The 243,793-nt window shown below is 45.4% G+C and overlaps 8 protein-coding genes across 13 annotated transcripts in view; 7 read left to right on the top strand and 1 right to left on the bottom strand.

The window, feature by feature from the left end:
• Nucleotides 1–1,799: 1,799 nt before the first annotated feature.
• LOC138771907 (uncharacterized) lies at nt 1,800–62,824 on the top strand. The gene is given in 31 exon segments (XM_069951909.1): nt 1,800–2,199; nt 2,345–2,493; nt 2,856–3,035; nt 3,125–3,248; nt 3,332–3,429; nt 4,199–4,307; nt 5,707–7,116; nt 13,902–13,961; nt 16,651–16,709; nt 24,473–24,601; nt 24,736–24,843; nt 24,933–25,056; nt 25,140–25,237; nt 25,419–25,524; nt 29,095–29,953; nt 34,177–34,300; nt 39,519–39,647; nt 39,783–39,890; nt 39,980–40,103; nt 40,187–40,284; nt 40,407–40,506; nt 41,543–42,434; nt 44,491–44,536; nt 45,204–45,712; nt 54,517–54,562; nt 55,001–55,108; nt 55,190–55,313; nt 55,397–55,494; nt 56,893–57,016; nt 59,565–59,687; nt 61,144–62,824. Coding segments are annotated over 30 exon segments (7,533 nt in total). The 5' UTR covers nt 1,800–2,199; nt 2,345–2,415; the 3' UTR covers nt 62,382–62,824.
• Nucleotides 62,825–65,481: 2,657 nt separating this feature from the next.
• TBCD (tubulin folding cofactor D) lies at nt 65,482–199,452 on the bottom strand. 2 transcript variants are annotated; one of them, XM_069954040.1, is made up of 40 exons: nt 198,987–199,452; nt 193,538–193,741; nt 192,676–192,726; nt 192,344–192,441; nt 191,598–191,699; nt 190,828–190,974; nt 190,662–190,717; nt 185,793–185,925; nt 174,091–174,136; nt 172,236–172,368; nt 170,055–170,191; nt 167,832–167,892; nt 165,926–166,000; nt 163,472–163,566; nt 123,772–123,928; nt 111,171–111,228; nt 109,994–110,023; nt 109,659–109,744; nt 108,814–108,894; nt 105,015–105,088; nt 104,772–104,889; nt 104,353–104,413; nt 103,943–103,965; nt 97,193–97,224; nt 94,234–94,296; nt 94,050–94,123; nt 93,764–93,845; nt 74,628–74,746; nt 74,042–74,133; nt 73,618–73,758; nt 71,784–71,867; nt 71,494–71,652; nt 70,979–71,117; nt 69,858–69,979; nt 69,345–69,422; nt 69,134–69,223; nt 68,756–68,843; nt 68,135–68,244; nt 67,119–67,203; nt 65,482–65,639 (listed from the first exon to the last, which is right to left on the bottom strand). In XM_069954040.1, the coding sequence occupies exons 2-40, from the start codon at nt 193,707–193,709 to the stop codon at nt 65,625–65,627; spliced, it is 3,567 nt and encodes a 1,188-aa protein (XP_069810141.1). In that variant the 5' UTR covers nt 193,710–193,741; nt 198,987–199,452; the 3' UTR covers nt 65,482–65,624. The 2 variants fall into 2 exon arrangements, with proteins under 2 accessions (XP_069810141.1, XP_069810140.1); XM_069954039.1 differs by having other exon boundaries at nt 94,050–94,126; nt 198,987–199,451.
• Nucleotides 154,296–160,528, top strand: ZNF750 (zinc finger protein 750). 3 transcript variants are annotated; one of them, XM_069952103.1, is made up of 3 exons: nt 154,296–154,431; nt 157,868–159,330; nt 159,598–160,528. In XM_069952103.1, the coding sequence occupies exons 2-3, from the start codon at nt 158,000–158,002 to the stop codon at nt 160,109–160,111; spliced, it is 1,845 nt and encodes a 614-aa protein (XP_069808204.1). In that variant the 5' UTR covers nt 154,296–154,431; nt 157,868–157,999; the 3' UTR covers nt 160,112–160,528. The 3 variants fall into 3 exon arrangements, with proteins under 3 accessions (XP_069808204.1, XP_069808202.1, XP_069808203.1); XM_069952101.1 differs by lacking the exon at nt 154,296–154,431 and adding an exon at nt 155,562–155,631; XM_069952102.1 differs by lacking the exon at nt 154,296–154,431 and adding an exon at nt 157,726–157,778.
• On the top strand, nt 199,020–204,745 carry LOC138773090 (E3 ubiquitin/ISG15 ligase TRIM25-like). 3 transcript variants are annotated; one of them, XM_069954042.1, is made up of 2 exons: nt 199,020–199,186; nt 202,094–204,745. In XM_069954042.1, exon 2 carries the CDS (start codon nt 202,280–202,282, stop codon nt 203,846–203,848), a length of 1,569 nt encoding a protein of 522 aa, XP_069810143.1. In that variant the 5' UTR covers nt 199,020–199,186; nt 202,094–202,279; the 3' UTR covers nt 203,849–204,745. The 3 variants fall into 3 exon arrangements, with proteins under 3 accessions (XP_069810143.1, XP_069810145.1, XP_069810144.1); XM_069954044.1 differs by lacking the exon at nt 199,020–199,186 and adding an exon at nt 199,302–199,442; XM_069954043.1 differs by lacking the exon at nt 199,020–199,186 and adding an exon at nt 199,419–199,466.
• Nucleotides 204,746–206,359: 1,614 nt separating this feature from the next.
• On the top strand, nt 206,360–211,273 carry LOC138771979 (E3 ubiquitin/ISG15 ligase TRIM25-like). Its single transcript, XM_069952023.1, has one exon. The coding sequence runs from the start codon at nt 206,974–206,976 to the stop codon at nt 208,525–208,527; it is 1,554 nt and encodes a 517-aa protein (XP_069808124.1). The 5' UTR covers nt 206,360–206,973; the 3' UTR covers nt 208,528–211,273.
• A 3,134-nt stretch (nt 211,274–214,407) lies between these two features.
• LOC138771906 (E3 ubiquitin/ISG15 ligase TRIM25-like) lies at nt 214,408–215,772 on the top strand. The gene has a single exon (XM_069951908.1). It carries the CDS (start codon nt 214,438–214,440, stop codon nt 215,770–215,772), a length of 1,335 nt encoding a protein of 444 aa, XP_069808009.1. The 5' UTR covers nt 214,408–214,437.
• A 12,276-nt stretch (nt 215,773–228,048) lies between these two features.
• Nucleotides 228,049–235,149, top strand: LOC138772981 (ketosamine-3-kinase-like). The gene is made up of 6 exons (XM_069953828.1): nt 228,049–228,216; nt 229,830–229,981; nt 231,211–231,302; nt 233,839–233,921; nt 234,035–234,157; nt 234,579–235,149. Exons 1-6 carry the CDS (start codon nt 228,076–228,078, stop codon nt 234,915–234,917), a joined length of 930 nt encoding a protein of 309 aa, XP_069809929.1. The 5' UTR covers nt 228,049–228,075; the 3' UTR covers nt 234,918–235,149.
• Nucleotides 235,150–237,629: 2,480 nt separating this feature from the next.
• LOC138772980 (ketosamine-3-kinase-like) overlaps nt 237,630–243,793 on the top strand; it is an 8,806-nt gene continuing 2,642 nt past the window's right edge. The window contains exons 1-4 of the mRNA XM_069953826.1: nt 237,630–237,723; nt 240,971–241,182; nt 243,174–243,325; nt 243,487–243,578. Coding sequence (XP_069809927.1) covers nt 237,657–237,723; nt 240,971–241,182; nt 243,174–243,325; nt 243,487–243,578 — 523 coding nt within the window. The 5' untranslated portion in view covers nt 237,630–237,656. The remainder of the gene's footprint in view (nt 237,724–240,970; nt 241,183–243,173; nt 243,326–243,486; nt 243,579–243,793) is intronic.

The following is a 243,793-nucleotide window of genomic DNA, read 5'->3' as shown; positions in this document are numbered from 1 at the left end:
GAGCTGTGTGTATAGAGCATGTGTGATGCAGAGCTGTGTGTGTATAGAGTGTGTGGTGCAGAGCTGTGTGTGTATATAGAGTGGGGGGTGCAGAGCTGTGTGTGTATAGAGGATGTGGTGCAGAGCTGTGTGTGTATAGAGCGTGCGATGCAAAGCTCTGTGTGTATAGAGCGTGCGGTGCAGAGCTGTGTGTGTATAGAGCGTGCGGTGCAGAGCTGTGTGTGTATAGAGCGTGTGGTGCAGAGCTGTGTGTGTATAGAGCGTGTGGTGCAGAGCTGTGTGTGTATAGAGCGTGCGGTGCAGAGCTGTGTGTGTATAGAGCGTGTGGTGCAGAGCTGTGTGTATAGAGCATATGGTGCATAGCTGTGTGTGTAGAGAGCGTGTGTGGTGCAGAGCTGTGTGTGTATATAGAATGTGGTGCAGAGCTGTGTGTGTATAGAGTGTGCGGGGTGCAGAGCTGTGTGTGTAATATAGAGTGCGGTGCAGAGCTGTGTGTGTGTGTATATAGAGTGCGGTGCAGAGCTGTGTAACATAGTAACATAGTAAAAAGGGTTGAAATAAGACAAGTCCATCAGGTTCAACCAAAGGAAATCCTACTGTGTTGATCCAGGGAAGGCAAAAACCCCTATAAGGCAGACGACAACCGCCCCACCACAGGGAGAAAGAGGATGCGGTGCAGGGCTGTGTGTTTATAGAGCGTGCGGTGCATAGCTGTGTGTGTATAGAGCGTGCGGTGCAGGGCTGTGTGTGTATAGAGTGTGCGGTGCAGAGCTGTGTGTGTTTAGAGCGTGTTGTGCAGAGCTATGTGTGTATAGAGCGTGCAGTGCAGAGCTGTGTGTATATAGAGTGCGGTGCAGAGCTGTATGTGTATAGAGCGTGTGGTGCAGAGCTGTGTGTGTATAGAGCGTGCAGTGCAGAGCTGTGTGTGTATAGAGCGTGCGGTGAAGAGCTGTGTGTGTATATAGAGTGCGGTGCAGAGCTATGTGTGTATAGAGTATGAGGTGCAGAGCTGTGTGTGTATAGAGCGTGCAGTGCAGAGCTGTGTGTGTATAGAGTGTGCGGTGCAGAGCTGTGTGTGTATAGAGTGTGCGGTGCAGAGCTGTGTGTGTATAGAGCGTGTGGTGTAGAGCTGTGTGTGTATAGAGCGTGTGGTGCAGAGCTGTGTGTATAGAGCGTGTGGTGCAGAGCTGTGTGTGTATAGAGTGCGGTGCATAGCTGTGTGTATACAGCGTGTGGTGCAGAGCTGTGTGTGTATAGAGCGTGTGGTGCAGAGCTGTGTGTATAGAGCGTGCGGTGCAGAGCTGTGTGTATAGAGCGTGCGGTGCAGAGCTGTGTGTATAGAGCGTGCGGTGCAGAGCTGTGTGTATAGAGCGTGCTGTGCAGAGCGGTGTGTGTATATAGAGTGCGGTGCAGGGCTGTGTGTGTATAGAGTGTGCGGTGCAGAGCTGTGTGTGTATAGAGCGTGCGGTGCATAGCTGTGTGTATACAGCGTGTGGTGCAGAGCTGTGTGTGTATAGAGCGTGTGGTGCAGAGCTGTGTGTGTATAGAGCGTGCTGTGCAGAGCTGTGTGTGTATATAGAGTGCGGTGCAGAGCTGTGTGTATAGAGCGTGCTGTGCAGAGCTGTGTGTATATAGAGTGCGGTGCAGAGCTGTGTGTATAGAGCGTGCTGTGCAGAGCTGTGTGTATATAGAGTGCGCGGTGCAGAGCTGTGTGTATAGAATCTGCTATGCGGAGCTGTGTAAAGCCAGACTGGTCTCTGACTCCTCCCACACATGTGACTGATCACATGACCATGACATCATGAAGGTCCTACATCTAGAAGCCCACAGCAGCTGTGCAGGTCAGGGATGTAGAGATTCTGTCACCAGACCCATCAGTACAGGGGTCACTGGTAGAGGTGGCTATCTCCCCTTCACTGGCCAGGCTGTATGTCTGTTAGCCACCAGCAACCAATCAGAAGTCACCTACATCCTGCAGCCAATCAGCAGTGAGCTCCAGGAGGCCCAGGACCTGGGAGTAAAAGGACAGAACCTCAGTGTGGAGTCATCACCAGAGCGGCCACTGGAGGGCGCAGCAGATCCTGTGAGGTGCTGAAACCAGTCATCTAGTCTTAAAGGGGTTATGCAGATTCGGAAACACAGATGCTTTCTTCCAAAGACAGCGCTACACAAGTCCTCAGGTTGTATGTGTTATTGCAGGTCAGTTCCACTAAAGTAAATGAGGCTGAGATGGAATAGATGTAAATATATATATCAGCCCGATTACTGTTATTATCAGTTAGTGGGGGTTTTTTAATTTGGATTTTATATGCTTTTTACATTGTCTCCTTTTCATTCCATTCAGGTTCCTACAATATAAGATCCTCTCACTGACTATATTCTATATAAGACAATTTCCTGACTGACCCAACAAGGATGGATCGGGACAGGGACAAGATGGCGGAGAGGATAATAAATCTCACCCTAGAGATACTATTCCAGCTTACTGGAGAGGTGAGGGGGATTCTGGGAGTGATGTCACATGACACCATTCTTCTCTATGTAATAACAGATGGATATGACTGGAGAGGTGAGGGGGATTCTGGGAGTGATGTCACATGACACCATTCTTCTCTATGTAATAACAGATGGATATGACTGGAGAGGTGAGGGGGATTCTGGGAGTGATGTCACATGACACCATTCTTCTCTATGTAATAACAGATGGATATGACTGGAGAGGTGATGGGGATTCTGGGAGTGATGTCACATGACACCACTCTTCTCTATGTAATAACAGATGGATATGACTGGAGAGGTGACAGGGATTCTGGGAATGTATGTAGTGAGATGTATTACTGTATCTCCATAACCAGGATTACACAGTGGTGAAGAAGACCTCTAGTGGGCGCTGTGGGGCCCCTGTGTGTGAAGGATGGGGAAGAACCCTGAGCCCAATCCCGGGGCCCCCACCTCACCCCCTGATACATGAGGAAATCAATGAGCAGAAGATCCTAGAACTCACCAACAAGATGGTGGAGCTGCTGACTGGAGAGGTGAGGAGGCTGCTGGGAATGCTGGGACATTATACAGGAAGGCTATGAAGGGATGGGGGGGATGACTGTGTGATCATTGTGTGTGTCAGGTTCCTATAAGGTGTCAGGACGTGGCGCTCTATTTCTCCATGGAGGAGTGGGAGTATGTAGAAGGACACAAGGATCAGTACAAGGAGGCCATGATGGAGGATCAGCCGCCCCTCCCATCACCAGGTAATAGACAGGACTACATACACCCCGCCGTTATTTCTCCCTATATACAGAATGGAGTCAGTCTCTCTATGTGTTCCCTACAGTCACATCCAGTAAGAGAACAACACCAGAGAGATGTCCCCGTCCTCTTCTTCCTCAGGATTGTCCAGAAGAGAATCACAATGTCTCCCAGGATGATCAGGTAGCTGGAGATGGGGCTCCATGATGTCTTCCCTGTGGTCTGCGGAAGAGAAGTGAACACATTAAAGGTGGCTATTAGAGATGAGCGAACCGGGTTCGGGTTCAAGTCGATCCGAACGTTCGGTATTTGATTAGCGGGGGCTGCTGAACTTGGATAAAGCTCTAAAGTTGTCTGGAAAACATGGATACAGCCAATGACTATATCCATGTTTTCCACATAGCCTTAGGGCTTTATGCAACTTCAGCAGCCACCGCTGTTCAGGTTCGGATCGACTCGAGCATGCTCCAGGTTCGCTCATCTTTAGTGGCTATATATCTACAATAACTGACGGCTGATAGATCGCCCTGCCGTCAGTTATCTCTCCTACCTGCCGTCCCCATACAGCTACTTTCTTGTAAAAACAGCGCCACCCCTGCCCCCATTTCAGCTGTATTCACTTTAATGGCTGCAAAAGCTGCAAAACCACATCCGAATTGAGGATTACGGTGCCTTTACACAGAGTGATTTATCTGACAGATTTTTGAAGCCAAAGCCAGGACCAGACTATTAACAGAGAACAGGCCAAAAAGGAAATACTGAGATTTCTCCTCTTTTCAAATCCATTCCTGGCTTTGGCTTCAGAAATCTGTCAGATAAACAGTGGTGCTGTTTCTGGAAAATAGTGGCCGTGGTTTTCTAAGCCTGAGCAAGCCCTTTAAGTTATGGTCTTTTCTAGTTCTCTAGAACATTCTATATGACTGTGTTCACTTTTACTACATTTCATCCACAGCTTTTCAATGAAAGCATAGACCTGAATGATATTAATGTTACAACCATAATAATAAAAGAAGAGATGTACATGAGCGATGATGAGCCGTGTGCAGAGGACGTTCCTATAGGTGAGTGGTAGCCACTAAATATACTAGCTGTAACTAAGGGCCCTAATACATGGAGCGATAATCTGCAGAATCAGGTCGGTTCGGCAGATCATCGCTCCATGTAATGTAGACAACGATCATTGGCTGAGCGTGTTTTTTAATCCTGACTAGAGATGAGCCAACCGGGTTTGGGTTAGAGTCCATCCGAACCAGAGCGTTCGGTATTTGATTAGTGGCTGCTGCTGAACTTGAATAAAGCTCTAAGGTTGTCTGGAAAACATGGATACAGCCAATGACTATATCCATGATTTCCAGACAACCTTAGAGCTTTATCCAAGTTCAGCAGCCCCAGCTAATCAAATACCGAACGTTCGGGTTCGGATGGACTGCATGCTCGAGGTTCGCTCATCTCTAATGCTGACCTAAAATCACAGGCCATCAGGCACACATCGCCACATGTTATAGCAATGCGCGGCTGACGGCTGATGACTGTAAATAAAAAACATGTCCCACTAGCTTTGTCTCGTTTCCCACAGTGTCTGAAGTGACAGCCCGGTAAGCCAATTACTGGCTGCGGCACTGTCCCGCTGATTTCTCTGTCACTTAAGATACTGGGGGGGAGCGGGCCGAGGCTAGCAGGACATCAGAGAATTGGAGAATTATGTAACAGTTTATTATTGTACACTTATTAGGCAAGGGCTGCACGGACATCACTAAGAATATATATCATGACTACCTCTGCCATCCCATGAACATGTCTGGGGATCGTCACGCAGCAAATTTCATAGCACCTTGTGGTACTTAAAGGGAATCGGTCACTAGGTTTAGTCCACCTTAAATGAGGGCAGCATAAACTAATGTCAGAAATGCTGAACAGATCGGTGTATTACTGACATCATTCTGTTCAACCATTCTCCTTATATGCAGTAGAATAGGATACTTGCCACACCCCTCCCCCCCCCCCCCCCCCCCCCCCCGCCCTCCAGCTGCTGATTGACAGCTGTCTGCCTATATACAGCATGGATAGATAACTGTAAAACAGCAGCTGGGGGACTGAGTTTTCTGCTTCTCATGAATATCCAGGACTACTGAGCTCACGCACATAATGGAGAGGACTACTTATTGTCCATGTTATACAGCAGGAGATCTCTGGATCAGTTGCAGAGAACAATGTAAGTGATACGTCATTCTGTTCAGCTTCTCTGTTACTACTTTATGCTAGCCTGAGATAGGACACCATGTAGCTACTGACAGAGTCTCTTTAAAGCTGACCACCAGGGGCATCCCTTAAAATCTGCTCCCTAGTTAGAACTCTGCTACATGCCCTGTAATTTGTTTAGAGATGTATAAGTGTTATAGGGTATTGTCGTAAATGTACAGTTATATTCAAAAATAATCAAACCAGTTGTATACTTTGCAGATGACTGTACTAGGGGCGCAAAAGGAGATCAGATCACTTTGGATTTTAAAGCAGATGATCAGGGTATCACACAAGATACATATGAAGAGTATGCTGCCATCTCAGCCTTTCACAGCGGAGAGCTATCATCTGATATTGTTGCATCACAGACTGTTAACCAAAACAAAAGTCACAAAAAAGGCATTACAGAAAGAGCTCACACAAAAGAGAAGCCATTTTCATGTTCAGAATGTGGAAAATGTTTTACAGATAAATCAGATCTTGTTAGACATCTGAGAATTCACTCTGGGGAGAAGCCATATTCATGTGCAGAATGTGGGAAATGTTTTACCCAGAAATCCAATCTTGTTACACATAAGAAAGGTCACACAGGATTGAGGCCATTTTCCTGTTTAGAGTGTGGAAAATGTTTTATCCAGAAATCAGATCTTGCTAGGCATCAGAGATCTCATACAGGGGCAAAGCCATATTCCTGTTCAGAATGTGGGACGTGTTTTAGTGTTAGATCAAGTCTTGTTAACCATCAGAGAATTCACACAGGGGAAAAGCCTTTTTCATGCTTAGAATGTGGGAAATGTTTTACAAGAAAATCAAACCTGGTTGACCATCAAAGAACTCACACAGGGGAGAAGCCATATTCATGTGATGAATGCGGCAAATGTTTCACAGAGAAATCAAAGCTTGTTAAACATCAGAGAGTTCACACAGGGGAAATGCCATTTTCATGTTCTGAATGTGGAAAACGTTTTTCAGAGAAATCAAACCTTGTTAAACATTATAGAATACACACAGGGGAAAGTCCATTTTCATGTTCAGAATGTGACAAATGGTTTCTCCTCAAGAAAAGTCTTGTTAGACATCAAAAAATCCACACGGGCGAAAAACCATTTTCATGTTCAGAATGTGGGAAATGTTTTAGACAGAAATCCGATGTTATTACACATATGAGAAGTCATACGGGAGCAAAACCATTTGTATGCTCAGAATGTGTAAGATCTTTTGCACAGAAATCCGATCTTCTTAGACATCAAAAAATTCACACAGGTGTGAAGCAATTTTCATGTTCAGAATGTGGGAAAATTTTTCTACACAAGTCAAATCTCGTCAAACACGAAAAGAAAAGTCATACAGGGGAGAAGCCATTTTCATGTTTAGAATGTGAGAAATGTTTTATCCAGAAGTCCGATCTTGTTATACATATGAGAAATCACTCGGGAGAGAAGCCTTTTTCATGTTTAGAATGTAAAAAATGTTTTATCCAGAAATCCAATCTTGTTAGACATCAAAAAATTCACACAGACGCGAAGCCATTTTTATGTGCGGAATGTGGAAAATGTTTTACTCAAGAATCAAGTCTTGTTGACCATCAAAAAACTCACACATTGGAGAAGCCATTTTCATTTTCAGAATGTGGAGAATGATTTCAAATGGATCAAGATATGTTCAACATCCAAGAGTTTACACTGGGAGGAAGCGTATGTAAATAAATATCTATGTGCTTGAAGCCTATTGTTTCCATCATTGACAATTATTTGCTATGAAAACTTATATCAATAAAAGGATCAGATTCAGCGCACCTTCACTATGGGCCGTATGGAAGCACAGGTGGTGCTGGGGGGCAAATTAGGAGTATGTGCACTGGCCCTTTAAGAATCAGCAACAGTACACAGTTCCCGAAGAGCAGACCAGTTAGTGGTGCCAGCAGCAGAAACACAGCAGCTTAAGTACTTGTTGGTGTTAGTCCAGCTTTGATGTGATGTGCTTAAAACAAGTCAGAATGAGGCTAAGTATTGTGTGTGGCCCCCCCGTACCTGTACGACCTCTCTACAACACCTGGGCATACTCCTGATGAGGTGGCGGATGGTCTCCTGAGGGATCCCCTCCCAGACCTGGACTAAAGCATCCGCCACCTCCTGGACAGCCTGTGCTGCAACGTGACGTTGGTGGATGGAGCGAGACATGATGTCCCCGGGAATGGGATTCAGGTCTGGGGATCAGGCGGCCAGTCCATAGCTTCACTGCCTTCATCTTGCAGCAACTGCTGACACACTCCAGCCACATGAGGTCTAGTATTGTCCTGCATTAGGAGGAACCCAGGGCCCAGCGCACCAGCGTATGGTCTCACAAGGGCTCTGAGGATCTCATCTCGGTACCTAATGGCAGTCAGGCTACCTCTAGCGAGCACATGGAGGACTGTGCGGCCCCCCCCCCCCCCAAAGAAATGCCACCCCCACACCATTACTGACCCACTGCTAAACCGCTCACGCTGAAGGACGTTGCAGGCAACTGATCGCTCTACGCGGCGTCTCCAGACTCTGTCACATGTGCTCAGTGTGAATCGGTTTTCATCTGTGAGGAGCACAGGGGGCGCCATTGGGGAATTTGCCAATTCTGCTGTTCTCTGGCAAATGCCAAGCATCCTGCACGGTGTTAAACCGTGAGCATAACCCCCGATCTGTGGACGTTGGGCCCTCATACCATCCTTATGGAGTCGATTTCTAACCATTTGTGCAGACACATGCACATTTGTTGCCTGCTGGAGGTCATTTTGCAAGGCTGTGGCAGTGCCCCTCCTGTTCCTCCTTGCACAAAGGCGGAGGAAGCGGTCCTGCTGCTGGGTTGTTGCCCTCCTACGGACTCCTCCACATCTCCTGGTAGCGCCTCTGGACACTACGCTGACCAACACAGCAAGCCTTCTTGCCACAGTTCGCATTGATGTGCCATCATGGATGAGCTGCGCTACCTGAGCCACTTGTGTGGGTTGTAGAGTCTGTCTGATGCTACCATGAGTGTAAAGCACCACCAACATTCAAAAGTGACCAAAAAATCTGCCAGAAAGCAAAGGGACTGAGAAGTGGTCTTAGGTCCCCACCTGCAGAACCTGCAGAAAAATTGTTATTGCGATAAGATCGCTTAAGCCCATCTTTCACATAGGGTGAATCTTTGAATGACTGTTTACACGAAGCGATCTGCGAATTTTTAGCGAACGACGAACGATGATACGAGAACATGTTGAAAGATCAAAATGAACGATTTTTTGCTTGTCGCTTGATCGCTTGCTGTGTTTACACGGAATGATTATCGCTCAAATGCGATCGTTATGCCGAAAATTCGAATGATAATCGTTACGTGTAAACGCAAAATAGGTGGACAGTTTGATCTCACAGACATTTGATTTACTTGGAGTTATATTGTGTTGTTTAATGCTGCGTTTACACGGAGCGATAATTCGCCCAATTGATCGTTTAACGATTTTAAAGCAATGATTTGGTTTTTATAACGATCAGCGTTGAGACGGAGAAAATTGCGATAGTTTTTAAGATGGCTTAAGCCCATCAGACCATAGGGTGAATCTTTGAAAGACGATCTGTAAATTTTTAGCAAACGACCAACCATGATTTGAGAACATGCTGAAAACCCAAAATGAACGATTTCTCACTCGTCACTTGATCATTTGCTGTGTTTACACGGAACAATTATTGCTCAAATCCGATCATTATTGCGGAAATTCAAATGATAATCGTTCCGTGTAAACGCAGCATTAGTGTTCCCTTTATTTTTGAGCAATGTTTATTGTCTGGAGGTGTGTGGGGAGGGGGCTGGTGGTCAATGAGTGTGAGGGGAATTTTATATCATGAATCCTATACTGACTCCATGGGAAGGCACAGGAGACCATGGGGGAGATTTATCAAACATGGTGTAAAGTGACACTGGCTCAGTTGCCCCTAGCAACCAATCAGATTCCACCTCTCATTCCTCACTAACTCTTTGGAAAATGAAAGGTGGAATCTGATTGGTTGCTAGGGGCAACTGGGCCAGTCTCACTTTACACCATGTTTGATAAATCTCTCCCACTGTGTGGGAAAATAGCCATAGGGGGGCCAAAGGTTCCATGGGGAATGTTGAGCCGGGGGTGTCCCGTCCTATCCCCGGCAGCGAGCGCATCAGAGAGCTTCCCATGCGCCTGTGGCTGTGACTTCCGGTGCACGGGGAGCTCTCTGATGCGCGCGCTGCTGGGGATAGGACGGGACACCCCCGGTCGGGGACAGACCAGGAGGCGAGAGGCTCGATGGGGGAACGGATGGCAGGTGAGTTGTGTTTTTTTTTTTTTCTTTTTGTGTGATATCTGCTGTGCACGGGGGGGGGGGTGTACTATCTATAAGGGGGGGAGAGGGAAGAGGGGGACCATCTATGAGGGGGGGAAAGGGGGACCATCTATAAGGAGGGGAGAGGGAGGAGGGGGACCATCTATAAGGAGGGGAGAGGGAGACCATGTATAAGGAGGGAAGAGGGAGGAGGGGGATCATCTATAAGGAGGGGAGAGGAAGGAGGGGGACCATCTATGAGGGGGGAAGAGGGGGACCATCTATAATAGGATTAGCACCCTCCTCTCCTGAGATCCTCTGTGCTGCTGTGACCTCCCCTATAAGATCAGCACCCTCCTCTCCTGACATCCTCTGTGCTGCTGTGACCTCCCCTATAAGATCAGCACCCTCCTCTCCTGACATCCTCTGTGCTGCTGTGACCCTGTGACCTCCCCTATAAGATCAGCCCCCTCCTCTCCTGACAACCTCTGTGCAGCTGTGACCTGGGGGGGGGGGGCAACAGCAGGAAACCAGGTGGCAATATGTTTATTGGGGGCAACATCGGGTGAACAAGTGGCAATATGTTTATTGGGGGCAGCGGAGGTGGGGTGGACAATGCTTACTAGGGGTAGCAGCAAGGGACCAAACATTATGTTTATTGGGTCCAGCAGGGAGGGGAGACAGGCAGTGTTTATTGGGGGCAGCATGGGGGGCAGTAGTGGATTATTATGTGGACGGATTGACTGGGGGGGGGGGGGGCAGGTTGGGTGGACAGCCCGGGGCCCAGGGTACATTTAATCCGCCACTGCCCATCATGCCTGGACAGCCAAAGCGAGGCATGATAGGAATTGTAGTTCCGAAACAGCTGGTGGGCTGAACAATCCCCATCCCTGCCTTAGAGTGTGTTCACATGTAATGAGTTTGCAGGGGATTTCACGCTGCCAGTTCCGCAGCAAACCAGTGTCATACTCAGTACCATTATAGTCTATAGCCCTGCATTCTCGCAGCAGATTTTCAGATTTTCAATGTAGTGACGGCCATAATTAACTAATTAGCTGCTGGTAAAAATAATAAACATTTTTTATTTTTATTTTTTTAGAAACCACAGGGCACGAGGGGACCATAACAAATAATGTTAAAGGGGTACTCCAGTGGGATGCAGGACCCACCGCTGGAACCGTGCCCCCCCCCCTGCTGGAGTACCCCTTTAACTCACCTCTCCCCGTGCCTTTGCAACGATGGATGGCAGCTCCGGGACCCACATCAAGCTCTCGTCGGGCTGTCAATGTCACGACCTGGATAATGGACATCCCGCTCAGCCAGTCAGTGACTGGGGTGGGACGCGGCTCTACTCACTGATTGGCTGACCAGGCTGTCCATCATCATACCTTCTGGTGGATATCCTGGAGTATGTCCATCGATGCATTGCGGGCACGGGGAGAGGTAAGCAACCTCTGTTGTTTTCTCCCCTTCCCCCGCCACATGTTAGCAGTTGGCTATGGCCAGACTTCCCCTTTAAGAAGAATGCAATTACAAAGATGGCATAAACGTTATAACAAATCACATCTCTTTATATATTTTTTTTTTGTATTTTATGTATTATTAAATTCTTTTTTCTCTTTTTTTGAACAACAAACCGAGGGAGGGACAGTTTGCCTCCGAATCATCAAAGAGGAAGAGGTAACTACAGGGGAGTGGCTATATAGTGTCGTGGAAAAAGACAACGTGAGACAGCTGCTCCAAATTGTTGATTATTATTATTATTCAAACAAGATAACAATAATATGACATACAGACGTGCACTTCATGTATGCAAGTCAGCGCGCTCCAATCCGATAACAATACTGGGTTTTTATAATGTTTAAAATGTCCATGTGAGGTGGTTGCACCAATCCTGGAGCTTGAATCCTGGGCAAGGAGCACATTTTCTTATCTTCCACCATATTGAGATGTACGTGCAACAATTCTTGGGAGGGGCTCACAAGGTGGCTGACAAAGCATAGGTTTTGCAAAAACACTTATTCTAGTTGTAAACAAGAAAAACTATCACATAAGCAGAAATATATTTTTCCATTCCACTCTAAGCATCAACTTGATATTAAAAACAGGGCAAGATGGCTGGATTGCCTTTATTTCTTTAACAATTCTCACCCTTTTGATAATATCATTATCACATATATTTTCTTTTTTTCTTTTTTTTTTTTTATATATATATGCGTTTCTCGTTCCTGACTAACATCCTTCCTATCCGGAAATGACCCCTGAGACAGTCGGTAGGGGCATGGTATATACAGATAAGCTGCATATAACATGGGATACTCTATCCATTCCCAACCATCTATTAGTGACCATTTCCTCTAAGTATGAAGATATATTTTATTGAAGCACACACAGAAATATATTTCTAACTAAATGGATAATAACAGCAACTTCCAGAGATGCACCACCATGGGGCCTGAGCTGGGTCACAGGATTTACAAAGCCTATGGACTCTGCATCGGTTTTGCCGTGCTCTGGGCCGCATGCCTGTGCACCTGTGGGACCCTGATTCAGGGATGATGTCTTCCACTCGTCTCACAAACAGCCGAGGGTCTTTAGCAGAGACGAGCAGTCGAACTTGGGCTATCGGACGGTCATCCCTGAAGCTGTATTATCCTTTTTGAGGGATGGACGTATCCACACCTTTACTGCAACGAGAAACACAACACATTAGAAATTTCCAATTTATGAGAAGTATTAAAATCAATCCTATCACCACCACTGTGTGTCTCTATGGGGTCATGGGCATCTTCTATCCAGGTACAACACTCTTCCCCTATAATAGCACATGTTCCCCCCTCTATGGCCAACAAATAATCAAGAGCCATTCTATTTTGTAAGGCTACTTTTCTAACTTGGGCCAATTCTTCATTAAGGGCATGGATAGAACTTGTGGTTTCATTAATAATTCCATCCATAATACTGGCATACTTATTTAACTTATTTGCTAGCTCAATTCCCCAGCCCATCCAAAAAGGGAACCACATCCAAGCTTTATCAGCTGAGGTGAATAACTCTCTCTTATATCTAAGTCCCCTTGTGAATTTTTCAGAAAATGATATTAGATTGTGGTCTAATGGCTGGAACAACTCTTCCTATAGTGCAGTCCCCCCATGCTCCCATTGGCAGCCAGGAGTAGGCCCTGTTGCCACAAATATAATAGAGCCCTTGTTTCAGCACCTTAGGAATCATCCTACCATGATTTCCCAGCCAGCTTTGAAACCATACCATATTTCTGTGCACTTGCGTTTTACAACTCCAGTCATCAGCATCTGTTTGTTCAGGACAGGCGCACCTGGGGGCACAAGAAGCTTTTAGAGTTGGGCAGAAACATAGGCTATTACAGTTGGCATGCTGCCGGTTACATGTAGCATCATTATACTCCATGATAAATATCAAGGTGGCATTCTCACAATCTGTTTTTCCCACATGTACCTCAGGTAACCCCACTTGTCGGCCTTTAATCTTGGCTACGTGATTTATATACATAGGGCCTAAGCATATAGTGGGTGGAGATATTAGGCCAACAATTTCTAAGTATGTTCCTTGGTCTGAGAGAGCATTGTGAGTTGTGTGGTCTACATCTATTTGGACATCATAGCTATAGTCTGTGAGATTTAAATCATTCATTGATATTGGTACACCAATTAAAGGGATTCCTCTGTGGGTGGCAGGGATATGAGAGCAGATCCAGCAGTCGGTGACATTCAGCTGTTTGGCTGTCTGTTGGTGTAGAAGCCAGATGGAGTTCTTCTGCTTCTCTCCTCTCACCCGCACATGAAAGTACAAAACACAAAATAATAGGTAGGACAACAGCAAACTGAACAGTAACTGCATGTTAGTAGTTTGTTAGTCTTCCTCTTCCCCAATGGCCTCACCCTTTTGGTACAGGTTATCGTCGCTGACCTGAAAAGTAACTTTCTTACAATGGGAAGCGTGTATCCAGTTTGGCTTCCCTCCCACCTTGACTGAGGTGGGTGTAGTCAGCAGCACCTGGTATGGGCCATCAAATCGGGGTTCCAGATGTTTTCTCACGTATCTTCTTATCACCACCCAGTCTCCGGGCTGCAGGTGATGAATTCCTGTTGTTTGCTCTGGATCTGGTAAAGAAGAGAAAACTTTTCCATGCAAGTTAGTCAGTTGTTTGTGGAGCTGAACAACATAATCAGTTAAAGAAGCATATTGTCCATGCAGCTCTTGTGGAAAGAAAAGGCCTGTAAGCGGTGGCCTTCCATATAAAATTTCATATGCTGAGAGACCATGCTTTCCCTTTGGGGTATGCCGCATTGCAAACAGAGCTAAGGGTAAGGCTTGTACCCAGGTCAGCTTAGTTTGCTCACAGATCTTGGCTATTTTATTTTTCAGAACGCCATTTGCTCTTTCTACCTTCCCTGATGATTGTGGGTGGTACGGTGTATGCAGATGCTGGTTGATTTGCAACCCTTTCAGGACGTCTGCAAACACTTGTCCTGTAAAGTGAGTCCCTCGGTCAGACTCTAATGTCTCAGGTAGGCCGTACCTGCAGACTATCTCAGAAATTAGCTTCCTCGCCGTGATCTGAGTTGTCGCCTTGGAAACAGGCCACGCCTCAATCCAGGAGGAAAACATGTCCACACATAGCAGGACATACTCATAGGTACCACACTTAGGTAGTTGTATGTAGTCTATTTGTAACCTCTGGAACGGGTAGTCAGGTTTTTACAAGATGTTTCATCTCAACCTTGGTCATTTTTCCTGGATTATGTTTGGCACAGATCATACATTTCCTACACCAATCCATTGCAAACTGTGGGAAGCCTGGTGCAAACCAAAATCTGTTAACACCACCAATCATTCCCCCTTTGGAAACATGGGAGGGGAGATGAGATATAGTAGCTAAAATTGGATATAACACTGGGGGTGCACACAATCGACCATCCCCATGTTTCCAAACGTCATGTTGTGGTTTGCAGCCAGCTTTCCCCCATTTGCTAAGAGTTAGGGGTCCTGTTTGCTTTTGGAGCTGTATTAGAGCATCCATTGTCAGGTTCTCTGTACTTGGATTGGACTCTCGCAGAAGCATGACTGCTGCCTGTTTGGCTGCTTCATCTGCTCTGTTGTTGCCCCTGGTTACAGGGTCTTGTGTTCGCTGATGTGCCTGGCACTTGATTACAGCTACAGCTTTAGGGAGCTTCACCTTCTCTAGCAGATCCTGTATGAGGTCCGCATGTTTCACTACCTTTCCACTAGAGGTTAAGAAACCTCTATGTGCCCACAAAAAAACAATGTCATGGAGGACTCCATATGCATAGCAGGAGTCGGTGTACACACATATACATATACATATACACAGTCCTTCCCTCTGCCAATTCACATGCCCTGATCAGGCCAGGTAACTCTGCACTTTGGGCAGAATATATGCTAGGATCAAGGGATTCAGAGTACAGAATGGAGGTGTCATCTGCAACAGCAAATCCTGCAGCGAACCCTCCCTCTGGTCTCCGCATTCCTGACCCATCTACATACAGAGTTATTTCAGCGTCTGTGATGGGGACATCCAGGACAGAATTGGGAGGAGAGTAAAAGAGGTCCATCTCCTGTTCACAACTGTGCCCTGTAATGTCCCCATTCAGGTCATCATGAAGCGGCAGTAGGGTGACTGTCTTTAACACATTGCACCTTAGTATGGTGACTCAGTATACAGGGGAGGTCTCAATTGCTCAGTCGGGTATAACATGGCTGAGCTAGTGGGACCTTTTGGTCTAGTTGCTGTGTCTACTGGGGAGCCCTGTATACTTGAGTCAGGGATACCTGTATTATCCATGATGGATTCCACCAGAGACAATGCAAGCTGTTCTATTCCTTCTGCCTCTTCTGTATCTAACTCAGACTGTCCCTCCTTTCTTGACTGTGCTGTCTTTGTATCTACAGGAAAGATACCTAGGGCTTTTTTACCTTTCAAATAGGATTCTGCAATCCATCTACTCCAAGCTGCTGTTTCATTTGGCTCTGTGATTTTAGATTTACAATTTTTGTAGAGATTAACCCAGCGGGGTAACTCAAACGTTCCCTCTTTAGGGATCCCCAAATCTATTCCCCTAGTCAGCATGCACCATTTAGGTAAATGCTTGCTGACCCATTTGCCATATTTTTTATTCATCACCTCCCTTGGGGTAGGAGGAGATGTTGGACGTCCATTACTACGTTGAGGCACACAGCCTCGTTGAGGCACACAGCCTCTTTTGCTGAGGTCGTTGCCCATAGCCCGGCTATGATGGAGGGGACCCTTACCCTTCTCTCTCGATTACCCAGCGATTTATATGGCTATTGGCTGTCAGGGAAACCTCCAAACAGCGTATCCCCGCTTTTGATCCCTCCAAATTTTCCAAAAGAGCCAAATAATAAACAGCAAGGAGCAGATTCCAAAAAGTGTTTGCCCTCTTATATCATCCAAATGTAACCACGCTAGAGAGGGACTTACTGAGTTAGCAGTTTGGTTGTTCATGAGACAGAGTTCTGCTGCAGCTTTGGGACGCGCCCTTCAGTGCTTAGTGAAGTGCAGATTCTCAACCAGTGTGACACGAGGCTGTCAGGAACAAGCCGAGAGGTGATCAAAAGATCAAATCGCTCTCGTTTTTCTAGGGGGTACCTAGAGTCTTGTCCTGTCCATCCAAGGCAGACCAGGAAAACCCGCACCTACCAACACCTGTCCTTCTGCTATTTTGTCCCTCCGCTTTAGCAGACAAGGATTAGTAACGCTTACTTGACAAACTGAGAAGATAGAAAACACACGTGTCTAAGGACTTATCATACTAGCTACTCCCACTGGCTTTCTCCGTAGAGGGGCGTCTTGAAGTAGCACTTTCATACACCGTAAAGGATCTCTGTCACGCTGATATGGTGGGTTTTAATACACCAATATCCACATTCACTCACACATTTGTAACCAAAGATGTTAGGACACTTAACATTAACACAGCTGTTTCAGGTTCTTAGGATCTGTACTTACGACAGAACAGAGAGATTAGGGATCAGAGGAGGGAGAGCAGACTGAGAAACAAAGGTTCTCACCTAGATATGGCGCCATTGTCTGGTCTCCTCGTCCTCGGTTCCTGATCCTGCATCCGTTCGCTGCCGCTTTCAGATTCCCGGTACTTCGGCACCAAATTGTCGTGGAAAAAGACAACGTGAGACAGCTGCTCCAAATTGTTGATTATTATTATTATTCAAACAAGATAACAATAATATGACATACAGACGTGCACTTCATGTATGCAAGTCAGCGCGCTCCAATCCGATAACAATACTGGGTTTTTATAATGTTTAAAATGTCCATGTGAGGTGGTTGCACCAATCCTGGAGCTTGAATCCTGGGCAAGGAGCACATTTTCTTATCTTCCACCATATTGAGATGTACGTGCAACAATTCTTGGGAGGGGCTCACAAGGTGGCTGACAAAGCATAGGTTTTGCAAAAACACTTATTCTAGTTGTAAACAAGAAAAACTATCACATAAGCAGAAATATATTTTTCCATTCCACTCTAAGCATCAACTTGATATTAAAAACAGGGCAAGATGGCTGGATTGCCTTTATTTCTTTAACAATAGTCTCCTGAGCGGGAAAACCCCTCAATAACTATTGGCCCCCCATGTCTCATGTGACCCTGACAGAGGGAGGGATCTGTCAAAGAGGTCTAAACTGTGTGTACTGTTGCTTGGCAACACCAGGGTCACAGTTCACAGAGAAAACCAGGAAATGATTAGATCTATGAGGGAGAAAAACAGTACAGTGATGTAAGTTACTTGAATAAGAACAGCATACCGTATTTGTTCTCCTTTACATATATGTATGTGAACACATCTGATTTTACGTGACACTGTGTATATTAGGCATACCTGCCAAGTGTCCCTCTTTTGGAGGGACAGTCCCTACTTTTGACCCACGTCCCTCTTTGACCCTTACATGTCCCTCTTTTTGACCTAGGAATTAGATTTGCATTCACAAACGTTTAAATAGCTCTAGAAAGTGTCTGTATATTTACTGTATAATAGACCTAAACTTGCATATAATTCTATTATGTGGTGCACGATGGATCTTATAAATTCTTATACTTAGATGAATCATGTGACATTATGTCCGATTTCACAGATCATGTCACACACACTTTTCATATGTGATTGCATCAATCTGCAGCAGATCCTGTATGTGTGATGCATCAGTCTGCAGCTGATCCTGTATATGTGATGCATCAGTCTGCAGCTGATCCTGTATGTGTGATGCATCAGTCTGCAGCTGATCCTGTATGTGCGATGCATCAGTCTGCAGCTGATCCTGTATGTGTGATGCATCAGTCTGCAGCTGATCCTGTATGTGTGATTGCATCAGTCTGCAGCAGATCCTGTATGTGTGATGCATCAGTCTGCAGCTGATCCTGTATGTGTGATTGCATTAGTCTGCAGCAGATCCTGTATGTGTGATGCATCATTCTGCAGCAGATCCTGTATGTGTGATGCATCAGTCTGCAGCAGATCCTGTATGTGTGATGCATCAGTCTGCAGCAGATCCTGTATGTGTGATGCATCAGTCTGCAGCTGATCCTGTATGTGTGATGCATCAGTCTGCAGCTGATCCTGTATATGTGATGCATCAGTCTGCAGCTGATCCTGTATGTGTGATGCATCAGTCTGCAGCTGATCCTGTATGTGTGATGCATCAGTCTGCAGCTGATCCTGTATGTGTGATTGCATCAGTCTGCAGCAGATCCTGTATGTGTGATGCATCAGTCTGCAGCTGATCCTGTATGTGTGATTGCATTAGTCTGCAGCAGATCCTGTATGTGTGATGCATCATTCTGCAGCAGATCCTGTATGTGTGATGCATCATTCTGCAGCAGATCCTGTATGTGTGATGCATCAGTCTGCAGCAGATCCTGTATGTGTGATGCATCAGTCTGCAGCAGATCCTGTATGTGTGATGCATCAGTCTGCAGCTGATCCTGTATGTGTGATGCATCAGTCTGCAGCAGGTCCTGTATGATTCTGCAGCAGATCCTGTATGTGTGATGCATCAGTCTGCAGCTGATCCTGTATGTGTGATGCATCAGTCTGCAGCTGATCCTGTATGTGTGATTGCATCAGTCTGCAGCTGATCCTGTATGTGTGATGCATCAGTCTGCAGCAGATCCTGGATGTGTAATTGCATCAGTCTGCAGCTGATCCTGTATGTGTGATGCACCAGTCTGCAGCAGATCCTGTATGTGCGATTGCATCATTGAATTAAAATGTATAGAAATGTCTGAAAAATTCCTAAAATTAAGCACAAGTGTCCCTCTTTGGCCGTCCAAACAGTTGGCAGGTCCGGTTATGTGTGTCTATAACTCCATGAGAAACTGTTCTCAATGAGAGAAACAAAACAGCAATCCTGAAGATCACACAGATCTCCTACAGCTACTACATACACAGCTCTGCTACACGCACACCTAACATGGCTAGATTACATGGGATTTCACATACAGCTGATTACACACACAGCTCTGCTACATGCATAGCACAGACACACACACAGCTCCGCTATATGCACATATTCCACAGACACACAGCTCCGCTATATGCACATATTCCACAGACACACAGCTCTGCTATATGCACATATTCCACAGACACACAGCTCTGCTATATGCATAGCAGAGCCACACACACACACACACAGCTCCGCTATATGCACATATTCCACAGACACACAGCTCTGCTATATGCACATATTTCACAGCTCTGCTATATGCACATATTCCACAGCTCTGCTATATGCACATATTCCACATGCACACATCTCTGCTACATGCATAGCACACACAGCTCTGCTATATACACATATTCCACACACAGCTCTGCTATATACACATATTCCACACACAGCTCTGCTATATACACATATTCCACACACAGCTCTGCTATATACACATATTCCACACACAGCTCTGTTATATACACATATTCCACGGACAGTGCTGCTACATGCACATCACCAGACACAGCTCTGCTACATGCATAGCACACACACAGTACTGCTATACATACATATCACAGACACACAGCTTTGCTACCACACCTAGGGGCACATATTGCACCAATATTTAGGTAAATAGTTGGATTTTTCGCCCATTTTGGTCTAAGTTCCGGCCAATGTCCGGTCAGTACCAGAAGAATTTGCGCAATTTTTTTTGCAATTATTCTATTCACAAATTTATGACCGGTTTGTTAAAGTGAATGTACCGTCAGGCCAGACCTGAAGCACTGGAGGTGGGCTGACCCCACCCCCAGTGGGAGGAAACCCCCGCTGCTCTATGACACATTAGAATCAATGGAGCTGGATCATAGAGGGGCAGGGGTTTCCTCCCACTGGGGGTGGGTCAGCCCACCTCCAGTGCTTCAGGTCAGGCCTGACGGTACATTCCCTTTAAATCAGCCTGTAAACTCTGATCATGTGATCCTTGTCACATGACTGTGACATCATCACAGCTCCTATAACAGCTAGTCCTTCATCTCCTCCCTTACACCCAACTGATCACATGACCGTGACATCACTGCAGGCAGCACCTGATCAGTGATCCTTAGACTCCTCCCTCTCCCTGTCTTATCACATGACTGTGACATCATCGCAGGTCCTGTAACCACAGAGCTGCCGCACGGTCCTCTGCAGCTCAGGTACGTGGCTAACCCCTTTATTACCGGAGACGTCACCCCTCCCGTTTCTGACTAGTTTGCCGTTTTCCATCATGTCCCATTCACAGAGATGAATCCTTTTTCCTTCCGTTCACATCCACATAGCTGTATAAGACCGAGGCGAGATTGATGGCGCTGTCTTGTAGTGAGATTCTCGCTGTTGTCCGTAGCAACCAACCAGAGCTCAGCTTTCATCTCTTATGTTGCTCTGGTAAAATGAAAGCTGAGCTGTGATTGGTTGCTATGGGCAACATGGAGAATCTCACTATGAGACAGTGCCGTAAATCTTCCTGTTGGTTTTTTGCGGGATAGGTCGTCTTCTTCAGTGACATCATCGCTGCCGTTATACTGTCTCCCTCCCCTCCTGGTAGATTAACCCTTTACATGCCACAGACAGATCAAGTGCTGTATGAGATACTCATCAGCTTTTGGATGACAGGATCTCTGGTGCTGATGTGTCTTCATGGCGGCTGCCATAGATGCCTAAATACCCTGATACATTGCCTGTCAGTATAACGCTGACAGGCTCGGTACACTGCACTCAGGGGTGTAACTGCCACTATAGCAGCCAAAGCGGTTGCTACGGGGCCCACAACATCAGGGGGGCCCATTGCCTGCTCCTGCAATACACTGGGCCCCCTGAACTGTCAGAATTTTCAGCACAAGGTGGGCAGCTTAGGGTCAGTCAGGAAGGAAGGGGCACCCAATGAAAGGTTTGCTACCCAGCCATTTCTAGTTACCCTCCTGACTGCACTAGTGTGACTAGTGCAATGAATTATAGTAGTGATCTGACAATCAAAAACAAAAAAAAAACTAAAAAAAATTACCCTCTCCCATCCCTCCAAAAAAAAATACAAAAAATATTCACTTTATCTTGCCGTTTTTTTTTTTTTTAATTATAACAAATAAATACACTTTTTAGGTATCGCCACATCCGTAAGGACCTGAATAGAGATGAGCGAACCCGGTTCGGGTTCAAGTCCATCCGAACCCGAAGGTTCGGCATTTGATTAGCTGGGGCTGCTGAAGTTGGATAAAGCTCTAAGGTTGTCTGGAAAACATGGATACAGCCAATGACTATATCCATGATTTCCACATAGCCTTAGGGCTTTATCCAAATTCAGCAGCCACCGCTAATCAAATGCCGAACGTTCGGGTTCGGATGGACTCCAGCATGCTCGAGGTTCGCTCATCTCTAGACCTGAACCGTTTTTTTTTTATTATTTATACCGCACAGTGAACACAGTAAAAAAAAAAAAAAAAAAAAGATACATAAAAAGCTAAGATTTTTGTATTTTGTTAACCCCTTGCCTCCACAGCTTGTTTTGGCCTTACTGCCCGGGGCCTATTTTTCAAATCTGACCTGTCTCTCTTTATGTAGTTATACCTCTGCGATGCTTTTAACTATCACGGTTACTCTGAGATTTGTTTTTTTTCGTGACCTATTCTTCTTAATGTTTGTGGTAAAGTTTAGTTTATCAACAGTAAATTCAGTAGTTTTTTTTGTAAAAAAAAACAAAAACATTTGTGCAAAAACTTGAAAAATTTAAGTTTCTTTATATTCAAAATTCTCTTGTTCTAAGAAAAATAGTCATATCAAATAAACTAATTATTAATGCAACATCTACAACATGTCTGCTTGATGGTGACGTCTTTTGGTGAACGTCCTTTTACTTGTTAGGATGTTAGAGGACTTTGATATTTTGCAGCGATTTTTCAAATTTTTAGAAAAATTTCAAATTCTGATTTTTGTAGGCACCAGTTTAGTTCTGAATTGGATTTGTGGGGCCTGTAGGTTAGTTATCCCCATAAATCTCTCCACTGTAATAACTGCACCCCTCAAAGTATTCAAAGTAACATTTCATAAGTTTATTAACCCTTTAGGTGTTTCGCAGAAATTTAAGCAGGTTGGAGGAGAAACTTAAAATTTTCATTATTTTGGCAGATATTCCATTTTAATCCATTTTTTCCTCTATCACAGCAAATACTAACCGAGAAATGGAACTCACTATTGATTCTCTTTATTCCAATGTTTCTAGAAATCCCCCATATGTGGCCGCAGTGCATCACCTGACTGGGGAATTTTGAGGCCTTTTTTATTTTGAGTTTTTTTTTAGCCATTACACCATGTCACAGAGGCCTTGCGGTGCCAAAATATTTGCGTAAGACAAGTTGACGTTTCCATCGGTACCATTCAGAGGGACATGTGACACCCTGATAATTTTTTATTAATTTTTTTTTTGTACGCCATTTACTATACGTTACATATGACATGTTATCGTTATTCGTCAGGCCGGTGCGATTACAGCGATATCCATTTTATATAGCTTTAGTTATACTTTATGGCATTTATACTATAAAAACAGTTTGTGTCTTCACCAATGGAGTTATGTGAGGGCTTTCTATTTGCGGTATAAGCTGATGCTTTTAGTGGCACACCTTTTGGGTACATGTGACATTTTGATAGCTTTTATCTATATTTTTCAGGGGGCGGGATTAACAAAAAATGTCATTTTGGTTACTTTTTTATTTGTTTATTTTACGGCGTTAATAGGGCGGGATAATGTAACAGGTAATACCAAATATATGTATCTCATTTATAGGAGATCATTTATAAAGGGGGATGGGGAATGTGTTTATTTAATTAATTTAACTTATTTATTTGTTTATTTATTAATGTGTGTAATTGTGTGTGTGTTTAACTTTCACTTTACAGGTCCATCCATAATACATTACAGCACATGATCCGTGCTGTAATGCGTTATAGAATGAATGAGCTGTCAGAACAGCTGACAGCACATTCATACCATCAGGTCCCTGCCTCAGTTTCTCAGACTCCATCAATCTTAACTTTTGTGTGTTTTTTTTTTGTTTTTTTTAATTATGCTGTAGACTTATGAAGCTCGTGTTTTGTTTTGTTTTCTTAACCCCTTCCCATCAGTAATCTGTATATATATGTTCCTGTACTGACGAGGCTCTCTGATGTGAGCGGGAGCGCTGAAGTGAGAGCGATCCCGCTCACATTAATGTCTAGGTCTGAACGTAATGAGAGTCAGCTGCGATGCCGCAGCTGACTCTCATTAACCCCTTAAACACTGCGATCTATAGCGATCGCTGCGTTTAAGGTGCTCGGTGACCAAGCATCTATCACTGAGTGATCCGGACCCCCGATCGCATGTTCAGTCAGGCGGGGTTAAGCTCCTTACCTCCGTCCTGTCGGTTTGGCGATCTATGTGTAGAGTCTGCTCTCAGGCAGGCTCTATACATAGATCGCCGATAGCACTGATCTATGCTATGCTATGGCATAGCATAGATCAGTATATGCAATCTAATGATTGCATCTTTTACAGTAAATAAAAGTGTTTAAAAAAGTGTAATAAAAAAGTTTTATAAAAGTATAAAAAAAAAACCTTATAATCCCCCTCCCAATAAAAGTTTAAAAGACCCCCTTGCCAATTATAAAATTATAATTATAAGGGTACAAACACACACACTGTATATGCAGCAGATACGCAGCAGATCTGCAGCAGATTTAATGGTGCAGATTTGATGCAATGTTCAGTTATTTAGATCTAATCTGCTACGTATTGCAGCAGTAAATACGCTGCGTATACGGTGTGTGTTTGTACCCTAAAATATAAATAAACATATTACATATCGTAGCGTGCGGAATTGTCCGGTCTATTAAAATATAACATTATTGTTCCGAGGTCACTGCTGCACCTTGTGACCGAGCATCATAAGAGGACGCAACACGGTGGGACGCTGCAAATATTGCGTTGCTGCCAAGTTATTCAAATGGTGGCTCAATCCACACAAAAATATAAAATATGACAGCAACACTTTTGGAAATGTTTTCCTTTTTTATCTTTTTTATATTTCATTTGTATGTGAATTATCATTATCTCGTCTTCTTTCCATTCAGGTTCCTACAATATAGGATCTGCTAAGTCTATTTCTTCTGAATGAGATCATTTTCCTAATTGACTCATCAAGGATGGATAAGGACAAGATGGCGGAGAGGATAATAAATCTCACCCTAGAGATACTATTCCAGCTTACTGGAGAGGTGAGGGGGATTCTGGGAGTGATGTCACATGACACCATTCTTCTCCATGTAATAACAGATGGATATGACTGGAGAGGTGAGGGGGATTCTGGGAATGTATATAGTGATATGTATTACTGTATCTCCATAACCAGAATTACACCATCTCGAGGCCCACATCTCACTCCCTGATACACGAGGAAATCAATGAGCAGAAGATCCTCGAACTCACCAACAAGATGGTGGAGCTGCTGACTGGAGAGGTGAGGAGGCTGCTGGGAATGCTGGGACATTATACAGGAAGGCTATGAAGGGATGGGGGGGATGACTGTGTGATCATTGTGTGTGTCAGGTTCCTATAAGGTGTCAGGACGTGGCGCTCTATTTCTCCATGGAGGAGTGGGAGTATGTAGAAGGACACAAGGATCAGTACAAGGAGGCCATGATGGAGGATCAGCCGCCCCTCCCATCACCAGGTAATAGACAGGACTACATACACCCCGCCGTTATTTCTCCCTATATACAGAATGGAGTCAGTCTCTCTATGTGTTCCCTACAGTCACAACCAGTAAGAGAACAACACCAGAGAGAAGTCCCCGTCCTCTTCTTCCTCAGGATTGTCCAGAAGAAAATCACAATGTCTCCCAGGATGATCAGGTAGCTGGAGATGAGGCTCCATGATGTCTTCCCTGTGATGTGTAGAGGGGCTGTGAGGGGCTTGTGTCCGGTCCTGTCTTATATTAAATGGTTTATATATTATTGGTGGTCATGCTTGTAATAATTTCTGCTCCTATAAAACATTCTGCGTGACTTCTTCTGTCTGACCTTTGTCTTGCAGTTTTTGAACCAGGGTAAATATTCGACCATAATAATAAAAGAAGAGCCATACTGGAGCGATTATGAGCCGTGTACAGAGGACGTTCCTACAGGTGACCGCCGCCCAGGTGAGTAGTGACCACTGACTACAGAAAAGATTTACAGCCAGTACTGTAGCACTAGCAGTCACAGCAGTGGCCGCTGCAGCAGGACCCAGAGGCTTCTCACTATTTTAAGGCTGACTATATACACCTGACAGGATAGGAGGTGACTCACAGGTTAGAGGTCAAGTCCTAAAAAAAAAAGAGGCTGCACTGAGAAGCGCCCCTCACATCACCAGGTAATAGACACGGGTACATACACAAGGCCATTATGCTATTAAGATATCAAGGAACAGGCTCAGTATTCAGGGTCAGCAGGAAAGTCAGCACAGTACCCGGGATGAGGCAGAAATCGTAGTCAGACAGGCAAAGAATCGGGGCAGGCGGCCTCAGTGGCAGGTCAGACAATGCTAATTGGCAACAAGAGAGGCAAAGGGTACAGGATACATGGGAATTCAGCAGAAACAACAGACAGATACGTTTGCTATGTGTGCTAGAATGCAACAACGCTCAGGCAGGGCAGAACAAGTGGAGCTAGTTTAAATAGGGTCAGGTGGCTCTGGATAGGCAGATGGTAGTATCAGGTGGCCAGAGCACCTTATTAGCCAAAGGTATTACTGCAGCAGGGATCAGAAGGAGGAAGAAGATGCCTGAAGACATGAGGCTGGTGGAGATAAGCAGCTCTAGAATGAGCATGGAGCATAGTAGAGGAATGTCAGGGTAGCAGTGGCAAACAGGTGCTGGACCTGTATGGCGCCCCCAGCGGTGGCGTTACAAGCAGCCACCAGATGAGCAGAATGTGGCCCCCATGTGCAAAGTGTCACATGATGTCATTAACTTTTATGAAGGTCATTCTACAGTACAAGGAGGGGGGCACTGAGTTGTAAGCAGCAGCTATTGTGTGTACCCCTGTTATCTATATACTGGTGTCACCTGTCGCTGTACTCTGTGATAAGGAGGACACTGCTAGAAAGTGATCTTTACAGAACAGGAAGTCTCAGCTTAGCTTTAGGTCTAGTGGTTAGTATGTACACTACAAGATTTCAGGATTATTCTAGAAAACAGATAGTAAAAAGGAAAAAAAAAACATTAGCAAAAATTCTTAAAAAATATATTTGCCTTCACAACCAGAGGTGGAATATGGTAAGAGAAGAGACAGGGGAAGGGCACAGAAAGTAAGCCCTAGTCTTGTCCCACCCAGCTGTCCCTCCTACTTGCCTAAAACCGCCCTAGGCAGCTGCGGATAACCACGGTGACGGTCCATTACCTGAGGATATGGTGAAAACATGGAACAGAGACAAGACAGACACCAAAGGATAGTCATACAGGCCGGGGCCACACCAAACAGCACAAAATCAGGATTCAAATAGGGAAAAGAGCCGAGGTCAGGAGAAGGCAGGTATAACAATGAAGAATTAAGCAACAGGGGTACGCTGAGCACGCTTAAAGGAGAAGTCCGGCCAAAATTAATTTTTGATATGTTGTTACTTATGAAAAGTTATACAAATTTCTAATGTACATTAATTATGGGAAATGCACATATAGAGCTATTTCCCTTAATTTAGTAGATCAGGAAGTGTTAGAAATATCTCTGAAGAAGTGACGTCACGACCCAGGGTGTAATTCCTATGGAGTGTCCAGCAGGGGGCGCTCTCTATATAGAAGTCTATGGGACTTTATTGTTTCTATGGGTTTCTATGTAATGTAATGTAATGTAATGTAGTGTACAGTGCTTTATTGAATGAATACATCTATGGAATACTTTGGGGAGCAAGTGTCCTTGCTCCCCAAAGTATTGCATAAATGTATTCATTCAATACATTCAATACACAGTAAGCCCGCCGATCCGCCGCATTTCCGCCGAATTTCTGCCGCATTCCCGCCGATCCGCCACACGCTGATCCGCCGCATTCCCGCCGATCCGGACCATATACATTGAACTACAGCTCCCATCATCTGCTTCTAGTATGAACAGGTGATGGGAGCTGTAGCTGGGTAATGGATATGACATGCCGCCGGGCGCAGCAGCTCCTCCTCCTCCTCCTCCTTCCGTGATAACTTCCGCCTATACCAATGCTGAGTCCCTGCCTGGCCGCCGCTCTCCGCTCTCCCCCCCATACATACCGGCTCCCGATGCATCCTGGTGTCCGCGCTGATGCCGGGAGCCGGTATATGTGAGCGGAGAGCGGCGGCCAGGCAGGGACTCAGCAGTGCTATAGGCGGAAGTTATCACGGAAGGAGGAGGAGGAGGGGGGAGCGCTCCTGTGTACTGATCGGCTCCCCCCTGGGCCCGGCGGCATGTGATATCCCTTACCCAACTACAGCTCCCATCACCTGTTCATACTAGAAGCAGATGATGGGAGCTGTAGTTCAATGTATATGGTCCGGATCGGCGGGAATGCGGCGGATCAGCGTGTGGCGGATCGGCGGGAATGCGGCGGATCGGCGGGCTTACTGTGTATTGAATGTATTGAATGAATACATTTATGCAATACTTTGGGGAGCAAGGACACTTGCTCCCCAAAGTATTCCATAGATGTATTCATTCAATAAAGCACTGTACACTACATTACATTACATTACATTACATTACATAGAAACCCATAGAAACAATAAAGTCCCATAGACTTCTATATAGAGAGCGCCCCCTGCTGGACACTCCATAGGAATTACACCCTGGGTCGTGACGTCACTTCTTCAGAGATATTTCTAACACTTCCTGATCTACTAAATTAAGGGAAATAGCAGTATATGTGCATTTCCCATAATTAATGTACATTAGAAATTTGTATAACTTTTCATAAGTAACAACATATCAAAAATTAATTTTGGCCGGACTTCTCCTTTAAGTAAAGACTAATAGCCAGCTAAGACTATAGGACAAATGAACACTTTATAGGAGGCCAGAGACCCAGTCCAGCACAGGCACACAAAATGACGAGGGGGAGGGGAAAGGCAGCGTGTCATCCACCTAGCATAACAAACTGTTAAATGACCAGAGGGAACTGACAGGGAGCTGGGTGTGGTGCAGTATCAATCACCAGAGCTGCAAATATAACAGACTAGAAATTCATGGCTAAGAGCACAGTCTCGCCGTATATCACGAGCCGAGGTCCCAACAGGCATAACATTTACTGTAAAAACTATATTTAACAATAGGTCATTTTATGATGAGATATTTTTTTTTTAGTGTACAGGTTGAGCTAAACAGTACTCGGTGCCGCATGTCCCCAGTGCTGCCATTCTAACAGTGTCTAGTTTCTACAGGTCACCTCTTAAAGGGTTACTCAGGAAAATATCATTTTAACTTAAATTATACAGATCTGTAAAATTACTTCTATTTAAAAAGAAAAATATTCAGTCTTCCAGTACTTATTAGCTGCTGTATGCCCTGCAGGAAGTGGTGATTCTTTCCAGTCAGACTCGGTGCTCCCTGCTGCCTCCTCTGTCCATATCAGATTGAAGTCTGTTGCGACTACACCGTCATAGTTCATAATGGAATTATGTTATGAAATAGCAAAATAATTTTACGGTTATAGTAAAAAAAAATAATTGTAAAATTGTAATTGTAAAAAAAGTGAGTTGTATTTTTGGCAGACGGCTGTACTGGGAGCTCAGAGGAGAAGCTGATATCATGTGTGAAAGTAGAAGATACTAATGAAGAGTATGGCGTAATCTCAGCTATACCCACAGACTATACAACAACTGGTACTATACAACAACAGGTCCCATCCTCCGTCCCATCATTACAGCCAGAGAAGCAACTTAGAGGTCCCAGACGTGAAAGACTATATACATGTTCAGAGTGTGGAACAGGTTTTTTCTGGAAAGCGGCTTTTCTTAAACATCTGAGAATCCACCCAGGGGCAAATCCATATTCATGTTCAGAATGTGGGAAATGTCTTGCCCAGAAAGCAGCTCTTATTGCGCATCAGAGAATTCACACCGGGGAAAAGCCATTTTCATGTACAGAATGTAAAAAAAGTTTTAACCGGAAAGCAGATCTTCGAAGACATTGTCAAACTCACTCTGAAGAGAAGCCATTTCAATGTCCAGTATGTGGGAAATGTTTTAGCCAGAGACCAAATCTTCTTACACATCAGAGAATTCACACAGGGGAAAAGCCATTTTCATGTGCAGAATGTAAAAAATGTTTTAACCGCATTTCACATCTTCAAAGGCATTATAGAACTCACACAGGAGAGAAACCATTTCCATGTTCAGAATGTGGGAAGTGTTTTGTCCAAAGATCACATCTTCTTTTACATCAGAGAATTCACACAGGGGAGAAGCCATTTCTGTGTTTTGAATGTGGGAAATGTTTTGTCCAGAAAGAAAGTCTTCTTACACATCAGAGAACTCACACAGGGGTGAAGCCATTTTCATGTTCTGAATGTGGGGAAAGTTTTACTCACAAATCCTATCTTCTTAATCATCAAAAAATTCATATGGGAAAGTAGCTATTATTTTTTGGTAACAAAATGACAAAATGGAATAAAGGAATAGAAATAGAGGAATAAAATGGGACCATGTTAGATGAGAAGATCCAGTGACTTGAATGAGGTCTGTATTATGGCCCGATGGATCTGGTCAGAGCTTGTATACAAAGGCCTTCAAAATCTTGGGCCCTCTGGTCACAGTTCCTGTTACTGTGAACAGTTAATCCCTTCCTGAAAAACAGTGTACAGGTTACATCATGGAAGTCAATGACTTCCTGGATTATGACATACCAGTTCAGGGACTGGGGACTGCCTGCTATCAGCAGCCGGGTCCACACAGTTAAAGTGGTAGTTCGCCCAAAATGTTTTCTTTCAAATCAACTGGTGCCAGAAAGTGCCAGAGATTTGTAAGTTAATTTTATTAAAAATCTCCAGTCTTCCAGTACTTATCAGCTGCTGTATGTCCTGCAGGAAGTGGTGTATTCTCTTCAGCCTGACACAGTGCTCTCTGCTGCCACCTCTGTCCATGTCAGGAACTGTCCAGAAGCAGCAGGAAATCTCCATAGAAAACCTGTCCTGCTCTGGACAGTTCCTGACATGGACAGAGGTGGCAGCAGAGAGCACTGTGTCAGACTGGAGAGAATACACCACTTCCTGCAGGACTTACAGCAGCTGATAAGTACAAGAAAAATTTAGATTTTTCAATAGAAGTAAATGACCAATCTCGGGTACAAGTTGATTGGAAAGAATAACATTTTTGGTGAACAATCCCTTAAATGAGATTGTGGTGTCGTCAAGACCCCTTAAATACGGCCATTGTGCCATTTAAATGTTAGTGTCAGGGGCAGTTTTTGTCCCTGACCAATCAGGATCCTCGCAGGGTCGCTGCAGGGGTCCTGTTAGGTTTCCCTAACTGCAGGAGGTCTTGTATCTCCATGCAGACACATCATCAGTCCGCTCATAGACTCTAGGAGTAGAGCTCTGATAATACTGGCATTGAAAAGTACACGAAATCCAATGATTGCTCGTAATAGTCCCCTATAGGGACTAAAACAAAGTGTAAAAGAAAATTTGAAAAACTTCTTTCCGCAGCATGACATGGGTCCGCCACCAGTAGCAAGTACAGAACATTTCTCCAAAACGACTACCATAAAAGTAATATTTTTAACTCATACAAAAAGTCCCCCCCCCCCCCCCTTCCCTTAATGAACCTGCTGCAGAACCAAATGGCCTAGCATTGCTTACCTGTCTAACTCAGTTATTAAACTACCAAAAATCCATTTGCTTTGGGTGTTTTTGTTTTGTGTTTTTGTGGCTGTATCTCCTGGTTGATGTACACAGTACTACAGGTCCCAGAATACAATGTTTTCCCTCAGCTGTTTATCGCAGTCTTCCACCCTGCCCATTCCCCGCACTAAACAGTTGCAGAACATCTAGGCTGTGTTCACACATTGCAGCTTCATTGTGTTAGTGAATTAATTGCAATAATTTATTATGTCATTGCCTCTCTACCTGTAACACCACACAGCACAGTGTATTCTCTACCTGTAACACCACACAGCACACTGTATTCTCTACCTGTAACACCACACAGCACTGTATTCTCTACCTGTAACACCACACAGCACGCTGTATTCTCTACCTGTAACACCACACAGCACGCTGTATTCTCTACCTGTAACACCACACAGCACGCTGTATTCTCTACCTGTAACACCACACAGCACGCTGTATTCTCTACCTGTAACACCACACAGCACTATGTATTCTCTACCTGTAACACCACACATCACGCTGTATTCTCTACCTGTAACATCACACAGCACGCTGTATCCTCTACCTGTAACACCACACAGCACTGTATTCTCTACCTGTAACACCACACAGCACTGTATTCTCTACCTGTAACACCACACAGCACACTGTATTCTCTACCTGTAACACCACACAGTATTCTCTACCTGTAACAACCCACAGCACACTGTATTCTCTACCTGTAACAGCACGCTGTATTCTCTACCTGTAACACCACACAGCACTCTGTATTCTCTACCTGTAACACCACACAGCACACTGTATTCTCTACCTGTAACACCACACAGCACACTGTATTCCCTACCTGTAACACCACACAGCACTGTATTCTCTACCTGTAACACCACACAGCACTCTGTATTCTCTACCTGTAACACCACACAGCACTGTATTCTCTACCTGTAACACCACACAGCACACTGTATTCTCTACCTGTAACACCACACAGTATTCTCTACCTGTAACAACCCACAGCACACTGTATTCTCTACCTGTAACAGCACGCTGTATTCTCTACCTGTAACACCACACAGCACTCTGTATTCTCTACCTGTAACACCACACAGCACTCTGTATTCTCTACCTGTAACACCACACAGCACACTGTATTCTCTACCTGTAATGCACATAATGGAATAAAGTAAAGAACTTTTTGAATTTAATTTGTTTTTCTTTTCATCTCTACGCACATATTATGATCAAGCATCTTTTATCTTTGAAGTTGAGCCCCACAATAAGGACTTTATCCGATATTATCTTACATGGGATATACTGTTTATGCCTGTGTTTTGTCCAGGTGGGATTGGCAGTGCCGACTCTTATCCTCTCTGCTGTTTAGCATCATTTAATTGTGTAACTGCATCATTTTTGTGCAGATGCTGCAGTACTGCAATCAGACTCCAACATAAGCGAACATAGCCATAGGAGAAGTATTTTTTAATATGTTATTACTTATGGAAAGTTAAACAAATTCATTACAGTACATTAATTATTGGAAATGAACATATACTGCTATTTCTCTTAATTTAGTAGATCAGACTGGGTTCAGATTTAAAAAAAAAAAAAAAAGCGTGACTTCATGAATCAGTTGTAACTCCTATGGAGTGTCCAGCAGGGGGCAGCCTATATGTAGAAGCCTATGACACGGTATTGTGTCTATGGAAGGAAGTGTATGTAAAGTAATGTAATACACACTATGCTTTATTGATTGAATACATTTATGGAATACTTTGGGGAGCAAGTGTCCTTGCTCCCCAAAGTATTTTTTAAATGTATTCAATCAATACATTTAGAGGGCACAGAGCCCTCCCCCCATTGCCGCCATCACTGCCACATAAGCACTGTACTACTCCCCCATCATCTGCTCATAGTATGAGCAGATGATGGAGGAGTAGTACCAGAGCTATCCCCAGCACCACCTGCCGCCGCCCCTGCACTGCAGTTCACATCCCCTGCCGGGGACTGCAGAGCTCACCGCCGCCCCTGGCTCTGGTACTACTCCCCCATCATCTCATACTATGAGCAGATGATGGGAGGAGTAATTCAGTGTATATGTGTCTCATAGCACCAAGCAGGGAGTGAAGAGGGAGGTAGTTAGATGCACAGGCACCTCTCTTCCTCCTTTCTCGGTGCCCTCCAAATGTATTGATTGAATACATTTATGGAATACTTTGGGGAGCAAGGACACTTGCTCCCCAAAGTATTCCATAAATGTATTCAATCAATAAAGCATAGTGTACATACATTACTTTACATACACTTCCTTCCATAGACACAATACCGTGCCATAGGCTTCTACATATAGGGCACCCCCTGCTGGACACTCTGGAATTACAACTGATTTGTGACGTCACGGTTCTCTACAAAATCAGAACCCAGCCTGATCTACTAAATTAAAGGAAATAGCAGTATACGTGCATTTCCCATAATTAGTGTACATTAGGAACTTTAATAACATATTAAAAAATACTTTTGGCTGAACTTCTTTAATTTCACTGCAGAGTTTTGCACAATCAGTGAAGTTTCAGCACCTGCTTCTGTCTGGTCAGAGATGGTGAATCACTCAGGGGATTGGAGGATCCAGCCAAGCCTCCTGTGACATCACGCCCTGCCCCCTGTCTGCATCATCAGTCTGTGCTCATCAAACACACACAATGCGAGACGGAAGCATGGAATCTCTGTCTCTTGAGGGGGAAGAGCAGTGGGAGCAGGGGACAATGTGGATTGGCACAGAGGCCAGTTTTCGTCACTTCTTGGATGTCGGTCAGCTGCCAGTGTGGCAGAACCGCACAGATATGGTAAAACATTATATAGACACATATATTTAACTTTTAATGTACTTTTAAAAGAAAAAAGGTTTTCCTTATCTGGAGTTCCAAAAGACGAGGAATTTCTGCTTGAAATTCTTCTATTCTGTTCTGAGCAGAATAAGGGTGGGTTCAGACTACGGAATTCTTGCGGATAAATTCCGCGGAATTCCGTCGTCTGTACGTGCTCACCGCCGCGCACCTTTTCGACGGCTGATTCCGCATTCCGCCAAAAGAATTGACGTAACAATGACGATGACCTGAATTTGAGGTGAACTCAAGTGGAATGCAAGCAGAATTCAAGCCCCATTGACTTCTATAGGATTCCTCTAGCAGATTCTTCCAAAAAAAGTGACATGTTACTTCTTTGGGGTATGTGCACACTGAGCAATTCTCGAGGAATTGAAGCAGAAAGTTTTCAAGCAGAATTTAAGCCCCCCATTGACTACTATAGGATTCCTCTATCAGATCTACAGCAGAAAATTCTGCTCGTAAATTCTGCAGTGTGAACAACAGAGCAGAAAACCCATTGAACACAATGGGACTTTGCTCTGTACATTTTTTACGGGAGGAATTTCAAGCTCAATTTCAAGCTTAATTCCTCGCCTTTTCCTCAGTGTGCACATACCCTTGGGCGGAAAGCAGATCTGCGGCAGAAAATTCTGCTTGGAAATTCTGCAGTGTAAACAACAGAGTGGAAATCTCATTGAACACAATGAGGGTACGTGCACACTGAGGAAAAGGCGAGGAATTAGGTGAGGTATTTCAGCTTGAAATTCCTCCCGTAAAATATGTACAGAGCAAAGTCCCATTGTGTTCAATGGGTTTTCTGCTCTGTTTTTCACACTGCTGAATTTTCTGCTTTAGATCTGCTAGAGGAATCCTATAGAAGTCAATGGGGGGCTGAAATTCTGCTTGAATTCTGTCTGAAAACTTTCTGCTTCAATTCCTCGAGAATTGCTCAGTGTGCATATACCCTAATTCCTCGTCTTTTGCTCAGTGTGCATGAGCCCTTAGGGGGCTCCTGTACTTAAATGTATATACAGACAAGACTGCTGGAGCTATAGCCCCCTCTCTCCCAAAGTCATGTCCCCCTTTGCTTAGGGCTCCGGGGGAGTCTCAGTGCTGCTACATGCACATCATCAGACACATCTCTGCTATCTGCGCATCACACACACACAGCTGTGCTACATGCACATCACCAGGCACAGCTCTGCTACATGCACATCACCAGGCACAGCTCTGCTACATGCACATCACCAGGCACAGCTCTGCTACATGCACATCATCAGGCACAGCTCTGCTACATGCACATCACCAGACACAGCTTTGCTACATGCACATCACCAGACACAGCTTTGCTACATGCACATCACCAGACACAGCTCTGATACATGCACATCACCAGACACAGCTCTGATACATGCACATCATCAGCAGATACAGCTCTAATACATGCACATCACCAAGCACATCATCAGCAGATACAGCTCTGCTACATGCACATCACCAGACACGGCTCTGCTACATGCACATCACCAGACACATCTCTGCTACATGCACATCACCAGACACAGCTTTTCTACATGCACATCACCAGACACAGCTCTGCTACATGCACATCATTAGCAGATACAGCTCTAATACATGCACATCATCAGCAGATACAGCTCTGCTACATGCACATCACCAGACACGGCTCTGCTACATGCACATCACCAGGCACAGCTCTGCTACATGCACATCACCAGGCACAGCTCTGCTACATGCACATCATTAGCAGATACAGCTCTAATACATGCACATCACCAAGCACATCATCAGCAGATACAGCTCTGCTACATGCACATCACCAGGCACGGCTCTGCTACATGCACATCACCAGGCACAGCTCTGCTACATGCACATCACCAGGCACAGCTCTGCTACATGCACATCACCAAGCACATCATCAGCAGATACAGCTTTGCTACATGCACATCACCAGCAGATACAGCTCTGCTACATGCACATCACCAGCAGATACAGCATATTATTATTATTAATAATAATAAATACACATATTCAAGACACACTGTACTGCTACATGCACATCACACAGTTATGCTGCCCTAATATACAACACGCACAGCTCCACTACATACACACTGTACACACATCCTGATCACCAGACACAGCTGCTACATGCACATCACCAGGCACTGCTCTGCTATCTGCTCATCACACACAGCTCTGCTACATGCAAATTACGAGAAACAGCTCTGCTACATGCACATCACACACAGCTCTGCTATATACACATATTCAAGACACACCGTACTGCTACAAGCACATCACACAGTTATGCTGCCCTAATATACAACACGCACAGCTCCGCTACATACACACTGTACACACAGCTCTGCTACATACACACTGTACACACAGCTCTGCTACATACACACTGTACACACAGCTCTGCTACATACACACTGTACACACAGCTCTGCTACATACACACTGTACACACAGCTCTGCTACATACACACTGTACACACATCCTGAGCTTTGCACCTATTTTTAGGTGAATAATTAGATTTTTTGCCCATTTTTGGTCTAAGTTCTATTTATGAACCAGTATTCGACGGGTGAATATTTTTAGACGACTTTTTTTTTAATCTGCCTGTTTTGAGTATTCACCCAAATATTGCAGAATCTGGGACTTGCCCCCAACTTATAATTTGCAAATTTTTAAAAAGTCGCCTCCGTCTGGTCAGTACCGTGGGAATATGTTTGCCGCTACTCTATTCACAAATTTATGAAGAGTTTGTTAATATTCGGCTGGGTCGCACAGCTTAGACTCCATAGTAAATGTCCCCCATCAGGTCATCCAGCAGCCCCGCACTCTGATCACGTGATCCCTGTCTCCTCCCCTCTGTGACTGATCACATGACTGTGACATCACTGCAGGTCCTGTAACAGCTGTACAGATCTTGTAGTCCTTTATCTCCTCCCCCTACACCCAACTGATCACATGACCGTGACATCACTGCAGGTCTGGTAACCGCACAACAACCACGGCAGAACCTGATCATGTGATTCTTAGACTCCTCCCTCTCACTGCCTGGTCACATGACCGTGATATCATCGCAGGTCCTGTAACCACAGAGCTGCCACACGGTTCCCTACAGCTCAGGTATGTTACTAACCCCTTTAATTACCGGAGACATCACCCCTCCCATTTCTGATTAGTTTGCCGTTTTTCATCATGTCGCATTCACAGAAATTAATCTTTTAATTTTTACTTTTGTTCACATCCACATAACCGAATAAGACCTAGGGGGAGATTAGTGAGATTCTCGCTGTTGCCCGTAGCAACCAACCAGAGCTCAGCTTTCATTTCTTATGTTGCTCTGGTAAAATGAAAGCTGGGCTGTGATTGGTTGCTATGGGCAAAAGAGACCATCTCACAATAAGACAGCATCATACATCTTCCCGTCGGTTTTTTGCGGGAGAAGTCGTCTTCTTCAGTGACATCATCATAGGGCATGTACTACTTACTTGTTTTACTGTATACTCACTGGAGGAGATTTATCAAACATGGTGTACAGTAAAACTGGCTCAGTTGCCCCTAGCAACCAATCAGATTCCACCTTTCATTTTCCAAAGAGTCTGTGAGGAATGAAAGGTGGAATCTGATTGGTTGCTAGGGGCAACTGAGCCAGTTTCACTTTACTCCATGTTTGATAAATCTCCCCCATACTATATATCTACCTCTGTTCCTGGTAGATTAACCCTTTACATGCTGCAGTCAGATCGTGACCACAACACGTAGAGTGCTGTACGATATCCATCCAGATGACAGGATCTTTGGGGCCGATGCATCTCCATGGCAGCTGGAAGGGAGCCTGCCATAGATGCCTAAACACCCTGCTAGATGCCAGATACACTGCCTGACAGTATAACGCTGACAGGCTCTGTACACCGCACTAGTGTGACTAGTGCAACGAATTATAATAGTGATATAATGATCACTGTAAACAAACAAAAACTATATAAATAAAATTTAATTTAAAAAAATCACCACCATCCCTCAAAAAAAAAAAATTCCCTTTATCTTGCCTTTTTTTTTTTTTTTACATATAACAAAAAAAAAAAAAATACACATATCAGGTATCGCCACATCTGTAACGACCAGAACAATTTAATATTATTTATTCCATACAGTGAACACAGTAGAACAAAATATTAATAAATAAAACTAGGATTGTTGTATTTTGTTAATCCACTAGAAAATAAAATGAATAAGTCATATATATTCAATAAAAAGTACAAGTTGTCCATCAAAAAATATTCCCTATTCTATTGGCTATGTCAATAGAAAAATAAGTTACATTGCTTCGGAGGCTTCCATGAAAAAAACAACAACAAAAAATTACTTGGGCATTATGGCCCAGAATGTATGCCGGAGGAAGGGGTTACATATTATGCTGTAAACTCCAGCATAGTAGTTGCAGTACCTTTATTCCGTTTATATGTTTCCCTTATAGCATTTTTAGTTCCTTACAATCACAATATTTTGTGGTTTTTTTTTTTTACACTGAAGATGACTTATGCAACTGTGGACAGGACAACAGACGTGTGAATGTAGCCATAGTTCCTTCAATCCTCAGAACATGAAAATAAATTCACTTGTTATTTTTGAGAATCAGAATCAGACAATTTCCCTCATTTAGCTTTATATAGAACTAAAACTTTTATGACAGACTAGAATCACAGTGGTTGCAGGCTACAGTATAATGCCCACTTAGTTTCACCTTCTGGCTTCATCAGGGGTCGAACAGGAGAACGCTATAAAAAAAATAACAGCTGCAGTACAAACAGTAGAATCGTAGAAAGAAAAGGCAGGTGCTGGGTGGAGACTGGACTAAAAAAAACTATTTACCTGTTTAATTTTTAAAGCTTACAATACTAGTACTTGCGTAATAACAAATCAGAATCACAGTAATCCCAAGCTGTACTAATGCCCGACGAGTTTCACTTTCCAGCTTCATGAAGGGTTGAAGGGGATGAGGAATGAGGATCCTTCTAAAGTGACAAAATGGGGAGTGTCTGCTGTCAAAAAACTTTTGTAACTTAGAATTATAATGGAGGGGTGAGTTGTATACAGTGATCAATATATAAGACTTTATGTTTCAACTGTATAGTTGAATAGCTACAGGATGATTTTTACTTGTTTTGATCCCAAGTGACGGGATTTAAGAAGTCTCTATCTGAGCATATTAGGTGCTTTACCAAGATCACTGCTTTATACTGAGGTCATTGCTGCCCCTCCTGACCAAGTTTCATAAGAGGACGCAACACGGTGGGTGGGTTTGTATCTCTGGATATATTTTCCCTTATTATCTCCAGTAATTGTATTTTATATGTACGTGAATTATCATTATCTCGTCTTCTTTCCATTCAGGTTCCTACAATATAGGATCCGCTAAGTCTATTTCTTCTGAATGAGATCATTTTCCTAATTGAGCCATCAAGGATGGATAAGGACAAGATGGCGGAATGCTTAATGAATCTCACCCTAGAGATATTCTTCCAGCTTACTGGAGAGGTGAGGGGGATTCTGGGAGTTATGTTACATGACACCATTCTTCTCTATGTAATAACATATGGATATGACTGGAGATGGTGAGGGGGATTCTGGGAATGTATGTAGTGATATGTATTACTGTATCTCCATAACCAGGATTACACAATCCCGGGGCCCCCACCTCACTCCCTGATACACGAGGAAATCAATGAGCAGAAGATCCTAGAACTCACCAACAAGATGGTGGAGCTGCTGACTGGAGAGGTAAGGAGGCTGCTGGGAATGCTGGGACATTATACAGGAAGGCTATGAAGGGATGGGGGGGATGACTGTGTGATCATTGTGTGTGTCAGGTTCCTATAAGGTGTCAGGACGTGGCGCTCTATTTCTCCATGGAGGAGTGGGAGTATGTAGAAGGACACAAGGATCAGTACAAGGAGGCCATGATGGAGGATCAGCCGCCCCTCCCATCACCAGGTAATAGACAGGACTACATACACCCCGCCGTTATTTCTCCCTATATACAGAATGGAGTCAGTCTCTCTATGTGTTCCCTACAGCCACATCCAGTAAGAGAACAACACCAGAGAGATGTCCCCGTCCTCTTCTTCCTCAGGATTGTCCAGAAGAGAATCACAATGTCCCCCAGGATGATCAGGTAGCTGGAATATGGGCTGCTTAAGGGCGAGGTTCTTCTTTTATCCAGCTATATTTTTCTATATTATTAGTGGTCATGATAATTTCTGATAGACTTCTGTCGTCCGACCTTTTGTCTTGCAGGTTATGAAGGTTAAAGATCTAAACATAATAGTAAAAGAAGAGACATATATGAGCGATGATGAGCCGTGTGCAGAGGACGTATCTACAGAAAACTGCCCAGGTCAGTAGTGACCACTAAATACAGATGGTGGTGGAGCTATAGCAGTCACTACAATGGCAGCTGTGACCGGGCCCATGAATCAAAGAGACCCAGAGACGCCTCACTATGTTATTATTGACTGCTTCTGTCTGACCTGCTATAACTCTGCTCTAATGCTCGGCAGTATATGGAGGTTTGTGCAGCAGTACTGATAGGCAAAGAGGGGTCCCATGTAGTGATGAGAGAGTACTAAAATGCTCGGGTGCTCGTTATTCGAGATAAATATTTCCTGATACCGATACTCGGGTGCTTGTTTCAAGTAACGAACCCCATTGAAGTCAATGGGAAACTCGAGCATTTTTGCAGGGGACCCAAGCTCGGACCAGGGAAGGTTGCGTGAAACCCTGGAAACCTTAGAAAATGATGGAAACACCACGGAAATGGAAAGGAAACAGCAGGGGCAGCATGTATGGATGCCTCTGAGGTTGCCAAGCTCACATGCTCGCTCATCACTAGTCCCATGGGTTAGAGCTGTGAAGTCATAAAACGAGACTGTATAGAGGAGATAAGAACTTTTAGTGTATTAACCCCTTCAGTGAACCTATAAAGAGTCTGGCTTCAACACAGAATGGGAGAGAGAACAGCCTGGTTGCCTAACATCATGATATACTGGTCCACGCTCTACTGTTATATCGTGATGTCTTTTGCCTGCACTGACATAGTAATAACTATTTATCTCTATAACAAATTATAATGTTAGGGTGGGTTCACACTGTGTTTTTGCAATCCGTTTAACTGATCCGTTGTTTTAACGGTCAAAAAAGTAGTGTCAACAGTACTTTATTGTGCGTAAAAAAAAAACGCATCCGTTTTGATCCGTTTTTTTTTATAATGGAGGTCAATGGAAAAACGGATCAAAAACGGATGCCCACAAATGCATCCGTTTTTTGCAATCCGTTTTTTTGCAAAAAACTGATCCGTTAAACGGATGCTGAAAACGCAGTGTGAACCTAGCCTTATGGGCTTAAAATAATAAAATATGTTGTATTCTTGTCAGATGACTGTACCGGAAGCTCAGAGGGGCATCTGACCTCTTCAGATTTTACTGCATATGACTGTGGTACTACACAAGATACATGTGAAGAGCCCCCAGATTCACCCTCAGCCCTTGAGACCAAAGATTTACCATCCGATATCATCATAAAGGTTATATCTGCTGATACATCACCGCCTCCAAAGAAAACGAAAAGTCGTCGAAGAGCTGTTCCCCCAGGAGAGAAGCCTTTTTCATGTACAGAATGTGGGAAATGTTTTATCCAGAAATCAGATCTTATAAGACATCAGAGCATTCACACAGGTCCAGAGACATTTTCATGTTCAGAATGTGGAAAACATCTTAAGCAGGAATCGGATCTCCTTACCCATCAGATATGTCACTTGGATACAAAGCCTTATCTGTGCAAGGAATGTAACAAATGTTTTAAACAGAAATCGGATCTTGTTAAACATCAGAGAACTCACACAGCGGAGGATCCATGTTCGTGTTCAGATTGTGGCAAGTGTCTTTTCCTGAAATCCGCACTTATTGCACACCAGAGACGTCACACGGGGGAGAAGCCGTTCTCGTGTTCAGAATGTGGGAAGTGTTTTAACAAAATCTCAGATGTCGCCAGACATCAGAGAATTCACACGGGGACAAAGCCATTTTCATGCTCCGAGTGCGGGAAATCGTTTACTCAGAAATCAAATCTTGTTAGGCATCAGAGGAGCCACACAGGGGAGAAGCCATATTCATGTTCAGAGTGTGGGAAATGTTATCGCGTTAAAACAAATCTAATCACACATCAGAGAACTCACACAGGGGAGAGGCCATATTCATGCTTGGAGTGTGGGCAATGTTTTATTCGCAAATCGTATCTTCTTAATCATCAAAGAATTCACACGGGGAAGTAGCCATGCCATAGTTTTTTTTTAGATATTTTCCTTTTATGACTGTTACAAAGGAAAGTTACATGTCCTGATAACGAAATATCTGCAAGTACTAATAAACATCTGATATCCATAAAGCAAGCAGAGTCCAGATAAAACGGCTATACGTCAACCATGGACGCTGAATATTTCACCTTATTTTATACACCCTGAGCGGCCACGTTGACGCCTGAGACGCCTGCAGACTACCTGGATTAGTGCAGCATATAATCCGAAAATCCAGGTTAATATGGGAAAATCAAGTGATTCGAACAATCTAGAACAAGGCCTGGTCATTGGTGCTAGATTCGTTTGGGCCAGGGTTTCCAAATCTTCCAATCTTATTGGGTTTTCTCATGTACCGGGGCAGAGAGTCGAGAATGGTGTGATCAAGGGAAAACGGCCAACACAAGTGGACGGAAATGTATCTAGATTGGGTAAATTACTTTGTAAGGACAAAGATTCAAGTGGAAAATTGACTATGATCATGTCAAGCTGATTCGATGGCTCCAGAGCTCTGTGGCACCATGCCGATAGGAGGGTCACAATATGGCACCTGTATGAATGAATAAAACCAGTTGTAGCTGGTGGCGGAGGTGTAACGGTGTGGCGAGTGGTTCCTTGGCTCAGCCTGGTGGACACATGCTTGGACGGTTGGACATCTCTATACATTGTGGCTTATATAGCGTCGGGTTCTCCTATGGCAGAAAGGCGTTTTCAGCAGTACAATGCACCACTCTAAGGGTTGTGTAGTCATAGATAGGATACAGTAACATGACAGCGTATTTTCCTTTATTTCTTTATATATATAGGTAGAGTTCAATGACCCGAAATGACATCATAAACCCCCATTAGATCTCATTACACAGTAAACAGCCTCCCCTTAGCACCGCTGAACAGTAATAGCGCCTCCATTAGTTTACAGAGTCCTTATATTTCAATAGAACAGTAATAGCTTCCTACCTGAACCCCTATGGACGGCCGTGGTCAATCTCCGTAGCTTTACTGCCATAGAATCTGGGATGGCTGGCTCCTCTCCGTCTTGTCTGTGCCCCATACTCCCGCAATGATACACTACTCGTCGTAGCCGTCACCCACCCATTTCCATCTACCATATCATGCGTTTTATACAGTTCCAACCTTGGATAACTCTGTCCTTCTTTCTGTTCCCTTGTTTTGAGTGCTGATCACTTTGAAGCCCAATATGTTCGCTATACACATCTCACGTCTCTCTCTCTACCTCTTTACTCATATGGTATACTTTGTTATGTGGACGTCATGCAGATTTTTTGTCGCTTTTGCTCTTGTATATCTCCTGTTTATTATAAATAAACATTAAAATGTTTAATAAGAAAGAAAAAAGGGTGTTTCCCTTGGTGACCGACACACAAAATGACACCCCTGTAAAATGAGTAGTACTCACCTCTCCCCATTTCTACAACAGGCCTGTCCCAGCCTGTGCTCTTCTCCCTTTATTTTGGCTTGGGGATGGATACACAGTATATCAAATAAACAGTCATGGCCAAAAGTTTTGAGAATGATATACAAATATTTATTTTTACAAAGTCTACTGCTTCAGTTTTTAAAATGGCAATTTGCATATACTCCAGAATGGTATAAAGAGTGATCAGCTTAACAGCAATTACTTGCAAAGTCAATATTTGCCTAGAAAAGGAACTTTATCCCCCAAAACACATTTCAACTTCATTGCAGCCCTGCCTTAAAAGGACCAGCTAACATCGTTTCAGTGATTGCTCCATTAACACAGGGGTGGGTGTTGCTGAGGACAGGGCTGGAAATCAATCTGTCATGATTAAGTAAGAATGACACCACTGGACACTTTAAAAGGAGGCTGGTGCTTGGCATCATTGTTTTTCTTCTGTTAACCATGGTTATCTCTAAAGAAACATGTGCAGTCATCATTACACTGCACAAAAATGGCCTAAGAGGGAAGAGTATCGCAGCTAGAAAGATTGCACCTCAGTCAACAATCTATTGCATCATCAAGAACTTCACCCGCTGTGTTTTTTATTCTAGCTTTGATGGATGCTATTGCAGGACCCTGGGACGTGTCACTCTATGGGTACGATCAACTCGAGAGGGCCTGGACGTGTCATTGACCCTCAAGGCCGCTATGTGATTCTGGTGGGATGTCTTAGAGATTCCCCCATAATGCTCTGTAATGTGTACTGCCCAAATTCTGGTCAGATTCCCTTTCTTACCCACTTACTGTCGAAAGTCTCCAAAATTCAGCAATCCCTATCCTCCCCTGTGCTCCTGATTGGGGGAGACTTTAATATGCCACTCTCCCCGAGGATGGATAGGCTCTCTGTACAGCAGGGACCCCCTTCATCCTCTTTAGTTCAACTCTCCCAGAGGTTCCGGCAACTTATTCGTGGACATCATCTCTATGATCTATGGAGGATTTCCAACCCCTCAGATAAAGTATACACGTTTTACTCCCCAGTTCACTCTACACATACGCGTATTGATTTTTTTTTTAGTAATATCTTAGGTCTGAGGCTATTGGAATCTGAGGCTATTGGAGAGTATGCCACTGGAGGCTCAATGAATTCCTAGTAAAGAATCCCACACACCTTGAATCCCTGAAACAGTGCCTCCGCCATTATTTCACTGAAAATACGGGGAGTGTCGCGTCCCTTTCGGTCCTTTGGGAGGCCCATAAGTCAGTACACAGGGGGCACTGTATAGCTCATTCTTCTAAGTTAAAAAAAGATGCTAACCTGCAGAAGAAGGATTTGTTAGCCCAGATGCGAGCCCTAGAGCGTAAATTGGCTATCTCCCCCTCTGTCGCTGCTTTGTGTAAGTTAGTGGAAGTACGGGCCCAACTGAAGGACTTGGTGGTACTTCACGTGAATAAATTATTAGTATATTCCAGACATAAATATGACAAAGCCAATAAGGCGCATACCCTACTTGCCTTACAGCTGAGGGATGCTAAGGTCCAGGCTTCGCCTCAAGCAGTGAAAGATGCCGATGGATGCCTACATTATGCACCCGACCGCATAGCAGAGCTATTTGCTGAGTACTACACTCGCCTTTACTCCCTTCCCTCTGAACTACCATCAAGTCCTGAAGCCCGACAACAATGTTTGGACCAATTTCTGACATTCTGTCACCTGCCCACCCTCACAGTGAGCGACAGGGAGGAGCTTAACTCCCCAATAACCCTAGAGGAATTACTGGAGGTGCTGAAAGAGTTGCCGAATGGCAAGGTCCCTGGCCCAGATGGGCTGACGTATATATCTACTACAAGTCACTCATAAACCGATTATCACCCCACCTTCTGCCCTTCTACAACTCCTTTTTGACTTGTTCTCCTATACCTGATACTATGATGGAATCCTTTATCACAGTAGTGCCCAAACTGGGTAAATACCCGGCAGACTGCGGTAGCTACAGACCTATTTCACTCCTTAATGCTGAACTTAAAATTTTCACCAAATTACTAGCAAATAGACTGGGGTCACTCCTGCCGACACTCATTCATAAGGATCACGTTGGCTTTGTAGCCTCCAGACAAGCGGTAGACAATACTAGACGCACCATCGATCTTATTGAGGTACTCAACAAAACTGGATCCTCAGGCCTTCTTCTGGGTTTAGACGCAGATGCAGGCCACTCTTCAAGCTTTTGGCATTTCTGGACCGTTCTAAATGGCCATTAATGCACTCTATTCCACTCCTGGGGCGATGGTGCGTCTAACCCACATGGTTTCTAATAGGCTGGCCATTGGTAATGGGACTCGGCAGGGGTGTCCCCTGTAGCCCCTTCTTTTTGATCTCTGTATAGAGCCGCTGCCAGCTCAGATCAGATTGTGCCCCGATATCCAACGGATCTTGGTGCAGGATAGGGAATTTAAATTGTCTCTATTTGCAGACGATATCCTTTTAACACTGGGAAACCCACACACCTCAATTCCCAATCTCAATAAAATTCTTGAGCACTATGGGAAACTTTCGGGTTATAGGATTAACCAGAAAAAAACGGAAGCTCTCTCTATCAATCTACCCACAGCGGTTGTAGAATCCCTGAAGGGTTCTTACCCATTTATGTGGTGGGATAAATCGCTAAAGTACCTGGGGACTAATATTACTGCATCTTTTGGTACCCTATACAAGGCCAACTTCGTCCCTCTTTTTAAGGACATCTCAGGCCTGGTCACTAAGTGGGCTTCTCCCCCTTTGTCCTTAATTGGCAGGATAACAGCAGTAAAAATGTCCATTTTACCCAAAATTTTATACTTAATGGAGACCCTCCCCATACCTATTGCCTGATCTGCTTTGAGAAAAGTCTGACTTACTACACCGTATCTTTCCTCAGGTTTCTATGGTGTGTTGGCGGTGCTCTAGGGACCGGGGCACCCTACACCATATATTCTGGGACTGTTCGGTTTTGCAAAATTACTGGTGGACGGTTAAGGACCTTTTTAGGACGGTTCTACCTGGACCTACCCCTGGACCCAGCTCACTATATACTCAATATTTCTCCTAAGAATCTACATAAGGAAAAGGCTAAAGGCTAAAGCAAAAGGCTAAATTGCTCCTACATATTCTTACAGCAGCTAAATGCCTGATAGCAGGTATGTGGAAATCGGTGGTCCCCCCGTCCCGAGAGCAACTCCTGGCTAAAATCATGGACATTTGACGCATGGAGTACTTAACGGCCCTCAATGGCCCCCAAGTAGATACATTTAGGAAGATATGGGACCCCTGGGATGTGGCCTTCCTCCACCTTCTTAATGCAGCTCGGGTGACCCTCTCCCCCATCCTTTCCTCTCCCGGTTTTCCCCTTTGTGTATCTTTTGTCTTTTGTCATGTATGTTAGTTTCCGGTTTCCCCTGTCGGTCTGCACTTTAAGTTATTCTGTTCTTCTGGGACCCATGTTGGATGTCCCACAATAGTTTGTTAAAGTTTGGATGTATGAGCTCACTAGCTCCGACGCTGAATGTGCCTCTATGTTTGAGGGGCAGACCCTAGCACATAAGTTCCTCAGGTCCCTAGGTTGGGGATCGCCATATAGGCTCAAGAAGACTGTACCGACATTACCTATGTTGTTTTATTGTACACTTGTACTATGATACCATGTTATAAGGTTTTTCGTCCTGAGCATTGTTTACACTGTGTGCTAAGCGGAGTGCGCCCTCCGGGAACCTGCTCGACTCCCTCAGTGTCTTTTCTGTTGTTGTGTTGATGTTATAAAATGGAAAATGTCAAAATAAACAGTTTAAAAAAAAAAAAAAAAAAAAAAAAAAAAGAATGGTACCAGAATGTCCTCCAAGAGCAACTTCTCCCAACCGCCCAAGAGCAGTTTGGCCATCAACAATGCCTTTTCCAGCATGATGGAGCACCTTGCCATAAAGCAAAAGTGATAACTAAATGGCTCAGGGAACAAAACATAGAGATTTTGGGTCCATGGCCTGGAGACGCCCCAGATCTTAATCCCATTGAGAACTTGTGGTCAATCATCAGGAGACGGGTGGACAAACAAAAACCAACAAATTCTGACAAAATGCAAGCATTGATTGTGCAAGAATGGACGGCTATCAGTCAGGATTTGGTCTATAAGTTGATTGAGAGCAGCCAGGGAGAATTGCAGAGGTCCTAAGGAAGAAGGGTCAACACTGCAAATATTGACTTGCTGCATTAACTCATTCTAACTGTCAGTATAAGCTTTTGTTACTCATAATATGATTGCAATTATATTTCTGTATGTGATAAAAACATCTGACAAACACATATAAAAACCAGATGGCAGCAGATCATGGGAAAATATTAGATTTGTGTCATTTTTAAAACTTTTGGCCATGACTGTAGAGCATGGGGTATGGAGGTGGCTGCCGCTCTCAGTATATAGATGTATACAGAGGCCAGGGTATGGAGGCGGCTTCTACTCTCAGTATATACATGTATATAGAGCCCGGGGTATGGAGGCGGCTGCCACTCTCAGTATATAGATATATACAGAGGCTGGGTATGGAGACGGGCTGGGTGGCCACTCCCTGAGCTCTGTATACGGCTGCACCAGGCGTCCAGGTGGAGCTCTGGATGTAATTACAGGGAGAAGCCGCCTGTGAGCAAGAGGGAGGGGAAGGTTACGTGAGTGTTCAGACTCTGAAATGCTGAGCTCGGCCGTACAGCAGCACAGAGCCCCTGCCAGACGCCGACCCCTACAGGTGAGTTGACCTCTGATACTCTCTTCAGTCTGCCAAAGTACATGTGTCTTGTAGTAGTGAGTATTGTTGCTGCTTGTGGCCTTTATGTGCCATACACAAGTCCCATAGGGAGTGAATGTACACTGTCCTACAGGAGGCTCTGAGATCATGGGGGTCCCAGCACTGAGACCCTCTGTCACCATAATATACACTGTCCTATAGGGGGCTCTGAGATTGTGGAGGTCTCATTACTCAGACCCCCTGTGACTGTAACGTATGCCGTCCTTCAGGGGGCTCTGAGGTCGGGGGGGGGGGGGGGGGGGGGGGATTTGTTTCAGCTCGCTTCCATTAAATTGATTGGAGCTAAATTGTAATGCCACTCACATACTGAGGACCAGTGTGGCGCTTTGTCTTTTCTAATCCTGGATAAACATGATATATGGATTAATTGATTATTGCCCAAACAAAAAGAGAAATAATCTACTACCAGTGTAAGAACAGATGCTCAGTGGTCGCCAGATGTATCTTTTATGCATCAGAGAAATAATTTGTTGTCAGTACATTTCCCCTTAAGTGGTTGTCAAGGATTAGAAAAGCTTAGCCGATCACTTATAAAAACAGCCCAACAGCCCATACAGAGACAGCTCTGCTATATACACATCATACAGAGACAGCTCTGCTATATACACATCATACAGAGACAGCTCTGCTATATACACATACAGACAGCTCTGCTATATACACATCACACAAAGACAGCTCTGCTATATACACATACAGAGACAGCTCTGCTATATACACATCATACAAAGACAGCTCTGCTATATACACTTACAGAGACAGCTCTGCTATATACACATTATAGAGACAGCTCTGCTATATACACATCACACAGAGACAGCTCTGCTATATACACATCATACAGAGACAGCTCTGCTATATACACATCATACAGAGACAGCTCTGCTATATACACATCCTACAGAGACAGCTCTGCTATATACACATCATACAGAGACAGCTCTGCTATATACACATCATACAGAGACAGCTCTGCTATATACACATCATACAGAGACAGCTCTGCTATATACACATCATACAGAGACAGCTCTGCTATATACACATCATACAGAGACAGCTCTGCTATATACACATCATACACAGACAGCTCTGCTATATACACATCATACACAGACAGCTCTGCTATATACACATCATACACAGACAGCTCTGCTATATACACATCATACACAGACAGCTCTGCTATATACACATCATACACAGACAGCTCTGCTATATACACATCATACACAGACAGCTCTGCTATATACACATCATACAGAGACAGCTCTGCTATATACACATCATACAGAGACAGCTCTGCTATATACACATCATACACAGACAGCTCTGCTCAATACACATCATACACAGACAGCTCTGCTATACACACATCATACAGAGACAGCTCTGCTATACACACATCATACAGAGACAGCTCTGCTATATACACATCATACAGAGACAGCTCTGCTATATACACATCATACAGAGACAGCTCTGCTATATACACATCATACAGACAGCTCTGCTATATACACATCATACAGAGACAGCTCTGCTATATACACATCATACAGAGACAGCTCTGCTATATACACATCATACACAGACAGCTCTGCTATATACACATCATACACAGACAGCTCTGCTATATACACATCATACACAGACAGCTCTGCTATATACACATCATACACAGACAGCTCTGCTATACACACATCATACAGAGACAGCTCTGCTATACACACATCATACAGAGACAGCTCTGCTATATACACATCATACAGAGACAGCTCTGCTATATACACATCCTACAGAGACAGCTCTGCTATATACACATCATACAGAGACAGCTCTGCTATATACACATCATACAGAGACAGCTCTGCTATATACACATCATACAGAGACAGCTCTGCTATATACACATCATACAGAGACAGCTCTGCTATACACATCATACACAGACAGCTCTGCTATATACACATCATACACAGACAGCTCTGCTATATACACATCATACACAGACAGCTCTGCTATATACACATCATAGAGACAGCTCTGCTCTATACACATCATACAGAGACAGCTCTGCTCTATATACATCATACACAGACAGCTCTGCTATATACACATCATACAGAGACAGCTCTGCTATATACACATCATACACAGACAGCTCTGCTATATACACATCATACACAGACAGCTCTGCTATATACACATCATACACAGACAGCTCTGCTATATACACATCATACACAGACAGCTCTGCTATATACACATCATACACAGACAGCTCTGCTATATACACATCATAGAGACAGCTCTGCTCTATACACATCATACACAGACAGCTCTGCTCTATATACATCATACAGAGACAGCTCTGCTCTATACACATCATACAGAGACAGCTCTGCTATATACACATCATACAGAGACAGCTCTGCTATATACACATCATACAGAGACAGCTCTGCTATATACACATCATACACAGACAGCTCTGCTATATACACATCATAGAGACAGCTCTGCTATATACACATCATACAGAGACAGCTCTGCTCTATATACATCATACAGAGACAGCTCTGCTATATACACATCATACAGAGACAGCTCTGCTCTATATACATCATACAGAGACAGCTCTGCTATATACACATCATACAGAGACAGCTCTGCTATATACACATCATAGAGACAGCTCTGCTATATACACATCATAGAGACAGCTCTGCTATATACACATCATACACAGACAGCTCTGCTCTATACACATCATACAGAGACAGCTCTGCTATATACGCATCATACAGAGACAGCTCTGCTATATACGCATCATACACAGACAGCTCTGCTATATACACATCATACAGAGACAGCTCTGCTATATACACGTACAGAGACAGCTCTGCTATATACACATCATACAGAGACAGCTCTGCTCTATACACATCATACAGAGACAGCTCTGCTCCTTACACATCATACAGAGACAGCTCTGCTATATACACATCACACAGAGACAGCTCTGCTATATACACATCATACAGACAGCTCTGCTATATACACATCATACAGAGACAGCTCTGCTATATACACATACAGAGACAGCTCTGCTATATACACGTCATACACAGACAGCTCTGCTATATACACATCACACAGAGACAGCTCTGCTATACACACATCATACAGAGACAGCTCTGCTATATACACATCATACAGAGACAGCTCTGCTATATACACATCATACAGAGACAGCTCTGCTATACACACATCATACAGAGACAGCTCTGCTCTATACACATCATACAGAGACAGCTCTGCTATATACACATCATACACAGACAGCTCTGCTATATACACATCATACAGAGACAGCTCTGCTATATACACATCATACACAGACAGCTCTGCTATACACACATCATACACAGACAGCTCTGCTCTATACACATCATACAGAGACAGCTCTGCTATACACACATCATACACAGACAGCTCTGCTATATACACATCATACACAGACAGCTCTGCTATATACACATCATACACAGACAGCTCTGCTATATACACATCATACACAGACAGCTCTGCTATACACACATCATACAGAGACAGCTCTGCTATATACACATCATACAGAGACAGCTCTGCTATATACACATACAGAGACAGCTCTGCTATATACACATCATACACAGACAGCTCTGCTATACACATCATACAGAGACAGCTCTGCTATATACACATCATACAGAGACAGCTCTGCTATATACACATCATACAGAGACAGCTCTGCTATACACATCATACACAGACAGCTCTGCTATATACACATCATACACAGACAGCTCTGCTATATACACATACAGAGACAGCTCTGCTATATACACATCATACACAGACAGCTCTGCTATACACATCATACAGAGACAGCTCTGCTATATACACATCATACACAGACAGCTCTGCTATATACACATCATACAGAGACAGCTCTGCTATATACACATCACACAGAGACAGCTCTGCTATATACACATACAGAGACAGCTCTGCTATATACACATCATACACAGACAGCTCTGCTATATACACATCATACAGACACAGCTCTGCTATATACACATCATACACAGACAGCTCTGCTATATACACATCATACACAGACAGCTCTGCTCCATAGACTCCAGCAGTAATCACGCCCAGCAGAGCATCATGTGATCCTGAGTCCACACCCCCCACCATGTGACTGATCACATGACTGTGACACCTCCGCAGGTCCTGTCAGCACACATCGGGCACACAGCTCCTGTACAGCTCTGCAGGTCAGGTATGTGAACAGTCACTGTTGTCAGGGGAGATTTATAAGACCAATCAGAACGCAGCTTTTGTTTATATTCTGTTGTTGACAAATGATAGTTATGCTGTGGTTGGTTGCTATTGGCAACAAGGAGAGTGGTGCTTCCTGTATCGCCATCACCACAGCAGTCAGGGTTCTATCAGCAGACACATCAGTACAAGGGGTCACTTATAGAGGAGGTCATCTCGTCACCCATTGGTCAGGCTGTATGTCCATCAGAGCTTACCTTCACCCATTAGCCAATCAGCAATAAGCTCCAGGACTAGGACAAGTGTGGTGACTGGGGGTTGCTAGATGGATCTGCAAGGGCAGGTGTTGTGGTACAGATGCGGCACTTGTCACCAGGCGATACTTTTGAATCAGAACAGTCTCTTAGGTAGGTTTTAGTTAGAAGGCTTTGTAGAGGTACCAGGGGGACCTGTCTAGGCACTGGGGCCTTAAGACTTAGAAGAAACCTGTACTCCCAGTTTACTGAATACCGCCTTTTGCCAGACGAGATCCAGATGGAGTCCTAGATCCAGGCACATGGGCCCTGGGCTTGAACAACAGGTAGTAACTAATCCATTGAGATTACCTGAGGAGATTGAGCAGAGGTTTAGTGAGGTACTTCGGCTTTACCTGTTCTTTGCCGGGGATAGTCTTGGCGTATCCTCCCATTGGTTGAGAAACTGTGAGATCACTCAACATCCCATTGGTGGGAACTTTCTAGAACGAATCTTTGATAGGCCAACTATGCTGGAGAAAGATAGGATAATACTTAGTGGTGGCATCTTGTGGCTAAACAGTAGTAAGACATCTGTGAAAACATGATACAGGTAATACCAATGGTGGCAGTGCTTGGGAGTAAATGGAACCTTCTACAAAATACCACTGCCGACTGGAATATACTAGAAGACAGTAGTGGCAGATTGGTTCCCGGGACACTACAGGAGGGAGTGTGAGGACAGAACGTCAGTGTGGAGTCATCTCCAGAGCAGCCACTAGAGGGCGCAGCAGAGGCAGTTGTAGGAAGACATGTCCAAACATAAGCCCTTTTAAAGTTTAATTTTTGAAAAGGGAAATGCTTATACTTACCTACCCCAGCCCCCTGCTGCTCCTCTCTTCCCCAGCTTCTGTGATGAGATGTCTCCACGGGACCTGCTGGCTCAGCCAATCACTGATGTAAACATGGCACCACTGCAGTCATTGATTGGCTGAGCCGGAGGTCCTGTCCTAACCCCTAGTTTCAGAGAAGAGACAAGCAGCTGGGAGACTGGGGTTGGTGAGTTAACCCCCTTTTCCCGTATTCTCTTCAGTGATTGGATTTTTATGTGGAAACTTTTACAGCTTTTACAACATCTCATCTTCTTTTCATTTAGGTTCCTGCAATATAGGATCCTCTCCTGAGATCTTCTGCACACGACCTGATACTGATGGATCGGGACAGGGACAAGATGGTGGAGAGGATAATAAGTCTCACCCTAGAGATACTATTCCAGCTTACTGGAGAGGTGAGGGGGATTCTGGGAGTGATGTCACATGACACCATTCTTCTCTATGTAATAACAGATGGATATGACTGGAGAGGTGAGGGGGATTCTGGGAGTGATGTCACATGACACCATTCTTCTCTATGTAATAACAGATGGATATGACTGGAGAGGTGAGGGGGATTCTGGGAGTGATGTCACATGACACCATTCTTCTCTATGTAATAACAGATGAATATGACTGGAGAGGTGAGGGGGATTCTGGGAGTGATGTCACATGACACCATTCTTCTCTATGTAATAAGAGATGGATATGACTGGAGAGGTGAGGGGGATTCTGGGAGTTATGTTACATGACACCATTCTTCTCTATGTAATAACAGATAGATATGACTGGAGAGGTGAAGGGGATTCTGGGAATGTATGTAGTGATATGTATTACTGTATCTCCATAACCAGGATTACACCATCTCGAGGCCCACATCTCGCTCTCTGATACACGAGGAAATCAATGAGCAGAAGATCCTAGAACTCACCAACAAGATGGTGGAGCTGCTGACTGGAGAGGTGAGGAGGCTGCTGGGACATTATACAGGAACGCTATGAAGGGATGGGGGGGGATGACTGTGTGATCATTGTGTGTGTCAGGTTCCTATAAGGTGTCAGGACGTGGCGCTCTATTTCTCCATGGAGGAGTGGGAGTATGTAGAAGGACACAAGGATCAGTACAAGGAGGCCATGATGGAGGATCAGCCGCCCCTCCCATCACCAGGTAATAGACAGGACTACATACACCCCGCCGTTATTTCTCCCTATATACAGAATGGAGTCAGTCTCTCTATGTGTTCCCTACAGCCACATCCAGTAAGAGAACAACACCAGAGAGATGTCCCCGTCCTCTTCTTCCTCAGGATTGTCCAGAAGAAAATCACAATGTCTCCCAGGATGATCAGGTAGCTGGAGATGAGGCTCCATGATGTCTTCCATATGATGTGTAGAGGGGCTGTGAGGGGCTTGTGTCCGGTCTTATTCTGCAGTATTATATGGGTTATATATAGAGGAGATTGCGGGATTACAGGTGACTGTAGACATTAGATCTTGTCTCTGTCTCCTCACTGCTGGATATACTGGATATACAGGAGACCTGCACATATTGGATATACAGGAGACCTGCACATATTGGATAGATAGGAGACCTGCACATATTGGATATATAGGAGACCTCCACATATTGGATACACAGGAGACCTGCACATATTGGATACACAGGAGACCTGCACATATTGGATATATAGGAGACCTGCACATATTGGGTATATAGGAGACCTGCACATATTGGATATACAGGAGACCTGCACATATTGGATATATAGGAGACCTGCACATATTGGATATACAGGAGACCTGCACATATTGGATATACAGGAGACCTGCACATATTGGATATATAGGAGACCTGCACATATTGGATATACAGGAGACCTGCACATATTGGATACACAGGAGACCTGCACATATTGGATATATAGGAGACCTGCACATATTGGATATACAGGAGACCTGCACATATTGGATATATAGGAGACCTGCACATATTGGATATACAGGAGACCTGCACATATTGGATATATAGGAGACCTGCACATATTGGATATACAGGAGACCTGCAGATATTGGATATATAGGAGACCTGCACATATTGGATATATAGGAGACCTGCACATATTGGATATATAGGAGACCTCCACATATTGGATACACAGGAGACCTGCACATATTGGATATATAGGAGACCTGCACATATTGGATATACAGGAGACCTGCACATATTGGATATATAAGAGACCTGCACATATTGGATATATAGGAGACCTGCACATATTGGATATACAGGAGACCTCCACATATTGGATATATAAGAGACCTGCACATATTGGATATATAGGAGACCTGCACATATTGGATATATAGGAGACCTGCACATACTGGATATATAGGAGACCTGCACATATTGGGTATATAGGAGACCTGCACATACTGGATATATAGGAGACCTGCAAATATTGGATATATAGGAGACCTGCACATATTGGGTATATAGGAGACCTGCACATATTGGATATATAGGAGACCTGCACATATTGGATATATAAGAGACCTGCACATATTGGATATATAGGAGACCTCCACATATTGGATATATAAGAGACCTGCACATATTGGATATATAAGAGACCTGCACATATTGGGCTCAGATATCTACAGCTGTAATGATGAGTAATGATATTCTCTGGTCACCTAGAACATTTTACTCATTCTCTCTGATGACTCTTATGTTATTTCTTCCAAAGCTTATGGATCGGAGTAAAGATCTGAACCACAATAATGTTACAACCATAATAGTAAAAGAAGAGGCGTATATGAGGGATGATGAGCCGTGTATAGAGGACGTTCCTACAGGTCACAGCCGCCCAGGTGAGTAGTGACCACTGAGTAGTGACTACACTCAATGACAAAAAACATAATGCAACAAAGGAGCTCTTCAAATGTTATGTGTGATTTACAACTGAGCCTAGAGCCTCCTGGGCCATATTGGCACCTGTAGCCTGGATACAAGATGAGATACGGTTGGATGGCAAGGATACAGGTTCTGTATGGCATCCTGCGGCACATTCTTCGACTGAGGTTACAACTTGGCCCATTGTCGGATTCCATACAGACCCTGGATTAGTGGCTACAGATGATACGGTTCCAGTCCATATCAGTCCAGGTTTATTGTTCACATCACCAATACAAACAACATCCCATGATGGCCCCCTCCCAGAGCCTGTCAGCTGGGCAAAATGTCTTCCAGTTTGCTGTACAGACATATCTAGCAGTAACTGATCCATCAGGTACACTGCCTAAAAGTAGCTTCTGAGAGCCTTTTTTTTTAATAGGGCAGCGGGGGAAGTACTTTTCTGCCTTCCTGGGCTGTTTCTATCGGAACTCATCTGTAATCATTCTGCACATTGAAATTTCTGTCTGGCTTATTATTCGTTTGTTTTATTTATTAAGCTTTTAAAGGAGAAGTCCGGCAAAAATTTTTATTAAAGTATTATACTGTCCCCCAAAAGTTATACAAATCACCAATATACACTTATTACGGAAAATGCTCATAAAGTGCTTTTTCCCTGCACTTACTACTGCATCAAGGCTTCACTTCCTTGATGACATGATGATGTCACTTCCTGGATGACATGGTGATGTCACGACCCGACTCCCAGAGCTGTGCGGGCTGTGGCTGCTGGAGAGGATAATGGCAGGGGGATGCTCAGTGTCCCTCCAGTGCCCTGTGTCCCTCAGTGTCCCTCTGCCATCATCCTCTCCAGCAGCCACAGCCCGCACAGCTCTGGTAGTTGGGTCGTGACATCACCATGTTATCCAGGAAGTGACATCACCATTTTATCCAGGAAGTGACATCACCATTTTATCCAGGAAGTGACATCACCACGTTATGCAGGAAGTGACATCACCATTTTATCCATGAAGTGACATCACCATGTTATCTAGGAAGTAAAATCACCATGTTATCTAGGAAGTGAAATCACCATGTTATCTAGGAAGTGACATCACCATGTTATCCAGGAAGTGACATCAAGGCTTCACTTCCTGGATAACATGGTGATGTCACTTCCTGGATAACATGGTGATGTCACTTCCTGGATAACATGGTGATGTCACTTCCTGGATAACATGGTGATGTCACTTCCTGGATAACATGGTGATGTCACTTCCTAGATAACATGGTGATTTCACTTCCTAGATAACATGGTGATTTTACTTCCTAGATAACATGGTGATGTCACTTCATGGATAAAATGGTGATGTCACTTCCTGCATAACGTGGTGATGTCACTTCCTGGATAAAATGGTGATGTCACTTCCTGGATAACATGGTGATGTCACGACCCAACTCCCAGAGCTGTGCGGGCTGTGGCTGCTGGAGAGGATGATGGCAGAGGGACACTGAGGGACACAGGGCACTGGGGGGGCAATGAGCATCCCCCTGCCATTATCCTCTCCAGCAGCCACAGCCAGCACAGCTCTGGGAGTTGGGTCGTGACATCACCATGTTATCCAGGAAGTGACATCACCATTTTATCCAGGAAGTGACATCACCACGTTATGCAGGAAGTGACATCACCATTTTATCCATGAAGTGACATCACCATGTTATCTAGGAAGTAAAATCACCATGTTATCTAGGAAGTGAAATCACCATGTTATCTAGGAAGTGACATCACCATGTTATCTAGGAAGTGACATCACCATGTTATCCAGGAAGTGACATCACCATGTTATCCAGGAAGTGACATCACCCTGTTATCCAGGAAGTGACATCACCATGTTATCCAGGAAGTGAAGCCTTGATGTAGTAGTAAGTGCAGGGCCAAAAAAAAATTCTTTATAAGCATTTCCTGTAATAAGTGTATATTGGGGATTTGTATAACTTTTGGGGGGCAATACAATACTTTAATAAAAATTTTCTCCGCACTTCTTTATAGATACTTACCTGCCCACTCCCTCTGGGGTCTGGTTGCTTTTCTTCCTTCTTCAAGGTATTTATAAGGGTTGTACTGGGCACAGCAGACGACTCCAGCCTTCTGCCCTGCGGAGCTCTATTCCTGCATTTTCATGTCTCGGTACTATCCTTGCTGAGACTGGAGGGGGGGATGTATATCCCGATTATACGGTGACCAATAGCTGCACAATATCTCCCCTCCTGTCCCAGAAGGTAAGTGAGCGCCGAGCAGCAAAAGGATTGAGCCGTTCTCTGCCCCCCCCCACAACCCCTTTACGTTATTATCTTATATGATCTGCCTGCCACCACTAAGGTGAGAGTCTTCACATCCGTATTTATTACAGATATATGGCAGCTTGACTTTACCTTCATTGGTTTTGCTTTGCCATTAGCATTAGGATTTTAGCGGCTTCCATAGATGGAAAGATATTACAATTTTCTTTTGAATATTGTTCATAGATCTCAATCACAGACCATCCGCTCCCGGTGATCTGCCACTCGACGTCACCTTTAAGGCCTGCTTCACCTCTGACGTTACAATGGGGCCATCAACAGTTCCTAAGTCTCTCCTTGAAATGACTGGTAATGTGATCGTTCTTACAAAGTTATATAGGACTTTTTTCCCGCTGTTTGGCCAGGGCAGCGATGTGTCAGCCATTTACTCCCCTACAGGTTTGCATCTCTCACAACGCAATACACAGTTATGTGTATTGTCTACTCCCATAGCCATTCAACTAGATGGATGTGTCCACCCTCGAAATCAGTTGTTTTATGATGAATAAAGGCCTTTGAGCCATAAAGACAAATTGCAAATCCTTGAGGCCTAATAGTAGCCTCCAGACCTGTATGAAAGCCCAATATTATTTTCTAAAGGGAAGAAAAATAAAATCTAGAAAAAAATAAAACTGATCAAAAAGTCACATGTACCCCAGAATGGTACTAATAAAAACCACTGCAACTATAGAGCAGAATCCAGCCCACCGCACTGCATATTATAGATTAAATTACATTGGTGCTCGGACGTGTTGCCTTCACAGTCAGAATAGTAGAAAGATCCCAGAGCTCTGTCCTAATTCTTTATTAAGCTTCACATAAAATCTGACAAGAATACTGACGTGTTTCAGTCAGGTGATCTTAAAGGGAATGTACCATCAGGCCTGGGCTGAAGCACTGGAGGCGGGCTGACTCACCCCCAGTGGGAGGAACCCTCACCCCTCTATGATATGGTTCCATTGATTCTACTGGAGCTGTGTCATAGAGGGTCAGGGGTTTCCTCCCACTGGGGGTAAGTTGGGCCGCCTCCAGTGCTTCAGCCCGAGCCTGATGGTACATTCACTTTAAAGGGGTACTCATACATTTCAAATCTCCAGTCTTCCAGTCCTTATCAGCTGCTGCCTGTCCTGCAGGAAATAGTGTATTCTTTCCAGTCTGACACAGTGCTCTCTGCCATGTCAGGAACTGTCCAGAGGAAAGGTTTTCTATGGGGATTTACTGCTGCTCTGGACAGTTCCTGACATGGCAGAGAGCACTGTGTCAGACTGAAAAGAATCCACCTGCAGCAGCTGATAAGTACTGGAAAACTTGAGATTTTTAAATAGAAGTAAATAGCAAATCTATACAACTTTCTGAAACCTGTGGAAACCACCCCTTTGTACAGACTGTTGGCCACTTCTCGCAGAAACCCATGATCATCTTTTGTGTGACCCCTTTTTTACCACCGCTGTTACCTGTTTTAGTGATTGTTTATAAGACCTAATTCAAACGTATAGTTTATACTGCTGATTTTTATTTTTTTTAACCAAAGCCAGGAGTAGATTATAAGGGATGGAAGAGTATGGTAATACATACACTAGAGAGGATTGGTGACAGGTAGATGTAAACGTGAGCCTATGACTTCATCACAAAAGTGGAAAACTAAAAGAGAACATCCCGGACGCTAATGATCTACCGATTTGGTCGTTTATACAAAACTGTTCCACAACATCAATGTGAATTTGAGGCTATGAGATTCATAAGTTATAAATTTTATTCTTGGCAGATAACTGTACCCGGAGCTCAGAGGGACATCTGATATGTTCAGATCACAAAGCAGTTGATCGTGATATCATAAAAAAAACATATGAAGAATATATCATTATCCCGGATATACCTTCAGCTCTTCACACCAAAGATCTATCATCTGATGCAACTATACAGGTTCTATCTTCTGATACATCACTGACTGTTAAGCACAATAAAATTCACAGGAGGATGGTTGACCATCAAGGATCTCACATGGGAGAAAAGCCTTATGCATGTTCAGAATGTGGTAAATGTTTTAACCTGCAAAAAACTCTTCTTATACATCAAGGAACTCACAGAAGGGAGAAGCCATATTCATGTCCAGAATGTTGGAAATGCTTTACCGATAAATCGAATCTTGTTAGACACCGGAGAAGTCACGTAACTGAGAAGGCATTTTCGTGTGCAGAATGTGACAAATTTTTTACCCATAAATCAGATCTTTCAAGACATCAAAGACGTCACACAGGGGAGAGGCCGTTTCCATGTTCAGAATGTGGGAAATGCTTCACAGATAAATCAAATCTCAATAAACACGAGAGGAGACACATGGGAGGGAAGCCATTGTCATGTTCAGAATGTGGGGTATTGTTTAGCCATAAGTCAGCTCTTATTAAACACGAGAGAAGTCACAGAGGGGATAATCCATTTTCATGTTCAGAATGTGGGAAATGTTTTCAGCATAAATCTGCTCTGGTTAAACATGAGAGAAGTCACACAGGGCTGAAGCCATTTTCATGTTTAGAATGTGGGAAATTTTTCAATCATAAATCAGCTCTTTCTGAACACGAGAGAATTCACACCGGGGAGAAGCCATTTTCATGTTCAGAATGTGATAGCTTTTTTAGCCATAAATCGGCTCTGGTTAAACATAAGAGGATTCACACAGGGGAGAGACCATTTTTTTGTTCCGAATGTGGGAAATGTTTTAACCAGACATCAGATCTTGTTAGACATCAGAGAATTCACACAGGAGAGAAGCCATTCACATGTTCAGTATGTGGGAAATGTTTTACAGATAAATCAAATCTTCTTAAGCATGAGCGATTTCACGTAGGGGAGAAGCCATTTTCATGTACAGCATGTGGGAAAAGTTTTACTCAGAAGTCAGATCTTGTTAGACATCAGAGAACGCACATGGGATAGAAGACATATTTACGCTCTGAATGTGGGACAACTTTGAATGCATTTAGTAAATTATTGCAATGTACATAGGGTGCAAGGAAATGTTCAAGTACCGTGCAGGCTGCTTTGTCTCCTTTAAAGTAAAATCTGTCAGAACAGCTGCCCGATGCCTCAGTCTCCAGCTTCTTGTTCTCCTCCCCTGAACGATCATCTAAATGGATTTATGAGAGGTCAACTGATCAGCTTGAATTTAGCCAAATAAGAGTGGTCATAAACTGCATCAGTTTATAGCAATTACTACGACCCTGGTGGATGTTTTAATCATTTGGACTGTTCCTCTGCTAGATCAGCACTTGTATAAAGGGGTGGAAGAGGGCCCTAAGGAGTCAGCGGAGTACTGCATCCATACTGCTTCTTTGATGAGAATGCCACCGCAGTGTTGATCGCCTGATCTTGCCCATAATTTTGTGCTCAAAATATATTTATATTGTTAATGAGAATAATAAAAAAAGAAAGCACATAAAATGAATGAAAGCACATAAAAAGTAATTCTATTGTAAGATTTTTTTTTATTTAAATGAATACTCTCTTATGCCCCAAAATATATCGGTATTGATCCAATTGTGACAGCTACATCCAAGGGTAACTGTTTCCAGGTTCTGACCTCCCTATGTTTTTTGTAGCAACAATGGGAGTATCTAAGATGAAGCATTTCCTGTGACTTTTCATTCCTCATGGGCAGATACCTGAAGCCCCGCCCCTGAGGAATCAATAAACTGTTATAATGCTGCATTAATAGATGGATGGTGAATTTGAAATACAGGATGGTTCAGTGCCATCATTTAGGAAAGCAGAACTTTGTTTCTGAGGGAAAATAATCAATATAATGTTAATTTGCTTGAATTACTTAATTTATCAAGTTAAGGGCCCTTTTACACGGAAAGATTATCTGACAGATTATCTGCCAAAGATTTGAAGCCAAAGCCAGGAATGGACTATAAACAGAGATCAGGTAATAAAGGAAAGCCTGAGATTTCTCCTCTTTTCAAATCCATTCCTGGTTTTGGCTTCAAATCTTTGGCAGATAATCTTTCCGTGTAAAAGGGCCCTAAGTCAGTTATTGAATTAATTCCTGAGTATAATTTCAATTATTTGTTTATTTGTATACAATAAGATGTCCTCAGCGTCATACATGCTCTATATTCTGTTATTGCTTCTAATCAATATTACTAAAGGCTCTTAGCCTGTGTTCACATATAAGATGCAGTTTTTATTGCAGTGCAGTTGTGGTACTGCAGCGTTGTCACTGAAATTACACAGTACCACTATGTGTGAACACAACTCAAAAAACCGTATATATGATTGCTTATGAAGGTGGAACAGGCATGACCCAGGGGTAGCTGCTGCTGGTGATCAGGCATCCTCAGAAAAGGGGTCAGCTATTACAGTACAACCAGGATGGGACCATAATTGATCCAACCAACAGTTGCACTGGATTTGAGAACATCACTGTTTTCTTCCCCAGTACAGGATCCTCCATCGATCCATCCTTTACCTCCAAATGAGTGTTGGTTTAAAGGGAACCTGTCACCCCCTCACCTGGGACAGAACCCACCTGATCTCCCAATACTTACCCCCTCCTGCTGCTCCAGTGATTTCCTATATACATCGGACTCATCTCTCACTATTTGCATACTGGCGTGCAAACGAGTGGGCGGAGATTTCTCTGCAGCGGGACCGGCAGGAGGGAGTATGGGGGGAGGGTATGCATGGGGGTGCGGGGTGACATGTTCCCTTTTATTAGAATAAATATGAGTATATAAATCATTTAGGTCCCAGCTTATTACATATGCCTATTGGTTCTGCTGAGAGTTTAGAGAAAGATCTAGTGAAGTTTAGGGGGAGCTAGTTATGGTCCAAGCATTGTGCTTGGCCTTATATATGTCCCGCTTCTTCCTTGTGCCATCATCCCTGGTTCCTGTCATCTCTTGGTGAGTTTTCTTGTTACCTCTGAGGATTGATATGTACTTTGTTTTCTCTTGCTACAGATTACTTTCATGCAATTCTGCTCTAAGCCTCTAGGGGCATCTGACTGAAATCCCTTGATTAATCTAATACGGGCAATGCATGCAAAACATACAGAGCCTCGCCATCTTTGTATTCATTTATAGAAAAGAGTTTTTTGGTGAAGTTGTTCCCTGAATCTTCATAAGAGACTGTAAACTATTTTTGTTTTACTTACTGAGACCCACGATGAGGGGGGATCTGTGTTGGGCACTCACGCCTGGTGCTGGGCATGTCAGGGAGGGAGGCTTTTTTGTGTAGTCTGATGAGGTTTCCTATTCTTCTGTGACTGTAACTGAACCAGTGCAGATTGTCCCTCCGATACACAAAGGGCCATATTACATTTTCCATGCCTATGAGCTGTAGTCCACACAAACAACAGGGATTTACCTATATGTGTTTTCCACTGTTGTCAGATGGGCTGGGACTCCAAGAGAAGGACTTATCCCTTGTCTGCTCTAGAGCCTCAGGAAATAGAGCAACATATCAAGAAGGGATTGTTCTGTCCCTCCAGGTCACCTGGTGCTGGGGTCTTCTATGTAACCTACAAAGTTGGTGACCCTCATCCCTACAGGGGACAGAACAGGGTGACCACTATACACTCTTTAGAGAGCCTATAGAGCATCTGTTATCTCTGCACCAGGCAGATGTCAGCAGATAGGTGCTAGAGCATAGGTCTCCAAACTGCGGCCCTCCAGCTGTTGCAAAACCACAACTCCCATCATGCCTGGACAGCTAAAGCGTTGGATTTGGCTGTCCAAGCATGATGGGAAATGTAGTTTTGCAACAGCTGGAGGGCTGCAGTTTGGAGACCCATGTGCTAGATGAAGATATAACTATACCTTTAAATCCCATCAGTGTCTTATTTTCCATGGTCTTAGATGAGATAAAATCCTCCAGTGTGTTGTAAATGACTAATATGCAAACTCTTAAATGGCACAGATACCTCCCATATCCTTTCTATACAATCAGATGACGTAATCAGTCTCTGATTTGTTAGCATTCTGAGCTGTTCTCCTCAGCACTATAGATCCCAGCATGCCCGACCCTGTGTTGTGTAGTCAGTGGAGATGGAATCAAACACAAACTCTGTCCTGTAGCAAATCACTACAGGAGTCAGTACAACAAACATGACTTTATTACATGTGTGACATGTGCAAACATAAGCATATAGTGCCCCCTGCAGGCCGCCACCAGGATTGAGCGCACTGCTTCACCAGCCCCCTTCTCATAAGCATTGTCCTGTCCATCATGGTTTCTTCTGAGCTTTCAGGACTGTGCAGCCTGCAGGAAAAATACATTTATATAATTATTCTTCAATGTGTATGGCAGAAATCATGTAGAGGAGAGGGGGATGGAGAGGCTGCAGTTGTGCTCAGCTTTTGTGTGTGTGTGTGTGTGTGTTATTCCTCGTTACTTTATTTGGTACTTAGGTTAGTGTGCTGCAGTTCATGTTTCTGTGTCCTCTAGTACCTGGGGTTTCTGTTTGGTTCAGTTTTGCAGATTACGGCTGCAGCATACTGTTTTGTTATATACTATTGTATTCTCTGCTCCTTAGCTTTGGCGCTACTTGCCCATAAGTTCCCGTTCCTGTATGTAGTTTTCATTGTGCTCTACACTCCTCTATCATTAGATGGAGCCATGGAAACAACAGGACAGGGAGCAGGGACTCCTATCTTTCTTCTGTACTCATTTACACTGTATGCCTAGCTGCTCAGTAGCATTCACACATACAGTGTAAATAAAATATATATATTTTTTTTTCAAAAATTTGGAACATGTTATATTCACTCCCCTCTACTTGTAACATTAGTAGCTGGTGCTTGCTCTGTGATTGGCTGAGCGGCGTGTGGTGCCGGGACGGATACAGAATGCAGGAGAACGCCAGGAATGTGGACAGGTAAAGTATCAACTGTTTGGGCAATCGTCAGCCCATGAATTGCTATTTCACATAGTGATGCCCGGTCAGCTGCCAAATATTTTAGGTCTGGGCCTAAAAAAATCGATCAGCCAATGATAGTTTCATCGGCTTATAATGGTCTTTATTACACAAAGCGATAATCTGTCTGATTCAACCCATTATCGCTCTGTGTAATAAGGCCCTAAGAGTCCAACCAGCTCACTTGCTCAATGATGAACGAGCACAGCATTCGGCTGAGTAATTCTGCCCTCCTCATTTTGGGGTGATCAGACCACCTTTATTGTTTGCTTGTGCTTAGAGCAAAAAAAAAACTATTGTTGCATAAATCTCTCCTGTTCTGATTGTTTGTCAGCTTGGACTCCGGGCTGATACATTGTGATTGTATTCAGTGTAGACAATTTTCTGTGACCGACACAGCCTGGACTTCATACTGAGACTGTAACAAACTATCAGATTGGGAGAGAGCTTAGTGCTGCTTGTGTGTTTATCTAATAGAGGATTGTCTAAACTAGACACAGTATGGGAAACCCTCAGCTCTATTAGGTCTAATGGAGTTCCCGACCTCTGGGTGTAAACCAGGATGACTCCATATACGTTAGCGAGCAGAGATCTGGATAATAGTCAGGAATTCAGAGAATATTAGAGAATGGCAGAAGTGATGTCCAGTAAAGAGCTGGGATATGATAACCCATAGTCGGGGGTCTCCCTTACACATTCCTGGGGGATAGGAACATAATGACTGACATCTATATCGTTAACCCCTGCCCCCCATGTACACAGCGGTCAAATACTACGATGGGTAATACACATTTTCTGGAGTCCAGGCTGATGTCTCCTCTTACCTTGGTCACCAGGGTGGGTTTGGGCACCTTCAGGAGGTCGCACAGGAGGTTCCGCTGCTCACGGACATAGATCAGGTCAGTGTCCCTGTACAGAAGACGACATTGGGGTTAAACACCAGCTCTGATCGATCCTTTGTACTATCAGTGGGCAAATGCTAATCTCCAAAACTCACCCATCATCCTTTCAGCACTTGACCATGGTGATAAATGTGGGGACATCTCTATTTGCATCAATCAACCATTAAATCAAAAGGATATGGTCCCCATACACTTTATACTTTTATTGGTTTGGAAGTCTGTATAAGGTGTATGGGGCTCTACTGACCGGCCCCTGAAGATGATGTCGGTGGAGATAGGGGTTAGGCATGGTCAAATATCACTGCCTGACCCCCTTTGTTCTTGAAGAGATAAGCCACAGCCAGAGCTGCTTTTCTCCCTCCCCCTAGAGAACACAGGAGTGCTCGGCTGTGCCAAATACTCCTGTGTATGGGGAGGACAGAAGAGGTAACTAAAGGCTGAACGATCATTTGTCCGTCAGTTATTGAAGGTGTATTTGTAGTACTAGCGCTGGGAATTGTAATACTAATTGTAGCAACAATTTAATCAGGGAACGGATTACGTCACACAAACCAACTGGATTCTTGGTGGTTTCAGAACTGGACAGACAGGTAAGCAATGCTATATGCTACAGCAGCATTTGTATATTTTTTACCTGATGTAAGAGGACCCCTTTAACACCTCTGTGAGGTGCAGTGAATACTACGGATTATCTGGTGACTATGATATCTGCCATGGGTGGAATATATTAGTAACCAGTCAGTCAGGTAGTAAGAAAAGCGGAGAAGTGTAAGGATGTGGGTGACTGTGACAAGGGCCGACCTGGATCCAGTCCTAGGAGACCTCACAGCCCCACTCCTGAGTTTTTTTGCATACCGGTGGCACTTTGGGAAGATCAAAATTTGTTCAGTTCAAAGTTTCACCATATGATGTGACATCATACATTGCTCAGTACTCACCAGCTGGTGTCGCTTAGCACGGTCATGGCTTCATCTAGAACCTCTGGATCTACAATATCATCATATGTGATGAGCATTTCATACACCTCACTGGCCGTGGATTTTCTGACCTGCCGAGAAGGACGTGAAAAGGTGGTCAGTAAGGTGGTGTAAGTTATATGGGTGCAGTACCATCACTCAGCCAGCAAGTGGCTGTATAGAATTGTGTGAAATAAATGAGTAAAGTTAAAGGGCTTGTCCAGCGGAAAAAAAATTCTTTCAAATCAACTGGTGTCAGAATATTAAATAGATTTGTAATTTACTTCTATTTGAAAATCTCAAGTCTTACATACTTACAAACTGTTGTATGTCCTGCAGGAAATGTTGTATTTACATTCAGAAACACTGCTCTCTGCTGACATATCTGTCAGTCAGGAACTGTCCAGAGCAGCAGAAAACCTCTCCTGCTCTGGACAGTTCCTGACTGGGCCAGAGATGTCAGCAGAGAGCACTGTGTCTGAATGTAAATAAACAACACTTCCTGCAGGATATACAGCAGCTTATAAGTATGGGAAGACTACAAAGACTGTAGAGCCACACACCCCTTTTCTAAATTATAAAGAGAATGACGCAAGCGCTTACCACAGGGAACGGGTGGGAAACCAAGAGAAGCAGCTGGAATAAAACCTTCTTCCGGATGTCTCCAGGAAACTGGATCAGACCACAGAATCTGCAAAAGGTAAAGAATATACAAGGTAAGGGTCATGTCCAGATCATCGGAGGCTACAGCTGCCTCTACACCATACTTTACACTGCGGCACTGCTCGCTCAGGATGGCTGCTAGGCATACAAGCAGTAAAGGAGGCTGACGCTGTTCTCACAAGTAGTCACAAGATGCAAAGAACCTTAAAGGGACCCAGAAGCTAAATGAACACAGCACTTGACCTCTAGTCTGAAATGGTTACTAACAGGGAACAATACACAAAGTATGTAGGGCCCCCCTTTATGTGTAACACTCACACAGCCGTGCTGGACCTCAGCTTCTGCGTGTCCTTGGACCTCTTAATCTCCTCTTTACAAAGCGCAAGTAATTCGGAAGCAAATGGGTGACTGCAGGAGCGAAAAACACAGGGTTAATAACACTTCAACAAGTGTGTAACTGCAACACCCAGCATGTTCTGGGATTGACACAGAGACATGGGATACATTGGATAGAACATGAGGTTCTTACTTTTCTTCCTGCGTGAAGAGCTCAAAGCAGCCATTGGCCAACATCTGATCCAACATCTTCAGCAGAGGGATGGACACCCTGTATATAAGACAAAAGGAATATACTGCATAGTGACACACAGAGCCATAAGAGTGAAATAACGGAGGAGAGTATTCCTGGACCTGCAGTCACTTCATTGTGCAAATCAAACTATGTAGTCATAGAGTAATAGAACAGCGTCTCTTGTGGGCAACTAAAGCATTGCAGCACATAAGCATTACTAAAGAAATCACATCTCATAGAGAGGGGCGACCTAGCTTTCATCAGTTCTGGTGGAGTTCGCTTTATGGCAGCATCCAGAAGACTCTTAGAACAAAGCATAGTGTGTAATATATGGAGCAAGCATGTGATATGGGAGCTACACTAAGGTCTGCTCCCTCTGCAGGCCGCTCAGACCACTTCTACTAATTCACCGGCTCTTGAGATCTCTCTACCACATCCCGCTTTATATCTTCTTTTATCATCAATACGCACCGGTCGTTGTGCTGGTTGTCTCTGAAGACTTGGAGTAACGTCTTGGAGAAGGCATCCATGGCATCAGCATCGCTCTGGATGGACCGTAAGTAATCAAAGAGACTCTGAGACGAGTATCTCACCTGGACAGAAGCACATGGATAGACTGGGGTCAGGGCCAGCAAGTGACTCACAAAGCACAATGTCTCCACCAACAAAGGGTGCGTGCACTCTACGGAAGGGCAACGGAAAACCTGTCGCGCATTCCACAGCTCGCACCCGCTCGCAGAATGTGGAGCGCGCGTCTCCGTCCGTATCATAGACTCCATACTATGCACGGGCGGATTCTGTTGTCCGTCCAAAGAATGGAGTCTATGACACGGGCGGAGACGCGCCCGCCCCAGTCCGCGAGCGGGTGCGAGGTATGAAATGCGCAACGGGTTCTTAGTCGCCATTCCCTAGTGTACACGCACCCAAAAAGGCAAGAGTAACTATTCCCAGCATTCTCTAGAACACAGGTGTCAAACCCGCAGCAAATCTACAACTCCCATCACATCTGGTGATGATGGGAATTGAAGTCTTGAAACAACTGGAGAACCACATGTTTATACCTGGGCTCTAGGGCAAGGGTCTGAGGCAAACGTATGAGCAGTTCAGGAAAAAAAAAAATCCCTTCTGTTACCACTAGGGGGAGCTCCGTCATTAATTTACTATGGAGTTAAATGAGAGCAGTGTAATCCCTGATGCTGTAAGTCTCCCCCTAGTGGCAGCTACAGAATACAGGATTTCATCCTGCCAACAGCAGAAGATCTTAGTAATATAGAATATTATCAATACATTAATGATTATCTGTGGACTACTGAAGCATGCCGGACCTCCAGGGACTACCCATAATCACTATTTACAGTGTATATCAATATTAACCCCTTGTTCACCTTACACCACCAGAGGTAATAGGTATAATCCCCTCTAGACCACCAGGACAATGATGGGAATCACATGACCTGAAACTAACCCATGGACAAGTTAGATGTAACTTATACAGAAGTCTGGTTAACATTCTGCTTCCTCTGTAGTGGGCCATAAATCACTTGGACTTTAAAAAACAAAGCTGTATGGAGCAGTAACGTTGAGTTTCTTACTGTTGATTCTGTTAATCCTCCGACAGAGACGGCCAGGCCCATGAGGACGTAATATCTGTAGGTCGATAAGGCCAGGAGCTGTGTGATTCGGGGGAAGGCTTGTGATGGGGCGTTCCAGTTCAGGGAATCTGCCAGAGACCTGGATGAGGGAAGAGAAGCGGTCACTATGCCAGTATATGGTAAAATCACATGATTCTACAGGCCCCCATACACTTCAGACAAAGGTCGCCAGGACTGACAACTGTGTTTGGTGCTCTTCAATATCATTAATGACAGATCATATCAGGCATGTTGGATTTCCACTTCCCGACCCCTTTGTTCTTGGAGAGATAAGCTACTATTAGAGGTGTCTGGCAGCAATTGCCCCTCGCTCCACCTCTATAAAGAACACATAGACGCTCAGCTGTGCTGAATGTTCATGTGTACGAGGAAGCTGGGGGAGAGACAAGGGTGTCACTTCTGTATGGTACAAGCTGCTGCATATACACAAGACCTCACACATGGCGGACACACACCTGTCAAATATCCTCTCCAGCTCCTCTTGATGTGGAATGTTTGGGACAGGAGGGTCATCCTGGTGCAGGAGCGTGAGGAAGACAGAACCTGCGTGAGCTCGGAAGCGATCGATCTTCTCAGCCGCCTGCTGCGCCACATAGCACATCATCCTGTGGCAGCTGTGAAGGAAGCAAAGATGATTGTTACAGCTTCTCCTGAAACACTCTGTGCTGCACCGGCCACTCCATTTCCCTCAGAATGCAGCCCCAGTCACATAGAGCTCTTACAGGTTATTAGACTGGTAACTCACATGTCTTCTCCAATAAGATCTGGTGCCGTTTTTACTAGTAGCAGTGTGATATCCTGTAGACTGGCCATGGCTGCTTCTCTAACCCTGGAAAGGATATGGAACGTGAATTATTGTTTTATACCTAAAGAGCTTAAGTGTTTTTGCTCCTGGCTGTCAAGCCCATAATGTAAGAGGAAATCTCTATACCTGCTTCAGGCTGCGCTCAATGCATGCCACAGGCCAAAACAGGGTGACCAGGCCTTATTGTTGGCTGCAGAACAATTACATATCTGTTCAAATATCTCACTGGTGTGACCACATTACTGGTCAGAACTCGGGGAAAATTGGATGATAACACATCCAAGTCATCAAGGTTATAACTAGGGATGAGCAAATTTACAGTAGTAGAAACGCGAAGCACTTCGCTAGGCTTGTTGGACAGTTGGCTTGTCAGCCGGCTGCTTTTGAACTCCGTGCCGTTCTGCTGGGGGTGCCCAGAAAAGCTGGATCCAGACCTGGGAAACTGGGAGAAGTTTTCCAGGACTGGATCCAGCTTTTCCAGGCACCCAGAGAGGAGAGGCATGAAGTACAAGCCGACCGCCAGGCCTAACAAAGCACTTTGATACTACTGTATATTTGCTCTCCGTAGTTATAAACACAACATTTAAAGAAACAGGAATGTTTACTATTGTTTGTACAATGCTGCCACCTGGTGGTGACTTCATCAAACAGCTGCTAAAGTGATTTATTAATATTATTATAATAATGAAAGATGAGCGAATCTACGGTATTAGTGAAGCAAAACGATTCGCTATGCTCAGTTGTCATCCGACTGCCTTTGAACTCCGGGTGCCTGGAAAAGCTGGATGCAGTCCTGGGAGAAGTTTCGAGCAAAGCGATGTGTTCCGCTAATACTATAGAATCTCTTATCTCTACTTATAATGAAGGGTAGGGTGTAAAAGGGGGAAACCAAAGGAAGAAAAAAAGAAAGTAAAAGCAGGCAAGAGACAATATGTATCATTATTTTCTGTACCAAATCATCATGCTGTTTTACTAAACCTGATCAGATCACTTTCCTTCCTATATCGAGAATTTTTCAACCTCCAAAAACATCCGATATCACATCTAGCATGATTTTCATAATAATGCCCCCATGTCCAAATTCTGTAAAGGTGCAACAGTGACACCTATAGGCAAAGAGGTAGAAAGCTGGGAAGTTCTAGCACAGTTTTCCTATCTGTGACTGGGGTCTCCCAGATTCAGGAACACTGTTCTAGTTACTCAGTACTACAGCATCTTCAAGGGAGGCCTGGATGCTTCCCTCGATAAATACAATATTACAAGTTATGGGCACTAGATTACATGTGATAGGACGCTGATCCAAGATTTTATTCTGATTACTACAGTGGAGTCGGGAAGGAATTTTTTTCTCTGTGATGGGGAAATTGGAATGGAATTGGGCTTCATAAGGGTTTCTGCCTATCTCAGGATCTACACAGCAGGGATATACTATAGGTTGAGCATGATGGACTTGTGTCAACCTTATTTAATATGTCACTATGTAACTCTGCTCACATTGAATATGAAACAGCTGTATTCATATGAGTTTGTGGTAGCACACCAGCAGTATGCCAACATATAACATAGCATAGCCATGCATAATATTGCACATACTACACCATAAATATGGAATCTCTGCCCTGGCATCATGGGTAACAAATTCCTGAGTAGTATTGGAGTTGTCTCCAGACGGACAATAAAGTGTGCTGCTATCCCTTTGCTCAGGGTCCCGGTAAACCCCATTGTAACATATGACCTGTGAGTGGTCTGTACAGGTCGGCACAGTACCCCTTACCAGGCCCCAACATCTCCTCGGCTGTCTGTGGTGTAGTCATTCATGCAGTTTAGCAGGGTGTTGTAGATCAGAGTCACATTCTCCTGGCACAGGACCTCCGATGGTGAACCAGAGGCATCAACTCCAACACTGAGACAAACCCTGCATGACACAAGGAACCTTAGTTATTAAATGGTATGATAGTGGACGTTCCTATTCACTGACAGCAAGTAGAGATGTATAAAGAATAACTGAAACACAAAGGAAATGAAAAATATCTGCACTTTATTCGACTGTCTAATGGGACCTCTCAATTTGGACCCTTAGTCAATGTGCAGTGCATGACGTCATTAAGCGCAGATCACGATCAGGACTACATAACCTATGACATGGTGCATAGTGATAGTATATATTACAGGGGATCAGATCAATGACGTCTACATACTGGGAGATTGCCTTAAGAGCATCACGTCTGGACTCTGCGAAACGGACGTCTCTCCCGGAGATGGTGGTGACCTTCCTCAGACCATCCAGGACCTTAAAGACCAAAATATGATTGATGTGATATGATAGATGGACCTGTTGCGTACCGATAAATGAGAGCGCTTTGCACAACCCCGATCAATGTCAGCCACCCATATGGGAAGGAAAATTAGTAAAGAGAGTCAAGTAAGATCTCAAATCCTAAATGAGTTCCAGCAATGTCAGAATATACAAAGCACTGTGATAACCCCAATAATTATATTCCTATAATGCGAGTACAGGTATAAAGTAGATATCAGACCATGGCAGGGGCTTGTCCCCCCCCTCTCATTATAATAAATATCAGCTTCCCTAGCCTGAAGCACCAGGAAGCCTTCTGCCATCAGGAAATCATTTGCATTTCCCCATAACTGCAGTGTCACAGTTTCTGGGTCATGATTTGGAGATGTCAGGGTTCAGGAATGTTCCATCACCGTGATAACGCAGAATATGTATCATGTGGCATCAGGAGCGCAGCGAGCCCGAAGCCCAGACACACAGCACCGTACCTGCTCCAGCTTGTTCTTCAGCATGAACTTTGGCAAAGCCCCCAGGGACAGGGAAAAGCCACAGCGAGTCATCTCCTCCGCACTGTGTAGCTGTGTAGTGTAATAGCTTATAATGTCATCTGTATGAGGAAGAAAAGGGACAAAAATAACAAATATTATATAGAGGTAACCACCACTAACATGAGGACCAGAATAACACCACCAGTTATAATACCACAAACTATGTACAAGAATGTCCTGCTATATACAGGAATATGGCTCAGGGAAGAAACAGAGTGCTGCACATCACACCTATGGCTGATACTAGTGCCGCTTGGCTAAATATAAAACACATCAGAATTTTGTGTATGAATTGATCAAGCCATACTGCCCCATGTACCTCGTGCCGGTATCTGATACACATGGGTCCCTACACTAAGTCCACACCGTGCCAGTCAGTGGCCACCAACCCCGCAGGCGTGCACAGCCAGGGAACGGGGGCCATGGGACGGCCCTGCGACCCCCATGCCACAGGACCAGACCCAAAAACACCACACCAGAACCCGGCCAGCACCGCCGGCGGAGAAGGTCGCCCCCAAGCAGCACAAGTCTGGATAAGGTAGGTTTGGTGGGGCTTTTTGGGTCTGGTCCTGTGACATTGGGGTTGCAGGGCCGTTCCATGGCCTCCCTTCCCTGCACGTGCACGCTTTGCGGGGTTGGCGGTCGCTGACTGACACGGTGTGGAGTTAGCGTAGGGACCCGTGTGGACCAGAGGACCTGCGCGGTGGTACACGGGGCAATATGGTTTGATCAATTCATATACAGACACTCTGGTGTTGATTTTTAATATAGGCCTGGCGGCATTAGTATCAGCCATAGATGGGATGTGCAGCCGTTCCATTCTCTCCAGTTCGTGTTTTGCAATTCTCCCTCTCTGAACAGCTAGCACTCCTTTATAAGACCCACATGACCAAAATTAGCAGGATATGTCTGTGCTCACATGTCTGGACCCTATGTCTTCCCCATTCTGTGAGAGCAGCAATGGTAAGTGTAATACCATATCCATACTTGTGTCGTTTGGGGGCAGCCTTCCCCGCCGGTGGTGCTGGCTGGGTTTTGGTGGGGCTTTTTGGGTCTGGTCCTGTGACATTGGGGTTGCAGGGCCGTTCCATGGCCTCCCTTCCCTGCACGTGCACGCTTTGCGGGGTTGGCGGTCGCTGACTGACACGGTGTGGAGTTAGCGTAGGGACCCGTGTGGACCAGAGGACCTGCGCGGTGGTACACGGGGCAATATGGTTTGATCAATTCATATACAGACACTCTGGTGTTGATTTTTAATATAGGCCTGGCGGCATTAGTATCAGCCATAGATGGGATGTGCAGCCGTTCCATTCTCTCCAGTTCGTGATATACAGGAATATAACTACTATAATACTAATCCTATATACAAGAATATAACTACTATAATACTGCTCCTATATACAAGAATATAACTACTATAATACTGCTCCTATATACAGGAATATAACTACTATAATACTGCTCCTATATACAAGAATATAACTACTATAATACTGCCCCCTATATACAGGAATATAACTACTATAATACTGCTCCTATATACAGGAATATAACTACTATAATACTGCTCCTATATACAGGAATATAATTACTATAATACTGCCCCTATATACAAGAATATAACTACTATACTACTGCTCCTATATACAAGAATATAACTACTATAATACCGCCCTATATACAAGAATATTACTACTATAATACGGTTCAGGGAAGAAAAAGAGTGCTGCACCTCACACCTCAGTACCTCTCGGCTGCATGAAAAACATCAGAATTCTGTATGTGAATTGATCAAGCCACACTGCCCCATGTACCGCGTGCAGGTATCTGATACACATGGGTCCCTACACTAAGTCCACACTGTGCCGGGGGTGGTGGTCGCTGACTGGCACAGTGTGGACTTAGTGTAGGGACCCATGTGTATCAGATACCTGCACGCGGTACATGGGGCAGTGTGGCTTGATCAATTCACATACAGAATTCTGATGTTTTTTATGCAGCCGAGAGGTACTAGTATCAGCCATAGGTGTGAGGTGCAGCACTCTTTTTCTTCCCTGAACCATATTTTGTTTCTCTCTTTTCTCCGTGTTTTGCACTCCTCCTGGTGAGACCCACATGACCGCAATTAGCAGGAGACACCTGAGTGCTCATGGTTTTAATCCCTCCTGTCTGTCCCATTCTGTCTTTGATAGCTATGGTGAGTGCAATACCTTATCCAGACTTGTGCTGTTTGGGGGCAGCTTCCTCTGCCGGTGGTGCTGGCTGGGTTTTGGTGTGGCAATTTTGGGTCTGGTCCTGTGGCATGGGGGTTGCGGGGCCGTTCCATGGCCTCCCTTCCCTGACTGTGCACGCCTGCGGGGGGGTGGTCGCTGACCGACACAGTGTGGACTTAGTGTAGGGACCCATGTGTATCAGATACCTGCACGCGGTACATGGGGCAGTGTGGCTTGATCAATTCACATACAGAATTCTGATGTTTTTCATGCAGCCAAGAGGTACTAGTATCAGCCATAGGTGTGAGGTGCAGCACTCTTTTTCTTCCCTGAACCGTATAACTACTATAATACTGCTCCTATATACAGGAATATAACCACTATAATATAGGCAGTATTATAGTAGTTATATTCTTGTATATAGGAGCAGTATTATAGTAGTTATACGGACAAAAAGAGAAAATAGCGCTGCACCTCACACCTATGGCTGATACTAATGCTTCTCAGCTACATTTAAAAACCAACTCCTGGATGTTGGTATATAATTTGATCAAACCATATTGCCCCATGTACCAGCGTGCAGGTCTCCTGGCTCACATGGGTCCCTAACACTAACTCACCACTGTGTCAGTCAGGGACCGCCATCCCCGCAAGGCGTGCACAAGAAGGGAAGGGAGGCCATAGAACGGCTCTGAAACCCCAATGTCACAGGACCAATACCCAGAGGCCCCCGTAAATCCCAGCAGGCACCGCCGGCGGAGAAAGCTGTCACCAAACAACACACAAGTGTGAACAAGGTCTAAAACACTCACCACACTCCAGCAGGTAGAATGGGAATGGGAAGATTTACGGGGAGTGTATAGTTTATTTTCCAGAACTCCCCCAATAATTTAGCCATACAAGAGGCCATCAAAAAACATTGGCATTTGCTGGAATCAGATCCTGACCTCAGGGAAATTGCAGAAAGGAAACCATGCGTCTCTTATAGGAAAAACAAAACTATAGCCGATCATCTAAACACCCCTAGCTCACAGGTTAAGAACACCGACTGGCTGTCTCGGACATTGCCCCAGGGCAATAAAAAATGTGGTCAGTGCAAGTATTGCACCCAATTGCTGAATGTATCTTATATTTGCCTAGGAGGACATGAGTGTATGATTAGGGATTTTATTACATGTAAATCCTCATTTGTAGTTTATGCGCTAGTCTGCACATGTGGGGCGTTCTATGTGGGTAAAACTAAAAGACCTTTATGGGTAAGGTTTAAGGAGCATGCCTATTCTGTAAGGACGGGAAAAGGCGTTCCACGCCTTATAGAACATGTACGAACTGTCCATAAAGGCGACACAAGGGACTTGAAGTTCCTCGGACTGGAAAGAGTTAATTCGGTACCAGAGGGAGCAGACAAGCACCAGATACTCTTGAGAAAAGAGTCTCTCTGGATCTCCCGACTCAACGCCACGGGCCCGCTTGGCCTCAATGAGCGAAATGATCTAAGTGTATTTGTGTAAGATATTATTTACCTGTTAACATATATTTTTTCTAATTGATCACGTGCACGCTACCTGTGTATATAGCACACCTCCCATCACATGACGTCATTACCTGGTCGACAAAGGGGGCGTGTCCCCGAAACGGCCGTCCCAGTGCGCGTCCTTACCTCTCCCTCCCTGCTACCCGCAATCCATGGAATAAAGTGAGCTGTCTCATACCGGGTGAGTGCTGTCTTCATCTACTTTATACATTACGTATCTCTTCCCTACTGTCTTGCACCCCCGGCACCCAGCCATACATACCGCGGTGTATCCTGCATACTGACGTCCGTGGAACCAGTGAGACTGGAATATTGGATAGTGGTGCAGATCGGCTGTCTCTTCCCCTCGCATTTGCATACCTGTCTCTTCACTCAGCACACTACCCGACCAGCATGGAGATCCAAACGGCAGAGTCCACTCCACTGGTGCAGGCTCTACAAGCAGGGAGGGAGGGAGCGGACGCGTTTTTTGCGTCATGTAACGCAAAGGAGTCTGTGCAGGTCATCAGCACAAGAGCACTTTAATATCGCATCTCACATCTAGCAGATCGGGAGACCAGACTATTCTGGACCATTAACTCCCTAAGAGCTTACGAGGAAAACAACAGAGTCCCGAGAGGCCTGCGGACATACAAGGCACCATCTTTATATCAAGATGACCCAGAATTCATCCACGCCTGGCAGATAGCCCATCAGAAACATGCCATGCACCTTATGTCTATTACGCTCCAGCGACACTGCAAGGAGTACGAACTGATCACCACAGATTTGTGCAAAGCTAAGCATGAGCTACGTAACAGAGTCTCAGAAGAGCAAGCCAACACCTTCTTTGCGAGACTCGAAACTAAGTTGATTACACTCCAAAATGAAACAAAAGAAAGAAAAAAAGACAAGTTTATGAGAGACAAACTTGATTATGAGACCCAACATGTGTTTGACTGGAGTCAAAAACACAGAAGAGGTCCTCCCAGACGTAAATATACGAGTGATATATATACCACGGAGTCTGAATCCAGTGGATCGGATGAGTATACCAGCAAGACGGAGATGAACCCCGCACCCTCCTCAAACTCGTCCCGAGCTGCCCCTTTAGGAGGAAAACCAGAAGGGGGGGCAAAAAGTGGAGGGCAACGAGGAAAAGGAGACAGGAAGAGGAAAAACGTATCGTGGAAACGCTAACTATACCGGATAATGTAATCAACATTTCAGGAACTGAGATTCCCCCGGACTGCCTTCAAGTCCTATCCAAGGGACTCAATTTCGGTCTATGTGAGAGTTTTGACCCTGTAGGGTTTGAAATTGACTTATTTAACCCCTTAGTGACCGCCGATACGGCTTTCTACGGCGGTCACTAATGGGCCTTATTCTGCTGCCATCAGCTTTTTACGGCGATGGCAGAGAATAAGGCTGCGTCCCGGCCCCCCCCCTTACCGACGATCGCCGCTATTAACGTTATAGCGGCGGCCGTCGGTAAAGAGGATTACCGGTGCCGCCGCCACCTTTCATCTCCCCCCGCCGTGAATCTACGGCGGGGGGAGATGAAATAAGTGTATATCAGACCCCAGATCAGACCCCCCTAGTGCCCCGATAACTAACCCCCCTCCCCCGGCGGCCATCATTTCCAAGATGGCCGCCGCCATCGCTGTGAACCGACTAACGTCGGTTCACAGCGATTAAAAAGTTAAAATGAATGAAAGCCCCATGCTCTCCGCCACCGGAGGTAGCGGAGAGCATGGGGCAGTCATCGGGGACCCCCCTGTGGGGTCCCGGTACAAGCGATCAGCGGTATATACTATATACCGCTGATCGCTTGTACCATGTGCTCCCGGCACTTTTTATCCCCTGTCACCATAAATGATTGGTGACAGGGGATAAAAAGTGATGTCCCCCCACCCCCCAAGTCGCCCCCCCACCCCCCCTGTCACCCCCGTCCCCCAGTCACCCCCCCCCTTCCCCATATACGTTACCTGCTCCTGGAGCTCCTTCCTCCTCGACGTCCTGGCTGGTTATGAAGTGCGCATGCGCTTCACAACCAGCCAAGCTCTGAAAATTTAAAGTGACAGAGACCAATTTGGTTTCTGTCACTGAACTATGATTACTGAGATAGAAAATATCACAGTAATCATAGTAATACAGTGAAAATGAATGTATAAAGTACAAAAAGTGACAAACATACAAAAAAATAAAACACACACTTTTTATTATAGTAATAATTGCAGTTTACTCCCAAATTACCCCTAACCCCTCCCCAGATTACCCGTAACCACCGCACGTTGCCCGTAACCACCGCACGTTGCCCGTAACCACCGCACGTTGCCCGTAACCACGGCACGTTGCCCGTAACCACCGCAAATTGCCAGTGACCCCCTCCAGATTGCCCGTAACCACCCCAAATTACATGTACCCACCCCAGATTACCTATAAGCACTTCAGTTTATCAGTAACAATCCCAGATTGTCTGTAACCCTTCCAGGTTGCACATAACCCCCCCAGGTTCCCCGTAATCATGCCAGATTACATGTAACCCCCCCCAGATTGCACGTAACCACCGCGCGTTGCCTCTGACCACGCCACGATGCCTCTGACCACGCCACGATGCCTCTGACCACGCCACGTCGCCTCTGACCACCACACGTCAGATTGCGGTGCCCATGTCAGATTACAGGTACCCACCCCAGATTGCCTATAAGAACTTCAGTTTATCCATAACCACCCCACATTGCCCGTAACCACCCCACGTTGCCCGTAACCACCCCAGATTGTCTGTAAGCACAGCAGGTTGCCCGTAACCAGCCCACGTTGCCTGTAACCACCCCAGATTGTCTGTAAGCACTGCAGGTTGCCCGTAACCACCCCACGTTGCCCGTATCCACCACAGATTGTCTGTAAGCACTGCAGGTTGCCCGTAACCACCCCACGTTTCCCGTAACCATCCCAGATTGTCTGTAAGCACAGCAGGTTGCCCGTAACCAGCCCACGTTGCCCGTTACCAGCCCACGTTGCCTGTAACCAGCCCACGTTGCCTGTAACCAGCCCACGTTGTCTGTAACCAGCCCACGTTACCTGTAACCAGCCCACGTTGCCTGTAACCACCCCACGTTGCCGTAACCACAGCAGGTTGCCCGTGACCACCACACGTTGCCCATAACCACCACACGTTGCCCGTAACCACCCCGCGTTGCCTGTAACCACAGCAGGTTGCCCGTGACCACCCCATGTTGTCCGTAACCACCCCAGATTACCTGTAATCTCATTTTTTTTATTTTATTTTAGTAACTGCGCTATTCTAATAACTATTACTAGCTGCGGTTTTGCTCCTGTAAATTGGCGCTCCTTCCCTTCTGAGCCCTGCTGTGTGCCCATACAGTGGTTTATGCCCACATATGAGGTACCGTTTTACTCAGGAGAACCTGCGTTACAGATTTTGGGGTGAATTTTCTCTCCTGTTCCTCGTCAAATTGAGAAATTTCAAACTAAACCAACATATTATTGGAAAAATTCGAGTTTTTCATTTTTATTGGCCAATTTTGAATACTTTCCTCTAATACCTGTGGGGTAAAAATGGTCACCACACACCAAGATGAATTCTTTGAGGGGTGCTCTTTCCAAAATGTGGTGACTTTTGGGGGGAATCTATTCTGCTGACACTACAGGGGCTCAGCAAACGCACCTGGCGCTCAGAAACTTCTTCAGAAAAATCTGCACTGAAAATGCTAATTGGCGCTCCTTCCCTTCTGAGCCCGGCTGTGTGCCCATGCAGTGGTTTATGCCCACATATGGGGTACCGTTCTACGCAGGAGAACCTGCTTTACATATATTGGGGTGACATTTCTCTCCTGTTCCTCGTGAAATTGAGAAATTTCAAACTAAAGGAACATATTATTGGAAAAATTCGAGTTTTTCATTTTTACTGTCTACTTTTGAATACTTTCCTCAAATACCTGTGGGGTCAAAATGCTCACCACACCCCAAAATATATTCTATGAGGGGTGCACTTTCCAAAATGGAGTGACTTATTGGGAGATTTTACTCTGTGGACACTACAGGGGCTCTGCAAACGCACCTGGCACTCGGAAACTTCTTCAGCAAAATCTGCATTGAAAAAGCTAATTGGCGCTCCTTCCCTTTTGAGCCCTCCTGTGTGCCCATACAGTGGTTTACGCCCACATATGGGGTACCATTGTACTCAGGAGAACCTGCGTTACAAATTTTGTGGTACTTTTTTCCTCTTGTTCCTCGTGAAATTGAGAAATTTCAAACTAAAAGAACATAATATTGGAAAAATTTGAGTTTTTCATTTTTACTGTCTACTTTTGAATACTTTCCTCTAATACCTGTGGGGTCAAAATGGTCACCACACACCAAGATGAATACTTTGAGGGGTGCACTTTCCAAAATGGAGTGACTTATGGCGAGATTTTACTCCGCTGGCACTACAGGGGCACTGCAAACGCACCTGGCGCTCGGAAACTTCTGCAGCAAAATCTGCATTGAAAAAGCTAATTGGCGCTCCTTCCCTTCTGAGCCCTCCTGTGTGCCCATGCAGTGGTTTATGCCCACATATGGGGTACCATTGTACTCAGGAGAACCTGCGTTACAAATTTTGGGGTACTTTTTTCCTCTTGTTCCTCGTGAAATTGAGAAATTTCAAACTAAACGAACATATTATTGGAAGAATTCGAGTTTTTCATTTTTACTGTCTTCTTTTGAATACTTTCCTGTAATACCTGTGGGGTCAAAATGGTCACCACACACCAAGATGAATTCTTTGAGGGGTGTACTTTCCAAAATGGGGTGACTTATGGGGGGTTTTCTCTCTGCTGACACTACAGGGGCACTACAAACGCACCTGGCGCTCAGAAACTTCTTCAGCAAAATCTGCATTGGAAAAGCTAATTGGCGCTCCCTTCCTTCTGAGCCCTGCTGTGTGCCCATACAGTGGTTTACGCCCACATATGGGGTACCGTTGTACTCAAGAGAACCTGCATTACAAATTTTGGGGTGCTTTTTGTCTCATATTCCTTTTGAAAATGAGAAACTTTAATCTAAACGTATATATTATTGGAAAATTTAAATTTTCAATTTTTTTACTGCCTAATTGTGAATACTTTCCTCCAGCCCCTGTAGGGTTAAAATGCTCATTATACCCCTAGATTAATTCTTTAAGGTGTGTAGTTTCCAAAATGGGGTCACTTATGGGGGTTTTCAGGATACCAGACTTCTAAATCCATTTAAAAAAAGAACTGGTCCCTAAAAAAATCAGTTTCACGAAAATGTGATAATTTGCTGATAAATTTCTAAGCCCCATAACACCCTAAAAAAGTAAAATATGTTTACCAAATTATGCCAGAATAAAGAAGACATATTGGTAATGTGACTTAGTAACTAATTTATGTGCTACCACTTTCTTTTTTTAGAAGCAGAGAATTTCAAAGTTCATAAAATGCAAATTTTTTTAATTTTTCATGATATTTTGATGTTTTTCACAAAAAACACACAAAGTAGTGACCAAATTTTGCCACTAACATAAAGTGCCATATGTCACGAAAAAACAATCTCAGAATCGCTAGCATACGTTAAAGCATCACTGAGCTATAAGAGCATAAAGTGAGACAGGTCAGATTTTGAAAACTTAGCCTGGTCATTAAGGCCCAAACTAGCTGCAGCACGAAGGGGTTAAAGCCATTAGAAAAGTCAATTTAGTGAAGTATTTCGCTACTAATAAATTTACATCACAACAGCAGAACACATTGTCTAGATGCTCCATAGGACCGTTAGGATTCCAAGCACCTATGGGTTTCAATGCCGAGGAGATCGAATGTCTGCGGTTCCTAGCGGACATTCCCTCTCCCTCTGACACTCCTCCCACCACCGTAGATTCCAGGTTTACTGGAGGGAAAAAGTCTACTTTTACCCCACAGGTGACACCCGGAGGGCCACTTGACCTATTCCACAAGTCCGTACTTAGGGATGTCAGGGCACTCAGATATCCACCTGTATCCATGAATGTCACAGAGAGGGAAAACAAAGCCATCCGTTGGTTGAAGTCACGGCAGGACCTGATAGTACGTAGAGCTGATAAGGGGGGGGCTGCTGTCATAATGTCCACATCATACTACCACACAGAAGCCCAACGCCAGTTAGGGGATAGAAACACGTACACTGTTTTAAACAGGGACCCTATGATAGGCATACAAGAAGGACTTAGGAAGCTATTGAGTAAGCACACAAGAGAAGGTGCAGTGGACCTAAAATTAGCCGAGAAACTCCTCCCTGATGCTCCCAGACCGCCCAGGTGGTACTTCTTACCCAAGGTGCATAAGTCACTGGAAGTGCCACCTGGGCGACCTATAGTCTCAGCCATTAACTCCGTGACCGATAACCTATCTCAGTTCTTAGACTGGCTCCTTAACCCGATCCTTAAGAGCACCCCAACCTATTTAAAGGACTCTAGTGACTTTCTTAAAGTCCTCAGTGACATTACATGGACCGAGGATTGTGCCCTGGCTTCGATTGACGTGGAGAGCCTCTACACTCGCATCCCACATGATGCGGGTGTGGAGGCTGTCAGGTGGTTCGTCACTCAAGGCAATAACCCTACAGCTATGGTCAACTTTATTGGCGAAGCTTTACATTTCATCCTCACCAACAACGTGTTCCGCTACGAGGACAGGGCACGCCGGTCTCCTGTACGTATGCCAACCTGTTCCTCGCTAAGCTGGAACACGATGTTGTTTTTTCCACCAACAACCCTTACATTAAGTTTATTAGGTCTTACCATCGTTTTGTCGACGATATTTTTATTGTTTGGCAGGGTACAGAGGCACAATTTTCTGATTTTATCCAGTTCCTTAATGCACACAACCACGTCAACATGTTTTTCACATCCAAGTTCGGTGGCCATTCTCTGGAGTTCCTGGATGTTCAAGTAAATATCCGCAATAAGGAGATTCATACCTCAGTGTACAGAAAACCCACCTCTTGCAACTCTCTTCTCCATTTCGGCAGCTCACACCCTGCGCATGTTAAGAAAGCTATTCCATATGGCCAGATGCTGCGCCTGCGCAGGGTGAATTCTACTGATGATTCATTCAATAAACAGGCTGCCGAGATGGAGAGGAGATTTGCTGAAAGAGGGTACCCCGACACTCTAGTTAAAGAAGCACGTCACAGGGCCAGTATACAGAACAGGGACAATCTTCTGTCATCCTCCACTAAACACAAACCCCTTGATAGAAGGTTTAATTTTATTTTCCAGAACTCCCCCAATAATTTAGCCATACAAGAGGCCATCAAAAAACATTGGCATTTGCTGGAATCAGATCCTGACCTCAGGGAAATTGCAGAAAGGAAACCATGCGTCTCTTATAGGAAAAACAAAACTATAGCCGATCATCTAAACACCCCTAGCTCACAGGTTAAGAACACCGACTGGCTGTCTCGGACATTGCCCCAGGGCAATAAAAAATGTGGTCAGTGCAAGTATTGCACCCAATTGCTGAATGTATCTTAGATTTGCCTAGGAGGACATGAGTGTATGATTAGGGATTTTATTACATGTAAATCCTCATTTGTAGTTTATGCGCTAGTCTGCACATGTGGGGCGTTCTATGTGGGGAAAACTAAAAGACCTTTATGGGTAAGGTTTAAGGAGCATGCCTATTCTGTAAGGACGGGAAAAGGCGTCCCGCGCCTTATAGAACATGTACGAACTGTCCATAAAGGCGACACAAGGGACTTGAAGTTCCTCGGACTGGAAAGAGTTAATTCGGTACCAGAGGGAGCAGACAAGCACCAGATACTCTTGAGAAAAGAGTCTCTCTGGATCTCCCGACTCAACGCCACGGGCCCGCTTGGCCTCAATGAGCGAAATGATCTAAGTGTATTTGTGTAAGATATTATTTACCTGTTAACATATATTTTTTCTGATTGATCACGTGCACGCTACCTGTGTATATAGCACACCTCCCATCACATGACGTCATTACCTGGTCGACAAAGGGGGCGTGTCCCCGAAACGGCCGTCCCAGTGCGCGTCCTTACCTCTCCCTCCCTGCTACCCGCAATCCATGGAATAAAGTGAGCTGTCTCATACCGGGTGAGTGCTGTCTTCATCTACTTTATACATTACGTATCTCTTCCCTACTGTCTTGCACCCCCGGCACCCAGCCATACATACCGCGGTGTATCCTGCATACTGACGTCCGTGGACCCATTGAGACTGGAATATTGGATAGTGGTGCAGATCGGCTGTCTCTTCCCCTCGCATTATAGTAGTTATATTCTTGTACATAGGAGCAGTATTATAGTAGTTTTATTATTGTATATAGGAGCAGTATTATAGTAGTTATATTATTGTATATAGGAGCAGTATTATAGTAGTTATAAAATGCGGTTCAGGGAAGAAAAAGAGTGCTGCACCTCACACCTATGGCTGATACTAGTGCCCCTAGGCTAAATAAAAAACACATCAGAATTTTGTGTATGAATTGATCAAGCCATACTGCCCCATGTACCTCGTGCCGGTATCTGATACACATGGGTCCCTACACTAAGTCCACACCGTGCCAGTCAGTGGCCACCAACCCCGCAGGCACGCACAGTCAGGGAACGGGGGCCATGGGACGGCCCTGCGACCCCCATGTCACAGGACCAGACCCAAAAACACCACACCAGAACCCGGCCAGCACCGCCGGCGGAGAAGGTCGCCCTCAAACAGCACAAGTCTGGATGAGGTGTTGCACTCACCATAGGACCTGCGCGGTGGTACACGGGGCAATATGGCTTGATCAATTCATATACAGACACTCTGGTGTTGATTTTTAATATAGGCCAAGCGGCATTAGTATCAGCCATAGATGGGATGTGCAGCCGTTCCATTCTCTCCAGTTCGTGTTTTACAGTTCTCCCTCTCTGAACAGCTAGCACTCCTTTATAAGACCCACATGACCAAAATTAGCAGGATATGCCTGTGCTCACATGTCTGGACCCTATGTCTTCCCCATTCTGTGAGAGCAGCAATGGTAAGTGTAATACCATATCCATACTTGTGTCGTTTGGGGGCAGCCTTCCCCGCCGGTGGTGCTGGCTGGGTTTTGGTGGGGCTTTTTGGGTCTGGTCCTGTGACATTGGGGTTGCAGGGCCGTTCCATGGCCTCCCTTCCCTGCATGTGCACGCTTTGCGGGGTTGGCGGTCGCTGACTGACACGGTGTGGAGTTAGCGTAGGGACCCGTGTGGACCAGAGGACCTGCGCGGTGGTACACGGGGCAATATGGCTTGATCAATTCATATACAGACACTCTGGTGTTGATTTTTAATATAGGCCAAGCGGCATTAGTATCAGCCATAGATGGGATGTGCAGCCGTTCCATTCTCTCCAGTTCGTATTATAGTAGTTATATTCCTGTATATAGGAGCAGTATTATAGTAGTTATATTCCTGTATATAGGAGTATTATAGTAGTTATATTCTTGTATATAGGAGCAGTATTATAGTAGTTATATTCCTGTATATAGGAGGAGCAGTATTATAGTAGTTATATTCTTGTATATAGGAGCAGTATTATAGTAGTTATATTCTTGTATATAGGGAGCATATTATAGTAGTGATGCAATACAGGAGAAAAAAGAGCGCTGCACCGCATACCCATGGCTGACACTAGTGCGCAATACCTCATCCAGACTCGTGCTGTTTGGGGGCGACCATCTTCGCCGGCGGTACTGGCCGGGTTCTGGCGTGGCATTTTTGGGTCTGGTCCTGTGATATGGGGGTCGCAGGGCCGTTCCATGGCCTCCCTTCCCTCCCCTAAACCGTATTTTGTTTCTCTCTTTTCTCAGTGTTTTTGCACTCCTCCTGGAAGAGCCACATGACCGCAATTAGCAGGAGACACCTGAGTGCATGTGCTTTTATCCCTGGTGTTTGTCCCATTCTATCTGCAGTAGCAATGGTGAGCGCAATACCTTATCCAGACTTATGCTGTTTGGGGGCAGCTTCCTCCTCCGGCGTTGCTGGCTGGGAGTTTGGCATTTTGGGTCTGGTCCTGTGGCATGGGGGTTTCAGGGCCATTCCATGGCCTCCCTTCCCTGACTGTGCACGCCTGCGGGGGTGGTGGTCACTGACCGGCACAGTGTGGACTTAGTGTAGGTACCCATGTGTATCAGATACCTGCACGCGGTACATGGGGCAGTGTGGCTTGATCAATTCATACACAAAATTCTGATATTTTTTATGCAGCCGAGAGGTACTAGTGTCAGCCATAGGTGTGAGGTGCAGCGCTCTTTTTCTTCCCTGAACCGTATGATACTGGTTATATACTGCCACCTTAGTACAAGAGTCATAATACAGAGTAAGATTGATCACCGAACAGAGGATTATAGTGCACCTCACCTGGCTATATGTAATGACTGTAGGGTGTGCTATATGTCAAAGGTTTGTTTAAATGACAGTACTACTTTAATATGAATTGTGACCAGACATTTACTTTGAAGTGGAAACTTCACACGTAGGGAGACAAAAAAAAAACACATATCTAGAAAGTCACAAGAGACAGACAGACATGATGAAGACTGTAGACTAAACACTGACTACAGTGACTAATATACACATATATATATATAATATATACACACGCACACACACACGTGATGACATCACTCTCTGAGCAATCATTTGGCTTCTGAATATCAGCAATTAAGGAGTGTTACACTGCCCACTGCTGGTATTTTTACAAAATGACAAACTAAGCAAAATCACTAAAGCTAAAGCCTTGTATGTGCATGTCCCAGTATTTCTTCTGAGCACAAGGTGGATGAAAGAGAAATCCCAGAGTCACCCACATGACTGCTAAAAACTGCACCTTCTCCTTTCTACATTCTTATACATAGTGGACAGTATTATAGCAGTGAGATTCTTACACATGTGGCAGAATTAGGCTGGGTTCACACTACTTTTTCAGTCAGTTTTTTTTTTCTTTTCAAAAAACGCATGAAGAAAATGGATGCAATTGTGTGCATCCGTTTTGATCCATTTTTCCATTGACTTCCATTATTAAAAAAAACACGGATCTGTTTTTTTAACACACAAAAATTAGGTCGACTACGTTTTTGTGTCCGTTAAAAAAACCTGATCCACTTTAATGGTTTTTTTTTTTTTCTATAATAGAAGTCAATGGAAAAACAGATCAAAATGGATGCACACAAACGCATCAGTTTTTCATTCATATTTTTTTTCTTGTTTGCAAAAAAGGTTGAAAAAAAAAACGGATTGCAAAAATGTAGTGTGCACCCAGCCTTATAGTAGTTATATTCTTGTATATAGGGGCAGTATTATAGTAGTTATATTCCTGTATATAGGATAAGTATTATAGTAGTTATATTCTTGTATATAGGAGCAGTATTATAGTAGTTATATTCCTGTATATAGGAGCAGTATTATAGTAGTTATATTCTTGTATATAGGGGCAGTATTATAGTAGTTATATTCCTGTATATAGGAGCAGTATTATAGTAGTTATATTCTTGTATATAGGAGCAGTATTATAGTAGTTATATTCCTGTATATAGGAGCAGTATTATAGTAGTTATATTCTTGTATATAGGAGCAGTATTATAGTAGTTATATTCTTGTATATAGGGGCAGTATTATAGTAGTTATGCGAACTGGAGAGAATGGAACGGCTGTACATCCCATCTATGGCTGATACTAATGCCGCCAGGCCTATATTAAAAATCAACACCAGAGTGTCTGTATATGAATTGATCAAACCATATTGCCCCGTGTACCACCGCGCAGGTCCTCTGGTCCACACGGGTCCCTACGCTAACTCCACACCGTGTCGGTCAGCGACCGCCAACCCCGCAAAGCGTGCACGTGCAGGGAAGGGAGGCCATGGAACGGCCCTGCAACCCCAATGTCACAGGACCAGACCCAAAAAGCCCCACCAAAACCCAGCCAGCACCACCGGCGGGGAAGGCTGCCCCCAAACGACACAAGTATGGATATGGTATTACACTTACCATTGCTGCTCTCACAGAATGGGGAAGACATAGGGTCCAGACATGTGAGCACAGACATATCCTGCTAATTTTGGTCATGTGGGTCTTATAAAGGAGTGCTAGCTGTTCAGAGAGGGAGAATTGCAAAACACGAACTGGAGAGAATGGAACGGCTGCACATCCCATCTATGGCTGATACTAATGCCGCCAGGCCTATATTAAAAATCAACACCAGAGTGTCTGTATATGAATTGATCAAACCATATTGCCCCGTGTACCACCGCGCAGGTCCTCTGGTCCACACGGGTCCCTACGCTAACTCCACACCGTGTCGGTCAGCGACCGCCAACCCCGCAAAGCGTGCACGTGCAGGGAAGGGAGGCCATGGAACGGCCCTGCAACCCCAATGTCACAGGACCAGACCCAAAAAGCCCCACCAAAACCCAGCCAGCACCACCGGCGGGGAAGGCTGCCCCCAAACGACACAAGTATGGATATGGTATTACACTTACCATTGCTGCTCTCACAGAATGGGGAAGACATAGGGTCCAGACATGTGAGCACAGACATATCCTGCTAATTTTGGTCATGTGGGTCTTATAAAGGAGTGCTAGCTGTTCAGAGAGGGAGAATTGCAAAACACGAACTGGAGAGAATGGAACGGCTGCACATCCCATCTATGGCTGATACTAATGCCGCCAGGCCTATATTAAAAATCAACACCAGAGTGTCTGTATATGAATTGATCAAACCATATTGCCCCGTGTACCACCGCGCAGGTCCTCTGGTTCACACGGGTCCCTATGCTAACTCCACACCGTGTCGGTCAGCGACCGCCAACCCCGCAAAGCGTGCACGTGCAGGGAAGGGAGGCCATGGAACGGCCCTGCAACCCCAATGTCACAGGACCAGACCCAAAAAGCCCCACCAAAACCCAGCCAGCACCACCGGCGGGGAAGGCTGCCCCCAAACGACACAAGTATGGATATGGTATTACACTTACCATTGCTGCTCTCACAGAATGGGGAAGACATAGGGTCCAGACATGTGAGCACAGACATATCCTGCTAATTTTGGTCATGTGGGTCTTATAAAGGAGTGCTAGCTGTTCAGAGAGGGAGAATTGCAAAACACGAACTGGAGAGAATGGAACGGCTGCACATCCCATCTATGGCTGATACTAATGCCGCCAGGCCTATATTAAAAATCAACACCAGAGTGTCTGTATATGAATTGATCAAACCATATTGCCCCGTGTACCACCGCGCAGGTCCTCTGGTCCACACGGGTCCCTACGCTAACTCCACACTGTGTCGGTCAGCGACCGCCAACCCCGCAAAGCGTGCACGTGCAGGGAAGGGAGGCCATGGAACGGCCCTGCAACCCCAATGTCACAGGACCAGACCCAAAAAGCCCCACCAAAACCCAGCCAGCACCACCGGCGGGGAAGGCTGCCCCCAAACGACACAAGTATGGATATGGTATTACACTTACCATTGCTGCTCTCACAGAATGGGGAAGACATAGGGTCCAGACATGTGAGCACAGACATATCCTGCTAATTTTGGTCATGTGGGTCTTATAAAGGAGTGCTAGCTGTTCAGAGAGGGAGAATTGCAAAACACGAACTGGAGAGAATGGAACGGCTGCACATCCCATCTATGGCTGATACTAATGCCGCCAGGCCTATATTAAAAATCAACACCAGAGTGTCTGTATATGAATTGATCAAACCATATTGCCCCGGCACGAGGTACATGGGGCAGTATGGCTTGATCAATTCATACACAAAATTCTGATGTGTTTTATATTTAGCCAAGCGGCACTAGTATCAGCCATAGGTGTGATGTGCAGCACTCTGTTTCTTCCCTGAGCCACATTTTGTTTCTCTCTTTTCTCCGTGTTTTGCACTCCTCCTGGTGAGACCCACATGACCGCAATTAGCAGGAGACACCTGAGTGCACATGGTTTTAATCCCTCCTGTTTTTTTCCCATTCTGTTTGCTGCAGCTATGGTGAGCGCAATACCTTATCCAGACTTGTGCTGCTTGGGGGCGACCTTCTCCGCCGGCGGTGCTGGCCGGGTTCTGGTGTGGTGTTTTTGGGTCTGGTCCTGTGGCATGGGGGTCGCAGGGCCGTCCCATGGCCCCCGTTCCCTGGCTGTGCACGCCTGCGGGGTTGGTGGCCACTGACTGGCACGGTGTGGACTTAGTGTAGGGACCCATGTGTATCAGATACCGGCACGAGGTACATGGGGCAGTATGGCTTGATCAATTCATACACAAAATTCTGATGTGTTTTATATTTAGCCAAGCGGCACTAGTATCAGCCATAGGTGTGATGTGCAGCACTCTGTTTCTTCCCTGAGCCACATTATAGTAGTTATATTCCTGTATATAGGATAAGTATTATAGTAGTTATATTCTTGTATATAGGAGCAGTATTATAGTAGTTATATTCCTGTATATAGGAGCAGTATTATAGTAGTTATATTCTTGTATATAGGAGCAGTATTATAGTAGTTATATTCTTGTATATAGGAGCAGTATAATAGTAGTTATATTCCTGTATATAGGAGCAGTATTATAGTAGTTATATTCTTGTATATAGGGGCAGTATTATAGTAGTTATATTCCTGTATATAGGATAAGTATTATAGTAGTTATATTCTTGTATATAGGAGCAGTATTATAGTAGTTATATTCCTGTATATAGGATCAGTATTATAGTAGTTATATTCTTGTATATAGGAGCAGTATTATAGTAGTTATATTCCTGTATATAGGAGCAGTATTATAGTAGTTATATTCTTGTATATAGGAGGCTGTATTATAGTAGTTATATGCCTGTATATAGTATTATAGCTCCTGGGACCTACCCTATGTCTAAGATCGGTGGTGCTGGCTCTTAGTTGTATCTGTCCACGTATATTATAGTAGTTATAGTCATGTAATAAATGACAGATTTGGACCGGATGGTGATGAAGGAATCTCAGGTTTTACAGTTTTTGCCTACACACACACTTACACCTGACACAGATTATGGCTGTAAGGGTGCAATGACTGCAGTGATGCATTTCACAATAAGGACACCTAGAAATTACTGTAGGGATTGGTCCAACCTCCTTTCTTTCGTCCCCTGGAGGCTCTTTTCCTTGTTACACATGTTTTATATATATAGAGAAGGAGTCTCTCCATCCACCTATGATGCAGTTCATAGTTTAACAAAACAGGTGTGACTGCAGGGATGGGTTTGACTATGGGAGTTAATTGCCTTGGTGTTTGTTGCTGTAATTGATGTGGTCCCTTTAAGAAGAGGCTGAGGGTGATTCACTAACCTTGTGTGACTGGATCGACCTCTCCGTCTGGTCCCTGGTAAAATTCATTACACAAGGCAGACAGGGCAGATACAGCGGCTTCCTGCAGGTAGAGAAAAGGATTAAACACATCACAGTCACACATGGACCAAAGGACATCAAAGAGCATCCAAAACCACCACCATGTAGCCCTATAATAAACCTGCCACATGTCACACCCCACTGTAATACCCCAGAACACGAGCATAACAGCATTACATTACATATATATACACATTGGGATACATCATGATGTATTGGCAAGTACCTTTATCTTTGGTCGGGCAGAACTAGAGAAGAGGTGAAGGCTTTTTAGGCAATCATTGATCAGGCTCTGCCAGTCTGCTAGAAAACAGAGACAAATTACAGATTGAGTGCTAATCAACCATGATAGTCAGCTGTGTACCACAGAAGGAGGGATATCACAGAAACAACGTAAGAACACAACTCACCCACCACATCTTGGCCCGGGAATGGGATTTTTGAGAGAGAAAGTTTTTCTATTAAACAGCAAACTGGAAAAATACAGAAAACAAATTATGGATCATCATCAAGTATAAACCCCAATATCATAATCAGTATGATAATGTCCAGTATCATCATCACTAGTATAACCTCCAGTATCATCATCATCATCAGTATGGTAACCTCCAGTGTCATCATCATCAGTATGGGAACCTCCAGTATTATTATCAGTACGGTAACCTCCAGTATCATCACTAGTATAACCTCCAGTATCATCATTATCAGTATAGTAACCTCCAGTATCATCACTAGTATAACCTCCAGTGTCATCATCATCAGTATGGTAACCTCCAGTATCATCATTATCAGTATAGTAACCTCTAGTATAACCTCCAGTATCATCATTATCAGTATAGTAAACTCTAGTATAACCTCCAGTATCATCACTAGTATAATCTCCAGTAGCATCATTATCAGTATAGTAACCTCCAGTATCATCACTAGTATAACCTTCAGTAGCATCATTATCAGTATAGTAACCTCCAGTGTCATCATCAGTATGGTAACCTCTAGTATAACCTCCAGTATTATTATCAGTATGATAACCTCCAGTATCATCACTAGTATAACCTCCAGTATCATCATTATCAGTATAGTAACCTCCAGTATCATCATTATCAGTATAGTAACCTCCAGTATCATCATTATCAGTATAGTAACCTCCAGTATCATCATTATCAGTATGGTAACCTCCAGTATCATTATCAGTATAGTAACCTCTAGTATCATCATTATCAGTATAGTAACCTCTAGTTTAACCTCCAATATCATCATTGTCAGTATGGTAACCTCCAGTATCATCATTATCAGTATAGTAACCTCTAGTTTAACCTCCAGTATCATCATTATCAGTATAGTAACCTCCAGTATCATCACTAGTATAACCTTTAGTATCATCATTATCAGTATGGTAACCTCCAGTATCATCATTATCAGTATAGTAGCCTCCAGTATCATCATTGTCAGTATAGTAGCCTCCAGTATCATCATTATCAGTATGGTAACCTCTAGTATCATCATTATCAGTATGGTAACCTCTAGTATCATCATTATCAGTATAGCAACCTCTAGTATAACCTCCAGTATCATCATTATCAGTATGGTAACCTCCAGTATCATCATTGACATTATGGTAACCTCCAGTATCATCATTATCAGTATAGTAACCTCTAGTATCATCATTATCAGTATAGTAACCTCCAGTATCATCATTATCAGTATAGTAACCTCTAGTATCATCATTATCAGTATTAGCAGCGAATCTTAGAAAAGTCACCGGCACTACTCCGGACAAGATCTGGACCTTGGATCGTTGATCTAGGACTTGTGGCAAATCCTCGCGTCGGGGTGCATTCCAAAAATCAGATATAGCGATAGCAGGTACAGTAGAAAAAAGCTGAAAGCACTCACCGCTCTGATGCAAGGTGTCTTTATTTCATAGTGGATTAAAACATGGACATTAGTCCTGCAGGACGGCAGATGCTGACTCCTACGCAAACAACTCTCTCATGACGGCCATTTCGCGCGCATGCGCGCTTCGTCAGATGGCCGTCATGAGAGAGTTGTTTGCGTAGGAGTCAGCATCTGCCGTCCTGCAGGACTAATGTCCATGTTTTAATCCACTATGAAATAAAGACACCTTGCATCAGAGCGGTGAGTGCTTTCAGCTTTTTTCTACTGTACCTGCTATCATTATCAGTATGGTAACCTCTAGTATCATCATTGTCAGTATGGTAACCTCCAGTATCATCATTATCAGTATAGTAACCTCCAGTATCATCATTATCAGTATAGTAACCTCCAGTATCATCACTAGTATAACCTCCAGTATCATCATTATCAGTATGGTAATCTCTAATATCATCATTAGTATAACCTCCAGTATTATTATTAGTATAACCTCCAGTATCATCATTATCAGTACGGTAACCTCCAGTATCATCACTATTATAACCTCCAGTATCATCATTATCAGTATGGTAATCTCTAATATCATGATTAGTATAACCTCCAATTATCATCAGTATAACTTCCAATATCCTCATCATCAGTATTTTAACCTCCAATTATCATTATCGCCATCATCCACTCTGCTCTCCCACATCATCATGATCCATGTTAGCTTACAGCCCTCTGTATCACCAGCAACATGGTCAACATCCTTCATCCCCAGTAATATGATACTACTATTTCTCATGATCGTCATCTCCACTGCCATGATAGTTACCAGCACTGTCCTCTCTGTTGCCATCACCATCCTCCCCTTCTCACCCCTGTCATCACTCTCCTCACCCCTGTCATCATACATATAAATGATGACAATCAGTAGAGATTTTTGGTTTTGCACCTTCCACATCAAATGAATTAGAAGTAGATCTTGACCACAAAACCTCATATATTGCCCTGAATATTTCTGAGGACTTTATTCTCCGGTGAAGGTGGCTACACAATGAAGAACAATAAGGATTCCTATAGTTTTGCACCCACATAGTCCCTACATACAGCATCTGGACATGTCTGCATTGACTACACCCCTTATTTTTGCCATGATGGGCCCTATATCACTCAGAGGGCTACAGCCCTGCCGGTCACTGCATCAGATGAGCCTCTGGCTGGGGAGGACAATCCTTTCCACCTAAATCCCTTTAATACCTCTATGACCAGGCAGAGTAATCCAGCTCTATGTGGTGGACAGACACAAATCTTGTAATGTTTATCCCGGGTCTAGACGATTAATAAGATTATCATTGGGTGGGTGGGGGGCTCTGAACACCGATAAGAAAGGGGCGGAGGAGATCTGGGGGGATATATAGATACTAGTGATGAAGGGGGAATAGGAAATCTATGAGGTTTAACCCTAGTACTGAGATGTGGCTCCAGGCTTACCTGCAGGTCTCATCAGCTCTCCGCCCAGACCCCTAGAGAGGAGACACAACAGATATGACATATGAGGCCATGATGAACAGAAATCCTAAAATATATCTGCTATTATCCTGTAATTTGCATGTGAGTCTATGTATGTAACCCTGAGGATAGAAACCAGCATGCGCACAGTCAGCTATGATCTCATACAGTGCATGTGAGTCTATGTAAGTGTCCCTAAGGATAGTAACCAGCATGCACACAGTCAGCTATGATCCTATACAGTGCATGTGAGTCCATGTATGTGACCCCAGGGGGTAGTAACCAGCATGCACACAGTCAGCTATGATCCTATACAGTGCATGTGAGTCCATGTATGTGACCCCAGGGGGTAGTAACCAGCATGCACACAGTCAGCTATGATCTCATACAGTGCATGTGAGTCTATGTAAGTGGCCCTAAGGATAGTAACCAGCATGCACACAGTCAGCTATGATTCTATACAGTGCATGTGAGTCCATGTATGTGACCCCAGGGGGTAGTAACCAGCATGCACACAGTCAGCTATGATCCTATACAGTGCATGTGAGTCCATGTATGTGACCCCAGGGGGTAGTAACCAGCATGCACACAGTCAGCTATGATCCTATACAGTGCATGTATGTGACCCCAGGGGGTTGTAACCAGCATGCACACAGTCAGCTATGATCCCATACAGTGCATGTAAGTCTATGTATTGGGGGTGGGGGGTGCAGTAACCTCTCTATAGGTGTTTGAATACCTCAACCATTTGATCCCAAATTCGGCACAGGCACATAGGTACACTGGGGGCATGGGAAAGGTTTCTGAAAAAGTCCTGACCTTGCTGGATGCATACAGCACTCACTCACCATTATCACAACTTGTCCTGCATCCAAATGGCTGTTTAACCACAGATTTAGCAAGTAGGCACAGTGAGTGTCCTGGAAGGTTTTCATAAGGGCCTGACCTTGCTGGACATCTACACACTCACTCGCCTTTGTTCTCTGTTATCAGCCATTATCAAAAAGTGTGACTTTTGTAGGCATCCAAAAGCTTTAACAGCTAAAGGCCCTATTACAGAAAGCGATTATCGGCTGTATTCAGGCGATATCAGCCATTACGGACGATAAACGTCTTGTGTAATAGAAAGTTCAACAATGAGGAGAAAAGCGATTTTCTATGGGCTGACCGGACGATCTAGCAATCACCCGAGCAGCCCCCCTACCCGCAGCTCCCTGCACCCCTGACCTCTGACAGGTTGGCGCTTGTTTGCTCCTCTGAATCGCTTGGTGTAATAGGGGCTTTAGACTCCAATTTTGGCACATAAGTTTATTGGATGTCTGGGAAGGCTTTCATAAAACTCCCTTCCCTGCCAGACATATACAGCACAAGCTCACTGTTGTTCTCTTTTATCAACCATATCACACAGTAGTACGGAGCAACTTCAGCACCTGATGGGGGGGCCATACAACTAGGGATGGTCCGAACCCGCCGAGGTTCGGGTTCGGCTGAACCCGAACGCTCGGCATTGGATTTCCGCTGTCTGCCCGCTCCGTGCAGCGGGCGGATCCAGAGGGAGGACCGCCTGGAGGACCGCCAGTTTTCCAGGCGTTCCTCCCGCTGGATCCGCCGGAGTGGGCAGACAGCGGTAATCATTGCGGAGGGTTCGGGTTCGTACGAACCCAGTCCAAACCAGGTTCGGACCATCCCTACATACAACCATATAGGTAATATCAGTTAAGGGTTAAGTTGCAATGAGGCCTATGGAGCGTGCTCAGTAGCTCTATGTTAGGCAATGGTTTATATGACACTTGTCAGAGACAGGTGATTCACATATTTTTCGTTGTGCTACAAGGAGAAAACAGGTTAGTGTGCGGCGTGTAATAAGACAATGAGGGTTCGGCCTGCGCTCCACCCAGACATTAGGACTTTAGGCAGAGACTCCCATAGTAGATTAGGGCAGGTGGTGGTAAAGCAGCCCTTCAGACATAGAAAACAGGGCCCAGTACACACCAGACTCCTGCTGTCATCACTGAACGGACATGGCAACAAAGAGCTGAAGAATGCCCTGAACGGCGGCCATGATATCCACCAAGGATTAAGGGATTTTGCTCAGTCTGCAGACTACTGTCACCATGATCGGTGACAGGCTTGTCACCAGTCATTACCATTGTCTGTCATATTGTGACACGAAAGGATTGACAACTGCGGCTTTAGCTGAGGAAACCGAATATGCAAAAGAACACTGCAGAGACACCATCACATGTCTCGACGTCAGTGAACTAGCCAGACCTTCCCTCCGGGAAGGAACAACCAAGCCAAAGCGTTCTCCAGTCAAGGAAACCACCTCAGCAAGGTATCCATCCACAGACATCTGTTTCGGGGTTTTTGCCCCTCATCAGTGTGGAGTAGGTTTCTGGCTAGTGGGAGCAATGACTAGTATGTGCATGCAAAAGGACGCTGGTTGACCTCAGGGAGATCAACCAAAACACCGCAGAGACACCATCACGTGTCTCAACGTCAGTGTATTCTAGAACATTGCCCCCTGGGAAATCGAATATGCAAAAGAACACTGCAGAGACACCATCACATGTCTCGACGTCAGTGAACTAGCCAGACCTTCCCTCCGGGAAGGAACAACCAAGCCAAAGCGTTCTCCAGTCAAGGAAACCACCTCAGCAAGGTATCCATCCACAGACAGCTGTTTCGGGGTTTTTGCCCCTCATCAGTGTGGAGTAGGTTTCTGGCTAGTGGGAGCAATGACTAGTATGTGCATGCAAAAGGACGCTGGTTGACCTCAGGGAGATCAACCAAAACACCGCAGAGACACCATCACGTGTCTCAACGTCAGTGTATTCTAGAACATTGCCCCCTGGGAAATCGAATATGCAAAAGAACACTGCAGAGACACCATCACATGTCTCGACGTCAGTGAACTAGCCAGACCTTCCCTCCGGGAAGGAACAACCAAGCCAAAGCGTTCTCCAGTCAAGGAAACCACCTCAGCAAGGTATCCATCCACAGACAGCTGTTTCGGGGTTTTTGCCCCTCATCAGTGTGGAGTAGGTTTCTGGCTAGTGGGAGCAATGACTAGTATGTGCATGCAAAAGGACGCTGGTTGACCTCAGGGAGATCAACCAAAACACCGCAGAGACACCATCACGTGTCTCAACGTCAGTGTATTCTAGAACATTGCCCCCTGGGAAATCGAATATGCAAAAGAACACTGCAGAGACACCATCACATGTCTCGACGTCAGTGAACTAGCCAGACCTTCCCTCCGGGAAGGAACAACCAAGCCAAAGCGTTCTCCAGTCAAGGAAACCACCTCAGCAAGGTATCCATCCACAGACAGCTGTTTCGGGTTTTTTTTTTTGTGGATGGATACCTTGCTGAGGTGGTTTCCTTGACTGGAGAACGCTTTGGCTTGGTTGTTCCTTCCCGGAGGGAAGGTCTGGCTAGTTCACTGACGTCGAGACATGTGATGGTGTCTCTGCAGTGTTCTTTTGCATATTCGATTTCCCAGGGGGCAATGTTCTAGAATACACTGACGTTGAGACACGTGATGGTGTCTCTGCGGTGTTTTGGTTGATCTCCCTGAGGTCAACCAGCGTCCTTTTGCATGCACATACTAGTCATTGCTCCCACTAGCCAGAAACCTACTCCACACTGATGAGGGGCAAAAACCCCGAAACAGCTGTCTGTGGATGGATACCTTGCTGAGGTGGTTTCCTTGACTGGAGAACGCTTTGGCTTGGTTGTTCCTTCCCGGAGGGAAGGTCTGGCTAGTTCACGGACGTCGAGACATGTGATGGTGTCTCTGCAGTGTTCTTTTGCATATTCGATTTCCCAGGGGGCAATGTTCTAGAATACACTGACGTTGAGACACGTGATGGTGTCTCTGCGGTGTTTTGGTTGATCTCCCTGAGGTCAACCAGCGTCCTTTTGCATGCACATACTAGTCATTGCTCCCACTAGCCAGAAACCTACTCCACACTGATGAGGGGCAAAAACCCCGAAACAGCTGTCTGTGGATGGATACCTTGCTGAGGTGGTTTCCTTGACTGGAGAACGCTTTGGCTTGGTTGTTCCTTCCCGGAGGGAAGGTCTGGCTAGTTCACTGACGTCGAGACATGTGATGGTGTCTCTGCAGTGTTCTTTTGCATATTCGATTTCCCAGGGGGCAATGTTCTAGAATACACTGACGTTGAGACACGTGATGGTGTCTCTGCGGTGTTTTGGTTGATCTCCCTGAGGTCAACCAGCGTCCTTTTAGCTGAGGAAACAGCCTGTAACTGAGGAGAGTCTATACCTACGTCTCCCCTGCAGTTGACTCTACATGGGAAAATATGGTGGTTTGTTAATTCTTTGTTCTATCAGTTTCTGGAAAAGCTGGATGTGAACCAATATGGCTGCCAATACCGGACACCCAACCTGACTGCATAGACACATGGGATCTGCAAGTGTATGCCATATTGGTTGTCACCAGCTTTCTCATAATTGGGTAATAGAGTGACAACCTGACGTAAGACGACGTCTAGGAAGGTATATTTACATGGGGTCCCCTTGTTTGATGTATTGTGTAGCTGCGGTTGATAACACTGTTTAGGATACATCCAGCTGTTTCTATAGATCAGAGCCCTATTGTATAATGGATGCAGCCCCCCATACCCCCAGGCCCAGTAAGTGTGGTGTGTGATAGATCTGTGCTCTCCAGATGGGTCGGCCATGTTTATGAGTAAACACATGGACTTGAGGTGAATATTTACAGAATTTCCCAGCCTTCAGGTAAGTAATGGAGAGTTCCTCATAGCGTATGTTGCCGTCATAACATAGTTTACATATGTGGATGGTGAAGGCATGCTGCCCCCAGGGTATGCACAGCCCAAATGCAGCAGCACCCTGTGTCCCGATGTCCGCCCATTGCCGGGCTTCAGACCCACATCACTTACATGTTTATAGGAGATGACAGGGAACATAGCAATACAATGATATCATATGTCAACGTAAGTGGAGGGCTGTGCCACCCACTGTACCTGTATCTGAGGATACTGTCTCACCTACTGTACTTGTCTCCATATGCCAGCCCCCAGAGCTCACCTTTACTACTGTGTTACCCTCTATATACCAGACCATCTATAGCAGCCCCCCGCCCCAAGAGCTGACCTCTACTACTGTACTACCCTCTATTTGGCAGCCCCCAAACCTCACCTCTACTACTGTGTCACCTCCTCTATATACCAGCTTCCAGACATCACCTCTACTACTGTGCTACCCTCTATATACCAGACCATCTATAGCAGCCCCCAGACCTCATCTTTACTACTGTATCACCCTCTATGTACCAAACCATCTATACCAGCCCCCAGCCCTCACCTTTACTACCGTGTCACCTCTATATACCAGACCATGTATACCAGCCCCCAGACCGCACCTCTACTACTGTGTCACCTCTATATACCAGCTTCCAGACATCACCTCTACTACTGTGCTACCCTCTATATACCAGACCATCTATAGCAGCCCCCAGACCTCATCTTTACTACTGTATCACCCTCTATGTACCAAACCATCTATACCAGCCCCCAGCCCTCACCTTTACTACAGTGTCACCTCTATATACCAGACCATGTATACCAGCCCCCAGACCGCACCTCTATGACTGTGTCACCTCTATATACCAGCTTCCAGACATCACCTCTACTACTGTGCTACCCTCTATACACCAGACCATCTATAGCAGCCCTCAGACCTCATCTTTACTACTGTATCACCCTCCATGTACCAAACCATGTATACCAGCCCCCAGACCTTACCTTTACTACCGTGTCACCTCTATATACCAGACAATGTATACCAGCCCCCAGACCGCACCTCTACTACTGTGTCCCCTTCAATGTACCAGTGTACCAGACCATCTATAGCAGCACCCCCCCTCCCCAAGAGCTCACCTCTACTACTGTGTCACCCTCTATATACCAGACCCCATACCTCGCCTCTACTACTGTTTAAACCTTCTATATACCAGACCATCTATACCAGCCCCAGACCGCACCTGTACCACTTTGTCACTCTCTATACACCAGACCATCTGGAGATTGGAGGTTGAAAATCCAAAGCCAACTCCGGGCCTCATACTTTTGTACCAGCATCTATGTGCCAGGCCCTGTACAGTGATGTCAGGGCTTTACCATACACCTGATAACCTTCCCCTGACGTCTACACTTTGTGATGATGCCATGCCTTAGGGCCCTATTCCACCGGACGATTATCGTTCAGATTATCGTTAAATCGTTCGAATCTGAACGATAATCGTTCGGTTGAAATGCAGTTAACGATTAACGACCGAACGAGAAATCGTTGATCGCTTTATAAGACCTGGACCTATTTTTATTGTTGCCCGTTGGCAAAACGTTCGCATTGAATAAGACATTGTTCGGTCGTTCACAATAGATACAAACGCAATAGCGAATAAATAGCGAAGAGAAACGATCGCAACTACGATCATAAGTAACGATTATCGTTCCATGGAAATGACTGAACGTTTTGAAGTCTTTCGCACTAGCGGTCGTTTGAGATTGTTAATCGTTAACGATTATGCAAATGATAATCGTCCGGTGGAATAGGGCCCTTACCCTGAATCATGTGTCACCACCCCCCTTCTAATCCTCTGGCCTCACCCACTCTTATGCCACTCTACCCAGGTGTCACCCCCCAGGGCCCCAGTACGCACAATGATCGGGATTCTCTCACCTGTATAACTGGCGTTCTTGTAGCTGAAATAGAAGAAGACAAGGATGTCACTGGTGAAGTTTCAAAGCTAACATGTTTAATCTCTACAGGGAGTTATCAAAACATTCCTCACATACTTAATATCACAGACAACCAGACAATGGTCACAGCCATGGACCCCCCGCCCCCCAACCTCAAAGATTTCTATGGCCAGAGCAGGAATGGGCTCTAAAGTCCGGACTACTGTAGTAAATATAGAGTTAAGTAAGTGACCGTCTGCAGCTCCTGCAGGTGCAGTGTACTGTAATGGAGATCAGTGGATAAACAGTATGCAGGAGACGTATTGGGGTCTGCAGGTAGCCAGCATATTATCTATTAAAGGTACGGTCATGGAGAGGTTGGGGTGCAATGTAGCTTTAAGGTTTACTCACCCTGTGATGAATGGATATTAAACTAGATGTTGCATCGCTGTCCAGGTAATCAGCAACAGATCTGCAGGAATAATGTACTAGATTAGTATGTGCACAGTGACCCCACCAGCAGAACAGAGAGTGCAGCTCTGAATTATAATAAAGGATAGACAATGTAATATATGTACAGAATGACTAAACTTTAGATCCCCTATAACCAAGCCCAGGCACACAATGTGTGTTGTTAACTATATACAAAAATATGTGTGATATGACAAACACTTGCTAGTCTGAGGGCCTGGAATTCCCTTGCTCGTTGTAGACCCATATGTCTGCCTGTGAAGCATAACGTATGGGGGGCACTACGTGTCTCTGGCATTGCATGTCATGGTGATGTGTATAACAAGGTGATGTCCCTATACATAATATGCTTTTCTTACCTGTTGTTCTGGATGGCCAGCTTATACAGTGCATGGGTGATTTCTGCACAGGCCAAGATGGCACCGTGCCTAGTGTGCAGATCTGTGCCGGTGGCCAATGGAAGGAGTCTGGGTAAAACTGTAAAAGATTAAATAACCAGTCATATCCGTACTTAAAAGGGAAGTCCACCTAAAAAATGTGATTGATAGACATGTTACTGGCTGACAACAATAGAAGTTAAATAACAAGAAGCACAAACTTACCCGACTTGATCATGTACTCGGAGGCAACCGGCGTAAGGTTGTGCAAAGCTCTGGTGGACAGTTCCCGAATCACACTGAAAGAGACCAAGATACTCCATAATTTGTACAGTACAGGTGTCTAAGGGTCCAACAACTGGTTTGGGAAAGTTGGGTGACAGCTGATAAGGCGGCCTGCACAGCTTCTCTATCACTCACCTTTCCTACACCCCAGTCTGCATTGTTACAGCCCATGTTGGATATCTAAGCAGCAGCTGTCAAAGCTGGGTGCCAACCTCTGTAGGAGCCGTAACACCAGCCATAGTGGTTGTCACCCAGCTTTCCCAGACACTGCTGCACGGTATTAGTGAGAACACAGAAATGAAGGAACAATGGTGATTTTACTGCAGTTTCTGAGGAACACGGACACAATGGCTCTTTGAAGCCGGATCTAGAAGATTACAGACGTTGTGTCGGCAAAGAAAGTGCGAGGAGAACAGGAGAACAATAGACAGTGGTGATGAGAGGGAAGCAGCGAGGATCAGGTGAGGGGATCACACGGACAGGAGCTTTTATTGGCACTTTACAAAGAGAATTAGGGAAGTCGGTGTGACAAAGTGCATGATGTCAGCGGAGCGGGATGAAGAGTCTATTGTGGTGCAGCACGGAGCACAGCCCAGACTCTGCCCAAAACATCAAACAGGATCCCGGCACAAACACACTCTTTATTGTGGGTGTGAGCTCCACCAGCAATGGTGCGGGAGTATGGTGATATTGAGTATAGTGGTGCAGGGTATGGTGATATTGGGTATAGTGCTGCAGGGTATGGTGATATTGAGTATAGTGCTGCAGGGTATGGTGATATTGGGTATAGTGGTGCAGAGTATGGTGATATTGGGTATAGTGGTGCAGAGTATGGTGATATTGGGTACAGTGGTGCAGAGTATGGTGATATTGGGTATAGTGGTGCAGGGTATGGTGATATTGGGTATAGTGGTGCAGGGTATGGTGATATTGGGTATAGTGGTGCAGAGTATGGTGATATTGGGTATAGTGGTGCAGAGTATGGTGATATTGGGTATAGTGGTGCAGGGTATGGTGATATTGAGTATAGTGCTGCAGGGTATGGTGATATTGGGTATAGTGGTGCAGAGTATGGTGATATTGGGTATAGTGGTGCAGGGTATGGTGATATTGGGTATAGTGGTGCAGAGTATGGTGATATTGGGTATAGTGGTGCAGAGTATGGTGATATTGGGTATAGTGGTGCAGGGTATGGTGATATTGGGTATAGTGCTGCAGGGTATGGTGATATTGGGTATAGTGCTGCAGGGTATGGTGATATTGGGTATAGTGGTGCAGGGTATGGTGATATTGGGTATAGTGCTGCAGGGTATGGTGATATTGGGTATAGTGGTGCAGAGAATGGTGATATTGGGTATAGTGCTGCAGGTTATGGTGATATAGGAAACAGCGACACAGGATATGGTGATAGGGTATAGTGGTGCTTAGTACGGTTATATGGGGTATATAGGGAACAGCGGTGAAGGATATAGTGATATGCAGTGTAGTGGTGCTAAGTGTGGTGAAATGGGGAAAAGTGATAAAGAAATAGCGGCAGAGGATGTGGAAATAGTGGTGGAGGATAGGGAAATAGTAGAGGATATGGTGATACGCAGTATAGCTGTGCTGAGTGTGGTGATATGGAGTAGTTATATAATAGAATAGAAAAATTATATAGGTTATAGTGGTGCAGTGTATGGTGGAGTAGGATGCAGCTGTACAGGGTATAGTAACACAGGATATAGCTGTACAGGGTATAGTAATATCGCATATATCAGTACAGGGTATAGTAATACAGCATATAGATGTACAGGGTATAGTAATACAGGATATAGATGTGCAGGGTAAGGTGATTCCAGGTATAATGTTTTAGGGTATTGTGGAGAACAACAAGTGATATACAGTATAGTGGTGGAGGGAAACATGATATACAGTACAGTGGTAAAAGAACAGTGATAAGAGGGTATAGTGGTACAGTGGGAATGGCTACAGTGGTGATAGAGGACCTAATGGTACGGGGTATGGTGAGGTAGGTATAGGTGCATGGTATGATTATTTAGGAGACAGTGATATAGAGAATTGTAGTGAGCAAATAGTGATATAGTGGTGCAAGGAACGGTAATAGTGGTACAGGCTATAATGTAATTATATGGTGATATAGGAAGCAGTGATACAGAGTATAGTGATGCCGGTATAATGCTATAAAAGTACCGTGACACATGCTATGGCAGTATATGGCAGTACAGGGAATGGTTATACTGGGTATAGTGTATACGAGTACAATGACACATGCTATAGCGGTATACGGCAACACAGGGTATGGTTATACAGGGTATAGTGTATATGAGTACAGTGACACATGCTATAGCAGTATATGGCAGTACAGGGTATGGTTATACATGGTATAGTGTATACGAGTACAGTGACACATGCTATAGCAGTACAGGGTATGGTTATACAGGGTATAGTGTATACGAGTACAATGACACATGGTATAGCAGTATATGGAAGCACAGGGTATGGTTATATGAGGGTACAGTGACACATGCTATGGCAGTATATGGCAGTACAGGGTATGGTTATATGAGGGTACAGTGACACATGCTACGGCAGTACAGGGTATGGTTATATGAGGGTACAGTGACACATGCAATGGCAGTACAGGGTATGATGATATAGGTTAGAGTGGTGCAGGGTATGGTGCTATAAGGGTACAGTGTACTGCTATATATTGCCATAGCACATGTCAGAGTATGGTGGTATAGGGTACTGTGTTGCAGGGTATGGTGCTATAAGGGTACAGTGACAGTGCCGAGTTTCACAGTTGTCACCCAACACACCTCTAACCACCAGATTGTCAGATAGGACTCAAGACGTCAGCCTTCTTTAATAACTGCATTGTTCTTACAGTAAGTTTCCATGGAGAATCCCTTGAAGGGGCATCCTGCAGTGTGTAGCGCTATTCTTCTGCACTTCCCGCTATATAAATACCATGGGACCAGGCTGTTTGTGTAACCTCGCATGGCCTGCAGGCATGTTTGCTTTTTTGTACAGATATTGTGTATTGTGTGAAGAATGTTGCTGGTGGCGGTGATATTTTTCACCTGAGAACTGTGGCGTTTTCTGCTCCACCTGTTTGTCTGGTTTATGTCCGTGCACAGGTGACTGGCTGCGGGACGTGGTGCTGTGCCCACAGGGAAGCTGCAGGTCCTATTCACAGCGTGACAATGGGCTCGCGTCTCAGGTGACATTCCAGGAGAGATTCAACAGGGGGCGATCAGACAAGGAAATGCAACAGGGCTGTCTGCACTGACACACTGTAGCAAAGTATAAGGACACGAGGAAGACCTAAGGGGGTGCTGCGGCTTGTTGACACAACCAGTGGCCCTCACAGGTGCAGCCTATGGATACGAGCCAGCCGGGCCTGACTACAGAGAACACTAGAGTTACTGTAAACAGTCCGTGTGTGCAAACAACACAAGCCCCGGCCACAGGGAAGGGATCTCGCGGCCGCCGGATCGCACCAGCATCAGGATCCAAGGCTTCACGTTTACATAATAAACACTTCAACTCTGAACCTGCCTGCACATGACACCACTGGGTCAGCAAAATTCCAATAATCCAGGATGATCAGGATGCCTGATTATTGGAAGTTCTTATGTACTGAAGTCCTGTGCCTGGTGACAGTGTAAACGCGCTCTAGATGGTTCCCTTGCCTCATGCCAGATTAACAGGCTATCCATTATATGCGAGAACTTACTTGTCCCAGTGATTTATCTTCATCTCCACCAGATGATCGATCATGGCCGTGGTGTATTCTGGAAAACCAGCGACAAAGACGCTAAAGGCGAGAACAGAAACACAGGAGATGTCACATTTATGCACGTTCCATTAGTCCAGCATCTGATAGAACGGATGTTATGGAGTGTCACAAGACCAGAGACAGAAGACTCAGGCTACTATAGAGCTGATGCTGGGATCCTGATAGTCAGGAATAGCTGATAATCTGACATTAACCAGGTCCAGATAGTGGCAGATTAAAGGAATTTCTATAGCTTTACCTTTGTGTGTGTATATAGCTAATGTATATATCTGCAGTGCTTACAAACCGGTGACCTCTAGCTCTTCCAAAACTACAATGGCCAATGCTGGGAGTTGTAGTTTTGAAACAACCAGAGAGCCACAGGCTGGAGACCACTGATCTAATATGTATGGGGGTCTACTGACTATCTCCCCTCTCTCCATTAAGAATGCAAGTATGCTCAGACAAGCTGAGCATCCATGTGTATGGGGATTGAGAGAGATAATTATCAATATCTATCTATCTACCTAGGTGCTGCGGGAAATTTGTTTATTATATCTATCCACCCAACTTTATACAAAAAAGCAAACTCAGCAATGCTACATCTGTAAATATATAGAGAAATAAGGAAATGCAGACTTGGCCTTATTTACACAACCCCTTCCCATAGGCCTTTCTATAAGCCTAATTGTCTCCATTAAAGCTGAGGGAAGTGATCACCCCCACCACCACTTCACAATGGTATGACCCGCCGCTACTTGTCCCCCCATGATTTTGCTCTCTTTTTGGGGTGTCCAAGGTACCTGATATTCAGGAAGCAATTTGCCCGATTACCGACTGCAAAGTAGTCAGCTGTAGTTAAGATTTCGATGCCGTGTGGAAAAGTGCCCTGCAGAGGGGAAAAAAGAAAACAGGGTGTATATGATACACATAAGAGAGGGGTGAAGCAGCACTGACCATCACCCAGATTTCTATAAATCTTGAATGCATGCAAATATGATATATCAGTAAGCAGTGTTCATGAAACAGGAGGCCCAGGATGAGCAGATTTTAGGATTAGGATAGGTGGCATGGGGTGGAGTAAATGGTATGGTGGCGGTGGCACGCAATGGGTTAATAGCTGGGTAAGTCACTGTACCTGTCTCCCCACATTCTCCTGGAAGGCTGCCTGCAGAACAGAGGATAAACAACAGGAAAATCAGACACCATTCGGCATTGGCGGATGAAGGCGACACAAGCAGGCCGTGGTGAGCCACCACTGCCCGTCCCGCCAGAAAGCTGAGCAAAACAGCAGACTTGGGGGGTAGGGGGGGCTGCAAACATGGTGGCACGGCGGCCACCGATGGGGCTGATCACAAATCACTATCACAATGTGGCCCAAACCATTCACTTATATGGGGGTGTCATATTCTCAATCAATAACTTATGTACGGTACCAGACAGAAGGTTTTAAGACACTGTATCAGTATAGGCAATCCTGGACATTGACAGGAACAAACCCTCAGCTGTGAGAAGTATCAGGTCTTTAAATTATAACTATGAACTATAAAGTGTGATGTCATCAGATGATGTTACGGGTGGAAGAATTTGTGCTACAACCATACTGAATACTTCTTACAGCAGAGGGTTAGTTACATATATGTACAGTCTGGACAATCCTCGGATACATTATATCAGCACAGAGATTGGTGCTGCAGCTCATGAACCCTGTGCTACCCCTGGGCGGCCCATGGTGGTCTGAACTCTGCTCAGGTAACGCTTCTGCATTGGGCCCCCAGGAGCCCCGAGCTCTGCCTCGGCCAGACTGGTTTGCTATGTGTACGATACAGAACAAAAGGATCCCAGCAACGTGCCGAGCGCAGCGCAGGAACAGCAGAGCTTGTAACACTAGCCCCGAGCTACAGTTACCATACACAGTCGTCAGGAGGAAGAGTAAGCGCATGGCTCCAGCTCTGGCTGCTGCACATCGCCCGGGTTACTGCACGCAGGACACAACATCCGCAGGGTGACCCCATTTATTTAAAGGGACCTTATTGAAAGCAGTTTTTTTGCACTGTGAAAAGTTCTGCAAACTTTGTTATCAAAGCCTCTGCATGCTCTCCATTCAGTCCTGAGCCGCCGGGATGAGCGGCACATTTCAAGATGGTAAAATGTCCATATAGATATATAAAACCTTGATGGAGGCGTGAACATTAACATGAGGTCTACCATCTCTGCTTGCTGTCAGGGAATTCTGAACCTGGACTGAATATGTGCTGCTCACACGGGAGACGGTCAGGATCACAGCAAAGATGGATCCCCGTCAGAAATCTTACCGATGCGGCTCGTCTGCAGTTCACGTCGCGATCAAAGATGGCGGCAATTATCAACCCGCTGCAAGACAAAGGAAGGAGAAATGAGGCTTAAAGGGGCCCAACACTATATTATTCCACTATGCAAATGAATGTCAGCAGATAATAAAATGTGATGAGGGATATGGCCAACACAAGAGACACAGGGTGACACCTATATAGCGGCCACAAGAGACTCCAGATAGAACATCACTCAGCTTTTCCAGACTTCTGAATTCTGAATATGTGAGAGCGGATGTATCAGTGCGTAATATATAGAGTGTCACCCAGCTTTCCCAGACCCCTGATAGTAATATGTGAGAGCAGATGTATCAGTGTGTACATTATAAACAGTGTCACCCAGCTTTCCTTGACTACTGATAGTAATATGTGAAAGCAGATGTATCAGTGCGTAATATATAGTGTCACCCAACTTTCCCAGACCCCTGATAGTAATATATGAGAGCGGATGTATCAGTGCGTAATATATAAAGTATGTCACCCAGCTTTCCCAGACCCCTGATAGTAATATGTGAGAGCAGATGTATCAGTGTGTACATTATAAAGCGTGTCACCCATCTTTCCAAGACTCCTGATAGTAATAGGCCAGAGCGGAAGTATCAGTGTGTACATTATAAAGCGTGTCACCCAGCTTTCCCAGACACCTAATATGTGAGAGAGGATGTATCAGTGTGTACATTATAAAGTGTGTCACCCAGCTTTCCCAGATCCCTGATAGTAATAGGCCAGAGCGGATGTATCAGTATGTACATTATAAAGTGTGTCACCCAGCTTTCCCAGACCCCTGATAGTAATATGTGAGAGCGGATGTATCAGTATGTACATTATAAAGCGTGTCACCCAGCTTTCCCAGACACCTAATATGTGAGAGCGGATGTATCAGTGTGTACATTATAAAGTGTGTCACCCAGCTTTCCCAGATCCCTGATAGTAATAGGCCAGAGCGGATGTATCAGTATGTACATTATAAAGTGTGTCACCCAGCTTTCCCAGACCCCTGATAGTAATATGTGAGAGCGGATGTATCAGTATGTACATTACAAAGCGTGTCACCCAGCTTTTCCTCTGGCGGAGAGGACTTATCACCTCAGGGTGACATGCCGGAGCCGCCCCATCCGCACGGCGGTCAGGCAGCGGTGTTGGCGCGGCTCATGACTTTATCAGCGAAATCAAACAGGATTTTGTGAGCTTTTGTTCTGTGAGTTTCTGTGATACTCCGGCGGCTCCCGGGCGCAGGTTCCCACGGAGGAGCTGCCTCTGTCAGGAGCCTCGGACGGCAAGTCGCGGCTTGTCCGCCGTCACCACGCCTGCCAAGCAAACTCCTGGCTCACAAACACGTCCTGTGCCGAGTGCGAGGAGCCTGGCTTACACTTTCACTGTCTTTGCACAGACTCGCCAACTACTCCCCCCAACATCCCCCCCACCACAAAGTACACAAAGCTCTGCCTGGGAAAGTCTCCAGAGCAAAGACGTCTCCGGCATTCCTACACAGGCACCTGCGGAGGAGGCCGGGGCACCTGTCACTGTCCAAGACGTACTCAACGCTACAGTTAGCTCTTAAAGGGCCAGTGACCCCAATGCTTATACCACCACAGCAATATCATAAGAGGAGCTGCTCAAATCAGTCACATGTATAGGAGGGTCTCGGTACTGGAGATATGTGATATAGGAGTGTCATGGCTGATCACAGGGGACAACAGATTGCATAAACCTATCCTACATCTGGCTGATAACAGAGAACAACAGATTGCATAAACCTATCCTACATCTGGCCGATAACAGAGAACTACAGATTACATAAACCTATCCTACATCTGGCCGATAACAGAGAACAACAGATTGCATAAACCTATCCTACATCTGGCCGATAACAGAGAACTACAGATTACATAAACCTATCCTACATCTGGATGAAAAAACGGATTCTCGTGTGTGCATCTGTTTTGATCTGTTTCTTTACTGAATTCCATTATAAAAAAAAAACAGCTCAAAACGGAACCTTTTTTAACGGACACAAAAATGGGGTAGACTACGTTTTTGTGTAGGTAAAAAAAAAAAAAAAAAAAAAAAAAAGATCCATTTTTTTTTTTTTAAATGGAATTCAATGGAAAAACAGATGAAAAGGGATGCACACACATGCATCCGTTTTTCGGAAAAAACGGATTGCAAAAACGTAGTGTGAACCCAGCCGAACAGATTGCATAAATCTATCCTACATCCGGCTGATAACAGAGAACAGATTCTATAAACCTATCCTACATCCGGCTGATAACAGAGAACAACAGATTCTATATATTTGCATATTATAGCAGAGGAGTGGGCGGCTATTACACTCGGCACTGTGATGTTGGTGTTGAAGGGATTACACCAGCGTTTAGTGACAAGCAGCAGATTTGTTAAGTAGCCGCAGGTACGTGACCACTGTGTGTGTAGCGACAGGCAGCGTATGTGGACGGCAGCATGGCTGTCACCACAATACAGCAATATAATCAGTGCAGATAGCGGCATACAGCATGCCACATCATCTGCACACTGATGGGGATCCCTCTACCCCACCATCAGTCTTATATAAAGTTTTATTTCATCCCCATTGCTGTTGATGAATGGAGGCATCCATGTCTTACATCCATCGCCTGACCTCACAGATATAATCTAGTACAATAGTATGATGTATGACAGTGATCTGGGGTGCAGACACAAGACGTAGCTCAGAGCCATGCCTCCCATCTGACTGCAGGACGGCCGGGCCCTGCGGCACTCTAATCTTATACTGGGAGAGAACCCGCCACGCCTGCCACATACAGCGCCCAGGGGAAGACGAAACGACAGCTCTTCCCATACAGCACGCAGCGCCGCTGTATATGTTCTCCCCGTCACATACTGACAACTCAGGAGACAGACGTCCTGAATCAGCACTTCTAACATCAGACAGGGCAAGGCAAGGCAAGGCAGCCACACAGTGGATCTAAGCTCATTGTGTGGAATACAGCCGAGACGGTGTATCTAATCCTCTCATATGGGATATAATTGAGACATTGTATCTAAGCCTATCATGTCTGATACCATACACCTAGTCCCCATACATATAAACCGTTCATGAAGGATACTGCCTGTTGAGACCCCCCGTTTCTAGGCCTATAACATGCTATACAGTAGTGGTACATGATCCAGTGTGATATATGTGTGAATTAGTATGCTATATCTAAGCCGATCATGTGGTACTGTCTACTGAGTTGATGTATCTAAGTCTATTATGTGTGAGACTGTCTACACTGCTGATGTATCTAAGCCTATCATGCATGATCCTTTCAGCTAAGCTACTGTATCTAAGCCTGTCATACTGTTTAGTGAACTGGTGTTTCTAATCCTATCATGTGTGATATTGTCTGCTGACATAATGTATCTAAGCTTTAGATGTGTGATACTGTCTGATGAGCATCACAAGTATCTAATCCTATTATGATTCTGTTTGCTGAGCTGCTGTATCTAAGCCTAACTGTGGAGCTACTGTCTGTGGAGCTACTGTATCTAAACAGAGGATGAATGGGTCCCTGTGATGCTCTATGCCAGTCTGGCTGATGCCCCATGGGGCAAACACAGGCTGCCAGAAACAGCGCCCCCTATCCTGCCAGCAGACACTGACAGGTCTAACACCCTAACAATGCGAGCTGCAGGCGATGTGCAGAACACCCTTCTATATACCGGGTCGCCCCATTACTGTCAGTAGGTTATATCCTCCTCCTATGGTGACAGCTGGGAGGGGCAGAGCTGCCTTCCGAACTGGTTGTACTGGGCCCAAGCAGTTCTGGTTCTCTACAGACTGCAGTACATAACACCCTGCCTGTCAGCCATTTATACCTAGTAATGATGAGGAGGAGGAGTCGGGATTAGCAGGGATAGCAGGAAGCCATGACTCCTTACAGGCTCCCTATAGTAGCAAAATGGAAGAGATTACAAAATCGTACACAAATGCTGTGGATAAAATATGGCAAAGTCTGCAAAAACTTCAGAGCCCGTCAACTGCAGCATCAGATCTGCTGTGGATCTTCTCCACTAACTTCAATAGGGAAGTGGACATCATTTCTGCAGTTGCTCCCTTAAAGGGTTTTTCCAACTTCCCATAAAGGAAAAAGATGGCTGCCCGGCTATTTCCAGAGATGAATCATGATGACTGCTGGTACAAAATTTGCATAAATAACAATAGGAATTGTGCAAATGATGCAGCCCTGCAAGCTAGTCATGTTAATGGTGCAGCCGTACAAGCTAGTCATGTTAATGGTGCAGCCGTACAAGCTAGTCATGTTAATGGTGCAGCCGTACAAGCTAGTCATGTTAATGGTGCAGCCGTACAAGCTAGTCATGTTAATGGTGCAGCCGTACAAGCTAGTCATGTTAATGGTGCAGCCGTACAAGCTAGTCATGTTAATGGTGCAGCCGTACAAGCTAGTCATGTTAATGGTGCAGCCGTACAAGCTAGTCATGTTAATGGTGAAGCCGTACAAGCTATTCATGTTAATGGTGCAGCCGTACAAGCTAGTCATGTTAATGGTGCAGCCGTACAAGCTAGTCATGTTAATGGTGCAGCCGTACAAGCCAGTCATGTTAATGGTGAAGCCGTACAAGCTAGTCATGTTAAAGAGGTACTCCAGGCTGGGGTCATTTTAATTGTACGGCCAAGGAGGGGGTGGATAGAGAGGCTGACAGTCACTTACCTCCCCGGTTCCAGCGCTGGGTCTCGGATTGCACCACCCCATTCTCTCGTCCGGCTGCCGCTTCCTGGCCTGAGCTGCGGCTTGAGATGTGACGTCTCAAGGCAGCTCAGCAATTTAGCGGCCGAGGCGGGATTGCACTACGACCGCTGAATGGCTGAACTGCCTTGAGATGTCTCAAGCCGCAGCTCAGACCAGGAAGCGGCAGCCAGACGGGAGAACGGGGCGCTGTGATCCGGGACCCGGCGCTGGAACCGGGGAAGTAAGTGACCGGCGCCTATATAGCCACCTCCTCCCCGGCCGTGCAATAAATATGACCCCACCCCGGAGTACCCCTTTAATGGTGCAGCCCTTAAAGTAAGTAATGTTAATAGTGCAGCCCTGCAAGCTAGTCATGTTAATGGTGTCATCCTACAAGCTAGTCATGTTAATAGTGCAGCCCTGCAAGCTAGTCATGTTAATGGTGTCATCCTACAAGCTAGTCATGTTAATAGTGCAGCCCTGCAAGCTAGTCATGTTAATGGTGTCATCCTACAAGCTAGTCATGTTAATAAAGCAGCCCTGAAAGTAAGTCATGTTAATGGTGCAGCCCTACAAGCTATTCATGTTAGTGGTGCAGCGTTATAAGCTAGTCATGTTAATGTTGCAGCCCTAAAAGCTAGTCATGTTAATGGTGCAGCCTGTTCACAGGCTGTAAGATACACGTTGGTGTCAGAAAAGATCGTCCTGGCCAGTACTTTACAGCCGCTGAATTCGAATGCAGGCGCATCCATGCGTGCCCAAATCCAAATTCCCCGCTGCTCACAATGGAGCATGCGTCCGGAGCTGCACGCTCCACAGTGTGCACTGACAGGGTTTTCTCCTCCCTCTATTCAATAAATAGCAGCCACAAAAAAACTGACATGTTCTCGCGGCGCCGCTAGGGATCCCGGCCGGAGCATATGCCATGTGTATGTATCTATATGTACTATGTGTATACACTCCGGCCGGGATTCCCTCAGCCTTCAGTACAACGTAAGTTCCGCACTAATCAACAACGCTGCAACAACGTCCCCGATTAGTTTAGAACTTTCGTTGTGTGAACATAGCCTAATGGTGCAGCCGTACAAGAACAAGCTATTCATGTTAATGGTGTAGCCCTACCAGCTATTCATTTTAATGGTTCAGCCCTGCAAGATAGTAATGTTAACGGTGCAGCCCTACAAGCTATTCATGTTAATGGTGAAGCCCTACAAGCTATTCATGTTAATGGTGCAGCCCTACAAGCTATTCATGTTAATGGTGCAGCCCTACAAGCTATTCAAGTTAATGGTGCTACCCTACAAGCTATTCATGTTAATAGTGCAGCCCTACAAGCTATTCATGTTAATGGTGCAGCCCTACAAGCTATTCATGTTATTGGTGCAGCCCTACAAGCTATTCATGTTATTGGTGCAGCCCTACAAGCTATTCATGTTAATGGTGTAGCTAGGCCATGTGCACATCTCCCACTAAGGTCAATGGGAGTTATGTAGTAGTGTTTGATACCTGACCATAACTAGGCTGGAGGTGGCTGGGTGGCCCTTAGTACAGCAACAGAGAAGCTGCACACATGTTTAAAACTAGCTTGTTAACGGCTGCACAATTTTGCTGGCACAATGCAGTATACTAGGAAAACCATGTAGCCATGAATATAGTTTTGGATGTGGCCTAATGGAGAACCATAGCTGTCTATCCTTCCTACACAGATTCTTCTCTGTTTACATTTTGTTGGCTTCCTGTCCTGGACTGCAGTGCATTGTGGGAGCTCAGGAGGGACCTGCAGTACTCTCTACCGTAGGAATAACGTGTCTGCGGCATTGACTTATCCCCAGAACCGCCTGTAATCCGGTAAAGCCTGGGTGCAGGGAGACACGCCTAACGCTGGAGTAAGGTGCACCCACTAAGCAGCCACGCTGATTCACGGCCTTTACAGGTGTCTGTAATCCTAGCTCTAATAATTGCTATAAAGTGGACCCTGTGTCCGATGTAACATGTCACTGTCATATGCAGTAACAAGTCACAATAGTGGGGACATTATCCAAAAACGAGGAGGCCCGAGTCCCAGGTGACAGATCAGTATGAGATACACACAAAATAGAAAAAAGGAAAAATTAGGGGGGCACTCACCGTTAAAATATAACTTTTATTTCATTTCTTTAAAATCGTCCATTCGGTTAGGTACGAGGACGCCAGCTCCGGCGTGATTGTGAAGGGCGTGACAGCTGTTTCACACGTGATTCGTGCTTCTACAGACGCTGACTAGGGACACACCACCTTCGGTATATAACCTACTTGGGCATGCGCACACTAGACATCGATACTTATTAAAAAATATAAGGTTAAAAACATCGTATCACAAAAACAACAACAATATATTAGATTCATTAGGTTAAACGTAGCATTTGGTATTTTTTTGAAACCTTTTGAGTTATAGAAACATATTTAGTTCAATTCTCTCGTTTAGTCCGGCTGGACCTTGAGCGTTAGTGGTCAGGATTACTTTTGCTTCCTCTTGTAGCAATAATTTATTATTGTCGAAACCTGCTCTTGGTCGTAAACGTTTGAGTCCAAGAAATTGTAGACAGTTTGTATCTCCTTTATGTTTTTCATTAACATGCAGGATCAGCCGAGGGACACCCTTTCCTGTTCGTATCGATCTTATATGCTCGCTGAATCTTTTATTTAAAGGGCGAATAGTCTTTCCTATGTAGAAGGCTCCACAACAGCAAACGATTGCATAAACTACAAAGGATGTTTTGCAACATATCATGTCTTTGACTTTGAAATCCACACCTCCCAATTTTATGTATTTATTAGGTAGAAAGAAATTGCACCAGTTACAAGACCCACATTTGTAGTTTCCATTAGGGACTGTCTTGTCCAACCATGTTTTGCCCTGTCCACTCTCTTTGAATTCACTGTTTATTAACTTGTCTTTCAGGTTGCTGCACCGTCTGAATGAGACTACAGGTCTTTCTCTAACGACCTCTGCGAGGACAGGATCGGTTTTTACCAGATCCCAGTTGTCTTGGATTGCTTTGCGAATTATTTCTGCCATGGGACTGAATTTGAAGGAGAAAGCAAAGGTACTTTTGTTATCATTTTTATTATATTTGTTATTATTCTGTTTTTTATACAGTAATTCATCGCGTTTTTTATTTAGTGCTTTTTTATATGCTATTTCCAGATCTTTTACTGGATAACCTCTTCGCAAGAGTCTTTTGGTAAGTTGGTTGGCCTGTTCGATGAAATTTTCATCTGAATCATTAATCCTTCTTAGTCTTAAAAATTGTCCGTACGGGACCGCTTTTTTGACGTGGTGTGGATGAAAGCTGTTAAAGTGTAAGAAGGCATTGCAAGCAGTCGGTTTCCGATAACTAGAGGTTTTTATGACATTACGTTCTAATGTAACCTTTACATCTAGGAATTCAATACTTTTTTCTTCCACTTTAGATGTAAAGAACATATTCATGTTATTAGAATTAAGATAGCTTACAAATTCCTGGAAGATCTCCTTAGTGCTATTCCATATAATAAATATATCGTCCACGAATCGAGAATATTTAAGGATATAGCGTGTGAATGGGTTTGTTGCAGTATAGACCATTTTGCTTTCTAAAACTGCTAGATATAAATTGGCGAACGTGCATGCGATGGGCGTACCCATCGCTGTGCCTTCGCACTGTTGGAACCACTGGCCGTCAAATAGAAAAGCATTATTCTGCAGAATGAATTGTATAGATTCGCAGACAAAATCAGTGAATTCAGGACCTTGGTTGGCTTGCTTCAGTAATTCTCTCACCGATTCTACCCCCAGATCCTGTGGTATTTTGGTGTATAAGCTTTCTACATCGATCGTGCAGAGTAGGGCATTTTCCGGACATTCAATGCCATCAATACTAGTCAAAAATTCATTTGTGTCCTTTATAATTGTAGGGGCTGATTTAAGAAGTGGACGTAGCAACCAGTCCATATATTTAGATAAAGGTTCTGTGATGGAGTTGACGCCTGATACGATCGGGCGACCCGGAGGTGGAATGATACCTTTATGTATCTTGGGTATATGATACCATACCGGGTTTCTTGGATACTTTGGAATTAATTTTTCTGCTCGTTTCCTAGATAATACTCCTTTTTCCACATTTTTCCGCAGTAGACTTTGCAATTTAGATTTTATTTTATTAGTTGGATTTTCTTTAAGCATCTGATAAGTCCTTTTATCATGTAGTTGCCTAAGTGCTTCATTTTTATAAGTTGTTTTCTTTTGTATTACAATGTTGCCCCCCTTGTCAGCCTTTTTGATAATAATATCATCCCTTTCTTTAAGCTGTTTTAGGGCTGCAAATTCTCCAGATGTAATATTGGGGGGTAATTTGGGGTAAATAAGAGATTTCACAGCTTCCCGGACTTTTCTTCTAAACAGATCAATGTATAAAAAAAGCAAACAAAAAACATCTAATAAACATCAGGACTCTGCAGGACCTTCCAAAGAAAAAAAGGAAACTGGAATACACAATGAAGGAGAAGATCATTGTGGCCCTTTAGGAAAAAGATCAGACGGGGGCGCAGTACCAAAAAGAACAGTAGAAGCTACAAAAAGGAAGTCGGTAACATGGCGAGACTAGATGGACAGCAGGAAACAAAAGATCCCAAACTAGTGATCAATTACACAGATATGCCGTTAGATGAAAATACCTTATCACTTTTAAATAAAGGTTTAAATTTTTGCCTTGTGGAAGATTTTGATGAAGTACAATTTGAAATCGACCTTTATAAAGCCACTAGAAAACTACAGCTAAAAAAACAATTTGCTAATATACAGGATATAAAAGTAGAAGAACCCGAGGGAAATTCTCCAGCTAGCATTGGTGAATTGGGATTTTGGTTGGCAGGTGCACGAACCACAGAAGATGTGGAATGTCTCTCATTACTAATGGAACTACAAGGCGTGGAAAGACAAACTTCACCTGAAAAAACAATTGAAGCTGAATTCATGGGTGGAGTAAAATCCACATATGCCCCCCCGATTCCTAGTGGTAGCAACATTGATCTGTTTAGAAGAAAAGTCCGGGAAGCTGTGAAATCTCTTATTTACCCCAAATTACCCCCCAATATTACATCTGGAGAATTTGCAGCCCTAAAACAGCTTAAAGAAAGGGATGATATTATTATCAAAAAGGCTGACAAGGGGGGCAACATTGTAATACAAAAGAAAACAACTTATAAAAATGAAGCACTTAGGCAACTACATGATAAAAGGACTTATCAGATGCTTAAAGAAAATCCAACTATTAAAATCAAAGCTAAACTACAAAGCCTACTACGGAAAAACGTGGAAAAAGGAATATTATCTAGGAAACGAGCAGAAAAATTAATTCCTAAGTACCCAAGAAACCCGGTATGGTATCATATACCCAAGATACACAAGGGTGTCATCCCACCCCCGGGTCGCCCGATCGTATCGGGCGTCAATTCCATCACAGAACCTCTATCTAAATACATGGACTGGTTGCTACGTCCACTCCTTAAATCAGCCCCTACAATTATAAAGGACACAAATGAATTTTTGACCAGTATCGATGGTATTGAATGTCCTGAAAATGCATTACTCTGCACAATTGATGTAGAAAGTTTATACACTAAAATACCACAGGATTTAGGGGTTGAAACAGTGAGAGAATTATTGGAGCAAGCCAATCAAGGTCCCGAATTCACTGATTTTGTCTGCGAATCTATACATTTTATTTTACAGAATAATGCTTTTCTATTTGACGGCCAATGGTTTCAACAATGCGAAGGCACAGCGATGGGCACGCCCATCGCATGCACATTCGCTAATTTATATCTAGCAGTCTTAGAAAGCAAAATGGTTTACACTGAAAAAAATCCATTTACTCGTTATATCCTTAAATATGCTCGTTTCGTGGATGATATATTTATCATATGGAACAGCACTAAGGAGATTTTCCAGGAATTCGTAACCTACCTCAATTCTAATAACATGAATATGTTCTTTACGTCCAAAGTGGAAGAAAAAAGCATCGAATTTCTAGATGTAAAGGTTACATTGGAATTTAATGTCATAAAAACATCCAGTTTTCGGAAACCAACTGCTTGCAATGCTTTTTTACACTTCAACAGTTTCCATCCACACCATGTTAAAAAAGCGGTCCCGTACGGACAATTTTTAAGATTAAGAAGGATTAACGATTCAAATGAAAATTTCATCGAACAGGCCAATCTACTTACCAAAAGACTCCTGCGAAGAGGTTATCCAAGTAAAGATCTGGAAGTAGCATATAAAAAAGCATTAAATAAAAAACGTGATGAACTATTATATAAAAAATTGAACATTAATAAAAATAATAAAAATGATAACAAAAGTACCTTTGCCTTCTCCTTCAAATTCAGTCCTATGGCAGAGATAATTCGTAAGGCGGTCCAAGACAATTGGGACCTGATTAAGGCCGATCCTGTCCTTGCAGAAGTCATAAGAGAAAGACCTGTGGTCTCATTCAGACGGTGCAGTAACCTGAAAGACAAGTTAATAAACAGTGAATTCAAAGAGAGAAAACAGGGTAAAACATGGTTAGACAAAACAATCCCTAATGGAAATTATAAATGTGGATCCTGCAATTGGTGCAATTTTTTTCTACCCAATAAATACATAAAATTAGGAGGTGTGGATTTCCAAATCAAAGACATGATATGTTGCAAAACATCCTTTGTAGTGTATGCAATTGTTTGCCGCTGTGGAGCCTTCTACATTGGAAAAACCATTCGCCCTTTAAATAAAAGATTCAGCGAACATGCAAGATCGATACGAACAGGAAAAGGTGTCCCTCGGCTGATCCTGCACGTTAATGAAAAACACAATGGTGATATGAAATGTTTACAATTTCTTGGACTTAAACGTCTACGACCAAGAGCAGGATCCGATAACAACAAACTGCTACTACAGGAAGAAGCAAAAGTAATCCTGGCCACTAACGCCCAAGGTCCAGCCGGACTAAATGAGAGAATCGAGCTAAACATGTTTTTGTAACCCAAAAGGCTTTAAAATATACCTAATACCACGTGTAATTTAATGAATCTAATATATTGTTAAATGTTTTTGTGATACGATGTTTTTTAACCTCACAATTTTTTTAAGTATTGATGTCTAGTGTGCGCATGCCCAAGTAGGTTATATACCGAAGGTTGTGTGTCCCTAGTCAGCGTCTGTAGAAGCACGAATCACGTGTGAAACAGCTGTCACGCCCTTCACAATCACGCCGGAGCTGGCGTCCTCGTACCTGACCGAATGGATGTCTTTTAAAGATACGAAATAAAAGTTAAATTTTAACGGTGAGTGCCCTCCTAATTTTTCCTTTTTTCTATTTTGTGTGGAACTATACCTACCTATTTTTCAAACAGGGGTGAGCACCACCGCAAAACAAATTAAAACACATTCCTGCGCCTGCACCGTTTATTTTTTTCATATCCCAATGTGAATTACATGGTAGTGCCAGCCACAGTATCTTACCTGTTGTTTCAGTATGAGATACATAGGTGGGGGTCTCCAATATCCATAGGTTGGAGGTCTTACTTATCCCGCATTTACGGGATATTCTATTGATATTACTACGACATCTTCTATTCTCATGACAACACTTCCTGGTTCACTTCTATCATCAGGACCCAGATCTAAATGCTTATCTACATCAGTGTACAAGCAGCTATGTAGAAAATGATAACAATGGTTTGTATCCGGACAAGGCTCTGATAAAGAGGAAGCAGGAAGGGTTGTCATTTGGAAACCTGAGAAAAATTAGGTCCAGGTTAATATAACTTACCTGGCAATGAGATTTACATAGGGTTTCATCTCCAGTGGGTCGTAGGCCCTTGCGAAGGCCCAGCATACATAACAGGCGGCATCTCGAACGTTGGAGCCCACGCTGCATGCCCCTCGCTTCTCGTCATACACCAGAGCCTTTAAGATGACCGGGACAACTGTGGGAAGAAGGAAGAGCAAGGGTTAAAAGAGCAGATCATCGCACATATAATATTCTGTAAAAATAAGAAGAGCCCATCATTTTAGGTACACAGCTTCTACACATAATTACAGAAAACTACTTTGCCATTTCATCCTACAGCCATGTGGAATAGTTAGGCCCCATCTGGGCTTCAATCTATATAGAAGTTGGACCCCTTAGTGCCTCCATATAGTAGTTAGGATCCTGAGAGAACTGGGTGACATTCCATAGTACAATTGATTACCGATCATGTGCCTATTCAGGGGTCTGGGAAAGCTGGGTGTCTTTCCATAACAGGTTTTACAAATGGCCACAAAACTTCCCTATTAAGAATCTTGGGAAAGCTGGTTGACTTTCTATACCAGGTATTATTAGCGGTCATTGGATGTTCCCATTCAGGATCCTGGGAAAGCTGGGCCACCATGCCATGTTCAGCCTGGATACGACACACATACGCTCGTGTGATTTCTTCCCTATTCAGGCTTAACCTCTAGATACCGGGACGGCTGCCGGCAGCGGCTGCAGACAATGGGCGGCTTGTGGGATCTGCAGGCTGCGCCTCAGGGCTTCCTCTTGGCAGATCCACCCAGAAAGCTGAACTTGCAGCAGTGCCGCCACCACCGCTCATGGCCCGCAGTAATGTGTAGCCTGTAGGCACAACTGAAGCCTCCCAAACGATACTCCCCGTTCCCAGGAGAAGTTCTGCAGAACAATGACCCGATACAGACAACAGCACGCTCTACTGGTTCCTAGAGTCAGAATAAACATGGGAAGGTTCAAGACAGGATGGGGTTAATGTTGGAAAAGGACTCTCATGTCACTCAGTTCAGTCCTGCTACACTTCTGCTTGCTGTCAGTGAACAGAAATATTACTGAAGGTAAAGACCTGTCTGTCTCACCACTGAGGGTTTGCTGCATTGTATCCAGAAAAGATGGAGACCTTAGAACTAAAATTTCTGCTGTAGATATGGTGCATACGCACTGGATACAACTGTAACAAAGCACCAGCTGTGAGAAGGATTCCAGTGTACAGGTACTGTCACATGTCAAAGACATCACAAGATCTGTGGAGTCTAGTGTGTGCAGACCCCCTCCATTCTTACTAAGAGCCTGTCCTCAGCAAGCCAGGAAGAATGGAGCATAGCTACTATGTGGTTATTACAATGGACACTCGCTGCTACATAACACAATGCAGCAACTAATACACTGCAAAAGTACAATATAAGGCACTGACAACTCAGCAGCAACATAAGGGGTTAATTCTGGAGAGGATGACCAGAACAATGTTATAATTATATATACTGCCAGCTTATCGGATGGAGAAGATCATTCTGCTACTCATCACCACACCCAGCAGGTTATACAAGTATCCCCCAACTGCTCATAGAGAACACCCTGCACTATACTCCAGAGCTGCACTCAGTATTCTGCTGGTAGGAACACTGAGTATATACATTACATTACTGATCCTGAGTTACAGCCTGTATTATACTCCAGAGCTGCACTCAGTATTCTGCTGGTAGGGTCACTGTGCACATTACTGATCCTGAGTTACATCCTGTATTATACTCCAGAGCTGCACTCACTATTCTGCTGGTGGGGTCACTATGTACATTACATTACTGATCCTGAGTTACATCCTGTATTATACACCAGAGCTGCACTCACTATTCTGCTGGTGGGGTTACTGTGTACATACATTACATTACTTATCCTGTACTGATCCTGAGTTATATCCTGTATTATACTCCAGAGCTAAACTCACTATTCTGCTGGTGGGGTCACTGTATACATACAGTACATTACATTACACATCCTGTACTGGTAGCCTGTGAGCGGTAACACTTCTATATGTGTATAAACCACCAGACATCCATATAAACACTGTATTCACACAGGAACAATGCGCTCAGTCTCTCGGCGCTCAGTTCTATTCAGTGGGAGAAGACGGCGCAGTACATTCCATGGCAGGTAAACCAGTTAATCTGCTCTGTCTGATATTTCATTGTCATCTGCGGTATGTGGTATGTTCAGTAACTACTGACACACAGGAATCATACCCTCACACTAAGGCTTTATGCCAGGGGAAAAGAATTTCCAAGGTGATCTTGAACTGACATGGTGTGAAAAGTTAATGGGGAGGAATAAAGAGAACCTCATCCTCAGGAGTAGAACTCTGCTTACAGGGCAGGTCCACAAAACTACTATTATCACCTGGGCAATGAGAGCATTGAGAGGTGACATCTCCTCTAAGCTCATGTCTGATCACTCAACTGGTTGACACTTTACAAGCCCAAGGGGCCTCATAAAGCAAACTGCTGAAACCATAACAAGAATGTGGACAACTAAGTATCTCCCCAAGGTTCAAGAAACGTACTGAAAAGACTATATGCAAATTCTACAAATATTTTTACAAATATGTGAACTGTAAAACTATTTACTGGTAATACCTTACCCCTCATACTGCCCTGTGTACAAAAATATAACTACTATAATACTGTTCCTATATACAAGAATATAACTACTATAATACTGCTCCTATATACAAGAATATAGCTACTATAATACTGCTCCTATATACAGGAATATAACTACTATAATACTGCTCCTATATACAGGAATATAACTACTATAATACTGCCCCTATATACAAGAATATAACTACTATAATACTGCTCCTATATATAGGAATATAACTACTATAATACTGCTCCTATATACAAGAATATAACTCCTATAATACTGCTCATATATACAGGAATATAGCTACTATAATACTGCTCCTATATACAGGAATATAACTACTATAATACTGCCCCTATATACAAGAATATAACTACTATAATACACGAACTGGAGAGAATGGAACGGCTGCACATCCCATCTATGGCTGATACTAATGCCGCTAGGCCTATATTAAAAATCAACACCAGAGTGTCTGTATATGAATTGATCAAGCCATATTGCCCCGTGTACCACCGCGCAGGTCCTCTGGTCCACTCGGGTCCCTACGCTAACTCCACACCGTGTCGGTCAGCGACCGCCAACCCCGCAAAGCGTGCACGTGCAGGGAAGGGAGGCCATGGAACGGCCCTGCAACCCCAATGTCACAGGACCAGACCCAAAAAGCCCCACCAAAACCCAGCCAGCACCACCGGTGGGGAAGGCTGCCCCCAAACGACACAAGTATGGATATGGTATTACACTTACCATTGCTGCTCTCACAGAATGGGGAAGACATAGGGCCACATGTATCATCCGGCGAATGGATGATTTTCGGCGGAAAGTGCCGATTTGCGTCTTTTTTTAAGCAAAAATGGCGGATTTGCGAATAAAATATTCGCAAATCGGCACTTTCCGCCGAGTACGCCAGGGGGCGGAAAAGAGGCGGAGAGTGGGCGGAACGGAGGGCGCGGACTCAGAGTCCGCGCGATTTATCATCCGTTCCGCCAAAATGTACGCCGAAAACCTACTCCAGTCCTCAGCTGGCGTAGGTTTTCGGCGGTGCGCAACGGCGCGCACGGGATTTATGTAGAGGCAGTCCGCCTCTACATAAATCTCCGTAGCGCCGGAGCCGCGGGGGCATTTTTTCGTCCGGCATAAAAAACGCCGGACTTAATAAATGCCTCCCATAGGGTCCAGACATGTGAGCACAGGCATCTCCTGCTAATTTTGGTCATGTGGGTCTTATAAAGGAGTGCGAGCTGTTCAGAGAGGGAGAACTGTAAAACACGAACTGGAGAGAATGGAACGGCTGCACATCCCATCTATGGCTGATACTAATGCCGCTAGGCCTATATTAAAAATCAACACCAGAGTGTCTGTATATGAATTGATCAAGCCATATTGCCCCGTGTACCACCGCGCAGGTCCTCTGGTCCACACGGGTCCATACGCTAACTCCACACCGTGTCGGTCAGCGACCGCCAACCCACGCTTTGCGGGGAGGTGGAGGCAGGAGCGTCTAGGCGACAGACTGTTTCACTCGCAGTACGTGAGTTACTATAATACTGCTCCTATATACAAGAATATAACTACTATAATACTGCTCCCTATATACAAGAATATAACTACTATAATACTGCTCCCTATATACAAGAATATAACTACTATAATACTGCTCCTATATACAAGAATATAACTACTATAATACTGCTCCTATATACAAGAATATAACTACTATAATACAAACTGGAGAGAATGGAACGGCTGCACATCCCATCTATGGCTGACACCAATGCCGCTAGGCCTACATTAAAAATCAACACCAGAGTGTCTGTATATGAATTGATCAAGCCATATTGCCCCGTGTACCACCGCGCAGGTCCTCTGGTCCACACGGGTCCCTACGCTAACTCCACACCGTGTCGGTCAGCGACCGCCAACCCCGCAAAGCGTGCACTTGCAGGGAAGGGAGGCCATGGAACGGCCCTGCAACCCCAATGTCACAGGACCAGACCCAAAAAGCCCCACCAAAACCCAGCCAGCACCACCGGCGGGGAAGGCTGCCCCCAAACGACACAAGTATGGATATGGTATTACACTTACCATTGCTGCTCTCACAGAATGGGGAAGACATAGGGTCCAGACATGTGAGCACAGGCATCTCCTGCTAATTTTGGTCATGTGGGTCTTATAAAGGAGTGCTAGCTGTTCAGAGAGGGAGAATTGCAAAACACGAACTGGAGAGAATGGAACGGCTGCACATCCCATCTATGGCTGACACCAATGCCGCTAGGCCTACATTAAAAAGCAACACCAGAGTGTCTGTATATGAGGAGTTAGCGTAGGGACCCGTGTGGACCAGAGGACCTGCGTGGTGGTACACGGGGCAATATGGCTTGATCAATTCATATACAGACACCCTGGTGTTGATTTTTAATATAGGCCTAGCGGCATTAGTATCTGCCATAGATGGGATGTGCAGCGGTTCCATTCTCTCCAGTTCGTGTTTTGCAATTCTCCCTCTCTGAACAGCTAGCACTCCTTTATAAGACCCACATGACCAAAATTAGCAGGAGATGCCTGTGCTCACATGTCTGGACCCTATGTTTTCCCCATTCTGTGAGAGCAGCAATGGTAAGTGTAATACCATATCCATACTTGTGTCGTTTGGGGGCAGCCTTCCCCACCGGTGGTGCTGGCTGGGTTTTGGTGGGGCTTTTTGGGTCTGGTCCTGTGACATTGGGGTTGCAGGGCCGTTCCATGGCCTCCCTTTCCTGCACGTGCACGCTTTGCGGGGTTGGCGGTCGCTGACCGACACGGTGTGGAGTTAGCGTAGGGACCCGTGTGGACCAGAGGACCTGCGCGGTGGTACACGGGGCAATATGGCTTGATCAATTCATATACAGACACCCTGGTGTTGATTTTTAATATAGGCCTAGCGGCATTAGTATCAGCCATAGATGGGATGTGCAGCGGTTCCATTCTCTCCAGTTCATAACTACTATAATACTGCTCCTATATACAAGAATATAACTACTATAATACTGCTCCCTATATACAAGAATATAACTACTATAATACTGCTCCTATATACAAGAATATAACTACTATAATACTGCTCCTATATACAAGAATATAACTACTATAATACTGCTCCTATATACAAGAATATAACTACTATAATGAAAAAGGAGAAATATGCAGTCGCACTCACCCTTTAACTTTCAGCTTAGCGGCTTTATTGCAATTCACATACTGCGGGGAGGGAGAGGAATCAGGTGTGTACGCGTCCTGGGACGGCCGTTTCGGGGATACGCCCCCTTTGTCGACCAGGTGATGACGTCAGGATGCCAGGTAAGGTGTGATATACAAAATACAATGTGCACGTGATGTATAACAACCAATAAAAACAATTCACAGGTATCAGATGAATACGCTCAGATCATTACGTTCGTTGAGGCCGAGCGGGCCAACTGCGTTAAGACGTGAGATCCATGTGGATTCCCTCCTCAAAAAGGTTCGAGAGCTCCCACCCTGAACATATTAAGAAAGCCATTCCTTATGGCCAAATGCTCAGGCTACGTAGGGTTAACAATACCGATGAGTCATTCTCACGGCAAGCTCTCGAAATGGAGGAGAGGTTCTTAGAAAGGGGATACCCTCCGAATTTAATTCATGAAGCGAGATGTCGCGCTGAATCTAAAACCAGAACCTCCCTACTCAAACCTTCTCAGAAGAATAAATACAGTGATAGAAGATTTAACTTTATCTTCCAAAATTCTCCAATGAATACCACTCTAAAAAATTCCATTTTGCGCCACTGGCACCTTCTAGAAAGTGACCCCGACCTCTGTGATATAGCTTCCCGAAGACCATGTATATCATATAGGAAGAATAAAAATTTGGGAGACTGTCTCAGCAACAATACACACACAGATCGCACAGCCACTAACCAGAAACAATGGCTTACTTCCACCCTACCACAGGGAAACAAAAAATGCGGACAGTGTAGATACTGTACACACATGCTAAATGTAGCCTATATTCGTCTAGGCGGTAATGACTGCTTCATACAGGATTTCATAACGTGTAAATCATGTTACGTAGTCTATGCCATAGTTTGTAGCTGCCAAATGTTTTATGTAGGCAAAACAAAAAGAGCATTATGGGTCCGCTTTAAGGAACATGTTTATTCTGTGAAAACAGGTAAAGGGGTTCCCCGCCTCATTGAGCATATCAAAACTGTCCACAATGGTAACACCTCCTCATTAAGATTCCTGGGCCTTGAACGGGTTGACCCCCCGAAGGATGGCTCAGACAGACATTTAACCTTATTGAGGAGGGAATCCACATGGATCTCACGTCTTAACGCAGTTGGCCCGCTCGGCCTCAACGAACGTAATGATCTGAGCGTATTCATCTGATACCTGTGAATTGTTTTTATTGGTTGTTATACATCACGTGCACATTGTATTTTGTATATCACACCTTACCTGGCATCCTGACGTCATCACCTGGTCGACAAAGGGGGCGTATCCCCGAAACGGCCGTCCCAGGACGCGTACACACCTGATTCCTCTCCCTCCCCGCAGTATGTGAATTGCAATAAAGCCGCTAAGCTGAAAGTTAAAGGGTGAGTGCGACTGCATATTTCTCCTTTTTCACTCAAGTACCTCTCGTCTCGGTAGTGTGCACCCCCTTGCAGCAGCCGCATTCACTATCACAGGTCGGCTTTAGGACTGTTCCCTGGCTTCCACCCAGACAGTGCACAGTTTTGGAGCGGTGCAGGCTTCTTTTCCTCACTATCCATAACTACTATAATACTGCTCCTATATAGAGGAATATAACTACTGTAATACTGCTCCTATATACATAAATATAACTACTATAATACTGCCCCCCATATACAAGAATATAACTACTATAATGTGGCTCAGGGAAGAAACAGAGTGCTGCACATCACACCTATGGCTGATACTAGTGCCGCTTGGCTAAATAAAAAACACATCAGAATTTTGTGTATGAATTGATCAAGCCACACTGCCCCATGTACCTCGTGCCGGTATCTGATACACATGGGTCCCTACACTAAGTCCACACCGTGCCAGTCAGTGGCCACCAACCCCGCAGGCGTGCACAGCCAGGGAACGGGGGCCATGGGACGGCCCTGCGACCCCCATGCCACAGGACCAGACCCAAAAACACCACACCAGAACCCGGCCAGCACCGCCGGCGGAGAAGGTCGCCCCCAAGCAGCACAAGTCTGGATAAGGTATTGCGCTCACCATAGCTGCAGCAAACAGAATGGGAAAAAAACAGGAGGGATTAAAACCATGTGCACTCAGGTGTCTCCTGCTAATTGCGGTCATGTGGGTCTCACCAGGAGGAGTGCAAAACACGGAGAAAAGAGAGAAACAAAATGTGGCTCAGGGAAGAAACAGAGTGCTGCACATCACACCTATGGCTGATACTAGTGCCGCTTGGCTAAATAAAAAACACATCAGAATTTTGTGTATGAATTGATCAAGCCATACTGCCCCATGTACCTCGTGCCGGTATCTGATACACATGGGTCCCTACACTAAGTCCACACCGTGCCAGTCAGTGGCCACCAACCCCGCAGGCGTGCACAGCCAGGGAACGGGGGCCATGGGACGGCCCTGCGACCCCCATGCCACAGGACCAGACCCAAAAACACCACACCAGAACCCGGCCAGCACCGCCGGCGGAGAAGGTCGCCCCCAAGCAGCACAAGTCTGGATAAGGTATTGCGCTCACCATAGCTGCAGCAAACAGAATGGGAAAAAAAACAGGAGGGATTAAAACCATGTGCACTCAGGTGTCTCCTGCTAATTGCGGTCATGTGGGTCTCACCAGGAGGAGTGCAAAACACGGAGAAAAGAGAGAAACAAAATGTGGCTCAGGGAAGAAACAGAGTGCTGCACATCACACCTATGGCTGATACTAGTGCCGCTTGGCTAAATAAAAAACACATCAGAATTTTGTGTATGAATTGATCAAGCCATACTGCCCCATGTACCTCGTGCCGGTATCTGATACACATGGGTCCCTACACTAAGTCCACACCGTGCCAGTCAGTGGCCACCAACCCCGCAGGCGTGCACAGCCAGGGAACGGGGGCCATGGGACGGCCCTGCGACCCCCATGCCACAGGACCAGACCCAAAAACACCACACCAGAACCCGGCCAGCACCGCCGGCGGAGAAGGTCGCCCCCAAGCAGCACAAGTCTGGATAAGGTATTGCGCTCACCATAGCTGCAGCAAACAGAATGGGAAAAAAACAGGAGGGATTAAAACCATGTGCACTCAGGTGTCTCCTGCTAATTGCGGTCATGTGGGTCTCACCAGGAGGAGTGCAAAACACGGAGAAAAGAGAGAAACAAAATGTGGCTCAGGGAAGAAACAGAGTGCTGCACATCACACCTATGGCTGATACTAGTGCCGCTTGGCTAAATAAAAAACACATCAGAATTTTGTGTATGAATTGATCAAGCCATACTGCCCCATGTACCTCGTGCCGGTATCTGATACACATGGGTCCCTACACTAAGTCCACACCGTGCCAGTCAGTGGCCACCAACCCCGCAGGCGTGCACAGCCAGGGAACGGGGGCCATGGGACGGCCCTGCGACCCCCATGCCACAGGACCAGACCCAAAAACACCACACCAGAACCCGGCCAGCACCGCCGGCGGAGAAGGTCGCCCCCAAGCAGCACAAGTCTGGATAAGGTATTGCGCTCACCATAGCTGCAGCAAACAGAATGGGAAAAAAACAGGAGGGATTAAAACCATGTGCACTCAGGTGTCTCCTGCTAATTGCGGTCATGTGGGTCTCACCAGGAGGAGTGCAAAACACGGAGAAAAGAGAGAAACAAAATGTGGCTCAGGGAAGAAACAGAGTGCTGCACATCACACCTATGGCTGATACTAGTGCCGCTTGGCTAAATAAAAAACACATCAGAATTTTGTGTATGAATTGATCAAGCCATACTGCCCCATGTACCTCGTGCCGGTATCTGATACACATGGGTCCCTACACTAAGTCCACACCGTGCCAGTCAGTGGCCACCAACCCCGCAGGCGTGCACAGCCAGGGAACGGGGGCCATGGGACGGCCCTGCGACCCCCATGCCACAGGACCAGACCCAAAAACACCACACCAGAACCCGGCCAGCACCGCCGGCGGAGAAGGTCGCCCCCAAGCAGCACAAGTCTGGATAAGGTATTGCGCTCACCATAGCTGCAGCAAACAGAATGGGAAAAAACAGGAGGGATTAAAACCATGTGCACTCAGGTGTCTCCTGCTAATTGCGGTCATGTGGGTCTCACCAGGAGGAGTGCAATACACGGAGAAAAGAGAGAAACAAAATGCGGTTCAGGGAAGAAACAGAGTGCTGCACCTCACACCTATGGCTGATACTAGTGCCGCTTGGCTAAATAAAAAACACATCAGAATTTTGTGTATGAATTGATCAAGCCATACTGCCCCATGTACCTCGTGCCGGTATCTGATACACATGGGTCCCTACACTAAGTCCACACCGTGCCAGTCAGTGGCCACCAACCCCGCAGGCGTGCACAGCCAGGGAACGGGGGCCATGGGACGGCCCTGCGACCCCCATGCCACAGGACCAGACCCAAAAACACAGGACCTGCGCGGTGGTACACGGGGCAATATGGCTTGATCAATTCATATACAGACACTCTGGTGTTGATTTTTAATATAGGCCTAGCGGCATTAGTATCAGCCATAGATGGGATGTGCAGCCGTTCCACTCTCTCCAGTTCGTATAACTACTATAATACTGCTCCTATATACAAGAATATAACTACTATAATACTGCTCCTCGTATATACAGGAATATAACTACTATAATACTGCTCCTATATACAAGAATATAACTACTATAATACTCCTATATACAGGAATATAACTACTATAATACTGCTCCTATATACAGGAATATAACTACTATAATACGAACTGGAGAGAATGGAACGGCTGCACATCCCATCTATGGCTGATACTAATGCCGCTAGGCCTATATTAAAAATCAACACCAGAGTGTCTGTATATGAATTGATCAAGCCATATTGCCCCGTGTACCACCGCGCAGGTCCTCTGGTCCACACGGGTCCCTATGCTAACTCCACACCGTGTCGGTCAGCGACCGCCAACCCTGCAAAGCGTGCACATGCAGGGAAGGGAGGCCATGGAACGGCCCTGCAACCCCAATGTCACAGGACCAGACCCAAAAAGCCCCACCAAAACCCAGCCAGCACCACCGGCGGGGAAGGCTGCCCCCAAACGACACAAGTATGGATATGGTATTACTCTTACCATTGCTGCTCTCACAGAATGGGGAAGACATAAGGTCCAGACATGTGAGCACAGACATATCCTGCTAATTTTGGTCATGTGGGTCTTATAAAGGAGTGCTAGCTGTTCAGAGAGGGAGAACTGTAAAACACGAACTGGAGAGAATGGAATGGCTGCACATCCCATCTATGGCTGATACTAATGCCGCTTGGCCTATATTAAAAATCAACACCAGAGTGTCTGTATATGAATTGATCAAGCCATATTGCCCCGTGTACCACCGCGCAGGTCCTATGGTGAGTGCAACACCTCATCCAGACTTGTGCTGCTTGGGGGCGACCTTCTCCGCCGGCGGTGCTGGCCGGGTTCTGGTGTGGTGTTTTTGGGTCTGGTCCTGTGACATGGGGGTCGCAGGGCCGTCCCATGGCCCCCGTTCACTGACTGGCACGGTGTGGACTTAGTGTAGGGACCCATGTGTATCAGATACCGGCACGAGGTACATGAGGCAGTATGGCTTGATCAATTCATACACAAAATTCTGATGTGTTTTTTATTTAGCCTAGGGGCACTAGTATCAGCCATAGGTGTGAGGTGCAGCACTCTTTTTCTTCCCTGAACCGCATTTTATAACTACTATAATACTGCTCCTATATACAATAATATAACTACTATAATACTGCTCCTATATACAGGAATAAAACTACTATAATACTGCTCCTATATACAAGAATATAACTACTATAATACAGCTCCTATGTACAAGAATATAACTACTATAATACTGCTCCTATATACAAGAATATACTATAATACTGCTCCTATATACAGGAATATAACTACTATAATACTGCTCCTATATACAAGAATATGACTACTATAATACTGTTACAATATACAAAAATATAACTACTATAATACGGACAGAGAGAAAAAAAAGCGCTGCACCTCACACCTATGGCTGATACTAATTCTTCTCAGCTGTATTTAAAAACCAACTCCAGGATGTTGGTATGTAATTTGATCAAACCATATTGCCTCATGTACAAGCGTGCAGGTCTCCTGGCTCACATGGGTGCCTACACTAACTCAACACCGTGTCAGTCAGCGACTGCAACCCCTCAAGGCGTGCACCATAATACCATATCCATACTTGTGTCGTTTGGGGGCAGCCTTCCCCGCCGGTGGTGCTGGCTGGGTTTTGGTGGGGCTTTTTGGGTCTGGTCCTGTGACATTGGGGTTGCAGGGCCGTTCCATGGCCTCCCTTCCCTGCACGTGCACGCTTTGCGGGGTTGGCGGTCGCTGACCGACACGGTGTGGAGTTAGCGTAGGGACCCGTGTGGACCAGAGGACCTGCGCGGTGGTACACGGGGCAATATGGCTTGATCAATTCATATACAGACACTCTGGTGTTGATTTTTAATATAGGCCTAGCGGCAATAGTGTCAGCCATAGATGGGATGTGCAGCCGTTCCACTCTCTCCAGTTCGTGTTTCACAATTCTCCCTCTCTGAACAGCTAGCACTCCTTTATAAGACCCACATGACCAAAATTAGCAGGATATGTCTGTGCTCACATGTCTGGACCCTATGTCTTCCCCATTCTGTGAGAGCAGCAATGGTAAGTGTAATACCATATCCATACTTGTGTCGTTTGGGGGCAGCCTTCCCCGCCGGTGGTGCTGGCTGGGTTTTGGTGGGGCTTTTTGGGTCTGGTCCTGTGACATTGGGGTTGCAGGGCCGTTCCATGGCCTCCCTTCCCTGCACGTGCACGCTTTGCGGGGTTGGCGGTCGCTGACCGACACGGTGTGGAGTTAGCGTAGGGACCCGTGTGGACCAGAGGACCTGCGCGGTGGTACACGGGGCAATATGGCTTGATCAATTCATATACAGACACTCTGGTGTTGATTTTTAATATAGGCCTAGCGGCAATAGTGTCAGCCATAGATGGGATGTGCAGCCGTTCCACTCTCTCCAGTTCGTGTTTCACAATTCTCCCTCTCTGAACAGCTAGCACTCCTTTATAAGACCCACATGACCAAAATTAGCAGGATATGTCTGTGCTCACATGTCTGGACCCTATGTCTTCCCCATTCTGTGAGAGCAGCAATGGTAAGTGTAATACCATATCCATACTTGTGTCGTTTGGGGGCAGCCTTCCCCGCCGGTGGTGCTGGCTGGGTTTTGGTGGGGCTTTTTGGGTCTGGTCCTGTGACATTGGGGTTGCAGGGCCGTTCCATGGCCTCCCTTCCCTGCACGTGCACGCTTTGCGGGGTTGGCGGTCGCTGACCGACACGGTGTGGAGTTAGCGTAGGGACCCGTGTGGACCAGAGGACCTGCGCGGTGGTACACGGGGCAATATGGCTTGATCAATTCATATACAGACACTCTGGTGTTGATTTTTAATATAGGCCTAGCGGCAATAGTGTCAGCCATAGATGGGATGTGCAGCCGTTCCACTCTCTCCAGTTCGTGTTTCACAATTCTCCCTCTCTGAACAGCTAGCACTCCTTTATAAGACCCACATGACCAAAATTAGCAGGATATGTCTGTGCTCACATGTCTGGACCCTATGTCTTCCCCATTCTGTGAGAGCAGCAATGGTAAGTGTAATACCATATCCATACTTGTGTCGTTTGGGGGCAGCCTTCCCCGCCGGTGGTGCTGGCTGGGTTTTGGTGGGGCTTTTTGGGTCTGGTCCTGTGACATTGGGGTTGCAGGGCCGTTCCATGGCCTCCCTTCCCTGCACGTGCACGCTTTGTGGGGTTGGCGGTCGCTGACCGACACGGTGTGGAGTTAGCGTAGGGACCCGTGTGGACCAGAGGACCTGCGCGGTGGTACACGGGGCAATATGGCTTGATCAATTCATATACAGACACTCTGGTGTTGATTTTTAATATAGGCCTAGCGGCAATAGTGTCAGCCATAGATGGGATGTGCAGCCGTTCCACTCTCTCCAGTTCGTGTTTCACAATTCTCCCTCTCTGAACAGCTAGCACTCCTTTATAAGACCCACATGACCAAAATTAGCAGGATATGTCTGTGCTCACATGTCTGGACCCTATGTCTTCCCCATTCTGTGAGAGCAGCAATGGTAAGTGTAATACCATATCCATACTTGTGTCGTTTGGGGGCAGCCTTCCCCGCCGGTGGTGCTGGCTGGGTTTTGGTGGGGCTTTTTGGGTCTGGTCCTGTGACATTGGGGTTGCAGGGCCGTTCCATGGCCTCCCTTCCCTGCACGTGCACGCTTTGCGGGGTTGGCGGTCGCTGACCGACACGGTGTGGAGTTAGCGTAGGGACCCGTGTGGACCAGAGGACCTGCGCGGTGGTACACGGGGCAATATGGCTTGATCAATTCATATACAGACACTCTGGTGTTGATTTTTAATATAGGCCTAGCGGCAATAGTGTCAGCCATAGATGGGATGTGCAGCCGTTCCACTCTCTCCAGTTCGTATAACTACTATAATACTGCTCCCTATATACAGGAATATAACTACTATAATACTGCCCCGTATATACAAGAATATAACTACTATAATACTGCTCCTATATACAGGAATATAACTACTATAATACTGCTCCCTATATACAGGAATATAACTACTATAATACTGCTCCCTATATACAAGAATATAACTACTATAATACTGCTCCTATATACAAGAATATAACTACTATAATACTGCTCCTATATACAAGAATATAACTACTATAATACTGCTCCTACATACAAGAATATAACTACTATAATACTGCTCCTATATAGAGGAATATAACTACTGTAATACTGCTCCTATATACATAAATATAACTACTATAATACTGCCCCCCATATACAAGAATATAACTACTATAATACTGCTCCCTATATACAGGAATATAACTACTATAATACTGCCCCGTATATACAAGAATATAACTACTATAATACTGCTCCTATATACAGGAATATAACTACTATAATACTGTTCCTATATACAGGAATATAACTACTATAATACTGTTCCTATATACAGGAATATAACTACTATAATACTGCTCCTATATACAGGAATATAACTACTATAATACACAACATGGAGACAAAGGAACGGCTGTACATCCCATCTATGCCTGATAATAATGCTGCTAGGCCTATTTTAAAAAACAACACCAAGGTGTCTGTATATAATTTGATCAAACCATAATAGCCCCGTGTACCACGTGCAGGTCCCCTGGTTCACACGGGTCCCTACGCTAACTCCACACCGATATGTCCGCTAACTCCACTCACCAATATGTTGTGTCTTCAGGCTGGTTTATTAGAGGTAACTTCACGACCTGCAGGGAGGGGGTGTGGAGCAAACTCGTCCTCACAGGTGGTAGACATAACATATTGGTGAGTGCCCGCTTCTGTGCTTCTCCTGTATTCACATTACGTCTCATACCAGTGGAGCACCACTGCTTGATATTGTCTCAGCGGGGTTACACGGCCGGTTTGTTTCACCTCGGACCCAGGTGTCAGAGATTGCATGGGTGGTGCAGTCCGCTTCTCCGTACATAGATAACTACTATAATACTGCCCCTACGTACAAGAATATAATAGGCACGGTGGCTCAGTGGTTGGCAATGTAGCCTTGCAGCCCTGGAGTCCTGGGTTCATATCCCACCAAGGGCAACATCTGCAAAGAGTTTGTATGTTCTCTCAGTGTTTGTGTGGGTTTCCTCCAGGTACTTCGGTTTCCTCCCACATAAAAAAAACAAAACATACATATAGGTGAAGCGCTGCGGAATTTGTGTGCGCTATACAAATAATAAAAAAAAAAACTATAGAGACTATCCAGTGAAGAGACACCTTCTTTCAACTTCAACATTTAGGAGAATCTTAATCTATTACACGGGCCGACCAGCAGGAACAAGGGACAGCCGACCTGTTAGATCAGCGCCCGCTTGCTCCATGTTTCCTGCTCGCTGCCAGCGCTACTACAGGCAATGACAGCAAGTGGGGGGCCTGCAAGGAGCTGCGGGAGGGGCTGCTAAAGAAGGTCCAGGAGCCTACAGGAGATAGCGGTGGTCTGCTGCTGCCGCTCCTATTCCACAAAGCAATGGCTGCCAGTGACCGATCAGTGAGATCAGTGCAGGAGAGGGATGTGATGGTGATGTGCATTGCCTCTGTATTCCTGCATGAAGCAGCCGCAGGGAACTTACAGCGAAGCTGATGGACCTGCAGGACCTTCAGTGATGTAACAGTCATGTGATCAGTCAGATACCTGTGAAAAGGGCTCCAGAGAGATACTATGTAAGTAGGGACAATCTGTATCAAATGTCTGTCCATCTGTGTATGTCTGAATGTAGCAGATCTGTGTGTGTATGTGATGTAGTAGAGTGTATCTGTATATTGGTAGTAGCACTGTGTGTGTCAGTGGGTATGTTTTTGTATCACAGGTGTGTGTGTGTGTGTGTGTGTGTGTGTGTGTGTGTGTGTGTGTGATGCAGCAGAGCTGAGTGTGTGTATGATGTTGCAGAGCTGAGTGTGTATGATGTTGCAGAGCTGAGTGTGTATGATGTTGCAGAGCTGAGTGTGTATGATGTTGCAGAGCTGAGTGTGTATGATGTAGCATAGCTGAGTGTGTGTATGATGGAGCAGAGCTGAGTGTGTATGCTGTAGCATAGCTAAATGTGTGTGTGATGCAGCAGAGTTGAATGTGTGTATGATGCAGCAGAGCCAAGTGTGTATGGTGCCGCAGAGCTGAGTGTGTGTATGATGCAGCAGAGCCAAGTGTGTATGATGCAGCAGAGCTGAGTGTGTGTATGATGCAGCAGAGCCGAGTGTGTATGATGCAGCAGAGCTGAGTGTGTGTATGAGGCAGCAGAGCCGAGTGTGTATGATGCAGCAAAGCTGAGTGTGTGTATGAGGCAGCAGAGCCGAGTGTGTATGATGCAGCAGAGCTGAGTGTATATTGTGAATGCAGCAGAGCTGTGTACATGTGGGTATAATATACAGTCATAGAGAGCGTTAAAGTGGCCCTGTCAATTCAATAAACTCTGCCCTTTCACTGCATTAGACCACCAGGGAAGTTTGTAAACATTTTAAAAAACTTCCTGTTTTTAGTTGTGTAAATAAGGGGGGAGTCTTATAGTAAGGTGCGTCTTATAAAGGGGAATATATATATATATATATATATATATATATATATCTATATCGGTAAATTCTTAGACCTTTTAGTAACCTATAAGTGCTGGACTGAAGACACGAACGATTACTTATAGGGCCTATGGAGCTGTATAATGAGGAGGAACACCCTCTTTCAACTTTAACGTAGGGGAACTTTTTAGTCCTTTAAGTTCTTAGAATTTTGAACAATCTGCACGTGCTGGACTGAAGACACAAAAGATTACGGATCGGGCCTATGGAGCTGTATTATGAAACAAGACACCCTCCTTCAACTTTAACATTTAAAAAAAATTTTTAGTGCCTTGAGGAAAAACAGGTATACAATGCTGTAGAGATTACACAGCACGTACTACAACCCCCACAGAAGCCCCAGCACTTACAGGAACTGTAACTAGTGCCCTGTGGCCTCAGAATTCTGTATACCTAGAAAGCGCTCATTAGCCCGGCTTGTGCCCTCCGCAAAATGTCGTCCGACTGGCCCAAGAATGCATTTTTCCCCTAAGAGAATATCAACGGTAGATCTTGTTCCACTTGAGATGCATCCTACCTGTCGTTTCCTTCTGCAGGGGACAACTCACCCCAATTTTTAGTCTGGGTGTATAAGGAAGCTGAAATCTGCCTCGCTTGAGACCCTCCTGTCAGCAAATCCAACAGCCAAGTACATTATGGGATTGTTATTTAAAGGGGTTGCTAACAATTTTTTTTTTTTTTAAATCAACTGTTCCCAGCAAATTCCAGATATTTATAATTTACTTAAAAAAAAAATCTCTAATCTTCTAGTATTTATCAGCTCCTATATGCCCTGCAGGAAGTGGTGTATTCTCTCCAGTCTGACACAGAGCTCTCTGCTGCCACCTCTGTCCATGTCAGGAACTGATCAGAGCAGTAGCATATCCCCATAGAAAACCTCTCCTGCTCTCCAGACTGGAAAGAATACACCACTTCCTGCAGAACATACAGCAGCTGACAAGTATTGGAAGTCTTGAGATTTTTTTTTTAATATAAGTAAATTACAAATCACTGGCACTTTCTGGCACCAGTTCACTTAAAATAAAAGAAGAATTTAGTGAACCACCCCTTTAAGCAATAGTGAGCTTAATAACCATCACAGGCTTGTTATCTCACGGTCATCTATTTACAGGTCCCGCACTAACGCCTCGGGTAAGTGGCCAATCTGAGGGCGACTCCTACTTAATAAACGGGTTCCGCTCCGGCTATTTTTAGGCTCCAGGAGTCAGGACAACGTGGCCGAGGTCATTAGAAGCCATATAACCACCACAATCTATAGAATGGATTGGTGGACTATAAACGGTAATAAATCTGTCACCAGCGGTGGGGCGGACAGAGCAGGAACAAGCAAAGCAGAACTTGTCACAAAATGTAGAACAGCCTCTGGGCATCAAACTTAAACAAAGCAGACGGCAAGTGCACGCCGGATCGGTCCAACCTGTTGTGTGCCTGGTGATGGAAGGCTGGAGGGGCCCTTTAAGAAAGATCAGTAAACTTCAACGTATACTTCTGTTTATCCTGATTTGTGAACAGAATTCGCAGCTGCTATAACACAGGATATACAGATATAGATAGAACTATATATATATCCACACGCCTATATAAAGCAATTAGGTCCGCAGTAAATGAGTGCAGACACCTAGGCGAGGACAGGACATAATCATCACATGGCTTAGCACCGGAAACGCGTTACTCTCGCCTTGACATATACGGGGAACACCTAATAAGGCTTGGCGGAAAAGCAGCAGGATCAAAACCCATCTGATGATAATAACAATAATAATAATCATAGATGTCACACGCCCAGCACGGCCCGCCCAGGCTTCAGGTACACAGCTAAAGCCTGTTTATCATCGCCACAGTCTGCGGGCGGACATTTACCGCTGCCACAACAGGATGGGGTGGAGGTGAAGGTGAATCTATCTATTAAATAAAAAAACCTACCATAACAGACAGAAGTTTATCGACGCATTTCAGTCATGTATTAAAAGGAACAAAAAGTCTGAAATGTGTCACAGACGCATTTTTACATTTGTGTAGTATTCTTCTTCACGCGTACCGCATCCGATTTCAAGCAGAATCGGCTGCGATATACAGTACGGTTATGCCCTATGGCCTCTACATTGTCAGGCTTTGTTCACACTATGTAAAAGTACGGCCGTTGTTGCAATAAACATTGCCTCTCCTCCTATGGGATCCCGGCTGGAGCGTATACACATCGTATATGCTCCAGCCGGGATCCCATACGGCGCCACATACAACTGACAAGTCAGTCTTCTGTGGCCGCAATTCAATGAATTTCGGCCGCAGAAAGCTCTCTCAGTTCACACAATGAAGCGAGCGGCTCCGGTCGCAAGCTTCATTGTGCGCTGTGAGGAGTCCTGACGCGGGCGTACGATAAGCGGAACGGCCGGTCCTATACGCCATGTGAACATGGCCTCACTGCGGACTTTTAATCTGCAGTGACAATGTATTTTCAATCCGAATACAGAGGCCATATCGCTGCGGATTTAAGAATGTGGTCCCTGTGGAAAAAAAAAAAAAATCACTATTACCGCTATAGTCATGACAGAAAACTAGATGCATTTTGGGCATGGCTGAAACGCATGGATAAGCTCTACCTATAGCTACCCTGCAGCTCAAACATGAAGCAGTAAGAGCCCTACAGAGAAACTTGCACAATTGTTTCAGACAAGTAAACAAGTAGTACGTACTCGTGGTATAACATAACTGAAATGTGTAAAAAAATATATCTGGTTCTGTTTTGACTATAGTAGTGAACATAGTGCGAACATGTCCGAAACACAACTGCAAGTGTCTGTGGGGCTCGATGCAGGTCAGCTTACCTGCCTGTGCACTTGTCTCTTTTTGATGGCTACTCCATGTGTGAGGTACGTGTTCTTCACTAAGGAAATCCACATTACTACTATATTTAAAACAGAAAGGAGCTTCCAACGCGTTTCAGTGATGCCATGAGTATGGACTGCTTGCTTTAACAGCCGCCGGTGTGTCTGTGAGGGTTGTTGTGTGTCTGCTCCGCTGCCTTATGCACGACATCAGGGTCACATACAGATCTACCAACGCATTTTAGTCTTGCCTTGCGCACGGACTACTTTACGACTTGCCTCAACTGCATTGACAAGCACCTCGGGGAGCCTCACTGTGTAGTAACTCACCCCTTTTTGAGAACTGCTTTATATTTCAATAAGCCACCGAAACTAACGCATTTCAGCTGTATAGTGCATCCATGCCCAAAATGCATGTTTGCATGTTTCTATAAAATGCTTGCTTGCAGTTACACCTCTGGCTGCCCCCCCACTACATTGCTGCATATCTGAGGACTTGTATGCTGACATGCTTTTCACACGTACTAGACCCGCAACACCAAAACACGTCAGTAAACCTCTTCACGATGTTAGGAAAACTCATAGCTCATCCCACCCACAGGGCTGAGAATCAGTGCAGAACCCCACACATAACTTCCTGCATCTCAGTCACCGCTATTCAGATCATGTGACCTGTGCGCCATTTATTGCTTCCATTTTTTTGGCACTTTCCCCGCAGTCCGTGAGTGTTTTCCACCTGCTGAGCCTCCTCGGTGCAGGAACTGATCCTCTCCTATTAGCTGTAGCCTACAGGTATTAAAACGCACCTGCTGCTTCCCGCCCACACTGTGCACAGCCTGGCAGGTTGTAACACGGAGACCTCAGCAAGCGAGCCGTGGCATAGAGCCATGGTTTACCACCTCTTACCACAGATTTCCCACACTCCCCCATCATGTAGACATCTAGGTTACACCGGCAGCTTAAAGCTACAGTCAAAAAATAGATATTTTGTCAGTTACGAAATAAAAATTTAAAATTTATTATTTTATAAAAAATAAAAAAAAAAAGAAAAAAAAAAAAAGAAAAAAAAGAAAGTGGCAATGTCTATGTAACAAAAAGTGGAGCAGCACTTCCATGAGTGAGCACCATAGGTATGGCAACTGTCTGGGGCTGGGTCCTTCCAGATCTGATGATTTTTCATGCCCTTTTTTTTTTTTTTTTTTTTTTTTAAATATGAAAAACCTGAAATACAAGACTGGATGGTTTTTGTTGGTTTAGCACGGTCCTGACCTCACCAGTCACCCACCCGAATATCCAGCCCTCCGAGTAATCCCAATGTTGGCCGACTCTGCACAGTCCACAGGCATGAATGGCCGCCATTGTTCCAGGGTCAGTGGTAAAAAAAAATGTAATAGATTTGTTTTTCTTTTTTTAAATTGAGTTAAATATACATTTACAACAGAACATGGGGGCTCCGAACACCTTTTTTTTTTTTTGTGGTGGTGGTGGGGGGGGGGGGACCGGGGGCAAACACAGAAACCAATAAAAATACTGCTGTGGAATCAGTAAATCGGGGGAACAGTCAGTGCTCCTATAAGATCAGCATAGTCCTCTCCTGATATCCTCTGTGCTGCTGGGGACCCTGCTCCTTCCTGTATGTAACTCTCATCCTGTGACCTCCCTCAAAGATCAGCACACTCCTCTCCTGACATCCTCTGTGCTGCTGGGGACCCTGCTCCTTCCTGTATGTAACTCTCATCCTGTGACCTCCCTCAAAGATCAGCACACTCCTCTCCTGACATCCTCTGTGCTGCTGGGGACCCTACTGCTTTCTCTATGTAACTCTCACCCTGTGACCTCTCCTATAAGACCAGCACATTTCTCTCCTGACATCCTCTGTGCTGCTGGGATCCTGCTCCTTCCTCTATGTAACGTTCACCCTGTGACCTCCCCTATAAGATCAGCACACTCCTCTCCTGACATCCTCTGTGCTGCTGGGACCCTGCTCCTTCCTCTATGTAACTCTTCCCCTATGACCTCCCCTATAAGATCAGCACACTCCTCTCCTGACATCCTCTGTGCTGCTGGGACCCTGCTCCTTCCTCTATGTAACTCTTCCCATATGACCTCCCCTATAAGATCAGCACACTTCTCTCCTGACATCCTCTGTGCTGCTGGGGACCCTGCTCCTTCCTCTATGTAACTCTTCCCCTCTGACCTCCCCTATAAGATCAGCACACTCCTCTCCTGACATCCTCTGTGCTGCTGGGACCCTGCTCCATCCTCTATGTAACTCTTACCCTATGACCTCCCCTATAAGATCAGCACAATTCTCTCCTGATATCCTCTGTGCTGCTGGGACCCTGCTCCTTCCTCTATGTAACTCTCCCTGTGACCTCCCCTATAAGATCAGTACAAGCCTCTTCTGACATCCTCTGTGCTGCTGGGATGCTGCATAAGATCTGCATGTATGCCAGGAGAGGAGTGTGCCGTTCCTGTTGGAGGTGAGACACAGAATTAAACAGAGGAAGGAGCAGGGTCCACAGCAGCACAGAGGATGTCAGGAGAGGCGTAAACTGATCTTATAGGGGAGATCTTATGGCGAAAATTACATATAAGATGATAAAGGTCCATCAGCAGCACAGAGGATGTCAGGAGAGGAGTAAGCTGACCTTTTGGGGAGGTCACAGGGGAAGAGTTACATTAAGGGTCCCATCAGCACAGAGTATTTCAGGAGGGGACTGTACTGATCTTGTGGGAAATAATAAATTGACTATTAAATAATGAAAGGAGCGGGGTCCCAACAGCACAAAAGATGTTAGTACAGGAGTGTGGTAGAGAAAGGAAAATCATCTCCAGCTGATACAGGACCCCGGCAGCACAGAGGTGTGTGCGGATCTTGTGGAGGGTGACACAATTACAAAGTGGAAGATGCGGGCTCCCCTCTGCAGCACAGAGTATTTAAGGAAAGCACCACGCTCATCTGGAGGGAAGATAAAGACTGCACTCTGTACTCTTGCTCTGCCCCAAACCTGTGCTTCTGAAGAACTCTGGTCTATCCACTAAGTAAGGGTCCTATTAGACAAAGCGATTTTTATCGATTAACGATTACAAACGAGATTGTTTATCGCTAACCTGAAATCGTTCAACATATTACACAGAACGATAGTCGTTAGTTAAAATCGTTACTACGATTGTTTACTACTTCTTATCCCAGCTAAAGGAGGAACGATTTGGAATTATGTTCACACAGAGAGATTTATCTGACAGATCTTTGAAGCCAAAGTCAGGAACAGACTATAAGCAGAGAACAGGTCATAAAGGAAAGACTGAGATTTCTCCTCTTTTCAAATCCATTCCTGGCTTTGGCTTCAAAAATCTGTCATATAATCCGTGTAAACGCACCATTACGCTGAAGATTAATGAACGAATGTGGAATTACAACAAACCATTAGCAAATGATTAACGATGATTTTAGGGTCAGACCTAAAGCCCCTATTGCACGAGGCGAATGAGAGGAGCAAATGAGCGCCGTCAGCGGTCTGCTGCCACCACTCCTATTCCACGAAGTAACGGCAGCAGATCGCTGCTATCACAGTCGTTTGTCTTTTAACGACTACAACGATCAGCCGACATCGTTTATGCCAGCTTATAGTTGCCTTCTATTACACAAGACAATTATCAGCTGTTGAATGCGACCGATAATCGTTTTGTGTAATAGGGCCTTAAATCAACGGTTAACAACACACGAACGATATTTCGATCATTGTCTGCAATTACACAGCACAACATCACCTATAAAGAAGAAAAAATGATATTTCCATAAAAAGAAAATTACAAAAAAAGGGCGTTTATTTACACCCTAAACTTGACTAGTACTACAGATTGTCACCTCCGACCCCATTGTAGACATGATATAAATCTCTATTATATCCAATAGAGAAGAGTGTAAGCACCATGGATACGGACTATGAGTCTGCTATGGGGGACGGATACAGTTTAACCCATTCACCATGATAGTGGGAAGCTCCTATCGCTAGATAAATCATATTAAAAAGTGCGTTCACACGTACAGGATTTGATGCTGTGTTCAGTCATTTAGTTACACTGATATGTGCAGCATCAAATCTGCTGCGGATCCTGTAAGTGTGAACGCACCCTAAAAACACTATGGGTCACTGTAAGGGGTAGAGGGGAAAACAAACAATGGAAAGGAGGACAGTGCATCTGAGTCATGTGCCCAGTCCCCCAGGGCATCTGCTATTGTCAACATGACAACCAGAACCCAACATGTCTGTGGACGCGACCTATATAAGATGATCAATAGTAAAGAAAAGCCCCCCCCCCCTCCAATAATAATTTGTGATATAGTTAGAAAAAGGGGGGGAAAAAAATGGTATTAACTACCTAATAAATAGTCCACATTGTGTTCATTTTAATAAAACTGGCAAAACTGAGAGGAAAAAGAATATATATATATATATATATATTATATATATATATATATATATATATATATATATATATATATATATATGAAAAAAATAGGATACAATAAACTGATAATCCTCTACCCCCCCCCCCCCCCCACATGATTTGCTAAAAATGTTAAAAATAGAATATAGGGTTAAAAAGAAATAACTTTGGAAGCAGTAAATAAATTTTCTTCCCAGTGAAAAATTTCAGAAAAAAATAATGAAAACATAGAATAAAACTTTTGCTAGTCATAATGTTAAGCAACACTGCAAAACTTAAAATAATAATAGAATAAAAGGCAAAAAAAAATAAAAATAGTAAAACTTCTATAGGTTTTAGATTTAACTTGTGATAAAATTAAGAAAAATTAAGGTAGAAAATTAAAAAAAAAAAAAAAAAAAAAGTCTGTAAAGGTTAAAAAAACCCATAAAAAACTGAATAAAAAAAAAATGTGAAACTGTGAAAAAGACAGACAACCCCTATCAGGTCAGACGAGGAGAGCGGAGTCTTGTTCCCATGTGTCCTGATATCTGGCAGCGGCCCAGGACACACAAACACCTGTTTCTTGTAGAAATAAATGTTTGTCTTCAGGACAAAAAAATTAAAGGATCTACGAGTCACAACAATTACATAAAAACATTAAAAAAAAACCTGAGTATGTCCTAGTTATCCTGATCAGACGAGATTAATCTAAATCCCTCATTTCCAAGGGGGGAATAGGATCAGGAAAACATGGCTTCCCGGTAAATCCCCATTAGGGCTGGAGACTGGTGCCGTCCTCTAATGCCTGTAATCTCATCAAATCCTGTGTCACATTCACTGGAACTTCGCTTTCTAAACCCTGCGTTCTGTCTTCTCACGCTCTAACGCTCACAGGTTGCCAGTTTCAGGGGATAAAAAGGGAGCCGGGATTCATTACAAGCAGATTCAGGGCCCTTAGAGGAAATTAAAAAAAAAAAATTAAGAAAAACTGAGAAAATATAAAAAATAAAACTCTTAGTTCAAAATTGTTTGGGGAAATCAACCAAGATTATGGAACTAACTAAAAGCCTTAAAAATATATGAAGGAATAGGCCCCAAGGGCTCTAATAGATATCAACGTGGGCCCTGAGAGAGTCATGGTGGTGGGCTAACATGGCTAACGTAACACTAAGAAGAGTGTTCTTCGGCTTCGGCTCCAAGCAAGCTCTGACAGCTAAAGCTTTGGCTGTCCAGGCATGATGGGAATTGTAGTTTTGACGCAGCTGGAGGGCCAAAGGACAGCGAAACCATAGAAGACCCCCGATTGCTGCTTAAAGGGTGGGCATAGCCAAGTGTGGCCCCATTCTAATAACTGATATATGGGGCCCTATCTCCACCTCCTTTTTTGACCAGTGCTGTTTGTGTAATGAGATGCATACCCCCCGCCCTGATGGGTCCAGTATGGTCTCACTCTGATGTGATCCCACGTGAAGTAGGAGAAGGCAGCTATTAGGAGATGGGGTGACAGGCGTCTGTCATCAGCCTCTCCACTGCTCTCTGGGGTATGAACACGTGGATAATAGCAGGGAGATGTACAGTAACAGCAGTGATGGCCGCAGATGGGGGAGGGATGGATCAGGGAACGACACTTACTGTAAACACAGGAGCAAAACCTCAGCTTAAGGCCCTATTCCACGGAACGATTATCGTTCATAAACTCGCTCAAACGACCGCTCGTTAACGATAATCGTTCCGTTGAATTGATGAAAACGATCGAACGACTCGAGCAAAATGGTCGTTGAATCGTTCTCAAAAGTTTTTCAACATGTCGAAAAAAAATCGTTTGTCTTCCAACGATAATTCGCTAATCGTTTTGTTGAATTAGAAATCGTTAAATCGTTCGTAAAATGTGTCTAAAAAGTAGGTGTGTTGTATTCAAATTAACAATTAGCGAACGTTTTAACGATCATGTAACGACCGCAAAATAATCGTTATCGTTCACATTACCACTAGATTGAATGTGTAATCGTTCGCAAAAAATAGTCGTTTATTGATCGTTAACGAGCGGTCGTTTGAGCGAGTTTATGAACGATTATCGTTCCGTGGAATAGGGCCATTAGGGAAAGACTGGGAACACAGGATCTGATCATTATGGAAACAATAAGGGGTCTTGGGGCACAGGGTAGTGACATCCTGATACTTGGGGTACAGGATAATAACACGCTGACACTTGGGGTACAGGATAATAACACGCTGACACTTGGGGTACAGGATAGGGACACTTGGGGTACAGGATAGTGACACGCTGACACTTGGGGTACAGGATAGTGACACTTGGGGTACAGGATAGTGACACTTGGGGTACAGGATAGTGACACTTGGGGTACAGGATAGTGACACTTGGGGTACAGGATAATGACACACTGACACTTAGGGTACAGGATAATGACACACGGACACTTGGGGTACAGGATAGGGACACTTGGGGTACAGGATAGGGACACTTGGGGTACAGGATAGGGACACTTGGGGTACAGGATAGGGACACTTGGGGTACAGGATAGGGACACTTGGGGTAAAGAATAGGGGCACTTGGGGTACAGGATAGGGGCACTTGGGGTACAGGATAGGGACACGCTGACACTTAGGGTACAGGATAGGAACACGCTGACACTTGGGGTACAGGATAGTGACCCGCTAACACTTGGGGTACAGCATAAGAACACACTGACACTTGGGGTACAGGATAGTGACACTGACACTTGGGGTACAGCATAAGAACACGCTGACACTTGGGGTACAGGATAGTGACACTTGGGGTACAGGATACTGACACACTGACACTTGGGGTACAGGATAATGACACACTGACACTTGGGGTACAGGATAGTGACACGCTGACACTTGGGGTACAGGATAATGACACTTGGGGTACAGGATAGTGGCACTTGGGGTAAAGGATAATGACACACCTACACTTGGGGTACAGGATAGTGACACGCTGACACTTGGGGTACAGGATAATGACACGCTGACACTAGACACAATACCCTCAGCACCAAGCTCAGTACCTGTCACCTCCACTGGGAGTCTCATCCAAGCCTCCACTACCCTTGTAGCTCAGTAAAACTGCAGACAATTACTCCTAAGCTTTGTTTCCACCCTGTGGTTTCAGGGTGTGCCCCCTTGATCTGTCACCTCTCGGTTCCTCTCTGAACTCTCCTGCCTCATTGCATAACTGTTTTTGTTGTCTTGTTGTCTATATAGGAGCCACAAATATCATAAAACACAGAATAAAGATCATAAAGTACCAAGGAAGAAAACTAATACAGATGATTAAATAGCCAAATGTCTACAAATAAAAATCTTTATTCTGCAGGTCGTATGGATTCTCCCGGGCAGTGACTGCCAACCTCTGGCTCCCCAATTGTAGCAAAACTACAACTCCCAGCATGCTAAGAGTTGAAACTTTGCAACAGCTAGAGATCAGGTTTTGCAATCACTGCTCCATCATGGCTGCAATAATGATTGCCAATGTAACATGCAGGAGAAGGTCACTGCCTGCAACATTAACGATGGGTTATAATAATGGATGTGAAGTCAGTCATATAATATTACACACTGACCCATCAGAGGAAGAACACTGAAAATGGGCGGCTCTCATACAGCACTTTGTCACTGTCCAGAGACATTTATATAAGCAAGAGTTCAAAGAAATAATAATAATTTTTTTTTTTTTTAAAGTGGTTGTCCAATTTCAAATGCAGGATTAGCAAAGGCTGTTTTCTTCCGTAAATGGCGCCACTCTCGCCCTCAGTTTGTATGTGGTACTGCAGCTCAGTTAAATGGAACTAAATAGGGCCAGGCTGTAATACCACATAAAATCTGTGGACAGGAGTGGCGCTGTTTTTGAAAATAAAAAGTCTTTCTAATCCAAGAAAACCCTCTTAACTGGCATACGTGAAGCAAAGGACAGGCACCTATTTTGGGCAATAGGGAATTACTAGAAAAATAAAAATAATTTCAGGGCTCCAGATGGCGACCAAAATGGTCGCCAATGCGACTGACATTTTGCAAATGGCGCCCAGATTTATTAATCTAGGCGCCATTTGCGACTGGCCCCGGCGGCGGTGCGCTGTCTCTTTAAGTCCGGGCCCATCCTATCCCCGGCAGCGCGGCGCATCAGTGAGCTGCCTGGGGCCCTGACTTCCGGCACAGGAAGCGCACGTCAGAGACGCTTCCTGTGTCAGAAGTCACAGCCCCGGCGTACAGGGAGCTCATGAAGCGCCGCGCTGCCGGGGATAGGATGGGACACCCTCAGCAGCCGCGCATCAGCCGGGTACAGCGCCTGAAGAAGAAGAGGATCGCTGGGGGAGCGGGTTGTCAGGTGAGTTTGTGTGTTTGTTTTTTTTAAATACTGCTTAGCATAGAGGAAAGGGGGGGGCATCTATAATGGGGGGAAGAGAAGGGGGGCATCTATAATGGGGGAGAAGAGGGGCCATCTTCAAGGGGGGGAGAGGGGGCCATCTATAAGGGGAGGGGGTATCTATAAGGGGGGGAGAAGAGGGGGCATCTATAATGGGGGGGGAGAGGGGGCATCTATAATGGGGGTAGAGGGGGTCATCTATAAAAGGAGGGGGTCATCTATAAGGGGAGGGGGCCATCTATAAGGGGAGGGCAAACTGGCTGCAGACACTGGGAGATAGATATATGCACAATTATTATTATCAGGGCCCCTCAGGTGTCTGTATTGTAGGGGGTCACTTGCATTAGTCACTAGGTGAGAGATATATCTATCTATATACACATCTTGTGGGGGGTCACTATGGCTGCAGTCATAAGTCTAGCTCAGTATGTATAGACTGTTGCAAGCTTTTAAAGGGAACCTGTCACCCCCGGTGACGGGGTGACAGGCTCTCAACCCCCCGTTAGAACCCCCTATACTCACCTCATCGCGCCGAGTCCCGCTTCTGAAGATGGTCGGGTCACGGAGATCTCAGCCGCTGCAGCCCGGCGCGCACACTGAGAGATGAGTCCAACGCTCATAGAGAATGACGGAGCACTGGACTCTCCCGTCATTCTCTATGAGCGTTGGACTCATCTCTCAGCGCACGCCGGGCTGCAGCGGCTGAGATCTCCGTGACCGGACCATCTTCAGAAGCGGGACCCGGCGCGATGAGGTGAGTATAGGGGTCTCTAACGGGGGGTTGGGAGCCTGTCACCCCGGCACGGGGGTGACAGGTTCCCTTTAAGATCAAGTTCAGAAGAGTAAGCCTCATTAGAAGGCTAGCCAAGTGAAGCTGAAGTACTGAGTCAGACTGTATATGGTTGTCAAGTTGCAAGTTTCCATGTTGAACGTTTTCAAACTAAGAAAAGAAAGGATCTAAAGGAGGAGGATGCTGCCGTGGCCTCTGCACACAGTAAGTCCCATTTAACATAACATTAATTTTACATGGTTTAAAATGTTGGCGAGCAAATATTCTATTTGGCGCCTAAATCTTTCAGGTTAGGAGCCAATGGCTCCCAGGTAAATTTTTTAGTCTGGAGCCCTGAATTTGCACAACCTCTTTAAGGAACGAATAGCAACCATATAACAGAGAACACACAAATATATATATATATATATATATATATATATATATATATATATATATATATATATAATATTATATAAATTTTTTGGTTTATATATTGACTTTTTATCATTTATTATTGAAAAAATAAATGGATATGAAAAGAAAAAATATATATATATATGTATGTATATGTGTGTGTGTGTGTGTGTGTGTGTGTATATATATATATGGTTTTTTTTTTGGGGGGGGGGGTTCATATAAATTTATTTTTTAAATATTATATATATATTCAATATATCTATCTATCTATATTCATGGACATTAGACATACAAGCACACTCATAATAATCTCCTCCTGTCTGAGTGACATGTTGCACTTGTGAAGTGTCGGCAGGCACCTTACACGTTACAGGTTGTGCGGATTAGGGGACCTGTGGTGTCCTCCCCCTTGTTTGCAGCATGTAAGGGCAGAGGGTTTAGTCTGGTGATTGTGCACACAATGCTCTGGTGCTCGGGGCACTAGGAATATCAGGTGCATCTCTACAGCCTCAGGCTGCAACTCCTGGACTTTAAATCCCTCCCTCTGAGACAGCGCTGATCAGTCTTCCTTGTAAGAAGTCAGAGAACAGGTACTTCTTCTCCTTCTCCTCCTTCAGCAGCCGTCAGTCTCAGGGAGAGCTCAGCTCCATCTGGTAAGGACTCCTCTCAGCTTTATACTCATTTTTACTATTACCTGCATTATGATACAATGTTACTATTTCTATTATATTATAATACTATTTCTATTATATTATTATACTATGTCTATTATATTATTAGTTCTATATCATCCCTCTACCTGAACCTGCTGTCAGTCTCAGGGCTGCTCCCTGTCTCCAGCAGGTGCTTTGCCCAGACTTATTTCTCCAACTAATAGAAGAGCTAGCAAAGACATGTAACAAATTAAAAAAAAAAAAAAAAAAAAAGGAGAGGAGAAAAAAAAAAATCTAAAAACTTTTTTTTTTTTTTCGAAATATTTTCTAAATTGTATTTAATTCCCCTTCTTGGATACAGATGATATCTAAGCTTAATAAAACATGTATTTTATAACTTTTTATTGGTTTAAATTTGTAAAAAAATTTCTGATACCCGAAACTTGTGTAAATGGCTGGAGGCTTAGGTGTATGACGTTGTGTCGTAGTTACATGGGACTGTGTCTTGTACCGAGTGTAGGACAGGCGTAATGTATTGCTGTAGTCAGTGCGTATTATGTATATACAAGTGTGCGGTATTATTTATACAATTACTTGGGATATCGAGTATGGTCTCATACAGAGACTTAGGTGTATGACGTTTTGTCGTAGTTACATGGGACTGTGTCTTGTTATAGAACAGGTGTAATGTATTACTGTAGGCAGTGTGCTCGGTATTTTTTGTTATATATATATGTACTAGTGTGCGGTATTATTTATGTGGATACTTCTAAATCAATTACAGAGGCTTACAGTTACATGGGACTGTGTCTTGTATGGAGTATAGGACAGGTGTAATGTATTTCCATAGTCAGGGTTGTTTTATACGTACCGGTGTGTCGTATTTTTTTGGCTTTTAGGAATAGACGGTTTGTGAGCATTAGGGATGGCCCTACATATGGCGTCTACATACATATACATCTATCTATATCTAGACATCTATTTTTACATACTCATGGGATACAAGTCTAACTAGTCGGACAGCAACTAGAGACTGAAACTCCGCTTGCGCCACACACCGGCAGGGTGACGGCGGCCTGTCCCCGGGTTATGCAATCAATACCACATCACAGATTTTATGAGATTATGCCCTTACCCAAAATCTACCCACTCCCTTTATTGTCACTACTTATGCCAGACAGGGAACCCAGTCGTGTTTTGGTAAGTAGATATTAAGCATGGATATTACCTGATAAAATGTTACAATATTATTTATGTAAAAATATATTTATGTAAAAAGAAAAAGAGAAAGTTTGGTAAGAACTTGGTAGAAACTGAGAAGAATTAGACAGAAACTAAACATGTATCAGTAGACAATGGGATGCAATTGCAAGTGAATTAGGCCATGGATATGCAAAGGGGCAACCTTCAGGTGACAACAGCCCGGGCCTCAGATGGCTTGCTCTGCTGTTTGTTGTGACAACGCTCACCATCAAAGGGGGTCATTAGCACTGGCACTTTCGGGTCTACCCAGAGAATAGCAAGAAGAAACTGAGCCAGGCATGTCAGGGCTGCTACCTGCTGCCCGGCCTGATACTAACAGTGTTAGTCCCTAGCGTTTGCATATCTCCATTGTGCTAAAATGCATTTAGCAGCTTGTTATTATCAATCAGATCCAGCACTTAATGCCAAGAGTATTCCCATTATATCCTGTATTATCAGCTCAGGTAGGGGGTCTGCGGACCCGAAACTACAAGCCCAAGCATGCCCCGATAAGAGTCAATCTGGGATGTGTAGTGCCCACTGCAGATGTAATGGGGGTTGTAAAGGGTTAAGAGCTGCAGAAGATACTTACAGGAGATGAAAAGATTAAAAAAAGGTAAATAAGCGATATAAAAAATAAAAAAAATAAAAGAAATCTAAACTAAGTAAAAATAGATATAAAATAAAACAAAATTAAACAAAAAAATGCAATACAATAAATAAAAAAATTAACAAATAAATCGAAAAAATACATGCAAAAATGTAAAAAATATATATCTAAAATAAAATATAAAACAAATAATATATATTTGCATAAAAAAAATAAAGGAAAATTTAAGAAAAATAAATAAAAAAAAGGTCATTTATAAACATGTAATTAAAAAAAAAGGCTTTTATTCTACCACTTTTGTTAATTTATCTAGAACATTCTGGGTTATTAAGAAATTAAGGCCACCATATTTTTCTTCATTTTTATCCCAATACCCATGGTAGACATATTTTACCACAATGCTCCCCAACCTGTGGCTCTCCAGCTGTTACAAAACTGCAACTCTCAGCATGCCTCTACAATGTCTTCGGTCTCCAGCTGTTGCAGACCCTCCTCCAGCTGTCAGGGCATGATAGGAGTTGTAGTTCTGCAACAGCTGGAGAGCAGCAGGTTGGAGGGGCACTGATTTACCAGATTAAAGGAACATTTTATAGCTTTTTCTTTGCCTTTGGAGCTCTGGTTTTCCAGTCGTCAGCTTTTTCCCCCAATCAGTCTTCACACAGCGCTAATACGATCTAACCACTTGAAGGGAATAAAGACGTTTCTTTAGAAATTGGTGCCCCGGGGCTCGCAGGCAATTAGTTTCTATGTTTTCAAGAGTTATCTGTCAGAGGTTTTGTAACAATCATCATTAAAATCGTGATGCTCGGAGCTAGTGGTGAAATCACTTTTTTTTTTCTCCCCCAATTTTTTTTTCTTATAATCCATGCCGTAACACATCTTAAGTCCACAGTCATGAGAACTGTACAGCACCACTTTCTCACGCCTTGAGTATCGTTGAAAATAGAGACGTGCCAGTACAAGCTGTATCTACGCTGCACAAGGAAGCTGTGAGGAGGGATGAGAGGCGCTGCTCACCCTACCTGGAACAGCAGGGAAGAAGCAAATCTTAAAAAAATAAAATAAATAAAAAATCGAAAAAAAAGAAAAGAAAATTACTTACATTTTTTTAATTAATATTTGCTTGTATTACAAACTTTTGATGATTTTTTTCTATCCAATACTTTAGCAAACTTTCACCTGTAGTGAAACTACAACCCTCAGCATACTTCATATGAGTTACAGCTTCATAGGGCAGGGAAACAATTATTTTTTTCCTGCTATATCGCCCCCTACTGACAGATATTAATGTCCTGGGCAAGTAGTGTAATTGCAGGTCTGCCCTCGAAGCTCTCTGGTTTGCAGGGCCGTCAATCACCCTCCTATTACAATGAGGGAGTGTTGAAGTATTTACCCCCTTGCTAAGCCAGTTTGCCCAGCCGCCCTACTTTAAGACATACAGTCAAGTATGCGGATTAGCAAAGTCATAATGAAATCCCTAGGAGCTACACAGAAGGTAGACGTCTACTGAGATGCAGAAAGAAAAAAAAAACTTTACTGTTCAAAAAGTTTCCTAACTTTTTCCTTTTTTTTTTTTTTTTGCAGATACAGAACTTTGCACCGAGGACGACTCTGGACCAACAGGTTTCCCAAAAGTGGTTTGGTTGGGAGAACTGGAGTCAAACCCAAGATAAGAAAACGAGTGAGGCAACTTGTGGGCAACCAGAAGGCTTGGAAATGTCAGCAGTGAAGGAGCGAAAGCCTAAGAAGCCCCATTACATTCCCCGACCTCCTGGGAAGCCATTCAAGTACAAGTGCTTCCAATGCCCATTCACCTGCAACGAGAAATCTCATCTCTTCAACCACATGAAGTACGGGCTCTGCAAGAACTCCATCACCCTCGTCACGGAGCAAGACCGAGCGGTCAAGAGCCCGAAGTCTAATGCTATGGAGCCCAAACAGTCATCCCCCGAGGGGTTTGTGAAGCCCACACCTATTATGGCCGGTGGACAGCTGGATGCTAAAGCCCATCACGACATCACCAGAGATGACCTCAAAGACAATGTGGACTTTAAAAACAAGGAGGCCACCGCTCAGGAAAAGCCTGTCAGCCACAAAGACCTAGCTATACCCTCGCCAACTGGGCACAGCCCCATTCCCAAGCCGATAGCTATTGAGGGCATTGGGAGGCCCTCAGCCTTTATGCCAGTTGGCGAACAGAGGTACCTGACTGGAACAGAAAGAAGCCATCTACCCGAAATCATGCCGCCAGTTGGCACAGTCAAAGGAGTCCATAGTGAGGGGTCTGCGTTCCAAAGGTTAACAACCCCATGGAAAACAGGAGAACTGGTCTCCCATGAGCTTGGGCCAAAGCCAACAATCCCGCATTACATCCGTCCAATGATATCAGACTATAAATACTATGAGACGGGGGTGCCAGCTGTCCTCCCATACATGTATGATACCTCAGTGCTATCAGTATACGGCTCTCACGACCACAGACTCCTCCGTCCTCACCCCATTCAATCTTCGGGACTCTCTTTGCCGAAACCATTAAACCCATCTATTGACTATAGACTGCTACATCCCTTCCATCAGAGCCCGACCATGCCGTACAGCTTCTACAGATCGGCCGAACATTCCTATCTACCTTATGGTCTCAAGCTACCTCATGGCTTGACCAAGGCCCCTACAGCATCGACCATGGACACTTCCCCTTTCTTCTACCCAACCTCCAGCCCACCGCTTTTTTACTCCTTAGACCCATCTCAAAAGCAAATGGACAGTCAAAAAGAAGCGCTTCTAGACCAAGAAAAGCATAAGCATGAAGGAGAGAGCCTGAAGATGAGTCCGCGGGCTGCCAGTGCTGCTACCGGCTCCCCCGGCAGGCCTAGCCCGACAAACTTCACTCAGAACAGTCAAGGCTTTGAAGGAATCTTCGACCTTTCCAGCAAATCTACCTCGACCCCAGGAAAGTGGGACGGTGTGGGGCAAAATCTTACAGCCTTTAAGCCAGTAAGGAAAAGCACAGACTCCCAACCATCGCTGAGCAGAGGAGATTCTCCATGGTAAGTACAAGCAATTTGTCATATACAATAGATCTATGTCGATTTCGATGGTAGAAGGGGGAAAAAAAAAAAACTGGTTGAACGAGCTGAATTCTTGCTTGTCCAGTGCCCTGCTTTCCCTAACATGAGTGGTCCTGGCCGCCTCTTATCTCACTCCTTCCATAAAGATATCCTAACTTGTTAGTAATGGGAGATGTGGAATCATTTGGTCGAATGATGATGGTGAATGAACTGGTTCTTAACCTGTCCCAATTCTTCTAATTGCAGCTCTGGGAATGAAGACGCCTTGTCCACCCCTGACCGTGAGACATCAACAAGTGGCGACGATGATGCATTTGGGCCGCTTAACCTTTCCAAGAAAGATGAGCTAGAACAAGACATGCCGCTGAACTTGTCTGTCAAAGACTCCGGCAGGACAACCATCGCGGAAGAGTCTCCAATCCCGAGCGCAGAGAGTGTCAAAATGGCAGACGTCAAGGCGCTAATGGAAAACTGTGATGAGCAAAAGCAGTCGGCAGCGGTGGCCCTTTGCCAGCTAGCATCGTACAGCCCCGTTCCGGCCGCCCGGGCGGTGGAGGAGGACAATATAGAAACTCAGAGCACTAAACCTGAGCAATCTGCTGTAAATGCTCTAAGTGACCAGAAGGAGGAATGCCACAGCAAACCGAGAGGTCAGAAAAGGGAAAGCCCCAAAGATGTGGTGAAAACGACTGCTAAAAAAGTGAAAACATCTGAGTGCAACAGAGTCTTCACCCTGAGAAAGAGGCACAGAATGTCGTAGGACATGTCCCATCCCCTCAAAGACTATAAAGGGAAAAGCTGCTCTATTCAGACCCTTGTATTTGGACTTGGCGCGGTCTACAGACTTATTGATGAAGCTAATATTTAGCTGCCACACCGACCTTCTCCCTCCGCGCCAACCCCCCCTCCCCCACCCGCTTCCCTCCCTCCGCGCAGCATACGGGTCAGGACTGAAATTTATTTATATTGGTAATATTTATTTTTGTATAAAGTATAGCAGGCACTGCTGCAGGGTGAGGGGCTAACGTCAGCCATGTGCGCTGTACACACACGCTCTGTATATTCTGACCTTTTCATGTTTTTATGCATTGACGCTGTTTGTTCAGCTTCTAAACACAAAAGCAACAAGAAAAAAAATAAATTGAAAAAAAATCAATAAATGCTATATTTCAGATAACTTTTTGTTTTGTGTATTTCTTACATATATGGGTAAAACGTGTATGACATGGGTGGACACACACATTTGCAACCTCCCTCCACTATATTTTTGTCATTCCATGACCTTGCACAAGATTGGTACTTTCTCTCTGGGTGCGTGGGACTCTGCTTGCTTCACTATGCAGTGTCTTGTGACCTCCTGAAAGATCAGTATAATCCACACTGCTGGGACCCTGCTCCTTCCTCTATGTAACTTTCACAATGTGTCCTCCCCTATAAGATCAGCACACTCCTCTCCTGACATCCTCTGTGCTGCTGGAACTCTGCTCCTTCCATTATTTAATAGTCAATGGATTTCCCAAAAGATCAGCACACTCCCTTAGTGAAATACTCTGTGCTGCTGGGGACCCTGCTCATTTTATTATGTAACATCAGTACACTCCATGCCTGAAATACTCTGTGCTGCTCTTACCACTCTGTAACTTTGTCTGTGACCTCCTAGATGACTATTATGCTACTTTTCACTCACTGACTTTGACATCATTCACTCGCACTTTTGGCGATTACCAAATACAAAGAAAAGGGTTATGGGTAGCTGCTCACCTAAAACATAAGTGTGTGCTCCTATAATAATGTGTCAGAAAAAATGTAATGCCTACCTTACAGAAAACAGCAGAGCTGAGCACATGCCAAATATAGAAGAGCCAAGCACGTGCCACATACAGCAGAGCATGCCACATACAGCAGAGCCGAGTGCTTGCCAAATATAGCAGAGCAGAGCCCGTGCCACATACAGTAGAGCATGCAACATACAGCAGAGCGCGTGCCACATACAGCAGAGCAGAGCGTGTCACATACAGCAAAGCAGAGTTCGCCACATACAGCAGAGCCAAGCACGTGCCAAATATAGCAGAGCCGAGCACGTGCCACATACAGCAGACCCAAGAGTGCCACAAACAGCAGTGCTGAGCTTGCCACATATGACAGAACTAAGCTTGGCACATACAGCAGAGCTGAGCATGCCACAGACAGCAGAGCCAAGCTCATCACATAAAGCAGAGCCGAGCGCGACACATTTAGCAGAGCCAAGCACCTGCCACATACAGCAGAGCATGCCACATACAGCAAAGCTGAGCGAGTGACCAAATATAGCAGAGCCAAGCACATGCCACATACAGCAGAGCCAAGTGCGTTTCAAATATAGCAGAGCAGAGCCTGTGCCACATACAGCAGAGCATGCCACATACAGCAGAGCGCGTGTCACATACAGCAGAGCAGAGTCAGCCACATACAGCAGAGCGCGTGCCACATACCGCACAGAGTGTCACATACAGCAGAGCAGAGTCAGCCACATACAGCAGAGGCGAGCACGTACCACATACAGCAGAGCAGAGTTCGCCACATACAGCAGAGGCGAGCTCGCCACATACAGCAGAGCCGAGCATGTACCACATACAGCAGAGCAGAGTTCGCCACATACAGCAGAGCCAAGCGCGTGCCACATACAGCAGAGCCAAGGGTGCCACATACAGCAGAGCCAAGGGTGCCACATACAGCGGTGCCGAGCTTGCCACGTACGACAGAACTAAGCTTGGCACATACAGCAGAGCCGAGCGCGACACATTTAGCAGAGCCAAGAGGGCCACATACGGCGGAGCCAAGCTTGCCACATACAGCGAAGCCAAGCTCACCACATACAGCAGAGCCAAGCTCACCACATACAGCAGAGCCAAGCTCACCACATACAGCGAAGCCAAGCTCACCACATACGGCGGAGCCAAGCTCGCCACATACAGCAGAGCCAAGCTCACCACATACAGCAGAGCAAAGCTGATCACATAAAGCAGAGCCGAGCGTGCCGCATACAGCGAAGCCAAGCTCACCACATACGGCAGAACTAAGCTCCCCACATAGAGCAGAGCCAAGCTTGCCATATACAGCAAAGCCGAGCGTGCCACATATAGTATAGCCGAGTGTGCCATATGAAGCAGAGCCGAATGTGCCACATACTCTTCTGCCACATAAAGCAGAGCCAAGCTCGCCAAATAAAGCAAAGCCAAGCTCGCCACATACAGCAGAGCTAATATCGGATAAAGGAAATGTATGGTGCAAGTCACAGAGATATTACAATTACACAGGAGGCTGGAGGTACTTATTCATCTCAGCCGACTACTTAGTTTTACTTTCCGTGTTAGGAAACAGGTTGTGGTGGAGGAAGGAGGGGTGCTGGCGGTGGGGAAACAGGTGTCGCCAGGGTGTGGAGACCATTGAGACTAATATGGCAGATGACAATAGCAGTGATGACGGCCCATCTCCTCACCCACCCACAATGTACATCTTTTCTGCTATTTAGCCACAGGCAAGACAAACTGAGCGCTCACCTACAGATAGCTACAGGCGACAAAGCCTGCGGAGGAATGTGGCTGCAGACAATGGTATTGCAGGTTACAGAGCACAAAGTTGCAACACCGCAACAGCATTCTACCCCACCTCACGGTCACCTTCAGCGACTATACAAGTGCTGTCCACCAGGGTCGGGGACGAGTCGGTACTTGCAGGCCCTGCGGCTAGCCTCACACCAGCTTCTCGGAAGAACTTTTTGTAAACATGGCGCGGGTTCAAGCTTACACAATGCAGATGAAGCTGCTCGTGCCCATTAAGGTCACAGGCCATGATTTTACTTATACTGACACATCTTTAAAGGAGCATTCTGGATGTCAGTAAATAACGACAAGTCGTGTTGAGAGCCACAGGTTATAGATCACTGACTTCCTTTTCTGTGCTGCCCAGAATAACTCCCATCGTTCACTACATGTACGGACAGGGTGGTCACACAAGGCCTCAGAAGATGCAGAGGAGACCCCTATACTCCTCTTCACACCCCAAACTTTAGGTATTTGTCAAGGGCAAACGTCAGCAATAAAACATAAAACTACAGGTAATAGTAGAGTAGAGCATTTACCGTCAGGGAGACGAGAAGGCAGGAGCAGTCCCCTCCGACCCAGCTCTGCCAGTGCCAGACAGCCCCCGTGCCAAGCGTTATTGGTCTCCTGGAAACTGTGGTAAAAAGTAAACATAATCAGTCACCAAGGGCTGAATGAGATTCGTCAAAGAGGATGGCCAAGGTGTGAAAAAGACAAGATCACAGACTGAGGGCCCTATTCCACCTGACGATTATCGTTTGAATAATCGTTAACGATTAACGATCTCAAACGACCCCTATTGCGAAAGACCTGAAAACGTTCACTCATTTCCATGGAACGATAATCGTTACTTATGATCGTAATTGCGATAGTTTTTTCTTCGCTATTTATACGCTATTGCGTTTGTATCTATTGCGAACGACCGAACGATGTCTTATTCAATGCGAACGTTTTGCGAACGAGCAACGATAAAAATAGGTCCAGGTCTTATAAAGCGATCTACGATTTCTCGTTCAGTCGTTAATCGTTAACTGCATTTCAAATGACTGATTATCATTTAGATTCGAACGATTTAACGATAATCTGAACGATAATCGTTCGGTGGAATAGGGCCCTGAGAATTACATAGTGGAAAGAGCAGCACAGTGTCTTTCAGGAGAGGCATGTGCGCTGCTGGGACCCTACTACTTCCTCTATGTAACTCTCCCTGTGACCTCCCCTATAAGATCAGCTCACTCCTTTCCTGACATACTCTGTGCTGCTGGGACCCTGCTCCTGCTCTATGTAAGGGTACTATCACACGGAACGATAATCGTCCGCATCGACCGATTATCGCTCTGTGTAATAAATACAATGATCAGCTGATGACAACGATCATCGGCTGATCGCTGATATAGGTTTGAACCTTTAATTGTCGGGTGCCGACCACACGTCTCTACATGTAATAGCGGTGCACGGCCGGCGGCTGAAGATATACTTTACCTATCCAGGCTGCAGGGCTCCTCTTGCGGTCTTCTTCTCCCCAGGTCCTGCGCGCTCCAGCTTTACAGCCGTGACCAGTGATTAACTGAGCAGCCTGTCAGCTGAGGGCGCAGGACCCGGGGAGAAGACCGCAAGAGGAGCCCTGCAGCCTGAACAGGTAATGCATTAAGTTAAGCAAGGGCTGCAAGGACATCGATAACGATGTCCTTGCAGCCCTTGTGAAACGATAATCGGGCCGCGTAATAGGCCCAGTAAATAGTTTACAGTTATTATTTTACAGTTTACAGTTATTATCGGGCTTTTATCGTCCTATGTAATAACACTCTAACTCTCCCTGTGACCTCCCCTAAAAGATCAATGCACTCCTCTCCTGACATCCTTTGTGCTGCTGGGACCCTGCTACTTCTCTATGTAACTCTCACCCTGTAACCTCCCTTATAGGATCAGCACACTCCTCTCCTGACATCCTCTGTGCTGCTGGGACCCTGCTCCTTCCTCTATGTAACTCTTCCCCTGTGACCTCCCCTATAAGATCAGCACAATCCTCTCCTGACATCCTCTGTGCTGCTGGAACCCTGCTCCTCCTCTATGTAACTCTCACCCTGTGACCTCCCCTATAAGATCAGCACACTCCACTTCTTACATCCTCTGTGCTGCTGGGACCCTGCTCCTTCCTCTATGTAACTCTCCCTGTGACCTCCCCTATAAGATCAGCACACTCCTCTCCTGACATCCTCTGTGCTGCTAAAAGACCCTGCTCTTTCCATTGAATATTTCAGGAGATGTCTATGTGGATTCTAAGAGAGGTTACACACAGTTAACCCAGGAGAGAAGTGTGCTGACCTTGCGAGCAGTCATAAATGGTGTAAAAAGAGGGCTCTACCTGCAGCACAGAGTATTTAAGAAATTAGGCATGCCCTGTGAGTACAGTAACATTAACATTTAAACAGTTTCGGAGCTACCTACATCATAATGAATGATGATGCCGGGAACTCCAAATCCTGTTCTGTAGCACATTGTCAGGTATGGACCTGTCCACTAATATGATATTGTTAGTGAGGATAGAGCTGCATGTGATATGGAAGAGATATGATGTAAGGATTGGCAGATGACAGACCTAGGAGGCGCTGGGGTCTCCTGTACAGACCTTCATCTCTCAGTGACATATAAATGGCCATACAGATAGATCAGATTTCTGGATATGGTTGGAGGGGGTGATACTGTATGTAAAGCGGAGCACAAGTCGACACAGGCCTCCAGGTGCAAGGCAACCGCTATGCAAATCCTGCTAACATTTTACAACTAACAGATGTTCTCACATATCTCACCCCGCTATAACCTGGGACGTGATATCACTACATCTGTCCTCTCATAACTGGTGAGCAGCTGGAAGAAGAAGACTCCACCATGACAGTAAGGATCCTTCTGATCTGTGAGATCCTCAGCAAGGATTCCTCCAGTTACTAACCACCTGACAGATGTACTTGAACCATCCTGATCCTTAGGATTACCTAAAGCAGTCGAGCACAGAGCCTACAACATCATCAGCCAGCTCTCTGGGGAGCCTTCCCGTCAGCCTTCCGATCCTGGGGAAAGACAATGAATGAATGATCATTGAATGAATGAAGTTAAGGTCCTGCAGTCACATAAAGAAAATACAAGAAACAAATCCTCCAAGCTGTCTTCTCCTGTTACGATCTTGGGAGAGACAGCTCTCAGCTCAGCATCCATGTGTATCTGGTGTTGGGAGAGACAGCTCTAAGCTTAGCGTCCATGTGTATGGGATGTTGGGAGAGACAGCTCTAAGCTTAGCGTATGGGTTGTTGGGAGAGACAGCTCTCAGCTGAGAGTTCATATGTATGTGGTGGTCAGATGAGCTTTTATGTGTATGGGGTACTAGGAGAGATAGCTTTCAACTTAGCAATCATGAGTATGGAGGCTTATGGAGAGACAGCTGCTAGTTGGTGGGATCAGGAGAGAAGGCTGTCAGATGAGTGTCCATGTGTATTGTGGGATCAGGAGAGAAGGCTGCCTGCGGAGTGTCCATGTGTATGGGGTGTTAGGAGAGATGGCTGTCAGTTGAGCATCCATGTGTATTAAGTATTGGGAGAGATAGCTGCCAGATGAGAGTCCATGCGTATTGTGGCATCAGGAGAGAAAGCTGTCAGCTGCTCAGTATTCATGTGTACGGGGGTTTAGGAGGGATGGCTGCCAGATGGGTGTCCATATGTATGGTGGGATCAGGAGAGAAAGCTGTCTGATGAGAGTCCATGTGTATGGAGGGATCAGGAGAGAAAGCTGCCAGATGAGTGTCCATGTGTACGGTGGGATCAGGAGAAAAGGCTGTCAGCTCAGTGTTCATGTGTATGGGGGATCAGGAGAGAAGGCTGTCAGTTCAGTGTCCATATGTATGGTGGGATCAGGAGAGATGGCTGTCAGCTCAGTGTTCATGTGTATGGGGGATCAGGAGAGATGGCTGTCAGTTCAGTGTCCATATGTACAGTGGGATCAGGAGAGATGGCTGTAAGTTCAGTGTTCATGTGTATGGGGGATCAGGAGAGAAGGCTGTCAGCTCAGTGTTCATGTGTATGGTGGGATCAGGAGAGATGGCTGTCAGCTCAGTGTTCATGTGTATGGGGGATCATGAGAGAAGGCTGTCAGCTCAGTGTTCATGTGTATGGGGTATCAGGAGAGAAGGCTGTCAGTTCAGTGTCCATATGTATGGTGGGATCAGGAGGGATGGCTGTCAGCTCAGTGTCCATGTGTATGGGGGATCAGGAGAGATGGTTGTCATTTCAGTGTCCAGGTGTACAGTGGGATCGGGAGACATGGCTGTCAGATGAGCGTCCATGTGTATGGTGGGATCAGGATAGATATGACTGCCAGGTGGGCATCCGTGTGTATAAGGTACTGTGTGAGATAGCTGTCAGCTGAGCATCCATGTGTATGTTGGGATCGGGGCAGAATCACTTCTTTGCCATTAGGTAAACTTAAATGAGAACCACTCTCCTCTTTCATACCTGCTGCTGGGCACCTTAATATGGCCCCTCTTGCAGTTATCAGAGTTTTTCCAGGGTCCTAAATGCATAGCACCTGGGTCTAGAAAAGCTGACTGACACCTCATTCTGGTTGTTACCCAGCTTTCCTCCAGGGAATGCTCTTTTTTATGGGAGTTTGTGATGCACAGGATGCACTGGGCACAATGTGCAAGAGCTGGATTTGGTTGCAGATTGTTACAAGGAAGTAGAGGGAGCAAACAAAGCCAGCAATGCCCCGAGGGCTCAGCAAATTTCACTACAATGATGTTTGCTCTGCCAACTGTGAGAGACCTTTAACGGTTGGACAAGAAAAACAGAATAAATAAAAATTAATCTTTTAACCACTATTTACTATACAGCGTGAAGCAGGTTGGCCTACCCTTTTGCTGCAGACCATCGCACAATGGTGTCTTTGTCCTTCAGCCCCACTAGCAACTGCTCTGTAAGGAGACACAAAGTGAGAAGATTACAGGAAAGTAAGCACTAATACCCTGCAGAGCTGGCACCATGGAAGATCGATTTCAGTAAGAAATATCCCTTACTGGGGACAGGGCTCTAGTTTAAGTAGAAAAGTCTTAAAGTTGGGGGAGCTGTAGCACTGAAGTCTATGGAAAATATAAAGTGGTGGTGAAAAGTGGTACTGCAGATGATTGCAAATGTACACACTCTACAGATACCCTCTTGGATAATGTGTGTGGGGGAAACAGTGAAACACTGGGATTTCCGTATGTTCCTATAGTAAGGTTATCACTTTAGCAACAGATCATTGAGCAGGACAGCGACAGCCAGCTTAGCACTGATAGAGACAAATCCTGATACTGATCCGTTTGCCCCAGGCACAGTATGTCTCCCTCGTGTAGCTTCGGGCAATGAAGAGTGAAGGCAGAGAACATAGTGTGCACATTGCTCGGGACCTGCTATGTTTTCTGCTTTCACTCTTCAGCTCCGGCAGCTACATCAGGGACAGAGTAGGCCCAACAAAGTGAACCAGGTAAAACAGGCACAGAGTCAGCACCTGCGGCAGAGGTGGTACTCAAGTGTACTCTAGTACAGCAATTCTAGGCATGACAGAACAGCACCTTATACCAGAGTGTATCCTGATACAGCATCGCTAGACATGTCAGACCAGCGCCTTATAACCCAGTGTATCCTGGTAAAGAATCGCCAGACATGTCAGACCAGCGCCTTACATCCCAGTATAACCTGGTACAGCACCACCAGACATGTCAGACCAGGGTCTTATATCCCAGTATAACCTGGTACAGCACCGCCAGACATGTCAGACCAGCGCCTTATATCCCAGTATAACCTGGTACAGCACCTCCAGACATGTTAGACCAGCGCCTTATATCCCAGTATAACCTGGTACAGCACCGCCAGACATGTCAGACCAGTGCCTTATATCCCAGTATAACCTGGTACAGCACCACCAGACATGTCAGACCAGTGCCTTATATCCCAGTATAACCTGGTACAGCACCGCCAGACATGTCAGACCAGTGCCTTATATCCCAGTATAACCTGGTACAGCACCACCAGACATGTCAGACCAGCGCCTTATATCCCAGTATAACCTGGTACAGCACCTCCAGACATGTTAGACCAGCGCCTTATATCCCAGTATAACCTGGTACAGCACCGCCAGACATGTCAGACCAGTGCCTTATATCCCAGTATAACCTGGTACAGCACCACCAGACAGGTCAGACCAGTGCCTTATATCCCAGTATAACCTGGTACAGCACCTCCAGACATGTTAGACCAGCGCCTTATATCCCAGTATAACCTGGTACAGCACCACCAGACAGGTCAGACCAGTGCCTTATATCCCAGTATAACCTGGTACAGCACCACCAGACATGTCAGACCAGTGCCTTATATCCCAGTATAACCTGGTACAGCACCACCAGACATGTCAGACCAGGGCCTTATATCCCAGTATAAGCTGGTACAGCACCACCAGACATGTCAGACCAGCGCCTTATATCCCAGTATAACCTGGTACAGCACCACCAGACATGTCAGACCAGCACCTTATATCCCAGTATAACCTGGCACAGCACCTCCAGACATGTCAGACCAGTGCCTTATATCCCAGCATAACCTGGTACAGCACCTCCAGACATGTCAGACCAGCGCCTTATATCGCAGTGCATTCGGACACAGAACCGCCAGACATGTCAGACCTTATATCCCAGTATAACCTGGTACAGCACCTCCAGACATGTCAGACCAGCGCCTTATATCGCAGTATAACCTGGTACAGCACCTCCAGACATGTCAGACCAGCGCCTTATATCCCAGTATAACCTGGTACAGCACCTCCAGACATGTCAGACCAGCGCCTTATATCGCAGTTCATCCGGACACAGAACCGCCAGACATGTCAGACCTTATATCCCAGTATAACCTGGTACAGCACCACCAGACATGTCAGACCTTATATCCCAGTATAACCTGGTACAGCACCTCCAGACATGTCAGACCAGTGCCTTATATCCCAGTATAACCTGGTACAGCACCTCCAGACATGTCAGATCAGCACCTTATATCCTAGTATAACCTGTAAGATGTAAACTACAACTCCCAGATCACTACGTACCGACTACATTCTCAATCTCCTCAGGGATATCATACTCCTCATCCGTATCATTGGGGGAAATGGCTGTGGCAGAGCCTTGGTTGCTGGCAGAAGTCTGGAGCAAATTTGCAGCTAAAGACCTTGATCCACGCTGATACCTGGGTACAAACACAGAAAACAGTAATCATTTCCCCTAAGGGTGCGTTTACACGTAACATTTCCACAGCGGATCTCTCGCCGCAAATTTGCAGCAAGTTCCGCTGCGGATCCCTTCCCTGTACGCCCTATGGGCAGACAAACAGCATGACAGCAGCCTGCCCCGTTAACCCTCCGCCGCCGGAGCCAATACATCACCTGGTCCCCGCTCCGGCTTTCTTCGGGGCTCCCGGTGTCTTCACGGCCTGCTCAGCCAATCAGTGCGCTGCAGCGGGGCAGTGCACTGATTGGCCGAGCAGGACGTGTCGGGATCCCCTGAAGCAAGCTGGAGCAGGGACAAGGTGAAGTATACGGTCCGGCAGCAGGGGGTTATCGGGGCAGGCTGCTGTCAAACTCCCATGTACGCGGATGTACATCCTGCTGTGAGTTTGTCTGCCCATAGGGCGTACAGGGCACGGAACCGCAGCGGATCTCACTGCAAATTCGCAGCGAGAAATCCGCTGCGGATCCGTTACATGTGAACACACTTTAAAGGATGTAAGGTCCATGTGACACAACTACCCCAACATTAGGTTGGGGTCCCTAGTCTCCTGAGATCAGTGGTCCCTAGTCTCCTGAGATCAGTGTCCTAAGTGTGCACACTGTTGCCCCATTTTGCTGTTTTTGGCACCTCTCACAGACAATGGATTATTCTCCATTCCAGCACAAGACTCAAGACCCATGCATTAATAGGAAAGACCTGATGAAGACCAATCTTAGGGGCTCAGGAAGCTAAGACATGAAGAGCTGTTGTCACATGGAGAAAGCACTGGGGTCTCTCCAGGCAAACAGCTCCTCATAGCTCAGTATCCTGAATCCCCAGGTGATAAGCAGTGGCCCAGAGGTGGAAAAAAACCCAGACAGTTTCTCGCGACGGGAAAGATGTAAGGGGAAGGCGTCGTCAGGGATGGACACTCCGATTCTGTAGCCAGTGGCCGCTTCATTCTGCATAGTAAAGGCCGTACAATGCGGGCTCTGCGAGAACCTCTAAACCAGTAATGGCGAAACAACACAGGGATTAGAGGAGGGCGGTGGGCGAGAATGGTCTCATGTACACTCAGCGCTGCCAGGGGCCAGTAAAAGCTGAGCTTCCCGTGTGTCAGGGCCTGAGTAAAGCTGCCCGACCTGTTCAGCAACGTCGCTCTATTTGCATTAAAGAGGACTCATCTCTCAACAGGGACTTTTCGGGATTTTTTTCCCAGTGTTTGTTGCTTAGGACTGTATCACTCTATAGCAAATCCCACATCAAACACTTACAACCCCTCCCATGTGGAGACCCCTACCACTTTTGAGGAAAAGGGGTCCCCTATTCTCTATTACTAGGTACAGGGGATGTGTTTTGATTACAGAGAAGAGTTGTGTGGGCAGGACAGCCATTATGATTTAGTGAGGTCAACTATTCTCTATCAGGTACAGAGGTGTTTTCTGAATACAGAGAAGAGTGGGGGCGCAGCACAGCCGTTGTGATTAGTGGGGTCCCCTATACTCATCAGGTACAGGGGATGTTTTCTGATTCTTGAAGAAAAGTCGGTAATCCAGCACTTAATGCAGAGTTGTACATTATTCGTTCAAATGCAGTATATACAATGGAACACTTAAGTGCAGTGACCCCACTGTGGGGCCACTGTGGGGTCACTGCACTTAGGTGTTCCGTTGTATATACTGCATTTGAATGAATAAAGTACAACTCTCTGCATTAAGTGCTGGATTACCGACTTTTCTTCCAAGGGCTGTATACTTACGCATTGGCCAAATCCGAGTCCGGGCACCAGAAAGGTACTGATCGATGAGCTGACACTATGTTCTCTATGATGTTTTCTGATTACAGAGAAGAGTGCAGGGCGCAGGACAGCCATTATGATCAGTGGGGTCCCCTATTCTCTATTACCAGGTACAGGGGATGTTTCCTGATTACAGAGAAGGGGAGGGGGCACAGGACAGCCATTGTGAGTGGTGGCCCTGACCAACCGACTACAATCCATACTTTCATGTATACAAATGGCATACCTCCAATTGGCCACCTTGGGTTTGAGGAAGATAAGCCCCAGACGCTGGACTAGCTTGACCCCCAGCTTGCGGAGTACGGTTTGGTTGCTGTCACAAAGCTTGCAGTTATCCAAGGCGTTCAGAACGGTTGCGGCTGTAATACATATAAGGGAGAGATGGAACGTTTCCAACATGTATACATGAAGATGGCGACGTAAGACTAACCATCTGCCCCTCAATGGCTGGTAACTGGAAACAATACATAGACATGGCACTGCTGAATGTAATCCACTGCTCCCTGTTATCAGCCATAGCAACCTGGGGGGCACTGACTAGAGGACAGGTGACTGCAATGTATTGCTCTGTTACCAGCCATTTCAGGCTAGTGAGAGGACCCACTATAAAGTAACCGGAGGAGCAGACAACTGCTTTATGTTATATCCTATGTGTGATGGATCATAACATGGCTGCATACAGGCAGACATAGCTTGTTGTTACAAACCAACATTTCACAGCTGAGGGTCTGTTACACTTGTATCCAGTCTATACAATCCTCTGTTAGCTAGACGGCCTGAACCGCTTTAGCCCACAGAGGGTTGTCCAGACTAGATATGACTGTACCAAACCCTCAGCTGTGCAGATTCTCAGCCTCTGGAGGTAAACAAGAACATTCATATTCACTGTCAACAAACAAAAATCTTATATAAATAATGAGGAGATAAATGTGTACATTTTTTTTTTAAACTTGCAAAGAAAACTTTGTAAATGAAGACATTTTGGGAACAATCCTTATAGGAAAACCTCTCCCAGGTTACAGATGTGGTGGGAGACAATGAATTAGGAGTCCAGGGCGGGAACGGGCAGCTCCACTCCGGGAAACTAAATAGGAAAGCGGGAAAGAGAGAGGGAAGACGGGCCGGCAGGAGGTAGACAGACAGGCCTGCAGACTGGAGGGAGACCAAGGGAAGGGGCGGGAAAGGAGGACAACAAAGAGAAGGAGCCTCAGGCTGATCACTGCGTTTACTGGGGAACATGGAGAAGTCCTATGATCGGGACCCCCACTACTGGTGGATGTGCTTTACATGGACTCAATGAGCACCGTCCAAAGGTCCAAATAAAATAAACAATATTCTATCTAGGAAAGCTGGGTTACATGGATTCAATGGGCACAATGAGGTCCCCCTTAAAAAAAACATTAAAAGCTGACTTTTATCATATCGCTTCCTGGAAAAGCTGGGTGAAAACCAAACTGACCACTATTATGGTTTTTCAAGACTACTGAACAGTAAACATACCCAGTGAGGCAATGGTACTGCATGCATATCACCACTAGAAACGCTTAACGACAATCTATATTTGTGTGACAATCACCCAGCTTTACCACCATCAAAACATAAAAAAATCCTTTTCAGAGATGTTCTATGAGTGATAGTCTAGAACTTTAGGTCCTGTGCACACGGTAAGTCCTAGGGCAGTGGTGCACAGCACGTGGATCTCAGGCTGTTGCCAAACTACTATGAGGGGCATTGTAGTTTTGCAACAGCTGGAAGGCCACAGGTTATGCACCACTGTTCTAGGGCAAAGTTCTCCAACCTGTGGCAAAACTGCAACTAGATTACACATTAGAGCAGTGTTCTCTAACCTGTAGCTATCCAGTTATTGCAAAGTCCCATCATAACTGGCTGTTTGGGCATGCTGTGTGTTGTAGTTCTGCAATAGTTAGACAGATTGGGGGCCAAAACCCCAGGTTTCCTATGTGGATTTTCATTCTGCATGTCGGAAATGGATAATGAGTGTCAGTGGTTGTTTTTTTTGTACAACCAGGCTTGTTATGACTTCCACGCTAAGGTTTGCACAAACACATTGGTGGACTCACCGTAGGGCAAGCAATCTTCTCTTTTGCCATGTTTGAAAAGCTGGGCCTGCAACAAAGACAAAAAGCTTCGATGAATGTACTACACATCCCATCCGCCCCTTCGGAACACACAGGTTGATGACCTGATGGGGATGTAAATTTTCTAAACATTGCCCCCCCAAGAACCCATGCTGATTTGTTGCATGTGATCACCTGACCTACTTGCTGGCTGTTTCCTTCAGAGCTTTCCTCATTATTTGCATACCAGAGATGGGCCGTTTGCGTTGTACGGAGGAGAAGATTTGACCTAATTTACTCTAAAAACATGTAATTATGCCCGGGCTGGCAAGGTGCCAGGCAGAATGACTTCCCAAGTGTTAATAAAACGCATTCCAAGCGGTGGAGAAACAGACAGGCTCCGCTCTTGGCGTGCATTCCTAGTAATGCGGCACATTCCCGCGATCAGCGCGGGGAAACGGCAACGGAGACGATCAGGAGAAAGCTAAATAATGCCTCATTTATCTGTCCTCACATTCCAAAGCCATGAAGCGACGGGGACAGCGGCAATACGGAAAATCACCACCTCACCGACCGTCCCAATCTTACCAGAACAGTCAATTCCAGAGTCGTCTCCTGCTAGAATTCTATTCAGCTGCTTTATTGTAATAGCTGATCCTGGGAAAGCTGGATGGCATCCAATATGGCTGCCAACACAAATTTAAGGCTCAAACCTACCAAGCCTCTGGTTTATTGAAAATGTGTAGGGCAGTACTGCCTCAGGCTTGGTTCACAAGGCTCAACTGTACAGCCACTAAATTAGGCACTGCCATGGGTACATCAAGCACCCCTAAAATAAACCAACCAATTAATGGAGAAGCTGAACTGGAAAACTTTTCTGCTCTTCTCCAAAAATAGCGCCACTTTAGTCCATTGGTCTTGTCTGGTATTGAAGCCAAAAGAGGATAGAGTCAGCCATGTTTTTCTATTTCAGGACAACGTAATCAAAAACAAAAAGGACTAAGCTACGGTGAAACAGGGCTATAAAGAGTCCACTAAATACCCTAAGAAATTAACCTAAGGAATCAATCTCCATTTAAATCAATGTGACTTCCTTAACCAAGTATTAGCCTTCAGACTGGAAAAACATGGCTACCTTCTTCTGGAACTGGAAGCCAATCTGACATTAAAATATGCTGTCATAGAGGTCTAGGCCCCATCCCCTCTAGGTCGGTCCATTCCAATACCCACAGAGGGGGCGGGGCCTAGATGCTGATGATGTCACTGAAGGGCAGGGCCTACACACAGTGCCAATGTGTGCGGGGAAAAGTGCTTGTGAAGCCCCACCATGGTTCCATAATCTGATAAAAAAAACCGATAAAAAGCAATTTTCATTGGACCAAGCGCCAAAAAATGTATTATAAAGTAAGGTATGAAAACTGCTGAATTTAGGCTTTACAACTGTGTAGAGAAGTCCTCATACAGAAAGAGGGTGACAGTATCACTTTAAGTAGCCCCTTCAAATATAACTGTCACTGGTTTTGCTGGCGCATGGTGTAACCATGGTGGTGTCTAACTCAAAGACAAATGTGGTGCCGATTCTGAAAGAAAGTAACCATGTTATCCAGTCTTGGATACCCCCCTTTAAATTAATGTAACTGTCACTGTTTGGTGGGTTTTGTGGGTGTACAAAGTACCTATGGAGTGCCTAATTCACACTACACTACTTAATTCTTTGGGCGGACGGCAGATTAAGCTTGAGAATATCATTGAGTCAATGGGAAAGATGGAACTTCAAGCAAAGTCCGCCGCGCGTCCTCTGTTTGAAATTTCTGAGCGTATTCCGTAGTGTGAACAGGATTTTGGAGCTGCAAGTCTATACCGCTACTTAGATGTCACGTCTTTAAGCACTGTACTGGCAGCAATATTATCATGCAGCTTTCCCAGGATCAGATATAAGTATGACGAATCATGGGCAACCCCTTTACATTGATGGAGTTGGTGTTGGCTATTTAGTGGGTGCATTATGTACCCATGGCTGTACCCAAATCTATAGATATGCTACTCTTACCTTTGACACAGCAAAGTACAGTCTCAGATTTGCCATATGGGGGGGTTAGGTTAAGCAGAGAGCTTGTACTGATAGTGTCCCTATAGCACTCATTAAAGAGAAACCTCTCCATTTCAATACACAAGAGGCAAGCCCTGGGATAATTAGATGCCCCCTATCCCTGTTATTAACATAAAAGCCCAGTAATTGCCTTGACTAATGCCATTAGCCATGCAAACAGTCCTCAGACCACCCCCTGTAAACACCTTACTGGTTGCATGCCACCTGGCGTCTTTATCAACACGTCCTCAATTTCTTAGAAAATTTTCAGTCCAGAGGGAAAGAGTTTCTGAAGAGTCACAAGGACACTATAAATGTGACATTGTGCACAGTGTGACAAACACAACCCTGGCATAGTACCCTGTGCTCCATGCCAAGCTTCAATTAATGTTAGGGCCCTGGGGCAAAGCACCTGCGCAGCTCAGACCCCGATGGCAAACAGAATATACAGGTGCATCTTAAGGAGGCAAGAGAAGGCTCAGAACAAATGCGCACGCTCATCATCCTAGGTTGAGCAGTTGCCCCTACAAATAGATGATAATGGTGTCCCCAGACTACAAAGAAACAAAACTTATCTCATATTCAAGGGGTTTCCAAGACCTGTCATGTGTTCATGGCTCTCAGTAGTAAAAGGGCCTATGTGTCAAGTTATTTCCAAACCAGCCAGGACTATGATGAAGGAAGATGGGTGCTCATGAAGCTCATCTGCACGTGTAACACTGGATAAGTCTACAGCCGCTGTCTCAACCCTGTACAAAGTGCTTGCTCTTAACTGGTCGTGGTTATTGGGTACATATGCACTTCATTATTGGTATCCTGTTACCGTAATAGAGAACTAAAGACAAAATGGGATGGTCAAGGTTGAACCACATCCTGATGGTGCCAAAGCCACGGGCCTGTTGGTGGATCCCATCAAAACTGTTGAAAGTCCATGTCAGTCAAATATTACGAAGAACGTTGTGATCTTGTAGGTTAATAACTCAATCCACCCAATACTATAAGAGGTGCCACACCTCAGCCTCCTCCACACAATTCTTCCATTTTATGGGTCCCCACTGTGGACGTTGTGAGAGACTCCCCAAGCTCCTCACTTTAAGTGTAGGTGGTGTCTGATCCGTGCCTGTAAGGAATGCATGCCCTGACACAGGGCTAAATTATAGCTTATTACTGCCATTAAATACCAAATGCCAACCAGTGCCACTTATATCGGATGACCTAAAAACCACGGGTATGACAGTACGACCCGGAGAGGAACGCTTACATAACCGTCCGTCAATTACGTAAAACCTGCCCTGCCACTCTCATGTTTGACATTTAGATATATGTATATGTAGGATTATTTGTCTCTTGGTACAATGCATTTCGAGGTGCATCATAAAAAATTAATGCACCATAATTCCAATTTGTACACGAGATTGAGACTCCATGCTTCCATATAATGCTGCTTTGTTATATAATACCAGTGCCCTATGGGCTCCCTAGTACTAGGGGCCTGCATGTGACAGCTCCCTATACACACCGCCTCAGGTTACCCAGATAACAGTCAAAACCCTCCAGTATACCCCCTGCTTGTTCAATGTCTGCAGAGATCATCTCTCATAATGCAATGCAGGAACAATAATGTAATGTATGTACACAGTGACCCCACCAGCAGAATAGTGAGTGCAGCTCTGGAGTATAATACAGGACGTAACTCAGGATCAGTACAGGATAAGTAACGGATCTGCTGAACTTACATATGTTATCTCTCTCTCTATCTATATATACACTTAAAGATGGTGTTGTAAGGTGGACACTCCCTTTAAGGGCCATTCATGCTGCAGAATCCTTTGTGTTCTGTCTTGATCAGAAAAACATTTGAAAAAGAAAATAAATTCTTCTCCTAGAAACAAAAGTACACCCCGGAGGCCACACACATTCTGTCCTCACTTCACACCCCCAGCAGATATTTGGGGACTCGAGGTAACATCCTGTGTGTTTTGCTGCCTCCGGGTCCCAGAACCGGACTGGGTTAAAGTCACCTGTTTACGCCGCCTGAAGCCTCGTCCGGGTACACTGCTTTATTTGACCAAGCCTCGGGGCAGAAAAAAAAAAATTCCAGAGGAAATATAAGTCGCTGTTCACATTCCCTCATGTAATTTTCTGCATACTTTAATGGCACAGCAAATATCTACCTGAGTGATCAGACAGGGCGAGTGCAGCAACGCACACAGTATGAAAATGAGGTAAGCAACGCTATCATTGCACTACAGAATATACTTCTACTTTCTAACATACGTTCTGGTTCTGTTCCTGCCTTCTGCTTGCTGTCAGTGAATGGGAACTTTCTTGTTCACATCCAGAAGCTGCAAAATCATACAGACTATATAAATCTGAAGCTTTGTTACCATTGTATCCTGTGTATCCCCTGTGAGCTGAAACTTTTTAATATACAATGATCTACACAGATACTGTATGATGTCACCAAGCTTTAATGGACACATCCCCCGTCTTTGATGATATCACATGGGGATCCATTTTGGTATAAAAGCATATTAAGACATTATAGCATCCATCTGGAGAACCACTTTAATTTGTGAGAGAAGTCAATATCTGTAGTGACTACCTCTGGGTTGCCATACACCTACCAGGACGCTCTGCACACAAGGCAGGGGCCCTTTAGGTGGCTCCTCTGAAGGTATGTAGGCCAGTCATGGTGCTGCTCATGTCACTATTATTCATAGCCCTCATTAAAGTGAATTGTTTTTCCAGTTCTAATGCTGGAGGCTACCTGAAGATGATGGCATCTGTGTCACGCAAGCAGCGGGTGTGACAACGCCTAGAGCCCTAACCTACCAAAGCCTTAATGACAGGGTGTTAAAGGTGTACCCTAAGACCACGAGAAGTCCGCTCCTGACGCAGACGCTGAGGATTATCCGCCGCTCCACCTGCGCACACTCTGCTGTCCCAACAGGATCTATGAATGTAATTCTAGGCATACAGTGAATGCTCATACATACATAGTCATTCAGGTCCTAGAGAAAGCTGGGTATCCATGGGATAAAGCTTTCAGCCATCTTCAGCGTCTCTGTAGAGAAGGTTGGGCACGCGCAGTGTGTAGCTCGCATTTCCGGGTTCCCGTTCTCATTTCTTTGGGCGGGAGCTCTAGCAGATAGACCCTTCAAGATCTCTTAGGGTCCTATTACACGGATCGATTTTTAACGATTAACGACTAACGATAAACAATCGCAAACGAGATTGTTTATCATTAACCTGAAATCATTCACCATATTTCACAGAACGATGATCGTTAGTTACTATGTTACTACGATCGTTATTGCGATTGTTACTATGATCGTTTACTCCTTCTGATCCCAGCAAAACAATGAACAATGCGCAATTACACTGAACGATTAGTGACAAAATGCGGGACTCGAGCGAACGAATGTGGAATTAGGGCGAACGATTAGCAAACAATTAACGATAATTTTAGGTTCAGATCTAAATCAACGATCAATGACATACGAACGATTTTTCGATCGTTGCGTGCAATTACACAGAACGATTATCGTTTAAATTCGAACGATATAACGATTTTTCGCACGATAATCGCCCCGTGTCATAGGGCCCTAAGTCAGGCCCTATTGCAAGAACTCACTGTGAACATATCCTTAGGGGTCTGATCACACAATACTGAAATACTGCAGCTTGGTTACAGATTTTCCCCAATTAACGTTAATAAAAAGCAAATCAGCATTTTGATTCTGTGTGAACATATCCTTAAAGGTTTATTTTCCATTTTGCTAATTTATTCCCTCTCCACAGGATAGGGGACGACTATCGGACTGCTGGGGCAACGGGGAACCCAGTCTCCCATTAGAGCGGAGCAGTTGGTCGTGCATGCATGTTACCACTCCATCCTAATGGGATCCCTAGTGACTGAACCCCCACAATCTGATAGTCAACCCCTATCCTGTGAATAGGGAATAACTCTGCAAGATTGGAAAACCCCTTTAAAATCCCTATCATTTATTGATGTGAAATTTTTCTGCATGGACAAAAAAGCCTAAAAAACACAAGTAAGAACTGTGATGAGGATTTCATCCGCTTTTCGCGAAGGATCTGCAGCAAAATACTCATTGTGCTTACAATGGTAAGCAAGAGGCCCCCGTTCGGGGAGTGCACCTGTGCGGCTGCCGCTGACAGGTGTGTAACAGGTGTATGAGAGCGGCGAGTGTCGCTGTGTAGTGAGCCGCACAAGCCCTGACAGGCAGAGCTGAGCTCAGAGTGTCGCTGCTGCTGCTACGCTGGAGATAGACCGGCTGTGCTGCAATGCAGGTGAGGAAATACTGTGCAAGCTGTGAGTGTAGGGATGAAGATGGTGGTGGTGGGTCTATGCATCATCATCACCTGTCAGCTTCTCTGGGAAGGCTAGGAAGCAGCATATACGATGACCTTTACAGCATTGTTTTCCAACCTGTGACTACCCAGCTGTTGCAGAACTACAACTCCCAGCATGCACTGACAGCAGAAGTGCTTGGAGTTGTAGTTGTGCAACAGCTGTCGTGTCACAGGTTGGGGAACCATGTCTCGATGTTATGTTCGCTATGCTACAGCCCTGTACATCATAACAGCCTGATGTAATATGTGTCATGTACTACTGCACAACTAAAACTGCCCTCGGAGAGACAATCAATACTCACCAATAACCTCCCAGCACAACACATGCCAGGCAGCAAATCTGTGTAGTTATGCAGTGATACTGCAGGGGAAAGTCTGGGGTCCATCACTGCACAAATATTTTCAAATCATTGCTACCCAGCTTTCCTGATCCCCAAATGGCACATTTCACCAATGGCACAGAAACAAAAAAAAAAACTATGCTTCACTACATACCATTCAGGAGACTGGAAAAGCTGAATAACAAATAAAGTCCTATTTTTTACAAGAGTAGAACCCTTAGCAGCAACCTTGTCTAACATCAATGAAGAGGGGGATGTATCACTGCACGTTTGCAATTTAGGACTCTAGGAAAGCTGGGTGACAGACATCTAAAGCAACTGCTATCCAGTTTTGCTTGGTCAGTGAATAGCATATTTATCTTATATCAATTTCAAGATTTTTTTTTTACTTCACTAATAAACGGCCTAGCAATTCAGGAGTCTGGGAAAGCTGGGTGATGACCTCTAGGTTGGGTTAACACTAGCCTCATAGGGTCTGTGTTACAGCTGCTCCTGGGTCAACGACTTGGCAACAATAAGCACGAAAAAAAGAAGTTAGGCCAGAGTGAACCGGACCTAAATGATGCCACACAGATTTCCAGACTCCTGAAAGGCCACGCTGTTTAGTGGTGAACCCTGCCATCCCCCCTAGAGGTTGTTGCCCACGGGTGACGCTCCAGCCTTGTTACTGCCTTCTGAGGGAAGGAGCGGCGAACGCACATCGGGGAAGGGGCTCGCAGGTTACGCCTCATTACCGACAATTAATACCCTTCAATGGGATAAGTAGGAGACAGATAACCTAAGAACATAAAGCCCATTAGTCGCACTAACCCTGTGATCCCTGGATTAGGAGCACAGGACGGCCCTGTCCAATGGAGAGCCATAATACACGTCTTATAAGTGGGAGAAGGAATTTTAGGATGGGAGGGACGCTCTGCGAGAAACTGGTCCGGACACTTCTCTCCTGCAGATCATGGGGAGGCTGCAAACTGGAGTTTCAAGTTGAAGTAAAGCCCCGCCATGATGGCCCATGACCCCCCATCATGTCATTGCCACTCCCCTCATCAGCTGCATTTACACGTGGCCGGACAGTAGAGGACAATCCTGATTCAATCACCCAGACCATTATCTGCTGCTGCTGTAACCCAACAGCTTACAATTAAAGGGCTCATCCAGGCCCATGTAAATTGAAGGGATTGTCCAGTTCTAAATAAATGAAGTGTAATCACTGTACAATGAACAGTTTGCGACTTCCAAACACAAAGGCTCAAAATTCTGCATAAACTTCAAGATCTCTACTTCTTGTCAGTGAATATGAAGATTCTTCATTGATTCCAGAGACTGTATACTAGTCCTGCCAGTGCATGATGGGAATTGTAGTTCTGTAACAGCTGGACAATGATGGGAGGCATTGATCTAATGCAGGGATGGGGAACCACTGGCCCACCAGCTGTGGCAAAACTACAACTCCCATCATGCCTGGACAGCCAAAACTTTAGCTGCCAATGCATTATGGGAGTTGTAGTTTTGTAAACACACAAAAAAACAGAAATGCAACAGCTCACCGCAATGGCAAGATACAGACCCAATACAGATATGAAAATCGCTAAAAGCATGATAAGGTGGCCTCATTCCTGGAATGGCCCTACACTGTTTGCAAATGGTAACCAAGAGCCTCATTTTTATGGAGATTTTTGGGGGTAGGTGGGGGAGGCTGCTTTTTAGTGATTTTCATATCTGTAGTGGGTCTGTATCTTGCCATTGCAGTGAGCTGTTGCATTTCTCTGTGTTTGCAATTTCAGCCATAGCAACGTACTCCTGCCTAGTGTGAATGGTATTCTAGGAGAGCTGACCAAATTTGTCGCAATTTTGCAACAGCTGGACAGCCAAGGTTCCCTACCCCTGCTTTATACTATATTTATACATGGGAAAACACCCATTATGTCCAGAAAGTAAAATCCTGAAGGTAGTCATTAAGAATCCATGCACGTTTGACATTCTGGATTACCAGGTGACAGATAAGAAATTCACTCATGAGGCTTTTCCTGTATTATCTACCAATATATGGTCTTCTATGATCATCCAATAATCCAGAATATCTGATGACCGGACGACTTTCAGAAGCCATCACTGCAGGGTTACTGGAAGTGAAGTGTGTAAGCGTCTGAATAAATATCCGTGTGTATTCATGTAAGGCACACACCAGCAGAGATGCAAAGACATTGCTGCGAGGCACAGCCCGGGCCCGGTTTCAGTGTTACTTAAGTGGAGTATCGCTTCAGCTGATGAACAGGTGAACCCGGCCGCGGCCAAACCCTAAAGAAGAATTATCAGATTATGGAGCAGTCACAGAACGGGAGCAGCAGGTTGCTGCAAGGTGCAGGGAGACATCAGGGAAGGAGGGGGGGTTAACTCTATCCTATGGGATTGCAATGTCACCTTCCTGACATGTACAGACTCAGGAGACTCTTCCCATAGGGCATTGTGTAAAACAGTTAATATTAAATTACAACTCCCATTATTAATGGACAACCAAAGTTTGGGGTTTTGGCAGTCCAGGCATGATGGGAATTGTAGTTCCAACAGCTGGAGGGCCACAAGTTCTACACCTGAGCAACAGGGTCTGTCAGGGGCGAGATATACGTCACAGCCCCTCTCTGATGTCCCCAAAGGGAAATGGCAACAAAGGATATGTGCCCCACTTTTTATGCTTGTCCCTATTTCACACTATGTTGACTTTACCTTTAACCAGACATAAGATCATAAACACAGTATAGGGGATAAGTGTGACTGATGAGGACCACCCCAGTGATTTTGGTATAGGGGTCCTGAGTCTTCTATTGAAACAATGTTTGTCAATGGGACTAATGGTGCGTTTACACAGGCAGATCTGACAGATTTTTTAAGCCAAAGCCAGGAAAAGACCAGAAACAGGGAACAGGTCATAGAGGAAAGAATGAGATTTCTCCTTTTTTCAAATCCATTCCTGGCTTTGGCTTCCAAAATCTGTCAGATAAATCTGCCTGTGTAAACGCACCATTAGGCAGGTATGGGGAACCTTCAGCCCTCCAGCTGTTGCAAAACTACAATTCCCATTAAGTCAGAGCCTCAGCAATCATACATTTATCCCTTATCCATAGGTGTAGCTGGCGGCACAATCCCTAACATTGACGCTGGATTAAGGGAATTTGGTTTACAAAGCTTTATTTTCTGGCTTGCTGACAATCAGCTACCTAGTAGGCAACAAAAGCAGAGAACTGGCGCCATCTACAGGAAGAATGTCACATCACCCAGACCTCTTTCTACAAAGTTATAGCAAAATTGCCCCCTAGAGCAGTGATTTTCAACCAGTGTGCCGCGGGGAAAGTTCCCCAAACTATGGTGCCCCTGTGTTTTGTTCCCCAGCAATGCGCAGCGATCAGTGGCGGATTATAATGTGGGCGGTTGCGTGGAGCGCACCACGCTCCCGGTCTCCGCTGATTGGAGGAGCACGTCCGGGCCCTACGGGCGGCCAGTAGGTGAGGCGGACAGCAGCGGCGACCATCTCGAAGTGGGGGAGAGAAACCTGGGGATGGGGGAGAGAAACAGGGGAGAGAAGCAGGGGGGAGAGAAGTTTGGTGGAGAGAAGCAGGGGGGAGAGAAGTATGGTGGAGAGAAGCACATGAGAGAGGTATGGTGGAGAGAAGCACATGAGAGAAGTATGGTGGAGAGAAGCACATGAGAGAAGTATGGTGGAGAGAAGCACATGAGAGAAGCATGGGGGAGAGAAGTTTGGTGGAGGGAAGCATGGGGGAGAGAAGCACAGGAGAGAAGCATGGGGGAGAGAAGCACAGGAGAGAAGCATGGTGGAGAGAAGCAGGGGGGAGAAGTATGGTTGAGAGAAGCACAGGAGAGAAGTAGGGGGGAGAAGTATGGTGGAGATAAGCACAGGGGGAGAAGAAAACAGGCCCAGGTTTCACACTGAGTGAGTATAAATACATTTAGAATCTATTTTATTAACTATATGTATAATATGTACTGTTTTAGTGTCATTTTGTGCCATATTGGTTGGTGGTGTGCCCCGGGATTTTTTAAGTATAAAAAGTGTGCCGCGGCTCAAAAAAGGTTGAAAATCACTGCCCTAGAGGAAGAGTCTTAAATCCCATCACTTACAGATCTGTCTGCCACCAGTAAACACTACATCTGGGCCTATAGATCCAGGTTGGACAGCATCATCCTCTAGACTCCTCATTCCCAGGAGAGTCCAGCATGATCCTGGGGCTGCAGACATCTATGACCCTGACTGCACCCAAAGCACGGAAGTCAATGCTACATACAAGTGGCGTCAGATTGGCTGCTCACATTCTTTGCACTCTGCCATGTAGCCGCTAACTGGGTCACCCTGTGTAGCGGGCTCGATAGTACGAACAGACAATAATATTCAGAATAAATCAGCAGCGTTGGTGATCAGAGATGAGACTGAAATAAGAACCACGAGGCGCAATTTATACCAAATGTCCAGAATCATCTAGTACTCCATAAGGTTCTGTTCACAACACTAACAGTTTTTATTAAAATGGAAACCATGGTGGCAATGCCAGAGCTGACATATCCTAATGACTTTTAATCCCTGCACAGGTTCCTGCACGGCGTCTGTCGTACTGCGCTATTCTTTCCTGAAAAACTGATGGCCCTACCAACTAGGGCTATTACAGTAGTGTGAATACAGCCTAACACTAAAAGACCTGCTATTACAACACAGAGGCCCCCCGAGGACTACGTAACTATGTACTATTTCCAACATCTGACACCTACTGACACATTTTAGGCCTCAGTACATAAGGTGCAGCGTAAAGTTTTGTCAGTCACTTAATGTGACAGATATAACCAATGCGGTATAACCTGCTTCTGCCATGACCCTCGGAGGTAAGACTTACCAAGGCTTGCAGGATCCCATCCATGGCGATAGTCCCTTCAATGGTGAGGTAAGAGGCCTTGGATAATGTGAAAAGAGCCCAGTCTAAAAAATCTGCCATCCTTTTCTCTTTGACATCTGGGCGGGTGATGAACCTGAAGAAATATCAAAAATCCATTAGTTGAAGGATTTGGGAGTGGCAAGGATGTATGACTACACAGAGGGCACCACACCACTTTATGGCTACATGTAGGGCACTGTCTGGCTATGCAGTTCTACGTAGGGCACTGCTCCACTATATGGCTGGCTCCAGGTAGGCCACTGCACAGCTATACAGCTACAACACTTATGGTATTATATGGCTACAACACGTAGGGTACCGCTCAGCTATATAGCTACAACACATAGGCAGGGCTCCAGATGGCGACCAAAATGGTCGCCAATGCGACTGACATCTTGCAAATGGCGCCCAGATTTATTAATCTGGGCGCCATTTGCGACTGGCCCCGGCGGCGGCGCACTGTCTCTTTAAGGACAGTGACCGCCTTCCGCACGCTGCACTGAAGCGTGTCTCCGCACACTGGGGACACGCTTCTCCAGTGACGTCATCTAGCACGTCCGTCATTCATTGGACGGACGGCCGCAGAGGCGCCACACTCATCCAGCGCCTCTCTCCCGCCTCTCCTCACCCGGCGGATCCTCAAGTTCACCCCAGCGGCACCATACTTAGATTGTTGGTGACTGGGTGAGTATAACCGGAGGGGCGGCAGGGGTGGCGGCCGGCCAGTAATGTGTGTGACGGGGACCGCGGCCTGGGTAGTGTTTCTATTGTGATGGCGGCCAGGTGCGGTAGTCAGTGCGTGGGGGTGGGGATGTATAGACTGCACAGTACCACTTCCCTCAGTGTCTGTATGTATATACACTGCACAGTACCACTTCCCTCAGTGTCTGTATGTAATACACTGCACAGTACCACTTCCCTCAGTGTCTGTATGTATATAGACTGCACAGTACCACTTCCCTCAGTGTCTGTATGTAATACACTGCACAGTACCACTTCCCTCAGTGTCTGTATGTATATACACTGCACAGTACCACTTCCCTCAGTGTCTGTATGTATAGACTGCACAGTACCACTTCCCTCAGTGTCTGTATGTAATACACTGCACAGTAGCACTTCCCTCAGTGTCTGTATGTATATACACTGCACAGTACCACTCCCCTCAGTGTCTGTATGTATACACTGCACAGTACCACTTCCCTCAGTGTCTGTATGTATACACTGCACAGTACCACTTCCCTCAGTGTCTGTATGTGTAATAGACTGCACAGTGCCACTTCCCTCAGTGTCTGTATATATATAGACTGCACAGTACCACTTCCCTCAGTGTCTGTATGTAATACACTGCACAGTACCACTTCCCTCAGTGTCTGTATGTATATACACTGCACAGTAGCACTTCCCTCAGTGTCTGTATGTATATACACTGCACAGTACCACTTCCCTCAGTGTCTGTATGTATACACTGCACAGTACCACTTCCCTCAGTGTCTGTATGTATACACTGCACAGTACCACTTCCCTCAGTGTCTGTATGTGTAATAGACTGCACAGTGCCACTTCCCTCAGTGTCTGTATATATATAGACTGCACAGTACCACTTCCCTCAGTGTCTGTATGTAATACACTGCACAGTAGCACTTCCCTCAGTGTCTGTATGTATATACACTGCACAGTACCACTTCCCTCAGTGTCTGTATGTATATACACTGCACAGTAGCACTTCCCTCAGTGTCTGTATGTATATACACTGCACAGTACCACTTCCCTCAGTGTCTGTATGTATATACACTGCACAGTAGCACTTCCCTCAGTGTCTGTATGTATATACACTGCACAGTACCACTCCCCTCAGTGTCTGTATGTATATACACTGCACAGTAGCACTTCCCTCAGTGTCTGTATGTAATACACTGCACAGTACCACTACCCTCAGTGTCTGTATGTGTAATAGACTGCACAGTGCCACTTCCCTCAGTGTCTGTATATATATATAGACTGCACAGTACCACTTCCCTCAGTGTCTGTATGTAATACACTGCACAGTACCACTTCCCTCAGTGTCTGTATGTATACACTGCACAGTAGCACTTCCCTCAGTGTCTGTATGTATATACACTGCACAGTAGCACTTCCCTCAGTGTCTGTATGTATACACTGCACAGTACCACTTCCCTCAGTGTCTGTATGTATACACTGCACAGTACCACTTCCCTCAGTGTCTGTATGTGTAATAGACTGCACAGTGCCACTTCCCTCAGTGTCTGTATATATATATAGACTGCACAGTACCACTTCCCTCAGTGTCTGTATGTAATACACTGCACAGTACCACTTCCCTCAGTGTCTGTATGTATACACTGCACAGTAGCACTTCCCTCAGTGTCTGTATGTATATACACTGCACAGTACCACTTCCCTCAGTGTCTGTATGTATACACTGCACAGTACCACTTCCCTCAGTGTCTGTATGTGTAATAGACTGCACAGTGCCACTTCCCTCAGTGTCTGTATATATATATATACACTGCACAGTACCACTTCCCTCAGTGTCTGTATATATATAAACTGCACAGTACCACTTCCCTCAGTGTCTGTATACATATAAACTGCACAGTACCACTTCCCTCAGTGTCTGTATATATATAAACTGCACAGTACCACTTCCCTCAGTGTCTGTATATATATATATATATATATAGACTGCACAGTATTACTTCCCTCTGTCTGTATATATAGACTGCACAGTACCACTTCCCTCAGTGTCTGTATGTATAGACTGCACAGTACCACTTCCCTCAGTGTCTGTATGTATAGACTGCACAGTACCACTTCCCTCAGTGTCTGTATGTATAGACTGCACAGTACCACTTCCCTCAGTGTCTGTATGTATAGACTGCACAGTACCACTTCCCTCAGTGTCTGTATGTATAGACTGCACAGTAGCACTTCCCTCAGTGTCTGTATGTATATACACTGCACAGTACCACTTCCCTCAGTGTCTGTATGTATATACACTGCACAGTACCACTCCCCTCAGTGTCTGTATGTAGACACTGCACAGTACCACTTCCCATATACATTGCCACAGGGGCTATATGTCATCGGCTGTAGAGTAGATCATTGCCGATAAGATGGCAGCTGGCTGAGGGAACACACCGGCAGCAGGGGGGTATATGGTTGTCAAGTTGCAAATTTCCATGTTGAACGTTTTCAAACTAAGAAAAGAAAGAATCTAAAGGAGGAGGAGGCTGCCGTGGCCTCTGCACACAGTAAGTCCCATTTAACATAACATTAATGTTACATGTTTTAAAATGTTGGCGACCAAATATTCTATTTGGCGCCTAAATTTTTCAGGTTAGGAGCCAATGGCTCCTAGGTAAATTCTTTAGTCTGGAGCCCTGATAGGGTACTGCTCAGCTATAAGGCTACAACACATAGGGCACTGTCTGGCTATAAGTCTACAACACGTAGGGTACTGCTCCACTGGCTCCAGGTAGGCCACTGCACAGCTATACAGCTACAACACTTATGATATTATATTGCTACAACACGTAGGGTACTGCTCAGCTATAAGGCTACAACACATAGGGCAGTGTCTGGCTTTAAGTCTACAACACGTAGGGTACTGCTCCACTGGCTCCAGGTAGGCCAATGCACAGCTATACAGCTACAACACTTTGGGTATTATATGGCTATAACATGTAAGGTACCGCTCAGCTATATAGCTGCAACACGTAGGGTACTGCTCGTCTATACGGCTACAATACTTAGGGTATTATACCCCTATAACAAATAGGGTACTGCTCGTCTATACAGCTACAATACTTATGGTATTATACCCCTATAACAAATAGGGTACTGCTCGTCTATATGGCTACAACACTTAGGGTATTATACCCCTATAACAAATAGGGTACTGCTCGGCTATATCACATAGGGCACTGTCTGGCTATAAGGCTACAATGCATAGGGCACTGTCTGGCTACAAGGCTACAACACTTAGGGCACTGCCCGACTATTTAGCTGCATGAAGGGCACTAGTTGGCTATATGGTTATTTTGTCTGTATACTAGTCGGCTATACGGCTGCAGGAAGGGCACTGTCTGACTACAGAGGCACCTCAAGAAGAGGATGTTTATATAGGGGCCAATGATCAGGGGCCACAAAGACACAGCTGTACGTCCATAGATTTTAAAGGGAACTAGGCAACTGCTGAGATGAGACTGAGGTAGAATCAATGTTATGTATGATACATTGTCATGAACCCTAGTTTTAAAGGGGTCCTTGGATGTAGGCTGCCTGTATAATACACAGTGTTACACGTTTCTTGTATGTATAGAAGCTTCCTACTCTATACTAATGCACTGTAATATCATCTTCCCTGCTGTGAATGGTAATAAGATGTCTGAACATCTGAGCAATAAGCACTGTGCACAATGAGGACCCCCAGAAGCCAAGTGCAGGGACATACATACAGTCATATGATGGAAGAGGAGTCCTCTGCTGACACCTAGAGGCTGATCTTACAACAACACTCAGATCTTCCCTAGGGCTCAGCCCTTCTGGTCATTGCATTGGTAGCTGGAGGTCCCTGTTCGTCCATGACCTGCCTCTTATTACATTGTATAACCACGAATCCTTTAGCAATAGTGTTGGTATTGAAAGAGATTAGATAAGAGTGTGATGTAAATCTACAGCAAACTGTGGTGTTTGGATGTATAGTGAGTGTACAGGGAAGATGTGCAGTGAATGGGGAGGACTCAGCGGTATCTAGTCTCCTCATACAGCAGAGGCTCTAAGGATGTACTACACAACATACAGACTTACTTAGAAACAAGAACGGCGGCCGCATCCCGAGCTTTGTCACTAACCAGCAGATAGGACTGAAATAATGAGTAGACAGAGTCAGATTCATCCATATATATATATATATATATATATATATAAAAACACACATATAAACAGAGAGAGAAAACATTCAACGAGACCAGACCTTGGCGACATCCAGGATGTGATCCATGGTAGAGCGACGTATTTGTCCTCCTTCCGTAGAGAGATTTCCGTCCAAGCGTGAGAGGTCAAAGGGTATGAGACATGTCATAGACAACCACAGGAGTAACATGTAACGTGTCTCCCATGTCTTAAAGAGAAAATACACCACGTAAGAGGTTGAACCCCAAAATACATCCATGTTCATATATTCGTTAACATAATTGTTAAAAATCGCTTCGTCTAATAGGACCCTAAGTGTGTCTTTGTCCTGTACCCAAGTGTCATTATCCTGTACCCCAAGTGTCAGCGTGTCACTATCCTGTACCCCAAGTGTCACTATCCTGTACCCCAAGTGTCAGTGTGTCACTATCCTGTACCCCAAGTGTCAGCGTGCCACTATCCTGTACCCCAAGTGTCAGCGTGTCACTATCCTGTACCCCAAGTGTCACCATCCTGTACCCCAAGTGTCAGCGTGTCACCATCCTGTACCCCAAGTGTCAGCGTGTCACCATCCTGTACCCCAAGTGTCAGCGTGTCACTATCCTGTACCCCAAGTGTCAGCGTGTCACTATCCTGTACCCCAAGTGTCAGCGTGTCCCTATCCTGTACCCCTGGTATCGGTGTGTAATTCTGCTCTTACTTGGATTCATTGCTTCTGAGCCTTACCCTTGTTACAATAGGAGGAGGGTAAAGTCCATGATCCTATGACGCTTTCTCCCTACTGTAAACATGACATAATTGGAGGATCTATAGTAACATTGTTGCTCTCACCTCGTGATCTGCAGGATTCTGTACTGAGATCATTTCAAGCACCGGATGCACATCCACAACCTCATGCGGGAAGAGGCGGAGGAAAATCTTATAGCCCCGAACCTGCCGGAACACAGATCAGTCACTACAGCTGCATAAATAGGGAGAAGCTGACTATATGGCCCAAGCACTGTCCCCCAGAGAGAGCCACCATGGAAATGTAAGCAATATACAGAGACAATTATCAAATAAAAACTTCAGAGGGGACAGTGGATTAGACGGCATTTTTTCATCAACATTTTTTCTTGCTGAGCAGAAGGGACTTCAAACATTTACATGTAATGGAATATGTTATCTGCAAATCACGATCCAAACTGCTGACATTGTTAAGGCCCTATTACACAAAGCAATTATCGTCCATATTCAGACGATACCAACCATTACGGCAGATAATCGATTCGTGTAATAGAAGACAACAATTAGCCGACATACACAATGCCGGCTGATTGTCGTCTTTCAACATGTTGAAAGAAGACAGTGCAGTTGTGGTGAATTTAGCACAGCTGGACAGCCATGGTGCCGAGTGGGGGGGGCTTGGGGTGTACTGAGAAGAAACAAATGTTCTTCATAGTAACTACAGCCTTTAACCATTTGACGCCTTCTGCTACAGCTGGAATACCAGAACTATCAGACACATGACCCCTAGTGGTAGCAGCAAACAACAGAGGAGGATGCAGGTATGAAGCAATCACTGGCAGACAGCTTACCTTGGAAATGAGATAGAGAAACTTGAAGCCCAGATGCACAAGAACAGGTGGAGAGGTTTTGTCTCGTACAATTTGAAGTAAGAGATCCAGCATCCATTCTGTAAGAGATCACAAAGTATGTCAGGGCATGGTGAGTTTAGAGATAGCTGCTATAAAGTAATAGTCAACTCCTTGTGTCCCCACTGGCCTCTTCCTCCCTTGTCAGGGTAGAAAATATTCACACACCCCCCCCCAGCTCAAGAGCCTTTGTGCATCTCCTGGAATCTACATCTGAGCAGACTGATTCTTGTGAGGAGGAGCTAGAAATGGTCAGGAAGGACAAGATAACTTACCAAGATGTGGATCCAAGAGATGAGGCTGCTCCTGATACGTGTCCATTATCACTGCAAAATATGACAGGGCAATCCATAAATTACCCAGAAGCCTCAGAGAAAACAAGCCACAGATATAAAGACATGAATATTGCATTGGATTAATGGAGGTAATATGAGACACAGATTGCAGGAGGGATGTGAGACAGATATGATGAGGTGAAGTACACAGATTATAAACAAATACATGGTAGATAGATAAATCGATCAATATGAAATGATAACAATGCACAGGATGGTTGTAGGGGAGACATTAGACAGGGTTCATTTAGGCTATGTTCACACACTGTATTTGGCAGTTAAACAACAGAAGATGTTGCAGGCCGCAACACTGGCCATTGTTTAACAGCACTGCATAATTGCATAGCAGTGTATGGAACAACGGCAGTAGTGTATACACCCTGTATACACTACAGCCGTTGTTCTCTGCCTCCGCATAAAATAAGCGACAAGTCTATTTAGTACAGCCAAAGTTCAGCGAACTGCGGCTGTACAAAATAGCCTGTGCTCACAGTGTAAAGTACGGCTCCCAGCCATACTTTACACTGTGGTCTATGGCAAAATGGAGTGCGGGCATACCCGAATGTGCCCGCATTCCAAATAAAATCAAGTGATGTTCATGTGGCCGATACTGCAGTATCGGCCGGGCGAACATGTCAGACATCGGCTGTTGTTTGACATGGCCGTGTCAAACCACGGCCAATGTTCATAGCCAGTGTGAACATGGCCTTAAACTGCTCTCAGCTCCTTGGCTGCCCTGCTGATTGTCTCTGCTCACCTATAAGCTTCTGTGCAGACCTCCATGCTGATGGTCTCTACTCACCTATAAATCTCTGTGTGCAGACCTCCCTACTGACCAGCTCCTCGCACGCGTTCCGCAGGCCGACAATCAGCTCTCGAGTTTCTTTACTTTCTGTGAATGATTCTAGGATGTTCCCGCTGGACACCGTTTCCTGCCCTCCATCCTCCTCATGTTCTGAGGTATCGGCGGCCATGATGATTGGAGGTAGACAGGATCAGAGATCACCTGTCACAGTGAAGAAAGAAGTGAAGTCAATATGTGGGGTTGACAACTACAACACACAGCACATACCATACTGGAGAGGTATACATGTCTTGGAAAGCTGGCTGGCAAACAATATGGACTCATTACAGTTTCCAAAGATTTCCACCTTGCTTTCCTACACTTCAGAATGGCAAATCTGCCTAGTGACCCTAATCCCTTACTAGCTGGCAGATGTGTCACCACTGTACTGTAGGAATCTCAAACAGGTTTAGGGGGCACAGCACATACAGATATAAGATAAAATAATTTTTGAGTAAACATCCACTAGTGTAGGGAATGGAAGTAAGGCTGGTATTACACGGATCGATTATCGTTTGAAAAATCGTTAAATTGTTCGGATTTGAACGATAATCGTTTCATGTAATAGCAGGCAACGATTAAACGACCAACGAGAAATCGTTGATCGTTTAATAGGATCCGGACCTATTTTTATCGTTTGATCGTTCGCACATCGTTCGCACACCGTTCGATGGAATAAGAATTCGCAGCTGAAATGTACGCAATACCGACGACTAAACGACCGCAAGAACGATCATAAATAACGATCATCGTTCCATGTAATTGGGCGAACGATTTCGGATCGTTTGCCTTAGCGGTCGTTTAAGATCGTTTATCGTTGAAAAATTGCTTGGTGTAATAGTACCCTAAATGAACCTCTGAATTTGATAACCTGTAGATCCCCTATCAGCAATGACCACCTACACCAATTAAGTGTTTCTTATAACCGCAAATTATACCTACACAACAATGTGAAAAAATCATGAACCATTTATTGCTGCCAATAAGTTCCTCAACATTTCTGGGATGCCTTGTGTGCAGCGCCCTCTTCAGGTCAGGCCACAGCATCTTTGTTCTAAAACACACATCATCTTCTTCCAGGCTGTAGCTGCTTTCTTTCTGTTTTGGTTCATTGTCATGTTTACAGAATCACCCAAGGTCTCTTCAGCTTGAGGTCATGGACGGCCACCCTGACATTCTCCAGTATAATATTCTCATGTTTCTCAATGAGCACAAGGTGTCCGGGTCCCAAACCATAATGACAGCTCCCAGCTATGAGGTTTTGGTGCTGTGTCCAGGGATAGTCCTCTTCCACTTTTGTCTCATGTGTCCATACAACACTTCCCTAGAAACACTTTGGAACATCAAGGTATTTCCCAAAAGTTGAGATGGCCCGACACGTTTTCTGGACAGCAGCGGATTCTTCCATGGTGACCTGTCATAACCCCTATTCTTGTTCTGTGCTGTTTTTGGAAGAAAGTGGCCATGTCTTTCCAAACCTGGACATACACCCCTAGGGAGGGCAATCGATCCTACACAGACAGTTTGTGTGACTATGAATTGATGGACTCTGAGCTATAGCCTCTTTCAGCTCAAGCATTGCTACATCATGTCTCCTTAGGTTTTCTAAAAGACGTCTGCATTGAGGCACATTTTACATCAAACCTATTAACCTGAAAAACAAGATTAAAAAATGTTGTTTTCTTCCAAGAACAGCACCACATCTGTGCTCAGTTTGTTTGTGGTATTACAAATCGGCTCTATTTACTTTAATGGAGCCGCAATACTACACGCAAACTCAAGACAAGAATGGTGCCATTAAAGGGGGGAAATAAAACAATATTTTCCTTACCCTGGATAACCCCTTAATGACCCCTTACAAGGGGCTATCAGCAGGTTAGATTCGTCTAACCAGCTAGTAGTTCTCCTTTAATTACCGGCTAATTTTTAGTGTTTTTTTTATTATTTTTTCATACTTTTTTACTTTATTAACTTTTTTCTTTATTCCTATAGAGAATACTATTTATTAACTTTATTTTGTAGTTATAATGCATTGCCATACTTCGGTATGTTAAAACATTACGTCTGTCTCTCTGTGACACTGGCTGCTGCTAGGTCTACCCTTAGGGTCCTATTATACCAACAGGTATCTGACAAATTTTTTACAGCTCAAGCCAGGAATGGATTTAAAAAGAGGAGAAATTTACTCTTTCCATAAAGTCACTGTCATTACACTTCTTTTTGCAGAAATCAATAATCCAGGCGATTTTAAGAAACTTTGTAATTGGATTTATTAGTCGAAAAAAGGTATTTTTATCATGAAAAAGCAGTTTGACGCTCTCCCCCCTGTCTTCATTATTTTCTATGAAGAGGGGAGAGATGAGGTACCAAAACAGGACAACAAAGAGTTAATTTACAGCTACATCACTGGGCTATCTCCTCTCACAGTCAGCACTGACCTCTCTGACCTCTGAATAACACTTTCACACAGTTCCACACTGTGTAATCCTTTGTTCTCTGCTGCAGACTAATCTCCCTCTTCCCTCCTCCCTTCTCCATAGCACAGACAGAGTCTGACTGATGTAACAGTCAAGATTTTCAGATTCTGAGCAGTGGATGACAGAAAGGAAGGGAGGGGGGGTGGACCTGGGAAAAGTCTTTTAAAATGTAGATATTTGCTTAATAAACCCAATTACAAAGTTTCTTAAAATCGCCTGGACTATTGATTTCTGCAAAAAAAAAAACAAAAAAAAAAAAAAAAAAAAAACACTCTTTAATGACCTAGCAGCAGGCAGAACAATCAGACAGCCCTCGGGTCCTTTCTAGGTCCCTAGAGATGACTGAGGAGCTTTTTCCCTGTGTCTCATCAGGCCACTGGAAAAACCCGGAGACCTGATCTGAGCGAGGAATCCCCTTTGATAATGCCAGGGTCATGGACCACAGCACTCTAGAGGTTAAAAAGGCAGGACCAGGGGTTCCTCCACCACAACCCCCTCGACTGCAGCGGCTTCAAAAGACAGTGGGTGGTTGTTAGGTGTTAATGGGCAAAGCACCTGTGAAATCTGCCTATCCTATCGGTACAATCTATCTGTGGCTGTATCCATGTTTTCCAGGACTCCTTGGGGTGGCACCCAACTTATGGAGCCGCCGGGAGTCAAAGACAGAGGGTTTGGGTACGGCTAATGTTGCTAACATTTTGACTGGCTCGCTCAACACCAGTCACTAGCTGTGTAGCGTCGCTGTTTGCTGCATCTGGGAGCCATATCATCACAGAGGTGCACTTCCTTTTTTTTCCCCCTACACTGTGGATGTTTCCTCAATAAGACATGAAGTACAATCAGACCACACCCTATCAGTAATCAGTGAGGAAGGACAGCAGTATCTATATACACGAGGTGATGTAGGAAAACGGAGTATATACACATGAGGTGAGGGAGGAGAGCGGTGTATATACGCAGGAGGTGAGGGAGGAGAGCGGTGTATATACGCAGGAGGTGAGGGAGGAGAGCGGTGTATATACACCTGAGGTGAGGGAGGAGAGCGGTGTATATACACAAGAGGTGAGGGAGAAGAGCGGTGTATATACATGATGTGATATAGGAGAGCGGAATATACACATGATGTGAAGTAGGTGAGCAGTGTATATACGCTTGATGTGAGGGAGGAGAGCGGTGTATATACGCATGATGTGAGGGAGGAGAGCGGTGTATATACGCATGATGTTAGGGAGGAGAGCGGTGTATATACGCATGATGTGAGGGAGGAGAGCGGTGTATATACGCATGATGTTAGGGAGGAGAGCGGTGGGAGGAGAGCGGTGTATATACGCATGATGTGAGGGAGGAGAGCGGTGTATATACGCAGGAGGTGAGGGAGGAGAGCGGTGTATATACACATGAGGAGAGCGGAGTATATACACATGAGGAGAGCTGTGTATATACACATGAGGAGAGTGGTGTATATACACATGAGGAGAGTGGTGTATATACACATGAGGAGAGCGGTGTATATACACATGAGGAGAGCGGTGTATATACACATGAGGTGAGGGAGGAGAGCGGTGTATATACACATGAGGTGAGGGAGGAGAGCGGTGTATATACACATGAGGTGAGGGAGGAGAGCGGTGTATATACACATGAGGTGAGGGAGGAGAGCGGTGTATATACACATGAGGTGAGGGAGGAGAGCGGTGTATATACACATGAGGTGAGGGAGGAGAGCGGTGTATATACACATGAGGTGAGGGAGGAGAGTGGTGTATATACACATGAGGAGAGCGGTGTATATACACATGAGGAGAGCGGTGTATATACACATGAGGTGAGGGAGGAGAGTGGTATATATACACATGAGGTGAGGGAGGAGAGTGGTATATATACACATGAGGTGAGGGAGGAGAGTGGTATATATACACATGAGGTGAGGGAGTAGGCACAGTATATACACATGAGGTGAGTGGAGGGAGTAGGCACAGTATATACACATGAGGTGAGTGGAGGGTGTAGGCACAGTATATACACATGAGGTAAGTGGTGTATACACATGAGTGGAGGGAGTAGGCACAGTATATACACATGAGGTGAGTGGAGGGAGTAGGCACAGTATATACACATGAGGTGAGTGGTGTATACACATGAGGTGAGTGGTGTATACACATGAGGTGAGGGAGTAGGCACAGTATATACACATGAGGTGAGGGAGTAGGCACAGTATATACACATGAGGTGAGTGGTGTATACACATGAGTGGAGGGAGTAGGCATAGTATATACACATGAGATGAGAGAGTAGGCACAGTATATACACATGAGTGGAGGGAGTAGGCACAGTATATACACATGAGGTGAGTGGTGTATACACATGAGGTGAGTGGTGTATACACATGAGGTGAGGGAGTAGGCACAGTATATACACATGAGGTGAGGGAGTAGGCACAGTATATACACATGAGGTGAGTGGTGTATACACATGAGTGGAGGGAGTAGGCATAGTATATACACATGAGATGAGAGAGTAGGCACAGTATATACACATGAGTGGAGGGAGTAGGCACAGTATATACACATGAGGTGAGTGGTGTATACACATGAGTGGAGGGAGTAGGCACAGTATATACACATGAGGTGAGTGGTGTATACACATGAGGTGAGGGAGTAGGCACAGTATATACACATGAGGTGAGGGAGTAGGCACAGTATATACACATGAGGTGAGGGAGTAGGCACAGTATATATACATGAGGTGAGTGGTGTATACACATGAGTGGAGGGAGTAGGCACAGTATATACACATGAGATGAGAGAGTAGGCACAGTATATACATAGAGGAGGATGAGGGAATACATTATACACACAGATGATGGAGAAGTCTGCTGCACATGTATACATGGTATAGGGGTGGGGTTACGGTATATACGGTATACGTACGTGATGCGGTAATTGAGCGTCTTGATTACTCCCGGGTCTCGGCACACACACCACGTGACTCGCCGGTATCCAGGCTCTCACTGACAGCAGAACAACGACCAGTACGGATGCTGAGGAGGGACAGAAGAGCGCGGTGCGCGAAGCGGAACTGTCTGTATCTGCGTCACTGTGCGGCTGAGGGATCGCGGCCGGAGCCTCATGTAATATAATCCTCTTACACTATCCCCCTGCTGTGCGTCTTCTGTTTCCGCTCTCCTTATTCCTGTTTCCCCCTTTTTATTGTTGGGCGCTATCTCTCACAGAGCTGCAGCGCGGGGACATCAGAGGGGGCAGCAGTTGCCCATGGCAACCAATCACATAGCTTCTTTCACTTTCCAAAGGGCCTACTGGTGAGCTGGTTGGTTGCCATGGGCAACCACCTACCGTCATAATGGAGAATACTTTGCACTTTTTTTTGTATGTGTTACACACTTAAACCAGGTGTGCTATTATTCATGTAAATCCAGTGGAGACAGTAAATAATAGTGAACTATAGTAAATGTGATGGGAAGTTGGAGGCCACACCCACTATTTTATGTTTTTATGCCAAAAAGCAGCGTATGATATTAGAGCAATTCTGCCCCCTGCCCTAGCACCACTACGGCCTCACTGTGTATTATGCCGCCCCTTTACACACAGCACAGTGAGGCGGAGCTAGGGCCCAAGGAAGTAGAAGCTCCGCCTCCTTGACACTTTTCATGGCCAGAGTATTTGCTTTTTTTTTTTACATGAGAAATCAAACACAGGCAACTGGTATATTCTGCAAGCCTTTCATGATATCTGTACAGTGTACAGGGGTGATGGATTCCCTTAAAATTCCCCCAGACACATTTTACTTTATCCCTCACAGCTCACATGGTGTTGTAGTGTTCACTAGGCTATACAGTGCTTATGTGGTGCCATACAGTACTCACATGGTATATTGTATTCACAGGGCCATACAGTACTCATATAGTATATAGTATTCACAGGGCCATACAGTACTCACATAGTATATAGTATTCACAGGGCCATACAGTACTCACATAGTATATAGTATTCACAGGGCCATACAGTACTCACATAGTATATAGTATTCACAGGGCCATACAGTACTCACATAGTATATAGTATTTACATAGTATATAGTATTCACAGAGCCATACAGTACTCACATAGTATATAGTATTCACAGGGCCATACAGTACTCACATAGTATATAGTATTCACAGGGCCATACAGTACTCACATAGTATATAGTATTTACATAGTATATAGTATTCACAGGGCCATACAGTACTCACATAGTATATAGTATTCACAGGGCCATACAGTACTCACATAGTATATAGTATTCACAATGCCATACAGCAGTGATTTTCAACCAGTGTGCCGCGACACATGGTTGGGTGTGCCGCGGGGAAAATTCCCCAAACTATGGTGTCCCTGCAGATCGCCCCGCTGCTGCTGTCCGCCTCACCTACTGGCCGCCTGTAGCGCCCGGACGTGCTCCTCCTATCCAATCAGCGGAGACCTGGAGTGTGGTGCACTGCACGCATCCAATCAGCGTGTGTGCTACGGCCCGCCGCAGTGCACCACGCTCCCGGTCTCCGCTGATTGGAGGAGCACGTCCGGGCCCTACGGGCGGCCAGTAGGTGAGGCGGACAGCAGCGGAGACCATCTCGGAGGAGGTGAGGAGGAAGGGGGGGAGAGAAACCTGGGGATGGGGGAGAGAAACAGGAGAAAACAATGGGGGAGAGAAACCTGGGGATGGGGGAGAGAAACATGGGGATGGGGGAGAGAAACAGGAGAAAACAATGGGGGAGAGAAACCTGGGGATGGGGGAGAGAAACCTGGGGATGGGGGAGAGACAGGGAGAGAAGCATGGGGGAGAGATACCTGGGGATGGGGGAGAGAAACCTGGGGATGGGGGAGAGACAGGGAGAGAAGCATGGGGGAAAGAAACATGGGGATGGGGGAGAGAAACATGGGGATGGGAGAGAGACAGGGAGAGAAGCATGGGGGAGAGAAACCTGGGGATGGGAGAGAGACAGGGAGAGAAGCATGGGGGAGAGAAACCTGGGGATGGGAGAGAGACAGGGAGAGAAGCATGGGGGAGAGAAACCTGGGGATGGGGGAGAGACAGGGAGAGAAGCATGGGGGAGAGAAACATGGGGATGGGGTAGAGAAGCATGGGGGAGAGACAGGGAGAGAAGGATGGGGGAGAGAAGCCTGGGGATGGGGGGAGAGAAACATGGGGATGGGGGAGAAACAGGGGAGAGAAGTTTGGGGGAGAGAAGCACAGGAGAGAAGCATGGGGGAGAGAAGCACAGGAGAGAAGCAGGGGGGAGAAGTATGGTGGAGAGAAGCAGGGGGGAGAGAAGCATGGGGTAGAGAAGCACAGGGTAGAGAAGCATGGGGGAGAAGTATGGTGGAGAGAAGCACAGGAGAGAAGCACAGGAGAGAAGCATGGGGTAGAGAAGCACAGGAGAAAAGCAGGGGGGAGAAGTATGATGGAGAGAAGCACAGGAGAGAAGCACAGGGGGAGAAGAAAACAGGCCCAGGTTTCACACACTAGTGAGTATAAATACATTTAGAATCTATATTATTAACTATATGTATAATATGTACTGTTTTAGTGTCATTTTGTGCCATTTTGGTTGGTGGTGTGCCCCGGGATTTTTTAAGTATAAAAAGTGTGCCGCGGCTCAAAAAAGGTTGAAAATCACTGCCATACAGCACTCACATTGCACACCGTGTTCACAACACAAACGGTATATAGTATTCACAGCACCATACAGTACTCGCTTGTTATATAGTATTCACAGCACCATACAGTACTCACATGGTGTATAGTATTCACAGGGCATTACTAAAACATGTGACCTTTTTTCTTATTGAAAAAAATAGCTTTGCTTAAATATTACTGTAAATTCACTAATATCCTCCCTTCACTATATGGAAGGTACTACTTTATTTTATTTTTTTATTGGGGGGGGGGGGGTAGGGGTCAGTTTACGTGTCCATTTAATCTGTATTGGTGATAGATTGAGAATGTCTTGTTTTTTACTCAAACGTCATTGTTTCAGGTCTGGCCTAGGTGGACAAAGAGCTTACAGATCCTGTGTGCCTTCTGCGCATTGAGAACCCCAGCCCCCACCAGATGCAAGAGCCATCTTGAAACGTGCATTTGGCTGCATATGTGACTTGTGAATTCTTGAAAATACCCGAGCTCTGCCACTGCCTCACAGTGAGATAGTGACATTGTATTCATAATGGCGTTTGCTGAACTTAGGGAAGAACTGAACTGCTCCATTTGCCTGAACATATTTACAGATCCAGTCACCCTGAGCTGTGGACACAACTTCTGCTGGGACTGTATTGATCGTGTGTTGCACACCCAGGGGGGCTCTGGAGTCTATAGCTGTCCTGACTGCAGAGCTGAGTTTCCTGAGCGTCCGGCACTGTACAAAACCATTGCTCTTCGTAACATAGCAAAGTGTCTCAAGTCTAAGCCAGAGGAGCAAGAAACTGGTGGGATCTTCTGCACTTACTGTGACTCTTCCGTACCTGCTGTTAAAACCTGTCTTCAATGTGAAGCTTCCTTGTGTGACAAGCACCTAAAAAAACACAGCAAGTCAGACGATCACATCTTAATGGAACCCACCACTTCTCTGGAGAATAGGAAATGTTCGACCCATAAGAAGATTCTGGAATACTACTGCATTGATGATTCCACTTGTGTCTGTGTCACCTGCTGCCTGGCCGGAAAGCACAAAGGGCACCAGGTAGAACCAATGGACGAGGAATATGAGAGAAAGAGAGCAAAACTCAGAAATATCCTGGAGAAGCTCGATTCACAGCGAGAGGAGACCAAAAAACGAGTCCAACGCCTAGAAGGACAAAAACAAAAAGTAAAGAAAAAAGCAGCTCTAGAATCGGAGAGAGTCTCCTCCATGTTCAGAGACGTCCAGAGACTTCTTGTAGAACTAGAGAAGAAAGTTCTAGATGAGATCTCCAGACAGATGGATCAGGTGGTGGCGTCAGTTTCTGATCTAATCCAGCGTTTTGAATCGCAGAAGGACGAGTTGTCCAGAGAGATTTCCCGCATTGAGGAGCTGTGTCTCCTGACTGATCCATTTACTCTCCTACAAGAGCAGGAATCTTATAACTATAACTGTAGTGGTGGTGCTGAAGACCAAAAAGACAGTGTATCGTCCGAGTATGTTGGTGATCTGGACAAAAATCTAACCTCCTTGACATTACATACAGGGTTGGCCGATATCATAGCGCACTTTAAGGGAGGCCTCCATGTTGTGGAAGTTTCAGATTTACTTCTGGATGTCAATACCGCCGCCAATTACATTCACATCTCAAGCGACCTGAAAACGGCTTCTTATTCAAATAATGAAAGTCATCCAGAATCTCCTGAGAGGTTTGAGGACTGTCAGGTTTTAAGCACCAGAAGCTTCTCATCAGGTCACCATTATTGGGAGGTAGAAGTTAGCAAATCAGGGTACTGGATGATAGGAGTGTGTTACCCCACCATAAGCAGAAAAGGGGACCAGTCATACATGGGGAGCAACGAGAAGTCCTGGTGTTTAGCTAGGTTGAAATCAAAGAAGCATCATTATTCGGTGATACATCATGGTAAGGGAATCAATATACCCTTCAAGGCATCCAGCCAGAGATTAGTGATCTATCTGGATTATGAGGCCGGGCAGCTGTCATTTTATGAGCTGTGTCAGCCGGTTAGACACCTGCATACCTTCAACACTGCTTTTACCGAGCCTCTTCATGCTGCCTTCTACATATGGGATGAATGGGTGGCAGTCAGAAGCTAGGATCCCAGTATTATATAGAAGGGAATTATTGTGAGGTTTAGGACTACCAAAAATTTCAGTCAATAGACCCCATTAATCTACCAACAAAAAGGTCCTTGGTTCTTTGTAATTAAACTTAACATCTCCAGGACTAGATTGAGATGAGTGGGTTTTTTTATGTGACCTACAGAATTGTTTTGTTTTCTGGCAAATCGATCAAGTTAAAGTGATATACGGGCAGCTTTTCGGAACTCACAATGATTTGTCCAAGAGCTATCACCAATCCCACCTTACACTTTCACGCACAGCTCTGATAAGCATGTATGTATTCTAAATCGGGAAAGTCCAGTTGCCATCATACATATTCTTAAATTTGTCCTTCAGCTGATTGATTATTGATAAGTTTATTTAGAATTGATAGCGTATTCTAAAAAATGGGAGCTTTATCTCCAGTTTGGAGGGCACTTCTACTGGTGCATTTATTTACTGTTTATTGGAATAGGTTTGCTTTCTACCTTCAGTTTAAATGTGGAGCCTTTCTGTTTTTGGAGCCTTATTTATGGTTATGTCCTTATATGATCCTTCTGTTTCTGTTGTTGATAATGGTGTCAGAAGTGTTTGGCAACTGCAGTCTACCCAGCGCTATTGACCTGTACATTCACTAAAGCCAGCATCTATCGGGACTACCAGCTTTTGTTTGATGCTTTATGCTTTGTTTAGCGGGTTGTCTACCACGTACGTGGTTTTCAGGAAACTTATTACACTTGTGTCACAATAAACAGTCTACAGTGTTTACCCTGTGAATACTCCTCACCCCAAGTGTCATCTTTTTATTAGTCTGATGTCATTCTAAGGGATAATTCACACGAGCATAAGAAAATTCAGACAAAGTAGCAATATGCAGGCAGGCGATCAGCTAAGTCTGTGTATAAAGATAGGGCCCAGATTCAGGGTTTGCTTAAAGAAAAATTCACTTTTGCCCTATCCACACGATAGGGAAAAGTAAGGGATCATGGGGGTTCTGATCTCTGTACCCCCTGCCGACCTCTGTATTTGGCCCCTGGATTCCCTGTTATGAATAGCACGTGACCTGCGGTTCTATTAATTCCTATTGAGCCACCGGTGAGAGAAATGAGTAAGCCGGATGAGTGCTTACTTGGCTTTTGCCAGGAGCTCTATAGGAATGAAAAGAGCTGCCGGAAGAGTGCTTACTCTGCTCTCTCTGGCGGCTCAATAGAAATGAATAGAACCGTGGGTCACATGACATACCCGCGGCTCTATTCATAACAGGGAAGCTGGGGGCCAGATCGGTGGGGTACAGAGGTTCGATCCCCCATGATCTCTTACTCCAGTAGCCCCCACCCCCGCGTGCTGATCTGGGCCCCTTCATTGATCATCATTAGAGGGTGGGGCAGCCGAGGGTGGATTGCAATGCGGGAGTAGGGCTCCGGCCCACCCCCTCTAATGATTATCAATGGACGGGGCGCACCGTATCAGTACTTGGAGGGTTGGTAGCCATGCCCCCAGTGCTCCTAGCGGTTAACCTGGCATAACTAACAGCGCAGGAGCGACGCTGAGGATAAAGGTAAAGAGACATACCTTCATCCTCAGCACCCCATGCCCACTAAGGAGCTATCAGCAGGTTAGATTTGTCTAACCTGCTAATAGTTCCCCTTTTAAATTTTATTGCTGCCCCATGAAGTACAACAATATGACGGCCCACAGACCTACTTTATTGCAATACCCTACAACATGGATGGCTGTACGTCGCCTAGGTCATCATCCAGCGAGGCATGTTCTGATTTTATGGTGGGTTTATGAAAAACATTCATGTTAATTGACCCATCTACTATCAAAGTGTGAGTGTGCAGAAAGTATTGTATTCTTTGTAGTCTAGGATGCAAAATGGAAGAAAGAAAAAACTGTGAAAAAGCCCTGATGTTTATCAATATAACAAAATACAGAAATATGATTTGTGGTTCAAGTGACAAAACCAACCAAAATTGTCACTGTGGCCTTATCATGTCTCGGGCAGATGGCTGCATGTCCCTGCTTTATATATACGGCCATTGATTTCTGTTGACCTGATGTCCTTCGATATATTCATCTCATGGTTGGCCCCAGCTTGAAGGTGTGTATAAAAAAAAAGTGCTATACTCCCCTACCCTGATTCCCCTAGTTTCTGTACCAATGCTACCAGTTGCAGATTGTTACTTCTACCTTATGATTTCTGGTAAAAAGTTTTTGCCGTAGGAACATCCCTGCTTAGCCAATCCTTGGCCACAAAGGTGTCCCGCCTTAGTCAGAGAGAAGTTGCCAGCAAAAACCACAAAGTAGCTATGAAGATATTGCCATGGCATTACTTCCTAGGGTCCTATCACACGGGTCGATGAAGGCCCAATTAATACTGTAAACGGGCGCTTGTTTACTTGGACTATTAAGGTGCGTTTCCACGTAACGATTAATGTGCAAATTTGCGCGATAACGATCGAATTCGAACGATAATCGTACGTGTAAACAGCGAACGATCAAACGACGAACGAGAAGTCGTTCATTTTGATCTTTCAACATGTTCTCGAATCGTAATTCGCAAAAAAGTCCGTGTAAACAGTCGTTCACCAATTTAACCAATGTGTGAGATAGGCTTAAGCGATCGCAAAACGACTTTTCCATACGATATATCGTACCGTCTAAATGAAAAAAAAAAAACGTTACTCCGACATCGTTAATCGTACGATCGGGCCAATTATCGTTTTGTGTAAACGCACCTTTACACAGCCCGATAATCATTTAGCGATGTCCGTGCAGCCGTTTCATCGGCTGATTGTTGTCTCTATTACACGGCCAATTCTGCCGATTATTGCTCCGTATAATAGGGCCCTTATCCTTATTCTATCTACAATAGCACCAGTTGTAGTGAACACAACACTGTAACATAGTCAGTTCACAACTGTGTTTGGCAGGATGCATATAAGATCTTACCAGCTGTAGTCTTTAAGTATTGGAAGCCATATTGCCAGGCAAATTATTAAGGTTGTTACAGGCAGGGACTTGAAGCCAAGAGATTATAGAGTTAAGGAGGATGGAACATAACTGTACACACACCCACTGATAACTAGGAACGTCCGCCTTACCAACTTTGAACTATGGACTCCGTAGATCTGAAGGACGAGTTGACCTGCTCCGTCTGTCTAAACATTTTTAGGGATCCTGTAACCCTAAGATGTGGACACAACTTCTGCATGGAGTGTATTGATGGTCTGCTGGGTAAACAGGACTCCACCCGGGTGTATAAATGTCCTGTCTGCAACAAGCTATTCAGCAAGAGGCCATCGTTGGAGAGGAACGTTACTCTAAGCAGCATAGCACAGCGTTTCCTGTCGGCCAAACCAGAGCAGAAGGAGGAGGCAGGGATCTTCTGCACTTACTGCATTCACTCTTCAGTAGCTGCTGTCAAGTCCTGCTTGTTGTGCGAGGCGTCTCTGTGTGAAGATCACCTAAGAGTCCACAGCAAGTCCTCAGAACACGTCTTATCCAATCCCACTGCTTCACCAGAGGTCACCAAATGTTCTATTCACAATGAGATCCTTAAGTATTACTGCTCTAAGGACAAGGTCTGTATCTGTGTTTCTTGCTCTCTGGTCGGGAAACACAAAGGACATCAAGTGGATCTCCTACCCGATGCCGCACATAACATGAAGGAACAATTAAAAGATATCCATGAATCCCTCACCAAGTTGAAGGACGAGACTGAGAACAAGCTAAAGTTCCTACAGGACCGTAAGACAAAGCTCTCCGAAACATCTGCTGAGATAAAGGAGAGATATAGAACCATTATACAGAACATTCGAAGTCAGCTTGACCTGCTAGAAACCCAAGTAGTGAGTGATGTCTCCAGGCAAGAAGACAAGGCATCAATCTCACTATCCGATCTAATCCAGCAGCTGGAAAACGAGAGGGATGACCTGTCCGCTATTATCCGGAACATCAAGGAGATTTGCGATATGACCAATCCATTGACTGTCTTACAAGACGGTGCTGTCTTTATTGATGAGGAAGACACAGAAGATAAGGAAACGGAAGAGCCTGATATCCATACAGTCGGGAATTTTGACGAAAGTCTACTCTTTGAGATGTTACATACAAAAATATCTGATATAGCAAAGAGTATTAATAATTACCTTTTCTGCCATGAAGCTACTGGCCTGTCACTGGACGCCAACACGACTTCTGGTTACTTATGCTTATCAAAGGATCTTAAGTCTGCTTCCTGTATGGGCTATGGCCGAAAAGACCTTACCACCCATGCCCAGGTGTTGAGTACCAAGAGCTTTTCATCAGGACGCCACTATTGGGAGATGGAAAACAATGGGACAAATGGCTGGATGATAGGAATGTGTTATCCCAGTATAGAGAGAAATGGGCCAAAGTCTTGGGCTGGAGATAACAATAAATCTTGGGGCTTAAGGAGAGAAGACAATAAATATTCAGTAAGTCATGATGGTCAAGTCATCTCACTGTGCCCAAACGGTTCTGTCGATAGGGTCAGGGTTTACCTAGATTATGAGGCTGGCCGTCTATCCTTTTATGAGCTCTGTCACCCATTAAAGCACTTACACACCTTCAAAACCACCTTTACCGAGCCCCTCCATGTGGTCTCCTCTGTGTGGAACCAATCCTGGTTAAGATTCAGGAGCTAGAGATCAGGTTTATCATAAGAAAGAATGCATGAATTGTCCTCTTTTATCCAGTTGGTAATTCTTTCCAACTATCTCTTAGCTTAATCTGTTCTGGGAAATCTGGATGACCACCAGTATGATGTATGGTCCAAATTTACTGGAGTCCTGACTGTCCTTTACAGTTTTCAGTGATGCAGGAGTAAGGCTACGTTCCCACTGAGCAAAACTAGCAAAACATGTTCATTCTTCAGCGCGGGGAGAGCAGGAGCGTGCACCTCCCATATACTCCCATTATGAGCAGGAGGCTAACGGCATTCCGCGGCGGACAATTCCGCAGCGGAATTCCGCTAGTTTTCCTCAGTGGGAACGGGGCCTTAGGGATTTATTAGGGTCCTATTAGACTGGCCAATGACGGCCCAATCAATAAACAAGCTTTTCAGATAAAGATAATTCATGACTGAACAGAGTTAAAAACTTGACAGACGAGAGAAACTCACTGGGTTGTACAGGATTAGGTACATGGCTTCCATCTACAAGAAACTATGTCACACCTTTCCACGGGTTAGCAGAGGTATGGCAGTTTAGCGACATTGAAGATCATTGCTGAACTGCAATACCACAAACAACCTGTGGACAGGTGTGGCACTGTTTTTTAAAGACAGAAATAAAGCCTTGGTGTTCTAATCATGTACAAACCCATTAAAGTGAATATAAAACGTTTATCAATATATTGTTCTTAGATCAACAAATCTGTGCTGATTGATTTTGTAATACTGTGTACTACATAGTCTACTAATAGTGGCCAGTGGTCTATTTATCTGAGACAAGCCTCCAAATCCCTGCATAGAGAGATTATAATGATAAAATTCTGACTGTCCACAGTCACCACTAGGGGGAGCATAGGAGCAGAATGCATACAGATTTAACATAGAGTTACATGTATAGTCTGGATGCAGTAAACTCTCTTGGCTATAGAGTTTATAGAGGAACTATACATTTTGACAGACGTCTCAGTTTAGTTCTGGCCACGTTGTCTCTATCTTTAAAGGAGAAGTCTGGAGAAAATAATAATTTACAAGCAGACAGTGGCCGGGGGGAACATAATAAACAAGCACTACTCACCTCTCCCCTTGCCCCCTTAGCGCCACGTCACAGGTTTCAGCATCCCTGCTGGAACTCATTTCCCCCGTGTTCCAATGTCGATGCAACTAAGGGGGGATAAATGCCCGAGCAGCCAATTCTGTCCTAGTCACGGATTGGCTGAGTGGGCAATCCATCAGCTGAGTCATGATGTCACTGGCGCAGGGGATCCCGAGATGTAAGTGGGGCTTGTTTATTATGTTCCTACCTGCCCCTGTCTACTTAAATTTTTTTTTATTTACTCCGAACTTTAATAAAAAAGAATAATCATTAAAGCTTCATGCTATATATTTTATACCGCTTCATAATTCTTATGCTAAATAGGTAAGGAGGACCATGCCGGAAGACAATATATCGTCTGTGCTGATTTGTTAAAGGGGTTGGCCACTTTATAGTAAAATTTCTCAGTGTACAGTATTGGTAAGTGTAGTCACTGTATATACTGACAGCAGCTCTCTGTGTACTCACTGTATATACTGACAGCAGCTCCCTGTGTACTCACTGTATATACTGACAGCAGCTCCCTGTACTCACTGTATATACTGACAGCAGCTCCCTGTACTCACTGTATATACTGACAGCAGCTCCCTGTGTACTCACTGTATATACTGACAGCAGCTCCCTGTGCACTCACTGTATATACTGAAAGCAGCTCCCTGTGTACCTCATAGAGCTAAAATGAGACTCCCCTCCACAGGCTGTGCTGTCCTGCTCTGTGGTGAGTCTGTCCATTAGATGGACATGGAGGAGCATGTGACCATGCACTGAGCCTGTATATGCCTATGGTGAACACAGGGGGCGTGGCATGGTCATATGCTCCTCCATATCATCTTATGGACAGAATCACCACAGAGCAGGACAGTACAGCCTGGAGGAGGGGAGTCTGATTTTAGCTCTATAAGGTACACAAGGAGCTTTTGTTAGTAAGTGCTGTTAAAACACTTACTAATAGTGTACACTGCACAATTTCACTATAAAGTGGCCAATCCCTTTAATTAGAAATAAAAATATGTTTTAAATTTGTTCTTCTGTATTTCATGTTTAGGTGATTAATATGTCAATTGTAAGGAGGTTTTTTGTTGGCAAAAAAAAATTGCTTAAAGGGGTGTTCCATGCTAAATTTACTAATAACTTATTATTTGGTCAGGCCACCAGTATCATATCAGTGGGGTGCCAACACCTAGAACCCCGCAATTCAGCTAGTGGGGTGCCAACACCTAGAACCCCGCCATTCAGCTAGTGGGGTGCCAACACCTAGAACCCCGCCATTCAGCTGTTTGCAGACATACATCTGGAATCAAAGCAGGAAGTAGACAGTGCCGTACATTGTATAGTGGCCGTGTTGGGTTACTGCATCTCATTTTAATAGGAACCGAGCTGCAGTACCCCAACATGGCTTCTACACAATGTATGGAGATGTCTGCCTCCTGCTCTGTTTCTCTGTACATGACAGCACTAAACAGCTGGGGTGCCAGGTGTCAGAACTATACAGATCACATATTGGTGACCTATATCATAAAACACCTTTAAGAAATCCATGCTTTAAACAAAACATATTTTTTTAATTTCTTTCTTTCTAAAATCTCTTCTGCTTGTAACTTACTGCTAAATAAAGTTCCATCTGCTTTAACCACCATGAAACAAGGTCATTTTGGCTTCTATGTTGCCTTGCAGTGTCACACTGTGGGTTTTTCTTAGGACATTGGGGGGGGGGGGGGGGGGGGGTTGTAGGATATTTCTCTTTGTATTCACAAAACTGTGAAGTTTTCTACTTTTCTCATGAATATGCAAAAAAAGAGTCAGTGGAGCCTCGAAACACAGGACTAGCCAGATATCCCTCCGGGAAGAACCCACCAAGGGTCCTGTAAGGAAACCACCAAAACCACCATATTTAGTGGCCCTGTAAGTCAATGTAATAACAAGGGAAAAACCAAGGCCAGGTAACCATCCACATACAGCTGTTTCTGGGTGTTGCCCCTCATCAGTGTGGTGATCATCTAGGTGGGAGCAATACCTAGTAGAGCCATAAGAGAAACAGATCACTGATCTCAGGGATACCAGCCAAAGATATCACTGCCCATGGCAGTGGTGGTTTCCCTACAGATGCCACCCTTTCGTTGGGTCATTCTTGGAGGGATATCTGGCTACTCCTGTGTTTTGAGTCTCTTAAATGAGGCTCCACAGGCTCTTTTTTGCATATTCATTTTTTCCAAGGAGCAATGCACCTAGGATTTCACTGCATTGAGCGCTTTAACCGGAAGCGGGCAGTGTTATCTTTGGCTGGTCTCCCTGAGATCAGTGATCTGTTTCTTACGATCCTGTTGTAACGGGCTTTAGGACCATGTGGGGTCCCGGCTTGGATAGGGCGCAGATGTCCAGTAGACCACAGATTGAAGCGGTTATCTCATGGAAAGGGTATTTATTAGAATCACGACGCGTTTCGGCCGCCAAGTATAAGGTGGCCTTTCTCAAGTTGTACAAAATATACTGGGGAACAGGGGTTTAAATGGTGTGGAGCATTGCATAAACAAAGCGTCACTTCCGGGGTGACAGTCATAAATATAACTGATAGCACAAGTGTATATACAAAAAACATCAGAAGCCAGTGTAAAAGCATATAAAAAAACTACTCATATATGTCAGAATATGTATAAACTTACAGGATCAGCGTCCGGATCCGGCGTCCTTATGTCATTACGGACGTGCGTACCGACATCACGTGGTTCCGGAATTCCTAGGACGTGGCGAACGGAAACTGCGTAAAACACGTTTAAGAATAGCATAGTAACGTAAATGGAGTAGAGATCGGAACTAAGTCTCTAAGGCATACAGAGAAATATACAGAGATATATAAATATGTAAACATAAAAGATGATTATATACATCCATCCCATCTGTCAAATAAACAGAAACTAGATGGTTGTTTTAGGAAAAATATAAATAAATAAATAATGTATAAGTGGTTGAAGTGATTAAAATGCAGTTATAGATAGAATGTGTGCGTTCCAGGCGCCATCTAGTGGTTAAAAAATAATTAGCAGAATAAATAACAGAATAAATAGTTATAGTTATTTATTCTGCTAATTATTTTTTAACCACTAGATGGCGCCTGGAACGCACACATTCTATCTATAACTGCATTTTAATCACTTCAACCACTTATACATTATTTATTTATTTATATTTTTCCTAAAACAACCATCTAGTTTCTGTTTATTTGACAGATGGGATGGATGTATATAATCATCTTTTATGTTTACATATTTATATATCTCTGTATATTTCTCTGTATGCCTTAGAGACTTAGTTCCGATCTCTACTCCATTTACGTTACTATGCTATTCTTAAACGTGTTTTACGCAGTTTCCGTTCGCCACGTCCTAGGAATTCCGGAACCACGTGATGTCGGTACGCACGTCCGTAATGACGTAAGGACGCCGGATCCGGACGCTGATCCTCGGAACTCCGAAGAAATGTAAGTTTATACATATTCTGACTTATATATGCGTAGTTTTTTTATATGCTTTTACACTGGCTTCTGATGTTTTTTGTATATACACTTGTGCTATCAGTTATATTTATGACTGTCGCCCCGGAAGTGACGCTTTGTTTATGCAATGCTCCACACCATTTAAACCCCTGTTCCCCAGTATATTTTGTACAACTTGAGAAAGGCCACCTTATACTTGGCGGCCGAAACGCGTCGTGATTCTAATAAATACCCTTTCCATGAGATAACCGCTTCAATCTGTGGTCTACTGGACATCTGCGCCCTATCCAAGCCGGGACCCCACATGGTCCTAAAGCCCGTTACGGCTGATTTACTTCTTCCTCTGACTGTACGACTTCCTTGGACGTACCCCGGCAGGAGCTGCGGTGTTCTTCCCTACATGCCTAATATAGAGTTGTGCCTATAATTCAGCACAACTCCACCAGGTGAGTGCAACACTTTCCCTCCCCTGTGTTTGCTACTCTGGTTATCTTTTACTGCACCAGGAGGCGCCCCCACTTCTCCCCCTCTTCTCCCCTCTTTACGATCCTGTTGTGATAGTGTTTGTTATGTCTGTGCACTTTTCACTGTGAGCAAGGGATCTACTTAGTTGCATTGCCCCATAGAGTAACATATAGAATGTTCTAGAAGTTGAAAGGGAGCTTCCATCAGGAAAAGGGAAACATACAAAGAGAAATAAGGAGCAAGATAAAGCTCAAGTCCGATCGTTCGGCATCTGAATACTGGTGGCTGAAGAAGTTAGATGCAGCCCTAGGGAGTCCTGGAACACATAGATACAGCCTATGGCCTTAGGACTGCATCCAACGTCTTCAGCCATTGGTATTGAAAGCATGCTTAAGTTGGGCTTATTCCTAACAAGAACCCTTTAGGGCTTGAGGCCAGGCCTAGTATCCCTGTGGCTGCCTCAATCAGCCCCTGAACTGATCTGTGTTGCCTGCACCCCAAGGAGAATACAAACCAATATACCTTCTAAGACATCGCCCTATTCCCCTCTGTTTGATCATGAGGGTTCTAAATTTCTGGACGTAAAAAAAAATTTTAGGATTCTGTAAATGAACCAGGAAGCTCAGGATGCACAGAGCTGCAGGTCTTGCCCAAACATTGTTTATTAGCTTCATGGATGAGCTCCTTTTTGTGAAGTTCTGGCCTCCAGGCACCTTACGCCTTTTGTGTTCCATGATTCAGAGCATTCCAGAATACAAGTTTTCACACATCTGATTTGACTATCTCCGGTAGATATTCAATGATCCAAGTCATTTCTAACACAACGTCCTTCAGCCATGGCATCTGCACATCTCATGGACGAGCTGACCTGCTCCATCTGCCTGAATATCTACACCGATCCCGTCACCCTGAGATGTGGACATAACTTCTGCCGGGAATGCATTGAGCGGGTGCTGGAGAAGTCCGGACACTGTAGATGTCCTGAGTGCAGAGCACACTTTGCAGAACGTCCTGCTCTGCAGAGGAACATCGCTCTGCATAACATAGCAGAACGATTCCACTCTGCTCATGCGGATGTGGAGGATACTGCTATCTCCTGCACTTACTGCATTCATCTTCCTGCGACGGCATCTAAATCCTGCATCCACTGTGAAGCTGCTCTATGTGAGGAACATCTCAGAGTCCACAGCAAGTCACCGGAGCACGTCCTGGTGGAACCCGGCTGTTCCCTGGAGATGAGAAAATGCCCAACGCATAAGAAGATCCTTGAATATTACTGCATGCAAGATTCCACTTGTATCTGTGTGTCCTGCTGCCTGACAGGAGAACATGTAGGGCATAAGGTGGTGCCAAGGAAAGAAGAGCAAGAACCAGTCTCGGAGATGAAGGAGATCAAGCTAGCCATGAAGATGGGTCATCTGGAAAGGGAAGCCCACCATGATGCCAACATCTGTAATCTTCAGGACTGTACCATGGATAGTGGTGACGTGGGTGGATCTGATCCTGAAGAAGATCTGCTCTGGACCATGTTAGGAAAGAGATTTGCACATCTTGGTGATTATCTAAGAACCTTATGCTCCATTAAAAAAACACCCCCACAGACAAGCAAACGGGTTAACAGAAGGGTCCGGGACTTATTACTAGACATAGCCACGGCTGGCCCCAATCTGGAGATACTAGAGGGTCTCAGGACCGTCGCCTGGTCTGGAGGAATCCATAGCTATCCCGAGACATCGGAGAGCTTTCTGTGCTCCCAGGTGTTGAGTAGCACCAGTTTCGACTCTGGGAAGCATAAATGGAAGCTGGAGACCAGTGCGGTGGGGAACTGGAGGCTGGGGGTCAGCTACGGCAGCATGGCCAGGAGAGGCGTACACGCCATAGTCGGGAATAACCAGAAGTCCTGGTGCTTATTACGAGCCAAGCAGCAGTATTCAGTGATCCACAATGACAGGGAGATCCAGCTACGCCCCGACCCATCGTGTTGTATGATTGGGATCGTCCTGGATTATGAGGCCGGCCGGTTGACCTTCTATGAGCTTTGTGACCCAATAAGGCACCTGTACACGTTCAACGTCACCTTCACCGAGCCCCTGTATGCCGCAGTCTGGATACATAATGCCTGGGTGAGGATCAGACTGTATGATTATGTCACTAGAGACTATGAGGACTAAATGTGCACATAGAGAACTGTATAGTCCGGAGCTGCAATCATAATGGTGATCTGTAACTCAAACTCCAATGCCCTATAATACGATGCACACTGAGGTATTGTGGAAGATATAAGTGCCTAGTGAAAACATTACATCTCCCACAATGCAATGCAGAACTGCTCACTTTATACATGTACTGATCAAGGATCAGCACTTTAGGTACAGGATTTTTTTTTTTAACTACACACTTTTGCATATAGTATATACATAATATTACATATGATGCAGCAAATGACCCTCTAGCTGTCGTGAAACTACAACTCCCAGCATGCCCTAAGAGTTTCAGATTCTTACAATATGCAAGGATTTGTAGTTTCAGACTGAAATAGTTTACTTTTGCTTGGATACACCTTGTGGCAGAATGTATCTAACCTTACCTGTTTGTTCTCCAATATATGTGTATTATTCTGTGCTGATATATTAGAATAAACTTATTAAAGCCGACCCCTTTGCATGATATAAGTTGGGGAGCTGCTAATAATTATTAGAGTAGCTGCTCTATCCATCGCCGCCATTTTTTCTTTCAAACTGGTGTCAGTAAGTTACATAGATTTGTAATTTACTTCCAGTACTTATCAGCTGCTGTATATCCTACTGGAGGTGGTATTATTTCCAGTCTGACACAGTGCTCTCTGCTGCCACCTCTGTCCATGACAGGAACTGTCCAGAGCAGGAGAGGTTTTCTATGGGGATTTGCTACTACTCTGGACAGTTCCAGTCCCTGCCATGGACAGAGGTGACAACAGAGAGCACTGTATCAGACTGGAAGAATACACAACTTCCTGCAGGACATACAGCAGCTGATAACTACTGAAAGGCTGGAGATTTTTTTTTTTTAACTCAGTTTTATTAAAGTGTACATAATGGTATACACAAAGAAACGCATACCAATAGGTAAAACAAATCAGACAGCTATCCAAATCATACAACATTATACAACAAAAGATAGGTTACACTTTACAGATAGGTTAGGCAAACATAGGTAAGAAGTAAGTTCATGGGTCAACAGCTTCCTGTACTGTCATCATGACGATGATACAAAGCTCAGGTCTCAAGAGATTATCTAGAGGAGGTGTTTCGGCATCCCAGGGTGACACATTCAGATAAGGTCGGGTAGGTCTTGAGGGCAAACCATCGTCCGTGGCGACTGACACCACGCGTCCCAGATCTTGCGAAATTTGGTGGGGCATTTGCGGTGTTTATAAATAATTCGCTCGTACGCTAGAGCCGAGTTAACTAGTGCTATCCACGTTTCAACCGTGGGGGGCCGTCTGTCAATCCACCGTAGCGCGATCGCCTTCCTGGCAAGGAACAAAGTCTCCCTGAGGAAAATCACCCGGTGATGCGTCCACACCTCCTCGCACAAGGCACCAAACATGCATACCGTAGGATCAAGGGGCACCTGCATGGGACACATCTCCGTAAGTACCCGAACCACTCCCTGCCAGAATAACCGAATGTGGGGACAATCCCAGATCATGTGCCAGAAGTCAGCTGGGGCAAATTGACACTTAGGACACGATGGAGCCGGGATTCTGCCCATTCTATGAAGACGCACTGGCGTTAGGTAGCTCTGGTGTACTATATACAGTTGTGTGAGTCTATTATTTATAGAAGGAGACACATGCGTATGGGATTCTAACATGACATCATAGGTTTCATCGGACATAAATGGAATGTGGTCCCTCCATCTATCCACTGCAGGGAGTGGAGTATTGGCCGCCTTGTGCCGGATGAGGTGCGAATAAAGCAGGGAAACCAGTCCCCCAGGGCCCTGAGACCGAATTATGCCAATAAGGCTGGAGATTTTTAAATAGAAATAAATTACAAATCTATATAACTTTCTGAAACCAGTTGATTTGAAAGAAAAAAAAAAAAAAAAAAAAAAGAAAAAAAAAATAATTGCTGAAGTGCCCCTTTAAAGGGGAAATCCACATTGGAGCTTGGAGGTGGAGTTATTCCTAGGGTATGTGTTCTTAGCACCTATGGCAGTGCCAACTGAAGACGGTAAACTGCCCGCCTCGGGGCAGATCCTGTATGAGACGCTTGGCTAAAGAAGAAGAATAAAGGTCTGATTCATTAAGTCATTACCCATTAGTTGTGACTCTTCTTATCTTGGGGGTGGGGGGGGGGGTTGATAAACAATTGGATGTAAAAGGAAACTGCACTACTGATGATTCCCTATCAGGCATTACCTGCTGAAGTCTCCTATGAATATGCTGGATTAGTAATGCTGTGGTGGCATATAAGACCCCTGCATGTACGTATTCTGCCTATGGAGCATAGACCCTGGAGTGACCACATAATACTGTCACTAGGAATTATGCTTACGTGAATGAGGGGATAAACAGTGCCCCCCAGGAAGAACACCAGCCAGACGACCCCCAAAAGAGCACCAGCCACAGTGCCCCAAGACATAACATCTAAGTGCCCAAGGGAAAGCACCACCCGGATTGCCACTGAATAGCACCAGCAGAGTGCCCCCAGATATAACACCAGCCAGAGTGCCCCCAGATATACCACCAGCCAGACTGCCCCCAGATATACCACCAGCCAGACTGCCCCCAGATATACCACCAGCCAGAATGCCCCCAGATATACCACCAGCCAGAGTACCCCCAGATATACCACCAGCCAGAGTGCCCCCAGATATACCACCAGCCAGAGTGACCCAAGATATACCACCAGCCAGAGTGCCCCCAGATATACCACCAGCCAGACTGCCCCCAGATATACCACCAGCCAGAATGCCCCCAGATATACCACCAGCCAGAGTACCCCCAGATATACCACCAGCCAGACTGCCCCCAGATATACCACCAGCCAAAGTGCACCCAGATATACCACCAGCCAGACTGCCCCCAGATATACCACCAGCCAGAGTGCCCCCAGATATACCACCAGCCAGAATGCCCCCAGATATACCACCAGCCAGAATGCCCCCAGATATACCACCAGCCAGACTGCCCCCAGATATACCACCAGCCAGAGTGCCCCCAGATATACCACCAGCCAGAATGCCCCCAGATATACCACCAGCCAGAATGCCCCCAGATATACCACCAGCCAGACTGCCCCCAGATATACCACCAGCCAGAGTGACCCCAGATATAACACCAGCCAGAGTGCCCCCAGATATACCACCAGCCAGACTGCCCCCAGATATACCACCAGCCAGAGTGACCCCAGATATAACACCAGCCAGAGTGCCCCCAGATATACCACCAGCCAGAGTGCCCCCAGATATACCACCAGCCAGACTGCCCCCAGATATACCACCAGCCAGACTGCCCCCAGATATACCACCAGCCAGACTGCCCCCAGATATACCACCAGCCAGAATGCCCCCAGATATACCACCAGCCAGAATGCCCCCAGATATACCACCAGCCAGAGTACCCCAGATATACCACCAGCCAGACTGCCCCCAGATATACCACCAGCCAAAGTGCACCCAGATATACCACCAGCCAGAGTGCACCCAGATATACCACCAGCCAGACTGCCCCCAGATATACCACCAGCCAGACTGCCCCCAAATATACCACCAGCCAGAATGTCCCCAGATATACCACCAGCCAGACTGCCCCCAGATATACCACCAGCCAGACTGCCCCCAGATATACCACCAGCCAGAGTGCCCCCAGATATAACACCAGCCAGAGTGCACCCAGATATACCACCAGCCAGACTGCCCCCAGATATACCACCAGCCAGAGTGCACCCAGATATACCACCAGCCAGACTGCCCCAGATATACCACCAGCCAGAGTGACCCCAGATATACCACCAGCCAGAGTGACCCAAGATATACCACCAGCCAGAGTGCCCCCAGATATACCACCAGCCAGAGTGCCCCCAGATATACCACCAGCCAGAGTGCCCCCAGATATACCACCAGCCAGACTGCCCCAGATATACCACTAGCCAGAGTGACCCAAGATATACCACCAGCCAGAGTGCCCCCAGATATACCACCAGCCAGAGTGCCCCCAGATATACCACCAGCCAGAGTGCCCCCAGATATACCAGCCAGAGTGCCCCCAGATATACCACCAGCCAGACTGCCCCAGATATACCACCAGCCAGAGTGACCCAAGATATACTACCAGCCAGAGTGCCCCCAGATATACCACCAGCCAGACTGACCCCAGATATACCACCAGCCAGAGTGACCCAAGATATACTACCAGCCAGAGTGCCCCCAGATATACCACCAGCCAGAGTGACCCAAGATATACTACCAGCCAGAGTGCCCACAGATATACCACCAGCCAGACTGACCCCAGATATACCACCAGCCAGAGTGACCCAAGATATACCACCAGCCAGAGTGCCCCCAGATATACCACCAGCCAGAGTGCCCCCAGATATACCACCAGCCAGAGTACCCCCAGATATACCACCAGCCAGAGTGCCCCCAGATATACCACCAGCCAGACTGCCCCAGATATACCACCAGCCAGAGTGATCCAAGATATACTACCAGCCAGACTGACCCCAGATATACCACCAGCCAGAGTACCCCCAGATATACCACCAGCCAGAGTACCCCCAGATATACCACCAGCCAGAGTGCCCCCAGATATACCACCAGCCAGACTGCCCCAGATATACCACCAGCCAGAGTGATCCAAGATTTACTACCAGCCAGACTGACCCCAGATATACCACCAGCCAGACTGCCCCCAGATATACCAGCCAGACTGCCCCAGATATACCACTAGCCAGAGTGCCCCCAGATATACCACCAGCCAGAGTGCCCCCAGATATACCACCAGCCAGAGTACCCCCAGATATACCACCAGCCAGAGTGCCCCCAGATATACCACCAGCCAGACTGCCCCAGATATACCACCAGCCAGACTGCCCCCAGATATACCACCAGCCAGAGTGCCCCCAGATATACCACCAGCCAGACTGCCCCAGATATACCACTAGCCAGAGTGACCCAAGATATACCACCAGCCAGAGTGCCCCCAGATATACCACCAGCCAGAGTGCCCCCAGATATACCACCAGCCAGAGTGCCCCCAGATATACCAGCCAGAGTGCCCCCAGATATACCACCAGCCAGACTGCCCCAGATATACCACCAGCCAGAGTGACCCAAGATATACTACCAGCCAGAGTGCCCCCAGATATACCACCAGCCAGACTGACCCCAGATATACCACCAGCCAGAGTGACCCAAGATATACTACCAGCCAGAGTGCCCCCAGATATACCACCAGCCAGAGTGACCCAAGATATACCACCAGCCAGAGTACCCCCAGATATACCACCAGCCAGACTGACCCCAGATATACCACCAGCCAGAGTGACCCAAGATATACCACCAGCCAGAGTGCCCCCAGATATACCACCAGCCAGACTGACCCCAGATATACCACCAGCCAGAGTGACCCAAGATATACCACCAGCCAGAGTGCCCCCAGATATACCACCAGCCAGAGTGCCCCCAGATATACCACCAGCCAGAGTACCCCCAGATATACCACCAGCCAGACTGCCCCCAGATATACCACCAGCCAGAGTGCCCCCAGATATACCACCAGCCAGACTGCCCCAGATATACCACTAGCCAGAGTGACCCAAGATATACCACCAGCCAGAGTGCCCCCAGATATACCACCAGCCAGAGTGCCCCCAGATATACCACCAGCCAGAGTGCCCCCAGATATACCAGCCAGAGTGCCCCCAGATATACCACCAGCCAGACTGCCCCAGATATACCACCAGCCAGAGTGACCCAAGATATACTACCAGCCAGAGTGCCCCCAGATATACCACCAGCCAGACTGACCCCAGATATACCACCAGCCAGAGTGACCCAAGATATACTACCAGCCAGAGTGCCCCCAGATATACCACCAGCCAGAGTGACCCAAGATATACTACCAGCCAGAGTACCCCCAGATATACCACCAGCCAGACTGACCCCAGATATACCACCAGCCAGAGTGACCCAAGATATACCACCAGCCAGAGTGCCCCCAGATATACCACCAGCCAGACTGACCCCAGATATACCACCAGCCAGAGTGACCCAAGATATACCACCAGCCAGAGTGCCCCCAGATATACCACCAGCCAGAGTGCCCCCAGATATACCACCAGCCAGAGTACCCCCAGATATACCACCAGCCAGAGTGCCCCCAGATATACCACCAGCCAGACTGCCCCAGATATACCACCAGCCAGAGTGATCCAAGATATACTACCAGCCAGACTGACCCCAGATATACCACCAGCCAGAGTGCCCCCAGATATACCACCAGCCAGACTGCCCCCAGATATACCAGCCAGACTGCCCCAGATATACCACTAGCCAGAGTGCCCCCAGATATACCACCAGCCAGAGTGCCCCCAGATATACCACCAGCCAGAGTACCCCCAGATATACCACCAGCCAGAGTGCCCCCAGATATACCACCAGCCAGACTGCCCCAGATATACCACCAGCCAGACTGCCCCCAGATATACCACCAGCCAGAGTGCCCCCAGATATACCACCAGCCAGAGTGCCCCCAGATATACCACCAGCCAGAGTGACCCAAGATATACTACCAGCCAGGGTGCTCCCAGATATACCACCAGCCAGAGTGCCCCCAGATATACCACCAGCCAAAATGCCCCCAGTTATACCACCAGCCAGAGTGCCCCCAGATATAACACCAGCCAGACTGACCCCAGATATACCACCAGCCAGACTGACCCCAGATATACCACCAGCCAGAGTAACCCTATATATAACACCAGCCAGAGTGCCCCCAGATATACCACCAGCCAGACAGGGGCGTAGCTAGGATTCACAGGGCCCCATAGCAAAACTCTGTAAGGGGCCCCCTCCCCTACACACAACACAAAGCTATATATATATATATATATATATATATATATATATATATATATATATATATATATATATATATACACAGTGGTACCTTGGTTTAAGAGTAACTTGGTTTAAGAGCTCAGTTTTTCAAATTTGTGACTTGGTTTAAGAGCATTGCTTTGGTTTAGAGCTCCTTGTACTGGGTGGGAACAGGTATGGGGGAGGGGCATGGTCTGCATAGCGGGGTCTACAGCCCTGTACTCTGACCCAGGAAGTCTCCCTCACCTTCCAAATCATAGTAGATCCATTTCAGGCTGGGGCTTACATCAGGGGACAGGACTGTGGAGGTAATCTCTCCATAGCTGTAACCCCTCCCTCCCCGGACAGAGAGTGCTGCATGTATGTGCCCATATCTGCCCTGCTCATTCCTTCATACTCCCTGCAGTCTCTGTCTGCCCTTGTGTTTCCCATCCTCTCTATTACTGTACAGTAACTTATAATATCACAGATTCTGCAGTTTCTGAATTTTTGTTTCATTAGTTTTACGTGTTATTCAGAATAATAAATATTTATTTTTGGGATGTGGAACCAATTATCTGCATATAAGTGATTTCTTATGGGAAAATTTGCTTTGGTTTAAGAGTGGATTTGGATTACAAGCACAGTCCCGGAACAAATTATGCTCGTAATCCAAGGCACCACTGTATATATATCTATCTGCTTTACTGCTGGTGCACTGATAACCCCTGACCTCTGCACATTTTCCTTTCCTACTTGATTGCGCAGCTGGAGAACAGAGGTCAGAGGTTATCAGTGCAGTGATGCAGAGATCTCTGTCTTCTGCTTCTTAACCCTTTTTTTTGTGTTGCAGCATGTAAGTAAACATTGGGTCACTTACACACTGCAGTACATAAGTGGTTAAGCAGAAGGACACACGCTTTTACCTTCTCCCCTGGGCCCCATAGCAACTGCCTACCCTGCCCCTGCCTCTATGGTAGCTACGCCACTGCAGCCAGAGTACCTCCAGATAGAACACCAGCCGGAGTGCCCCCAGATATACCACCAGCCAGAGTGACCCTAGATATAAAACCAGCCAGACTGACCCCAGATATATCACCAGCCAGAGTGCCCCCAGTGTTCAGCTTGCATGTCAGCTGCACGTTACACAATAAAAAGCGCTGTGTGCTCGTCCTCCGTTCCCGGTGTACAGTGCTGATCAGCTGGTTGCTGCTGCTGGGAGTCAGACCCCTCCGATAGGATATTAGACTAGAGATGAGAAAGCCTCAAGCTTGGTCGGGTTCATCCAAACCCTACACTCTGCATGTGGTTAGGCCATAGGTTACATCCATATTCTCCAGGACTGCCTAGGGCTGCGTCCAACTTCTTCAGCCACAGGTAATCAAATGGTAATCGAGATTCGCTCATCTCTATCGAAGACCTGTCATATGGATACATCATCAATCACAAAGTCCTGGGAAACTCCTTTAGCTTTGACTGTTAAGGCATTATGGGAGTTGTAGTTTTCCATCAACTGGAGAACCGCATGACGACACACAATAAGATGCATCCCTGGGGGGGGGGGGAACTGAAGGCGGTTAGGCCCCTCCATGCTGAGGAACAGTCCCTGGGACGTACTATGCTGGGAGAAGTTCTCTGTGTGCTCTTACCATGCTGGTGAACAATCCCTGGGCTCTTACCATGCTGGAGACCAGTCCCTGGGCTCTTACCATGCTTGGAAACGCTCCCTGGGCTCTTACCATGCTGGGGAACAGTCCCTGAGCTCTTACCATGCTGGGGAACAGTCCCTGGGCTCTTAACATGCTGGGGAACAGTCCCTGGGCTCTTACCATGCTGGTGAACAATCCCTGGGCTCTTACCATGCTGGTGAACAGTCCCTGGGCTCTTACCATGCTGGGGAACAGTCCCTGGGCTCTTACCATGCTTGGGAACGCTCCCTGGGCTCTTACCATGCTGGTGAACAATCCCTGGGCTCTTATCATGCTGGTGAACAGTCCCTGGGCTCTTACCATTTTGGAGACCAGCCTCTGGGCTCTTACCATGCTGGAGAACAGTCCCTGGGCTTTTACCATGCTGGTGAACAGTCCCTGGGCTCTTACCATGCTGGGGAACAGTCCCTGGGTTCTTACCATGCTGGGGAACAGTCCCTGGGCTCTTACCATACACCCTATGGGTTCTTAGTATGCTGGGGAAATACCCCCTAGGCTTCTACTTTGCTGTGGTATGCCCCCTAGAAGCTTACAATGTTGAGGGATTCCCCCTGGGCGCTTGAGCCTCGTTTACATATTGACAAGTTTCTATATGGGGTTGGAGAAAATAATGGAGATAATGGAGGTATACTCGAAATCTTGGCGCCCGGCCCTGTCTGGCAATGGGATGACCTTTTCCCCGTTTAGCTGCTGACAGGTCCCCTTTAATGGCTCTGTTGGGGCAGCACCACTCAGTACACAGTGTAAGCGGGTGCAGCGCCTCGAGGAGGCTGAATCATCGCCATCGAAGAGAGAAAAATTTAAACTGAGTTAAAAAAAAAAAAAAAGGTATATCAACCCAAAAGTGCCAACATTAAAAGTACAACTTGTCTAGCAAAAAACAAGCCTCATATGGTGACAGTACAGTCCCCCATGGTGTCCGTCATCCTACATAGAAGACTTTATTATCCCTCCCCCCACCGCACCAGGACAAGAAGAATCTGACTTATGCAAAACGACTTGATGAATCAGCCCTTTATTCTTCTTCTTTAACCAAGCGTCTCATACAGGATCTGCCCTGAGGCGGGCGCTTTACCATCTTCAGTTGGCACTGCCATAGGTGCTGAGGACACATACCCAAGAATGAGCAGTCCTCTCCCCAGCGAAAACCTTCAGACTACAGCAGCTGCACCTGCGGAGGACCACTAGAGGTGGGGGTGGGGGGGGTCCACAGACACAGTGATGTAGGGTGAGCTACATCTCTGAGCTTTAATGTGGAGTTCCCCTTTAAATAGTGTTGGATAAAGCAGCTTATTAATAAAGCATATACAGTTCTCTATGTGCACATTCAGTCCTCATGGTCCCTGGTGATGTAAACATAAAGCCTGATGCTCACCCTGACATTATTCGGGGAGATTTATCATACATGGTGTAAAGTAAAACTGGCTCAGTTGCCCCTAGCAACCAATCAGATTCCACCTTTTATTTTCCAAAGAGTCTGTGAGGAATGAAAGGTGGAATCTGTTTGGTTGCTAGGGGCAACTGGGCCAGTTTCACTTTACACCATGTTTGATAAATCTCCTTCCTTCATGAAGCTGGTGGTGAACATGTACAGGTGCCTTATTGGCTCACAGAATTTATAGAAGGCGGCACTTTAGCTTCTCGACCCCACCCCCCTGACTCTTCAGCCTGGAAGAAAATGCATGATTTTTATAAACTGAAATTATATCAAATTCAGTCTCGTAACATCGCTCCCCTCCTGTACATACAGTCCCATGTAAAAGCGCTCCCCTCCTGTACATACAGTCCCATGTAAGTAATATCGCTCCCCTCCTGTACATACAGTCCCATGTAAGTAACATCGCTCCCCTCCTGTACATACAGTCCCATGTAAGTAACATCGCTCCCCTCCTGTACATACAGTCCCATGTAAAAGCGCTCCCCTCCTGTACATACAGTCCCATGTAAGTAACATCGCTCCCCTCCTGTACATACAGTCCCATGTAAGTAACATCGCTCCCCTCCTGTACATACAGTCCCATGTAAGTAACATCGCTCCCCTCCTCTACATACAGTCCCATGTAAGTAACATCTTGCCCTCCTGTACATACAGTCCCATGTAAGTAACATCACTCCCCTCCTGTACATACAGTCCCATGTAAGTAACATCACTGCCCTCCTGTACATACAGTCCCATGTAAGTAACATCACTCCCCTCCTGTAGTATACAGTCCCATGTAAGTAACATCGCTCCCCTCCTGTAGTATACAGTCCCATGTAAGTAACATTGCTCCCCTCCTGTACATACAGTCCCATGTAAGTAACATCACTGCCCTCCTGTACAGACAGTCCCATGTAAGTAACATCGCTCCCCTCCTGTAGTATACAGTCCCATGTAAGTAACATCACTGCCCTCCTGTACATACAGTCCCATGTAAGTAACATCGCTCCCCACCTGTACATACAGTCCCATGTAAGTAACATCACTTCCCTCCTGTAGTATACAGTCCCATGTAACATCCCTACCCTTCTCTACATACAGTCCCATGTAAGTAACATCACTCCCCTCCTGTACATACAGTCCCATGTAAACAACATCGCTCCTCTCCTGTACATACAGTCCCATGTAAGTAACATCGCTCCCCTCCTGTAGTATACAGTCCCATGTAAGTAACATCGCTCCCCTCCTGTACATACAGTCCCATTTAAATAACATCGCTCCCCTCCTGTACATACAGTCCCATGTAAGTAACATCCCTCCTCTCCTCTACATACAGTCCCATGTAAGTAACATCCCTCCCCTCCTCTACATACAGTCCCATGTAAGTAACATCCCTCCTCTCCTCTACATAGTCCCATGTAAGTAACATCACTGCCCTCCTGTACATACAGTCCCATGTAAGTAACATCACTGCCCTCCTGTAGTATACAGTCCCATGTAAGTAACATCCCTCCCCTCCTGTAGTATACAGTCCCATGTAAGTTACATCCCTCCCCTCCTCTACATACAGTCCCATGTAACATCCCTCCCCTCCTCTACATACAGTCCCATGTAAGTAACATCCCTCCCCTCCTCTACATACAGTCCCATGTAAGTAACATCCCTCCCCTCCTCTACATACAGTCCCATGTAAGTAACATCGCTCCCCTCCTGTACATACAGTCCCATGTAAGTAACATCGCTCCCCTCCTGTACATACAGTCCCATGTAAGTAACATCGCTCCCCTCCTGTACATACAGTCCCATGTAAGTAACATCGCTCCCCTCCTGTACATACAGTCCCATGTAAGTAACATCGCTCCCCTCCTGTACATACAGTCCCATGTAAGTAACATCGCTCCCCTCCTGTACATACAGTCCCATGTAAGTAACATCGCTCCCCTCCTCTACATACAGTCCCGTGTAAGTAACATCGCTCCCCTCCTGTACATACAGTCCCATGTAAGTAACATCACTCCCCTCCTCTACATACAGTCCCATGTAAGTAACATCGCTCCCCTCCTGTACATACAGTCCCATGTAAGTAACATCCCTCCCCTCCTCTACATACAGTCCCATGTAAGTAACATCCCTCTCCTCAGTCTCCTCCCCACCATGCTGCTTCTCCGTCCTATCACAGCTCTGTAACCCCGCCTCCTCCCTGCACGATGGTCATGTGACTGGGGGCCAATCACGTGACCCTGTGATGTCATCGGGAACTTGTTCAGTCTGTGCCCAGGATGGAAGCGCTGCTGAAGAAGGAGCTGGGGCTGTCCCAGGTGAAGGCGGCCGGTCACTCCGGAGGAGGCTGCATCAGCCAGGGCCAGAGCTACGACACTGACAGGGGCTGCCTGTATGTCAAGGTCAACCACAAGGCTGAGGTACCTGCCACTAGGTGTATGGACTACAAGGCTCAGCATGCCCCCTGTCTGTGTCACTAGGTGTATGGACTACAAGGCTCAGCATGCCCCCTGTCTGTGTCACTAGGTGTATGGACTACAAGGCTCAGCATGCCCCCTGTGTGTCACTAGGTGTATGGACTACAAGGCTCAGCATGCCCCCTGTGTGTCACTAGGTGTATGGACTACAAGGCTCAGCATGCCCTGCCTGTCTGTCACTAGGTGTATGGACTACAAGGCTCAGCATGCCCTGCCTGTCTGTCACTAGGTGTATGGACTATAAGGCTCAGCATGCCCCCGTCTGTGTCACTAGGTGTATGGACTACAAGGCTCAGCATGCCCCCGTCTGTGTCACTAGGTGTATGGACTACAAGGCTCAGCATGCCCCCTGTCTGTGTCACTAGGTGTTTGGACTACAAGGCTCAGCATGCCCCCTGTGTGTCACTAGGTGTATGTACTACAAGGCTAAGCATGCCCCCGTCCGTCACTAGGTGTATGGACTACAAGGCTCAGCATGCCCCTGTCTGTGTCACTAGGTGTATGGACTACAAGGCTCAGCATGCCCCCGTCTGTGTCACTAGGTGTATGGACTACAAGGCTCAGCATGCCCCCTGTGTGTCACTAGGTGTATGGACTACAAGGCTCAGCATGCCCCCTGTCTGTCACTAGGTGTATGGACTACAAGGCTAAGCATGCCCCCTGTCTGTCACTAGGTGTATGGACTACAAGGCTCAGCATGCCCCCGTCTGTGTCACTAGGTGTGTGGACTACAAGGCTCAGCATGCCCCCTGTCTGTGTCACTAGGTGTGTGGACTACAAGGCTCAGCATGCCCCCTGTGTGTCACTAGGTGTATGGACTACAAGGCTCAGCATGCCCCTGTCTGTGTCACTAGGTGTATGGACTACAAGGCTCAGCATACCCCCCTCTGTGTCACTAGGTGTGTGGACTACAAGGCTCAGCATGCCCCTGTCTGTGTCACTAGGTGTATGGACTACAAGGCTCAGCATGCCCTGACACATTGTTCTTCATGTCTCATGGCATGGGTTACTATCCTGAAATCCTAGAGGTACTTTGCTGCTTTATACATCAGTGTACCCCAACCTGTTGCAGAACTACAACTCCCATCGTGCCCCGGCACCCTTAAAGGGATATTTCCATTTTTACTAATAGTTATACTTATAGGAAATATGTTAATTTAGCAAATTTACCTTCTCTTTTCTCTCCTATTGTTGACTCAGGGTTACCGACCAACACTGTGCTCTAAAAGCAGTGGTCGGACTAAGATATATAGTTGCGTTGTGTATATATTGGGTTGTGTGAGCTGGATGGGGGGCATTACTATAAGGGGGTCCTCCCCGAGCTTTCCCTAATAGAGATACAGCAGTGCAGTGTAGAGGCCTGTGTGTGTGGGGGATTAGAGGGATTTCGAGGCGCTCTGTATCTGCAGCCATGTGAACATCAGGAATCTGGACGCTGCAGAAGCATCAGAATCGCCGCCCCCCCCCCCCCCCCCGCTCTGTGAGGCACCATGTACCCCGATCAGGCCTGTAGGGCTCCTGACTTTATGATCTTCACCTGTTTCCTTTCTTCTCAGGCTAGAAGGATGTTCGAGGGAGAGCTGGCGAGCCTGGAGGCCATCCTGCAGACTGGTACCATCAGGGCTCCCAAACCAATGAAGGTCATTGACCAGCCATCGGGGGGCGCCATGCTGGTTATGGAGCACCTGGACATGAGAAGTCTCAATAGGTAGCGGGCTGTAAGATGTATAGGACATGTCAGTTCTTTGAGCGGAGAGCGGAGGCGCCCTATACATAACATTGAGGCAGATGGGGATTCCAAGCAGAGTCCGCGGTGGGGATTCTGCTCAGAAGTTCTGAACTTACCCTTACAGGGTGATAAAGTTTCATAGTCACCCTGATATATCAGTAGATGCACCCTAGACATGGCTAGAGCACGGGGGCACCTGCTGTGTACTCCAAATAGTTATAGTAGGCATCCCCCCTATGCAGGCTGCACACAGCACCAAGACAACACTGGTGCAATAAGACACCTGCTAGGTACTCCCATGACCTCTACATTGACAAGGCATTACTGATGCTATGGAGCACCCGCTCTTAGGGCTGAAGCTATGGCCAAAAAATACAAATCTAATTTAAAAAAAATTATTCTCGATTTTAAATCTCGATTTTCTTTTTTTTCTTTTTAAATGTTTATTTATTTATTTGGCTAATTATGATGGCTGTAGTAGTAGAGGCATAGTGGATGAGGGGTGTAGTAGTATCAGGAGTGGGAGTAGTACAATTTTCTGTGAAAAATCTAATTGATTCTTAAAATCTTAGTGAATTAATCAAATTAATTTGATTGACTGCCCAGCCATACCTGCTATAATAATAGTGGGCATGCCCTTCTATGCAGGCTCAGCACGTGGCCAAGTCAACAGTTATACATTGGGGTACCTAGTAAGCACTTAAGTAGTGATAGGCACGCCCCTCTATGCATTCTACATACATAGCCAAATCAATACTGTTAGATCGGAGCACCTGCTGTGTACTCCCATGGAGATAGTGGGCATGCTTCTCTATGCCTGCCCCACACATAGCCTAATAAACACCGATACAATCAGGAACCTACTTTGTACCCAGTAGTGGGCATACCTCATACATGGCAATGGGGAGCCTGTGGTTTACTCCTATAGCAACAGTGGGCACAATCCGCTGTGCATGCCCCACATGTGGCCAGAATACCAGAGCTGTATCATGACATTGTAATGGAGATCTCAGACATGACCGGTGCAGTATGGGAGCCCTGGGTCTCCTGCAGTATACACTCATACTGGTAGGGGGCATGCCTCTTATAGCACCTGCCAGAAGCTGTCTTAGCCATAGGGGGGGGGGGGGGGGGGCGTAACTTCCACCAATGTCATTGGTGTAGCGTTTCTGTAGCGGGACTGTAAGCGTTCGGTTGCTGTCTTACAGGCAGTCTGCAAAGCTGGGGGAGCAGCTGGCCGACCTTCACCTCCACAACCAGCGGCTGCGGGAAAAGCTGGACAAAGAGAGCGGCATTGTGGGTAATTACCAGCACATGTCTGTACCTTGCATGGCCTCTAGAGGGCGGTGTCCATATAACTTGAGTAGTCTTCCAGCAGGGGGACACTTGTGGTTCACTCTGTTTTACACACACCGCCACTACAATACCCAGCGTTCCCTGTCGCTTCTCACATAAGGGGTGTAATGTAGTATAACATGGCGGAAACTGAATAGCCATAATGTAATACATGAGTGGAATTCCATGCATTTGGGGATGAAAAGGGAGGACGTTGGCATTTTGGGTTCATTTCTGTGTGTTTTTGGGATGGTCTCAGGGGCGTGGCTTAAAGGGGCAGTCCGGAGGAGGTGGCTGATCAACATGCATCTACCTCAGTTACAGTGCTGAGGTCTGCTGTCCCCTGCTCTGGTTCCCGGTCCCCGGCCGCTTACTGATCTGAGCGGGGACCCAGGTTGTGATGTGTCAGCCCCGCTCAGCCAGTCAGCAGCCATAACAGGGTCCCGCCTCGGCTGCTGATTGGCTGAGCAGGGCTGACCCAACACCACCCTGGTCCCTGCTCAGACCAGGAAGGGACCGGAATGGAGGACAGCGGACCCCAGAGCTGGAGCCAGGGAGGTAAGTGCATGTTATATTCAGCCACAGACTTCTCCTTTAAAGGGGTATTCCCAACTCCACACATTATTCCCTATCCGATCAACAAGCTGATCAGTGAGTGTTTGACTGATGAGCTGCTGTTCATACTCTATTTGGGGGAAGAATTTTTCTCTGTTTGCAGGATCAGTAGGGGGTCTCGCCTATCAGCTCTTATCCCCTATCCTGTGTTGGTGTACATAAAGCTATAGTATACATAATATATATATATATTATACTGTATTTATACACTAAGGGGGGGAGGGCACAGTACAATGGTCTTACATTAGACCCCACCCCATACACCCTGCCAGATTTACGAAGAGGTGCCTCTGGTGGGATCTGTGTCTGCTAGCTCTGGAGCAAATGCGGATTTCTGCCATGATTTACACCTGTAACTTAAAAAAAAACAACTTTTGACAAACCTTGCAGATATAGGCATAAACTTTGCATTACATGTTTGTCTTTTTTTCTTTTTGTTTTTTAAGAAGTTAGTGTCCCATTTATCCAGGGATACATGTGTACATGCAGGAGTTGTACTGTGCACTGCTCCATCCTGCTAGCGCTCATTGTGCAGGTGATGGATCTGTGTAGCAGGCAGATGTCCGGTTTATGACTCTGGTTTATGTATCTGTGTAGCAGGCAGATGTCAGGTGTATGTAATGGACCCCCAGCTCCAAAGCATAATAAATGAAACCAAAGAACGCAAAATAAAGACAAAACTCGTTGTAATCCGGTGTCGAAGGGTAACAATTTTATTTAAAATCACATGACACTGAAAATCGCAGACCCCCGACTCACAAACAGTCACCCTCCAGCACTCAGGCAAGGAAAAAACCCCTGTGGAGGAAACTTTGAGGGAACCATGGCTGGAGAGTTGCCCCTCCCCTGGACTTAGAGGGTAATACCATACTATAAATATAATAAACTGGATGTGAGGGAGATCTGGCTGCAGTATCTGTCCCCTTATTGATGGCTAGGCAGATGTATCTCTTGTCCCTGACAGATCCAGGTCCACTTCTCAAGAAGGTGGAGACTTGGTTGAAGGGGTAGTGTAAAGTAGACCACCCTTTTCTCCTGCTAAAACCTCCAAACTACATTAAGGATAGGGAAGAGTAAAGTATTCAAGCTCAAGGTCCTCTGGCGCATCCAAGATCGCACTGATCTTTGACATAAGCGCTTGTCATCACAGTGCATGGTTACTACAGGTAAACACATCTGAAGCATTAACCCTTTAATGACTAGCTTTACTAAACACACTCATGACCAAGCCAACAGCTTATGGTTGGGGCACACTGAGAACACTAAGGGTGCGTTCACACCTACAGGATCTGCAGCAGATTTGATGCGGTGTTCAGTTATTTAAATGAAATCTGCTGCAGAAAATCAGCTGCAGATCCTGTAGGTGTGAACGCACCATTAATGTGTTTTTTTTCAGGGATTTTTTTTTTTTTTTTTTTTTTAAGGGACAGTGTGAACATGGGCAGTAGTGGCTGTAGTTGTACTTGCCATTTTTTAGGGCCCCATCGTGAATCATACCCATCAACCTAGAGATTGTTTTTGTTGCCCATAGCAACCAATCACAGCTCAGCTCTCATTTCTCAAATTAATGTGATAAAATGGAAGCGGATGTGTGATTGGTTGCCATGCGCCCATAGCAACCAAAGCTCTGCTTTCATTTTATTAGAGCTTGTTAAGATAAAAAGGTGACCTGTGATTGGTTGCTACGGGAAAATCAGACTTTTGTCATACCTCACAACTTTTGCTCGGAGCAAATAGGGACGCCCATAGCTACGCCCACATCACAACACCCCCTCAGCAGTACCACACCTGCATAGGTACGCGCACATCTCAACACCCCCTATAGTATTGTTTCGCCTCAGGATATCTCTCCTCAGGTGACATTTGTTTTTTCTTTTTTCCATAAGGTAAAGGGTCAGGACAGTCAGATGTCGGATACATAGATAGGTTTGGTTTCCATACAGCGACCTGCTGTGGATATATCCCCCAGGTAAGAGTCTGATATAATGGGTCTATATTGGGATGTGTAGCAGCCAATCGGATTGTTCCTTATATCTGATGTCACTTCCTCTGATGGCATCAGTCCACATGTTTGATTGACAGGTGAATGACTGGCAGGAGGACTGGGACGTGTTCTACACCCGGCAGAGGATCCAGTATCAGATGGACCTGATAGAGAAGTCGTCCGGAGACAGAGAAGCCAGAGAGCTGTGGTCACAACTACAGGTGAGTGTTAACAAGAAGAGCTGCAGTGTAACAGAAGGGGAGGGACATACTGGAGCATGTGACTTAAAGGGATTGTCCAGGATTTATAAAAGTTAGCTGCTTTCTTTTAAAAAGAGCGCCAAACTTGTCTTCAGGTTGTATGTGGTATTACAACTTGGCTCTATTCCCTTTAATAAAAATAAACTGCAGTACTGCACATAAACTGAGGCTGTGATTGGCGCTGTTTCTGGAAGAAATCAGCTATGTTCTAATCCTGATGCAGAAGATGTCTTTACACTGAGGGGAAAAAAAAGCTACTATTTATGGTGCATGCCCTCCTTTCTTCTTTGAAGTCTAGTGGATAACTCTAATGGGGCAGAGCGGCATTGTAAAGCATGGTGGACTGAGCAACATCCCGAGCTTCACTTTTCTTTTATCACAGCTCAAGGTCCCTCAGCTCTTCTCTGGCGTGGAGGTCGTCCCGTCTCTTCTTCACGGTGACCTGTGGGGCGGGAACGTGGCCGAGCTGGACACCGGACCAGTGATCTTTGACCCAGCCTCCTTCTATGGACACTCTGAGTTTGAGCTGGCCATCGCCGGTATGTTTGGAGGGTTTGGCTCCTCCTTTTACTCCGCCTACCACTCAAAAATACCCAAGTCTCCTGGCTTCGACAAGCGACTGAAGCTTTATCAGCTCTTCCACTACATGAACCACTGGAACCATTTTGGAGGCGGCTACAGAGGGTCCTCGCTGAGCACCATGAGAAGCCTCCTGAAGTGATCGGGCCCTGACTACGACAACGGACACTAATGTGATCATCCAGGCATATGACAATACAGCTTAAAGGGGCACTTCAAGCAAAACTGATCCATTGTGGTATGTGTAGTGGAGGGGCAAGGCATGGCACAAGATTCAACACTATGTGTCACGCTTCACCCCCACATCTTGTATTAGACACAACACAGTTGGTCAGTCATTCTCGGAGTGTTTGTTTCAATTATTGCACAAGTCATTCAGTCTTCACATTCTTTTAGATTTTCCCTATGAGGAATTCTCCGCACCCTTCTTAAGCTTATATTCTGGACATTTCATATCTTACTATATAAAGGATTTCTTGGTGGTCTCTCCCCTCAAAAATGCACGTTATTATTGGTGGACAGTGCCGTATGGGCGGGGCTTCACAGCCATCATGCCCCATATCCCTGTCTACATCGGCGTCATAGACCCCGCCCCCTCCGCGGTGTCATCGGATTGGGCCGACCTAGAGGCCTCAACTCTGTCCGCTCTGATTTGGCCATCACAGAGGGGGTGGGGCTTATGCCTCTGTCTGCCTATTCTGATGAACCCACAGAAGGGGCGGGGCTTAGGTGACAATGACGTCATGGAGAGGGTGGGGTTTAGGGGCACGATAACTGAAGCCCTGCCCATACAGCCACCAACAATAACTTGCATTTGTTACAATGTAACAGGTTAGACCAGTCTGGGGTCCAGTTTGCCAAGGCTGGATGCGACTGTACCGTACCCTCAGCTGTGAGGAGCACTAGGTGTATGCAGGACTCCAGCTGCATTCACTGACAGCAAGGGGAGTTCTTAGACATGGTGAGAAATAGCTGTAAGCTGGGTTCACACTATGTATATTTGAGGCTGTATTTGTGAGGCTGTATAGCAACCAAAACCAGGAGTGGATTGAAAACACAGAAAGGCTCTGTTCACATAATGTTGTAATTGAGTGGATGGCCATCATTTAATGGCAAATATTTGCTGTTATTTTAAAACAACGGCTGTGGTATTGAAATAATGGCCGTTATTTACTGTTATATGGCGGTCATCCACTCAATTTCAACATTGTGTGAACAGATCCTTTCTGTGTTTTTAATCCACTCCTGGTTTTGGTTGCTATGAGGACCTGACATGAGGACCAAATACTGCCTGAAATATACATAGTGTGAACCCAGCCGTATAACGCGTAGCTTTTAGTTTTACTTGCTGTTAATGGGACCCATGACTTCTCTAGTGCCGCCATTAAATCTGCCGCCCTGCGGTCTGCTCTGTGTATTTTATCTATGACCTCATCGGACGTCACCATGGCCACAGGTATCTTTATTGTGTGTAATGGGGGAGGGTTATCACAGGTGATGGAGGTCTTAAAGGAACTGTTAGGGTGCGTTCACACCTACAGGATCTGCAGCAGATTTGATGCTGTGTTCATTTATTTAAATGAAATCTGCTGCAGAAAATCAGCTGCAGATCCTGTAGGTGTGAACGCACCATTAATCTGTTTCATTGGAAATGAAGGGAAACTGATCTATAGGGGAATTGGTTACTATAGGCAATATTATATTATAGAGAATATTACTATAAGACAGTGCCATGAAGTTTCCCTTATTGCTCAGCTGCTGCAGAACATCTTTATACAGACCTTCAAGTCTGGTGTCGATTGTGTAACATGACATGCTTTAATCCACTGTGAAAAGAGGTTCTGCAGCAGCTGATGGGAGTGTTTCTGTAATAACCATTGTGATGCCCATAACAGTGCTGAGCAGAGTGTATACAGAATAGCGCCAGCCAGGGTTCCTATGGATAGGGATAGTATTCTGTGTGCTGTGTCAGTCACAAATACCCCATACATCCCATCTGTAGTGTACCGTATAATATGCCAACCATGTGCCGCCGGAGGGCCAGTCACAGATGCACCATCCGCCATGTCCCCATATGTAGCGTACCCTATACTATGCCACTACCAAAGTGCCAGTCACAGATACTCTATGCATTCCCATAAAGTGTACCCCATGCTTTGTTAGCCAAATTGCCACCCCCCCCCCCCTTCCCCTAAGGACCAGTCACAGATACCCCATACATCCCCCATCTGCAGTGTACCCTATGTAATGCCAGCTGATGTGTGCCACCAAAAAGGGCCTTTACTTATACTCTATGCATCTCCATTTGCAGCATATCATATATAATGCTCACCAAGGAACCATTCACAAATACCCCATACATCACCATCTACCGTGTTCCCATCTGTAGCGTACCCTAGTATGCCACTATCAAAGTGCCAGTCACAAATACTCCATACATCACCATCTACCGTGTCCCCATCTGTAGCGTACCCTAGTATGCCAGCCAATTCCTACCCCCAGAGGACCAGATACCCCATACATTCCCCCATACCCCATATTATGCCAGCCAATGTGCCCACCCCACATTGGCCCTGGGTAAATGTAATCACTTTAGGATTGTTCCAGCCCTCAGGATTATCCCCCTCTATTGTCCCGGCACTTATATGGGAGATATTGTATAGACAATAGTATTGACCCTTGTCCAGTCATGTGACCTGACATTATCTGCATATGACCAGGGGGCCCTGGGAAAATGTAATTGTTTTAGGATTATCCCCCTCCGTCTGAGCCCAGTGAGTCCCTATTGTGTAAGGATTGCACCATCACTCTTGTGGGGTCCTATCACTCCCTGTGTGCATTGCATTGGATTTACTTATAACAGTGGCCGCACCTACATTATATGGGACACACGAGGCTGAAGAGGAAGAGATCCACAGCATCTCCGAGACCTCCAGACAGGATGGCAGGTAATGTCACTCCTATCGGCTATCAACTTTTTAAAAACATTTTAACCTTTTCTGGTAACTTTTACCCCCTCCTCCACTGCTGGATCAGTTTCCTTCGTGGAGCTCAATAGATCATTGACCAAAAACCTGTATTATACTCCAGAGCTGCAATCACTATTCTGCTGGTGGGGTCACTGTGTATAAACAGCATCAGAGCTCTGTGGCCGGAAAGATCATCCGTCCGGTACGTAGGTACCGGCCGAGATGATCTGGCCAGAGACCGGCCATTCCGTGAATCGTCCGGGGTCACGGAACGGCCGGTCTCTTACGTAGTGTGAACATAGCCTAAGAAAATCAAGCGGATAACTTGCTGCAGATTCCGTCACTTGCCTGGCTGGTCCAGCTTCATACTTGCCAAACACACCACTGTATTGACCTCCACACGCAGAGTAGATTTTTTTTTCTTTTTAATAAAACATAAATATTAACTAATGGTGCGTTTGCACAGAGAGATTCATCTGACAGATCTTTGAAGCCAAAGCCAGGAACAGACTAAGTAGGGAACAGGCCATAAAGAAAAGAATGAGATTTCTCTTCAAATCCATTACTGGCTGTGGCTTAAAAAATTTGTCACATAAATCTCTGTGTAAACGCACCATAATAACAACTAATAACGCAACAACCTGTGCACAATAACAACTATATACTAAACCCCTGGTCTGGCTGCATTTCCCATACTTTTTTGGGGAAAGGAGCCCTGAGCTGGTCCCACATCACATGCCCCAGTACATGATAACAGACGTCCATGAACCAGCCCGGGATTTTCTCTGTAGCTTTGGCTGTCCAGGCATGATGGGAATGGTAGTTTTGTAACAGCTGGAGGGCCTGATTTTGACAGCAGTGGTGTAAAGTAAAACTGGCTTAGTTGCCCCTAGCAACCGATCAGATTCCACCTTTCATTTTCCAAAGAGTCTGTGAGGAATGAAAGGTGGAATCTGATTGGTTGCTAGGGGCAACTGGGCCTGTTTCACTTTACACCATGTTTGATAAATCTCCCCTTCTCATATATACAATAAACACACACTAAGGCTAGGTTCACACTGCGTTTTCAGCATCCGTTTAACGGATCCATTTTTTTTAACGTCCAGAAAAATAGGGTCAGCAACGTTTTTTGGTCCGCCAAAAAAAACGGATCCGTTTTTTTTTTATAATGGAAGTCAATGGAAAAACGGATGCACACAAATGAATCCGTTTTTTGCAATCCGTTTTTCATGCGTTTTTTGCAAAAAACGGATGCGTTAAACGGATGCTGAAAACGCAGTGTGAACCTAGCCTAAGGGTGCGTTTACACGTACAGGATCTGCAGCAGATTTAATGCTGTGTTCAGTTATTTAGATCAAATCTGTTGCACATTCGGAGCATAAAATCTGCAGTGATACGGTGTGTGTGTAAATGTAGGCTAATAATATATACAAACAATATAACAAACCATAGTAAAGCCCCTATTCCACGGGTCGTTTAAAAGAGCAATATCGTTCGTATTCGGCCGATATCGGCCGCTACGAACGATATTCGTCCCGTGGAATAGAGTGCAACGATCAGCCGACATCGTTCATGTCGGCTGATCGTTGCAGTCGCTTGTTTTTCAACATGTTGAAAAACAAGCGACTGATATAGCAGCGATCCGCTGCCGTCGCTCTGTTGAATAGGAGCGTCGGCAGCAGATGCTGCTATATCCTATGGGCTGCCCGGACGATCAGCGATCCTCCGAGCAGTCCGAGCAGCCCCTCCCGCGTTGAATAGCGGCAGCAGCGAGTGGGGAACGAGGAGCAAACGAGCGCTAATAGCGCTCGTTTGCTCCTCCAAACGACTCTTGGAATAGGGGCATAAGGCTTCTCAGCCCCACACAGCGCCTGCAAGCCCTATATTCATATACAGCACAAAACAAAACACTAATGTGCCAGCACCAGGAGAGGAGACGCAGGCTAAGGCACCTTAAGGGCCAGTTCACACTGAGTAAATTCGGCAGCGGACGAGTGCGCGTCCTCTCATTCACTTACAGCAGCACACTGAGCATGGCGGAGAGGCCTGCCATAGAACCCCACCGTGCTCAGTGTGCTGCTGTAAGTGAATGAGAGGACGCGCACTCGTCCGCTGCTGACGCTCTCTGCTCAAAGAACTAACATGTTGCTTTGTGTGCCCTCTCATTTACTTACACATGCACACTGAGCATGGCGGAATTCTGCGGCGGAGAGGTCCTCCGTGGAATTACGCAGTGTTTACTCAGTGTGAACTGGCCCTAAAGGCAGAGCCCGTGTCATAGCCATGTCAATTCTTTCGGTGGACAGCGGAAACGGCCTGGCTATAGAACAGTGTCTATGGCACAGGCGGAGATGCAAGTGGGTACAAGCGACGGAATCCGCAGCGGATCATAGGCGTGGATTCCATAGGGTGCCTTCACACATAACGAATCCGCAGCGGATCATGAGCATGGATTCCTTAGGGTGCCTTCACATATAACGAATCCGCAGCGGATCATAAGCATGGATTCCTTAGGGTACCTTCACATATAACGAATCCGCAGCGGATCATAAGCATGGATTCCTTAGGGTGCCTTCACGTATAACGAATCCGCAGCGGATTTCACGCTGCAGGTTTGCAGCAAAATCCACTGCGGATCCTGGTATAATGAAGGCCTATGGGGTCACATATCCGCAGCGGAAAATTCATTCAGCCTCAGATATGCGACCCGGCCCCTTTAACCCCTGCAGCATACATTACCTGCTCGACTGCATTAACAATCCTATATACAAGAAGATTACATACCGCAGCACTTCACCGTAAAAGCTTCATCTTTATCCAATAACAGGAGGTAGGCACACTCCCTGCAGATCACGGGATGTCATCTTCTTGTATATACTTGTATGGACTTCTATGTGTTAAGCTGAGCACCACCTGCAGCACTGATGAGAGGTGATTGCACACCTGACTGAGCACCAACGCCTGGGACCAGTAGTGGTGGTGAGATAGCTAACTATGGACTGCATTAACAATCCTGCAGCATTCAGAGCTGTAATCCCCCAGTATTCCCTCCAGTGGTTACATGTGTATGTGAATTGCTCTGTAGCTTTCACTATTCTGAGGTTATATAAATAGACGCCATGAGTGCATGGGAAATCACAGCTCAGGTTTCCATCTCGTGGATTAAAAACTGTTTGGTAGAAGCAGAATTTATTTTTGGACTGATCGGTGACCGCTTCCCTCCCAGATAAACAGTGCTGCCCCCTGACCCTCCCGCAGATGGATCAGCGTTCTATGGACCCCATGAGCTACCAAGGAATAGAGGAGCAGCTGAAGAAGGTCCTCCACACCTCCGTCCTCATCCCATGTGGGCACATACAGGGCGGATGTATCAGCCAGGCCTGGAAGTACCACACAGACCAGGGCCGAGTGTTTGTAAAATGGAATCACGGTGATCAGGTCAGATGGTCGTCATAATAACCTGTACAGGTCCGCCTGAGCATACAGCATTACAGGTGGCTGAAGACGTTGTATACAGTCCTAAGGCTGCCTGTAAAACATAGATACAACCATAGGATATATCCATGTTTTCCAGGGCCACCTAGGGCTGCATCCAACTTCTTCAGCCACTGATCAAATGCTGGACCTGAGCATGCGGAAGTTTTGCTCATCTGTAAAGTGAATGTACCATCAGGCCCGGGCTGAAGCATCCCCAACGGGAGGAAACTCCGCTCCTCTATGACGTGGCTCCATTAGAATTAATGGAGCCGTATCATAGAGGGGCGGGGGGTTTCCTCCCACGAGGGGTGGGTTGGCCGCCTCCAGTGCTTCAGCCCGGGCCTGATGGTACATTCACTTTACGCCTGTATGTTCTGGACATTGCGTTATAGCTGTGATATTTCTGAACAAAGGGGGCCAACTATAATGTAGTAGTTATATTCTTATACATAGGGGGCAGTATTATAGTAGTTATTCCAAACGAAGAAAAAAGAGCTTGCACTCACCCAAAAAGTTGCTGCAAATCAATCCATTTATTCAGTATTGACAGACATGTGTGGGGAGGGGGAGTGAAAGCAGAGGCGTCCTAATGGCTACAGACTGTTTCCCGTGGCTAACCACGCATCTTCCGGCCTTATAGTAGTTATATTCTTGTATATAGGAGCAGTATTATAGTAGTTATATTCTTGTATATAGTGCAGTATTATAGTAGTTATATTCTTGTATATAGGGGCAGTATTATAGTAGTTATATTCTTGTATATAGGAGCAGTATTATAGTAGTTATATTCTTGTGTATATCAGCAGTATTATAGTAGTTATATTCCTGTATATAGGGAGTAGTATTTTAGCAGTTATATTTTTGTATATAGGAGCAGTATTATAGTCGTTATATTCTTGTATATAGGGGGGAATAATTATAGTAGTTATATTCTTGTATATAGGAGCAGTATTATAGTCGTTATATTCCTGTATATAGGATCAGTATTATAGCAGTTATATTCTTGTATATAGGGGGCAGTATTATTGTAGTTATATTCTTGTATATAGGGGCAGTATTATAGTAGTTATATGCAATGGAGAAAAAGGAATCCGCACTCACCGGTCAGTAGAAAAGGAAGGTTTAATGATCCAAACACCAGAGGCTGAGGCTGGGAGGGGGAAGGTCTTACGCAGGTGAGCTCCTTACAGCAACCAGTTGCTGTAAGGAGCTCACCTGCGTAAGACCTTCCCCCTCCCAGCCTCAGCCTCTGGTGTTTGGATCATTAAACCTTCCTTTTCTACTGACCGGTGAGTGCGGATTCCTTTTTCTCCATTGCATATTTATACTCATCTTCTCAGTCTCCAGCACCCCGGCATACAAAGTTTATCCTACACTTACTGCTTACTGCATCTAACTGCCCTCGGTTCCATTCAAGTGGAGTTATCAGCTGGTGCCGTCTGAATCCTTCTCACCCTACTATTATAGTAGTTATATTCTTGTATATAGGAGAGGTATTATATTAGTTATATTGTTGTATATAGGGGCAGTATTATAGTAATTATATTCTTGTATATAGGAGCAGTATTATAGTAGTTATATTACTGTATATAGGAGCAGTATTATAGTAGTTATATTCTTGTACATAGGGAGCAGTATTATAGTAGTGTTCTTTGTAAGGGCCCGTTCACACAGAGTAAGAATGGCGGAATTCCGTAGCGGACAGCCTCCAGCCTCCGTGTCATAATGACACTCTATGGGAGGCGCCCGTGGCTCCTCTCCCCACGCTGAAGAATCAACATGTTCATTCTTCAGCCCCGAGAGATGCAGCGCGCGCCTCCCATAGAGTGTCATTATCACACGGAGGCTGGAGGCTGTTCTTACTCTGTGTGAACGGGCCCTAAAGCAAAAAAAGTGCAGAACAATAAATATAATGTGGTATTCTTATTCATTTTATTCATTATTCATTGCAGGCTGTTACCATGTTTGATGGGGAAATAGCAAGTTTAGAAGCAATAGGGAGAACGTGTACGGTGCGAGTGCCCCAACCCATCACATTGGCTAAGCTTCCAGCAGGGGGAGCTTTACTGATTATGAACTTTATGGATCTGCTACCTATCAGCAGGTAAGCTGTTGATACAGTTGTAGAATATTGCAGCCCTCCACAACACACTGCATTCTAGCGGCTATTACTACATGGTAATAATAATGCTATTGTTATTTAGTGTAACGTAAGGGATATATTTAGGAAACACCCAGAAATTGATTTTGAAACTTTTTCTCTAGGTTTGCTGGAAAACTGGGGGATCAGCTGGCTCATCTTCATGCCCACAATTGGTTATTAAAAATAAACATGCAAAAATACATCGGGACCATAGGTGAGAAGAGGAGATGGAATATCAGTATTTTAGATTTTTAAGTGAGGAGGTCACCAATGTGGCATAATCGCAGTACTGATCCTGGGTTACATCCTGTATTATACTCCAGAGCTGCACTCACTATTCTGCTGGTGGGATCTCTGTGTACATACATTACATTACTGATCCTGGGTTACATCCTGTATTATACTCCGGAGCTGCACTCACTATTCTGC

This window comes from Dendropsophus ebraccatus, chromosome 14 (assembly GCF_027789765.1).
Source record: "Dendropsophus ebraccatus isolate aDenEbr1 chromosome 14, aDenEbr1.pat, whole genome shotgun sequence".
NCBI lineage: Eukaryota > Metazoa > Chordata > Amphibia > Anura > Hylidae > Dendropsophus > Dendropsophus ebraccatus.
The sequence above is the reverse complement of the archived record's forward strand: the minus strand, read 5'-3'. Positions and strand labels throughout refer to the sequence as shown.

Coding starts and splice junctions, on each gene's coding strand:
- ZNF750 (XM_069952102.1), top strand. CDS start 157,731: ATGCGGATTAGCAAAGTCATAATGAAATCCCTAGGAGCTACACAGAAG. Junction 157,779..157,867: donor CCCTAGGAGCTACACAGAAG/GTAGACGTCTAC, acceptor TTTTTTTTGCAG/ATACAGAACTTTGCACCGAG. Junction 159,331..159,597: donor AGCAGAGGAGATTCTCCATG/GTAAGTACAAGC, acceptor TTCTAATTGCAG/CTCTGGGAATGAAGACGCCT.
- TBCD (XM_069954039.1), bottom strand. CDS start 193,709: ATGGCCGCCGATACCTCAGAACATGAGGAGGATGGAGGGCAGGAAACG. Junction 163,567..165,925: donor TCTGTGCTCGACTGCTTTAG/GTAATCCTAAGG, acceptor TTTTTACCACAG/TTTCCAGGAGACCAATAACG. Junction 68,844..69,133: donor CTGAGGTCCAGCACGGCTGT/GTGAGTGTTACA, acceptor TACCTTTTGCAG/ATTCTGTGGTCTGATCCAGT.
- LOC138773090 (XM_069954042.1), top strand. CDS start 202,280: ATGGCGTTTGCTGAACTTAGGGAAGAACTGAACTGCTCCATTTGCCTG.
- LOC138771979 (XM_069952023.1), top strand. CDS start 206,974: ATGGACTCCGTAGATCTGAAGGACGAGTTGACCTGCTCCGTCTGTCTA.
- LOC138771906 (XM_069951908.1), top strand. CDS start 214,438: ATGGCATCTGCACATCTCATGGACGAGCTGACCTGCTCCATCTGCCTG.
- LOC138772981 (XM_069953828.1), top strand. CDS start 228,076: ATGGAAGCGCTGCTGAAGAAGGAGCTGGGGCTGTCCCAGGTGAAGGCG. Junction 231,303..233,838: donor CAAAGAGAGCGGCATTGTGG/GTAATTACCAGC, acceptor TTTTTCCATAAG/GTAAAGGGTCAGGACAGTCA. Junction 233,922..234,034: donor GCTGTGGATATATCCCCCAG/GTAAGAGTCTGA, acceptor TTTGATTGACAG/GTGAATGACTGGCAGGAGGA.